A 288,358-nucleotide genomic window follows, 5' to 3' on the forward strand; every position below is an offset into this window, starting at 1 on the left:
GCAATTTCTGTGTTTCATCGTCAATGGGAAAGTCCAATGGATACAGTAAACCTGCAGAGGTGCATCGGAATGTAATACTGGTGACACAGGAAAGGCTCAAAACATAGACAGTAGGAAGACTCAGTCTTCCTTTACCTAAGTCGGCATGGTGTCTCTTATATTTAATTCCGATGTCATTTCCGTGTTTCATCGTCAATGGAAGGTCCAATGGATACAGTAAACCAGCGGAGGTGCATCGGAATGTAAAACTGGTGACACAGGAAACGCTCAAAGCATAGACAATAGAAAGACACACTCTTCCTATACTTAAGTCGACATTGTGTCTCTTCTATTTAATTCCGATGCAATTTCTGTTTTCATAGTCATTGGGAATGTCGAAGGGAAACAGTATACCTGCAGAGGTGCATCGGAATGTAAAACTTGTGAACAGGAGACGCTCTAAGCATAGACAGTAGAAAGACTCAGTCTACCTGTACTTAAGTCGACATTGTGTCTCTTATATTTAATTCCGATGCAATTTCTGTGTTTCTTCGTCAATGGGAAAGTCCCAGGGATACAGTAACCCAACACAGGTGCATCGGAATGTAAAACTGGTGACACAGGAAGCGCTCATAACATACACAGTAGGAAGAATCAGTCTCACTGTACTTAAGTCGGCATTGTGTCTCTTATATTTAATTTGATGCAATTTCTGTGTTTCACCGTCACTGTGAAGTTCCAAGGGATACAGTAAACCTGAAGAGGTGCATCGGAATGTAAGGAAGACCCAGTCTTCTTTACCTAAGTCAGCATGGTGTCTCTTAAGTTTAATTCCGATGTTATTTCTGTGTTTCATCGTCAATGGAAGGTCCAATGGATACAGTAAACCAGCGGAGGTGCATCGGAATGTAAAACTGGTGACACAGGAAACGCTCAAAACATAGACAATAGAAAGACACACTCTTCCTGTACTTACGTCGACATTATGTCTCTTCTATTTAATTCCGATGCAATTTCTGTGTTTCATCGTCACTGGGAAGGTCCAAGGGATACAGTAAACCTACAGAGGTGCAACGGAATGTAAAACTGGTGACAAGGGAAACGCTCAAAACGTAGACAGTAGGAAGACTCAGTGTTTCTGTACTTAAGTCGGCATTGTGTCTCTTATATTTAATTCCGATGCAATTTCTGTGTTTCATCGTCAATGGGGGGGGTCCAAGGGATACAGTAACCCTACAGAGGTGCATCGGAAGGTAAAACTGGTGACACAGGAAGCGCTCATAACATAGACCCTAAGAAGACTCAGTTTTCTTGTACTTAAATCGGCATTGTGTATTTTATATTTAATTTCGATGCAATTTCTCTGTTTCATCGTCAATGGTAAGGTCCAATGGATACAGTAAACTTTCAGAGGTGCATCGGAATTTAAAACTGGTGACACTGAAAACGCTCAAAACATAGACGTAAGAAGACTCAGTTTTCTAGTACTTGAGTCGGCGTTGTGTCTCTTATATTTATTTCGGATGAATTTCCGGTGTTTCATCGTCAATGGGAAGGTCCAGTGGATACAGTAAACCTGCAGAGGTGCATCGGAATGTAAAACTGGTGACACAGGAAACGCTCAAAACATTGACAGTAGGAAGACACAGCCTTCCTGTTCTTAAGTCGGCATTGTGTATCTTATATTTAATTACGATGCTATTTCTGTGTTTCAGCGTCAATGGTAAGGTCCAATGGATACAGTAAACCTGCAGAGGTGCATCGGAATGTAAAACTGGTGACACAGGAAGCGGTCAAAGCATAGACCCTAAGAAGACTCAGTTTTTTTGTACTGAAGTCGGCATTGTGTCTCTTATATTTAATTTGATGCAATTTCTGTGTTTCACCGTCACTGTGAAGGTCCAAGGGATACAGTAAACCTGCAGAGGTGCATCAAAATGTAAAACTGATGACACAGGAAACGCTAAAAACATAGACACTCGGAAGATTTAGTCTCCCTGTACCTAAGTCGGCATTGTGTCTCTTATATTTAATTCCGATGCAATTTCAGTGTTTCATCGTCACTGTGAAGATCCAAGTGAGACAGTAAACCGGCAGACGTGCAATCAAAATGTAAAACTGATGACACAGGAAACGCTAAAAACATAGACACTCGGAAGATTTAGTCTCCCTGTACCTAAGTCGGCATTGTGTCTCTTATATTTAATTCCGATGCAATTTCTGTGTTTCATCGTCACTGTGAAGATCCAAGGGAGACAGTAAACCTGCAGACGTGCATCAAAATGTAAAACTGATGACTGGTAATGCTCAAAACTTAGACAGTAGGAAGACTCAGTCTTCCTGTACTTATGTCGGCAGCATTATGTCTCTTATATTTAATTCCGATGCAATTTCTGTGTTTCATCGTCAATGGGAAGGTCGAATGGATACAGTAAACCTGCAGAGGTGCAACGGAATGTAAAACTGGTGACAAGGGAAACGCTCACATCGTAGACAGTAGGAAGACTCAGTGTTTCTGTACTTAAGTCGGCATTGTGTCTCTTATATTTAATTCCGATGCAATTTCTGTGTTTCATCGTCAATGGGGAGGTCCAAGGGATACAGTAACCCTACAGAGGTGCATCGGAATGTAAAACTGGTGACACAGGAAGCGCTCATAACATAGACCCTAAGAAGACTCAGTTTTCTTGTACTTAAATCGGCATTGTGTCTTTTATATTTAATTTCGATGCAATTTCTCTGTTTCATCGTCAATGGGAGGTCCAATGGATACAGTAAACCTGCAGAGGTGCATCGGAATGTAAAACTGTTGACGCAGGAAACGCAAAAAGCATAGACAGTAGGAAGACTCAATGTTCCTCTTCTTAAGTCGGCATTGTGTCTCTTCTATGTAATTCCGATGCAATTTCTGTGTTTCATCGTCAATGCGAAGATCCAAGGGATACAGTAACCTGCAGAGGTGCATCGGAATGTAAAACTGGTGACACAGGAAACGCTCAAAACATTGACAGTAGGAAGACTCAGCCTTCCTGTTCTTAAGTCGGCATTGTGTCTCTTATATTTAATTACGATGCTATTTCTGTGTTTCAGCGTCAATGGTAAGGTCCAATGGATACAGTAAACCTGCAGAGGTGCATCGGAATGTAAAACTGGTGACAAAGGAAACGCTCAAATCATACACCGAAAGATGACTCAGGTTTCTTGTACTTAAGTCGGTGTTGTGTCGCTTGTATTTAATTCCGATGCAATTTTTGTGTTTCATCGTCAATGGGAAGGTCCAATAGATACAGTAGACCTGCAGAGGTGCATCGGAATGTAAAACTATTGACACAGGGAACGCACAAAACATAGACAGTAGAAAGACACACTCTTCCTGTACTTATGTCGACATTGTGTCTCTTATATTTTATTCCGATGCAATTTCTGTGTTTCATCGTCAATGGGAAAGTCCAAGGGATACAGTAACCCAACAGAGGTGCATCGGAATGTAAAACTGGTGACACAGGAAGCGCTCATTACATAGACAGTAGGAAGAATCAGTCTCACTGTACTTAAGTCGGCATTGAGTCCCTTATATTTAATTTGATGCAATATCTGTGTTTCATGGTCACTGTGAAGGTCCAAGGGATACAGTAAACCTGCAGAGGTGCATCGGAATGTAAAACTGGTGTTACAGAAAACGCTCAAAACATAGACCGTAAGAAGACTCATTCTTCTTGTACTTAAGTCGGCGTTGTGTCTCTTAAATTTAATTCCGATGCAATTTCTGTGTTTCATCGTCAATGGGAAAGTCCAATGGAAACAGTAAACCTGCAGAGGTGCATCGGAATGTAATACTGGTGACACAGGAAAGGCTCAAAACATAGACAGTAGGAAGACCCAGTCTTCCTTTACCTAAGTCAGCATGGTGTCTCTTAAGTTTAATTCCGATGTTATTTCTGTGTTTCATCGTCAATGGAAGGTCCAATGGATACAGTAAACCAGCGGAGGTGCATCGGAATGTAAAACTGGTGACACAGGAAACGCTCAAAACATAGACAATAGAAAGACACACTCTTCCTGTACTTACGTCGACATTATGTCTCTTCTATTTAATTCCGATGCAATTTCTGTGTTTCATCGTCACTGGGAAGGTCCAAGGGATACAGTAAACCTACAGAGGTGCAACGGAATGTAAAACTGGTGACAAGGGAAACGCTCAAAACGTAGACAGTAGGAAGACTCAGTGTTTCTGTACTTAAGTCGGCATTGTGTCTCTTATATTTAATTCCGATGCAATTTCTGTGTTTCATCGTCAATGGGGGGGGGGTCCAAGGGATACAGTAACCCTACAGAGGTGCATCGGAAGGTAAAACTGGTGACACAGGAAGCGCTCATAACATAGACCCTAAGAAGACTCAGTTTTCTTGTACTTAAATCGGCATTGTGTATTTTATATTTAATTTCGATGCAATTTCTCTGTTTCATCGTCAATGGTAAGGTCCAATGGATACAGTAAACTTTCAGAGGTGCATCGGAATTTAAAACTGGTGACACTGAAAACGCTCAAAACATAGACGTAAGAAGACTCAGTTTTCTAGTACTTGAGTCGGCGTTGTGTCTCTTATATTTATTTCGGATGAATTTCCGGTGTTTCATCGTCAATGGGAAGGTCCAGTGGATACAGTAAACCTGCAGAGGTGCATCGGAATGTAAAACTGGTGACACAGGAAACGCTCAAAACATTGACAGTAGGAAGACACAGCCTTCCTGTTCTTAAGTCGGCATTGTGTATCTTATATTTAATTACGATGCTATTTCTGTGTTTCAGCGTCAATGGTAAGGTCCAATGGATACAGTAAACCTGCAGAGGTGCATCGGAATGTAAAACTGGTGACACAGGAAGCGGTCAAAGCATAGACCCTAAGAAGACTCAGTTTTTTTGTACTGAAGTCGGCATTGTGTCTCTTATATTTAATTTGATGCAATTTCTGTGTTTCACCGTCACTGTGAAGGTCCAAGGGATACAGTAAACCTGCAGAGGTGCATCAAAATGTAAAACTGATGACACAGGAAACGCTAAAAACATAGACACTCGGAAGATTTAGTCTCCCTGTACCTAAGTCGGCATTGTGTCTCTTATATTTAATTCCGATGCAATTTCAGTGTTTCATCGTCACTGTGAAGATCCAAGTGAGACAGTAAACCGGCAGACGTGCATCAAAATGTAAAACTGATGACACAGGAAACGCTAAAAACATAGACACTCGGAAGATTTAGTCTCCCTGTACCTAAGTCGGCATTGTGTCTCTTATATTTAATTCCGATGCAATTTCTGTGTTTCATCGTCACTGTGAAGATCCAAGGGAGACAGTAAACCTGCAGACGTGCATCAAAATGTAAAACTGATGACTGGTAATGCTCAAAACTTAGACAGTAGGAAGACTCAGTCTTCCTGTACCTAAATCGGCATTGTGTCTCTTATATTTAATTACGATGCAATTTCTGTGTTTCATTGTCAATGGGAAGGTCCAATGGATACAGTAAACCTGCAGAGGTGCATTGGAATGTAAAACTGGTGACAAAGGAAACGCTGAAATCATACACCGAAAGATAACTCAGGTTTCTTGTACTTAAGTCGGCGTTGTGCCGCTTGTATTTAATTCCGATGCAATTTCTGTGTTTCATCGTCAATGGGAAGGTCCAATGGATACAGTAGACCTGCAGAGGTGCATCGGAATGTAAAACTATTGTCACAGGGAACGCACAAAACATAGACAGTAGAAAGACACACTCTTCCTGTACTTATGTCGACATTGTGTCTCTTATATTTAATTCCGATGCAATTTCTGTGTTTCATCGTCAATGGGAAAGTCCAAGGGATACAGTAACCCAACAGAGGTGCATCGGAATGTAAAACTGGTGACACAGGAAGCGCTCATAACATAGACAGTAGGAAGAATCAGTCTCACTGTACTTAAGTCGGCATTGAGTCTCTTATATTTAATTTGATGCAATTTCTGTGTTTCATGGTCACTGTGAAGGTCCAAGGGATACAGTAAACCTGCAGAGGTGCATCGGAATGTAAAACTGGTGTTACAGAAAACGCTCAAAACATAGACCGTAAGAAGACTCATTTTTCTTGTACTTAGGTCGGCGTTGTGTCTCTTATATTTAATTCCGATGCAATTTCTGTGTTACATCGTCAATGGGAAAGTCCAATGGATACAGTAAACCTGCAGAGGTGCATCGGTATGTAATACTGGTGACACAGGAAAGGCTCAAAACATAGACAGTAGGAAGACTCAGTCTTCCTTTACCTAAGTCGGCATGGGGTCTCTTATATTTAATTCCGATGTCATTTCTGTGTTTCATCGTCAATGGAAAGTCCAATGGATACAGTAAACCAGCGGAGGTGCATCGGAATGTAAAACTGGTGACACAGGAAACGCTCAAAACATAGACAATAGAAAGACACACTCTTCCTGTACTTAAGTCGACATTGTGTCTCTTCTATTTAATTCCGATGCAATTTCTGTTTTCATCGTCATTGGGAATGTCGAAGGGAAACAGTATACCTGCAGAGGTGCATCGGAATGTAAAACTTGTGAACAGGAGACGCTCAAAGCTAGACAGTAGAAAGACCCAGTCTACCTGTACTTAAGTCGGCTTTGTGTTTCTTATATTTAATTCCGATGCAATTTCTGTGTTTCTTCGTCACTGGGAAGGTCCAAGGGATACAGTAAACCTACAGAGGTGCATCGGAATGCAAAACTGGTGACGCAGGAATCGCTCAAAACATAGACAGTACGAAGACTCAATGTTCCTGTACTTAATTCGGCATTGTGTCTCTTATATTAAAATCCGATGCAATTTCTCTGATTCATCGTCAATGCGAAGATCCAAGGGATACAGAAAACCTGCAGAGATGCATCAGAATGTAAAACTGGTGACACAGGAAACGCACAAAACATAGACAGTAGGAAGACTCATTCTTCCGGTTCATAAGTCGGCATTGTGTCTCTTATATTATATCCGATGCCATTTCTGTGTTACATCGTCAATTGGAAGGTCCAAAGGATACAGTAAACCTGCAGAGGTGCGTCGGAATGTAAAATTGGTGACGCAGGAAACGCTCAAAAAATAGACAGTAGGAAGACTCATTCATCCTGTACTTAAGTCGGCATTGTGTCTCTTATTTTTAATTCCGATGCGATTTCTCTGTTTCATCGTCAATGGGAAGATCCAAGGGATACAATAAACCTGCAGAGGTGCATCAGAATGTAAAACTGGTGACACAGGTAATGCTCAAAACATAGACAGTAGGAAGACTCAGCCTTCCTGTTCTTAAGTCGGCATTGTGTCTCTTATATTTAATTCCGATGCTATTTCTGTGTTTCATCGTCAATGGGAAGGTCCAAGGGACACAGTAATCTGCAGAGGTGCATCAAGATGTAAAACTGATGACACAGGAAACACTCAAAACATAGACAGTAGGAATACTCAGTCTTCCGGTACCTAAGTCGGCATTGTTTCTGTGATATTTAATTCCGATGCAATTTCTGTGTTTCGTCGTCACTGTGAAGGTGCAATAGATACAGTAAACCTGCAGAGGTGCAACGGAATGTAAAACTAGTGACACAAGAAACGCTCAAAACATAGACAATAGAAAGACACACACTTCCTGTACTTAAGTCGGCATTTTGTCCCTTACCTCTAATTCCGATGCAATGTCTGTGTTTCATCGTCAATGGGAAGGTCGAATGGATACAGTAAACCTGCAGAGGTGCATCGGAATGTAAAACTGATGACACAGAAAACGGTCAAAACATAGACAGTAGGAATACTCAGTCTTGCTGTACTTATGTCGGCAGCATTGTCTCTCTTATATTTAATTCCGATGCAATTTCTGTGTTTCATCGTCAATGGGAAGGTCGAATGGGAACAGCATACCTGCAGAGGTGCATCGGAATGTAAAACTGGTGACAAGGGAAACGCTCAAAACGTAGACAGTAGGAAGACTCAGTGTTTCTGTACTTAAGTCGGCATTGTGTCTCTTATATTTAATTCCGATGCAATTTCTGTGTTTCATCGTCAATGGGGAGGTCCAAGGGATACAGTAACCCTACAGAGGTGCATCGGAATGTAAAACTGGTGACACAGGAGGCGCTCATAACATAGACCCTAGGAAGACTCAGTTTCCTTGTGCTAAAATCGGCATTGTGTCTTTTATATTTAATTCCGATGCAATTTCTCTGTTTCTTCGTCAATGGGAAGGTCCAATGGATACAGTAAACCTCCAGCGGTGCATCGGAATTTAAAACTGGTGACACTGAAAACGCTCAATACATAGACGCAAGAAGACTCTGTTTTCTAGTACTTAAGTCGGCGTTGTGTCTCTTATATTTATTTCGGATGTAATTCCGGTGTTTCATCGTCAATGGGAAGGTCCAATGGATACAGTAAACCTGCAGAGCTGCATCGGAATGTAAAACTGGTGACGCAGGAAACGCTCAAAACATAGACAGTAGGAAGACTCAATGTTCCTGTACTTAAGTCGGCATTGTGTCTCTTCTATGTAATTCCGATGCAATTTCTGTGTTTCATCGTCAATGCGAAGATCCAAGGGATACTGTAAACCTGCAGAGGTGCATCGGAATGTAAAACTGGTGACACAGGAAACCCTCAAAACATTGACAGTAGGAAGACTCAGCCTTCCTGTTCTTAAGTCGGCATTGTGTCTCTTATATTTAATTACGATGCTATTTCTGTGTTTCAGCGTCAATGGTAAGGTCCAATGGATACAGTAAACCTGCAGAGAAGCATTGGAATGTAAAACTGGTGACAAAGGAAACGCTCAAATCATACACCGAAAGATGACTCAGTTTTCTTGTACTTAAGTCGGCGTTGTGTCGCTTATATTTAATTCCGATGCAATTTCTGTGTTTCATCGTCAATGGGAAGGTCCAATGGATACAGTAGACCTGCAGAGGTGCATCTGAATGTAAAACTGGTGACACAGGGAACGCAAAAAACATAGACAGTAGAAGGACACACTCTTCGTGTACTTATGTCGACATTGTGTCTCTTATATTTAATTCCGATGCAATTTCTGTGTTTCATCGTCAATGGAAAAGTCCAAGGGATACAGTAACCCAACAGAGGTGCATCGGAATGTAAAACTGGTGACACAGGAAGCGCTCATAACATAGACAGTGGGAAGAATCAGTCTCACTGTACTTAAGTCGGCATTGTGCCTCTTATATTTAATTTGATGCAATTTCTGTGCTTCACCGTCACTGTGAAGGTCCAAGGGATACAGTAAACCAGCGGAGGTGCATCGGAATATAAAACTGGTGACACAGGAAACGCTCAAATCTTAGACAATAGAAAGACACACTCTTCCTGTACATAAGTCGACATTGTGTCACTTCTATTTAATTCCGATGCAATTTCTGTGTTTCATCGTCATTGGAAATGTCGAAGGGAAACAGTATACCTGCAGAGGTACATCGGAATGTAAAACTTGTGACACAGGAGACGCTCAAAGCATAGACAGTAGGAAGACTCAGTCTTGCTGTACTTATGTCGGCAGCATTGTGTCTCTTATATTTAATTCCGATGCAATTTCTGTGTTTCATCGTCAATGGGAAGGTCCAATAGATCCAGTAAACCTGCAGAGGTGCATCGGAATGTAAAACTGGTGACACAAAAAACGCTCAAAACATAGACAATAGAAAGACACACTCTTCCTGTACTTAAGTCGGCATTTTGTCCCTTACATCTAATTCCGATGCAATTTCTGTGTTTCATCGTCAATGGGAAGGTCGAATGGATACAGTAAACCTGCAGAGGTGCATCGGAATGTAAAGCTGATGACACAGGAAACGCTCAAAACATAGACAGTAGCAAGACTCAGTCTTGCTGTACTTATGTCGGCAGCATTGTGTCTCTCATATTTAATTCCGATGCAATTTCTGTGTTTCATCGTCAATGGGAAGGTCGAATGGAAACAGTATACCTGCAGAGGTGCATAGGAATGTAAAACTGGTGACAAGGGAAACGCTCAAAACGTAGACAGTAGGAAGACTCAGTCTTTATGTACTTAAATAGGCATTGTGTCTCTTATATTTAATTCCGATGCAATTTCTGTGTTTCATCCTCAATGGGGAGGTCCAAGGGATACAGTAACCCTACAGAGGTGCATCGGAATGTAAAACTGGTGACACAGGAAGAGCTCATAACGTAGACCCTAAGAGGACTCAGTTTTCTTGTACTTAAATCGGCATTGTGTCTTTTATATTTAATTCCGATGCAATTTCTGTGTTTCATCGTCAATGGGAAAGTCCAATGGATACAGTAAACCAGGAGAGGTGCATCGGAATGTAATACTGGTGACAAAGGAAAGGTTCAAAACATAGACAGTAGGAAGACTCAGTCTTCCTTGACTTAAGTCGGCATGGTGTGTCTTATATTTAATTCCGATGCAATTTCTCTGTTTCATCGTCAATGGAAGGTCCAATGGATACAGTAAACCAGCAGAGGTGCATCGGAATGTAAAACTGGTGACACAGGAAACGCTCAAAACACAGACAATACAAATTCACACTCTTCCTGTACTTAAGTCGACATTGTGTCTCTTCTATTCAATTCCGATGCAATTTCTGTGTTTCATCGTCAATGGGAAAGGCGAAGGGAAATAGTATACCTGCAGAGGTGCATCGGAATGTAAAACTGGTGACACAGGAGACGCTCAAAGCATAGACAGTAGGAAGACTCAGTCTTCCTGTACTTAAGTCGACATTGAGTCTCCTATATTTCATTCCGATGCAATTTCTGTGTTTCATCGTCACTGTGAAAGTCCAAGGGATACAGTAAACCTGCAGAGGTGCATCGGAATGTAAAACTGGTGACGCAGGAATCGCTCAAAACATAGACAGTAGGAAGACTCAATGATCCTGTAGTTAAGTCGGCATTGTGTCTCTTATATTTAATTCCGAAGCAATTTCTGTGTTTCATCGTCAATGCGAAGATCCAAGGGATACAGTAAACCTGCAGAGATGCATCGGAATTTAAAACTGGTGTCACAGGAAACGTTCAAAACATAGACAGTAGGAAGACTCAGCTTTCCTGTTCTTATGTCGGCATTGTGTCTCTTATATTTAATTCCGATGCTATTTCTGTGTTTCATCGTCAATGGGAAGGTCCAATGGATACAGTAAACCTGCAGAGGTGCATCGGAATGTCAAATTGGTGACTCAGGAAACGCTCAAAACATAGACAGTAGGAAGACTCAATCTTCCTGTACTTAAGTCGGCATTGTGTCTCTTATATTTAATTCCGATGCAATTTCTCTGTTTCTTCGTCAATGGGGAGGTCCAAGGGATACAGTAACCCTACAGAGGTGCATCGGAATGTAAAACTGGTGACACAGGAGGCGCTCATAACATAGACCCTAGGAAGACTCAGTTTCCTTGTGCTAAAATCGGCATTGTGTCTTTTATATTTAATTCCGATGCAATTTCTCTGTTTCTTCGTCAATGGGAAGGTCCAATGGATACAGTAAACCTCCAGCGGTGCATCGGAATTTAAAACTGGTGACACTGAAAACGCTCAATACATAGACGCAAGAAGACTCTGTTTTCTAGTACTTAAGTCGGCGTTGTGTCTCTTATATTTATTTCGGATGTAATTCCGGTGTTTCATCGTCAATGGGAAGGTCCAATGGATACAGTAAACCTGCAGAGCTGCATCGGAATGTAAAACTGGTGACGCAGGAAACGCTCAAAACATAGACAGTAGGAAGACTCAATGTTCCTGTACTTAAGTCGGCATTGTGTCTCTTCTATGTAATTCCGATGCAATTTCTGTGTTTCATCGTCAATGCGAAGATCCAAGGGATACTGTAAACCTGCAGAGGTGCATCGGAATGTAAAACTGGTGACACAGGAAACCCTCAAAACATTGACAGTAGGAAGACTCAGCCTTCCTGTTCTTAAGTCGGCATTGTGTCTCTTATATTTAATTACGATGCTATTTCTGTGTTTCAGCGTCAATGGTAAGGTCCAATGGATACAGTAAACCTGCAGAGAAGCATTGGAATGTAAAACTGGTGACAAAGGAAACGCTCAAATCATACACCGAAAGATGACTCAGTTTTCTTGTACTTAAGTCGGCGTTGTGTCGCTTATATTTAATTCCGATGCAATTTCTGTGTTTCATCGTCAATGGGAAGGTCCAATGGATACAGTAGACCTGCAGAGGTGCATCTGAATGTAAAACTGGTGACACAGGGAACGCAAAAAACATAGACAGTAGAAGGACACACTCTTCGTGTACTTATGTCGACATTGTGTCTCTTATATTTAATTCCGATGCAATTTCTGTGTTTCATCGTCAATGGAAAAGTCCAAGGGATACAGTAACCCAACAGAGGTGCATCGGAATGTAAAACTGGTGACACAGGAAGCGCTCATAACATAGACAGTGGGAAGAATCAGTCTCACTGTACTTAAGTCGGCATTGTGCCTCTTATATTTAATTTGATGCAATTTCTGTGCTTCACCGTCACTGTGAAGGTCCAAGGGATACAGTAAACCAGCGGAGGTGCATCGGAATATAAAACTGGTGACACAGGAAACGCTCAAATCTTAGACAATAGAAAGACACACTCTTCCTGTACATAAGTCGACATTGTGTCACTTCTATTTAATTCCGATGCAATTTCTGTGTTTCATCGTCATTGGAAATGTCGAAGGGAAACAGTATACCTGCAGAGGTACATCGGAATGTAAAACTTGTGACACAGGAGACGCTCAAAGCATAGACAGTAGGAAGACTCAGTCTTGCTGTACTTATGTCGGCAGCATTGTGTCTCTTATATTTAATTCCGATGCAATTTCTGTGTTTCATCGTCAATGGGAAGGTCCAATAGATCCAGTAAACCTGCAGAGGTGCATCGGAATGTAAAACTGGTGACACAAAAAACGCTCAAAACATAGACAATAGAAAGACACACTCTTCCTGTACTTAAGTCGGCATTTTGTCCCTTACATCTAATTCCGATGCAATTTCTGTGTTTCATCGTCAATGGGAAGGTCGAATGGATACAGTAAACCTGCAGAGGTGCATCGGAATGTAAAGCTGATGACACAGGAAACGCTCAAAACATAGACAGTAGCAAGACTCAGTCTTGCTGTACTTATGTCGGCAGCATTGTGTCTCTCATATTTAATTCCGATGCAATTTCTGTGTTTCATCGTCAATGGGAAGGTCGAATGGAAACAGTATACCTGCAGAGGTGCATAGGAATGTAAAACTGGTGACAAGGGAAACGCTCAAAACGTAGACAGTAGGAAGACTCAGTCTTTATGTACTTAAATAGGCATTGTGTCTCTTATATTTAATTCCGATGCAATTTCTGTGTTTCATCCTCAATGGGGAGGTCCAAGGGATACAGTAACCCTACAGAGGTGCATCGGAATGTAAAACTGGTGACACAGGAAGAGCTCATAACGTAGACCCTAAGAGGACTCAGTTTTCTTGTACTTAAATCGGCATTGTGTCTTTTATATTTAATTCCGATGCAATTTCTGTGTTTCATCGTCAATGGGAAAGTCCAATGGATACAGTAAACCAGGAGAGGTGCATCGGAATGTAATACTGGTGACAAAGGAAAGGTTCAAAACATAGACAGTAGGAAGACTCAGTCTTCCTTGACTTAAGTCGGCATGGTGTGTCTTATATTTAATTCCGATGCAATTTCTCTGTTTCATCGTCAATGGAAGGTCCAATGGATACAGTAAACCAGCAGAGGTGCATCGGAATGTAAAACTGGTGACACAGGAAACGCTCAAAACACAGACAATACAAATTCACACTCTTCCTGTACTTAAGTCGACATTGTGTCTCTTCTATTCAATTCCGATGCAATTTCTGTGTTTCATCGTCAATGGGAAAGGCGAAGGGAAATAGTATACCTGCAGAGGTGCATCGGAATGTAAAACTGGTGACACAGGAGACGCTCAAAGCATAGACAGTAGGAAGACTCAGTCTTCCTGTACTTAAGTCGACATTGAGTCTCCTATATTTCATTCCGATGCAATTTCTGTGTTTCATCGTCACTGTGAAAGTCCAAGGGATACAGTAAACCTGCAGAGGTGCATCGGAATGTAAAACTGGTGACGCAGGAATCGCTCAAAACATAGACAGTAGGAAGACTCAATGATCCTGTAGTTAAGTCGGCATTGTGTCTCTTATACAGGGCGTTTCAAAAAGAAAGAGCAGATTTCAAACATTTATTTCTCAAAAACTACAAATGATAGAAACACAATTCAAACGTTTCTTGTCAGAGAAAGGTTCAAAGTTTTTCAATGGTCCGCGCAGAAGTTCCATGCAAATCCGCAGTGGCGCTGGCGTTTGTTTGTAGGAAAATGGCGACGACACCACAGGAACGATCATTTTGTGTGCTGCAATTTGCAAAGTTAGAGTCCATTGTTGGTGTGCAACGTGCATTCCGCCGTCAATTCAACAAACAGCCGCCTCGTCATAAGCAAATTTATGAGTGGCATCACAGATTCGTAGAAGATGGTTGCATCTGCAAGCGAAAAAGCACGGGTCGTCCACGCACATCGGATGAAAATGTCGAGCGTGTCCGTGCAGCTTACGAAAGGAGCCCTAGAAAATCCACGGCACGGGCAAGTCACGAACTAAACATGTCTAAAACAACGGTATGGCGCGTTCTGAGTAACCGTCTGCACATGAAGCCGTACAAACTGCAGTTATTGCAAGCATTGCGTCCTGACGACCACAACAAAAGGTTCGAATTTTCAACTGCAATTCTACAGGACATGGAAGAGGACAATTTTGCCGAACGATTAATTTTTTCAGATGAATCAACGTTTCACATTTCTGGTAAAGTTAATCGGCATAACGTACGAATTTGGGCGAGTGAAACTCCGAGGGACGTTATTCAACATGAAAGAGACTCACCAAAGGTTAACGTCTTTTGTGCAATTTCGGTAAACAAAGTTTATGGACCTTTCTTTTTCATGGAGAAAACTATCACAGGAACCATTTACCTGGACATGTTAGAAAACTGGCTATTTCCTCAACTTCAGGAAGATTCAAATCACTTCATCTTCATGCAAGATGGCGCCCCACCACACTTCTCTGAACCTGTACGACGGTACCTAAATAACACCATTCCAGGACGGTGGATTGGAAGAGCAGGAGCACAAGATCAATGTCATCGTCTGTGGCCTCCCAGGTCACCAGACCTTACACCCTGCGATTTTTATTTGTGGGGGTACATAAAGGACTGTGTTTATGTCCCACCTATGCCCGCTACTCTTCAAGAGGTACGACATCGAATTGTTGCGGCCGTGAATTCGGTAACTAAAGACCAGTTGCGTCGTGTGTGGCAAGAAATGAGATACCGGTTTGATATTTGTCGTGTAACAAATGGTGCTCATATTGAGGTACAGTTTTGATATTTGTTGTGTAACATTTGGTACTCATATTGAGTGAAGGACCGTTGGAATTGTGTTTCTATCATTTGTAGTTTTTGAGAAATAAATGTTTGAAATCTGCTCTTTCTTTTTGAAACGCCCTGTATTTAATTCCGAAGCAATTTCTGTGTTTCATCGTCAATGCGAAGATCCAAGGGATACAGTAAACCTGCAGAGATGCATCGGAATTTAAAACTGGTGTCACAGGAAACGTTCAAAACATAGACAGTAGGAAGACTCAGCTTTCCTGTTCTTATGTCGGCATTGTGTCTCTTATATTTAATTCCGATGCTATTTCTGTGTTTCATCGTCAATGGGAAGGTCCAATGGATACAGTAAACCTGCAGAGGTGCATCGGAATGTCAAATTGGTGACTCAGGAAACGCTCAAAACATAGACAGTAGGAAGACTCAATCTTCCTGTACTTAAGTCGGCATTGTGTCTCTTATATTTAATTCCGATGCAATTTCTCTGTTTCTTCGTCAATGGGAAGATCCAAGGGATACAGTAAACCTGCAGAGGTGCATCGGAATGTAAAACTGGTGACACAGGAAATGCTCAAAACATAGACAGTAGGAAGACTCAGCCTTCCTGTTCGTAAGTAGGCATTGTGTCTCTTATATTTAATTCCGATGCTATTTCTGTGTTTCATCGTCATTGGAAGGGTCAAATGGATACAGTAAACTTGCAGAGGTGCTTCGGAATGTAAAACTGGTGACGCAGGAATCGCTCAAAACATAGACTGTAGAAAGACTCAATGTTCCTTTAGTTAAGTCGGCATTGTGTCTCTCAAAGTTCCTTTACTTAAGTCGGCATTGTGTCTCTTATATTTAATTCCGATGCAATTTCTGTGTTTCATCGTCAATGCGAAGATCCAAGGGATACAGTAAACCTGCAGAGGTGCATCGGAATGTAAAACTGGTGACACAGGAAACGCTCAAAACATAGACAGTAGGAAGACTCAGCCTTCCTGTTCTTAAGTCGGCATTGTGTCTCTTATATTTAATTCCGATGCAATTTCTCTGTTTCATCGTCAATGGGAAGATCCAAGGGATACAGTAAACCTGCAGAGGTGCATCAGAATGTAAAACTGGTGACACAGGAAATGCTCAAATCATAGACAGTAGGAAGACTCAGCCTTCCTGTTCTTAAGTCGGCATTGTATATCTTATATTTCATTCCGATGCTATTTCTGTGTTTCATCGTCAATGGGAAGGTCGAATGGAAACAGTATACCTGCCGAGGTGCATCGGAATGTAAAACTGGTGACAAGGGAAACGCTCAAAACATAGACAGTAGGAAGACTCATTCTTTCTGTACATAAATCGGCATTGTGTTTCTTAATTTAATTCCGATGCTATTTCTGTGTTTCATCGTCAATGGGAAGGTCCAATGGATACAGTAAAACTGCAGAGGTGCATCGGAATGTAAAACTGGTGACACAGGAAACGCTCAAAACATAGACAGTAGGAAGACTCAGCCTTCCTGTTCTTAAGTCGGCATTGTGTCTCTTATATTTAATTCCGATGCAATTTCTCTGTTTCATCGTCACTGTGAAGGTCCAATGGATACAGTAAACCTGCAGAGGTGCATCGGAATGTAAAACGGGTGACACAGGAAACGCTCAAAGCATAGACAGTAGGAAGACTCAGTCTTCCTGTACTTAAGTCGGCATTTTGTCCCTTACATTTAAATCCTATGCAATTTCTATGTTTCGTCGTCAATGGGAAGGTCAAATGGATACAGTACACCTGCAGAGGTGCATCGGAATGTAAAACTGATGACACAGGAAACGCTCAAAACATAGACAGTAGGAAGACTCAGTCTTCCTGTACTTATGTCGGCAGCATTGTGTCTCTTATATTTAATTCCGATGCAATATCTGTGTTTCACCGTCAATGGGAAGGTCGAATGGAAACAGTATACCTGCCGAGGTGCATCGGAATGTAAAACTGGTGACGCAGGAAACACTCAAAACATAGACAGTAGGAAGACTCAGTCATTCTGTACTAAGTCGACATTGTGTCTCTTACATTTAATTCCGATGCAATTTCTGTGTTTCATCGTCAATGTGGAGGTCCAAGGGATACAGTAACCCTACAGAGGTGCATCGGAATGTCAAGCTGGTGACACAGGAAGCACTCATAACATAGACCCTAAGAAGACTCAGTTTTCTTGTACTGAAGTCGGCATTGTGTCTCTTATACTTAATTTGATGCAATTTCTGTGTTTCATCGTCACTGTGAAGGTCCAAGGGTTACAGTAAATCTGCAGAGGTGAATCAAAATATAAAACTGATGACACAGGAAACGCTCAAAACATAGACAGTAGGAATACTCAGTCTTCCTGTACATAAGTCGGCATTGTTTCTCTTATATTTAATTCCGATGCAATTTCTGTGTATCATCGTCACTGTGAAGGTCCAATGGTTACAGTAAACCTGCAGAGGTGCATCGGAATGAAATACTGGTGACACAGGAAACGCTCAAAACATAGACAGTAGGAAGACTCAGCCTTCCTGTTCTTAAGTCGGCATTGTGTCTCTTATATTTAATTCCGATGCTATTTCTGTGTTTCATCGTCAATGGGAAGGTCCAAGGGATACAGTAAACCTGCAGAGGTGCATCGGAATGTAAAACAGGTGTTACAGAAAACGCTCAAAACATAGAGCGTAAGAAGACTCATTTTTCTTGTACTTAAGTCGGCATTGTGTCTCTTATATTTAATTCCGATGCAATTTCTGTGTTTCATCGTCAATGGGAAAGTCCAATGGATACAGTAAACCTGCAGAGGTGCATCGGAAAGTAATACCGGTGACACAGGAAAGGCTTAAAACATAGACAGTAGGAAGACGCAGTCTTCCTTTACCTAAGTCGGCATGGTGACTCTTATATTTAATTCCGAAGCAATTTCTGTGTTTCATCGTCAATGGAAGGTCCAAAGGATACAGTAAAGCAGCGGAGGTGCATCGGAATGTAAAACTGGTGACACAGGAAACGTCCAAATCATAGACAATAGAAGGACACACTCTTCCTGTACTTAAGTCGACATTGTGTCTCTTCTATTTAATTCCGATGCAATTTCTGTGTTTCATCGTCATCGGGAATGTCGAAGGGAAATAGTATACCTGCAGAGGTGCATCGGAATCTAAAACTTGTGACACAGGAGACGCTCAAAGCATAGACAGTAGGAAGACTCAGTCTACCTGTACTTAAGTCGGCTTTGTGTCTCTTATATTTAATTCCGATGCAATATCTGTTTTTCATCGTCACTGGGAAGGTCCACGGGATACAGTAAACCTACAGAGGTGCATCGGAAAGTAAAATTGGTGACGCAGGAATCGCTCAAAACATGGACAGTAGGAAGACTCAATGTTCCTGTACTTAATTCGGCATTGTGTCTCTTATATTAAATTCCGATGCAATTTCTGTGTTTCATCGTCAATGCGAAGATCCAAGGGATACAGTAAACCTGCAGAGATGCATCGGAATGTAAAACTGGTGACACAGTAAACACTCAAAACATAGACAGTAGGAAGACTCAGCCTTCCTGTTCTTAAGTCGGCATTGTGCCTCTTATATTTAATTCCGATGCTATTTCTGTGTTTCATCGTCAATTGGAAGGTCCAGTGGATACAGTAAACCTGCAGAGTTGCATCGGAATGTAAAATTAATGACGCAGGAAACGCTCAAAACATTGACAGTAGGAAGACTCAATCTTCCTGTACTTAAGTCGGCATTGTGTCTCTTATTTTTAATTCCGATGCAATTTCTCTGTTTCATCGGCAATGGGAAGATCCAAGGGATACAGTAAACCTGCAGAGGTTCATCGGAATGTAAAACTGGTGACACAGGAAATGCTCAAAACATAGACAGTAGGAAGACTCAGCCTTCCTGTTCTTAAGTCGGCATTGTGTCTCTTATATTTAATTCCGATGCTATTTCTGTGTTTCATCGTCAATGGGAAGGTCCAATGGATACAGTAAACCTGCAGAGGTGCTTCGGAATGTAAAACTGGTGACGCAGGAATCGCTCAAAACATTGACAGTAGGAAGACTCAATGTTGCTGTACTTAAGTCGGCATTGTGTCTCTCACATTTAATTCCGATGCAATTTCTGTGTTTCATCGTCAATGCGAAGATCCAAGGGATACAGTAAACCTGCAGAGATGCATCGGAATGTAAAACTGGTGACACAGGAAACGCTCAAAACATAGACAGTAGGAAGACTCAGCCTTCCTGTTCATAAGTCGGCATTGTGTCTCTTATATTTAGGTCCGATGCTATTTCTGTGTTTTTGGAAGGTCCAGTGGATACAGTAAACCTGCTGAGGTGCATCGGAATGTAAAATTGGTGACGCACGAAACGCTCAAAACATAGACAGTAGGAAGACTCAGTCTTCCTGTACATAAGTCGACATTGTGTCTCTTATTTTTAATTCCGATGCAATTTCTCTGTTTCATCGTCAATGGGAAGATCCAAGGGATACAGTAAACCTGCAGAGGTGCATCGGAAAGTAAAACTGGTGACACAGGAAATGCTCAAAACATACACAGTAGGAAGACTCAGCCTTCTTGTTCTTAAGTCGGCATTGTGTCTCTTAATTTAATTCCGATGCTATTTCTATGTTTCATCGTCAATGGGAAGGTCCAATAGATACAGTAAAACTGCAGAGGTGGATCGGAATGTAAAACTGGTGACACAGGAAGCGGTCAAAACATAGACCCTAAGAAGACTCAGTTTTCTTGTACTCAAGTCGCCATTGTGTCTCTTATATTTAATTTGATGCAATTTCTGTGTTTCATCGTCACTGTGAAGTTCCAAGGGATACAGTAAAACTGCAGAGGTGCATCAAAATGTAAAACTGATGACACAGGATACGCTCAAATTATAGACAGTAGGAATACTCAGTCTTCCTTTACCTAAGTCGGCATTGTTTCTCTGATATTTAATTCCGATGCAATTTCTGTGTTTTGTCGTCACTGTGAAGGTCCAATGGATACAGTAAACCTGCAGAGGTGCATCGGAATGAAAAACTGGTGACACAGGAAACGCTCAAAACATAGACGGTAGGAAGACTCAGCCTTCCTGTTCTTATGTCGGCATTGTGTCTCTTATATTTCCGATGCTATTTCTGTGTTTCATCGTCAATGGGAAGGTCCAATGGATACAGTAAACCTGCGGAGGTGCATCGGAAAGGAAAACTGGTGACACTGGAAACGTCAAAACATAGAACGTAAGAAGACTCAGTTTTATTGTACTTAAGTCGGCGTTGTGTGTCTTATATTTAATTCCGATGCAATTTCTGTGTTTCATCGTCAATGGGAAAGTTGAAGGAAAACAGTATACCTGCAGAGGTGCATCGGAATGTAAAACTGGTGACACAGGAAACGCACAAAACATAGACAATAGAAAGACACACTCTTCCTGTACTTAAGTCGGCATTGTGTCTCTTATATTTAATTCCGATGGTATTCCAGTGTTTCATCGTCAATGGGAAGGTCCAAAGGATACAGTAAACCTGCAGAGGTGCTTCGGAATGTAAAACCGGTGACGCAGGAATCGCTCAAAGCATAGACAGTAGGAAGACTCAATGTTCCTGTACTTAAGTCGGCATTGTGTCTCTTACATTTAATTCCGATGCAATTTCTGTGTTTCATCGTCAATGCGAAGATCCAAGGGATACAGTAAACCTGCAGAGGTGCATCGGAATGTAAAACTGGTGACACAGGAAACGCTCAAAGCATAGACAGTAGGAATACTCAGTCTTTCTGTACTTAAGTCGGCATTGTGTCTCTGATATTTAATTCCGATTCAATTTCTGTGTTTCATCGTCAATGGGAAGGTCCAATGGATGCAGTAACCCTACAGAGGTGCATCGGAATGTAAAACTGGTGACACAGGAAGCGCTTATAACATAGACCCTAAGAAGACTCAGTTTTCTTGCACTTAAATCGGCATTGTGTCTTTTATATTTAATTCCGATGCAATTTCTGTGTTTCATCGTCAATGAGAATGTCCAATGGATACAGTAAACCTGCAGAGGTGCATCGGATGTAATACTGGTGACAAAGGAAAGGCTCATAACATAGACAGTAGGTAGACTCAGTCTTCCTTTACATAAGTCGGCATGGTGTCTCTTATATTTAATTCCAATGCAATTTCTGTGTTTCATCGTCAATGGGAAAGTCGAAGGAAAACAGTATACCTGCAGAGGTGCATCGGAATGTAAAACTGGTGACACAGGAAACGCACAAAACATAGACAATAGAAAGACACACTCTTCCTGTACTTAAGTCGGCATTGTGTCTCTTATATTTAATTTGATGCAATTTCTGTGTTTCACTGTCACTGTGAATGTCCAAGGGTTACAGTAAACCTGCAGAGGTGCATCGGAATGTAAAACTGGTGTTACAGAAAACGCTCAAAACATAGAGCGTAAGAAGACACATTTTTTTTTGTACTTAAGTCGGCGTTGTGTCTCTTATATTTAATTCCGATGCAATTTCTGTGTTTCATCGTCAATGGTAAAGTCCAATGGATACAGTAAACCTGCATAGGTGCATCGGAATGTAATACCGGTGACACAGGAAAGGCTCACACATAGACAGTATTAAGACTCAGTCTTCCTTTACCTAAGTCGGCATTGTGTCTCTTATATTTAATTCCGATGCAATTTCTGTGTTTCATCGTCATCGGGAATGTCGAAGGGAAACAGTATACCTGCAGAGGTGCATCGGAATGTAAAACTTGTGACACAGGAGACGCTCAAAGCATAGACAGTAGGAAAACTCAGTCTACTTGTACATAAGTCGGCTTTGTGTCTCTTATATTAAATTCCGATGCAATTTCTGTGTTTCATCGTCAATGCGAAGATCCAAAGGATACAGTAAACCTGCAGAGATGCATCGGAATGTAAAACTGGTGACACAGGAAACGCTCAAAACATAGACTGTAGGAAGACTCAGCCTTCATGTTCTTAAGTCGGCATTGTGTTTCTTATATTTAATTCCGATGCTATTTCTGTGTTTCATCGTCAATTGGAAGGTCCAGTGGATACAGTAAACCTGCAGAGTTGCATCGGAATGTAAAATTGGTGACGCAGGAAACGCTCAAAACATAGACAGTAGGAAGACTCAATCTTCCTGTACTTAAGTCGGCATTGTGTCTCTTATTTTTAATTCCGATGCAATTTCTCTGTTTCATCGTCAATGGGAAGATCCAAGGTATACAGTAAACCTGTAGAGGTTCATCGGAATGTAAAACTGGTGACACAGGAAATGCTCAAAACATAGACAGTAGGAAGACTCAGCCTTCCTGTTCTTAAGTCGGCATTGTGTCTCTTATATTTAATTCCGATGCTATTTCTGTGTCTCATCGTCAATGGGAAGGTCCAATGAATACAGTAAACCTGCAGAGGTGCTTCGGAATGTAAAACTGGTGACGCAGGAATCGCTCAAAACATAGACAGTAGGAAGACTCAATGTTCCTGTACTTAAGTCGGCATTGTGTCTCTTACATTTAATTCCGATGCTATTTCTGTGTATCATCGTCAATGGGAAGATCCAATGGATACAGTAAACCTGCAGAGGTGCTTCGGAATGTAAAACTAGTGACGCAGGAATCGCTCAAATCATAGACAGTAGGAAGACTCAATGTTCCTGTACTTAAGTCGGCATTATGTCTCTTACATTTAATTCGGAAGCAATTTCTGTGTTTCATCGTCAATGCGAAGATCCAAGGGATACAGTAAACCTGCAGAGGTGCATCGGAATGAAAAACTGGTGACACAGGAAACGCTCAAAACATGGACAGTAGGAAGACTGAGCCTTCCTGTTCTTAAGTCGGCATTGTGTCTCTTAATTTAATTCCGATGCTATTTCTGTGTTTCATCGTCAATGGGAACGTCCAATGGATACAGTAAAACTGCAGAGGTGGATCGGAATGTAAAACTGGTGACACAGGACGCGGTCAAAACATAGACTCTAAGAAGACTCAGTTTTCTTGTACTGAAGTTGGCATTGTGTCTCTTATATTTAATTTGATGCAATTTCTGTGTTTCATCGTAACTGTGAAGTTCCAAGGGATACAGTAAATCTGCAGAGGTGCATCAAAATGTAAAACTGATGACACAGGAAACGCTCAAATCATAGACAGTAGGAATACTCAGTCTTCCTTTACCTAAGTCGGCATTGTTTCTCTGATATTTAATTCCGTTGCAATTTCTGTGTTTCGTCGTCACTGTGAAGGTCCAATGGATACAGTAAACCTGCAGAGGTGCATCGGAATGTAAAACAGGTGACACAGGAAACGCTCAAAGCACAGACAGTAGGAAGACTCAGTCTGCCTTTACTTAAGTCGGCATGGTGTCTCTTATATTTAATTCCGATGCCATTTCTGTGTTTCATCGTCAATGGAAGGTCCAATGGATACAGTAAACCAGCAGAGGTGCATCGGAATGTAAAACTGGTGACGCAGGAATCGCTAAAATCATAGACTGTAGGAAGACTCAATGTTCCTTTACTTATGTCGGCATTGTGTCTCTTATATTTAATTCCGATGCAATTTCTGTGTTTCATCGTCAATGGGGAGGTCCAAGGGATACAGTAACCCTACAGAGGTGCATCGGAATGTAAAACTGGTGACACAGGAAGCGCTCATAACATAGACCCTAAGAAGACTCAGTTTTCTTGTACTTAAATCGGCATTGTGTCTTTTATATTTAAATCCGACGCAATTTCTGTGTTTCATCGTAAATGGGAAAGTCCAATGGATACAGTAAACTTGCAGAGGTACATCGGAATGTAATACTGGTGACAAACGAAAGGCTCAAAACATAGACAGTAGGAAGACTCAGTCTTCCTTTACTTAAGTCGGCATGGTTTCTCTTATATTTAATTCCGATGCAATTTCTCTGTTTCATCGTCAATGGAAGGTCCAATGGATACAGTAAACCAGGAGAGGTGCATCGGAATGTAAAACTGGTGACACAGCAAACGCTCAAAACATAGACAATAGAAATTCACTCTCTTCCTGTACTTAAGTCGACATTGTGTCTCTTCTATTTAATTCCGATGCAATTTCTGTGTTTCATCGTCAATGCGAAGATCCAAGGGATACAGTAAACCTGCAGAGATCCATCGGAATGTAAAACTGGTGACACAGGAAACGCTCAAAACATAGACAGTAGGAAGACTCAGCCTTCCTGTTCTTATGTCGGCATTGTGTCTCTTACATTTAATTCCGATGCTATTTCTGTGTTTCATCGTCAATGGGAAGGTCCAGTGGATACAGTAAACCTGCAGAGTAGCATCGGAATGTAAAATTGGTGACGCAGGAAAAGCTCAAAACATAGACAGTAGGAATACTCAATCTTCCTGTACTTAAGTCGGCATTGTGTCTCTTATTTTTAATTCCGATGCAATTTCTCTGTTTCATCGTCAATGGGAAGGTCCAATGGATACAGTAAAACTGCAGAGCTGCATCGGAATGTAAAACTGGTGACACAGGAGGCGCTCATAACATAGACCCTAAGAAGACTCAGTTTCCTTGTGCTAAAATCGGCATTGTGTCTTTTATATTTAATTCCGATGCAATTTCTCTGTTTCTTCGTCAATGGGTAGGTCCAATGGATACAGTAAACCTCCAGCGGTGCATCGGAATTTAAAACTGGTGACACTGAAAACGCTCAATACATAGACGCAAGAAGACTCAGTTTTCTAGTACTTAAGTCGGCGTTGTGTCTCTTATATTTATTTCGGATGTAATTCCGGTGTTTCATCGTCAATGGGAACGTCCAATGGATACAGTAAACCTGCAGAGGTGCATCGGAATGTAAAACTGGTGACGCAGGAAACGCTCAAAACATAGACAGTAGGAAGACTCAATGTTCCTGTACTTAAGTCGGCATTGTGTCTCTTCTATGTAATTCCGATGCAATTTCTGTGTTTCATCGTCAATGCGAAGATCCAAGGGATACTGTAAACCTGCAGAGGTGCATCGGAATGTAAAACTGGTGACACAGGAAACCCTCAAAACATTGACAGTAGGAAGACTCAGCCTTCCTGTTCTTAAGTCGGCATTGTGTCTCTTATATTTAATTACGATGCTATTTCTGTGTTTCAGCGTCAATGGTAAGGTCCAATGGATACAGTAAACCTGCAGAGAAGCATTGGAATGTAAAACTGGTGACAAAGGAAACGCTCAAATCATACACCGAAAGACGACTCAGTTTTCTTGTACTTAAGTCGGCGTTGTGTCGCTTATATTTAATTCCGATGCAATTTCTGTGTTTCATCGTCAATGGGAAGGTCCAATGGATACAGTAGACCTGCAGAGGTGCATCTGAATGTAAAACTGGTGACACAGGGAACGCAAAAAGCATAGACAGTAGAAGGACACACTCTTCGTGTACTTATGTCGACATTGTGTCTCTTATATTTAATTCCGATGCAATTTCTGTGTTTCATCGTCAATGGGAAAGTCCAAGGGATACAGTAACCCAACAGAGGTGCATCGGAATGTAAAACTGGTGACACAGGAAGCGCTCATAACATAGACAGTGGGAAGAATCAGTCTCACTGTACTTAAGTCGGCATTGTGCCTCTTATATTTAATTTGATGCAATTTCTGTGCTTCACCGTCACTGTGAAGGTCCAAGGGATACAGTAAACCAGCGGAGGTGCATCGGAATATAAAACTGGTGACACAGGAAACGCTCAAATCTTAGACAATAGAAAGACACACTCTTCCTGTACTTAAGTCGACATTGTGTCACTTCTATTTAATTCCGATGCAATTTCTGTGTTTCATCGTCATTGGAAATGTCGAAGGGAAACAGTATACCTGCAGAGGTACATCGGAATGTAAAACTTGTGACACAGGAGACGCTCAAAGCATAGACAGTAGGAAGTCTCAGTCTTGCTGTACTTATGTCGGCAGCATTGTGTCTCTTATATTTAATTCCGATGCAATTTCTGTGTTTCATCGTCAATGGGAAGGTCCAATAGATCCAGTAAACCTGCAGAGGTGCATCGGAATGTAAAACTGGTGACACAAAAAACGCTCAAAACATAGACAATAGAAAGACACACTCTTCCTGTACTTAAGTCGGCATTTTGTCCCTTACATCTAATTCCGATGCAATTTCTGTGTTTCATCGTCAATGGGAAGGTCGAATGGATACAGTAAACCTGCAGAGGTGCATCGGAATGTAAAGCTGATGACACAGGAAGCGCTCAAAACATAGACAGTAGCAAGACTCAGTCTTGCTGTACTTATGTCGGCAGCATTGTGTCTCTTATATTTAATTCCGATGCAATTTCTGTGTTTCATCGTCAATGGGAAGGTCGAATGGAAACAGTATACCTGCAGAGGTGCATCGTAATGTAAAACTGGTGACAAGGGAAACGCTCAAAACGTAGACAGTAGGAAGACTCAGAGTTTCTGTACTTAAGTCGGCATTGTGTCTCTTATATTTAATTCCGATGCAATTTCTGTGTTTCTTCGTCAATGGGGAGGTCCAAGGGATACAGTAACCCTACAGAGGTGCATCGGAATGTAAAACTGGTGACACAGAATGCGCTCATAACATAGACCCTAAGAAGACTCAGTTTTCTTGTACTTAAATCGGCATTGTGTCTTTTATATTTAATTCCGATGGAATTTCTCTGTTTCATCGTCAATGGGAAGGTCCAATGGATACAGTAAACCTCCAGAGGTGCATCGGAATTTAAAACTGGTGACACTGAAAACGCTCTAATTATAGACGTAAGAAGACTCAGTTTTCTAGTACTTAAGTCAGCGTTGTGTCTCTTATATTTATTTCGGATGTAATACCGGTGTTTCATCGTCAATGGGAAGGTCCAATGGATACAGTAAACCTGCAGAGGTGCATCGGAATGTAAAACTGGTGACGCAGGAAACGCTCAAAACATAGACAGTAGGAAGACTCAATGTTCCTGTGCTTAAGTCGGCATTGTGTCTCTTCTATGTAATTCCGATGCAATTTCTGTGTTTCATCGTCAATGCGAAGATCCAAGGGATACAGTAAACCTGCAGAGGTGCATCGGAATGTAAAACTGGTGACACAGTCACGCTCAAAACTATGACAGTAGGAAGACTCAGCCTTCCTGTTCTTAAGTCGGCTTGTGTCTCTTATATTTAATTACGATGCTATTTCTGTGTTTCATCGTCACTGTGAAGGTCCAAGGGATACAGTAACCTGCAGAGGTGCATCAAGATGTAAAACTGATGACACAGGAAACGCTAAAAACATAGACAGTCGGAAGACTTAGTCTCCCTGTACCTAGAACGGCATTGTGTCTCTTATATTTAATTCCGATGCAATTTCTGTGTTTCATCGTCCATGGGAAGGTCCAATGGATACAGTAAACCTGCAGAGGTGCATTGGAATGTAAAACTGGTGACAAAGGAAACGCTGAAATCATACACCGAAAGATGACTCAGTTTTCTTGTACCTAAGTCGGCGTTGTGTCTCTTATATTTAATTCCGATGCTATTTCTGTGTTTCATCGTCAATGGGAAGGTCCAATGGATACAGTAAAACTGCAGAGGTGGATCGGAATGTAAAACTGGTGACACAGGAAGCGGTCAAAACATAGACCCTAAGAAGACTCAGTTTTCTTGTACTGAAGTCGGCATTGTGTCTCTTATATTTAATTTGATGCAATTTCTGTGTTTCATCGTCACTGTGAAGGTCCAAGGGGTACAGTAAACCTGCAGAGGTGCATCAAAATGTAAAACTGATGACACAGGAAACGCTCAAAACATAGACAGTAGGAATACTCAGTCTTCCTTTACCTAAGTCGGCATTGTTTCTCTGATATTTAATTCCAATGCAATCTCTGTGTTTCGTCGTCACTGTGAAGGTCCAATGGATACAGTAAACCTGCAGAGGTGCATCGGAATGTAAAACTGGTGACACAGGAAACGCTCAAAGCATAGACAGTAGGAAGACTCAGTCTTCCTGTACTTAAGTCGGCATTTTGTCCCTTACATTAAATTCCGATGCAATTTCTGTGTTTCATCGTCAATGGGAAGGTCGAATGGATACAGTTAACCTGCAGAGGAGCATCGGAATGTAAAACTGATGACACAGGAAACGCTCAAAACATAGACAGTAGGAAGACTCAGTCTTCCTTTACTTATGTCGGCAGCATTGTGTCTCTCATATTTAATTCCGATGCAATTTCTGTGTTTCATCGTCAATGGGAAGGTCGAATGGAAACAGTATACCTGCAGAGGTGCATAGGAATGTAAAACTGGTGACAAGGGAAACGCTCAAAACATAGACAGTAGGAAGACTCAGTCTTTATGTACTTAAGTAGGCATTGTGTCTCTTATATTTAATTCCGATGCAATTTCTGTGTTTCATCCTCAATGGGGAGGTCCAAGGGATACAGTAACCCTACAGAGGTGCATCGGAATGTAAAACTGGTGACACAGGAAGAGCTCATAACGTAGACCCTAAGAGGACTCAGTTTTCTTGTACTTAAATCGGCATTGTGTCTTTTATATTTAATTCCGATGCAATTTCTGTGTTTCATCGTCAATAGGAAAGTCCAATGGATACAGTAAACCAGGAGAGGTGCATCGGAATGTAATACTGGTGACAAAGGAAAGGTTCAAAACATAGACAGTAGGAAGACTCAGTCTTCCTTGACTTAAGTCGGCATGGTGTGTCTTATATTTAATTCCGATGCAATTTCTCTGTTTCATCGTCAATGGAAGGTCCAATGGAAACAGTAAACCAGCAGAGGTGCATCGGAATGTAAAACTGGTGACACTGGAAACGCTCAAAACACAGACAATACAAATTCACACTCTTCCTGTACTTAAGTCGACATTGTGTCTCTTCTATTCAATTCCGATGCAATTTCTGTGTTTCATCGTCAATGGGAAAGGCGAAGGGAAATAGTATACCTGCAGAGGTGCATCGGAATGTAAAACTGGTGACACAGGAGACGCTCAAAGCATAGACAGTAGGAAAACTCAGTCTTCCTGTACTTAAGTCGACATTGAGTCTCCTATATTTCATTCCGATGCAATTTCTGTGTTTCATCGTCACTGTGAAAGTCCAAGGGATACAGTAAACCTGCAGAGGTGCATCGGAATGTAAAACTGGTGACGCAGAAATCGCTCAAAACATAGACAGTAGGAAGTCTCAATGATCCTGTAGTTAAGTCGGCATTGTGTCTCTTATATTTAATTCCGAAGCAATTTCTGTGTTTCATCGTCAATGCGAAGATCCAAGGGATACAGTAAACCTGCAGAGATGCATCGGAATTTAAAACTGGTGTCACAGGAAACGTTCAAAACATAGACAGTAGGAAGACTCAGCTTTCCTGTTCTTATGTCGGCATTGTGTCTCTTATATTTAATTCCGATGCTATTTCTGTGTTTCATCGTCAATGGGAAGGTCCAATGGATACAGTAAACCTGCAGAGGTGCATCGGAATGTCAAATTGGTGACTCAGGAAACGCTCAAAACATAGACAGTAGGAAGACTCAATCTTCCTGTACTTAAGTCGGCATTGTGTCTCTTATATTTAATTCCGATGCAATTTCTCTGTTTCTTCGTCAATGGGAAGATCCAAGGGATACAGTAAACCTGCAGAGGTGCATCGGAATGTAAAACTGGTGACACAGGAAATGCTCAAAACATAGACAGTAGGAAGACTCAGCCTTCCTGTTCGTAAGTAGGCATTGTGTCTCTTATATTTAATTCCGATGCTATTTCTGTGTTTCATCGTCATTGGAAGGGTCAAATGGAAACAGTAAACTTGCAGAGGTGCTTCGGAATGTAAAACTGGTGACGCAGGAATCGCTCAAAACATAGACTGTAGAAAGACTCAATGTTCCTTTAGTTAAGTCGGCATTGTGTCTCTCAAAGTTCCTTTACTTAAGTCGGCATTGTGTCTCTTATATTTAATTCCGATGCAATTTCTGTGTTTCATCGTCAATGCGAAGATCCAAGGGATACAGTAAACCTGCAGAGGTGCATCGGAATGTAAAACTGGTGACACAGGAAACGCTCAAAACATAGACAGTAGGAAGACTCAGCCTTCCTGTTCTTAAGTCGGCATTGTGTCTCTTATATTTAATTCCGATGCAATTTCTCTGTTTCATCGTCAATGGGAAGATCCAAGGGATACAGTAAACCTGCAGAGGTGCATCAGAATGTAAAACTGGTGACACAGGAAATGCTCAAATCATAGACAGTAGGAAGACTCAGCCTTCCTGTTCTTAAGTCGGCATTGTGTATCTTATATTTCATTCCGATGCTATTTCTGTGTTTCATCGTCAATGGGAAGGTCGAATGGAAACAGTATACCTGCCGAGGTGCATCGGAATGTAAAACTGGTGACAAGGGAAACGCTCAAAACATAGACAGTAGGAAGACTCATTCTTTCTGTACATAAATCGGCATTGTGTCTCTTAATTTAATTCCGATGCTATTTCTGTGTTTCATCGTCAATGGGAAGGTCCAATGGATACAGTAAACCTGCAGAGGTGCATCGGAATGTAAAACGGGTGACACAGGAAACGCTCAAAGCATAGACAGTAGGAAGACTCAGTCTTCCTGTACTTAAGTCGGCATTTTGTCCCTTACATTTAAATCCTATGCAATTTCTATGTTTCGTCGTCAATGGGAAGGTCAAATGGATATAGTACACCTGCAGAGGTGCATCGGAATGTAAAACTGATGACACAGGAAACGCTCAAAACATAGACAGTAGGAAGACTCAGTCTTCCTGTACTTATGTCGGCAGCATTGTGTCTCTTATATTTAATTCCGATGCAATTTCTGTGTTTCACCGTCAATGGGAAGGTCGAATGGAAACAGTATACCTGCCGAGGTGCATCGGAATGTAAAACTGGTGACGCAGGAAACACTCAAAACATAGACAGTAGGAAGACTCAGTCATTCTGTACTAAGTCGACATTGTGTCTCTTACATTTAATTCCGATGCAATTTCTGTGTTTCATCGTCAATGTGGAGGTCCAAGGGATACAGTAACCCTACAGAGGTGCATTGGAATGTAAAGCTGGTGACACAGGAAGCACTCATAACATAGACCCTAAGAAGACTCAGTTTTCTTTTACTGAAGTCGGCATTGTGTCTCTTATATTTAATTCCGATGCTATTTCTGTGTTTCATCGTCAATGGGAAGGTCCAACGGATACAGTAAACCTGCAGAGGTGCATCGGAATGGAAAACTGGTGACACTGCAAACGCTCAAAACGTAGACCGTAAGAAGACTCAGTTTTATTGTACTTAAGTCGGCGTTGTGTGTCTTATATTTAATTCCGATGCAATTTCTGTGTTTCATCGTCAATGGGAAAATCGAAGGAAAACAGTATACCTGCAGAGGTGCATCGGAATGTAAAACTGGTGACACAGAAACGCACAAAACATAGACAATAGAAAGACACACTCTTCCTGTACTTAAGTCGTCATTGTGTCTCTTATATTTAATTTGATGCAATTTCTGTGTTTCACCGTCACTGTGAAGGTCCAAGGGATACAGTAAACCTGCAGAGGTGCATCGGAATGTAAAACAGGTGTTACAGAAAACGCTCAAAACATAGAGCGTAAGAAGACTCATTTTTCTTGTACTTAAGTCGGCATTGTGTCTCTTATATTTAATTCCGATGCAATATCTGTTTTTCATCGTCACTGGGAAGGTCCACGGGATACAGTAAACCTACAGAGGTGCATCGGAAAGTAAAATTGGTGACGCAGGAATCGCTCAAAACATGGACAGTAGGAAGACTCAATGTTCCTGTACTTAATTCGGCATTGTGTCTCTTATATTAAATTCCGATGCAATTTCTGTGTTTCATCGTCAATGCGAAGATCCAAGGGATACAGTAAACCTGCAGAGATGCATCGGAATGTAAAACTGGTGACACAGTAAACACTCAAAACATAGACAGTAGGAAGACTCAGCCTTCCTGTTCTTAAGTCGGCATTGTGTCTCTTATATTTAATTGCGATGCTATTTCTGTGTTTCATCGTCAATTGGAAGGTCCAGTGGATACAGTAAACCTGCAGAGTTGCATCGGAGTGTAAAATTAATGACGCAGGAAACGCTCAAAACATAGACAGTAGGAAGACTCAATCTTCCTGTACTTAACACGTTCACTGCCACTGTAATTGGCCTTGCTTTGCCACGTAACCAATATTTTTCTTAATAGAATCTGAAAATATATTGCTAAAAGTAATATAACATGTATTTATTTTATAAGTACACAATCAAATTTACTCTCGTGAATCAAAGTTGTTTTGGGGCGCACTAAGGCGTCAGTGGCATATCAGGCCATATTCTGTAGCGGGTGGCCGTGGACGCGCCAATGCGTCTAGTGTATTGTTCCTGGTTAGTGTGACAGTTTAGGTTACTACAATTTCATTTTATATTCATAAATGAAACGAAACATCCTACTGACAAACGACATATTTATTGGACAAAAAATATAGTAGAAACATTCAAATACAAACACAAGATCTCGAAGAAACTTCTGAAATAAAATGTATGTCAAATCTAAGAAAAATACAATCTAGAGCTTTATCCATTACTCTCAAACAAATAAAATAAATACAAAGTTTAAGAATAGTACCGACACATAACTGTCGAAAAATAAATGAGCAACGAAAGTGCTATCTGCCTTTAGAGGTGGTGAATAACACAACAGTTCAAACAATATCCTGCTTTATTTGGGCAATCTAGGCACTCGTAAATCGTGTCTGTTCGTTGTCCACGGCTGGCGCATGATCTGCACTTTTTTCGCGGTGTTTTTGATTTTCCATTTGATTCTCGTTTTACCACAACATGTTGGGGATTTCTGACTGGCCGTTCTACCTGCTTTCGTGGCAATAGTGCTCTTATAATACTGAGTCTAAATTCTTGGAGGGGCATTTTTGTGCCACAATATTTATTGTGTAGGGCATGTGCGTTTGTCAGTATCATTTCCACAACGTGGATAAAAAGTTTCTTGTACCAGCGTATGGTTTTGCGTTCCGAGAGGTAATATGATAACATCTGATCGTGCCGATCAACTCCCGCCATAAATTTATTGTAGTTTACAATGGCCAAGGGCTTAGATTTCTTCTCCTTTCTTTTGGTTTCAACCTCAACCATTTCATTTGTAAATGCATTAGAAATGTAGCAAACCTCCCTCTTATCACGCCACTTACCTATCATAACTCCTTCCGCAAATCTGGCAACGGCTTCACCTTTTCGTAGTTTTGCTTCCTGTATTTCCTTGGGTGTATCCTTCCTATTCGCCCTCAGAGTTCCCGTGCAGTGGGTCTTCTTATCCAGGAGCAGCTTTGCCAATGCGAAGCTGTTATAGTAATTGTCCATGTACACATGGTGACCAGCATTCAACTTTTCATCTAGTAAATGAAGAACAATTTTTTGCGCATGGCCTCTTCCTCCTAAATCGTCCAGCATGCCAGTGTATACCGCGAATTTTAGGACCATTCCAGTGGGAGTTGTCAAAATATATAGCTTTATGCCATATTTGTGCTTTTTGTTTTTGATGTATTGGCGGAAAAGTAATCGTCCACGCCAAAGGATCATTGATTCGTCCAGAGACAGTTCCCGTCCAGGGTAGTAAACTTGGCACATCCTTTCATTGAAAAAATTGATAACGGGACGTATTTTATACAACCTGTCGGATGGTGTTGGTTTGCCCTGTTTTGGATTTTCAGAAAAGTGTAATGCACGTAGTATTAGCAGAAAACGATTTCGTGAAATACTATCGGCAATTCCTTTCACGTTGAATAAAGCGTCCTTTTTCCAATAGTCCTGCAAATTCCTCATCTTTACATTTCCCATGTGCAGGAAAACTCCCAAGAACACTAACAATTCGCCAACAGTCACATCTTTCCAACAGTTTATTCGTGATTGTCCTTTGGTTCCCGCAGAAAGGAATAATTCAATCGCGTTTCGATTTGTTTCTTCTACAACTGTCAATAGAAATTCGTCCGTCAGCAAAAGACGAAAATAATCTAAGGGAGTGTTTTCCGTCGGTTGAATAAGCAGTCCCTCTTTTTTTATAAATGGGCAATTTATCATTCCAACTGGCTCTCTTTCCCACGCAACAGTTGTATCAGCTGCGTTATCTCTTGTTACCACTCCTTCTGCCATTTCCCTGTCGCTAGGATTCACAGCCATTTCTACAGTCTCATCTAAAACAAACTCGGCTCCGTCAGACTCTTCACTGGATTCCACGCCGTCCTCCTCACTGGCCAGTTCCGTTTCCGAATCGCTTTCTTCTAATATTCGTAATAATTCCGCATCCGTTAGTTTTTGTACGTTTCTTGTGTCCTGTGTTTTACGTTTCTTAGGTTCTGAAGGGCCCGCCGTGTCACGATTGTCTTCCATTTTCAGTCCCACAACAGAGAAAAACTGTAGGGAAAACACACGAACCGCACCCGCAAAAATTGAAAACAATACGTTCTTAGAGTGCCTGCGCAATGAACCACACCGAATGGCTGTGCCCGACTAAACTGTGGCGCTGAGAAACAGCTGAGTGTCTCGCCGCGCAGGCGCGTCGACGGCATATGCACTAGTATCGGCCGGACGCGCTGGTGCGCCGATGGCAGTGAACGTGTTAAGTCGGCATTGTGTCTCTTATTTTTAATTCCGATGCAATTTCTCTGTTTCATCGGCAATGGGAAGATCCAAGGGATACAGTAAACCTGCAGAGGTTCATCGGAATGTAAAACTGGTGACACAGGAAATGCTCAAAACATAGACAGTAGGAAGACTCAGCCTTCCTGTCCTTAAGTCGGCATTGTGTCTCTTATATTTAATTCCGATGCTATTTCTGTTTCATCGTCAATGGGAAGGTCCAATGGATACAGTAAACCTGCAGAGGTGCTTCGGAATGTAAAACTGGTGACGCAGGAATCGCTCAAAACATTGACAGTAGGAAGACTCAATGTTGCTGTACTTAAGTCGGCATTGTGTCTCTCACATTTAATTCCGATGCAATTTCTGTGTTTCATCGTCAATGCGAAGATCCAAGGGATACAGTAAACCTGCAGAGATGCATCGGAATGTAAAACTGGTGACACAGGAAACGCTCAAAACATAGACAGTAGGAAGACTCAGCCTTCCTGTTCATAAGTCGGCATTGTGTCTCTTATATTTAGGTCCGATGCTATTTCTGTGTTTTTGGAAGGTCCAGTGGATACAGTAAACCTGCAGAGGTGCATCGGAATGTAAAATTGGTGACGCACGAAACGCTCAAAACATAGACAGTAGGAAGACTCAGTCTTCCTGTACATAAGTCGACATTGTGTCTCTTATTTTTAATTCCGATGCAATTTCTCTGTTTCATCGTCAATGGGAAGATCCAAGGGATACAGTAAACCTGCAGAGGTGCATCGGAAAGTAAAACTGGTGACACAGGAAATGCTCAAAACATACACAGTAGGAAGACTCAGCCTTCTTGTTCTTAAGTCGGCATTGTGTCTCTTAATTTAATTCCGATGCTATTTCTATGTTTCATCGTCAATGGGAAGGTCCAATAGATACAGTAAAACTGCAGAGGTGGATCGGAATGTAAAACTGGTGACACAGGAAGCGGTCAAAACATAGACCCTAAGAAGACTCAGTTTTCTTGTACTCAAGTCGCCATTGTGTCTCTTATATTTAATTTGATGCAATTTCTGTGTTTCATCGTCACTGTGAAGTTCCAAGGGATACAGTAAAACTGCAGAGGTGCATCAAAATGTAAAAGTGATGACACAGGATACGCTCAAATTATAGACAGTAGGAATACTCAGTCTTCCTTTACCTAAGTCGGCATTGTTTCTCTGATATTTAATTCCGATGCAATTTCTGTGTTTCGTCGTCACTGTGAAGGTCCAATGGATACAGTAAACCTGCAGAGGTGCATCGGAATGAAAAACTGGTGACACAGGAAACGCTCAAAACATAGACGGTAGGAAGACTCAGCCTTCCTGTTCTTATGTCGGCATTGTGTCTCTTATATTTCCGATGCTATTTCTGTGTTTCATCGTCAATGGGAAGGTCCAACGGATACAGTAAACCTGCGGAGGTGCATCGGAAAGGAAAACTGGTGACACTGGAAACGTCAAAACATAGAACGTAAGAAGACTCAGTTTTATTGTACTTAAGTCGGCGTTGTGTGTCTTATATTTAATTCCGATGCAATTTCTGTGTTTCATCGTCAATGGGAAAGTTGAAGGAAAACAGTATACCTGCAGAGGTGCATCGGAATGTAAAACTGGTGACACAGGAAACGCACAAAACATAGACAATAGAAAGACACACTCTTCCTGTACTTAAGTCGGCATTGTGTCTCTTATATTTAATTTGATGCAATTTCTGTGTTTCACCGTCACTGTGAAGGTCCAAGGGATCCAGTAAACCTGCAGAGGTTCATCGGAATGTAAAACTGGTGACACAGGAAATGCTCAAAACATAGACATTAGGAAGACTCAGCCTTCCTGTTCTTAAGTCGGCATTGTGTCTCTTATATTTAATTCCGATGGTATTCCTGTGTTTCATCGTCAATGGGAAGGTCCAATGGATACAGTAAACCTGCAGAGGTGCTTCGGAATGTAAAACCGGTGACGCAGGAATCGCTCAAAGCATAGACAGTAGGAAGACTCAATGTTCCTGTACTTAAGTCGGCATTGTGTCTCTTACATTTAATTCCGATGCAATTTCTGTGTTTCATCGTCAATGCGAAGATCCAAGGGATACAGTAAACCTGCAGAGGTGCATCGGAATGTAAAACTGGTGACACAGGAAATGCTCAAAGCATAGACAGTAGGAATACTCAGTCTTTCTGTACTTAAGTCGGCATTGTGTCTCTTATATTTAATTCCGATGCAATTTCTGTGTTTCATCGTCAATGGGGAGGTCCAAGGGATGCAGTAACCCTACCGAGGTGCATCGGAATGTAAAACTGGTGACACAGGAAGCGGTCAAAACATAGACCCTAAGAAGACTCAGTTTTCTTGTACTGAAGTCGGCATTGTGTCTCTTATATTTAATTTGATGCAATTTCTGTGTTTCATCGTAACTGTTAAGGTCAAAGGGATACAGTAAATCTGCAGAGGTGCATCAAAATGTAAAACTGATGACACAGGAAACGCTCAAAACATAGACAGTAGGAATACTCAGTTTTCCTTTACCTAAGTCGGCATTGTTTCTCTGATATTTAATTCCGATGCAATTTCTGTGTTTCGTCGTCACTGTGAAGGTCCAATGGATACAGTAAACCTGCAGAGGTGCATCGGAATGTAAAACTGGTGACACAGGAAACGCTCAAAGCATAGACAGTAGGAATACTCAGTCTTTCTGTACTTAAGTCGGCATTGTGTCTCTTATATTTAATTCCGATTCAATTTCTGTGTTTCATCGTCAATGGGGAGGTCCAATGGATGCAGTAACCCTACAGAGGTGCATCGGAATGTAAAACTGGTGACACAGGAAGCGCTTATAACATAGACCCTAAGAAGACTCAGTTTTCTTGCACTTAAATCGGCATTGTGTCTTTTATATTTAATTCCGATGCAATTTCTGTGTTTCATCGTCAATGAGAATGTCCAATGGATACAGTAAACCTGCAGAGGTGCATCGGAATGTAATACTGGTGACAAAGGAAAGGCTCATAACATAGACAGTAGGTAGACTCAGTCTTCCTTTACATAAGTCGGCATGGTGTCTCTTATATTTAATTCCAATGCAATTTCTGTGTTTCATCGTCAATGGGAAAGTCGAAGGAAAACAGTATACCTGCAGAGGTGCATCGGAATGTAAAACTGGTGACACAGGAAACGCACAAAACATAGACAATAGAAAGACACACTCTTCCTGTACTTAAGTCGGCATTGTGTCTCTTATATTTAATTTGATGCAATTTCTGTGTTTCACTGTCACTGTGAATGTCCAAGGGTTACAGTAAACCTGCAGAGGTGCATCGGAATGTAAAACTGGTGTTACAGAAAACGCTCAAAACATAGAGCGTAAGAAGACACATTTTTTTTTGTACTTAAGTCGGCGTTGTGTCTCTTATATTTAATTCCGATGCAATTTCTGTGTTTCATCGTCAATGGTAAAGTCCAATGGATACAGTAAACCTGCATAGGTGCATCGGAATGTAATACCGGTGACACAGGAAAGGCTCAAACATAGACAGTATTAAGACTCAGTCTTCCTTTACCTAAGTCGGCATTGTGTCTCTTATATTTAATTCCGATGCAATTTCTGTGTTCCATCGTCAATGGAAGGTCCAAAGGATACAGTAAACCAGCGGAGGTGCATCGGAATGTAAAACTGGTGACACAGGAAACGCTCCAAAACTTAGACAATACAAAGACACACTCTTCCTGTACTTAAGTCAACATTGTGTCTCTTCTATTTAATTCCGATGCAATTTCTGTGTTTCATCGTCATCGGGAATGTCGAAGGGAAACAGTATACCTGCAGAGGTGCATCGGAATGTAAAACTTGTGACACAGGAGACGCTCAAAGCATAGACAGTAGGAAGACTCAGTCTACTTGTACTTAAGTCGGCTTTGTGTCTCTTATATTAAATTCCGATGCAATTTCTGTGTTTCATCGTCAATGCGAAGATCCAAGGGATACAGTAAACCTGCAGAGATGCATCGGAATGTAAAACTGGTGACAAAGGAAACGCTCAAAACATAGACTGTAGGAAGACTCAGCCTTCATGTTCTTAAGTCGGCATTGTGTTTCTTATATTTAATTCCGATGCTATATCTGTGTTTCATCGTCAATTGGAAGGTCCAGTGGATACAGTAAACCTGCAGAGTTGCATCGGAATGTAAAATTGGTGACGCAGGAAACGCTCAAAACATAGACAGTAGGAAGACTCAATCTTCCTGTACTTAAGTCGGCATTGTGTCTCTTATTTTTAATTCCGATGCAATTTCTCTGTTTCATCGTCAATGGGAAGATCCAAGGGATACAGTAAACCTGTAGAGGTTCATCGGAATGTAATACTGGTGACACAGGAAATGCTCAAAACATAGACAGTAGGAAGACTCAGCCTTCCTGTTCTTAAGTCGGCATTGTGTCTCTTATATTTAATTCCGATGCTATTTCTGTGTCTCATCGTCAATGGGAAGGTCCAATGAATACAGTAAACCTGCAGAGGTGCTTCGGAATGTAAAACTGGTGACGCAGGAATCGCTCAAAACATAGACAGTAGGAAGACTCAATGTTCCTGTACTTAAGTCGGCATTGTGTCTCTCACATTTAATTCCGATGCTATTTCTGTGTATCATCGTCAATGGGAAGATCCAATGGATACAGTAAACCTGCAGAGGTGCTTCGGAATGTAAAACTAGTGACGCAGGAATCGCTCAAATCATAGACAGTAGGAAGACTCAATGTTCCTGTACTTAAGTCGGCATTATGTCTCTTACATTTAATTCGGAAGCAATTTCTGTGTTTCATCGTCAATGCGAAGATCCAAGGGATACAGTAAACCTGCAGAGGTGCATCGGAATGAAAAACTGGTGACACAGGAAACGCTCAAAACATGGACAGTAGGAAGACTGAGCCTTCCTGTTCTTAAGTCGGCATTGTGTCTCTTAATTTAATTCCGATGCTATTTCTGTGTTTCATCGTCAATGGGAAGGTCCAATGGATACAGTAAAACTGCAGAGGTGGATCGGAATGTAAAACTGGTGACACAGGACGCGGTCAAAACATAGACTCTAAGAAGACTCAGTTTTCTTGTACTGAAGTTGGCATTGTGTCTCTTATATTTAATTTGATGCAATTTCTGTGTTTCATCGTAACTGTGAAGTTCCAAGGGATACAGTAAATCTGCAGAGGTGCATCAAAATGTAAAACTGATGACACAGGAAACGCTCAAATCATAGACAGTAGGAATACTCAGTCTTCCTTTACCTAAGTCGGCATTGTTTCTCTGATATTTAATTCCGTTGCAATTTCTGTGTTTCGTCGTCACTGTGAAGGTCCAATGGATACAGTAAACCTGCAGAGGTGCATCGGAATGTAAAACAGGTGACACAGGAAACGCTCAAAGCACAGACAGTAGGAAGACTCAGTCTGCCTTTACTTAAGTCGGCATGGTGTCTCTTATATTTAATTCCGATGCCATTTCTGTGTTTCATCGTCAATGGAAGGTCCAATGGATACAGTAAACCAGGAGAGGTGCATCGGAATGTAAAACTGGTGACACAGCAAACGCTCAAAACATAGACAATAGAAATTCACACTCTTCCTGTACTTAAGTCGACATTGTGTCTCTTCTATTTAATTCCGATGCAATTTCTGTGTTTCATCGTCAATGCGAAGATCCAAGGGATACAGTAAACCTGCAGAGATCCATCGGAATGTAAAACTGGTGACACAGGAAACGCTAAAAACATAGACAGTAGGAAGACTCAGCCTTCCTGTTCTTATGTCGGCATTGTGTCTCTTACATTTAATTCCGATGGTATTTCTGTGTTTCATCGTCAATGGGAAGGTCCAGTGGATACAGTAAACCTGCAGAGTAGCATCGGAATGTAAAATTGGTGACGCAGGAAACGCTCAAAACATAGACAGTAGGAATACTCAATCTTCCTGTACTTAAGTCGGCATTGTGTCTCTTATTTTTAATTCCGATGCAATTTCTCTGTTTCATCGTCAACGGGAAGATCCAAGGGGTACAGTAAACCTGCAGAGGTTCATCTTAATGTAAAACTGGTGACACAGGAAATGCTCAAAACATAGACATTAGGAAGACTCAGCCTTCCTGTTCTTAAGTCGGCATTGTGTCTCTTATATTTAATTCCGATGCTATTCCTGTGTTTCATCGTCAATGGGAAGGTCCAATGGATACAGTAAAGCTGCAGAGGTGCTGCGGAATGTAAAACTAGTGACGCAGGAATCGCTCAAAGCATAGACAGTAGGAAGACTCAATGTTCCTGTACTTAAGTCGGCATTGTGTCTCTTACATTTAATTCCGATGCAATTTCTGTGTTTCATCGTCAATGCGAAGATCCAAGGGATACAGTAAACCTGCAGAGGTGCATCGGAATGTAAAACTGGTGACACACGAAGCGGTCAAAACATAGACCCTAAGAAGACTCAGTTTTCTTGTACTGAAGTCGGCATTGTGTCTCTTATATTTAATTTGATGCAATTTCTGTGTTTCATCGTAACTGTTAATGTCAAAGGGATACAGTAAATCTGCAGAGGTGCATCAAAATGTAAAACTGATGACACAGGAAACGCTCAAAACATAGACAGTAGGAATACTCAGTTTTCCTTTACCTACGTCGGCATTGTTTCTCTGATATTTAATTCCGATGCAATTTCTGTGTTTCGTCGTCACTGTGAAGGTCCAATGGATACAGTAAACATGCAGAGGTGCATCAAAATGTAAAACTAGTGACACAGGAAACGTTCAAAGCATAGACAGTAGGAATACTCAGTCTTTCTGTACTTAAGTCGGCATTGTGTCTCTTATATTTAATTCCGATTCAATTTCTGTGTTTCATCGTCAATGGGGAGGTCCAAGGGATGCAGTAACCCTACAGAGGTGCATCGGAATGTAAAACTGGTGACACAGGAAGCGCTCATAACATAGACCCTAAGAAGACTCAGTTTTCTTGTACTTAAATCGGCATTGTGTCTTTTATATTTAATTCCGATGCAATTTCTGTGTTTCATCGTCAATGGGAATGTCCAATGGATACAGTAAACCTGCAGAGGTGCATCGGAATGTAATACTGGTGACAAAGGAAAGGCTCATAACATAGACAGTAGGTAGACTCAGTCTTCCTTTACTTAAGTCGGCATGGTGTCTCTTATATTTAATTCCAATGCAATTTCTGTGTTTCATCGTCAATGGGAAAGTCGAAGGAAAACAGTATACCTGCAGACGTGCATCGGAATGTAAAACTGGTGACACAGGAAACGCACAAAACATAGACAATAGAAAGACACACTCTTCCTGTACTTAAGTCGGCATTGTGTCACTTATATTTAATTTGATGCAATTTCTGTGTTTCACTGTCACTGTGAAGGTCCAAGGGTTACAGTAAACCTGCAGAGGTGCATCGGAATGTAAAACTGGTGTTACAGAAAACGCTCAAAACATAGAGCGTAAGAAGACACATTTTTTTTGTACTTAAGTCGGCGTTGTGTCTCTTATATTTAATTCCGATGCAATTTCTGTGTTTCATCGTCAATGGTAAAGTCCAATGGATACAGTAAACTTGCATAGGTGCTCGGAATGTAATACCGGTGACACAGGAAAGGCTCAAACATAGACAGTAGGAAGACTCAGTCTTCCTTTACCTAAGTCGGCATTGTGTCTCTTATATTTAATTCCGATGCAATTTCTGTGTTCCATCGTCAATGGAAGGTCCAAAGGATACAGTAAACCAGCGGAGGTGCATCGGAATGTAAAACTGGTGACACAGGAAACGCTCCAAAACTTAGACAATACAAAGACACACTCTTCCTGTACTTAAGTCAACATTGTGTCTCTTCTATTTAATTCCGATGCAATTTCTGTGTTTCATCGTCATCGGGAATGTCGAAGGGAAACAGTATACCTGCAGAGGTGCATCGGAATGTAAAACTTGTGACACAGGAGACGCTCAAAACATAGACAGTAGGAAGACTCAGTCTACTTGTACTTAAGTCGGCTTTGTGTCTCTTATATTAAATTCCGATGCAATTTCTGTGTTTCATCGTCAATGCGAAGATCCAAGGGATACAGTAAACCTGCAGAGATGCATCGGAATGTAAAACTGGTGACACAGGAAACGCTCAAAACATAGACTGTAGGAAGACTCAGCCTTCATGTTCTTAAGTCGGCATTGTGTTTCTTATATTTAATTCCGATGCTATTTCTGTGTTCCATCGTCAATGGAAGGTCCAAAGGATACAGTAAACCAGCGGAGGTGCATCGGAATGTAAAACTGGTGACACAGGAAACGCTCCAAAACTTAGACAATACAAAGACACACTCTTCCTGTACTTAAGTCAACATTGTGTCTCTTCTATTTAATTCCGATGCAATTTCTGTGTTTCATCGTCATCGGGAATGTCGAAGGGAAACAGTATACCTGCAGAGGTGCATCGGAATGTAAAACTTGTGACACAGGAGACTCTCAAAGCATAGACAGTAGGAAGACTCAGTCTACTTGTACTTAAGTCGGCTTTGTGTCTCTTATATTAAATTCCGATGCAATTTCTGTGTTTCATCGTCAATGCGAAGATCCAAGGGATACAGTAAACCTGCAGAGATGCATCGGAATGTAAAACTGGTGACACAGGAAACGCTCAAAACATAGACTGTAGGTAGACTCAGCCTTCATGTTCTTAAGTCGGCATTGTGTTTCTTATATTTAATTCCGATGCTATTTCTGTGTTTCATCGTCAATTGGAAGGTCCTGTGGATACAGTAAACCTGCAGAGTTGCATCGGAATGTAAAATTGGTGACGCAGGAAACGCTCAAAACATAGACAGTAGGAAGACTCAATCTTCCTGTACTTAAGTCGGCACTGTGTCTCTTATTTTTAATTCCGATGCAATTTCTCTGTTTCATCGTCAATGGGAAGATCCAAGGGATACAGTAAACCTGCAGAGGTTCATCGGAATGTAAAACTGGTGACACAGGAAATGCTCAAAACATAGACAGTAGGAAGACTCAGCCTTCCTGTTCTTAAGTCGGCATTGTGTCTCTTATATTTAATTCCGATGCTATTTCTGTGTTTCATCGTCAATGGGAAGATCCAATGGATACAGTAAACCTGCAGAGGTGCTTCGGAATGTAAAACTAGTGACGCAGGAATCGCTCAAAACATAGACAGTAGGAAGACTCAATATTCCTGTACTTAAGTCGGCATTATGTCTCTTACATTTAATTCGGAAGCAATTTCTGTGTTTCATCGTCAATGCGAAGATCCAAGGGATACAGTAAACCTGCAGAGGTGCATCGGAATGTAAAACTGGTGACACAGGAAGCGGTCAAAACATAGACTCTAAGAAGACTCAGTTTTCTTGTACTGAAGTTGGCATTGTGTCTCTTATATTTAATTTGATGCAATTTCTGTGTTTCATCGTAACTGTGCAGTTCCAAGGGATACAGTAAATCTGCAGAGGTGCATCAAAATGTAAAACTGATGACACAGGAAACGCTCAAATCATAGACAGTAGGAATACTCAGTCTTCCTTTACCTAAGTCGGCATTGTTTCTCTGATATTTAATTCCAATGCAATTTCTGTGTTTCGTTGTCACTGTGAAGGTCCAATGGATACAGTAAACCTGCAGAGGTGCATCGGAATGTAAAACAGGTGACACAGGAAACGCTCAAAGCACAGACAGTAGGAAGACTCAGTCTGCCTTTACTTAAGTCGGCATGGTGTCTCTTATATTTAATTCCGATGCAATTTCTGTGTTTCATCGTCAATGGAAGGTCCAATGGATACAGTAAACCAGCAGAGGTGCATCGGAATGTAAAACTGGTGACGCAGGAATCGCTCAAAACATAGACTGTAGGAAGACTCAATGTTCCTTTACTTATGTCTTCATTGTGTCTCTTATATTTAATTCCGATGCAATTTCTGTGTTTCATCGTCAATGGGGAGGTCCAAGGGATACAGTAACCCTACAGAGGTGCATCGGAATGTAAAACTGGTGACACAGGAAGCGCTCATTACATAGACCCTAAGAAGACTCAGTTTTCTTGTACTTAAATCGGCATTGTGTCTTTTATATTTAATTCCGACGCAATTTCTGTGTTTTATCGTAAATGAGAAAGTAAAATGGAAACAGTAAACTTGCAGAGGTACATCGGAATGTAATACTGGTGACAAACGAAAGGCTCAAAACATAGACAGTAGGAAGACTCAGTCTTCCTTTACTTAAGTCGGCATGGTGTCTCTTATATTTAATTCCGGTGCAATTTCTCTGTTTCATCGTCAATGGAAGGTCCAATGGATACAGTAAACCAGCAGAGGTGCATCGGAATATAAAACTGGTGACACAGCAAACGCTCAAAACATAGACAATAGAAATTCACACTCTTCCTGTACTTCAGTCGACATTGTGTCTCTTCTATTTAATTCCGATGCAATTTCTGTGTTTCATCGTCAATGCGAAGATCCAAGGGATACAGTAAACCTGCAGAGATCCATCGGAATGTAAAACTGGTGACACAGGAAACGCTCAAAACATAGACAGTAAGAAGACTCAGCCTTCCTGTTCTTATGTCGGCATTGTGTCTCTTATTTTTAATTCCGATGCAATTGCTCTGTTTCATCGTCAATGGGAAGATCCAAGGGATACAGTAAACCTGCAGAGGTTCATCTTAATGTAAAGCTGGTGACACAGGAAATGCTCAAAACATAGACATTAGGAAGACTCAGCCTTCCTGTTCTTAAGTCGGCATTGTGTCTCTTATATTTAATTCCGATGCTATTCCTGTGTTTCATCGTCAATGGGAAGGTCCAATGGATACAGTAAACCTGCAGAGGTGCTTCGGAATGTAAAACTAGTGACGCAGGAATCGCTCAAAACATAGACAGTAGGAAGACTCAATGTTCCTGTACTTAAGTCGGCATTGTGTCTCTTACATTTAATTCCGATGCAATTTCTGTGTTTCATCGTCAATGCGAAGATCCAAGGGATACAGTAAACCTGCAGAGGTGCATCGGAATGTAAAACTGGTGACACACGAAGCGGTCAAAACATAGACCCTAAGAAGACTCAGTTTTCTTGTACTGAAGTCGGCATTCTGTCTCTTATATTTAATTTGATGCAATTTCTGTGTTTCATCGTAACTGTGAAGGTCCAAGGGATACAGTAAATCTGCAGAGGTGCATGAAACTGTAAAACTGATGACACAGGAAACGCTCATAACATAGACAGTAGGAATACTCAGTTTTCCTTTACCTAAGTCGGCATTGTTTCTCTGATATTTAATTCCGATGCAATTTCTGTGTTTCGTCGTCACTGTGAAGGTCCAATGGATACAGTAAACCTGCAGAGGTGCATCGGAATGTAAAACTGGTGACACAGGAAACGCTCAAAGCATAGACAGTAGGAATACTCAGTCTTTCTGTACTTAAGTCGGCATTGTGTTTCTTATATTTAATTCCGATGCAATTTCTGTGTTTCATCGTCAATGGGGAGGTCCAAGGGATGCAGTAACCCTACAGAGGTGCATCGGAATGTAAAACTGGTGACACAGGAAGCGCTCATAACATAGACCCTAAGAAGACTCAGTTTTCTTGTACTTAAATCGGCATTGTGTCTTTTATATTTAAATCCGACGCAATTTCTGTGTTTCATCGTAAATGGGAAAGTCCAATGGATACAGTAAACTTGCAGAGGTACATCGGAATGTAATACTGGTGACAAACGAAAGGCTCAAAACATAGACAGTAGGAAGACTCAGTCTTCCTTTACTTAAGTCGGCATGGTTTCTCTTATATTTAATTCCGATGCGATTTCTCTGTTTCATCGTCAATGGAAGGTCCAATGGATACAGTAAACCAGGAGAGGTGCATCGGAATGTAAAACTGGTGACACAGCAAACGCTCAAAACATAGACAATAGAAATTCACACTCTTCCTGTACTTAAGTCGACATTGTGTCTCTTCTATTTAATTCCGATGCAATTTCTGTGTTTCATCGTCAATGCGAAGATCCAAGGGATACAGTAAACCTGCAGAGATCCATCGGAATGTAAAACTGGTGACACAGGAAACGCTCAAAACATAGACAGTAGGAAGACTCAGCCTTCCTGTTCTTATGTCGGCATTGTGTCTCTTACATTTAATTCCGATGCTATTTCTGTGTTTCATCGTCAATGGGAAGGTCCAGTGGATACAGTAAACCTGCAGAGTAGCATCGGAATGTAAAATTGGTGACGCAGGAAACGCTCAAAACATAGACAGTAGGAATACTCAATCTTCCTGTACTTAAGTCGGCATTGTGTCTCTTATTTTTAATTCCGATGCAATTTCTCTGTTTCATCGTCAATGGGAAGATCCAAGGGGTACAGTAAACCTGCAGAGGTTCATCTTAATGTAAAACTGGTGACACAGGAAATGCTCAAAACATAGACATTAGGAAGACTCAGCCTTCCTGTTCTTAAGTCGGCATTGTGTCTCTTATATTTAATTCCGATGCTATTCCTGTGTTTCATCGTCAATGGGAAGGTCCAATGGATACAGTAAACCTGCAGAGGTGCTGCGGAATGTAAAACTGGTGACGCAGGAATCGCTCAAAGCATAGACAGTAGGAAGACTCAATGTTCCTGTACTTAAGTCGGCATTGTGTCTCTTACATTTAATTCCGATGCAATTTCTGTGTTTCATCGTCAATGCGAAGATCCAAGGGATACAGTAAACCTGCAGAGGTGCATCGGAATGTAAAACTGGTGACACACGAAGCGGTCAAAACATAGACCCTAAGAAGACTCAGTTTTCTTGTACTGAAGTCGGCATTGTGTCTCTTATATTTAATTTGATGCAATTTCTGTGTTTCATCGTAACTGTTAATGTCAAAGGGATACAGTAAATCTGCAGAGGTGCATCAAAATGTAAAACTGATGACACAGGAAACGCTCAAAACATAGACAGTAGGAATACTCAGTTTTCCTTTACCTACGTCGGCATTGTTTCTCTGATATTTAATTCCGATGCAATTTCTGTGTTTCGTCGTCACTGTGAAGGTCCAATGGATACAGTAAACATGCAGAGGTGCATCAAAATCTAAAACTGGTGACACAGGAAACGTTCAAAGCATAGACAGTAGGAATACTCAGTCTTTCTGTACTTAAGTCGGCATTGTGTCTCTTATATTTAATTCCGATTCAATTTCTGTGTTTCATCGTCAATGGGGAGGTCCAAGGGATGCAGTAACCCTACAGAGGTGCATCGGAATGTAAAACTGGTGACACAGGAAGCGCTCATAACATAGACCCTAAGAAGACTCAGTTTTCTTGTACTTAAATCGGCATTGTGTCTTTTATATTTAATTCCGATGCAATTTCTGTGTTTCATCGTCAATGGGAATGTCCAATGGATACAGTAAACCTGCAGAGGTGCATCGGAATGTAATACTGGTGACAAAGGAAAGGCTCATAACATAGACAGTAGGTAGACTCAGTCTTCCTTTACTTAAGTCGGCATGGTGTCTCTTATATTTAATTCCAATGCAATTTCTGTGTTTCATCGTCAATGGGAAAGTCGAAGGAAAACAGTATACCTGCAGACGTGCATCGGAATGTAAAACTGGTGACACAGGAAACGCACAAAACATAGACAATAGAAAGACACACTCTTCCTGTACTTAAGTCGGCATTGTGTCACTTATATTTAATTTGATGCAATTTCTGTGTTTCACTGTCACTGTGAAGGTCCAAGGGTTACAGTAAACCTGCAGAGGTGCATCGGAATGTAAAACTGGTGTTACAGAAAACGCTCAAAACATAGAGCGTAAGAAGACACATTTTTTTTGTACTTAAGTCGGCGTTGTGTCTCTTATATTTAATTCCGATGCAATTTCTGTGTTTCATCGTCAATGGTAAAGTCCAATGGATACAGTAAACCTGCATAGGTGCATCGGAATGTAATACCGGTTACACAGGAAAGGCTCAAACATAGACAGTAGGAAGACTCAGTCTTCCTTTACCTAAGTCGGCATTGTGTCTCTTATATTTAATTCCGATGCAATTTCTGTGTTCCATCGTCAATGGAAGGTCCAAAGGATACAGTAAACCAGCGGAGGTGCATCGGAATGTAAAACTGGTGACACAGGAAACGCTCCAAAACTTAGACAATACAAAGACACACTCTTCCTGTACTTAAGTCAACATTGTGTCTCTTCTATTTAATTCCGATGCAATTTCTGTGTTTCATCGTCATCGGGAATGTCGAAGGGAAACAGTATACCTGCAGAGGTGCATCGGAATGTAAAACTTGTGACACAGGAGACGCTCAAAGCATAGACAGTAGGAAGACTCAGTCTACTTGTACTTAAGTCGGCTTTGTGTCTCTTATATTAAATTCCGATGCAATTTCTGTGTTTCATCGTCAATGCGAAGATCCAAGGGATACAGTAAACCTGCAGAGATGCATCGGAATGTAAAACTGGTGACACAGGAAACGCTCAAAACATAGACTGTAGGAAGACTCAGCCTTCATGTTCTTAAGTCGGCATTGTGTTTCTTATATTTAATTCCGATGCTATTTCTGTGTTTCATCGTCAATGGGAATGTCCAATGGATACAGTAAACCTGCAGAGGTGCATCGGAATGTAATACTGGTGACAAAGGAAAGGCTCATAACATAGACAGTAGGTAGACTCAGTCTTCCTTTACTTAAGTCGGCATGGTGTCTCTTATATTTAATTCCAATGCAATTTCTGTGTTTCATCGTCAATGGGAAAGTCGAAGGAAAACAGTATACCTGCAGACGTGCATCGGAATGTAAAACTGGTGACACAGGAAACGCACAAAACATAGACAATAGAAAGACACACTCTTCCTGTACTTAAGTCGGCATTGTGTCACTTATATTTAATTTGATGCAATTTCTGTGTTTCACTGTCACTGTGAAGGTCCAAGGGTTACAGTAAACCTGCAGAGGTGCATCGGAATGTAAAACTGGTGTTACAGAAAACGCTCAAAACATAGAGCGTAAGAAGACGCATTTTTTTTGTACTTAAGTCGGCGTTGTGTCTCTTATATTTAATTCCGATGCAATTTCTGTGTTTCATCGTCAATGGTAAAGTCCAATGGATACAGTAAACCTGCATAGGTGCATCGGAATGTAATACCGGTGACACAGGAAAGGCTCAAACATAGACAGTAGGAAGACTCAGTCTTCCTTTACCTAAGTCGGCATTGTGTCTCTTATATTTAATTCCGATGCAATTTCTGTGTTCCATCGTCAATGGAAGGACCAAAGGATACAGTAAACCAGCGGAGGTGCATCGGAATGTAAAACTGGTGACACAGGAAACGCTCCAAAACTTAGACAATACAAAGACACACTCTTCCTGTACTTAAGTCAACATTGTGTCTCTTCTATTTAATTACGATGCAATTTCTGTGTTTCATCGTCATCGGGAATGTCGAAGGGAAACAGTATACCTGCAGAGGTGCATCGGAATGTAAAACTTGTGACACAGGAGACTCTCAAAGCATAGACAGTAGGAAGACTCAGTCTACTTGTACTTAAGTCGGCTTTGTGTCTCTTATATTAAATTCCGATGCAATTTCTGTGTTTCATCGTCAATGCGAAGATCCAAGGGATACAGTAAACCTGCAGAGATGCATCGGAATGTAAAACTGGTGACACAGGAAACGCTCAAAACATAGACTGTAGGAAGACTCAGCCTTCATGTTCTTAAGTCGGCATTGTGTTTCTTATATTTAATTCCGATGCTATTTCTGTGTTTCATCGTCAATTGGAAGGTCCAGTGGATACAGTAAACCTGCAGAGTTGCATCGGAATGTAAAATTGGTGACGCAGGAAACGCTCAAAACATAGACAGTAGGAAGACTCAATCTTCCTGTACTTAAGTCGGCACTGTGTCTCTTATTTTTAATTCCGATGCAATTTCTCTGTTTCATCGTCAATGGGAAGATCCAAGGGATACAGTAAACCTGCAGAGGTTCATCGGAATGTAAAACTGGTGACACAGGAAATGCTCAAAACATAGACAGTAGGAAGACTCAGCCTTCCTGTTCTTAAGTCGGCATTGTGTCTGTTATATTTAATTCCGATGCTATTTCTGTGTCTCATCGTCAATGGGAAGGTCCAATGAATACAGTAAACCTGCAGAGGTGCTTCGGAATGTAAAACTGGTGACGCAGGAATCGCTCAAAACATATACAGTAGGAAGACTCAATGTTCCTGTACTTAAGTCGGCATTGTGTCTCTTACATTTAATTCCGATGCTATTTCTGTGTTTCATCGTCAATGGGAAGATCCAGTGGATACAGTAAACCTGCAGAGGTGCTTCGGAATGTAAAACTAGTGACGCAGGAATCGCTCAAAACATAGACAGTAGGAAGACTCAATGTTCCTGTACTTAACTCGGCATTATGTCTCTTACATTTAATTCGGAAGCAATTTCTGTGTTTCATCGTCAATGCGAAGATCCAAGGGATACAGTGAACCTGCAGAGGTGCATCGGTATGTAAAACTGGTGACACAGGAAGCGGTCAAAACATAGACTCTAAGAAGACTCAGTTTTCTTGTACTGAAGTTGGCATTGTGTCTCTTATATTTAATTTGATGCAATTTCTGTGTTTCATCGTAACTGTGCAGTTCCAAGGGATACAGTAAATCTGCAGAGGTGCATCAAAATGTAAAACTGATGACACAGGAAACGCTCAAATCATAGACAGTAGGAATACTCAGTCTTCCTTTACCTAAGTCGGCATTGTTTCTCTGATATTTAATTCCAATGCAATTTCTGTGATTCGTTGTCACTGTGAAGGTCCAATGGATACAGTATACCTGCAGAGGTGCATCGGAATGTAAAACAGGTGACACAGGAAACGCTCAAAGCACAGACAGTAGGAAGACTCAGTCTGCCTTTACTTAAGTCGGCATGGTGTCTCTTATATTTAATTCCGATGCAATTTCTGTGTTTCATCGTCAATGGAAGGTCCAATGGATACAGTAAACCAGCAGAGGTGCATCGGAATGTAAAACTGGTGACGCAGGAATCGTTCAAAACATAGACTGTAGGAAGACTCAATGTTCCTTTACTTATGTCTTCATTGTGTCTCTTATATTTAATTCCGATGCAATTTCTGTGTTTCATCGTCAATGGGGAGGTCCAAGGGATACAGTAACCCTACAGAGGTGCATCGGAATGTAAAACTGGTGACACAGGAAGCGCTCATAACATAGACCCTAAGAAGACTCAGTTTTCTTGTACTTAAATCGGCATTGTGTCTTTTATATTTAATTCCGACGCAATTTCTGTGTTTCATCGTAAATGGGAAAGTAAAATGGAAACAGTAAACTTGCAGAGGTACATCGGAATGTAATACTGGTGACAAACGAAAGGCTCAAAACATAGACAGTAGGAAGACTCAGTCTTCCTTTACTTAAGTCGGCATGGTGTCTCTTATATTTAATTCCGGTGCAATTTCTCTGTTTCATCGTCAATGGAAGGTCCAATGGATACAGTAAACCAGCAGAGGTGCATCGGAATATAAAACTGGTGACACAGCAAACGCTCAAAACATAGACAATAGAAATTCACACTCTTCCTGTACTTAAGTCGACATTGTGTCTCTTCTATTTAATTCCGATGCAATTTCTGTGTTTCATCGTCAATGCGAAGATCCAAGGGATACAGTAAACCTGCAGAGATCCATCGGAATGTAAAACTGGTGACACAGGAAACGCTGAAAACATAGACAGTAAGAAGACTCAGCCTTCCTGTTCTTATGTCGGCATTGTGTCTCTTATTTTTAATTCCGATGCAATTGCTCTGTTTCATCGTCAATGGGAAGATCCAAGGGATACAGTAAACTTGCAGAGGTTCATCTTAATGTAAAACTGGTGACACAGGAAATGCTCGAAACATAGACATTAGGAAGACTCAGCCTTCCTGTTCTTAAGTCGGCATTGTGTCTCTTATATTTAATTCCGATGCTATTCCTGTGTTTCATCGTCAAAGGGAAGGTCCAATGGATACAGTAAACCTGCAGAGGTGCTTCGGAATGTAAAACTAGTGACGCAGGAATCGCTCAAAACATAGACAGTAGGAAGACTCAATATTCCTGTACTTAAGTCGGCATTGTGTCTCTTACATTTAATTCCGATGCAATTTCTGTGTTTCATCGTCAATGCGAAGATCCAAGGGATACAGTAAACCTGCAGAGGTGCATCGGAATGTAAAACTGGTGACACACGAAGCGGTCAAAACATAGACCCTAAGAAGACTCAGTTTTCTTGTACTGAAGTCGGCATTCTGTCTCTTATATTTAATTTGATGCAATTTCTGTGTTTCATCGTAACTGTGAAGGTCCAAGGGATACAGTAAATCTGCAGAGGTGCATGAAAATGTAAAACTGATGACACAGGAAACGCTCATAACATAGACAGTAGGAATACTCAGTTTTCCTTTACCTAAGTCGGCATTGTTTCTCTGATATTTAATTCCGATGCAATTTCTGTGTTTCGTCGTCACTGTGAAGGTCCAATGGATACAGTAAACCTGCAGAGGTGCATCGGAATGTAAAACTGGTGACACAGGAAACGCTCAAAGCATAGACAGTAGGAATACTCAGTCTTTCTGTACTTAAGTCGGCATTGTGTTTCTTATATTTAATTCCGATGCAATTTCTGTGTTTCATCGTCAATGGGGAGGTCCAAGGGATGCAGTAACCCTACAGAGGTGCATCGGAATGTAAAACTGGTGACACAGGAAGCGCTCATAACATAGACCCTAAGAAGACTCAGTTTTCTTGTACTTAAATCGGCATTGTGTCTTTTATATTTAATTCCGATGCAATTTCTGTGTTTCATCGTCAATGGGAATGTCCAATGGATACAGTAAACCTGCAGAAGTGCATCGGAATGTAATACTGGTGACAAAGGAAAGGCTCATAACATAGACAGTAGGTAGACTCAGTCTTCCTTTAGTTAAGTCGGCATGGTGTCTCTTATATTTAATTCCGATGCAATTTCTGAGTTTCATAGTCAATGGGAAAGTCGAAGGAAAACAGTATACCTGCAGAGGTGCATCGGAATGTAAAACTGGTGACACAGGAAACGCACAAAACATAGACAATAGAAAGACACACTCTTCCTGTACTTAAGTCGGCATTGTGTCTCTTATATTTAATTTGATGCAATTTCTGTGTTTCACTGTCATTGTGAAGGTCCAAGGGATACAGTAAACCTGCAGAGGTGCATCGGAATGTAAAACTGGTGTTACAGAAAACGCTCAAAACATAGAGCGTAAGAGGACTCATTTTTCTTGTACTTAAGTCGGCGTTGTGTCTCTTATATTTAATTCCGATGCAATTTCTGTGTTTCATCGTTAATGGTAAAGTCCAATGGATACAGTAAACCTGCAGAAGTGCATCGGAATGTAATACTGGTGACAAAGGAAAGGCTCATAACATAGACAGTAGGAAGACTCAGTCTTCCTTTACCTAAGTCGGCATGGTGTCTCTTATATTTAATTCCGATGCAATTTCTGTGTTCCATCGTCAATGGAAGGTCCAAAGGATACAGTAAACCAGCGGAGGTGCATCGGAATGTAAAACTGGTGACACAGGAAACGCTCAAACATAGACAATAGAAAGACACACTCTTCCTGTACTTAAGTCGACATTGTGTCTCTTCTATTTAATTCCGATGCAATTTCTGTGTTTCATCGTCAATGGGAAAGGCGAAGGGAAACAGTATACTTGCAGAGCTGCATCGGAATATAAAACTGGTGACACAGGAGACGCTCGAAGCATAGACAGTAGGAAGACTCAGTCTTCCTGTACTTAAGTCGACATTGTGTCTCTTATATTTAATTCCGATGCAATTTCTGTGTTTCATCGTCACTGTGATGGTCCAAGGGATACAGTAAACCTGCAGAGGTGCATCGGAATGTAAAACTGGTGACGCAGGAATCGCTCAAAACATAGACAGTAGGAAGACTCAATGTTCCTGTACTTAAGTCGGCATTGTGTCGCTTATATTTAATTCCGATGCAATTTCTGTGTTTCATCGTCAATGCGAAGATCCAAGGGATACAGTAAACCTGCAGAGGTGCATCGGAATGTAAAACAGGTGACACAGGAAATGCTCAAAACATAGGCAGTAGGAAGACTCATCCTTCCTGTTCTTAAGTCGGCATTGTGTCTCTTATATTTAATTCCGATGCTATTTCTGTGTTTCATCGTCAATGGGAGGGTCCAATGGATACAGTAAACTTGCAGAGGTGCTTCGGAATGTAAAACTGGTGACGCAGGAATCGCTCAAAACGCAGACTGTAGGAAGACTCAAAGTTCCTTTACTTAAGTCGGCAGCATTGTGTCTCTTATATTTAATTCCGATGCAATTTCTGTGTTTCATCGCCAATGGGAAGGTCCAAGGAATACAGTAAACCTGCAGAGGTGCATCGGAATGTAAAACTGGTGATACAGGACACGCTCAAATCATAGACAGTAGGAAGACTCAATCTTCCTTTACTTAAGTCGGCATGGTGTCTCTTATATTTAATTCCGATGCAATTTCTGTGTTTCATCGTCAATGGGAAGGTCCAATGGATACAGTAAACCTGCAGAGGTGCATCGGAATGTAGAACTGGTGACACAGAAAACGCTCAAAACATAGACTGTAAGAAGACTCAGTTTTCTTGTACTTATGTCGCCGATGTGTCTCTTATATTTAATTACGATGGAATTTCTGTGTTTCATCGTCAATGGGAAAGTCGAATGGTTACAGTAAACCTGCAGAGGTGCATCGGAATGTAATACTGGTGACACAGGAAAGGCTCAAAACATAGACAGTAGGAAGACTCAGTGTTCCTTTACCTAAGTCGGCGTGGTGTCTCTTATATTTAATTCCGATGCAATTTCTGTGTTCTTTCGTCAATGGGAAGGTCCAATGGATACAGTATACCTGCTGAGGTGCATTGGAATGTAAAACTGGTAACACAGGAAACGTTCAAATCATAGACCATAGGAAGACTCAGTTTTCTTGTACTTATGCAGCATTGTGTCTCTTATATTTAATTCCGATGCAATTTCTGTATTTCATCGTCAGTGGGAAGGTCGCATGGATACAGTAAACCTGCAGAGATGCATCGGAATGTTAAACTGGTGACACAGGAAACGCTCAAAACATAGAAAATAGAAAGACACACTCTTCCTGTACTTAATTCGACATTGTGTCTCTTCTATTTAATTCCGATGCAATTTCTGTGTTTCATCGTCAGTGGGAAAGTCGAAGGGAAACAGTATACCTGCAGAGTTGCATTGGAATGTAAAACTGGTGACACAGGAGACGCACAAAGCATAGACAGTAGGAAGACTCAGTCTTCCTGTACTTAACTTGGCATTGTGTCTCTTATATTTAATTCCGATGCAATATCTTTGTTTCATCGTCAATGGGAAGGTCCAATGGATACAGTAAACCTGCAGAGGTGCATCGGAATGTAAAACTGGTGACACAGAAAACGCTCAAAACATAGACTGTAAGAAGACTCAGTTTTCTTGTACTTAAGTCGCCGATGTGTCTCTTATATTTAATTACGATGGAATTTCTGTGTTTCATCGTCAATGGGAAAGTCGAATGGTTACAGCAAACCTGCAGAGGTGCATCGGAATGTAATACTGGTGACACAGGAAACGCTCAAAACATAGACAGTAGGAAGACTCAGTCTTCCTGTACTTATGTCGGCAGCATTGTGTCTCTTATATTTAATTCCGATGCAATTTCTGTGTTTCATCGTCAATGGGAACGTCGAATGGAAACAGTATACCTGCAGAGGTGCATCGGAATGTAAAACTGGTGACACAGGAAACGCTCAAAACATAGACAGTAGGAAGACTCAGCCTTCCTTTACCTAAGTCGGCATGGTGTCTCTTATATTTAATTTGATGCAATTTCTGTGTTTCATCGTAACTGTGAAGGTCCAAGGGATACAGTAAATCTGCAGAGGTGCATCAAAATGTAAAACTGATGACACAGGAAACGCTCAAAACATAGACAGTAGGAATACTCAGCATTCCTTTACCTAAGTCGGCATGGTGTCTCTTATATTTAATTCCGATGCAATTTCTGTGTTTCATCGTCAATGGAAGGCCCAATGGATACAGTAAACCAGCAGAGGTGCATCGGAATGTAAAACTGGTGACGCAGGAATCGCTCAAAACATAGACTGTAGGAAGACTCAATGTTCCTTTACTTAAGTCGGCATTGTGTCTCTTATATTTTATTCCGATGCAATTTCTGTGTTTCAACGTCAATGGGGAGGTCCAAGGGATACAGTAATCCTACAGAGGTGCATCGGAATGTAAAACTGGTGACACAGGAAGCGCTCATAACATAGACCCTAAGAAGACTCAGTTTTCTTGCACTTAAATCGGCATTGGGTCTTTTATATTTAATTCCAATGCAATTTCTGTGTTTCATCGTCAATGGGAAAGTTCAATGGATACAGTAAACCTGCAGAGGTGCATCGGAATGTAATACTGGTGACAAACGAAAGGCTAAAAACATAGACAGTAGGAAGACTCAGTCTTCCTTTACTTAAGTCGGCATGGTGTCTCTTATATTTAATTCCGATGCAATTTCTGTGTTTCATCGTTAATGGAAGGTCCAATGGATACAGTAAACCAGCAGAGGTGCATCGGAATGTAAAACTGGTGACACAGGAAATGCTCAAAACATACACAATAGAAATTCACACTCTTCCTGTACTTAAGTCGACATTGTGTCTCTTCTATTTAATTCCGATGCAATTTCTGTGTTTCATCGTCAATGGGAAAGGCGAAGGGAAACAGTATACTTGCAGAGGTGCATCGGAATATAAAACTGGTGACACAGGAGACGCTCGAAGCATAGACAGTAGGAAGACTCAGTCTTCCTGTACTTAAGTCGACATTGTGTCTCTTATATTTAATTCCGATGCAATTTCTGTGTTTCATCGTCACTGTCATGGTCCAAGGGATACAGTAAACCTGCAGAGGTGCATCGGAATGTAAAACTGGTGACGCAGGAATCGCTCAAAACATAGACAGTAGGAAGACTCAATGTTCCTGTACTTAAGTCGGCATTGTGTCGCTTATATTTAATTCCGATGCAATTTCTGTGTTTCATCGTCAATGCGAAGATCCAAGGGATACAGTAAACCTGCAGAGGTGCATCGGAATGTAAAACAGGTGACACAGGAAATGCTCAAAACATAGGCAGTAGGAAGACTCATCCTTCCTGTTCTTAAGTCGGCATTGTGTCTCTTATATTTAATTCCGATGCTATTTCTGTGTTTCATCGTCAATGGGAGGGTCCAATGGATACAGTAAACCTGCAGAGGTGCTTCGGAATGTAAATCTGGTGACGCAGGAATCGCTCAAAACGCAGACTGTAGGAAGACTCAAAGTTCCTTTACTTAAGTCGGCAGCATTGTGTCTCTTATATTTAATTCCGATGCAATTTCTGTGTTTCATCGCCAATGGGAAGGTCCAAGGAATACAGTAAATCTGCAGAGGTGCATCGGAATGTAAAACTGGTGATACAGGACACGCTCAAATCATAGACAGTAGGAAGACTCAGTCTTCCTTTACTTAAGTCGGCATGGTGTCTCTTATATTTAATTCCGATGCAATTTCTGTGTTTCATCGTCAATGGGAAGGTCCAATGGATACAGTAAACCTGCAGAGGTGCATCGGAATGTAGAACTGGTGACACAGAAAACGCTCAAAACATAGACTGTAAGAAGACTCAGTTTTCTTGTACTTATGTCGCCGATGTGTCTCTTATATTTAATTACGATGGAATTTCTGTGTTTCATCGTCAATGGGAAAGTCGAATGGTTACAGTAAACCTGCAGAGGTGCATCGGAATGTAATACTGGTGACACAGGAAAGGCTCAAAACATAGACAGTAGGAAGACTCAGTGTTCCTTTACCTAAGTCGGCGTGGTGTCTCTTATATTTAATTCCGATGCAATTTCTGTGTTCTTTCGTCAATGGGAAGGTCCAATGGATACAGTATACCTGCTGAGGTGCATTGGAATGTAAAACTGGTAACACAGGAAACGTTCAAATCATAGACCATAGGAAGACTCAGTTTTCTTGTACTTATGCAGCATTGTGTCTCTTATATTTAATTCCGATGCAATTTCTGTATTTCATCGTCAGTGGGAAGGTCGCATGGATACAGTAAACCTGCAGAGATGCATCGGAATGTAAAACTGGTGACACAGGAAACGCTCAAAACATAGAAAATAGAAAGACACACTCTTCCTGTACTTAATTCGACATTGTGTCTCTTCTATTTAATTCCGATGCAATTTCTGTGTTTCATCGTCAGTGGGAAAGTCGAAGGGAAACAGTATACCTGCAGAGTTGCATTGGAATGTAAAACTGGTGACACAGGAGACGCACAAAGCATAGACAGTAGGAAGACTCAGTCTTCCTGTACTTAACTTGGCATTGTGTCTCTTATATTTAATTCCGATGCAATATCTTTGTTTCATCGTCAATGGGAAGGTCCAATGGATACAGTAAACCTGCAGAGGTGCATCGGAATGTAAAACTGGTGACACAGAAAACGCTCAAAACATAGACTGTAAGAAGACTCAGTTTTCTTGTACTTAAGTCGCCGATGTGTCTCTTATATTTAATTACGATGGAATTTCTGTGTTTCATCGTCAATGGGAAAGTCGAATGGTTACAGCAAACCTGCAGAGGTGCATCGGAATGTAATACTGGTGACACAGGAAACGCTCAAAACATAGACAGTAGGAAGACTCAGTCTTCCTGTACTTATGTCGGCAGCATTGTGTCTCTTATATTTAATTCCGATGCAATTTCTGTGTTTCATCGTCAATGGGAACGTCGAATGGAAACAGTATACCTGCAGAGGTGCATCGGAATGTAAAACTGGTGACACAGGAAACGCTCAAAACATAGACAGTAGGAAGACTCAGCCTTCCTTTACCTAAGTCGGCATGGTGTCTCTTATATTTAATTTGATGCAATTTCTGTGTTTCATCGTAACTGTGAAGGTCCAAGGGATACAGTAAATCTGCAGAGGTGCATCAAAATGTAAAACTGATGACACAGGAAACGCTCAAAACATAGACAGTAGGAATACTCAGCATTCCTTTACCTAAGTCGGCATGGTGTCTCTTATATTTAATTCCGATGCAATTTCTGTGTTTCATCGTCAATGGAAGGTCCAATGGATAGAGTAAACCAGCAGAGGTGCATCGGAATGTAAAACTGGTGACGCAGGAATCGCTCAAAACATAGACTGTAGGAAGACTCAATGTTCCTTTACTTAAGTCGGCATTGTGTCTCTTATATTTTATTCCGATGCAATTTCTGTGTTTCAACGTCAATGGGGAGGTCCAAGGGATACAGTAACCCTACTGAGGTGCATCGGAATGTAAAACTGGTGACACAGGAAGCGCTCATAACATAGACCCTAAGAAGACTCAGTTTTCTTGCACTTAAATCGGCATTGGGTCTTTTATATTTAATTCCAATGCAATTTCTGTGTTTCATCGTCAATGGGAAAGTCCAATGGATACAGTAAACCTGCAGAGGTGCATCGGAATGTAATACTGGTGACAAACGAAAGGCTAAAAACATAGACAGTAGGAAGACTCAGTCTTCCTTTACTTAAGTCGGCATGGTGTCTCTTATATTTAATTCCGATGCAATTTCTGTGTTTCATCGTTAATGGAAGGTCCAATGGATACAGTAAACCAGCAGAGGTGCATCGGAATGTAAAACTGGTGACACAGGAAATGCTCAAAACATACACAATAGAAATTCACACTCTTCCTGTACTTAAGTCGACATTGTGTCTCTTCTATTTAATTCCGATGCAATTTCTGTGTTTCATCGTCAATGGGAAAGGCGAAGGGAAACAGTATACTTGCAGAGGTGCATCGGAATATAAAACTGGTGACACAGGAGACGCTCGAAGCATAGAAGGTAGGAAGACTCAGTCTTCCTGTACTTAAGTCGACATTGTGTCTCTTATATGTAATTCCGATGCAATTTCTGTGTTTCATCGTCACTGTCATGGTCCAAGGGATACAGTAAACCTGCAGAGGTGCATCGGAATGTAAAACTGGTGACGCAGGAATCGCTCAAAACATAGACAGTAGGAAGACTCAATGTTCCTGTACTTAAGTCGGCATTGTGTCGCTTATATTTAATTCCGATGCAATTTCTGTGTTTCATCGTCAATGCGAAGATCCAAGGGATACAGTAAACCTGCAGAGGTGCATCGGAATGTAAAACAGGTGACACAGGAAATGCTCAAAACATAGGCAGTAGGAAGACTCATCCTCCCTGTTCTTAAGTCGGCATTGTGTCTCTTATATTTAATTCCGATGCTATTTCTGTGTTTCATCGTCAATGGGAGGGTCCAATGGATACAGTAAACTTGCAGAGGTGCTTCGGAATGTAAATCTGGTGACGCAGGAATCGCTCAAAACGCAGACTGTAGGAAGACTCAAAGTTCCTTTACTTAAGTCGGCAGCATTGTGTCTCTTATATTTAATTCCGATGCAATTTCTGTGTTTCATCGCCAATGGGAAGGTCCAAGGAATACAGTAAATCTGCAGAAGTGCATCGGAATGTAAAACTGGTGATACAGGACACGCTCAAATCATAGACAGTAGGAAGACTCAGTCTTCCTTTACTTAAGTCGGCATGGTGTCTCTTATATTTAATTCCGATGCAATTTCTGTGTTTCATCGTCAATGGGAAGGTCCAATGGATACAGTAAACCTGCAGAGGTGCATCGGAATGTAGAACTGGTGACACAGAAAACGCTCAAAACATAGACTGTAAGAAGACTCAGTTTTCTTGTACTTATGTCGCCGATGTGTCTCTTATATTTAATTACGATGGAATTTCTGTGTTTCATCGTCAATGGGAAAGTCGAATGGTTACAGTAAACCTGCAGAGGTGCATCGGAATGTAATACTGGTGACACAGGAAAGGCTCAAAACATAGACAGTAGGAAGACTCAGTGTTCCTTTACCTAAGTCGGCGTGGTGTCTCTTATATTTAATTCCGATGCAATTTCTGTGTTCTTTCGTCAATGGGAAGGTCCAATGGATACAGTATACCTGCTGAGGTGCATTGGAATGTAAAACTGGTAACACAGGAAACGTTCAAATCATAGACCATAGGCAGACTCAGTTTTCTTGTACTTATGCAGCATTGTGTCTCTTATATTTAATTCCGATGCAATTTCTGTATTTCATCAGAGTGGGAAGGTCGCATGGATACAGTAAACCTGCAGAGATGCATCGGAATGTAAAACTGGTGACACAGGAAACGCTCAAAACATAGAACATAGAAAGACACACTCTTCCTGTACTTAATTCGACATTGTGTCTCTTCTATTTAATTCCGATGCAATTTCTGTGTTTCATCGTCAGTGGGAAAGTCGAAGGGAAACAGTATACCTGCAGAGTTGCATTGGAATGTAAAACTAGTGACACAGGAGACGCACAAAGCATAGACAGTAGGAAGACTCAGTCATCCTGTACTTAGGTTGGCATTGTGTCTCTTATATTTAATTACGATGCAATTTCTCTGTTTCATCGTCAATGGGAAGTTCCAATGGATACAGTAAACGTGCAGAGGTGCATCGGAATGTAAAACTGGTGACACAGAAAACGCTCAAAACATAGACTGAAAGAAGACTCAGTTTTCTTGTACTTAAGTCGCCGATGTGTCTCTTATATTTAATTACGATGGAATTTCTGTGTTTCATCGTCAATGGGAAAGTCGAATGGTTACAGTAAACCTGCAGAGGTGCATCGGAATGTAATACTGGTGACACAGGAAACGCTCAAAACATAGACAGTAGGAAGACTCAGTCTTCCTGTACTTAAGTCGACATTGTGTCTCTTCTATTTAATTCCCATGCAATTTCTGTGTTTCATCGTCAATGGGAATGGCGAAGGGAAACAGTATACCTGCAGAGGTGCATCGGAATGTAAAACTGGTGACACAGGAGACGCTCAAAGTATAGACAGTAGGAAGACTCAGCCTTCCTGTTCTTATGTCGGCATTGTGACTCTTATATTTAATTCCGATGCTATTTCTGTGTTTCATCGTCAATGGGAAGGTCCAGTGGATACAGTAAACCTGCAGAGGTGCATCGGATTGTAAAATTGTTGACGCAGGAAACGCTCAAAACATAGACAGTAGGAAGACTCAATCTTCCTGTACTTCAGTCGTCATTGTGTCTCTTATATTTAACTCCGATGCAATTTCTCTGTTTCATCGTCAATGGGAAGATCCAAGGGATACAGTAAACCTGCAGAGGGGCATCAAAATGTAAAACAGGTGACACAGGAAATACTCCAAACATAGACTGTAGGAAGACTCAGCCTTCCTGATCTTAAGTCGGCATTGTGTCTCTTATATTTAATTCCGATACTATTTCTGTGTTTCATCGTCAATGGGAGGGTCCAAAGGATACAGTAAACTTGCAGAGGTGCTTCGGAATGTAAAACTGGTGACGCAGGAATCGCTCAAAACATAGACTGTAGGAAGACTCAATGTTCCTTTACTTAAGTCGCCTGCATTGTGTCTCTTATATTTAATTCCGATGCAATTTCTGTGTTTCATCGCCAACAGGAAGGTACAAGGAATACAGTTAACCTGCAGAGGTGCATCGGAATGTAAAACTGGTGACACAGGAAACGCTCAAAACATAGACAATAGAAAGACACACTCTTCCTGTATTTAAGTCGACATTGTGCCTCTTCTATTTAATTCCGATGCAATTTCTGTGTTTCATCGTCAATGGGGAGGTCCAAGGGATACAGTAACCCTACAGAGGTGCATCGGAATGTATAACTGGTGACACAGGAAGCGCTCATAACATAGACCCTAAGAAGACTCAGTTTTCTTGTACTTAAATCGGCATTGTGTCTTTTATATTTAATTCCGATGCAATTTCTGTGTTTCATCGTCAATGGGAAAGTCCAATGGATACAGTAAACTTGCAGAGGTGCATCGGAATGTAATACTGGTGACAAACGAAAGGCTCAAAACATAGACAGTAGGAAGACTCAGTCTTCCTTTACTTAAGTCGGCATGGTGTCTCTTATATTTAATTCCGAGGCAATTTCTGTGTTTCATCGTCAATGGAAGGTCCAATGGATACAGTAAACCAGCAGAGGTGCATCGGAATGTAAAACTGGTGACACAGGAAGCGCTCATAACATAGACCCTAAGAAGACTCAGTTTTCTTGTACTTAAATCGGCATTGTGTCTTTTATATTTAATTCCGATGCAATTTCTGTGTTTCATCGTCAATGGAAGGTCCAATGGATACAGTAAACCAGCAGAGGTGCATCGGAATGTAAAACTGGTGACACAGGAAACGCTCAAAACATAGACAATAGAAATTCACACTCTTCCTGTACTTAAGTCGACATTGTGTCTCTTCTATTTAATTCCGATGCAATTTCTGTGTTTCATCGTCAATGGGAAAGGCGAAGGGAAACAGTATACTTGCAGAGGTGCATCGGAATATAAAACTGGTGACACAGGAGACGCTCGAAGCATAGACAGTAGGAAGACTTAGCCTTTCTGTACTTAAGTCGACATTGTGTCTCATATATTTAATTCCGATGCAATTTCTGTGTTTCATCGTCAATGGGAAAGGCGAAGGGAAACAGTATACTTGCAGAGGTGCATTGGAATATAAAACTGGTGACACAGGAGACGCTCGAAGCATAGACAGTAGGAAGACTCAGTCTTCCTGTACTTCAGTCGACATTGTGTCTCTTATATTTAATTCCGATGCAATTTCTGTGCTTCATCGTCACTGTGATGGTCCAAGGGAAACAGTAAACCTGCAGAGGTGCATCGGAATGTAAAACTGGTGACGCAGGAATCGCTCAAAACATAGACAGTAGGAAGACTCAATGTTCTTGTACTTAAGTCGGCGTGGTGTCTCTTATATTTAATTCCGATGCAATTCCTGTGTTCTTTCGTCAATGGGAAGGTCCAATGGATACAGTATACCTGCTGAGGTGCATTGGAATGTAAAACTGGTAACACAGGAAACGTTCAAATCATAGACCGTAAGAAGACTCAGTTTTCTTGAACTTTTGCAGCATTGTGTCTCTTATATTTAATTCCGATGCAATTTCTGTATTTCATCGTCAGTGGGAAGGTCGCATGGATACAGTAAACCTGCAGAGATGCATCGGAATGTAAAACTGGTGACACAGGTAACGCTCAAAACATAGAAAATAGAAAGACACACTCTTCCTGTACTTAAGTCGACATTGTGTTTCTTCTATTTAATTCCGATGCAATTTCTGTGTTTCATCGTCAGTGGGAAAGTCGAAGGGAAACAGTATACCTGCAGAGTTGCATTGGAATGTAAAACTGGTGACACAGGAGACGCACAAAGCATAGACAGAAGGAAGACTCAGTCTTCCTGTACTTAAGTTGGCATTGTGTCTCTTATATTTAATTCCGATGCAATTTCTCTGTTTCATCGTCAATGGGAAGGTCCAATGGATACAGTAAACCTGCAGAGGTGCATCGGAATGTAAAACTGGTGACACAGAAAACGCTCAAAACATAGACTGTAAGAAGACTCAGTTTTCTTGTACTTAAGTCGCCGATGTGTCTCTTATATTTAATTCCGATGCAATTTCTGTGTTTCAACGTCAATGGGGAGGTCCAAGGGATACAGTAACCCTACAGAGGTGCATCGGAATGTAAAACTGGTGACACAGGAAGCGCTCATAACATAGACCCTAAGAAGACTCAGTTTTCTTGTACTTAAATCGGCATTGGGTCTTTTATATTTAATTCCGATGCAATTTCTGTGTTTCATCGTCAATGGGAAAGTCCAATGGATACAGTAAACCTGCAGAGGTGCATCGGAATGTAATACTGGTGACAAACGAAAGGCTCAAAACATACACAGTAGGAAGACTCAGTCTTCCTTTACTTAAGTCGGCATGGTGTCTCTTATATTTAATTCCGATGCAATTTCTGTGTTTCATCGTCAATGGGAAGGTCCAAGGGATACAGTAACCCTACAGAGGTGCATCGGAATGTAAAACTGGTGACAAGGGAAACGCTCAAAACATAGACAGTAGGGAGACTCAGTCTTCCTGTACTTAAGTCGGAATTCTGTCTCTTATACTTATTTCCGATGCAATTTCTGAGCTTCATCGTCAATGGGAAGGTCCTAGGAACACAGTAAACCTGCAGAGGTGCATCGGAATGTAAAACTGGTGACACGGGAAACGCTCAAAACATAAACCTTAAGAAGACTCAGTTTTCTTGTACTTAAGTCGGCATTGTGTCGCTTATATTTAATTCCGATGCAATTTCTGTGTTTCATCGTCAATGCGAAGATCCAAGGGATACAGTAAACCTGCAGAGATGCATCGGAATGTAAAACTGGTGACACAGGAATCGCTCAAAGCATAGACAGTAGGAAGACTCAGCCTTCCTGTTCTTATGTCGGCATTGTGTCTCTTATATTTAATTCCGATGCTATTTCTGAGTTTCATCGACAATGGGAAGGTACAGTGGATACAGTAAACCTGCAGAGGTGCATCGGAATGTAAAATTGTTGACGCAGGAAACGCTCAAAACATAGACATTAGGAAGACTCAATCTTCCTGTACTTCAGTCGTCATTGTGTCTCTTCTATTTAATTCCGATGCAATTTCTCTGTTTCATCGTCAATGGGAAGATCCAAGGGATACAGTAAACCTGCAGAGGTGCATCAAAATGTAAAACAGGTGACACAGGAAATACTCCAAACATAGACAGTAGGAAGACTCAGCCTTCCTGTTCTTAAGTCGGCATTGTATCTCTTATATTTAATTCCGATGCTATTTCTGTGTTTCATCGTCAATGGGTGGGTCCAAAGGATACAGTAAACTTGCAGAGGTGCTTCGGAATGTAAAACTGGTGACGCAGGAATCGCTCAAAACATAGACTGTAGGAAGACCCAATGTTCCTTTACTTAAGTCGGCTGCATTGTGTCTCTTATATTTAATTCCGATGCAATTTCTGTGTTTCATCGCCAACAGGAAGGTCCAAGGAATACAGTAAACCTGCAGAGGTGCATCGGAATGTAAAACTGGTGACACAGGAAACGCTCAAAACATAGACAATAGAAAGACACACTCTTCCTGTACTTAAGTCGACATTGTGTGTCTTCTATTTAATTCCGATGCAATTTCTGTGTTTCATCGTCATCGGGAATGTCGAAGGGAAACAGTATACCTGCAGAGGTGCATCGGAATGTAAAACTTGTGACACAGGAGACGCTCAAAGCATAGACAGTAGGAAGACTCAGTCTACCTGTACTTAAGTCGGCTTTGTGTCTCTTATATTTAATTCTGATGCAATTTCTGTGTTTCATCGTCACTGGGAAGGTCCACGGGATGCAGTAAACCTACAGAGGTGCATTAGAATGTAAAACTGGTGACGCAGGAATCGCTCAAAGCATAGACAGTAGGAAGACTCAATGTTCCTGTACTTAATTCGGCATTGTGTCTCTTATATTAAATTCCGAAGCAATATCTGTGTTTCATCGTCAATGCGAAGATCCAAGGGATACAGTAAACCTTCAGAGATGCATCGGAATGTAAAACTGGTGACACAGGAAACGCTCAAAACATAGACAGTAGGAAGACTCAGCCTTCCTGTTCTTAAGTCGGCATTGTGTCTCTTATATTTAATTCCGATGCTATTTCTGTGTTTCATCGTCAATTGGAAGGTCCAGTGGATACAGTAAACCTGCAGAGTTGCATCGGAATGTAAAACTGGTGACGCAGGTAACGCTCAAAACATAAACAGCAGGAAGACTCAATCTTCCTGTACTTAAGACGGCATTGTGTCTCTTTTTTTTAATTCCGATGCAATTTCTCTGTTTCATCGTCAATGGGAAGATCCAAAGGATACAGTAAAGCTGCAGAGGTTCATCGGAATGTAAAACTGGTGACAAGGGAAATGCTCAAAACATAGACAGTAGGAAGACTCAGCCTTCCTCTTCTTAAATCGGCATTGTGTCTCTTATATTTAATTCCGATGCTATTCCTGTGTTTCATCGTCAATGGGAAGGTCCAATGGATACAGTAAACCTGCAGAGGTGCTTCGGAATGTAAAACTGGTGACGCAGGAATCGCTCAAAACATAGACAGTAGGAAGACTCAATGTTCCTGTACTTAAGTCGGCATTGTGTCTCTTATTTTTAATTCCGATGCAATTTCTGTGTTTCATCGTCAATGCGAAGATCCAAGGGATACAGTAAACCTGCAGAGATGCATCGGAATGAAAAACTGGTGACACAGGAAACGCTCAAAACATAGACAGTAGGAAGACTCAGCCTTCCTGTTCTTAAGTCGTCATTGTGTCTCTTAATTTAATTCCGATGCTATTTCTGTGTTTCATCGTCAATGGGAAGGTCGAATCGATACAGTAAAACTGCAGAGGTGGATCGGAATGTAAAACTGGTGACACAGGAAGCGGTCAAAACATAGACCCTAAGAAGACTCAGTTTTCTTGTACTGAAGTCGGCATTGTGTCTCTTATATTTAATTTGATGCAATTTCTGTGTTTCATCGTAACTGTGAAGGTCCAAGGGATACAGTAAATCTGCAGAGGTTGCATCAAAATGTAAAACTGATGACACAGGAAACGCCCAAAACATAGACAGTAGGAATACTCAGTCTTCCTTTACCTAAGTCGGCATTGTTTCTCTGATATTTAATTCCGATGCAATTTCTGTGTTTCGTCGTCACTGTGAAGGTCCAATGGATACAGTAAACCTGCAGAGGTGCATCGGAATGTAAAACTGGTGACACAGGAAACGCTCAAAGCATAGACAGTAGGAATACTCAGTCTTTCTGCACTTAAGTCGGCATTGTGTCTCTTGTATTTATTTCCGATGCAATTTCTGTGCTTCATCGTCAATGGGGAGGTCCAAGGGATACAGTAACCTTACAGAGGTGCATCGGATTGTAAAACTGGTGACACAGGAAGCGCTCATAACATAGACCCTAAGAAGACTCAGATTTCTTGTACTTAAATTGGCATTATGTCTTTTATATTTAATTCCGATGCAATTTCTGTGTTTCATCGTCAATGGGAAAGTCCAATGGATACAGTAAACCTGCAGAGGTGCATCGGAATGTAATACTGGTGACAAAGGAAAGGCTCAAAACATAGACAGTAGGAAGACTGAGTCTACCTTTACTTAAGTCGGCATGGTGTCTCTTATATTTAATTCCGATGCAATTTCTGTGTTTCATCGTCAATGGAAGGTCCAATGGATACAGTAAACCAGCAGAGGTGCATCGGAATGTAAAACTGGTGACACAGGAAACGCTCAAAACATAGACAATAGAAATTCACATTCTTCCTGTACTTAAATCGACATTGTGTCTCTTCTATTTTAATCCGATGCAATTTCTGTGTTTCATCGTCAATGGGAAAGGCGAAGGGAAACAATATACCTGCAGATGTGCATCGGAGTGTTAAACTGGTGACACAGGAGACGCTCAAAGCATAGACAGTAGGAAGACTCAGTCTTCCTGTACTTGACATTGTGTCTCTTATATTTAATTCCGATGCAATTTCTGTGTTTCATCGTCACTGTGATGGTCCAAGGGATACAGTAAACCTGCAGAGGTGCATCGGAATGTAAAACCGGTGCCGCAGGAATCGCTCAAAACATAGACAGTAGGAAGACTCAATGTTCCTGTACTTAAGTCGGCATTGTGTCTTGTATATTTAATTCCGATGCAATTTCTGTGTTTCATCGTCAATGCGAAGATCCAAGGGATACAGTAAACCTGCAGAGATTCATCGGAATGTACAACTGGTGACACAGGAAACGCTCAAAACATAGACAGTAGGAAGACTCAGCCTTCCTGTTCATATGTCGGCATTGTGTCTCTTATATTTAATTCCGATGCTATTTCTGTGTTTCATCGTCAATGGGAAGGTCCAATGGATACAGTAAACCTGCAGAAGTGTACCGGAATGTAAAATTGGTGACGCAGGAATCGCTCAAAACATTGACAGTAGGAAGACTCAATCTTCCTGTACTTCCGTTGTCATTGTGTCTCTTATATTTAATTCCGATGCAATTTCTCTGTTTCAACGTCAATGCGAAGATCCAAGGGATACAGTAAACATGCAGAGGTGCATCGGAATGTAAAACCCGTGACACAGGAAATGCTCGAAACATAGACAGTAGGAAGACTCAGCCTTCCTGTTCTTAAGTCGGCTTTGTGTCTCTTATATTTAATTCCGATGCTGTTTCTGTGTTTCATCGTCTATGGGAGGGTACAATGGATACAGTAAACTTGCAGAGGTGCTTCGGAATGTAAAACTGGTGACGCAGGAATCGCTCAAAACATAGACTGTAGGAAGACTCAATGTTCCTTTACTTAAGTCGGCAGAATTGTGTCTCTTCTATTTAATTCCGATGCAATTTCTGTGTTTCATCGTCAGTGGGAAAGTCGAAGGGAAACAGTATACCTGCAGAGTTGCATCGGAATGTAAAACTGGTGACACAGGAGACGCTCAAAGCATAGACAGTAGGAAGACTCAGCCTTCCTGTTCTTAAGTCGGCATTGTGTCTCTTATATTTAATCCCGATGCTATTTCTGTGTTTCATCGTCAATGGGAAGGTCCAATGGATACAGTAAAACTGCAGAGGTGCATCAGAATGTAAAACTGGTGGCACAGGAAGCGGTCAAAACATAGACCCTAAGAAGACTCAGTTTTCGTGTACTGAAGTCGGCATTGTGTCTCTTATACTTAATTTGATGCAATTTCTGAGTTTCATCGTCACTGTGAAGGTCCAAGGGTTACAGTAAACCTGCAGAGGTGCATCAAAATATAATACTGATGACATAGGAAACGCTCAAAACATAGACAGTAGGAGTACTCAGTCTTCCTGTACGTAAGTCGGCATTGTTTCTCTGATATTTAATTCCGATGCAATTTCTGTGTTTCGTCGTCACTGTGAAGGTCCAATGGATACAGTAAACCTGCAGAGGTGCATCGGAATGTAAAACTGGTGATACAGGACACGCTCAAATCATAGACAGTAGGAAGACTCAGTCTTCCTTTACTTAAGTCGGCATGGTGTCTCTTATATTTAATTCCGATGCAATTCCTGTGTTTCATCGTCAATGGGACGGTCCAATGGATACAGTAAACCTGCAGAGGTGCATCGGAATGTAAAACTGGTGACACAGAAAACGCTCAAATCATAGACTGTAAGAAGACTCCATTTTCTTGTACTTAAGTCGCCGATGTGTCTCTTATATTTAATTACGATGCAATTTCTGTGTTTCATCCTCAATGGGAAAGTCGAATGGTTACAGTAAACCTGCAGAGGTGCATCGGAATGTAATACTGGTGACACAGGAAAGGCTCAAAACATAGACAGTAGGAAGACTCAGTCTTCCTTTACTTAAGTCGGCATGGTGTCTCTTATATTTAATTCCGATGCAATTTCTGTGTTTCATCGTCAATGGAAGGTCCAATGGTTACAGTAAACCTGCAGAGGTGCATCGGAATGTAATACGGGTGACACAGGAAACGCTCAAAACATAGACAATAGAAAGACACACTCTTCCTGTACTTAAGTCGACATTGTGTCTCTTCTATTTAATTCCGATGCAATTTCTGTGTTTCATCGTCAATGGGAAAGTCGAATGGTTACAGTAAACCTGCAGAGTTGCATCGGAATGTAATACTGGTGACACAGGAAAGGCTCAAAACATAGACAGTAGGAAGACTCAGTCTTCCTTCACTTAAGTCGGCATGGTGTCTCTTATATTTAATTCCGATGCAATTTCTGTGTTTCATCGTCAATGGAAGGTCCAATGGTTACAGTAAACCTGCAGAGGGGCATCGGAATGTAAAACTGGTGACACACGAAACGCTCAAAACATAGACAGTAGGAAGACTCAATCTTCCTGTACTTAAGTCGGCATTGTGTCTCTTATATTTAATTCCGATGCAATTTCTCTGTTTCATCGTCAATGGAAAGATCCAAGGGATACACTAAACCTGCAGAGGTGCATCGGAATGTAAAACTGGTGACACAGGAAACGCTCAAAACATAGACGGTAGGAAGACTCAGCCTTCCTGTTCTTAAGTCGGCATTGTGTCTCTTATATTTAATCCCGATGCTATTTCTGTGTTTCATCGTCAATGAGAAGGTCCAATGGATACAGTAAAACTGCAGAGGTGCATCAGAATGTAAAACTGGTGACACAGGAAGCGGTCAAAACATAGACCCTAAGAAGACTCAGTTTTCGTGTACTGAAGTCGGCATTAAGTCTCTTATACTTAATTTGATGCAATTTCTGTGTTTCATCGTCACTGTGAAGGTCCAAGGATTACAGTAAACCTGCGGAGGTGCATCAAAATATAATACTGATGACATAGGTAAAGCTCAAAACATAGACAGTAGGAATACTCAGCCTTCCTGTACCTAAGTCGGCATTTTTTCTCTGATATTTAATTCCGATGCAATTTCTGTGTTTCGTCGTCACTGTGAAGGTCCAATGGATACAGTAAACCTGCAGAGGTGCATCGGAATGTAAAACTGATGACACAGGAAACGCTCAAAACATAAACAGTAGGAAGACTCAGTCTTCCTGTACTTATGTCGGCAGCATTGTGTCTCTTATATTTAATTCCGATGTAATGTCTGTGTTTCATCGTCAATGGGAAGGTCGAAGGGAACAGTATACCTCCAGAGGTGCATCGAAATGTATAACTGGTGACAAGGGAAACGCTCAAAACATAGACAGTAGGAAGACTCAGTCTTTCTGTACTTAAGTCGGCATTGTGTCTCTTATATTTAATTCCGATGCAATTTCTGTGTTTCATCGTCAATAGGGAGGTCCAAGGGATAGAGTAACCCTACAGAGGTGCATCGGAATGTAAAACTGGTGACGCAGGAATCGCTCAAATTATAGACAGTAGGAAGACTCAATGTTCCTGTACTTAAGTCGGCATTATGTCTCTTATATTTAATTCCGATGCAATTTCTGTGTTTCATCGTCAATGGGAAAGTCGAAGGAAAACAGTATACCTGCAGAGCTGCATCGGAATGTAAAACAGGTGACACAGGAGACGCACAAAGCATAGACAGTAGGAAGACTCAGTCTTCCTGTACCTAAGTCGGCATTGTGTTTCTTATATTTAATTCCGATGCTATTTCTGTGTTTCATCGTCAATGGGAAGGTCCAATGGATACAGTAAACCTGCAGAGGGGCATCAGAATGTAAAACTGGTGACACAGGAAACGCTCAAAACATAGACAGTAGGAAGACTCAGTCTTCCTGTACTTAAGACGACATTGTGTCTCTTATATTTAATTTGATGCAATTTCTGTGTTTCATCGTTGCTGTGAAGGTCCAAGGGATAGAGTAAACCTGCAGAGCTGCATCAAAATGTAAAACTGATGACTCAGGAAACGATCAAATCATAGACAGTAGGAAGACTCAGTCTTCCTGTACCTAAGTCGGCATTGTGTCTCTTATATTTAATTCCGATGCAATTTCTGTTTTTCATCGTCAGTGGGAAGGTCGCATGGATACAGTAAACCTGCAGAGGTGCATCGGAATGTAAAACTGATGACGCAGGAAACGCTCAAAACATAGACAGTAGGAATACTCATTCTTCCTGAACTTAAGTCGGCATTGTGTCCTTTATACTTAAATCGATGCAATTTATGTGTTTCATCGTCAATGGGAAGGTCGCATGGATACAGTAAACCTCCAAAGGTGCATCGGAATGTAAAACTGATGACACAGGAAACGCTCAAAACATAGACAGTTGGAAGACTCAATCTTACTGTACTTATGTCGGCAGCATTGTGACTCTTATATTTAATTCCGATGCAGTTTCTGTGTTTCATCGTCAATAAGAAGGTCGAAGGGAAACAGTATACCTGCAGAGGTGCATCGGAATGTAAAACTGGTGACAAGGGAAACGCTCAAAACAAAGACCCTAAGAAGACTCAGTTTTCTTGTACTGAAGTCGGCATTGTGTCTTTTACATTTAATTCCGGTGCGATTTCTGTGATTCATCGTCACTGTGAAGGTCCACCGGATACAGTAAATCTGCAGAGGTGCATCGGAATGTAAAACTGGTGACACAGGAAACGCTCAAAACATAGACAATAGGAAGACTCAGTCTTCCTGTACTTAAGTCATCATTGTGTCTCTTATATTTAATTCCGATACAATTTCTGTGTTTCATAGTCACTGTCAAGGTCAAAGGGATACAGTAAACTTGCAGAGGTGCATCAGAATGTAAAACTAGTGACACAGGAAACGCTCAAAACATAGACAGTAGGAAGAATCAGTCTTCCTGTACTTCAGTCGGCATTGCGTCTCTTATATTGAATTCCGATGCCATTTCTGTGTTTCATCGCCAATGGGAAGGTCCAAGGGAAACAGTAAACCTCCAGAGGTGCATCGGAATAAAAACCAGGTGATACAGGACACGCTCAAATCATAGACCGTAGGAAGACTCAGTCTACCTTTACTTAAGTCGGCATGGTGTCTCTTATATTTAATTCCGATGCAATTTCTGTGTTCTTTCGTCAATGGGAAGGTCCAATGGATACAGTATACCTGCTGAGGTGCATTGGAATGTAAAACTGGTAACACAGGAAACGTTCAAATCATAGACCGTAAGAAGACTCAGTTTTCTTGTACTTATCCAGCATTGTGTCTCTTATATTTAATTCCGATGCAATTTCTGTATTTCATCGTCAGTAGGAAGGTCGCATGGATACAGTAAATCTGCAGAGGTGTATCGGAATGTAATACTGGTGATACAGGAAAGGCTCAAAACATAGACAGTAGGAAGATTCAGTTTCCTTGTACTTATGGGGGCATTGTGTCTCTTATATTTAATTCCGATGCAATTTCTGTGTTTCATCGTCAATGGGAAGGTCGCATGGATACAGTAAACCTGCAATGGTGCATCGGAATGTAAAACTGATGACACAGGAAACATTCAAAACATAGACAGTAGGAAGACTCAGTCTTCCAGTACTTATGTCGGCAGCATTGTGACTCTTATATTTAATTCCGATGCAATTTCTGTGTTTCATCGTCAATGGAAAGGTCGAAGGGAAAGAGTATACTTGCAGAGGTGAATCGGAATGTAAAACTGGTGACACAGGAAACGCTCAAAACATATACAATAGGAAGACTCAGTCTTCCTGTACTTAAGTCATCATTGTGTCTCTTATATTTAATTCCGATGCAATTTCTGTGTTTCATCGTCACTGTGAAGGTCGAAGGGATACAGTAAACTTGCAGAGGTGCATCGGAATGTAAAACTGGTGACACAGGAAACGCTCAAAACATAGACAGTAGGAAGACTCAGTCTTCCTGTACTTCAGTCTCGGCATTGTGTCTCTTATATTGAATTCCGATGCCATTTCTGTGTTTCATCGCCAATGGGAAGGTCCAAGGGATACAGTAAACCTGCAGAGGTGCATCGGAATGTATACCTGGTGATACAGGACACGCTCAAATCATAGACAGTGGGAAGACTCAGTCTACCTTTACTTAAGTCGGCATGGTGTCTCTTATATTTAATTCCGATGCAATCTCTGTGTTTCATCGTCAATGGGAAGGTCCAATGGATACAGTAAACCTGCAGAGGTGCATCGGAATGTAATTCTGGTGACACAGGAAACGCTCAAAACATAGACAGTAGGAAGTTTCAGTCTTCCTGTACTTCAGTCTCGGCATTGTGTCTCTTATATTTAATTCCGATGCAATTTCTGTTTTTCATCGTCAGTGGGAAGGTCGCATGGATACAGTAAACCTGCAGACGTGCATCGGAATGTAAAACTGATGACACAGGAAACGCTCAAAACATAGACAGTAGGAATACTCAGTCTTCCTGAACTTAAGTCGGCATTGTGTCTTTTATATTTAAATCGATGCAATTTATGTGTCTCATCGTCAATGGGAAGGTCGCATGGATACAGTAAACCTCCAAAGGTGCATCGGAATGTAAAACTGATGACACAGGAAACGCTCAAAACATAGACAGTAGGAAGACTCAGTCTTACTGTACTTATGTCGGCAGCATTGTGACTCTTATATTTAATTCCGATGCAGTTTCTGTGTTTCATCGTCAATGGGAAGGTCGAAGGGAAACAGTATACCTGCAGAGGTGCATCGGAATGTAAAACTGGTGACAAGGGAAACGCTCAAAACATAGAACCTAAGAAGACTGAGTTTTCTTGTACTAAAGTCGGCATTGTGTCTTTTACCGTTAATTCCTATGCGATTTCTGTGATTCATCGTCACTGTGAAGGTCCACTGGATACAGTAAATCTGCAGAGGTGCATCGGAATGTAAAACTGGTGACACAGGAAACGCTCAAAACATAGACAGTAGGAAGACTCAGTTTTCTTTATTTATTTATTTATTTATTTATTGTTCTGTGGGACCAAATTAAGGAGAAATCTCCATGGTCATGGAACGAGTCAATACATGAAATTATAACACGATATTAGAAACAGATAAAATGAAATATAGAAAAAAAAACATATTCAGGTGACAAGTCATGAGTTTAAATGAAGACAATCAACAATGTAACACTGGAATTTGCTTAATTTTTTAGCTCTTCCAGGAGCTCCTCGACAGAATAGAAGGAGTGAGCCATGAGGAAACTCTTCAGTTTAGACTTAAAAGAGTTTGGGCTACTGCTAAGATTTTTGAGTTCTTGTGGTAGCTTATTGAAAATGGATGCAGCAGAATACTGCACTCCTTTCTGCACAAGAGTCAAGGAACTGCATTCTACATGCAGATTTGATTTCTGCCTAGTATTAACTGAGTGAAAGCTGCTAACTCTTGGGAATAGGCTAATATTGCTAAGAACAAACGACATTAAAGAAAATATATACTGTGAGGGCAATGTCAGAATTCCCAGGTTTTTGAATAGGGGTCGACAAGAGGTTCTCGAACTTACACCACATATAGGTCGAACAGCCCGTTTTTGAGCCAAAAATACCCTTTTTGACCAGAGGAATTACCCCAAAAAATAATACCATACGACATAAGCGTATGAAAATATGCGAAGTAGACTACTTTTCGTGTTGAAGTGTCACTTATTTCAGATACTGTTCTAATGGTAAATAAAGCAGCATTTAGTTTCTGAACAAGATCCTGAACATGGGCTTTCCACAACAGCTTACTATCTATCCGTACGCCTAGGAACTTGAACTGTTCCGTCTCGCTTATAACATGCCCATTCTGTCTGATTAAAATGTCAGTTCTTGTTGAATTGTGAGTTAGAAACTGTAAAAACTGAGTCTTACTGTGATTTAGCATCAAATTATTTTCCACAAGCCACGAACTTATTTCATGAACTAAATTATTTGTTACTGTTTCAATATTACACACAAGATCCTTCACTATCAAGCTGGTGTCATCAGCAAACAGAAATATTTTTGAATCACCTGTAATACTAGAAGGCATATCATTTATATAAATAAGAAACAGCAGTGGCCCCAGCACCGACCCTTGGGGAACGCCCCACTTAACAGTGCCCCATTGGGACTGAACATCACTACCACTCTCAATATTGCGGAGAATTACCCTCTGCTTTCTGTTCTTAAAGTAAGAGGCGAACCAATTGTAAGCTACTCCCCTTACTCCATAATGGTCCAACTTCTGCAGTAATATTTTGTGGTCAACACAGTCAAAAGCCTTCGTTAAATCAAAGAAAACACCTAGCGTTCGCAACCTTTTATTTAATCCGTCGAAAACCTCACAGAGAAAAGAGAATATTTTCTTGTACTTAAGTCGTCGTTGTGTCTCTTATATTTAATTCCGATACAATTTCTGTGTTTCATCGTCACTGTGAAGGTCCAAGGGATACAGTAAACTTGCAGAGGTGCATCAGAATGTAAAACTGGTGACACAGGAAACGCTCAAAACATAGACAGTCGGAAGACTCAGTCTTCCTGTACTTCAGTCGGCATTGTGTCTCTTATATTGAATTCCGATGCCATTTCTGTGTTTCATCGCCAATGGGAAGGTCCAAGGGATACAGTAAACCTGCAGAGGTGCATCGGAATAAAAACCTGGTGATACAGGACACGCTCAAATCATAGACCGTAGGAAGACTCAGTCTACCTTTACTTAAGTCGGCAAGGTGTCTCTTATATTTAATTCCGATGCAATCTCTGTGTTTCATCGTCAATGGGAAGGCCCAATGGATACAGTAAACCTGCAGAGGTGCATCGGAATGTAAATCTGGTGACACAGAAAACGCTCAAAACATAGACCGTAAGAAGACTCAGTTTTCTTGTACTTATTCAGCATTGTGTCTCTTATATTTAATTCCGATGCAATTTCTGTGTTTCATCGTCAATGGGAAGGTCCAATGGATACAGTAAACCTGCAGAGGTGCATCGGAATGTAATACTGGTGATACAGGAAACGCTCAAAACATAGACAGTAGGAATACTCAGTCTTCCTGAACTTAAGTCGGCATTATGTCTCTTATATTTAAATCGATGCAATTTCTGTGTTTCATCGTCAATGGGAAGGTCGCATGGATACAGTAAACCTCCAATGGTGCATCGGAATGTAAAACTGATGACACAGGAAACGCTCAAATTATAGACAGTAGGAAGACTCAGTCTTCCTGTAGTTATGTCGGCAGCATTGTGACTCTTTTATTTAATTCCGATGCAATTTCTGTGTTTCATCGTCAATGGGAAGGTTGCATGGATACAGTAAACCTGCAATGGTGCATCGGATTGTAAAACTGATGACACAGGAAACGCTCAAAACATAGACAGTAGGAAGACTCAGTCTTCCAGTACTTATGTCGGCAGCATTGTGACCCTTATATTTAATTCCGATGCAATTTCTGTGTTTCATCGTCAATGGGACGGTCGAAGGGAAACAGTATACCTGCAGAGGTGCATCGGAATGTTAAACTGGTGACAAGGGAAACGCTCAAAACATAGACCCTAAGAAGACTCAGTTTTCTTGTACTTAAGTCGGCATTGTGTCTTTTACCTTTAATTCCGATGCGATTTCTGTGTTTAATCGTCACTGTGAAGGTCCAAGGGATACAGTAAACCTGCTGAGGTGCATCGGAATGTAAAACTGGTGACACAGGAAATGCTCAAAACATAGACAGTAGGAAGACTCAGTCTTCCTGTACGTAAGTCATCATTGTGCCTCTTATATTTAATTCCAATGCAATTTCTGTGTTTCATCGTCACTGTGAAGCTCCAAGGGATACAGTAAACTTAAGAGGTGCATCGGAATGTAAAACTGGTGACACAGGAAACGCTCAAAACATAGACAGTAGGAAGACTCAGTCTTCCTGTACTTCAGTCGGCATTGTGTATCTTATATTTAATTCCGATGCAATTTCTGTGTTTCATCGTCAATGGAGGGTCCAATCGATACAGTAAACCAGCAGAGGTGCATCGGAATGTAAAACTGGTGACACAGGAAACTCTCAAAACATAGACAATAGGAAGACACACTCTTCCTGTACTTAAGTCGGCATTGTGTCTCTTATATTTAATTCCGATGCAATTTCTGTGTTTCATCGTCAATGGGAAGGTCCAATGGATACAGTAAACCTGCAGAGGTGCATCGGAATGTAATACTGGTGATACAGGAAAGGCTCAAAACATAGACGGTAGGAAGATTCAGTTTTCTTGTACTTATGGCGGCATTGTGTCTCTTATATTTAATTCCGATGCAATTTCTGTTTTTCATCGTCAGTTGGAAGGTCGCATGGATACAGTAAACCTGCAGAGGTGCATCGGAATGTAAAACTGATGACACAGGAAAGGCTCAAAACATAGACAGTAGGAATACTCAGTCTTCCTGAACATAAGTCGGCATGTGTCTCTTATATTTAAATCGATGCAATTTCTGTGTTTCATCGTCAATGGGAAGGTCGCATGGATACAGTAAACCTCCAATGGTGCATCGGAATGTAAAACTGATGACACAGGAAACGCTCAAAACATAGACAGTAGGAAGACTCAGTCTTCCAGTACTTATGTCGGCAGCATTGTGACTCTTATATTTAATTCCGATGCAATTTCTGTGTTTCATCGTCAATGGGAAGGTCGAAGGGAAACAGTATACCTGCAGAGGTGCATCGGAATGTAAAACTGGTGACAAGGGAAACGCTCAAAACATAGACCCTAAGAAGACTCAGTTTTCTTGTACTTAAGTCGTCATTGTGTCTTTTACCTTTAATTCCGATGCGATTTCTGTGTTTCATCATCACTGTGAAGGTCCAAGGGATACAGTAAACCTGCAGAGGTGCATCGGAATGTAATACTGGTGACACAGGAAAGGCTCAAAACATAGACAGTAGGAAGACTCAGTCTTCCTTTACTTAAGTCGGCATGGAGACTCTTATATTTATCTCCGATGCAATTTCTGTGTTTCATCGTCAATGGAGGGTCCAATGGATACAGTAAACCAGCAGAGGTGCATCGGAATGTAAAACTGGTAACACAGGAAACGCTCAAAACATAGCAATAGAAAGACACACTCTTCCTATACTTAAGTCGGCATTGTGTCTCTTATATTTAATTCCGATGCAATTTCTGTGTTTCATCGTCAATGGGAAGGTCCAAGGGATACAGTAAACCTGCAGAGGTGCATCGGAATGTAAAACTGGTGACACAGGAAGCGCTCAAATCATAGACCGAAAGAAGACTCAGTTTTCTTGTACTTAAGTCGGCATTGTGTCTCTTATATTTAATTCCGATGCAATTTCTGCGTTTCATCGTCACTGTGAAGGTCCAAGGGATACTGTATACCTGCAGAGGTGGATCAAAATGTAAAACTGATGACACAGGAAATGCTCAAATCGTAGACAGTAGGAAGACTCAGCCTTCCTGTTCTTAAGTCGGCATTGTCTCTCTTCTATATAATTCCGATGCTATTTCTGTGATTCATCGTCACAGTGAAGGTCCAATGGATACAGTAAACCTGCAGAGGTGCATCCGAATGTAAAACTGGTGACACAGGAACCGCTCAAAATATAGACCCTAAGAAGACTCAGTTTTCTTGTACTGAAGTCGGCATTGTGTCTCTTATATTTAATTCCGATGCAATTTCTGTGTTTCATCATCACTATGAAGGTCCAAGGGCTACAGTAAACCTGCAGAGGTGCATTGGAATGTAAAACTGGTGACACAGGAAACGTTAAGAACATAGACAGTAGGTAGACTCAGTATTCCTGTACTTAAGTCGGCATTGTGTCTCTTATATTTAATTCCGATGCAATTTATGTTTTTCATCGTCAATGGGAAAGTCGAAGGGAAACAGTATACCTGCAGAGGTGCATCGGAATGTAAAACTGGTGACACAGGAAACGCTCAAAGCATAGACAGTAGGAAGACTCAGTCTTCCTGTACTTAAGTCGGTATTGTGTCTCTTTTATTTAATTCCGATGCAATTTCTGTGTTTCATCGTCACTGTGAAGGTCCAAGGGATACAGGAAAACCTGCAGAGGTGCATCGGAATGTAAAACTGATGACACAGGAAACGCTCAAAGCATAGACAGTAGGAAGACTCAGCCTTCCTGTTCTTAAGTTGGCATTGTGTCTCTTACATTTAATTCCGATGCTATTTCTGTGTTTCATCGTCAATGGGAAGGTCCAACGGATACAGTAAACCTGCAGAGGTGCATCAGAATGGAAAAGTGGTGACACTGGAAACGGTCAAAACATAGACCGTAAGAAGACTCAGTTTTCTTGTACTTAAGTCGGCGTTGTGTGTCTTATATTTAGTTCCGATGTAATTTCTGTGTTTCATCGCCAATGGGAAGGTCCAATGGATACAGTAAAACTGCAGATGTGCATCGGAATGTAAAACTGGTGACGCAGGAAACGCTCAAAACATAGACAGTAGGAAGACTCAATCTTCCTCTACTTGAGTCGGCATTGTGTCTCTTATATTTAATTCCGATGCAATTTCTGTGTTTAATCGTCAATGGGAAGATCCAAGGGATACAGTAAACCTGCAGAGGTGCATCGGAATGTAAAACTGGTGACACCGGAAGCGGTCAAAACATAGACCCTAAGAAGACTCAGTTTTCTTGTACTTAAGTCGGCATTGTGTCTCTTATATTTAATTTGATGCAATTTCTGTGTTTCATCGTTGCTGTGAAGGTCCAAGGGATACAGTAAACCTGCAGAGCTGCATCAAAATGTGAAACTGATGACACAAGAAACGCTCAAAACATAGACAGTAGGAAGACTCAGTCTTCCTGTACCTAAGTCGGCATTGTGTCTCTTATATTTAATTCCGATGCAATTTCTGTGTTCTTTCGTCAATGGGAAGGTCCAATGGATACAGTAAACCTGCTGAGGTGCATTGGAATGTAAAACTGGTAACACAGGAAACGTTCCAATCATAGACCGTAAGAAGACTCAGTTTTCTTGTACTTATGCAGCATTGTGCCTCTTATATTTAATTCCGATGCAATTTCTGTTTTTCATCGTCAGTGGGAAGGTCGCATGGATACAGTAAACCTGCAGAGGTGCTTCGGAATGTAAAACTGATGACACAGGAAACGCTCATATGATAGACAGTAGGAAGACTCAATCTTCCTGTACTTGAGTCGGCATTGTGTCTCTTATATTTAATTCCGATGCAATTTCTGTGTTTCATTGCCAATGGGAAAGTCGAAGGGACACAGTAAACCTGCAGAGGTGCATCGGAAAGTAAAACTGGTCACACAGGAAACGCTCAAACATAGACCGTAAGAAGACTCAGTTTTCTTGTACTTATGGCAGCATTGTGTCTCTTATATTTAATTCCGATGCAATTTTTGTTTTTCATCGTCAGTGGGAAGGTCGCATGGATACAGTAAACCTGCAGAGGTGCATCGGAATGTAAAACTGGTGACAAGGGAAACGCTCAAAACATAGACCCTAAGAAGACTCAGTTTTCTTGTACTTAAGTCGGCATTGTGCCTTTTACCTTTAATTCCGATGCGATTTCTGTGTTTCACCGTCACTGTGAAGGTCCAATGGATACAGTAAACCTGCAGAGTTGCATCGGAATGTAAAACTGGTGACACAGGAAACGCTCAAATCATATACAGTAGGCAGAATCAGTCTTCCTGTACTTAAGTCACCATTGTGTCTCTTATATTTAATTCCGATGCATTTTCTGTGTTTCATCGTCACTGTGAAGGTCCAAGGGATACAGTAAACTTGCAGAGGTGCATCGGAATGTAAAACTGGTGACACAGGAAAGGCTCAAAACATAGACAGTAGGAATACTCAGTCTTCCTGAACATAAGTCGGCATGGGTCTCTTATATTTAAATCGATGCAATTTCTGTGTTTCATCGTCAATGGGAAGGTCGCATGGATACAGTAAACCTCCAATGGTGCATCGGAATGTAAAACTGATGACACAGGAAACGCTCAAAACATAGACAGTAGGAAGACTCAGTCTTCCAGTACTTATGTCGGCAGCATTGTGACTCTTATATTTAATTCCGATGCAATTTCTGTGTTTCATCGTCAATGGGAAGGTCGAAGGGAAACAGTATACCTGCAGAGGTGCATCGGAATGTAAAACTGGTGACAAGGGAAACGCTCAAAACATAGACCCTAAGAAGACTCAGTTTTCTTGTACTTAAGTCGTCATTGTGTCTTTTACCTTTAATTCCGATGCGATTTCTGTGTTTCATCATCACTGTGAAGGTCCAAGGGATACAGTAAACCTGCAGAGGTGCATCGGAATGTAATACTGGTGACACAGGAAAGGCTCAAAACATAGACAGTAGGAAGACTCAGTCTTCCTTTACTTAAGTCGGCATGGTGTCTCTTATATTTATCTCCGATGCAATTTCTGTGTTTCATCGTCAATGGAGGGTCCAATGGATACAGTAAACCAGCAGAGGTGCATCGGAATGTAAAACTGGTAACACAGGAAACGCTCAAAACATAGCAATAGAAAGACACACTCTTCCTATACTTAAGTCGGCATTGTGTCTCTTATATTTAATTCCGATGCAATTTCTGTGTTTCATCGTCAATGGGAAGGTCCAAGGGATACAGTAAACCTGCAGAGGTGCATCGGAATGTAAAACTGGTGACACAGGAAGCGCTCAAATCATAGACCGAAAGAAGACTCAGTTTTCTTGTACTTAAGTCGGCATTGTGTCTCTTATATTTAATTCCGATGCAATTTCTGTGTTTCATCGTCACTGTGAAGGTCCAAGGGTTACTGTATACCTGCAGAGGTGGATCAAAATGTAAAACTGATGACACAGGAAATGCTCAAATCGTAGACAGTAGGAAGACTCAGCCTTCCTGTTCTTAAGTCGGCATTGTCTCTCTTCTATATAATTCCGATGCTATTTCTGTGATTCATCGTCACAGTGAAGGTCCAATGGATACAGTAAACCTGCAGAGGTGCATCCGAATGTAAAACTGGTGACACAGGAACCGCTCAAAATATAGACCCTAAGAAGACTCAGTTTTCTTGTACTGAAGTCGGCATTGTGTCTCTTATATTTAATTCCGATGCAATTTCTGTGTTTCATCATCACTATGAAGGTCCAAGGGCTACAGTAAACCTGCAGAGGTGCATTGGAATGTAAAACTGGTGACACAGGAAACGTTAAGAACATAGACAGTAGGTAGACTCAGTATTCCTGTACTTAAGTCGGCATTGTGTCTCTTATATTTAATTCCGATGCAATTTATGTTTTTCATCGTCAATGGGAAAGTCGAAGGGAAACAGTATACCTGCAGAGGTGCATCGGAATGTAAAACTGGTGACACAGGAAACGCTCAAAGCATAGACAGTAGGAAGACTCAGTCTTCCTGTACTTAAGTCGGTATTGTGTCTCTTTTATTTAATTCCGATGCAATTTCTGTGTTTCATCGTCACTGTGAAGGTCCAAGGGATACAGGAAAACCTGCAGAGGTGCATCGGAATGTAAAACTGATGACACAGGAAACGCTCAAAACATAGACAGTAGGAAGACTCAGCCTTCCTGTTCTTAAGTTGGCATTGTGTCTCTTACATTTAATTCCGATGCTATTTCTGTGTTTCATCGTCAATGGGAAGGTCCAACGGATACAGAAAACCTGCAGAGGTGCATCAGAATGGAAAAGTGGTGACACTGGAAACGGTCAAAACATAGACCGTAAGAAGACTCAGTTTTCTTGTACTTAAGTCGGCGTTGTGTGTCTTATATTTAATTCCGATGTAATTTCTGTGTTTCATCGCCAATGGGAAGGTCCAATGGATACAGTAAAACTGCAGATGTGCATCGGAATGTAAAACTGGTGACGCAGGAAACGCTCAAAACATAGACAGTAGGAAGACTCAATCTTCCTCTACTTGAGTCGGCATTGTGTCTCTTATATTTAATTCCGATGCAATTTCTGTGTTTAATCGTCAATGGGAAGATCCAAGGGATACAGTAAACCTGCAGAGGTGCATCGGAATGTAAAACTGGTGACACAGGAAGCGGTCAAAACATAGACCCTAAGAAGACTCAGTTTTCTTGTACTTAAGTCGGCATTGTGTCTCTTATATTTAATTTGATGCAATTTCTGTGTTTCATCGTTGCTGTGAAGGTCCAAGGGATACAGTAAACCTGCAGAGCTGCATCAAAATGTGAAACTGATGACACAAGAAACGCTCAAAACATAGACAGTAGGAAGACTCAGTCTTCCTGTACCTAAGTCGGCATTGTGTCTCTTATATTTAATTCCGATGCAATTTCTGTGTTCTTTCGTCAATGGGAAGGTCCAATGGATACAGTAAACCTGCTGAGGTGCATTGGAATGTAAAACTGGTAACACAGGAAACGTTCCAATCATAGACCGTAAGAAGACTCAGTTTTCTTGTACTTATGCAGCATTGTGCCTCTTATATTTAATTCCGATGCAATTTCTGTTTTTCATCGTCAGTGGGAAGGTCGCATGGATACAGTAAACCTGCAGAGGTGCTTCGGAATGTAAAACTGATGACACAGGAAACGCTCATATGATAGACAGTAGGAAGACTCAATCTTCCTGTACTTGAGTCGGCATTGTGTCTCTTCTATTTAATTCCGATGCAATTTCTGTGTTTCATTGCCAATGGGAAAGTCGAAGGGACACAGTAAACCTGCAGAGGTGCATCGGAAAGTAAAACTGGTCACACAGGAAACGCTCAAACATAGACCGTAAGAAGACTCAGTTTTCTTGTACTTATGGCAGCATTGTGTCTCTTATATTTAATTCCGATGCAATTTTTGTTTTTCATCGTCAGTGGGAAGGTCGCATGGATACAGTGAACCTGCAGAGGTGCATCGGAATGTAAAACTGGAGACAAGGGAAACGCTCAAAACATAGACCCTAAGAAGACTCAGTTTTCTTGTACTTAAGTCGGCATTGTGCCTTTTACCTTTAATTCCGATGCGATTTCTGTGTTTCACCGTCACTGTGAAGGTCCAATGGATACAGTAAACCTGCAGAGTTGCATCGGAATGTAAAACTGGTGACACAGGAAACGCTCAAAACATATACAGTAGGCAGACTCAGTCTTCCTGTACTTAAGTCACCATTGTGTCTCTTATATTTAATTCCGATGCATTTTCTGTGTTTCATCGTCACTGTGAAGGTCCAAGGGATACAGTAAACTTGCAGAGGTGCATCGGAATGTAAAACTGGTGACACAGGAAACGCTCAAAACATAGACAGTAGGAAGACTCAGTCTTCCTGTAATTCAGTCGGCATTGTGTCTCTTATATTGAATTCCGATGCCATTTCTGTGTTTCATCGCCAATCGGTAGGTCCAAGGGATACAGTAAACCTGCAGAGGTGCATCGGAATGTAAACCTGGTGATACAGGACACGCTCACATCATAGATAGTGGGAAGACTCAGTCTACCTTTACTTAAGTCGGCATGGTGTCTCTTATATTTAATTCCGATGCAATCTCTGTGTTTCATCGTTAATGGGAAGGTCCAATGGATACAGTAAACCTGCAGAGGTGCATCGGAATGTAAATCTGGTGACACAGAAAACTCTCAAAACATAGACCGTAAGAAGACTCAGTTTTCTTGTACTTAAGTCGTCGTTGTGTCTCTTATATTTAATTCCGATGCAATTTCTGTGTTTCATCGTCAATGGGAAGGTCCAATGGATACAGTAAACCTGCAGAGGTGTATCGGAGTGTAATACTGGTGACACAGGAAAGGCTCAAAACATAGACAGTAGGAAGCCTCAGTTTTCTTGTTCTTATGGCGGCATTGTGTCTCTTATATTTAATTCCGATGCAATTTCTGTTTTTCATCGTCAGTGGGAAGGTCGCATGGATACAGTAAACCTGCAGAGGTGTATCGGAATGTAAAACTGATGACACAGGAAACGCTCAAAACATAGACAGTAGGAATACTCAGTCTTTCTGAACTTAAGTCGGCATTGTGTCTTTTATATTTGAATCGATGCAATTTATGTGTTTCATCGTCAATGGGAAGGTCGCATGGATACAGTAAACCTCCAAAGGTGCATAGGAATATAAAACTGATGACACAGGAAACGCTAAAAACATAGACAGTAGGAAGACTCAGTCTTACTGTACTTATGTCGGCAGCATTGTGACTCTTATATTTAATTCCGATGCAGTTTCTGTGTTTCATCGTCAATGGGACGGTCGAAGGGAAACAGTATACCTGCAGAGGTGCATCGGAATGTAAAACTGGTGACAAGGGAAACGCTCAAAACATAGACCCTAAGAAGACTCATTTTTCTTGTACTTAAGTCGGCATTGTGTCTTTTACCTTTAATTCCGATGCAATTTCTGTGATTCATCGTCACTGTAAAGGTCAACCGGATACAGTAAATCTGCAGAGGTGCATCGGAATGTAAAACTAGTGACACAGGAAACGCTCAAAACATAGACAGTAGGAAGACTCAGTCTTCCTGTACTTAAGTCATCATTGTGTCTCTTATATTTAATTCCGATACAATTTCTGTGTTTCATCGTCACTGTGAAGGTCCAACGGATACAGTAAACTTGCAGAGGTGCATCAGAATGTAAAACTGGTGACACAGGAAACGCTCAAAACATAGACAGTAGGAAGACTCAGTCTTCCTGAACTTCAGTCGGCATTGTGTCTCTTATATTGAATTCCGATGCCATTTCTGTGTTTCATCGCCAATGGGAAGGTCCAAGGGATACAGTAAACCTGCAGAGGTGCATCGGAATAAAAACCTGGTGATACAGGACACGCTCAAATCATAGACCGTAGGAAGACTCAGTCTACCTTTACTTAAGTCGGCATGGTGTCTCTTATATTTAATTCCGATGCAATCTCTGTGTTTCATCGTCAATGGGAAGGTCCAATGGATACAGTAAACCTGCAGAGTTGCAACGGAATGTAAATCTGGTGACACAGAAAACGCTCAAAACATAGACCGTAAGAAGACTCAGTTTTCTTGTACTTAAGTCGTCGTTGTATCTCTTATATTTAATTCCGATGCAATTTCTGTGTTTCGTCGTCAATGGGAAGGTCCAATGGATACAGTAAACCTGCAGAGTTGCAACGGAATGTAAATCTGGTGACACAGAAAACGCTCAAAACATAGACCGTAAGAAGACTCAATTTTCTTGTACTTAAGTCGTCGTTGTATCTCTTATATTTAATTCCGATGCAATTTCTGTGTTTCATCGTCACTGTGAAGGTCCAAGGGATACAGTAAACTTGCAGAGGTGCATCGGAATGTAAAACTGGTGACACAGGAAACGCTCAAAACATAGACAGTAGGAAGACTCAGTCTTCGTGTAATTCAGTCGGCATTGTGTCACTTATATTGAATTCCGATGCCATTTCTGTGTTTCATCGCCAATCGGTAGGTCCAAGGGATACAGTAAACCTGCAGAGGTGCATCGGAATGTAAACCTGTTTACAGGACATGCTCACATCATAGATAGTGGGAAGACTCAGTCTACCTTTACTTAAGTCGGCATGGTGTCTCTTATATTTAATTCCGATGCAATCTCTGTGTTTCATCGTTAATGGGAAGGTCCAATGGATACAGTAAACCTGCAGAGGTGCATCGGAATGTAAATCTGGTGACACAGAAAACGCTCAAAACATAGACCGTAAGAAGACTCAGTTTTCGTATACTTAAGTCGTCGTTGTGTCTCTTATATTTAATTCCGATGCAATTTCTGTGTTTCATCGTCAATGGGAAGGTCCAATGGATACAGTAAACCTGCAGAGGTGTATCGGAATGTAATACTGGTGACACAGGAAAGGCTCAAAACATAGACGGTAGGAAGCCTCAGTTTTCTTGTTCTTATGGCGGCATTGTGTCTCTTATATTTAATTCCGATGCAATTTCTGTTTTTCATCGTCAGTGGGAAGGTCGCATGGATACAGTAAACCTGCAGAGGTGTATCGGAATGTAAAACTGATGACACAGGAAACGCTCAAAACATAGACAGTAGGAATACTCAGTCTTTCTGAACTTAAGTCGGCATTGTGTCTTTTATGTTTAAATCGATGCAATTTATGTGTTTCATCGTCAATGGGAAGGTCGCATGGATACAGTAAACCTCCAAAGGTGCATAGGAATATAAAACTGATGACACAGGAAACGCTAAAAACATAGACAGTAGGAAGACTCAGTCTTACTGTACTTATGTCGGCAGCATTGTGACTCTTATATTTAATTCCGATGCAGTTTCTGTGTTTCATCGTCAATGGGACGGTCGAAGGGAAACAGTATACCTGCAGAGGTGCATCGGAATGTAAAACTGGTGACAAGGGAAACGCTGAAAACATAGACCCTAAGAAGACTCATTTTTCTTGTACTTAAGTCGGCATTGTGTCTTTTACCTTTAATTCCGATGCAATTTCTGTGATTCATCGTCACTGTAAAGGTCCACCGGATACAGTAAATCTGCAGAGGTGCATCGGAATGTAAAACTAGTGACACAGGAAACGCTCAAAACATAGACAGTAGGAAGACTCAGTCTTCCTGTACTTAAGTCATCATTGTGTCTCTTATATTTAATTCCGATACAATTTCTGTGTTTCATCGTCACTGTGAAGGTCCAAGGGATACAGTAAACTTGCAGAGGTGCATCAGAATGTAAAACTGGTGACACAGGAAACGCTCAAAACATAGACAGTAGGAAGACTCAGTCTTCCTGAACTTCAGTCGGCATTGTGTCTCTTATATTGAATTCCGATGCCATTTCTGTGTTTCATCGCCAATGGGAAGGTCCAAGGGATACAGTAAACCTGCAGAGGTGCATCGGAATAAAAACCTGGTGATACAGGACACGCTCAAATCATAGACCGTAGGAAGACTCAGTCTACCTTTACTTAAGTCGGCATGGTGTCTCTTATATTTAATTCCGATGCAATCTCTGTGTTTCATCGTCAATGGGAAGGTCCAATGGATACAGTAAACCTGCAGAGGTGCATCGGAATGTAAATCTGGTGACACAGAAAACGCTCAAAACATAGACCGTAAGAAGACTCAGTTTTCTTGTACTTAAGTCGTCGTTGTATCTCTTATATTTAATTCCGATGCAATTTCTGTGTTTCATCGTCAATGGGAAGGTCCAATGGATACAGTAAACCTGCAGAGGTGCATCGGAATGTAATACTGGTGATACAGGAAAGGCTCAAAACATAGACAGTAGGAAGATTCAGTTTTCTTGTACTTATGGCGGCATTGCGTCTCTTATATTTAATTCCGATGCAATTTCTGTTTTTCATCGGCAGTTGGAAGGTCGCATTGATACAGTAAACCTGCAGAGGTGCATCGGAATGTAAAACTGATGACACAGGAAAGGCTCAAAACATAGACAGTAGGAATACTCAGTCTTCCTGTACTTATGTCGGCAGCATTGTGACTCTTATATTTAATTCTGATGCAATTTCTGTGTTTCATCGTCAATGGGAAGGTCGCATGGATACAGTAAACCTGCAATGGTGCATCAGAATGTAAAACTGATGACACAGGAAACGCTCAAAACATAGACAGTAGGAAGACTCAGTCTTCCAGTACTTATGTCGGCAGCATTGTGACTCTTATATTTAATTCCGATGCAATTTCTGTGTTTCATCGTCAATGGGAAGGTCGCATGGATACAGTAAACCTCCAATGGTGCATTGGAATGTAAAACTAATGACACAGGAAACGCTCAAATTATAGACAGTAGGAAGACTCAGTCTTCCTGTACTTATGTCGGCAGCATTGTGACTCTTATATTTAATTCTGATGCAATTTCTGTGTTTCATCGTCAATGGGAAGGTCGCATGGATACAGTAAACCTGCAATGGTGCATCGGAATGTAAAACTGATGACACAGGAAACGCTCAAAACATAGACAGTAGGAAGACTAAGTCTTCCAGTACCTATGTCGGCAGCATTGTGACTCTTATATTTAATTCCGATGCAATTTCTGTGTTTCATCGTCAATGGGAAGGTCGAAGGGAAACAGTATACCTGCAGAGGTGCATCGGAATGTAAAACTGGTGACAAGGGAAACGCTCAAAACATAGCCCCTAAGAAGACTCAGTTTTCTTGTACTTAAGTCGTCATTGTGTCTTTTACCTTTAATTCCGATGCGATTTCTGTGTTTCATCATCACTGTGAGGGTCCAAGGGATACAGTAAACCTGCAGAGGTGCATCGGAATGTAAAACTGGTGACACAGGAAACGATCAAAACATAGACAGTAGGAATATTCAGTCTTCCTGAACTTACGTCGGCATTGTGTCTGTTATATTTAAATCCGATGCAATTTCTGTGTCTCGTTGTCAGTGGGAAGGTCCAAGGGATACAGTAAACCTGCAGAGGTGCATCGGAATGTAAAACTGGTGACACAGGAAGCGCGTCAAATCATAGACCGAAAGAAGACTCAGTTTTCTTGTACTGAAGTCGGCATTGTGTCTCTTATATTTAATTCCGATGCAATTTCTGTGTTTCATCGTCAATGGGAAGGTCCAAGGGATACAGTAAACCTGCAGACGTGCATCGGAATGTAAAACTGGTGACACAGGAAGCGCTCAAATCATAGACCGAAAGAAGACTCAGTTTTCTTGTACTTAAGTCGGCATTGTGTCTCTTATATTTAATTCCGATGCAATTTCTGTGTTTCATCGTCACTGTGAAGGTCCAAGGGATACTGTAAACCTGCAGAGGTGCATCCGAATGTAAAACTGGTGACACAGGAAACGATCAAAACATAGACAGTAGGAATATTCAGTCTTCCTGAACTTACGTCGGCATTGTGTCTGTTATATTTAAATCCGATGCAATTTCTGTGTCTCGTTGTCAGTGGGAAGGTCCAAGGGATACAGTAAACCTGTAGAGGTGCATCGGAATGTAAAACTGGTGACACAGGAACCGCTCAAAATATAGACCCTTAGAAGACTCAGTTTTCTTGTACTGAAGTCGGCATTGTGTCTCTTATATTTAATTCCGATGCAATTTCTGTGTTTCATCATCACTATGAAGGTCCAAGGGCTACAGTAAACCTGCAGAGGTGCTTTGGAATGTAAAACTGGTGACACAGGAAACGTTCAGAACATAGACAGTAGGAAGACTCAGTATTCCTGTACTTAAGTCGGCATTGTGTCTCTTATATTTAATTCCGATGCAATTTCTGTTTTTCATCGTCAATGGGAAAGTCGAAGGGAAACAGTATACCTGCAGAGGTGCATCGGAATGTAAAACTGGTGACACAGGAAACGCTCAAAGCATAGACAGTAGGAAGACTCAGTCTTCCTGTACTTAAGTCGGCATTGTGTCTCTTTTATTTAATTCCGATGCAATTTCTGTGTTTCATCGTCACTGTGAAAGTCCAAGGGATACAGGAAAACCTGCAGAGGTGCATCGGAATGTAAAACTGGTGACACAGGAAACGCTCAAAACTTAGACAGTAGGGAGACTCAGCCTTCCTGTACTTAAGTTGGCATTGTGTCTCTTACATTTAATTCCGATGCTATTTCTGTGTTTCATCGTCAATGGGAAGGTCCAACGGATACAGTAAACCTGCAGAGGTGCATCGGAATGGAAAAGTGGTGACACTGGAAACGGTCAAAACATAAACCGCAAGAAGACTCAGTTTTCTTGTACTTAAGTCGGCGTTGTGTGTTATATTTAATTCCGATGTAATTTCTGTGTTTCATCGCCAATGGGAAGGTCCAATGGATACAGTAAAACGGCAGATGTGCATCGGAATGTAAAACTGGTGACGCAGGAAAAGCTCAAAACATAGACAGTAGGAAGACTCAATCTTCCTGTACTTGAGTCGGCATTGTGTCTCTTATATTTAATTCCGATGCAATTTCTGTGTTTAATCGTCAATGGGAAGATCCAAGGGATACAGTAAACCTGCAGAGGTGCATCGGAATGTAAAACTGGTGACACAGGAAGCGGTCAAAACATAGACCCTAAGAAGACTCAGTTTTCTTGTACTTAAGTCGGCATTGTGTCTCTTATATTTAATTTGATGCAATTTCTGTGTATCATCGTTGCTGTGAAGGTCCAAGGGATACAGTAAACCTGCAGATCTGCTTCAAAATGTGAAACTGATGACACAGGAAACGCTCAAAACATAGACAGTAGGAAGACTCGGTCTTCCTGTACCTAAGTCGGCATTGTGTCTCTTATATTTAATTCCGATGCAATTTCTGTGTTCTTTCGTCAATGGGAAAGTCCAATGGATACAGTAAACCTGCTGAGGTGCATTGGAATGTAAAACTGGTAACACAGGAAACGTTCAAATCATAGACCGTAAGAAGACTCAGTTTTCTTGTACTTATGCAGCATTGTGCCTCTTATATTTAATTCCGATGCAATTTCTGTTTTTCATCGTCAGTGGGTAGGTCGCATGGATACAGTAAACCTGCAGAGGTGCTTCGGAATGTAAAACTGATCACACAGGAAACGCTCAAATCATAGACAGTAGGAAGACTCAATCTTCCTGTACTTGAGTCGGCATTGTGTCTCTTATATTTAATTCCAATGCAATTTCTGTGTTTAATCGTCAATGGGAAGATCCAAGGGATACTGTAATCCTGCAGAGGTGCATCCGAATGTAAAACTGGTGACACAGGAAACGATCAAAACATAGACAGTAGGAATATTCAGTCTTCCTGAACTTACGTCGGCATTGTGTCTGTTATATTTAAATCCGATGCAATTTCTGTGTCTCGTTGTCAGTGGGAAGGTCCAAGGGATACAGTAAACCTGCAGAGGTGCATCGGAATGTAAAACTGGTGACACAGGAACCGCTCAAAATATAGACCCTTAGAAGACTCAGTTTTCTTGTACTGAAGTCGGCATTGTGTCTCTTATATTTAATTCCGATGCAATTTCTGTGTTTCATCATCACTATGAAGGTCCAAGGGCTACAGTAAACCTGCAGAGGTGCTTTGGAATGTAAAACTGGTGACACAGGAAACGTTCAGAACATAGACAGTAGGAAGACTCAGTATTCCTGTACTTAAGTCGGCATTGTGTCTCTTATATTTAATTCCGATGCAATTTCTGTTTTTCATCGTCAATGGGAAAGTCGAAGGGAAACAGTATACCTGCAGAGGTGCATCGGAATGTAAAACTGGTGACACAGGAAACGCTCAAAGCATAGACAGTAGGAAGACTCAGTCTTCCTGTACTTAAGTCGGCATTGTGTCTCTTTTATTTAATTCCGATGCAATTTCTGTGTTTCATCGTCACTGTGAAGGTCCAAGGGATACAGGAAAACCTGCAGAGGTGCATCGGAATGTAAAACTGGTGACACAGGAAACGCTCAAAACTTAGACAGTAGGGAGACTCAGCCTTCCTGTACTTAAGTTGGCATTGTGTCTCTTACATTTAATTCCGATGCTATTTCTGTGTTTCATCGTCAATGGGAAGGTCCAACGGATACAGTAAACCTGCAGAGGTGCATCGGAATGGAAAAGTGGTGACACTGGAAACGGTCAAAACATAAACCGCAAGAAGACTCAGTTTTCTTGTACTTAAGTCGGCGTTGTGTGTTATATTTAATTCCGATGTAATTTCTGTGTTTCATCGCCAATGGGAAGGTCCAATGGATACAGTAAAACGGCAGATGTGCATCGGAATGTAAAACTGGTGACGCAGGAAAAGCTCAAAACATAGACAGTAGGAAGACTCAATCTTCCTGTACTTGAGTCGGCATTGTGTCTCTTATATTTAATTCCGATGCAATTTCTGTGTTTAATCGTCAATGGGAAGATCCAAGGGATACAGTAAACCTGCAGAGGTGCATCGGAATGTAAAACTGGTGACACAGGAAGCGGTCAAAACATAGACCCTAAGAAGACTCAGTTTTCTTGTACTTAAGTCGGCATTGTGTCTCTTATATTTAATTTGATGCAATTTCTGTGTTTCACCGTTGCTGTGAAGGTCCAAGGGATACAGTAAACCTGCAGATCTGCTTCAAAATGTGAAACTGATGACACAGGAAACGCTCAAAACATAGACAGTAGGAAGACTCGGTCTTCCTGTACCTAAGTCGGCATTGTGTCTCTTATATTTAATTCCGATGCAATTTCTGTGTTCTTTCGTCAATGGGAAGGTCCAATGGATACAGTAAACCTGCTGAGGTGCATTGGAATGTAAAACTGGTAACACAGGAAACGTTCAAATCATAGACCGTAAGAAGACTCAGTTTTCTTGTACTTATGCAGCATTGTGCCTCTTATATTTAATTCCGATGCAATTTCTGTTTTTCATCGTCAGTGGGAAGGTCGCATGGATACAGTAAACCTGCAGAGGTGCTTCGGAATGTAAAACTGATCACACAGGAAACGCTCAAATCATAGACAGTAGGAAGACTCAATCTTCCTGTACTTGAGTCGGCATTGTGTCTCTTATATTTAATTCCGATGCAATTTCTGTGTTTCATTGCCAATGGGATAGTCGAAGGGACACAGTAAACCTGCAGAGGTGCATCGGAATGTAAAACTGGTCACACAGGAAACGCTCAAACATAGACCGTAAGAAGACTCAGTTTTCTTGTACTTAAGTCATCATTGTGTCTCTTATATTTAATTCCGATGCATTTTCTGTGTTTCATCGTCACTGTGAAGGTCCAAGGGATACAGTAAACTTGCAGAGGTGCATCGGAATGTAAAACTGGTGACACAGGAAACGCTCAAAACATAGACAGTAGGAAGACTCAGTCTTCCTGTAATTCAGTCGGCATTGTGTCTCTTATATTGAATTCCGATGCCATTTCTGTGTTTCATCGCCAATGGGAAGGTCCAAGGGATACAGTAAACCTGCAGAGGTGCATCAGAATGTAAACCTGGTGATACAGGACACCAGGACACGCTCACATCATAGACAGTGGGAAGACTCAGTCTACCTTTACTTAAGTCGGCATGGTGTCTCTTATATTTAATTCCGATGCAATCTCAGTGTTTCATCGTTAATGGGAAGGTCCAATGGATACAGTAAACCTGCAGAGGTGCATCGGAATGTAAATCTGGTGACACAGAAAACGCTCAAAACATAGACCGTAAGAAGACTCAGTTTTCTTGTACTTAAGTCGTCGTTGTGTCTCTTATATTTAATTCCGATGCAATTTCTGTGTTTCATCGTCAATGGGAAGGTCCAATGGATACAGTAAACCTGCAGAGGTGTATCGGAATGTAATACTGGTGACACAGGAAAGGCTCAAAACACAGACAGTAGGAAGACTCAGTTTTCTTGTTCTTATGGCGGCATTGTGTCTCTTATATTTAATTCCGATGCAATTTCTGTTTTTCATCGTCAGTGGGAAGGTCGCATGGATACAGTAAACCTGCAGAGGTGTATCGGAATGTAAAACTGATGACACAGGAGACGCTCAAAACATAGACAGTAGGAATACTCAGTCTTCCTGAACTTAAGTCGGCATTGTGTCTTTTATATTTAAATCGATGCAATTTATGTGTTTCATCGTCAATGGGAAGGTCGCATGGATACAGTAAACCTCCAAAGGTGCATAGGAATGTAAAACTGATGACACAGGAAACGCTCAAAACATAGACAGTAGGAAGACTCAGTCTTACTGTACTTATGTCGGCAGCATTGTGACTCTTATATTTAATTCCGATGCAGTTTCTGTGTTTCATCGTCAATGGGACGGTCGAAGGGAAACAGTATACCTGCAGAGGTGCATCGGAATGTAAAACTGGTGACACAGGAAACGCTCAAAACATATACAGTAGGAAGACTCTGTCTTCCTGTACTTAAGTCATCATTGTGTCTCTTATATTTAATTCCGATACAATTTCTGTGTTTCATCGTCACTGTGAAGGTCCAAGGGATACAGTAAACTTGCAGAGGTGCATCAGAATGTAAAACTGGTGACACAGGAAACGCTCAAAACATAGACAGTAGGAAGACTCAGTCTTCCTGTACTTCAGTCGGCATTGTGTCTCTTATATTGAATTCCGATGCCATTTCTGTGTTTCATCGCCAATGGGTAGGTCCAAGGGATACAGTAAACCTGCAGAGGTGCATCGGAATAAAAACCTGGTGATACAGGACACGCTCAATTCATAGACCGTAGGAAAACTCAGTCTACCTTTACTTAAGTCGGCATGGTGTCTCTTATATTTAATTCCGATGCAATCTCTGTGTTTCATCGTCAATGGGAAGGCCCAATGGATACAGTAAACCTGCAGAGGTGCATCGGAATGTAAATCTGGTGACACAGAAAACGCTCAAAACATAGACCGTAAGAAGACTCAGTTTTCTTGTACTTAAGTCGTCGTTGTGTCTCTTATATTTAATTCCGATGCAATTTCTGTGTTTCATCGTCAATGGGAAGGTCCAATGGATACAGTAAACCTGCAGAGGCGCATAGGAATGTAATACTGGTGATACAGGAAAGGCTCAAAACATAGACAGTAGGAAGATTCAGTTTTCTTGTACTTATGGCGGCATTGTGTCTCTTATATTTAATTCCGATGCAATTTCTGTTTTTCATCGTCAGTTGGAAGGTCGCATGGATACAGTAAACCTGCAATGGTGCATCGGAATGTAAAACTGATGACACAGGAAACGCTCAAAACATAGACAGTAGGAAGACTCAGTCTTCCAGTACTTATGTCGGCAGCATTGTGACTCTTATATTTAATTCCGATGCAATTTCTGTGTTTCATCGTCAATGGGAAGGTCGAAGGGAAATAGTATATCTGCAGAGGTGCATCGGAATGTAAAACTGGTGACAAGGGAAACGCTCAAAACATAGACCCTAAGAAGACTCAGTTTTCTTGTACTTAAGTCGGCATTGTGTCTTTTACCTTTAATTCCGATGCGATTTCTGTGTTTCATCGTCACTGTGAAGGTCCAAGGGATACAGTAAACCTGCTGAGGTGCATCGGAATGTAAAACTGGTGACACAGGAAATGCTCAAAACATAGACAGTAGGAAGACTCAGTCTTCCTGTACTTAAGTCATCATTGTGCCTCTTATATTTAATTCCGATGCAATTTCAGTGTTTCATCGTCACTGTGAAGGTCCAAGGGATACAGTAATCTTAAGAGGTGCATCGGAATGTAAAACTGGTGATACAGGAAAGGCTCAAAACATAGACAGTAGGAAGATTCAGTTTTCTTGTACTTATGGCGGCATTGTGTCTCTTATATTTAATTCCGATGCAATTTCTGTTTTTCATCGTCAGTTGGAAGGTCGCATGGATACAGTATACCTGCAGAGGTGCATCGGAATGTAAAACTGTTGACACAGGAAACGCTCAAAACATAGACGGTAGGAATACTTAGTCTTCCAGAACTTAAGTCGGCATTGTGTCTCTTATATTTAAATCGATGCAATTTCTGTGTTTCATCGTCAATGGGAAGGTCGCATGGATACAGTAAACCTCCAATGGTGCATCGGAATGTAAAACTGATGACACAGGAAACGCTCAAATTATTGACAGTAGGAAGACTCAGTCTTCCAGTACATATGTCGGCAGCATTGTGACTCTTATATTTAATTCCGATGCAATTTCTGTGTTTCATCGTCAATGGGAAGGTCGAAGGGAAACAGTATATCTGCAGAGGTGCATCGGAATGTAAAACTGGTGACAAGGGAAACGCTCAAAACATAGACCCTAAGAAGACTCAGTTTTCTTGTACTTAAGTCGGCATTGTGTCTCTTATATTTAATTCCGATGCGATTTCTGTGTTTCATCGTCACTGTGAAGGTCCAAGGGATACAGTAAACCTGTTGAGGTGCATCGGAATGTAAAACTGGTGACACAGGAAACGCTCAAAACATAGACAGTAGGAAGACTCAGTCTTCCTGTACTTCAGTCGGCATTGTGTCTCTTATATTTAATTCCGATGCAATTTCTGTATTTCATCGTCAATGGAGGGTCGAATGGATACAGTAAACCAGCAGAGGTGCATCGGAATGTAAAACTGGCGACACAGGAAACGCTCAAAACATAGACAATAGGAAGACACACTCTTCCTGTACTTAAGTCAGCATTGTGTCTCTTATATTTAATTCCGATGGAATTTCTGTGTTTCATCATCAATGGGAAGGTCCAAGGGATACAGTAAACCTGCAGAGGTGCATCGGAATGTAAAACTGGTGACACATGAAGCGCTCAAATCATAGACCGTAAGAAGACTCAGTTTTCTTGTACTTAAGTCGGCATTGTGTCTCTTATATTTAATTCCGATGGAATTTCTGTGTTTCATCGTCAAAGTGAAGGTCCAAGGGATACAGTAAACCTGCAGAGGTGCATCAAAATGTAAAACTGATGACACAGGAAATGCTCAAAACGTAGACAGTAGGAAGACTCAGTCTTCCTGTACTTCAGTCGGCATTGTGTCTCTTATATTGAATTCCGATGCCATTTCTGTGTTTCGTCGCCAATGGGAAGGTCCAAGGGATACAGTAAACCTGCAGAGGTGCATCGGAATAAAAAACTGGTGATACAGGACACGCTCAAATCATAGACCGTAGGAAGACTCAGTCTACCTTTACTTAAGTCGGTTAAGTCGGCATGGTGTCTCTTATATTTAATTCCGATGCAATCTCTGTGTTTCATCGTCAATGGGAAGGCCCAATGGATACAGTAAACCTGCAGAGGTGCATCGGAATGTAAATCTGGTGACACAGAAAACGCTCAAAACATAGACCGTAAGAAGACTCAGTTTTCTTGTACTTAAGTCGTCGTTGTGTCTCTTATATTTAATTCCGATGCAATTTCTGTGTTTCATCGTCAATGGGAAGGTCCAATGGATACAGTAAACCTGCAGAGGTGCATAGGAATGTAATACTGTTGATACAGGAAAGGCTCAAAACATAGACAGTAGGAAGATTCAGTTTTCTTGTACTTATGGCGGCATTGTGTCTCTTATATTTAATTCCGATGCAATTTCTGTTTTTCATCGTCAGTTGGAAGATCGCATGGATACAGTAAACCTGCAGAGGTGCATCGGAATGTAAAACTGATGACACAGGAAAGGCTTAAAACATAGACAGTAGGAATACTCAGTCTTCCTGAACTTAAGTCGGCATCGTGTCTTTTATATTCAAATCGATGCAATTTATGGGTTTCATCGTCAATGGGAAGGTCGCATGGATACAGTAAACCTCCAATGGTGCATCGGAATGTAAAACTGATGACACATGAAACGCTCAAATTATAGACAGTAGAAAGACTCAGTCTTCCTGTACTTATGTCGGCAGCATTGTGACTCTTATATTTAATTCCGATGCAATTTCTGTGTTTCATCGTCAGTAGGAAGACTCAGTCTTCCTGTACTTAAGTCATCATTGTGCCTCTTATATTTAATTCCGATGCAATTTCTGTGTTTCATCGTCACTGTGAAGGTCCAAGGGATACAGTAATCTTAAGAGGTGCATCGGAATGTAAAACTGGTGATACAGGAAAGGCTCAAAACATAGACAGTAGGAAGATTCAGTTTTCTTGTACTTATGGCGGCATTGTGTCTCTTATATTTAATTCCGATGCAATTTCTGTTTTTCATCGTCAGTTGGAAGGTCGCATGGATACAGTATACCTGCAGAGGTGCATCGGAATGTAAAACTGTTGACACAGGAAACGCTCAAAACATAGACGGTAGGAATACTTAGTCTTCCTGAACTTAAGTCGGCATTGTGTCTCTTATATTTAAATCGATGCAATTTCTGTGTTTGATCGTCAATGGGAAGGTCGCATGGATACAGTAAACCTCCAATGGTGCATCGGAATGTAAAACTGATGACACAGGAAACGCTCAAATTATAGACAGTAGGAAGACTCAGTCTTCCTGTACTTATGTCGGCAGCATTGTGACACTTATATTTAATTCCGATGCAATTTCTGTGTTTCATCGTCAATGGGAAGGTCGCATGGATACAGTAAACCTGCAATGGTGCATCGGAATGTAAAACTGATGACACAGTAAACGCTCAAAACATAGACAGTAGGAAGACTCAGTCTTCCAGTACATATGTCGGCAGCATGGTGACTCTTATATTTAATTCCGATGCAATTTCTGTGTTTCATCGTCAATGGGAAGGTCGAAGGGAAGCAGTATACCTGCAGAGGTGCATCGGAATGTAAAACTGGTGACAAGGGAAACGCTCAAAACATAGACCCTAAGAAGACTCAATTTTCTTGTACTTAAGTCGGCATTGTGTCTTTTACCTTTAATTCCGATGCGATTTCTGTGTTTCATCGTCACTGTGAAGGTCCAAGGGATACAGTAAACCTGCTGAGGTGCATCGGAATGTAAAACTGGTGACACAGGAAACGCTCAAAACATAGACAGTAGGAAGACTCAGTCTTCCTGTACTTCAGTCGGCATTGTGTCTCTTATATTTAATTCCGATGCAATTTCTGTATTTCGTCGTCAATGGAGGGTCCAATGGATACAGTAAACCAGCAGAGGTGCATCGGAATGTAAAACTGGCGACACAGGAAATGCTCAAAACGTAGACAGTAGGAAGACTCAGTCTCCCTGTACGTAAGTCGGCATTGTGTCTCTTATATTTAATTCCGATGCAATTTCGGTGTTTCATCGTCACTGTGAAGGTCCAAGGGATACAGTAAAACCTGCAGAGGTGCATCGGAATGTAAAACTGGTGACACAGGAATCGCTCAAACATAGACCGTAAGAAGACTCAGTTTTCTTGTACTTATGGCAGCATTGTGTCTATTATATTTAATTTCGATGCAATTTCTGTTTTTCATCGTCAGTGGGAAGGTCGCATGGATACAGTAAACCTGCAGAGGTGCATCGGAATGTAAAACTGTTGACACAGGAAACGCTCAAAACATACACAGTAGGAATACTCAGTCTTCCTGAACTTAAGTCGGCATTGTGCCTCTTATATTTAAATCGATGCAATTTCAGTGTTTCATCGTCAATGGGAAGGTCGCATGGATACAGTAACCTCCAAAGGTGCATCGGAATGTAAAACTGATGACACAGGAAACGCTCAAATCATAGACAGTAGGAAGACTCAGTCTTCCTGTACTTATGTCGGCAGCATTGTGACTCTTATATTTAATTCCAATGCAATTTCTGTGTTTCATTGTCAATGGGAAGGTCGCATGGATACAGTAAACATCCAAAGGTGCATCGGAATGTAAAACTGATGACACAGGAAACGCTCAAAACATAGACAGTAGGAAGACTCAGTCTTCCTGTACTTATGTTGGCAGCATTGTGACTCTTATATTTAATTCCGATGCAATTTCTGTGTTTCATCGTCAATGGGAAGGTCGAAGGGAAACAGTATACCTGCAGACGTGCCTCGGAATGTAAAACTGGTGACAAGGGAAACGCTCAAAACAGAGACCCTAAGAAGACTCAGTTTTCTTGTACTTAAGTCGGCATTGTGTCTTTTACCTTTAATTCCGATGCGATATCTGTATATCATCGTCACTGTGAAGATCCAAGGGATACAGTAAACCTGCAGAGGTGCATCGGAATGTAAATCTGGTGACACAGAAAACGCTCAAAACATAGACCGTAAGAACACTCAGTTTTCTTGTCCTTAAGTCGTCGTTGTGTCTCTTATATTTAATTCCCATGCAATTTCTGTGTTTCATCGTCAATGGGAAGGTCCAATGGATACAGTAAACCTGCAGAGGTGCATCGGAATGTAATACTGGTGACACAGGAAAGGCTCAAAACATAGAAAGTGGGAAGACTCAGTCTTCCTTTACTTAAGTCGGCATGGTGTCTCTTATATTTAATTCCGATGCAATTTCTGTGTTTCATCGTCAATGGAGGGTCCAATGGATACAGTAAACCAGCAGATTTGCATCGGAATGTAAAACTGGTGATACAGGAAACGCTCAAAACATAGACAGTAGAAAGACACACTCTTCCTGTACTTAAGTTGGCATTGTGTCTCTTATATTTAATTCCGATGCAATTTCTGTGTTTCATCGTCACTGTGAAGGTCCAAGGGATACTGTAAACATGCAGAAGTGCATCGAAATGTAAAACTGGTGACACAGGAAACGCTCAAAACATAGACAGTAGGAAGACTCAGTCCTTCTGTACTTAAGACGCCATTGTGTCTCTTTTATTTAATTCCGATGTAATTTCTGTGTTTCATCGTCAATGGGAAGGTCCAATGGATACAGTAAAGGAGGTGCTCGACCACAAAACAAAATCCCGTCGTTGCCGTAGAAACGTTCCTAGATTGGGAAAGAGAAGGCATGGAACACAATGTATTTTATGTCGGTGTAATTTCTGTTTTAATTCGTCAGTGTGAGAGTGCGAGGGATACAGTAAAGAGTAAATAGTTCATCGTGAACGAGATACTCGTCCCTAAAGGAAATCCAGTCGTTGCCATAGAACCGTCCCCAGATTGGGAAAGAGAAGGCATGTAACACAATGTATTGCATTGCGACGCAATTTCTGTGTTAATTCCTCAATGTGAGAATGCGAGGGATAGAGTAAAGAAGAAATTGTTCATCGGGAACGTGATAGTCATCCCCAAAACCAAATTCTGTCGTTGCTGTAGAAACGTTCCTAGATTGGGAAAAAGAAGGCATGGAACACAATGTATTTAATTGCGACGCTATTTCTGTGTTCATTCGTCAATGTGCGAGTGTGAGGGATACAGTAAAGAAGAAATAGTTCATCGGGAACGAGATACTCGTCCTGAAAAGAAAATACTGTCGTTGCTGTAGAAACGTTCCCAGATTCGGAAAGAGAAGGCATGGAATACAATGTATTTCATTGCGACGCAATTTCTGTGTTTATTCGTCAATGTGAGAGTGCTAGGGATACAGGAAAGAAGAAATAGTGCATCGTACACGACATACTCGTCCCCAAAAGTAAATCTTGTCGTTGCCGTAGAAACGATCCCAGATTCGGAAAGAATAGGCTTGGAACACAAGGCATTTCATTGCGACGCAATTTCTGTGTTAGTTCGTCAATGTGAGAGTGCGAGGGATACTGTAAAGAAGAAATAGTGCATCGGGAACGAGATATTCGTCCCCTAAGGAAAATCTTGTCATTGCCGTAGAAACTTTCCCAGATTGGGAAAGAGGAAGCATGGAACACAATCTATTACATTGCGACGCAATTTCTGTGTTAATTCCTCAATGTGAGAGTGCGAGGGATACAGAAATGAAGAAATAGTACATCGGGAACGAGATACTCGTCCCCAAAAGAAAATCCTGTCGTTGCCGTTGAAACGTTCCCAGATTCTGAAAGAGAAGGCGTAGAACGCAATGTATTTCATTGCGACGCAATGTCTGTGACAATTCCTCAATGTGAGGATGCGAGGAATACAGTAAAGAAGGAATAGTGCTTCGGAAAAGAGTTCCTCGACCCGAAAACAAAATCCAGTCGTTGCCGTAGAAACGTTCCCGGATTGGGAAAGAGAAGGCATGGAACCCAATGTATTTCATTGCGACGCAATTTCTGTGTTCATTCGTCAATGTGAGAGTGTGAGGGATACAGTAAAGAAGAAGTATTTCATCGGGAACGAGATACTCGTCCCCTAACAAAAATCTTGTAGTTGCCGTAGAAACGTTCACAGATTGGGAAAGGGGAGGCATGGAACACAATCTATTACATTGCGACGCAATTTCTGTGTTAATTCGTCAATGTGAGAGTCCGAGGGATACAGTAAAGAAGAAATAGTGCATCGGGAATGAGATACTCGTTTCCAAAAGAAAATCCTGTCGTTGCTGTAGACACGTTCCCAGATTCAGAAAGAGAAAGCATGGAACGCAATGCATTTCATTGCGACGCTATTTCTGTGTTAATTCGTCAATGTGTGAGTGCGAGGAACACAGTAATGACGAAATAGTGCATCGGAAAGGAGGTCCTCGACCACAAAACGAAATCCCGTCGTTGCCGTAGAAACTTTCCTAGATTGGGAAAGAGAAGGCATGGAACACAATGTATTTTATGGCGGCGCAATTTCTGTTTTAATTCGTCAATGTGAGAGTGCGAGGGATACAGTAAAGAGTAAATAGTTCATCGTGAACGAGATACTCGTCCCCAAAGGAAATCCAATCGTTGCCATTGAACCGTTCCCAGATTGGGAAAGAGACGGCATGTAACACAATGTATTGCATTGCGACGCAATTTCCGTGTTAATTCCTCAATGTGAGAATGCGAGGGATAGAGTAAAGAAGAAATTGTGCATCGGGAACGTGATAGTCATCCCCAAAACCAAATTCTGTCGTTGCTGTAGAAACGTTCCTAGATTGGGAAAAAGAAAGCATGGAACACAATGTATTTAATTGCGGCGCTATTTCTGTGTTAATTTGTCAATGAGAGAGTGCGAGGGATACAGTAAAGAAGAAATAGTGCATCGGGAACGAGATACTCGTCCCCAAAAGAAAATCCTTTTGTTGCCGTAGAAACGTTCCCAGTTTGGGAAAGAGAAGGCATGGAACACGAGTTATGTCATTGCAACGCAATTTCTGTGTTAATTCGTCAATGTGAGGGTGCTAGGGATACAGTAAAGAAGAAATAGTGCATCGGAAAGGAGATCCTAGACCCAAAAACGAAATACTGTCATTGCCGTAGAAACGTTCCTAGATTCCGAAAGAGAAGACATGGAACACAACGTATATAATTTCGACGATATTTCTGTGTTAATTCGTCAATGTGAGAGTGCGACGGATACAGTAATGAAGAAATAGTTCATCGGGAAATAGATACTCGTCGCCAAAGCAAAATCCTGTCGTTGCCGTAGAAACGTTCCTAGATTGGGAAAGAGAAGACATGGAACACAATGTATTTTACTGCGACGCCATTTCTGTGTTAATTCGTCAATATGATGGTGCGAAGTATACAGTAAAGAAGAAATAGTGCATCGGAAAGGAGATCCTCGACCTGAAAACAAAATCCTGTCGTTGCCGTAGAAACGTTCCTAGATTGGGAAAGAGAAGACATGGAACACAATGTATTTTATTACGACGCTATTTCTGTCTTAATTCGTCAATGTGAGGGTGCGAGGGATAAAGAAGAAATAGTGCATCGAGAACTTGATACTCGTCCCCAAAGGAAATTCCCGTCGTTGCCGTGTAAATGTTCCCAGATTGGGAAAGAGAAGGCATAGAGCCCAATATATTTCATTGAGACGCAATTTCTTTGTTAATTCGTCAATGTGAGAGTGCGAGGGATACAGTAAAGAAGAAATAGTGCATCGGGAACGAGATACTAGTCCCCAAAAGAAAACCCTGTCGTTGCCATAGAAACGTTCCCAGATTGGGAGAGAGAAGGCATGGAACGCAATGTATTTCATAGCGACGCTATTTCTGTGTTAATTCGTCAATGTGAGAGTGCGAGGAATACAGTAAAGAAGAAATAAGCATCGGATAATAGATCCTTGATCGCAAAACAAAATCCTAACGTTGCAGTAGAAACGTTGCTAGGTTGGGAAAGAGTAGGCATGGTACCCAATTTATTGCATTGCGACGCTATTTCTGTGTTAATTCCTCAATGTGAGGGTGCGAGGGATACAGTAAAGAAGAAATAGTGCATGGGAACGAGATATTCGTAACGAAAAGAAAATACTGTCATTGCTGTAGAAACGTTACCATATTCGGAAAGAGAAGGCATGGAATACAATGTACACTGCTGGCCACCGTAAATGCAACACCCTGAAGGAAGCATCCGAATCAAGTGAAATTTACACCATGAGTTTGCAGCGATGAGATATGCAACTGATTTGAATTTCAGCGCAAACGCACATCACGCGCGCCTGTGGCGCCACCTCATAGCGCCATTTAAGGCTTGGCGATTTAGACTTGTGTACGTTCGGCACGTGTGTTTACCTTGTGGTTGTTTCACAAGACGATCAGTTATGCCTCGTAGACAACAGCGAACATCTTTTGATCAAGTATCCTAGTTCGACAGAGGAAGGATAGTGGCTTACCGAGATTGTGGATTATCATACAGAGAAATCGCTAGTCGTGTTGGACGAAATCAAACAACTGTAATGCGGATATGTGACCGTTCGATGCAGGAGGGTACGACGGACCGACGTGGTCGATCGCATTCACCTCGGTGCACCACTGCACGTACTGATAGGCAAATTGTGCGCATGGCAGTGACGGATCGCTCAGTGACATCCCGAACCATAGCAAAGCACATTGCGTCTGTAACGCATCATCCGGTGTCTGCGCGTACCATTCGACGCCGTTTACAGCAGAGTGGTCTGTCCGCAAGACGTCCATTGCTTCGTCTACCATTGACGCAGAACCACAGACGTCTCTGTCGCCAATGGTGTGATGACAGACGGATGTGGACGGCAGAATGGAATGACGTTGTCTTTACTGACGAGGCACGCTTCTGTCTGCAGCACCACGATGGTCGGATTCGAGTGTGGAGACACCGTGGAGAGAGGATGCTGGACAGCTGCATTATGCACCGCAACACTGGTCTTGCACCGGGTCTTATGGTATGGGGTGGTATTGGATATTACTCTCGCACGCCTCTAGTACGCATTGCCGGTACTTTAAATAGCCGGCGCTACATATCCGAGGTGCTGGAGCCAGTTGTCCTTCCATACCTTCAGAGCTCGGCCACAGCCATATTTCAACAGGATAATGCGCGACCTTCCCCCATGAACCATGGACCTTGACGTTGGTGGGGAGGCTTGCGTGCCTCAGCGATACAGATGGCCGTACTGTAGGTGCAACCACAACGGAGGGGTATCTGTTGAGAGGCCAGACAAACATGTGGTTCCTGAAGAGGGGCAGCCGCCTTTTCAGTAGTTGCAGGGGCAACAGTCTGGATGATTGACTGATCTGGCCTTGTAACATTAACCAAAACGGCCTTGCTGTGCTGGTACTGCGAACGGCTGAAAGCAAGGGGAAACTACAGCCGTAATTTTTCCCGAGGACATGCAGCTTTACTGTATGATTAAATGATGATGGCGTCCTCTTGGGTAAAATATTCCGGAGGTAAAATAGTCCCCCATTCGGATCTCCGGGCGAGGACTACTCAAGAGGACGTCGTTATCAGGAGAAAGAAAACTGGCATTCTACGGATCGGAGCGTGGAATGTCAGATCCCTTAATCGGGCAGGTAGGTTAGAAAATTTAAAAAGGGAAATGGATAGGTTAAAGTTAGATATAGTGGGAATTAGTGAAGTTCGGTGGCAGGAGGAACAAGACTTTTGGTCTGGTGATTACAGGGTTATAAATACAAAATCAAATAGGGGTAATGCAGGAGTAGGTTTAATAATGAATAAAAAAATAGGAGTGCGGGTTAGCTACTACAAACAGCATAGTGAACGCATTATTGTGGCCGAGATATACACAAAGCCCATGCCAACTAGCTCTGCAGACGATGAAGAAATTGATGAAATGTATGACGAGATAAAAGAAATTATTCAGGTAGTGAAGGCAGACGAAAATTTAATAGTCATGGGTGACTGGAATTCGTCAGTAGGAAAAGGGAGAGAAGGAAACATAGTAGGTGAATATGGATTGGGGGGAAGAAATGAAAGAGGAAGCCGCCTTGTAGAATTTTGCACAGAGCATAACTTAATCATAGCTAACACTTGGTTCAAGAATCATAAAAGAAGGTTGTATACCTGGAAGAATCCTGGAGATACTAATAGGTATCAGATAGATTATATAATGGTAAGACAGAGATTTAGGAACCAGGTTTTAAATTGTAAGACATTTCCAGGGGCAGATGTGGATTCTGACCACAATCTATTGGTTATGAACTGCAGATTGAAACTGAAGAAACTGCAAAAAGGTGGGAACTTAAGGAGATGGGACCTGGATAAACTGAAAGAACCAAAGGTTGTAGAGAGTTTCAGGGAGAGCATAAGGGAACAATTGACAGGAATGGGGGAAAGAAATACAGTAGAAGAAGAATGGGTAGTTCTGAGGGATGAAGTAGTGAAGGCAGCAGAGGATCAAGTAGGTAAAAAGATGAGGGCTAATAGAAATCCTTGGGTAACAGACGAAATATTGAATTTAATTGATGAAAGGAGAAAATATAAAAATGCAGTAAATGAATCAGGCAAAAGGGAATACAAACGTCTCAAAAATGAGATCGACAGAAAGTGCAAAATGGCTAAGCAGGGATGGCTAGAGGACAAATGTAAGGATGTAGAGGCTTGTCTCACTAGGGGTAAGATAGATACTGCCTACAGGAAAATTAAAGAGATCTTTGGAGAGAAGAGAACCACTTGTATGAATATCAAGAGCTCAGATGGCAACCCAGTTCTAAGCAAAGAAGGGAAGGCAGAAAGGTGGAAGGAGTATATAGAGGGTTTATACAAGGGCGATGTACTTGAGGACAGTATTATGGAAATGGAAGAGGATGTAGATGAAGATGAAATGGGAGATAAGATACTGCGTGAAGAGTTTGACAGAGCACTGAAAGACCTGAGTCGAAACAAGGCCCCGGGAGTAGACAACATTCCATTAGAACTACTGATGGCCTTGGGAGAGCCAGTCATGACAAAACTCTACCATCTGGTGAGCAAGATGTATGAGACAGGCGAAATACCCACAGACTTCAAGAAGAATATAATAATTCCAATACCAAAGGAAGCAGGTGTTGACAGATGTGAAAATTACCGAACTATCAGTTTAATAAGTCACAGCTGCAAAATACTAACGCGAATTCTTTACAGACGAATGGTAAAACTGGTAGAAGCGGACCTCGGGGAGGATCAGTTTGGATTCCGTAGAAATGTTGGAACACGTGAGGCAATACTAACCTTACGACTTATCTTAGAAGCTAGATTAAGAAAAGGCAAACCTACGTTTCTAGCATTTGTAGACTTAGAGAAAGCTTTTGACAATGTTAACTGGAATACTCTCTTTCAAATTCTGAAGGTGGCAGGGGTAAAATACAGGGAGCGGAAGGCTATTTACAATTTGTACAGAAACCAGATGGCAGTTATAAGAGTCGAGGGGCATGAAAGGGAAGCAGTGGTTGGGAAAGGAGTGAGACAGGGTTGTAGCCTCTCCCCGATGTTATTCAATCTGTATATTGAGCAAGCAGTAAAGGAAACAAAAGAAAAATTTGGAGTAGGTATTAAAATTCATGGAGAAGAAGTAAAAACTTTGAGGTTCGCAGATGACATTGTAATTCTGTCAGAGACAGCAAAGGACTTGGAAGAGCAGTTGAACGGAATGGACAGTGTCTTGAAAGGAGGATATAAGATGAACATCAACAAAAGCAAAACGAGGGTAATGGAATGTAGTCAAATGAAATCGGGTGATGCTGAGGGAATTCGATTAGGAAATGAGACACTTAAAGTAGTAAAGGAGTTTTGCTATTTAGGGAGTAAAATAACTGATGATGGTCGAAGTAGAGAGGATATAAAATGTAGACTGGCAATGGCAAGGAATTCTGAAGAAGAGAAATTTGTTAACATCGAGTATAGATTTAAGTGTCAGGAAGTCGTTTCTGAAAGTATTTGTATGGAGTGTGGCCATGTATGGAAGTGAAACATGGACGATAACCAGTTTGGACAAGAAGAGAATAGAAGCTTTCGAAACGTGGTGCTACAGAAGAATGCTGAAGATAAGGTGGGTAGATCACGTAACTAATGAGGAGGTATTGAATAGGATTGGGGAGAAGAGAAGTTTGTGGCACAACTTGACTAGAAGAAGGGATCGGTTGGTAGGACATGTTTTGAGGCATCAAGTGATCACAAATGTAGCATTGGAGGGCAGCGTGGAGGGTAAAAATCGTAGAGGGAGACCAAGAGATCAATTCACTAAGCAGATTCAGAAGGATGTAGGTTGCAGTAGGTACTGGGAGATGAAGAAGCTTGCACAGGATAGAGTAGCATTAAGAGCTGCATCAAACCAGTCTCAGGACTGAAGACCACAACAACAACAACAATGCGCGACCACACGTGGCACGCATTGTCCAAAGGTTCTTCGTCAATAACCAGATTGAATTGCTTCCCTGGCCGGCTCGCTCTCCGGATCTTTCGCCGACAGAAAACATGTGGTCCATGGTTGCTCAACAAGTGACCCAGATTACATCCCCAGCTGCCACACCAGATGATCTTTGGCAACGTGTGGAGGCTGCTTGGGCTGCTGTACCTCAGGAACACATCCAACGTCTGACTCAATGCCGAGACGTGTGGCAGCGGTGATCTCCAACAATGGCGGCTACTCTGGCTACTGATTCTGGCCGGAACCACATGTCACAGACGTCTGTAAACGTATTCATTTGATACTTGGTCAACATGTTATCTACAAAATAAATTTTGTTGTGCTACCTCTTGTCTTTCTTGGTGTTGCATTTACGGTGGCCAGCAGTGTATTTCATTGCGACGCAATTTCTGTGTTCATTCGTCAATGTGGGAGTGCGACGGATACAGTAAAGAAGAAATGGTGCATCGGGAACGAGATACTCGTCCCCAAAAGAAATTACTGTCGGTGCCATAGAAACGTTCCCAGATTGGGAAAGAGAAGGCATGCAACACAATGTATTACATTGCGACGCAATTTCTGTGTTAATTCCTCAATGTGAGGGTGTGAGGGATACAGTAAAGAAGAAATAGTGCATCAAGAACGAGATACTCATCCCAAAAGAAAATCCTGTCGTTGCCATAGAACCGTTCCCAGATTGGGAAAGAGAAGGCATGGAACACAATGTATTACATTGCGACGCAATTTCTGTGTTAATTCCTGAATGTGAGAGTGCGAGGGATAGAGTAAAGAAGAAATTGTGCATCGGGAATGAGGTACTCGTCCCCAGAACAAAATCCCGTCGTTGCTGTAGAAACGTTCCTAGATTGGGAAAGAGATGGCATGGAACACAATTTATGTCATTGCAACGCAATTTCTGTGTTAATTCCACAATGTGAGGGTGCTAGGGATACAGTAAAGAAGAAATAGTGCATCGGAAAGGAGATCCTCGACCCAAAAACAAAATACTGTCATTGCCGTAGAAATGTTCCTAGGTTGGGAAAGAGAAGACATGGAACACAACGTATATAATTTCCACGCTATTTCTGTGTTAATTCGTCAATGTGAGAGTGGGAGGGATACATTAAGGAAGAAATAGTGAATCGGGAACGAGATACTCGTCCCCAAAAGAAAATCCTGTCGTTGCCGAAGAAACGTTCCCAGATTGGGAGGGAGAAGGCATGTAACGCAATGTATTTCATTGTGATGCTATTTCTGAGTTAATTCGTCAATGTGAGAGTGCGAAGGATACAGTAATGAAGAAATAGTGCATCGTAAATGAGATCCTCATTCCCAAAACAAAAGCCGGCCGAAGTGGCCGTGCGGTTAAAGGCGCTGCAGTCTGGAACCGCAAGACCGCTACGGTCGCAGGTTCGAATCCTGCCTCGGGCATGGATGTTTGTGATGTCCTTAGGTTAGTTAGGTTTAACTAGTTCTAAGTTCTAGGGGACTAATGACCTCAGCAGTTGAGTCCCATAGTGCTCAGAGCCATTTTTGAACCCAAAACAAAATCCCGTCGTTGCCGTAGAAACGTTCCTGGATTTGAAAACAGAAGGCATGCAACACAGTGTATTTTATGGCAGCGCAATTTCTGTTTTAATTCGTCAATGTGAGAGTGCGAGTGATACAGTAAAGCGGAAATAGTTCATCGGGAACGAGATCCTCAACCCGAAAACAAAATCCTGTCGTTGCCGTAGAAACGTTCCTAGATTGGGACAGAGAATGCATTGAACACAATTTATTCCAATGCGACGCAATTTCTGTGTTAATTCCTCAATGTGAGGGTGCGAGGGATACAGTTAAGAAGAAATAGTGCATCGGAAAGGAGATCCTCGACCCCATAAAAATATCCTTTCGTTGCTGTAGAAACTCGCCTAGATTGGGGAAGAGAAGGAATGGAACACAATGTATTTACTTGCTACGCTATTTCTGTGTTAATTCGTCAATGTGAGAGTGCGAGGGATACAGTAAAGAAGAAATAGTGCATCGGGAACGAGACACTCGTCCGCAAAGAAAATCCTTTTGTTGCCGTAGAAACGTTCCCAGATTGGTAAAGAGAAGGTATGGAACACAATTTATGTCATTGCAACGCAATTTCTGTGTTAATTCCTCAATGTGAGGGTGCGAGGGATGCAGTAAAGAAGAAATAGTGCATCGGAAAGGAGAACCTCGACCCAAAAAAAAAATACTGTCATTGCCGTAGAAACGTTTCTAGAATGGGAAAGATAAGGCATGGAAAAAATCGTATATCATTGCGACGCTATTTCTGTGTTAATTCGTCTATGTGAGAGTGCGAGGGATACATTAAAGATGAAATAGTTCATCGGGAACGAGATACTCGTCCCCAAACGAAAATCCTGTCTTTGCCGTAGAAACGTTTCGACATTGGGAAACAGAAGGCAGGCACACAATGTATTTTATTGCGACGTCATTTCTGTGTTAATTCGTCAATGTGAGAGTGCGAGGGATACAGTAATGAAGAAATAGTGCATCGGGGACGAGATACTCGTCCCCAAAAGTAAATCCTGTCGTTGCCGTAGGAACGTTCCCAGATTGGGAAAGAGCAGGTATGGAACACAATGTATTTCATTGCGACGCCATTTCTGTGACAATTCCTCAATGTGAGGATGCGAGGAATACAGTAAAGAACAAATAGTGCATCGTAAAAGAGATACTCGACCCGAAAACAAAATCCTGTCGTTGCAGTAGAAACGTTCCAAGATTGGGAAAGAGAAGGCATGGAACCCAAGGTATTTAATTGCGACGCAATTTCTGTGTTCATTGGTCAATGTGAGAGTGTGAGGGATACAGTAAACAAGAAAAAGTTCATCGGGAACGAGATACTCGTCCTCAAAAGAAAATCCTGTCGTTGCCGTAGAAACGTTCCTAGATTGGCAAAGAATAGGTGTGGAACACAATGTATTTTGTTTCGACACCATTTCTGTGTTAATTCGTCCATGTTAGGGTGCGAGGGATACAGTAATGAAGAAATAGTGCATCGGAAAGGAGATGCTCGACCCAATAAAAAAAAAATACTGTCATTGCGGTAGAAACGTTCCTAGATTGGGAAAGAGAAGGCTTGGAAAACAATGTATATCATTGCGACGCTATTTATGTATTAACTCGTCAACGTGAGAATGCGAGGGATACTGTAAAAAAGAAATAGTTCATCGGGAACGAGATACTCGTCCCCAAACGAAAATCCTGTTGTTGCCGTAGAAACGTTCCGAGATTGGGAAAGAGAAGGCATGGAACACGATGTATTATATTGCGACGCAATTTCTGTGTTAATTCCTCAATGTGAGAGTGCGAGGTATACAGTAGTGAAGAAATAGTGCATCAGAAATGAGATCCTCAACCCTAAAACAAAATACTGTCGTTGCTGTAGAAACTTTCCTACATTGGGAAGGAGAAGGCATGGAACACAATGTATTTCATTGCGACGCAATATCTGTGTTAATTCCTCAATGTGAGAGTGCGAGGGATTCTGTAAAGAAGAAATAGTGCATCGGGAACGAGATACTCGTCCCCAAAAGAAAATCCTGTCGTTGCCCTAGAAACGTTCCCAGATTGGGAAAGAGCAGGCGTGGAATACAATGTATTTCATTGTGACGCAATTTCTGTGAGAAATCCTCAATGTGAGGGTGTGAGGGATATAGTAAAGAAGAAATAGTGCATCAAGAACGAGATACTCATGCCATAAAGAAAATCCAGTCGTTGCCATAGAACCGTTCCCAGATTGGGGAAGAGAAGGCATGGAACACAATGTATTTTATTGCGACGCTATTTCTGTGTTAATTCCTCAATGCGAGAGTGCGAGGGACACAGTAATGAAGAAATAGTGCATCAGAAAGGAGATCCTCGACCCCGAAACAAAATCCTGTCGTTGCTGTAGAAACGTTCCTAGATTGGGAAGAGAAGGCATGGAACACAATGTATTTTATTGCGACGCAATTTCTGTGTTAATTCCTCAATGTGAGAGTGCGAGGGATACAGTAATATAGAAATAGTGCATCGGGAACGAAATAGTCGTCCCCAAAAGAAAATCCTGTCGTTGCCGTAGGAACGTTCCCAGATTGGGAAAGAGCAGTCGTGGAACACAATGTACTTCATTGCGACGCAATTTCTGAGACAATTGCTCAATGTGATGATGCGAGAAATACAGTAAAAAAGAATTAGTGCATCGTAAAAGAGTTACTCGACCCGAAAACAAAAACCTGTCGTTCCCGTACAAACGTTCCTAGATTGGGAAAGAGTAGGCATGGAACACAATGTATTTCATTGGGACGCAATTTCTGTGTTCATTCGTCAATGTGATAGTGTGAGGGATACAGTAAAGAAGAAATAGTTCGTCGGGAACGAGATACTCGTCCACAAAAGAAAATACTGTCGTTGCTGTAGAAACGTTCCCAGATTCGGAAAGAGAAGGCATGGAATACAATGTATTTCATTGCGACGTAATTTCTGTGTTATTTCGTCAATGTGAGAGTACGAGGGATACTGTAAAGAAGAAATAGTGCATCGGGAACGAGATACTCGTCCCCTAAGGAAAATCTTGTCGTTGCCGTAGAAACGTTCCCAGATTCGGAAAGAGGAGGCATGGAACACAATCTGTTACATTGCGACGCAATTTCTGTGTTAATTCCTCAATGTGAGAGTGCGAGGGATACAGTAATGAAGAAATAGTGCATCGGGAACGAGATACTCGTCCCCAAAAGAAAATCCTTTTGTTGCCGTAGAAACGTTCCCAGTTTGGGGAAGAGAAGACATGGAACACGATTTATGTCATTGCAACGCAATTTCTGTGTTAATTCGTCAATGTGAGGCTGCTAGGAATACAGTAAAGAAAAAATAGTGCATCGGAAAGGAGATCCTAGACCCAAAAACAAAATACTGTTATTGCCGTAGAAACGTTCCTAGATTGGGAAAGAGAAGACATGGAACACAACGTATATAACTTCGACGCTATTTCTGTGTTAATTCGTCAATGTGAGAGTGCGAGGGATACAGTAAAGAAGAAATAGTTCATTGGGAACGAGATACTCGTCCCCTAAGGGAAATCTTGTCGTTGCCGTAGAAACGTTCCCAGATTGGGAAAGAGGAGGTATGGATCACAATCTATTACATTGCGACGCAATTTCTGTGTTAATTCGGCAATGTGAGAGTGAGAGGGATACAATAAAGAAGAAATAGGGCATCTTGAATGAGATACTCGTCCCCAAAAGAAAATCCTGTCGTTGCTGTAGACACGTTCCCAGATTCAGAAAGAGAAGCCATGGAACGCAATGTATTTCATTGCGACGCTATTTCTGTGTTAATTTGTCAATGTGAGAGTGCGAGGGACACAGTAATGAAGAAATAGTGCATCGGAAAGGAGGTCCTCGACCACAAAACAAAATCCCGTCGTCGCCGTAGAAACGTTCCTAGATTGGGAAAGAGAAGGCATGGAACAAAATGTATTTTATGGCGGCGTTATTTCTGCGTTAATTCGTCAATGTGGGAGTGCGAGGGATACAGTAAAGAGGAAATAGTTCATCGTGAACGAGATACTCGTCCCCAAAACAAAATCCTGTCGTTGCCGTAGAAATGTACCCAGATTTTGAAAGAGCAGGCGTGGAACACAATGTATTTCATTGCGACGCAATTTCTGTGACAATTCCTCAATGTGAGGATGCGAGGAATACAGTTAAGAAGAAGAAGTGCATCGTAAAAGAGATATTCGACCCGAAAACAAAATCCTATCTTTGCCGTAGAAATGTTCCTAGATTGGGAAAGAGCAGGTGTGGAACCCAATGTATTTCATTGCGAAGCAATTTCTGTGTTCATTCGTCACTGTGAGAGTGTGAGGGATACAGTAAAGAAGAAATAGTGAATCAAGAACGAGATACTCATTCCCAAAAGAAAATCCAGTCGTTGCCATAGAACTGTTCACAGATTGGGAAAGAGAAGGCATGGAGCACAATGTATTGCATAGCGATGCAGTTTCTGTGTTAATTCCTCAATGTGAGAGTGCGAGGGATACAGTAATTAAGAAATAGTGCATCGGAAAGAAGATCCTGGACCCCAAAACAAAATGCCGTCGTTGCTGTAGAAACGTTCCAAGATTGGGAAGGAGAAGGCATGGAACACAATGTATTTTATTGCGACGCAATTTCTGTGACATTTCCTCAATGTGAGGATGCGAGGAATATAGCAAAGAAGAAATAGTGCATCGTATAAGAGATACTCGACAGGAAAACAAAATCCTGTCGTTGCCGTAGAAACGTTCCTAGATTGGGAAAGAGAGGGAATGGAACCCAATGTATTTCATTGCGACGCAACTTCTGTGTTCATTCGTCAATGTGAGAGTGCTAGGGATACAGTAAAGAAGAAATAGTACATCGGGAACGACAGACTCGTCCCCAAAAGAAAATCCTGTCGTTGCCGTAGAAACGATCCCAGATTCGGAAAGAGAAGGCATGGAACAAAAGGTGTTTCGTGCGCCGCAATTTCTGTTTTAATTTGTCAATGTGAGAGTGCGAGGGATACAGTAAAGAAGAAATAGTGCATCGGGAACGAGATACTCGTCCCCTAAGGAAAATCTTGTCGTTGCCGTAGAAACGTTCCCAGATTGGGAAAGAGGAGGCATGGAACACAATCTATTACATTGCGACGCAATTTCTGTGTTAATGCGTCAATGTGAGAGTGCGAGGGATACAGTAAAGAAGAAATAGTGCATCGGGAATGAGATACTCGTCCCCAAAATAAAATCCTGTCGTTGCTGTTGACACGTTCCCAGATTCAGAAAGAGAAGGCATGGAACGCAATGTATTTCATTGCGACGCTATTTCTGTGTTGTGACTACGAAGGCTTTCCCGGCGTAATAAATGATAAAATTCTTCTTTTGTATGCAGCCGGATCATGACGTCTTCAAGACACAATATTTCTGCGGTCCAACTGGCCGCCATCATCAGGTGAGAGCGCTGGTGCACAATCTCTCCGGAACTGACTTCCCAGCGCAAGCGGCAGCCCATATATAGGCCGCAGAAGGCTCACAACGCGTGCGCGAAAAGGTGCCGTAGCTGCCCTCTAGTGCAGTAAACATGCCGCGCCGCCGGTGGTGGAAAGAGGCGAAATCGAGATATCGCTGTCAAAAATAAAAGAAATTTAAAAAATTCTTTTCCGACGATTGAGACGCAGACCGTTGTTTTTTAATGTCGGATAACACAGGGTCCCAAGTCTTACTTAAAAGATAGCCCTTGTCTCTATTAATAAGATTGTCAGATAAACGAATCTCTATCGATTCTTTTAAAACACAGTCCCAATAGCGAGATGCAGGGGCAACCATTTGTGTCGCATCATATTGCATTCTGTGTCCCTGGGTGAGACAGTGCTCCGCCACTGCGGATTTCTCGGGTTGAAGCAGCCGTGTGTGCCGCTGATGCTCAACACATCGGTCCTGAATGGTCCGGATCGTCTGACCAATGTAAGCCTTCCCACAGTGGCAAGTGATCTTGTATACACCGGGCTTCCTCAAACCCAAATCATCCTTAACAGAGCCAAGAAACGCTCTAAGCTTGGCCGGCGGACGAAAAATACTTTTGATGTGATATCTTTTTAGAATTCTTCCTATCTTCGAGGAAATGCTCCCAGCAAAAGGCAGAAAAGCCACCGATTTGCAGGTATCTTCTGGTGGTTCAGGCGATGGTCCAAACTGGAAAGCACGACGGATCTGTTTATCTGTATAGCCATTCTGCTTGAACACAACCTTAAGGTGGTCCAATTCTGGTGTCAAGCTTTCTCCATCTGAAATGGCATAAGCTCTTCTCGCCAAAGTTCGCAGGACCCCTGTACGCTGGAACGATGGATGACAGCTAGAAGCATGCGGGTAACGGTCCGTGTGCGTAGGCTTTCGATAAACACTGTGTCCCAGTGTCCCATCATCCTTTCTGTACACCAGAACATCCAGAAACGGAAGCTTTCCATCACTTTCCACCTCCATGGTAAACTTGATGCTAGGATGCAGGGAATTAAAATGATCTAGGAGGCGGTCAAGAGCCTCTCTCCCATGAGGCCACACCATAAACGTGTCGTCAACGTACCTCCAAAAACAGGTTGGTTTTAAGGACGCCGTCTTCAGCGCCATGTCCTCCAAATCTTCCATAAAAAGGTTGGCGACTATTGGGGACAGTGGGCTCCCCATAGCCACTCCGTCAGTCTGTTCAAAATATTTGTCATTGAATAAAAAGTACGTTGACGTCAGCACGTGGCGACAAAGCCTGGTTGTGTCCTCATCCAGTTTCTCACCAATTAATTGCAAGGATTCTTCCAGAGGAACCCGGGTAAAAAGCGACACGACATCAAAGCTCACAAGCAAATCGCAGGGACTAAGAGACAAGGACTTCAATCTCTGAATAAACACCATAGAATTGGGAATGTGACGTTCGCATTTACCGGCGTGAGGGCCAAGAACAGATGCTAAATACTTGGCTAGATTGTAGGTAGGAGCACCCAAGCTACTCACGATCGGACGAAGCGGGACCCCTTTCTCATGAGTCTTGGGTAGGCCGTATAGTCTCGGTGGCACGGCAGCACCAGGACGAGGTTTTTTGAGAACGTCGTCAGGTAAAGAACTCTTCTTCAACAGTGAAAGCGTCTTCCGTTTTATCCGTTCAGTTGGGTCGTCCTGCAATGTTCTGTATGCTGAGTCCTCAAGTAAGAGATCCATCTTTCCCAGATAGTCATAACGTGACAGAAGAACCGTTGCGTTGCCTTTGTCGGCTGGTAGAACTATCAGATCCTCGTCTTCTCTAATGGATCGGACGGCTGCCCTTTCGAGAGAGGAATGGGAAAGATAAGGCATGGAACAAAACGTATATCATTGCGACGCTATTTCTTTGTTAATTCGTCTATGTGACAGTGCGAGGGATACAGTAAAGAAGAAATAGTTCATCGGGAACGAGATACTCGTCCCCAAACGAAAATCCTGTCTTTGCCGTAGAAACTTTTCGAGATTGGGAAACAAAAGGCAGGGACACAATGTATTTTATTGCGACGTCATTTCTGTGTTAATTCGTCAATGTGAGAGTGCGAGGGATACAGTAATGAAGAAATAGTGCATCGGGGACTAGATACTCGTCCCCAAAAGTAAATCCTGTCGTTGCCGTAGGAACGTTTCCAGATTGGGAAAGAGCAGGCGTGGAACACAATGTATTTCATTGCGACGCCATTTCTGTGACAATTCCTCAATGTGAGGATGCGAGGAATACAGTAAAGAACAAATAGTGCATCGTAAAACAGATACTCGACCCGAAAACAAAATCCTGTCGTTGCAGTAGAAACGTTCCTAGATTGGGAAAGAGAAGGCATGAAACCCAAGGTATTTCCTTGCGACGCAATTTCTGTGTTCATTGGTCAATGTCAGAGTGTGAGGGATACAGTAAACAAGAAATAGTTCATCGGGAACGAGATACTCGTCCTCAAAAGAAAATACTGTCGTTGCTGTAGAAACGTTCCCAGATTCGGAAAGAGAAGGCATGGAAACAATGTATTTCATTGCGACGCAATTTCTGTGTTCATTCGTCAATGTGAGAGTGCTAGGGATACAGTAAAGAAGAAATAGTGCATCGGGAACGACGTACTCGTCCCCAAAAGAAAATCCTGCCGTTGCCGTAGAAACGATCCCAGATTCGGAAAGAGAAGGCATGGAACACAATGTATTCTATTGTGACGCTATTTCTGTGTTAATTCGTCAATGTGAGAGTGCGAGTGATACAGTAAAAAAGAAATAGTGCATCGGGAACGAGATACTAGTCCCCAAAAGAAATTCCTTTCGCTGCCATAGAAACGTTCCCAGATTGGGAAAGGGAAGCCATGGAACCCAATGTATTACATTGCGACGCAATTTCTGTGTTAATTCCTCAATGTGAGGGTGTGAGGGATAGAGTAAAGAAGAAATTGTGCATCGGGAACGAGATACTCATCCGCAAAACAAAATCCTGTCGTTGCTGTAGAAACGTTCCTAGATTGGGAAAGAGAAGGCATGGAACGCAATGTAATTGAGACGCTATTTCTGTGTTAATTCGTCAATGAGAGAGTGCGAGGGATACAGTAAAGAAGAAATAGTTAATCGGGAACGAGATACTCGTCCCCAAAAGAAAATCATTTTTTTGCCGTAGAAACGTTCCCAGATAGGGAAAGAGAAGGCATGGAACACAATTTACGTCATTGCAACGCAATTTCTGTGTTAATTCCTCCATGTGAATGTGCTAGGGATACAGTAAAGAAGAAATTGAGCATCGGAACGGAGATACTCGACCCAAAAACAAAATACTGTCATTGCCGTAGAAATGTTCCTAGATTGGGAAAGAGAAGACATGGAACACAACGTATATAATTTGGAAGCTATTTCTGTGTTAATTCCTCAGTGTGAGAGTGCAGGGATACAGTAAAAAAGAAATAGTTCATCGGGAACGAGATACTCGTCCCCAAAGCAAAATCCTGTCGTTGCCGCAGAAACGTTCATATATTGGGAAAGAGAAGGCAAGAAACACAATGTATTTTATTGCGACGCCATTTCTGTGTTAATTCGTCAATGTGAGGGTGCGAGGTATACAGTAAAGACGAAATAGTGCATCGGAAAGGAGATCCTCGACCCGAAAACAAAATCCTGTCGTTGCCGTAGAAACGTTCCTAGATTGCGAAGGGAAGGCATGGAACACAATGGATTTTATTGCGACGCAATGTCTATGTTCATTCCTCAATGTGAGAGTGCGAGGGATACAGTAATGAAGAAATAGTACATCGGGAACGAGATACTCGTCCCCAAAAGCAAAATTCTGTAGCTGCCGTAGAAACGTTCCCAGATTGGGAAAGAGAAGGCATGGAACACAATGTATTTCATTGCGACACAATTTCTTATTAATTCGTCAATGTGAGAGTGCGAGGGATACAGTAAAGAGGAAATAGTTCATCGTGAACGAGATACTCGTCCCCAAAAGAAAATCCTGTTGCTGCCGTAGAAACGTTCCGAGATTGGGAAAGAGAAGGCATGGAACAAAATGTATTTCATTGCGACGCAATTTCTTTGTTAATTTGTCAATGTGAGAGTGCGAGGGATACAGTAAAGAGGAAATAGTTCATCGTGAACGAGATACTGGTCCCCAAAAGAAAATCCTTTCATTGCCGTTGCATGGGGGCTTAATTAATCTGACTGCAAATAATTTTAATTTTTTGCTTCAGTAGCTGTCTGTCCGATTACGAAGTCTCGTAAACGGTTGGCCCTGACTAGTATTATTACGCTGTCTGACTGCATAGAACAATAACAAAGAATGAAATGGAAATTTTCATTAACACAATTAATTAATTAAGTCCCCAGCAACTATAGAACCTACGAAACCAAAGCACAAGTATAGCTGTTCTGTGTGTGGAAGTATGACTCAACGTACGCATCTGGCACGGTTCTTCTTCAACAACACAAGAAATTTTAAATATCATTTGTACTGAATTAATTAGAGAAAATAAAAATACCATAATTACTCAAGAGAACCAGAATTACACTCTAATCCCAGAACACAAGCCAGATGCTTTGTTGACTGAACCTGTAATGAAGCATTATTTACGACATTAAATAATGAAAAATAAATCAAGTTTCGTTACCTTCATATATTGACCAAAATCACTCTGATCATTACAATATATCTCCACACCGACTCGCTATTACCACATCTCAACAAGAACTTTTCAGTATCACCTCTCAGCAAGCACTCCCTACTAGCACATCTCAACAAACACTCTCTGCTACGAGTTTTTAACAAGCACTGACTACCACGAGTCCTCGACAGGCACTGCCCACTACGACATCTCAATAATCACTGCCAGTGGAGGCGGCGGAACAATACTCTCTAGCGCGATCTCTGGCGCTGTGGCTCAGTGTAGCCACCTTTCATATGCCCTTCCTCCACAGGCTAGAATTTGATGGTATTTTTGCCAGCATTGGTGGTGAAAATACCACCAAATTCGTCAAAAAAAATACAGACAAAAATAAAAGATAATATTAATGCATAAATATCATATAACTAGATAAAAGTTTGGCTTTGCACTGACCTTTCAATAACCTAATATATAAAATACAGTAAGCAATACAAATTCCTTCATACATGTGACTTTACATAACAGTTTACACAAGTATTATGTGGTTAAACAGTTCAATCAATAGCGTCAGCAATGACGAATATGTGCAGGTAAGAGTCTCATAACTTTTCACAAACAGTAATACACAAAAAAAAAAACAGTTTATACAAATATGCACATAAACGCTTTCCATAGCTCAAGAATAAGCAGTTGACAGTTCCAGCAGTAGCACCCAGCAATGGTCAACAGGTGCAAAAACCAACAAGTGACATTTTTTCAGTAGAAACAGTCCATCAGTGGCACCCAGTAATGTTGAATAGGTGCAGACACCAACAAGTAACACCATTTCAGTATAAGCAGTTCCATTAGTTGCACCAGCAATGTTGAGCAGGTGCACACAGCAACAGGTGACATCTTTTCAGTAGAAGCAGTCCACCAGTGGCACCCAGCAATGTTGAGCAGGTGCCGACACCAACAAGTGACATCATTTCGGTAGAAGCAGTCCATCAGTGGCACCCAGCAATGTTGAGCAGGTGAAGACATCAACAAGTAACACCGTTTCAGTATAAGCAGTTCCATCAGTGGCACCAGCAATGTTGAACAGGTGCAGATATCAACAGGTGACATCTTTTCAGTAGAAGCAGTCCATCAGTGGCACCCAGTAATGTTGAATAGGTGCAGACACCAACAAGTAACACCATTTCAGTATAAGCAGTTCCATCAGTGGCACCAGCAATGTTGAACAGGTGCAGATATCAACAGGTGTCATCTTTTCAGTAGCAGTAGTCCATCAGTGGCACCCAGGAATGTTGAGCAGGTGCAGACACCAACAAGTAACACCATTTCAGTATAAGCAGTTCCATTAGTGGCACCAGCAATGTTGAACAGGTGCAGATCGCAGTCCATAATATTCACTTTCACTAATCACACTGTTCATCAGCAGAAATTAAACATGACTAAATGTCACACATCATGTTGAAAAGTGCAGCACCATCACTAATCAGACAGTTCAGGCATGAACAATAGTTTGAATACACATACAATGCTTTTACACTAAACATACAAATCATAATAAACGCACAAATGATATCAGATAATTGTCCTATTAACTATAACAATACACAAATACCAGTAAACCTATAACATTTATGGGTGTCAGTGCAAGCCACAACAAACAAGTAAAATAATATTTAGGAGATAGGTTGGGATCACTTCTCTGGGATTATAAAAGGAAAACACACAAAACACACTCACTCATCTTTCATCCACATTAGTGCTACTGTGTAATTGAATAGTGTTAACTGTGTAAATGCAATTCTGTCAAAATTTTATGTTCATCATGTGTATCAAGTAGTAGTGGCAGCAATGTATAACAGTCAATAATAGTTAGTCAATGTCATAGTCATCATGTCAAAACCAATGTTTGCCAAGCCAGATCAAAATTTACGGTTGCTGAACAACTGTCAGTGAGCCAAGATATGCAAATACTTCCTCTCTTCAAAAAAAGTATATACTGCTTAGTGATTTAACAAAGTGTGTGTGTAGACAATCTTCCTTCTACTTGAGTGCTCTAGTCTGCCATCTTTATCCTCCTTGTTCCATATAGACCAACAAAAAAAAAATATGCTCCTCACTTACTTCACCTCTTATCCACCAAAACTCCACTAATCATCAGCATCACATAGTCTCAATACTTCAATAATACCTCTTCAATACGTCGATCATCAATATCATTTACCTTACCTCTTGTCAACGAAAACTCCAATAATCATCAACTTCACATAATCTCAATACCTCAATCATACCTCTTCAATACATCGATATATATAACCTCATTGCCAATATCATTTTACTTCCATAACAACTCTTTCCTCTAGTCAGTCTCCTCGAACAAGTGCAGACAAAATCCTAATGCAAACCTCAATTCATCATCTCATACAATCCGAAGACACAATGTCAACACACAACCTCTCGTGTAATCCATCTGATCCAAATCTGCTACTCATTATAAATTATAAGATACATTTTGTTTACCTTGTCCATCATTAAATAAAAGAAATGCGTACATGACCTCTAACAGACTTAGCTCGAATAACTCTCAGTAATTAATTACGATTACGGAGTGTGAATGATCATATTATTTCACAGTGTGTACACCACTTCAAGAATCATGGCAGAAGCAAACATGTGGAGTATTTCTTGTGTCAAGTGTCACTTCCTATTTCAATTACTCACGAAAAATGCAGTGTAATAACTGTCGATGGTCTAAACCTAGTGTTGGTATGTCATATCGTTATCTTCCTTCCTATTAGCATAAATTTATACAGCTTCCATAAAACCTCCAGCTCATGTGACTTCTATGAAGTTTCTCGTACTAATGTCGTTCGTCGAATTATAGCAGTTCATTTTCTTATCTTAAAAATATAAAGCACTGAGCGTAAGCAAAACATGCAATAGCGAGTAAATATACCAGTAGAGAACAGAATGTCAACAAGTGGATGCAGCACAATCCCTACAACGAGGCTCTGCCAAGCAAACAATCTATAATTAATACCACAGTGTAACCTAAACTCTATGTTCGTACACTGTACATCAGCATTGCTATATTCTAAATTGAAGAGTAGTTATGACAACAAAACAGAAATGTGTAAATATGCAATCCATACGCACAGCAGCAAACATATATCTTACGTAATAAACAAGTCATTAGCATCATTCAGCATAAGCAAATAAATGTTCATATGTAATCTTAATAAGTAAACATGAAGGCGCAAGCAGATAAATCACAAAGTGTAACCTACATACCCAACTACAGTCAGCACAATTAATCAGGTGACAATTATAATTTAAATAAATAAGCACAGCAGGCACATAATAGAAAAATATGACATCAGTGAAAAAGCAGTGCAACCAAGCGATGCATAATATATACAAATAACAAGCCTGTTCATTAATCAATCATCGTCAAAATCAGTTAATGTTGTAAGTAGGCTGTTTAGGTTTTTTTATTGGTAACGCCACCTCTGTATGAAAATCACTGGCTGTGCTGTGTGCAGTCTGTGGCTGCTTTTCATTGTTGTAATACTCGCCATTGTAGTGTTAGGCAGCTGGCTGTGAACAGCGCGTAGCGTTGGGCAGTTGGAGGTGAGCCGCCAGCAGTGGTGGATGTGGGGAGAGAGATGGCGGAGTTTTGTAATTTGTCATGAACTGCTATATATATGATGATATCAAGGTAAATACATTGTTCTCTATTAATATTTTTCATTTGCTAACGATCCCTATCAGTAGTTAGTGCCTTCCATAGTTTGTATCTTTTATTTAGCTGGCAGTAGTGGCGCTCGCTGTATTGCAGTAGCTTGAGCAGCGAAGATTTTTGTGAGGTAAGTGATTTGTGAAAGGTATAGTTTAATGTTAGTCAGGGCCATTCTTTTGTAGGGAATCTTGAAAGTCAGATTGCGTTGCGCTAAAAATATTGTGCGTCAGGTTAAGCACAGTCTAGTAAAATTGATAAAAGGGGACGTTTCATATGTCGACCCTTAGCCGAGGATACCTCACTGGAATCTTCTGATTTTTTTTCTTGTAGTTTGTGTAATTAGTGTAGCTGTTGTTTATTGCTAGCGCGTAATTGTAGAGAAAATCTCCTTTGTAGTTGCAGTCTTTCATTGTTGTACAGTAGAACAGTTGTGGTATGCATGTAGATTTGCACCAAGTATTTCGCAGCTGCAATTAACTAGATATTATTTTCAGTGCTATGTTAATGTGTTCCCCTATTTTTGCTCTTCAAATAGTGTTTTTCTGTGTTGTCGTGTGAAATATTGTGACAATAATGGCGTGTGAAAAACGTAATACTAGGCTCCAAAGTAAACTGAGAAATGACAGTGAAGACGAAAGCAGTGTGTTAGCGCCGCAGAGTAATGAATTAACTAATGTTCAAAGTAATAATTTGGTAATTGTGCATAGGGAAATGGAGCGGGCGGCTAAACAATGGCGTAGACAGTGAAACAATTAGTGAGCAGGGAAGCATTATCGATCGGTCGGTCGGCAACAGCTCGCCTCAGGAATCCGAAATGACAGGACACAATTTCGCAAATACTGTAGATTCAGGTTTTGGGTCATCACCGTTTTCTCAAATAAGTAAAAACACTTTTTCTGCTTGTCAAAATGTGAATGTTGCCGGTTCAAATGCACTGCCGAAAAGCGTAGAGAAACAGATTCCAGACACTAATACATTATTATTGCAATTAATGCAACAAATGGAACAAAATCAGAAGCAAATGGGACAAAAGCTTCGAAAGTTAGACATAATGGAACAAAATCTTCAAAAGTTAGACACAGTGGGACAAAATCTTAAAAAGTTAGACACCACACTTGAACAAACACGTGAGGATTTAACTAATGAGTTACATCACATTGAATCGAAATGTCAAAAAGTCTGTAACGACGTAAAAATACAAATTTGTGAGCATTTCCAACCTATTTTTTCGCGTCATGAAAATGCACTACAGAATCACGAAGCAGCCATAAAAGAACTGCAAACTACTGTTCATGAAAATCATGAGACCTTACAAGCTAAATTTGACTCAGTTGCATCTACAGATTCGGTTACGCAACTTGCAAAAACTCAGGAAAACTTGAAGGACACAGTAGATTCGATTTCAACACAAATGGACAATCTGAAACTTGGTTCAGAAAAACACACTGAGGAAATGTGTTCGTTATCGGAGAAAGTAGCCGAACTTTCGGATCAGTTCACTAACTTATCTACGAAGGTAGATGATAATCTGAACGACACAAAACCGGTAGTCTTTAATGACACAGAAGAGAGCGAACAAATTAGGAAACTGAAACAAAATCTGAATCAAATTAATACGCAACACCAAAGAGAAATCCGCGAAGTACAAGATCAGCTGACACAGGTAATACAAGAATTACGTGTTTCAGAGGACACTCGCGCCCCAATACGGGAAGAAGGACATAGAAATACGGATCAACCACAAAATAATAACACAGGACACTTCGGAAATTATGAAAGAAATTGGCAAGGTGCACCGAATTTTGAGATGGAACGGCCGACACGGCCTAACAATGACCGATATGCGACTCGCCGACATGATGATTTTGACTATAAGCTGTTCATTACTACACGTAAATTCAAAACTTTTAAGAATTCTGGCAACGACATTCATCCACAAGCATGGCTCCATCAATTCTCTCATTGTTTTCCTCCCAACTGGTCGTTAGAACACAGATTAGAATTTATGTGTGGCTACTTAGAGAATGAACCAGCTGTAAGAATGCGATCGGTCATTCACGATTGCCACAGTGAAGGAGAATTTTACCATGCCTTCCTCTCAGCATATTGGTCTCAAGCCGCACAAGACCGAGTAAAACATGGCATCATAATGATGAAACATTTCGAACAATCTGAATTCTCCAGTCTTGTGAAATATTTTGAAGACATGTTGCACAAGAATCAGTACCTGTCAAACCCATACAGCCCCTCAGAACTCATCCGCATTTGCTTAATCAAATTACCTGAACATTACGACATATTATTTTAGCAGGACGTTGCAAAGAAGACATTGAAGCTTTTCAAGGTCTGCTACAAGAATTGGAAATTGACACTGACAATCGCGGAATGCGGAAACAGGAACATAACAATTACAGGTCACATCCGTCACAATCCCGCGATGAAAGAAATATTAACTGGACTCGTCAAGGCTATTCTTGCAACGTAAATCGTGATCAAAACAGACACCACCCGTATGACAACCACTCGCAGAGTAATAATTACAGAGAAAGATCGCATTTCTATAGTAATGACTATCACAGAGACTACCAGAGAAACAGACAATATGGTAACCAGAACTATTATTATCAAGGGAGACAGAATACTTTCAGACGCAACAGTTCAGCGCGCAGTTACGATTCAAGGAGAAATTCTCCACCACATGACCGACAAGAAAGAAATTATGAAATCTACCGACATGACGACAGACGAGATATTCGTAACGACAGACCTGAATTGCATCAGAACTGGCGGGATTTAAACAGGGCAGGGCCTTCTCGTCAGAGTGAATATGTAGAAGTTAGGTCTCCTAATCCCAATAACGGCGCGCGCCAACAAAGAGACAGACAATGACTCGCACAGCAGGCAGCCGCGTGCGCCCACTGGCTCTGAGAAAAATAACATAAGACGCTAGCCTTGAGAAAAATTTTAGCATTCTTTACCGATGTATAAAACATGACAATTCCTTTTCAGTTGAAAGTCTGAGTACTATGAAGAGTAAAGGTTTACACCACATTTCACATGTAAAACCGTTTATTGAAAGATAATCTGCTTTTTAACTTTGTCTTTGCCATAAAACGTTTCACTTCACATTTCTAGTATGCTTTGTCAGACTTAAGAAACTGTTAAGATGCAACAATGTTTGAAGTTAAATATCCAGTCTAGAACTAAGAGAACTTATTTAAACAGAAATTACGAATGCATTGTTATAGTGAACAGATGACACAGTGTTGTATTTGTACATTCTTGCTTGTTAGTTGCACGATTACGTAACGACTATCAGGCTTACATACTTAGGACACATACTGGTACTGCTAATGAGATTTTAATGCAACATTTTGGTTTACTTGAAAATACATTCTGGATTTAAAGTACTTTCTGTGAGATACCAGACGACACAGTGGTTAGTTTATGAGACAACTACACGGTTTTATCACGACGCTACTAATGAGTGACAATTTATAATGTTGCTTTTGCGGTGTATCTGTTTTATATCTGCACAGTTTTTCTGAATTCTTCTGGAAAGTAAAACAGGTTTTAGTAGTAACTTTTGTAGTATAGCTACAATGAGACAGGGTTTTCCGTAGCACAACAATACGTTACAGTACAGTACTTTCTTCATCACAACAATAAGCGTAATAACTAAGATATCTATACGCAAAACATTTCACTTTTGTTTATCATGAGGTAAGTACATTGACTTCTGCAGAACTTAGCTTTCGGAGGACGATAACTACGACACTTACACAGAGATTATCTTACAACAAGACGCAAGTGTAGCGCTACAGTACACGCATTTGAGTGATTAACCTTATACTTAAGACACTTATTTTTAAAGATTTTTTAATTACAAAGAAAGTTTTCCGTGATACATTTCATTCCATTGCTGTAATCTGTAACACCTGAGGGTATAATTACATTAATCCTCAGGGGGGTACACGCTTACTTTGTGTACCATGTGTTTGGCAAACACAAGGAGCCCCAGCTAATATGGTATTTGCTTATACAACTTTACACATCGGTACCGTATTTCTCTAACACACAAATTACACAGCTATCTGATCATGTAACTGAGAGATAAACATTTTTTGTTTACTACATTAGTGACAGATGTTTACGTAATTACACAGTTGAATAACTTCACACGTATGAAATTGCATTTTGTCAGTACTTTGTGAACTGTTCATATTTTTTTGGAACCATTGTGATACTATGAGAACTTTGAATGATGTATTTGGTATGGGATCATGATTTTTGAAGTGCGTTTTGAAATTATTGGAGGAAGCTACGACGATTTTGAGATTTGACTGAGGTGTTATGATGTTATTTTTACGACGACGATGTGTATTATGCTGTTGAGGTATGTTTATGATCAATAAGCTGATGCTATGTAAGGAATGTGATTACGTGTTTATATGTATATGAATAATGGATAGAAGTTAGGGACTCTTGACTTGTGAAAAAGGATGTTGGAAACCAAGAATCGTACTTTAAGAGTTATGAAATGTGTGTAAATGCGTGAATGTATCACAATGACGGCGAAAATTTCTTGGACACTGTTATATTCATAGGATTTTGTTTCTACACATTTGCAACGTAAATTCTCAACCTGTGAAATTTTTATATGAGACTGTCACTGTAGCGGAAACTGCTGTCGTAAATATTTCCGTAAGAAAGTTAAGTGACCACCTACACGTGCGTTGTGGGCACACAGCTGTGTCAGACACCTGGAGAACAAGCCATTAGGGTGTGCCTTTCCGGAAGCACAGGTAGAGAAAAAAAAAGGGAGGCCATTATCCTCGCTATTGACATTCGTTTGTAGAAAGCATCGTAAATACGACACGCTAATAATAACTTGGAAACATTCTTACATCTGCACACCTGATTAGGACAAGTGTCTATCTACGAGAATTGAGAGAAATGCCATATGGCTTGCTTTATGTATTTATTTACTCATTTTGTTTAATATCTAGTTTCTAGCTGCACTGCAGCACTGGTTAAAATAAAATTTTATAGATGTACTAATATAAATATTTTCTGTCTCCAGATCCAGTAAATAATAGTTTTGTGATATATTTCCAAAAAATGAGGGAGCATAAAAAGACATTTCCCTTCACAGGAATTGCATAAACAATTTCTTTACGATTTGGTAACTTATCTGCTAGTGTAAGTTCTTGTGATGCATCACTCTAGTGTTAAGATGTGACGTAAGTTTTAAACATGGCCATTTTTATTGTAATATTTTTTCTGCTTGAGCTATGTCATGTTTAGGTATAAGTTGCTGCTGTTTGCCAGGCATAATGTTACTGAATTTGACTTTGTATTACGCTGTTCAGCCAGTTTTACTACTGATTTATTTTTCTTGTTTTTTGCGCATTGCCTCATATTAGTTGTAATGTTGAATTGCTTGGTAATTTAGATTTACTGTAGCTTGCTTTGCCAGCTTGAAATTTTTGTCATTGATGTTTGTGTTACTTGATTTGTTCTGCTGCATTGCCTCGTCCCTTAGTTTAGCATCTGAGCTCAGTAGATTTAAGTTAGCTTAAGAGGGGGTAGACTATATAAGAGAACAAGTTGTGATGAATTGGAAGAAATACATTGAAAATCTATAAGAAAATGGTTTGGCCAAAACAGTATTTTGAAAGAGGATATGAACCAAAATGTAGGGTTTAGGGACAACAGGTTTAGGTAGGATTTTCTTGGAAATAAATGATGAAGTAAGATAATGGAAAATAAATAATGAGGTAAGAAATATGTGAACATATATATACAGAAAGCATGCTTGAATAGGATTTTTTTGGTGGAAACAAATGTGGAAATAAGACGAAAGATCTATGGAATGAAGTCTTGGGTTGGACTGCAGTACCAAAAGTTACACTGAAAACGAACCCTGTCCTTTCCATTGTGTTATCCCCCTATGTGTTTGTGTACCCTTGTGTATTTGTTTTCTTCCTGTCTCTGTGTAGTTTCATAGAATTTTTTTTCTAATACTATTCACTATGATGAGGAATACTGTTATCCTCAAATATAATTGGCATTAATAATATGTTATTTAACTTGTAAATATGCTTAGACTTTATTTATTCTATTTAGTTTTAATGCTCATGTGTGAAGTGAATGTTTCAAAATTTATTCTGATCTTTTATGTATCTACTTATGTCATAATTCCTGTAACACAGTTGTATATGTTATTTTGATTCTTTTGTAAAGCCTGTACTACAAATGTTATCTGTATTGTTATGTTCTTTAATGATGTATTTTGTACCTTTGTAATTGTATTCTTATGTTATAAAATTGTAATTGACACCAGTTCATCATATTATTAACTTGTAAGTTACATTTCACTGCACACGTTTCTGTTGGTCATAGTATATGCACAATATGTGAGAAGTAGGGACTGTTAGTGTTTGTATGTGTGTTAATAATTCAGCAAGGGACTGGATAACAGCATTGCTGGTTCTAAGGACAATTCCAAAAACTTTGTGAGTGCACAAGTGGTGGTTATGGACTTGCTATATTATCCGCAAGACTCTTCAATTGTGATTGTGCATCTGCACAGTCACAACGGATGGCTGCTGGCCGTCTCTACGAGGACTACAGTGGGTCTACGTCGTTGCTGACTCACCAGTACCATAATCTCTACAAGGACTACACTGGGTCTACATCTTTGATGATCCATCAGTACCATTATTTCTACAAGGACTGCAGTGGGTCTGCGCCTCTGGTGGCCCACCAATACCGTAATCTCTACCAGGACTACAGTGGGTCTGCTCTGTGATGACCTACCCACCAATACTCTTCAAAACTTCGACTGACTCTGTGGTGGGTTTACTCTGTTGCGGCCCTTGACCTGTCAGCATGTCAAGAGTCAGCACTGTCTTTCCGTTGGAAGGACAACGCTACTTCTTCAAGACTGCATGGAAATCCACTATTTCCGTGTGCATTTTCTTTTACTGCTCAGACTTTGAGAAAAACACTGCTATTTTACCGTCATGAACGATCAGGACTGTCTTTATGGACTGTGAGAAAATTTGAGCTTTTGACCAACATTGTATTAATAAGTGTGTGCATTTGATATCTTTCTTACTGTAATTATGAAAAATTTTTGCAAATCTGTATTGGCCAGTGCCCAAAAAAATTTGAAAAATTTTTTGTGGGGAGCATGGGGGCTGTGTAAGTAGGCTGTTTAGGTTTTTTTATTGGTAACGCCACCTCTGTATGAAAATCACTGGCTGTGCTGTGTGCAGTCTGTGGCTGCTTTTCATTGTTGTAATACTCGCCATTGTAGTGTTAGGCAGCTGGCTGTGAACAGCGCGTAGCGTTGGGCAGTTGGAGGTGAGCCGCCAGCAGTGGTGGATGTGGGGAGAGAGATGGCGGAGTTTTGTAATTTGTCATGAACTGCTATATATATGATGATATCAAGGTAAATACATTGTTTGTTCTCTATTAATATTTTTCATTTGCTAACGATCCCTATCAGTAGTTAGTGCCTTCCATAGTTTGTATCTTTTATTTAGCTGGCAGTAGTGGCGCTCGCTGTATTGCAGTAGCTTGAGCAGCGAAGATTTTTGTGAGGTAAGTGATTTGTGAAAGGTATAGTTTAATGTTAGTCAGGGCCATTCTTTTGTAGGGAATCTTGAAAGTCAGATTGCGTTGCGCTAAAAATATTGTGCGTCAGGTTAAGCACAGTCTAGTAAAATTGATAAACGAGGACGTTTCAATGTGCGTAAGCACGTCGCTTCACAAGTAAATTCATAGAACATGAAATTTAGCACAAAGTATGAATCACGTAATCGCGAGCAGCAAATTACATCTAAAATACGTACCTAAGTAGAATTATGTTAACTGAAAAATAAACTCAATTAATAGTTACCCTTTTTAGTTTATTACTTTTTTTTTCGAAATTACATTCTTCCTGAAATTTTCTCCATAGCAAGTCGTCTTAACGTCGGACACGCACAGAATTTACCTGAAGGTCTTAAATATTTTACACAACCGTATCCTGAAAAATACTGAACGTTAATAACATATATTATAAAGTCACCATAGCTTTATACAGAATTTAGTCGGAGAAATTAGACTGTGTATTTGTTTACGTCTGTCAGTGCATTCGCACTGAGCGCTCGATCAGCTGTAGGCGCGTGACGTAGGAAGTAATTGTTTGCGGTCAACGACTGCCTAGTGCGGCGCGCAGACTGACTGTTGCTTTGAGTATGTGCCGCCGCCAAAACACAGCGCGGTATCCTTGTATTCTCTGCATGTTTACGTATAACTGTTGATGTCTCAAAAGTATGTCATTCCACAAAAATTTTTACGTTCGATATATGATGTATTCCCTTAGAGCGTCGAGATTTAAGAGTTTCTACTTCAACAGTGTTATCATGAATGATTCTGCGAACCCTATATGGATCGTTATAAAGCAGAAAAAATTTGCGGCATAAGCCTTTTCCTTTATGAGACAAACGATGAGTCTTAATTAACACCTTTTGACCAACTGACAAGATTTTTAAACGACCAGGACGTTTAGCTGATTTCTCTCTTCTAGCAGCCGCAGATGCAATATTTCGTAGAGCCAGGTTGACAACTTCAGAATGCCGCAGATTCCGTGAAGGCGGAAAAGGAACGATTTCAGAAATGCGATTTGTTGGTACTTTATTTTTTAATGACAGTATAGGCGGTAAAGAAGATGAGTCATTAGGAAGTTCATTCAGAATGTTTTGAAAAATATGAAGATACTGATCCCAAGTTCTGTGATTCTGATGACAATAAAGACGGCACAATTTATTGATTTCCTTCATCCATCTCTCTGAAGCATTAGATTGAGGGTAAAAAAGTGAAATAAAAATTGGTTTAATCTTACGACGCCGTAGAGTACGAAGCCAAATTTTAGAACGAAAATCTGATCCATTAACTGATATAACCTTATCAACATGACCCACTTCTTTAAGAAAATGTTTGATGAAAGCATTAGATACTGAACGAGCTCTTGCTTTGCATAAAGCTGTAAAACACACATATTTTGATGTCAATTCCACTGCTACCAAAATGTACGCAAAACCATTAGTAGAACGAACCGCTGGACCGAACACAACGTATATTATTGCGACGCTATTTCTGTATTAATTCGTCACTGTGAGAGTGCGAGGGATACTGTAAAAAAGAAATAGTTCATCGGGAACGAGATACTCGTCCCCAAATGAAAATCCAGTCGTTGCCGTAGAAACGTTCCGAGATTGGGATAGAGAAGGCATGGAACACAATGTATTTTATTGCGACGCAATTTCTGTGTTAATTCCTCAATGTGAGAGTGCGAGGGATACAGTAATGAAGAAATAGTGCATCGGGAACGAGATACTCGTCCCCAAAAGAAAATCCTGTCGTTGCCGTGGAAACGTTCCCAGATTGGGAAAGAGCAGGCGTGGAACAGAATGTATTTCATTGCGACGCAATTTCTGTGACAATTCCTCAATGTGAGGATGCGAGGAATACAGTAAGGAAGAAATAGTGCATCGTAAAAGAGATACTCGACCCGAAAAGAAGATCCTGTCGTTGCCGTAGAAACGTTCCTAGATTGGGAAAGAGAGGGCATGGAACCCAATGTATTTCATTGCGACGCAATTTCTGTGTTCATTCGTCAATGTGAGAGTGAGAGTAATACAGTAAAGAAGAAATAGTTCATCGGGAACGAGATACTCGTCCTCAAAAGAAAATACTGTCATTGCCGTAGAAACGTTCCTAGATTGGGAAAGAGAAGGCATGGAACAAAACGTATATCATTGCAACGCTATTTCTGTGTTAATTCGTCTATGAGACAGTGCGAGGGATACAGTAAAGAAGAATTACTTCATCGAGAACGAGGTACTTGTCCCCAAAGGAAAATCCTGTCGTTGCCGTAGAAACGTTTCGAGATTGGGAAAGAGAAGGCATGGAACACAATGTATTTTATTGCGACGCCATTTCTGTGTTAATTCGCCAATGTGAGGGTGCGAGGGATACAGTAAAGAAGAAATAGTGCATCGGAAAGGAGATCCTCGACCCCAAAACAAAATCATGTCGTTGCCGTACTAACGTACCCAGATTACGAAGGAGAAGACATGGAACACAATGTATTTTATTGCGACGCAATTTATGTGTTAATTCCTCAATGTGGGAGTGCGAGGGATACAGTAATGAAGAAATAGTGCATCGGGAACGAGATACTCGTCCCCAAAAGAAAATCCTGTCGTTGCCGTAGAAACGTTCCCAGATTTGGAAAGAGAAGGCGTGGAACACAATGTATTTCATTGCGATGCTATTTGTGTGTTTATTGCTCAATGTGAGGGTGCGAGGGATACAGTAGGGAAGAAATAGTGCATCGGAAAGGAGATCCTCAGCACAACGACAAAATACTGTCATTGCCGTAGAAACGTTCCCAGATTGGGAAAGAGAAGGCATGGAACACAACGTATATCATTGCGACGCTATTTATGTGTTAATTCGACAATGTGAGAGTGCGAGGGATACAGTAAAGAAGAAATAGCTCATCAGGAACGAGACACTCTTCACCAAAGGAAATTCCTGTCGTTGCCGTATAAACGTTCCCAGATTGGAAAAGAGAAGGCATGGAACACAATGTATTACATTGCGACGCTATTTCTGTGTTAATTCGTCAATGAGAGAGTGCAAGGGATACAGTACAGAAGAAATAGTGGATCGAGAACTTGATACTCGACCCCAAAGGAAAATCCCCTCGTTGCCGTAGAAAAGTTCCCAGATTGGGAAAGAGAAGGCATGTAACACAATATATTTCAATGCGACGAAATTTCTTTGTTAATTCGTCAATGTGAGTGTGCGAGGGATACAGTAAAGAAGAAACAGTGCATCGGGAACGAGATACTCGTCCCCAAAAGAAAATCCTGTCGTTGCCGTAGAAACGTTCCCAGATTGGCAGAGAGAAGGCATGGAACACAATGTATTTCATTGCGATGCAATTTCTGTGTTAGTTCCTGAATGTTAGAGTTCGAGGGATAGAGTAAAGAAGAAATGGTTCATTGGGAACGAGATACTCGTCCCCAAAACAAAATCCTGTCGTTGCCCTAGAAACGTTCCCAGATTGCAAAGGAGAAGGCATGGAACACAATGTATTTTATTGCGAAGCAATTTCTGTGTTAATTCCTCAATCTGAGAGTGCGAGGGATACAGTAATGAAGAAATAGTGCATCGGGAACGAGATACTCGTACCCAAAACAAAATCCTGTCGTTGCCGTAGAAACATTCCCAGATTTGGAAAGAGAAAGCGTGGAACATAATGTATTTCATTGCAACGCAATTTCTGTGACAATTACTCAATGTGAGAATGCGAGGAATACAGTAAAGAAGAAATAGTGCATCGGGAACGAGATACTCGTCCCCAAAAGAAAATCCTGTCGCTGCCGTAGAAACTTTCCCAGATTGGGAAAGAGAAGGCATGGAACACAATGTATTTCATTGCGACGCAATTTCTGTGTTAATTCCTGAATGTTAGAGTTCGAGGGATAGAGTAAAGAAGAAATTGTTCATCGGGAACGAGATACTCGTCCCCAAAACAAAATCCTGTCGATGCCGTAGAAACGTTCCCAGATTGCAAAGGAGAAGGCATGGAACACAATGTATTTTATTGCGACGCAATTTCTGTGTTACTTCCTCAATGTGAGATTGCGAGGGATACAGTAATGAAGAATTAGTGCATCGGGAACGAGATACTCGTCCCCAAAACAAAATCCTGTCGTTGCCGTAGAAACATTCCCAGATTAGGAAAGAGAAGGCGTGGATAATAATGTATTTTATTGCAACGCAATTTCTGTGACAATTACTCAATGTGAGGATGCGAGGAAAACAGTAAAGAAGAAATAGTGCATCGGAAAAGAGGTCCTCGACACGAATACAAAATCCAGTCGTTGCCATATAAACGTTCCCGGATTGGGAAAGAGAAGGCATGGAACCCAATGTGTTTCATTGCGACGCAATTTCTGTGTTAATTCCTCAATGTGAGGGTGCGAGGGTTACAGTAAAGAAGAAATAGTGCATCGGGAACGTGATATTCGTGCCCAAAAGCAGATCCTGTCGTTGCCGTAGTAACGATCCCAGATTCGGAAAGAGAAGGCATGGAACACAATGTATTTCATTGCGACGCAATTTCTGTGTTAATTCGTCAATGTGAGGGTGCGAGGGATACAGTAAAGAAGAAATAGTGCATCAAGAACGAGATACTCATTCCCAAAAGAAAATCCTGTCGTTGCCATAGAACCGTCCCCGGATTGGGAAAGAGAAGGCATGGAACATAATGTATTTCATTGCGACGCAATTTCTGTGTTAATTCCTGAAGGTTAGAGTTCGAGGGATAGAGTAAAGAAGAAATTGTTCATCGGGAACGAGATACTCGTCCCCAAAACAAAATCCTGTCGTTGTTGTAGAAACGTTCCTAGATTGGGAAAGAGAAGGCATGGAACACAATGTATTTAATTGAGACACTATTTCTGTGTTAATTCGTCAATGAGAAAGTGCGAGGGATACAGTAGAGTAGAAATAGTTAAACGGGAACGAGATACTCGTCCCCAAAAGAAAATAATTTTTTTTGCCGTAGAAACGTTCCCAGATAGGGAAAGAGAAGGCATGGAGCACAATTTATGTCTTTGCAACGCAATTTCTGAGTTAATTCATCAATGTGAGTGTGCTAGGAATACAGTAAAGAAGAAATTGTGCATCGGAAAGGAGTTCCTCGACCCAAAAGCAAAATACCGTCATTGCCGTAGAAACGTTCCTAGATTGTGAAAGAGAAGACATGGAACACAACTTATATAATTTGGAAGCTATTTCTGTGTTAATTCGTCAGTGTGAGAGTGCGAGGGATACGGTAAAGAAGAAATAGTTCATCAGGAGCGAGATACTCGTCCCCAAAGCAAAATCCTGTCGTTGCCGCAGAAACGTTCATTGATTGGGAAAGAGAAGTCATTGAACACAATGTATTTTATTGCGACGCCATTTCTGTGTTAATTCGTCAATGTGAGGGTGCGAGGGAAGCAGTAATGAAGAAATAGTACATCGGGAACGAGATACTCGTCCCCAAAAGCAAAATTCTGTAGCTGCCGTAGAAACGTTCCCAGATTGGGAAAGAGAAGGCATGGAACACAATGTATTTCATTGCGACACAATTTTTGTATTAATTCGTCAATGTAAGAGTGCGAGGGATACTGTAAAAGAGAAATAGTTAATCGGGAACGAGATACTCGTCTCCAAATGAAAACCCTGACGTTGCCGTAGAAACGTTCCGAGATTGGGATAGAGAAGGCATGGAACACAATGTATTTTATTGCGACGCAATTTCTGTGTTAATTCCTCAATGTGAGTGTGCGAGGGATACAGTAATGAAGAAATAGTGCATTAAGAACGAGATACTCGTCCCCAAATGAAAATCCTGTCATTGCTTTAGAAACGTTCCCAGATTCGGAAAGAGAAGGCATGTAATACAATGTATTTCATTGCGACGCAATTTCTGGGTTCATTCGTGAATGTGAGAGTGCTAGGGATACAGTAAAGAAGAAATAGTGCATCGGGAACGAGATACACGTCCCCAAAAGAAATATTGTCGTTGCAGTATAAACGATCCCAGATTCGGAGAGAGAAGGCATGGAACACAATGTATATCATTGCGACGCAATTTCTGTATTAATTCATCAATGTGAGTGTGTGAGGGATACAGCAAAGAAGAAATAGTGCATCGGGAACGAGATACTCGTGCCTAAAGGAAAATATTGTCGTTGCCGTAGAAACGTTCCCAGATTGGGAACGAGAAGGCATGGAACACAATCTATTACATTGCGACGCAATTTCTGTGTTAATTCGTGAATGTGAGAGTGCGAGGGGTACAGTAAAGAAGAAATAGTGCATCGGGGATGAGATACTCGTCACCAAAGCAGAATCCGGTCGTTGCCGTAGAATCGTTCCCAGATTCAGAAAGAGAAGGCATGGAACGCAATGTATTTCATTGCGACACTGTTTCTGTGTTAATTCGTCAATGTGAGAGTGCGAGGGACAGGGACACAATAATGAAGAAATAGTGCTTCGGAAAGGGGGTCCTAAACCACAAAACAAAATCCCGTCGTTGGCGTAGAAACGTTCCTAGATTGGGAAAGAGAAGGCATGGTACACAATATATGTTATAGCGGCGCAATTTCTGTTTAAATTCGTCAATGTGAGAGTGCGAGGGATACAGTAAAGAAGAAATAGTGCATCGGGAACGAGATACTCGTCCCCAAAAGAAAATCATGTCGTTGCTATAGAAACTTTCCCAGATTGGGAAAGAGAAGGCATAAAACACAGTGTATTACATTGCGACGCAATTTCTGTGTTAATTCCTGAAGGTTAGAGTTCGAGGGATAGAGTAAAGAAGAAATTGTTCATCGGGAACGAGATACTCGTCCCCAAAACAAAATCCTGTCGTTGCTGTAGAAACGTTCCTAGATTGGGAAAAAGAAGTCATGGAACACAATGTATTTAATTGAGACGCTATTTCTGTGTTAATTCGTCAATGAGAAAGTGCGAGGAATACAGTAGAGAAGAAATAGTTAATCGGGAAAGAGATACTCGTCCCCAAAGCAGAATCCGGTCGATGCCGTAGAAACGTTCACAGATTCAGAAAGAGAAGGCATGGAACGCAATGTATTTCATTGCGACACTGTTTCTGTGTTAATTCGTCAATGTGAGAGTGCGAGGGACACAAAAATGAAGAAATAGTGCATCGGAAAGGCGGTCCTCGACCACAAAACAAAATCCCGTCATTGCCGTAGAAACATTCCTAGATTGGGAAAGAGAAGGCATGGTACACAACGTATTTTATGGCGGCGCAATTTCTGTTTAAATTCGTCAATGTGAGAGTGCGAGGGATACAGTAGTGAAGACATAGTGCATCACGAACGAGATACTCGTCCGCAAAAGGAAATCCTGTTGTTGCCGTAGAAACGTTCGCAGATAGGGAAAGGGAAGGCGTGCAACGCAAGTATTTCATTGCGACGCAATTTCTGTGGCAATTCCTCAATGTGAGGATGCGAGGAATACAGTAAAGAAGAAATAGTGCATCGTAAAAGAGGTCCCCGACCCGAAAACAAATTCCAGTCGTTGCCGTAGAAACGTTCCCGGATTGGAAAAGAGAAGGCATGGTACCCAATGTATTTCATTGCGACGCAATTTCTGTGTTAATTCTTCAATGTGAGAGTGCGAGGGATACAGTAAAGAAGAAATAGTGCATCGGGAACGAGATACTCGTCCCCAAAAGAAAATCCTTTTGTTGCCGTAGGAACGATCCCAGATTGGGAAAGAGAAGGCATGGAGTACAATTTATGTCATTGCAACGCAATTTCTGTGTTATTTCCTCAATGTGATGGTGCTAGGGATACAGTAAAGAAGAAATAGTGCATCGGAAAGGCGATCCTCGACCCAAAAAGAAATTACTGTCATTGCCGTAGAAACGTTCCTAGATTGGGAAAGAGAAGACATGGAACACAACGTATATAATTCCGACGCTATTTCTGTGTTAATTCGTCAATGTGAGAGAGCGGGGGACACAGTAAAGAAGAAATAGTGCATTGGAAACGAGATACTAGTCCCCAAAAGAAAATCCTGTCGTTGCCGTAGAAACGTTCCCAGATTGGGAAAAAGAACGCGTGGAACACAATGTATTTCATTGCGACGGGATTTATGTGACAATTCCTCAATGTGAGGGTACGAGGGATGCAGTAAAGAAGAAATAGTGCATCGGAATGGAGATCCTCGACCCAAAATCAAAATACTGTCATTGCCGTAGAAACGTTCCTTGATTGGGATAGAGAAGGCATGGAACAAAACGTATATCATTGCGACGCTATTTCTGTGTTAATTCGTCTATGTGAGAGTGCGAAGGATACAGGAAAGAAGAATTAGTTCATCGGGAACGAGATACTTGTCCCCAAAGGAAAATCCTGTCGTTGCCGTAGAAACGTTTCGAGATTGGGAAAGAGAAGGCATGGAACACAATAGTATTTTATTGCGACGCCATTTCTGTGTTAATTCGTCAATGTGAGGGTGCGAGGGATACAGTAAAGAAGAAATAGTGCATCGGAAAGGAGATCCTCGACCCCAAAACAAAATCCTGTCGTTGCCGTAGAAACGTTCCCAGATTACTAAGCAGAAGTCATGGAACACAATGTACTTTATTGCGACGCAATTTCTGTGTTAATTCCTCAATGTGCGAGTGGGAGGGATACAGTAATGAAGAAATAGTGCATCGGGAACGAGATACTCGTCCCCAAAAGAAAATCCTGTCGTTGCCGTAGAGACGTTCCCAGATTGGGAAAGAGAAGGCGTGGAACACAATGTATTTCATTGCGACGCAATTTCTGTGTTAATTGCTCAATGTGAAGGTGCGAGGGATACAGTAAAGAAGAAATAGGGCATCCGAAAGGAGATCCTCGGCACAACAACAAAATACTGTCATTGCCGTAGAAACGTTCCCAGATTGGGAAAGAGAAGGCATGGAACACAACGTATATCATTGCGACGCTATTTATGTTTTAATTCGACAATGTGAGAGTGCGAGGGATACAGTAAAGAAGAAATAGTGCATCGAGAACTTGATACTCGTCCCCAAAGGAAAATCCCGTCGTTGCCGTTGAAACGGTCCCAGATTGGGAAAGAGAAGGCGTGTAACACAATGTATTACATTGCGACGCAATTTCTATGTTAATTTCTCAATGTGAGGTTGTGAGGGATACAGTAAAGAAGAAATAGTGCATCAAGAACGCGATACTCGTCCCCAAAGGAAAATCCCGTCGTTGCCGTAGAAACGTTCCCAGATTGGGAAAGAGAAGGCATGTAACCCAATGTATTTCATTGCGACGAAATTTCTTTGTTAATTCGTCAATGTGATTGTGCGAGGGATATAGTAAAGAAGAAATAGTGCATCGGGAACGAGATACTCGTCCCCAAAAGAAAATCCTGTCGTTGAAGTAGAAATGTTCCCAGATTGGTAGAGAGAAGGCATGGAAGGAAATGTATTTCATTGCGACGCAATTTCTGTGTTCATTCGTCAATGTGAGTGTGCGAGGGATACAGTAAAGAATTAATAGTGCATCGGGAACAAGATACACGTCCCCAAAAGAAAATCCTGTCGTTGCCGTAGAAACGTTGCCAGATTGGTAGAGAGAAGGCATGGAACGAAATGTATTTCATTGCGACGCAATTTCTGTGTTCATTCGTCAATGTGAGAGTGCGAGGGATACAGTAAAGAAGAAATAGTGCATCCGGAACGAGATACTCGACCACAAAAGAAATTCCTGTCGCTGCCGTAGAAACTTTCCCAGATTGGGAAAGAGAAGGCGTGGAACACAATGTATTTCATTGCGACGGAATTTCTGTGACAATTCCTCAATGTGATGGTGCGAGGGATGCAGTAAAGAAGAAATAGTGCATCAGAAACTAGATCCTTGACCCAAAAGCAAAATACTGTCATTGCCGTAGAAACGTTCATAGGTTGGGAAAGAGTAGGCATGGAACAAAACGTATATCATTCCGACGCTATTTCTGTGTTAATTCGTCTATGTGAGAGTGCGAGGGATACAGTAAAGAGGAAATAGTTCATCGCTAACGAGACTACTGGTCCCCAAAAGAAAATCCTGTCGTTGCCATAGAGACGTTCCCAGATTGGGAAAGAGAAGGCGTGGAACACAATGTATTTCATTGCGACGCAATTTCTGTGACAATTCCTCAATGTGAGTGTGCGAGGGTTGCAGTAAAGAAGAAATAGTGCACCGGAACTAGATCCTCGACCCAAAAACAAAATACTGTCATTGCCGTAGAAACGTTCCCAGATTGGGAAAGAGAAGGCATGGAACACAACGTATATCATTGCGACGCTATTTATGTTTTAATTCGACAATGTGAGAGTGCGAGGGATACAGTAAAGAAGAAATAGTGCATCGAAAACTTGATATTCGTCCCCAAAGGAAAATCCCGTCGTTGCCGTTGTAACGGTCCCAGATTGGGAAAGAGAAGGCATGTAACACAATGTATTACATTGCGACGCAATTTCTATGTTAATTTCTCAATGTGAGGTTGTGAGGGATACAGTAAAGAAGAAATAGTGCATCAAGAACGCGATACTCGTCCCCAAAGGAAAATCCCGTCGTTGCCGTAGAAACGTTCCCAGATTGGGAAAGAGAAGGCATGTAACCCAATGTATTTCATTGCGACGAAATTTCTTTGTTAATTCGTCAATGTGATTGTGCGAGGGATATAGTAAAGAAGAAATAGTGCATCGGGAACGAGATACTCGTCCCCAAAAGAAAATCCTGTCGTTGCCGTAGAAAAGTTCCCAGATTGGTAGAGAGAAGGCATGGAAGGAAATGTATTTCATTGCGACGCAATTTCTGTGTTACTTCCTCAGTGTGAGAGTGCGAGGGATACAGTAAAGAAGAAATAGTGCATCGGGAACGAGATACTCGTCCCCAAAAGAAAATCCTGTCGCTGCCGTAGAAACATTCCCAGATTGGGAAAGAGAAAGCATGGAGCCCAATGTATGACATTGCGACGCCATTTCTGTGTTAATTCCTCAATGTGAGGTTGTGAGGGATACAGTAAAGAAGAATAGTGAATCAAGAACGAGATACTCATTCCCAAAAGAAAATCCTGTCGTTGCCATAGAACCGTTCCCAGATTGGGAAAGAGAAGGCATGGAACACAATGTATTTCATTGCGACGCAATTTCTGTGTTAATTCCTGAATGTTAGAGTTCGAGGGATAGAGTAAAGAGGAAATTGTTGATTGGGAACGAGATACTCGTCCCAAAACAAAATCCTGTCGTTGCTGTAGAAACTTTCCTAGATTGGGAAAGAGAAGGCATGGAACACATTGTATTTTATTGCGACGCCATTTCTGTTTTTATTCGAGAATGTGAGAGTGCGAGAGATACAGAAAGGATGAAACAGTTCTTTGGGATCGAGATACTCGTCCCCAAAAGAAGATCCTTTCGTTGCCGTAGAAATGTTCCCAGATTGGGAAAGAGAAGGCGTGGAACACAATGTATTTCATTGCGACGGAATTTCTGTGACAATTCCTCAATGTGAGGGTGCGAGGGTTGCAGTAAAGAAGAAATAGTGCATCGGAAACTAGATCCTCGACCCAAAAACAAAATACTGTCATTGCCGTAGAAACGTTCCTAGGTTGGGAAAGAGAATGCATGGAACAAAACGTATATCATTGCGACGCTATTTCTGTGACAATTCGTCTATGTGAGAGTGCGAGGGATACAGTAAAGAAGGAATAGTTCATCTGAATCGAGATACTCGTCCCCAAAAGAAAATCCTTCTGTTGCCGTAGGAACGATCCCATATTGGGAAAGAAAAGGCATGGAAAACAATGTATTTTATTGCGACGCCATTTCTGTGTTAATTCGTCAAGGTGAGGGTGCGAGGGATACAGTAAAGAAGAAATAGTGCATCGGCAAGGAGATCCTCGTCCCCCAAAAGAGAATCCTGTCGCTGCCGTAGAAACTTTCCCAGATTGGGAAAGAAAAGGCATGGAACACAGTGTTTTTCATTGCGACGCAATTTCTGTGTTAATTCCTGATTGTTAGAGTTCGAGGGATAGAGTAAAGAAGAAATTGTTCATCGGTAACGAGATACTCGTCCCCAAAACAAAATCATGTCGTTGCTGTAGAAACGTTCCTAGATTGGGAAAGAGAAGGCATGGAACACATTGTATTTTATTGCGACGCCGTTTATGTTTTTATTCGACAATGTGAGAGTGCGAGAGATACAGTAAGGAAGAAATAGTGCATCGGGATCGAGATACTCGTCCCCAAAAGAAGATCCTTTCGTTGCCATAGAAATGTTCCCAGATTGGGAAAGAGAATTCATGGAACACAATGTATTTCATTGCGACGGTATTTCTGTGACAATTCCTCAATGTGAGTTTGCGAGGGATGCAGTAAAGGAGAAATAGTGCATCGGAAAGGAAATCCTCGACCCAAAAACAAAATACTGTCATTGCCGTAGAAACGTTCCCAGATTCGGAAAGAGGAGGAATGGAAAGAAATGTATTTCATTGCGACGGTATTTCTGTTTTAATTCGTCTATGTGAGAGTGCGAGGGATACAGTAAAGAAGGAATATTTCATCGGGAACGAGATACTCGTCCCCAAAGGAAAATCCTGTCGTTGCCGTAGAAATGTTTCGAGATTGGGAAAGAGAAGGCATGGATAACAATGTATTTCATTGCGACGCCATTTCTATGTTAATTCGTCAATGTGCGGATGCGAGGGATACAGCAAAGAAGAAATAGTGCACCGGAAAGGAGTACCTCAACCCCAAAACAAAATCCTGTCGTTGCCGTAGAAACGTTCCCAGATTGCGAAGGAGAAGGCATGGAACACAATGTATTTTATTGCGACGCAATTTCAGTGTTAATTCCTCAATGTGAGAGTGCGAAGGATACAATAATGAAGAAATTGTTCATCAGCAACGAGATACTCGTCCCCAAAAGAAATTCCTGTCATTGCCGTAGAAACGTTCCTAGGTTGCGAAGGAGAAGGCATGAAACACAATGTATTTCATTGCGACGAAATTTCTTTGTTAATTCGTCAATGTGAGAGTGCGAGGGATACAGTAAAGAAGAAATAGTGCATCGGGAACGTGATATTCGTCCCCAAAGGAAAATCCCGTCGTTGCCGTAGAAACGTTCCCAGATTGGGAAGGAGAAGGCATGGAACACAATGTATTTCATTGCGACGAAATTTCTTTGTTAATTCGTCAATGTGAGAGTGCGAGGGATACAGAAATGAAGAAATAGAGCATCGGGAACGAGATACTCGTCCCCAAAACAAAATCCTGTCGTTGCCGTAGAAACGTTCCCAGATTGGGAAAGAGAAGGCGTTAAACATGATGTATTTCATTGCGACGCAATTTCTGTGACAATTACTCAATGCGAGGATGTGAGGAATACAGTAAAGAAGAAATAGTGCATCGGAAAAGAAGTCCTCGACCCGAAAACAAAATCCAGTCGTTGCCATAGAAATGTTCCCGGATTAGGAAAGAGAAGGCAATGAACCCAATGTATTTCATTGCGACGCAGTTTCTGTATTAATTCCTCAATGTGAGGGTGCGAGGGATACAGTAAAGAAGAAATAGTGCATCGGGAACGTGATATTCGTCCCCAAAAGAAGATCCTATCGTTGCTGTAGAAACGATCCCGGATTCGGAAAGTGAAGGCATGGAACACAATGTATTTCATTGCGACGCAATTTCTGTGTTAATTCGTCAATGTGAGTGTGCGAGGGATATAGTAAAGAAGAAATAGTGCATCGAGAACGAGATACTCGTCCCCAAAGGAAAATCCCGTCGTTGCCGTAGAAACGTTCACAGATTGGGAAAGAGAAGGCGTGGAACACAATGTATTACATTGCGACGCAATTTCTGTGTTAATTCCTCAATGTGAGGGTGCGACGGATGCAGTAAAGAAGAAATAGTGCATCGGAAACTAGATCCTCGACCCAAAAACAAAATACTGTCATTGCCGTAGAAATGTTCCTATATTGAAAAAGAGAAGGCATGGAACAAAACGTATATTATTGCGAAGCTATTTCTGTGTTAATTCGTCTATGTGAGAGTGCGAGGGATACAGTAAAGATGAAATAGTGCATCGGGAGCGAGATATTGGTCCCCAAAAGAGAATCCTTTTGTTGCCGTAGGAACGATCCCATATTGGGAAAGAGAAGGCATGGAAAACAATGTATTTTATTGCGACGCCATTTCTGTGTTAATTCGTCAATGTGAGGGTCCGAGGGATACAGTGAAGAAGAAATAGTGCATCGGAAAGGAGATCCTCGACCCCAAAACAAAATCCTGTCGTTGCCGTAGAAACGTTCGCAGATTGCGAAGGAGAAGGCATGGAACACAATGTATTTCATTGCGACGCAATTTCTGTGACAATTACTCAATTTGAGGATGCGAGGAATACAGTAAAGAAGAAATAGTGCATCGGAAAGTGGTCCTCGACCCGAAAACAAAATCCAGTCGTTGCCATAGAAACGTTCCCGGATTGGGAAAAGAGAGTGCATGGAACCCAATGTATTTCGTTGCGACGCAATTTCTGTGTTACTTCCTCAGTGTGAGAGTGCGAGGGATACAGTAAAGAAGAAATAGTGCATCGGGAACGAGATACTCGTCCCCAAAACAAAATCCTGTAGTTGCTGTAGAAACGTTCCCAGATTGGGAAAGAGAAGGCGTGGAACATGATGTATTTTATTGCGACATAATTTCAGTGTTAATTCCTTAATGTGAGAGTGGGAAGGATACAGTAATGAAGAAATTGTTCATCAGCTACGAGATACTCGACCCCAAAGGAAATTCGTTTCATTGACGTAGAAATGTTCCTAGATTGCGAAGGAGGAGGCATGAAACACAATGTATTTTATTGTGACGCAATTTCTGTGTTAATTCCCAATGTGAGAGTGCGAGGGATACAGTAATGAAGAAATAGTGCATCGGGAACGAGATACCCGTCCCCAAAACAAAATCCTGTCGTTGCTGTAGAAACGTTCCCAGATTGGGAAAGAGAATGCGTGGAACATGATGTATTTCATTGCGATGCAATTTCTGTGACAATTACTCAATGTGAGGCTGCGAGGAATACAGTAAAGAAGAAATAGTGCATCGGAAAAGAGGTCCTTGACCCGAAAACAAAATCCAGTCGTTGCCATAGAAACGTTCCCGGATTGGGAGAGAGAAGGCATGTAACCCACTGTATTTCATTGCGACGCAATTTCTGTGTTAATTCGTCAATGTGAGGGTGCGAGGGATTTAGTAAAGAAGAAACAGTGCATCGAGAACGAGATACTCGTCCCCAAATGAAAATCCCGTCGTTGCCGTAGAAACGTTCCCAGATTGGGAAGGAGAAGGCATGGAACACAATGTATTTCATTGCGACGCAATTTCTTTTTTAATTCGTCAATATGAGAGTGCGAGGGATAAGGTAAGGTAGAAATAGTGCATCGGGAACGAAATACTCTTCCCCAAAAGATAATCCTGTCGTTGCTGTAGAAACGTTCCTACATTGGGAAAGAGAAGACATGGAATACAAAGTATTTAATTGCGACGCTATTTCTGTGTTAATTCGTCAATGTGAGAGAGCGAGCGATACAGTAAAGAAGAAATAGTGCATCGGGAACGAGATACTCGGCCCCAAAAAAAATCCTTTTGTTGCCGTAGAAACGTTCCCAGATTGGTAAAGAGAAGGTATGGAACACAATGTATGTCATTGCAACGCAATTTCTGTGTTAATTCCTCAATGTGAGGGTGCGAGGGATGCTGTAAAGAAGAAATAGTGCATCGGAAAGGAGATCCTCGACCCAAAAACCAAATACTGTCATTGGTGTAGAAACGTTCCTAGATTGGGAAAGAGAATGCATGGAACAAAACGTATATCATTTTGACGCTATTTATGTGTTAATTCGACAATGTGAGAGTGCGAGGGATACAGTAAAGAAGAAATAGTTCATCAGGAACGAGATACTCGTCCCCAAAGGAAATTCCTGTCGTTGCCGTAGATACGTTCCTAGATTGGGAAAGAGAAGGCATGGAAAACAATGTATTTTATTGCGACGCCATTTCTGTGTTAATTCGTCAATGTGAGGGTGCGAGGGATACAGTAAAGAAGAATTAGTGCATCAGAAAGGAGATCCTCGACCCCAAAAAAAATCCTGTCGTTGCTGTGGAAACGTTCCTAGAATGCGAAGGAGAAGGCATGAAACACAATGTATTTTATTGCGACGCAATTTCTGTGTTAATTCCTCAATGTGAGCGTGCGAGGTATACAGTAATGAAGAAATAGTACATAGGGCACTAGTTACTCGTCCCCAAAAGTAAATCCTGTCGTTGCCGTAGAAACGTTCCCAGACTGGGAAAGAGATGGCGTGCAACATAATGTATTTCATTGCGACGCAATTTCTGTGACAATTACTCAATGTGAGGTTGCGAGCAATACAGTAAAGAAGAAATAGTGCATCAGAAAAGAGGTCATCGACCCGAAAACAAAATCCAGTCGTTGCCATAGAGACGTTCCCGGATTGGTATACAGAAGGCATGGAACACAATGTATATCATTGCAACGCAATTTCTGTGTTAATTCCTCAATGTGAAGGTGCGAGGGATACAGTATAGAAGAAATAGTGCATCGGAAAGGAGATCCTCGACCCCAAAAAAAATCCTGTCGTTGCCATGGAAACGTTCCTAGATTGCGAAGGAGAAGGCATTAAACACAATGTTTTTATTGCGACGCAATTTCTGTGATAATTCCTCAATGTGAGAGTGCGAGGGATACAGTAATGAAGAAATAGTGCATCGTGAACGAGATACTCGTCCCCAAAACAAAATCCTGTCGTTGCCGTGGAAACGTTCCTAGATTGCGAAGGAGAAGGCATGAAACGCAATGTATTTTATTGCGACGCAATTTCTGTGTTAATTCCTCAATGTGAGAGTGCGAGGGATACAGTAATGAAGAAATAGTGCATCGGGAACGAGATACTCCTCCCCAAAACAAAATTCTGTCGTTGCCGTACAAACGTTCCCAGATTGGGAAAGAGAAGGTGTGCAACATAATGTATTTCATTGCGACGCAATTTCTGTGACAATTACTCAATGTGAGGTTGCGAGCAATACAGTAAAGAAGAAATAGTGCATCAGAAAAGAGGTCATCGACCCGAAAACAAAATCCAGTCGTTGCCATAGAGACGTTCCCGGATTGGTATACAGAAGGCATGGAACACAATGTATTTCATTGCGACGCAATTTCTGTGTTAATTCCTCAATGTGAGGGTGCGAGGGATACAGTATAGAAGAAATAGTGCATCGGAAAGGAGGTCCTCGACCCCAAAAAAAATCCTGTCGTTGCCGTGGGAACGTTCCTAGATTGCGAAGGAGAAGGCATTAAACACAATGTATTTTATTGCGATGCAATTTCTGTGTTAATTCCTCAATGTGATAGTGCGAGGGATACAGTAATGAAGAAATAGTGCATCGGGAACGAGATACTCGTCCCCAAAACAAAATCATGTCGTTGCCGTGGAAACGTTCCTAGATTGCGAAGGAGAAGGCATGAAACAAAATGTATTTTATTGCGACGCAATTACTGTGTTAATTCCTCAATGTGAGAGTGCGAGGGATACAGTAATGAAGAAATAGTGCATCGGGAACGAGATACTCGTCCCCAAAAGAAAATCCTGTCGATGCCGTAGAAACATTCCCAGATTGGGAAAGAGAAGGCATGGAACCCAATGTATTTCATTGCGACGCAATTTCTGTGTTAATTCCATAATGTGAGGGTGCGAGTGATACAGTAAAGAAGAAATAGTGCATCGGGAACGTGATATTCATCCCCAAAAGAAGATCCTGTCGTTGCCGTAGAAACGATCCCAGATTCGGAAAGAGAAGGCATGGAACACAGTGTATTTCATTGCAACCCAATTTCTGTGTTAATTCGTCAATGTGAGAGTGAGAGGGATACAGTAATGAAGAAATAGTGCATCGGGAACGAGATACTCGTCCCTAAAAGAAAATCCGGTCGTTGCTGTAGATACGTTACCAGATTGGGAAAGAGAAGGAGTTGAACACAATGTATTTAATTGCGACGGAATTTCTGTGACAATTCCTCAATGTGAGGGTGCGAAGGATGCAGTAAAGAAGAAATAGTGCATCGGAAAGGAGATCCTCGACCCAAAAACAAAATACTGTCATTGCTGTAGAAACATTCCTATATTAGGAAAGAGAAGGCGTGGAACAAAACGTATATCATTGCGACGCTATTTATGCGTTAATTCGGCAATGTGAGAGTGCGAGGGATACAGTAAAAAAGAAATAGTTCATCAGGAACGAAGATACTCGTCCCCAAAGGAAATTCCTGTCGTTGCCGTAGATACGTTCCTAGATTGGGAAAGAGAAGGCATGGAAAACAATGTATTTTATTGTGACGCCATTTCTGTGTTAATTCGTCAATGTGAGGGTGCGAGGGATACAGTAAAGAAGAAATAGTGCATCAGAAAGGAGATCCTCGACCCCAAAAAACATCCTGTCGTTGCCGTGGAAACGTTCCTAGATTGCGAAGGAGAAGGCATGAAACACAATGTATTTTATTGCGACGCAATTTCTGTGTTTATTCCTCAATGTGAGCGTGCGATGGATACAGTAATGAAGAAATAGTGCATCGGGAACGAGATACTCGTCCCCAAAACAAAATCCAGTCGTTGCCATAGAGACGTTCCCGGATTGGGATAGAGAAGGCATGGAACCCAATGTATTTCATTGCGACGCAATTTCTGTGTTAATTCCTCAATGTGAGGGTGCGAGGGATACAGTATAGGAGAAATAGTGCATCGGAAAGGAGATCCTCGACCCAAGAAAAAATCCTGTCAATGCCGTGGAAGCGTTCCTAGATTGCGAAGGAGAAGGCATGAAACACAATGTATTTTATTGTGACGCAATTTATGTGTTAATTCCTCAATGTGAGAGTGCGAGGGATACAGTAATGAAGAAATAGTGCATCGGGAACGAGATACTCGTCCCCAAAAGAAAATCCAGACGTTGCTGTAGATACGTTACCAGATTGGGAAAGAGAAGGAGTTGAACACAATGTATTTAATTGCGACGGAATTTCTGTGACAATTCCTCAATGTGAGGGTGCGAAGGATGCAGTAAAGAAGAAATAGTGCATCGGAAAGGAGATCCTCGACCCAAAAACAAAATTCTGTCATTGGTGTAGAAACATTCCTAGATTGGGAAAGAGAAGGCATGGAACAAAACGTATATTATTGCGACGCTATTTATGTGTTAATTCGACAATGTGAGAGAGCGAGGGATACAGTAAAGAAGAAATAGTTCATCAGGAACGAGATACTCGTCCCCAAAGGAAATACCTGTCGTTGCCGTAGAAACGTTCCGAGATTGGGAAAGAGAAGGCATGGAAAACATTGTATTTTATTGCGACGCCATTTCTGTGTTAATTCGTCAATGTGAGGGTGCGGGGGATACAGTGAAGGAGATATAGTGCATCGGAAAGGAGATCCTCGACCCCAAAAAATATCCTGTCTTTGCCGTGTAAACGTTCCTAGATTGCGAAGGAGAATGCGTGAAACACAATGTATTTTACTGCGACGCAATTTCTGTGTTAATTCCTCAATGTGAGAGTGCGAGGGATACAGTAATGAAGAAATAGTGCATCGGGAACGAGATACTCGTCCCCAAAAGAAAAGACTGTCGTTGCCGTAGAAACGTTCTCAGATTGAGAAAGAGAAGTCGTGCAACATAATGTATTTCATTGCGACGCAATTTCTGTGACAGTTACTCAATGTGAGGATGCGAGGGATGCAGTAAAGAAGAAATAGTGCATCGGAAAGGAGATCCTCAACCCAAAAACAAAATACTGTCATTGCTGTAGAAACATTCCTAGATTGGGAAAGAGAAGGCATGGAACAAAACGTATATTTTTGCGACGCTATTTTTGTGTTAATTCGACAATGTGAGAGTGCGAGGGATACAGAAAAGAAGAAATAGTTCATCAGGAACGAGATACTCGTCCTCAAAGGAAATTCCTGTCGTTGCCGTAGAAACGTTCCGAGATTGGGAAAGAGAAGGCATGGAAAACAATGTATTTTATAGCGACGCCATTTCTGTACCAATTCCTCAATGTGAGGGTGCGAGGGATGCAGTAAAGAAGAAATAGTGCATCGGAAAGGAGATCCTCGACCCAAAAACAAAATACTGTCATTGCTGTAGAAACATTCCTAGATTGGGAAAGAGACGCTATTTATGGGTTAATTCGACAATGTGAGAGTGCGAGGGATACAGTAAAGAAGAAATAGTTCATCAGGAACGAGATACTCGTCCCCAAAGGAAATTCCTGTCGTAGCCGTAGAAACGTTCTGAGATTGGGAAAGAGAAGGCATGGAAAACAATGTATTTTATTGCGACGCCATTTCTGTGTTAATTCGTCAATGTGAGGGTGCGAGGGATACAGTGTAGAATATATAGTGCATCGGAAAGGAGATCCTGTCGCTGCCGTGGAAACGTTCCCAGATTGGGAAAGAGAAGGCGTGCAACATAATGTATTTCATTGCGACGCTATTTCTGTGACAATTACTCAATGTGAGGTTGCGAGGAATACAGTAAAGAAGAAATAGTGCATCGGAAAATAGGTCCTCAAAACGAAAACAAAATCCAGTCGTTGCCATAGAAACGTTCCCGCATTTGGGATAGAGAAGGCATGGAACCCAAAGTATTTCATTGCGACGCAGTTTCTGTGTTAATGCGTCAATGTGAGGGTGCGAGGGATACAGTAAAGAAGAAATAGTGCATCGGGAACGTGATATTCGTCCCCAAAAGAAGATCCTGTCGTTGCCGTAGAAACGATACCAGATTCGGAAAGAGAAGGCATGGAACACAATGTATTTCAGTGCGACGCAATTTCTGTTTTAATTCGTCAATGTGAGGGTGTGAGGGATACAGTAAAGAAGAAATAGTGCATCGAGAACGAGATACAGGTCCCCAAAGGAAAATCCTGTCGTTGCCGTAGAAACGTCTCGAGATTGGGGAAGAGGAGGCATGGAACCCAATGTATTACATTTCGACGCAATTTCTGTGTTAATTCCTCAATGTGAGGTTGTGAGGGATACAGTAAAGAAAAAATCGTGCATCAAGAACGAGATACTCATTCCCAAAAGAAAATCCTGTCGTTGCCATAGAACCGTTCCCAGATTGGGAAAGAGAAGGCATGGAACACAATGTATTTCATTGCGACGCAATTTCTGTATTAATTCCTGAATGTTAGAGTTCGAGGGATAGAGTAAAGAAAAAATTGTTCATCGAAAACGAGATACTCGTCCCCAAAAGAAAATCCTGTCGTTGGTGAAGAAACGTTCCCAGATTGGGAAAGAGAAGGTGTGCAACATAATGTATTTCATTGCGACGCAATTTCTGTGACAATTACTCAATGTGAGGATGCGAGGAATACAGTAAAGAAGAAATAGTTCATCGGAAAAGAGGTCCTCGACCCGAAAACAAAATCCAGTAGTTGTCATAGAAACGTTCCCGGATTGGGATAGAGAAGGCATGGAACCCAATGTACTTCATTGCGACGCAATTTCTGTGTTAATTCCTCAACGTGAGGTTGCGAGGGATACAGTAAAGAAGAAATAGTGCATCGGGATCGAGATACTCGTCCCCAAGAGAAGCTCCTGTCGTTGCCGTAGGAACGATCCCAGATTCGGAAAGAGAAGGCATGGAACACAATGTATTTCATTGCGACGCTATTTCTGTGTTAATTCGTCTATGTGGGAGTGCGAGGGATACAGTAAAGAAGAAACAGTTCATCGGGAACGAGATACTCGTCCCGAAAGGAAAATCCTGTCGTTGCCGTAGAAACGTCTCGAGATTGGGGAAGAGGAGGCATGGGACCCAATGTATTACATTTCGACGCAATTTCTGTGTTAATTCCTCAATGTGAGGTTGTGAGGGATACAGTAAAGAAGAAATAGTGCATCAAGAACGAGATACTCAATCCCAAAAGAAAATCCTGTCGTTGCCATAGAACCGTTCCCAGATTAGGAAAGAGAAGGCATGGAACACAATGTATTTCATTGCGACTCAATTTCTGTATTAATTCCTGAATGTTAGAGTTCGAGGGATAGAGTAAAGAAGAAATTGTTCATCGGGAACGAGATACTCGTCCCCAAAACAAAATCCTGTCGTTGCTGAAGAAACGTTCGCAGATTGGGAAAGAGAAGGCATGGAACAAAACGTATATAATTGCGACGCTATTTATGTGTTAATTCGACAAAGTGAGAGTGCGAGGGATACAGTAAAGAAGAAATAGTTCATCAGGAACGAGATACTCGTTCCCAAAGTAAATTCCTGTCGTTGCCGTAGAAACTTTCCGAGAGTGGGAAAGAGAAGGCATGGAAAACAATGTATTTTATTGCGACGCTATTTCTGTATTAATTCGTCAATGTGCGGGTATGAGGGTACAGTAACGAAGAAATAGTACATCGGAAAGGAGATCCTCGACCCAAAAAAAAATCGTGTCGTTGCCGTGGAAACGTTCCTAGATTGCGAAGGAGAAGGCATGAAACACAATGTATTTTAGTGCGACGCAATTTCTGTGTTAATTCCTCAATGTGAGAGTGCGAGGGATACAGTAATGAAGAAATAGTGTATCGGGAACGAGATACTCGTCCCCAAAACAAAATCCTGTCGTTGCCGTAGAAACGTTCCCAGATTGGGAAAGAGAAGGTGTGCAACATAATATATTTCATTGCGACGCAATTTCTGTGACAATTACGCAATGTGAGGATGCGAGGAATACAGTAAAGAAGAAATAGTTCATCGGAAAAGAGGTCCTCGACCCGAAAACAAAATCCAGTCGTTGCCATAGAAACGTTCTATAAAGGCACATTTGCATGCCGAGCGTGGGTTTCCGCGGAAACGCGAAATATTAATTAAATAAATAATCAGTGACTAATAAAAAAAGCCTATGGCACACAACTGCAGCGCTGTGTCGCTGATAAAGACAAAAGAATAATTACATTACTCTTATGTTTGATTAAGAGAAGAGAGAGCTTAGGTAGAAGTGGTGCGAGAAGCACGTATTTTGTTTTATTGTCTGGCACACCGCCATATTTTCATGTTATAGAAGAATACTGCAAGTTGCAACCACACTAGGCACTCGGTTCTGTAATGAATTTATATTTATAAAAGTAAGTAAGATTATGAACTGTAGGCTGTTTCATTGAATATATCTGATTTAACTAACTGTGTAACTTTTTTATGTTTAGTAGACAATCACCTCTGAACGACGTATTGGCATGGCTGGCAAATCATTGTAATATTGAGATTAGATCATGAGTCCGTACCTACCGCAGCAGTCTTTGGAAACGATTTAATTACGAAGTCCGATTATTTCAGTTTTCTTTCACGGTCAACTACGAGTTACATTGCCTTTTCCAAATAGCCATTGTCAAGCGTCTGATACCGAATAATTAAACGTCCACGTTCCAGATAAGCAAATACCAATTACAACCAATCTTCATACATACAGAATAATTAATCATTAATATTTTATTCGAAATTTTATTTTTATTTATTTTATATTGGCGACCGTGACAGGACTTGTTATTTTGTCATTTGTTACATTGTTCTTTTTGTTTCATGTCAAAAATCAACTTTCTGAACCTGGACGTGAATGTATGAGAGATAATGAAAATCTGAAGATATTTTCCAATTCTAAAGTTTTGCCGGAAGACGCAATGAAGCTTCCAGCAAAATAAGGTAAGACGCAGCATCTTTGCATTAGCAGGCTTGACCAGACGTATAATTCAGTGTATTAGCTTTTCAGTAAATTCTGTAGTGTTTCTTTCGCGCATGTCAGTTTTCAGTAACAAATTTCATTCTTAGCACTTTTCCCTAAACAATAACGTATCCAACAATACCAATACACGAGTGTACAATATGGCCGACTTCTGTACGATATGATGTAACATGGCCAGCAGCCATTACCAATAATCTCAAATTCAGTTTATATTTTTAAATTAACGGGACAGCCATTGTTGCTACGAGCGATTCATGCTCAACTGCATTTCATTTTAAAATCAGTGTCAAATATTTTCTTGAAACATAAATCACGTGTGGCATGGTAATGACTAGAAATCAATACGCAAAAATGGAACAGCAAAGACGTACTATTCAGACACAATCCGACTCGGACGAGAGACCAATGTTAGAAAATGACTTTACGACAGCAACCGGTAGTGACGATTTATCAAACATTGACGCAAGTGTTGACGGAAATTTTGACAATAGGCCGTCCACCACAAAAATTTCAAAGTCTCAGTCAGAGCCCATGTTAATGCATGACGTCACGTCTAATGACGCGGCGGGGGCACAGACGTTGCAAACGGTAAACATTGCCGACATGTTACAAATGATAATGAAACAGAACGCCGAAAACATGGCAACCTTACAGACACAAAATGACGAAATTAAATCTGACCTCATAGCACTCAAGACGAGTAATGACACTTTATGTAAACGTGTGGAACTTATAGACGCCACACTGACCAAACAGATGACTGAACTCAGTACTAAATTTTCCCAGCTTAATACGACACAAGAAAAGACTACAACTGACGTAGCACTTTTACAGACACAAGTAAAAAATCTTAATGTCACGTGTGAAGTTCTTACTGAACAAATTCAAACATAACCTTCAGTACACGACAACCTTGAAAAACGAATTACTGACGTACAGAATAAATTTGACAATGTTGAACAACACCTGACTGACATCTTACAATCTGATGCTACAGCTCATTTTCAAAACATTAATAAAGAATTTCATGATTGGGTAGTGAACAAAGACAAACATTTTGATAGATGCCTACGTGAAAATTTACCAACAATTGTGCACGACTCCGTAGCGCAATACATTACTAATAACAAACAGCTGATCAGTGACGCAGTACAATCCGTCACTGGACCAATGACACAATTGACCGATCGACCACAGTCTGAATGTAACGAAAATATCAGTCAAAATGTACAGTTCAGGAACCAATATACATTCGAGTATGACACACACATACCGCACACGACAAACACACAAGAACAAAACACACCACGACTACAACACATACCACGATGTACAAACACAAATACAAGCTATTATCATGGTAAACCACAGCAACATTATTGTAATTACTCGCCAGCTGAACATTGCAGTAATTACAGTGGAACAAATCCATATCACAATGCAAAGGAAGAAGAAAGCTTAATGAAACACAGGCAATTGCAGATTTTTATCCCAGAAAAACGAACCATTCATCCGGTGATTTTTCTTAAATCTTTTAGTAACGCATTTCCACGCACTTGGAGTGACCGGAAAAAGATTTCATATATTGTCGGTTACATCCAAGGCGATGCAGCTGTCTGGGCATACAGTCAAGCTGACGTATGTACCACGTACAGTGAGTTTGAGCGTGCTTTTCTGAACAAATTCTGGTCGCAATCCGTCCAGGAGCGACTCAGAAGACAAATTCTAGAACCTGAAACTTTTAACAGTAAAAATGGCAACTTACGCCGATATTTTGAAAAATACTTGAACATGGGACACTTTTTAGACGAACCAGTCGCAACACGCGATATACTCCGTGCGTTGAAGGCCAAATTGCCTTTCAACATTAAAGAAAAACTCCTACATATCCCGGATGACGATTCAGATTATTTTTTAACAGCTTTAGATTCGGTTGACATGTTACTTGAAGATCAGCGCTTCGCGCGGCAAAACAGCAGCCACAATGTTTACACTAGTGGTATGCAAAACATGCAGGCTTGCCAACTCAATTCTGGCGCGCCCACACTTGGATACGCGGTACAACAAAAACAGCAAACTCACATGTCGTCTCAATACGGAAATCAAAATCAACACGCGTATTCCAATACAAACAATAGTTACAACAGTAATAACACTTCATGCGGCAATCCATACAAAAGGCACCGCGGTAATAACTACAACGGTAACAACGGATACATAGGCAACAACAAAAACACAAACAGAAACAGAAATAATAATAACTACGAGCCAAGACAGCGTCAAGGCTGGACTCGTAACGATCAGTACTTTCATTCAAACACTGCTTTAACACAGCAGCCACCAGGACAAAATTGGAGCACACCTTATGACCGACAGGTAAGTTATAATGCGCAACAGCAACAACAACCGCAAAAGTTTGGAGATCACAATAGGCAATATCCGAATGTGAATATAATAGAAATGACACCTGACACACAACCTCAATCTGTGTCAGTACCTAGTACAAATGCTAATCCAACAAACTAGAAACAGTCACTTCTATGCCCCAGGTCGTGGCTGAGGAATTCTTGGGGGGCGACTTCAATGTTAATCAGTTATTTGGCACCACAGTTGAACATCAGAATAATGATATGCCGAATAATTCTAAACAAAAATTACCTGTTTTATTTATAAGATACAACCACAATAACAATATATCAGATGAACTTTTACAAGACAGTACACAATGTCGTTCAAACACAAACGAAATTGTTTTAGCATCTACCACTGGTGTAGTAGGTGGGATTCCAACTACTATTATTCTAGATACAGGTGCAGCTGTGAGCGTTTTGTCTTTTAATTTCTATAAAAAGATGTGTGAATTGGAACCTGTGCCTGAGTTTCCTGCCCAAAACTGTAAAATAACTACTGCACTAGGTAATAAGTCATGTAGGGTTACGAAGCAAGTTTTTGTAAACATTAAAATAGGTAATGGAACCGTACAATGGCCATTCCTGGTTGTACAAAACCTTGTGACAAATTGCATATTAGGAATAGATATTATGAGCGAGAAGGACTGCATTATAGACTTCTCCAAAGGTAAATGTATTTTAAATGACAAAGGCAGTGTAATTATTATTGATTTGGACAGGAGAACTCTTAAGCATGACAAACACTGTACAGGGTACAAGGTTCAGTTAGTACTTGACAATGACATTCAAGACACGCACACACACTCATTTGACACAGAGCTAATGGACTTGAAAACATTGCTTGATCATAAGATAAATGAAGCTACAGCTCTCAGTGCACATGAATGTATAAAACTACAGGAAGTGTTATCCAAGCGAATAGGTGTTATCAACACGTATGCGTACAAGATTGAAGTTAAGCCTCACAAGATCTTCTACCACAAGACATATAACGTACCGTTATCTCAACGACCTGCTGTGTGGCAAGAATTAAACAAGTGTTAGACTGGAAGGTCATTGAACCATCCACCTCACCTTACTGTAGTCCTCTACTTGTTGTCAAAAAATCAAATGGAAGCATCAGGTTAGTGTTAGACGCACGAGCAATTAATGAAATAATTTTACCAGTTCACACAAAACCCGAAAATTTAGAAGAGCAATTACAGAAATTTCTAGATGCAAAGTATTTTTCCACAATAGATCTCGCTAATTCATTTTGGCAGGTGAGTATCACTCCTGATTCTCGGAAATATACTGCATTTATGTTCGGGGGGCGAACCTATCAGTTTTGTGTTCTACCTTTCGGACTGAATGTCAGTTCTGGGGTATTCATTACAGCCCTGGATACCGTGCTTGGCGATGATTTAGTTGAGACAGTCACACACTATGTTGATGATATACTGATAGCTACACAGTCTTGGAATGAACACCTTGACACACTTCAAGGAATTTTAGAAAAACTTGCACAAGCTGGAGTCACAGCCAATCTTAGAAAATCAAGGTTTGGTTGCAGCGAGATAAAATATTTAGGACATATCATTAATTCACAGGGCATACGTCCTGATCCCAGTAAATTAGATGCTATCAGAAACTTTCCTAGTCCTCGAACTAAAAAGCAGTTAAAATCGTTCCTTGGGCTATGTTCATTTTTCAGACGTTTTTTGCCACAACAACTTTTGAACAGTAAACATCTGCTAAATCTACTCAGAAAGAATCAAGTTTGGATCTGGTCGGAACAGTGCCAGAATGACTTTAATACAATTAAACATGCTTTAGTGAATGCAAACATATTGAGCCATCCAGATTTCAATTTAGATTTTTGTATGACTTGTGACACTTCACGTACTGGTTTGGGATGTTGCTTATTTCAAGTTGTAAAGAATAAAGATAAGGAACAGATAAGAATTATTGGGTTTGCGAGTCGTACTCTATCTGAATGTGAGTGTACATACTCCACTACTGAGTTAGAAACACTTTCCATAGTATGGGCATTCAAGAAATTCAATTATTATTTATTTGGAAAACATACAGTAATTTATACCGACCACCAGGCCCTGACATTTTTGTTAACTTGTAAACTTGTACATCCTAGACTATCACGATGGGCAGTTACACTTCAGAACTACTCTTTTGAAATTAAGTACATAAAAGGTAAGGACAACACCATTGCCGACGCTTTGTCTAGACTTCCACAAGGTATGAATGAAACCAACAGTGACTTAGAAATATAAATGACTACAGGATTCTCTTAATGCAAGACAAGCAGTATCACCAATATTATATTGATATGTGCAGAAACATGGCTACATTACCAAAATCTGATCCTCACTGGTATAAGATAATAACATTACTGGTAGAAAAACACAATCATCCTTTGACTAAGTATTACAAGTTACACAATGATGTGTTATTTTATCGCCGACATTCAAATGCTACTAACTGGTGTGTATGCATTCCCAAAGAGTCTGAACGTAATCTAATTTGGCACACACACTTAGTTTGGGGTCATTATGGGACGAAAAAGTGTTTAGCAAAGCTCAGCACATACTGTTATTTTAGCAATATGAGAAGGAAAATTTACAGGGAACTGAAAACATGTGTCATGTGTCAAAAATCAAAACCTCAGAATTTATCCACAAAGACAGATTTACATTCTATTTTACCCAGTAAACCCCTGGAAATTCTGTGTACTGACATCAGTGGACCGCATCCAGCAAGCTCTGGAGGCGTCAAATATATGTTGGCTTTTTACGATATATTTTCTAAACATGTAAAACTTTATGCTTTAAAATCCGCCACTGCAAGTGCTATAATACGAAGATTCTCAAGTGATTACCTGACGCACGTGGGAAAACCTAAAGCAATTCTGTCAGATAATGCAGCATACTACTCTGGGTACAAATGGAGAAATTTCTTGAAGGACAATAACATTAGAAGTATATCTATTTCAAAGTTTAGTCCACAATGTAACGCGACTGAGAGACTTTTCCGAGAATTAAACCGATTCATGAGGACCTATATTTCATCAAAACATACTAATTGGGTGTCCTACCTAAGTCTTTTCGAAGACGTACACAATAACTTAAATATTTACGATACAAATTACACACCTAACGAGATCATGTTCAATTGCAAACAGAACGATCAGTGGATAGAACCATTACCTAAGTTGTCAGTCAAGGAAATCACACCTGAACAGAAAATAAAAGAAGTTTTGACTACGCTGACACATCACGCACAGATACGAAACAAACATCACAGAAACATAATAAAAAGAAAACAAAAATTCGAGGTAGGAATGCTTGTACTACTTCGTACTCATCATAAATCTGTAGCATTCAAACGACGCAACGCTAAGTGGCGTCTGCTATATGAAGGACCTTATATAATTGTTAACATACCGCATCCTGGTGCGTATTTGTTACAACATCGTAGAACTAACAAAATTATTGGGCTATACGCACACCGAGATCTTAGAGCATTTCATGCGGAATAATGTCAAAGTCACATCCATCAAAACATTGCTAAGCAACTCCAAAAAACTCGGTTGCTACAACACAGATAGTAAGTAGTATAGAAATTTTTATTTCAGCGGTTCCAGTGACGCAGTTGAAGGCAGAAGAACTCTTCTTTCAGCGCGCGCCACCACCTGGAAGACGGAATATTAAAATAAAATTTATGTTTACGTAGCAGTGAATGATATATTAATTTTTTCACGGAACATTTGTGACTGTGGGTATCACTGACTTGGTGTGACACCTGACGAACCGACAGACGTCATCTGTGAAGCGAACTTTTACTTTGAGAAATAGATTAGACGCACATCTCTCAACACGAAAAGCATCTATCAGTAGTCAAGGCCACACAGACACTATACACACACGCACAAAACGCGAGGAATCAAACATTTTCTCTCTTACTATTTTGAATATTTATTGAGTAGTGAAAATGCCTGGTCTTGCCTACTGATGTAATGAATGTTGTGTCTAACCTATCTTAAATTCAGATGACATCACAAAATAAACATCGATAAAATCCCAGCAAAACCCTTAAAGAGGACGTAATTATCTGCAATTCATGTAATCAAATGTGACACAATGTAATAACCCATAGCTATGTAATAATGATGTAAACATGTTTATGTGCAACTGTATTATATTTATGCTAAGAAAATATGTGACGTGTGTATGTATGATTACCTATTTTTTTTTTCTTTCTCTTTCAATGATGTATAATGTAACTGTTACTATGTAAAAGAAATTTGAACAAAACGAGTGCCAAAAGGACATTGCATAGTGAACCATTGTTCACGGACATTAATGAACATTATTAACTCTGCAACTACGCAGAAACCTATGTGAAAGGAACTGTTAATGACATTCATTATGCATCGTACCTATGTAAACGCGATGAACCATTTCTTTGATTAATAACTACGAACATTTAGGTGAGCTATATTCAGCAAAAAACTGAAAATGTGAAGTGCATAATTCGTGCATCGTCTAGTGACAATACTACAGTACCTAACTTCAAGATGTTAACTGGATTAAACGGACACAAAGTGCCTGTCCAGAAAACAACATGACGGGTGGAAGAATTTTGGTTGGAACTTCAGGCAATGAAATGTTCTCGAAATGTGACGGACACTCTTACCTGGACTGTCCAAGGATCCACGCCAGCTATGTGCCGTCCGAGGTTCTGCAACCAAGCTTCCACGGAATGTAAAAAACGAACTGCACCTGGACCAATTACTAACGGGTCACGTCAGATCTATAATAAACAATGTTTTTTAGTCACAACGAACTGCATCACAACGACTATAATGGAAATGGAAATGGACACGCTTATGTTTTAATCACGTTGTTATACAACGATGATACTAACCTGTGAAAAAATTATTGTGCAGCAGATGAATATGAACTGTAATAACGACACGATGTGAATAGGTCGACGCACCTGAAACATACGGACATTTTTCTTTGAAGTATTTCAAAACAATACTATGTAACTAAGAACATTCAACAATCTGAGTTGTATTGTGATATAAGAAATATTGTAAATTTAAAACTAAGTTACCTGTTATAGAATGTAGTCTTCATATGTAATCTTGGTTGAATATTTTCTTTGTGCAACGACTAAGATACGCCCGCACACGAACAATATGAACTGCATTACTGTGCCGCGTGTTCTAACTGTATGATATAACGGCACTGCCGGAGTCACACAGACGCTTCTGCGCATGCGCGTACTCTATCTGCCAACATAAGAACTTTTACGGCGCACCCGCGTCATTCAAATTTTGTATATAATGTGTATAATGTGTGTAATGTAAGTCATGTGAATAGTTGTAGATAACTTAGATTTTCTTGTGCCTTTAGGTGAATTGCTCGCCTGCAGATGTGTCCTTTCGCCTCGCAATTCAGGGGGCAATATAAAGGCACATTTGCATGCCGAGCGTGAGTTTCCGCGGAAACGCGAAATATTAATTAAATAAATAATCAGTGACTAATAAATAAAGCCTATGGCACACAACTGCAGCGCTGTGTCGCTGATAAAGACAAAAGAATAGTTACATTACTCTTATGTTTGATTAAGAGAAGAGAGAGCTTAGGTAGAAGTGGTGCGAGAAGCACGTATTTTATTTTATTGTCTGGCACACCGCCATATTTTCATGTTATAGAAGAATACTGCGAGTTGCAACCACACTAGGCACTCGATTCTGTAATGAATTTATATTTATAAAAGTAAGTAGGATTATGAACTGTAGGCTATTTCATTGAATATATCTAATTTAACTAACTGTGTAACTTTTTTATGTTTAGTAGACAATCACCTCTGAACGACGTATTGGCATGGCTGGCAAATCATTGTAATATTGAGATTAGATCATGAGTCCGTACCTACCGCAGCAGTCTTTGGAAACGATTTAATTACGAAGTCCGATTATTTCAGTATTATTTCACGGTCAACTACGAGTTACATTGCCTTTTCCAAATAGCCATTGTCAAGCGTCTGATACCGAATAATTAAACGTCCACGTTCCAGATAAGCAAATACCAATTACAACCAATCTTCATACATACAGAATAATTAATCATTAATATTTTATTCGAAATTTTATTTTTATTTATTTTATAGTTCCCGGATTGGGATAGAGAGGGCATGGAACCCAATGTACTTCATTGCGACGCAATTTCTGTGTTAATTCCTCAACGTGAGGTTGCGAGGGATACAGTAAAGAAGAAATAGTGCATGGGGAACGTGATATTCGTCCCCAAAAGAAGATCCTGCCGTTGCCGTAGAAACGATCCCAGATTCGGAAAGAGAAGGCATGGAACACAGTGTATTTCATTGCAACGCAATTTCTGTGTTAATTCGTCAATGTGAGGGTGCGAGGGATACAGTAAAGAAGAAATAGTGCATCGGGATCGAGATACTCGTCCCCAAAAGAAGATCCTTTCGTTGCCGTAGAAATGTTCCCACATTGGGAATGAGAAGGCATGGAACACAATGTATTTCATTACGGCGCAATTTCTATGTTAATTTTTCAATGTGAGAGTGCGAGGGATACAGTAAAGAAGAATTAGTGCATCGGGAACGGGATACTCGTCCCCAAAAGAAAATCCTGACGTTGCTGTAGATACGTTACCAGATTGGGAAAGAGAACGAGTGGAACACAATGTATTTCATTGCGACGGAATTTCTGTGACAATTCCTCAATGTGAAGGTGCGAGGGATGCAGTAAAGAAGAAATAGTGCATCGGAAAGGAGATCCTCGACCCAAAAACAAAATACTGTCATTGCTGTAGAAACATTCCTAGATTGGGAAAGAGAAGGCATGGAACAAAACGTATATCATTGCGACGCTATTAATGTGTTAATTCGACAATGTGAGAGTGCAAGGGATACAGTAAAGAAGAAATAGTTCATCAGGAACGAGATACTCGTCCCCAAAGGAAATTCCTGTCGTTGCCGTAGAAACGTTCCGAGATTGGGAAAGAGAAGGCATGGAAAACAATGTATTTCATTGCGACGCCATTTCTGTGTTAATTCGTCAATGTGAGGGTGCGAGGGATACAGTGAAGAAGATATAGTGCATCGGAAAGGAGATCCTGTCTTTGCCGTGGAAACGTTCCTAGATTGCAAAGGAGAAGGCATGAAACACAATGTATTTTATTGCGACGCAATTTCTGTGTTAATTCCTCAATGTGAGGGTGCGAGGGATACAATAATGAAGAAATAGTGCATCGGGACGAGATACTCGTCCCCAAAAGAAAAGCCTGTCGTTGCTGTAGAATCGTTCCTAGATTGGGAAAGAGAAGACACGGAACACAATGTATTTAATTGCGAAGCTATTTCTGCATTAATTCGTCTATGTGGGAGTGCGAGGGATACAGTAAAGAAGAAACAGTTCATCGGGAACGAGGTACTCGTCCCCAAAGGAAAATCCTGTCGTTGCCGTAGAATCGTCTCGAGATTGGGGAAGAGGAGGCATGGAACCCAATGTATTACATTTCGACGCAATTTCTGTGTTAATTCCCTAATGTGACTTTGTGAGGGATACAGTAAAGAAGAAATAGTGCATCAAGAACGAGATACTCATTCCCAAAAGAAAATCCCGTCGTTGCCATAGAACCGTTCCCAGATTGGGAAAGAGAAGGCATGGAACACAATGTATTTCATTGCGACTCAATTTCTGTATTAATTCCTGAATGTTAGAGTTCGAGGGATAGAGTAAAGAAGAAATTGTTCATCGGGAACGAGATACTCGTTCCCAAAGGAAATTCCTGTCGTTGCCATAGAGACGTTCCGAGAGTGGGAAAGAGAAGGCATGGAAAACAATGTATTTTATTGCGACGCTATTTCTGTATTAATTCGTGAATGTGAAGGTGCGAGGGGTACAGTAACGAAGAGATAGTGCATCGGAAAGGAGATCCTCGACCCCAAAAAAAATCGTGTCGTTGCCGTGGAAACGTTCCTAGATTGCGAAGGAGAAGGCATGAAACACAATGTATTTTTTTGCGACGCAATTTCTGTGTTAATTCCTCAATGTGAGGTTGCGAGGGATACAGTAAAGAAGAAATAGTGCATGGGGAACGTGATATTCGTCCCCAAACGAAGATCCTGCCGTTGCCGTAGAAACGATCCCAGTTACGGAAAGACAAGGAATGGAACACAATGTATTTCATTGCGACTCAATTTCTGTGTTAATTCGTCAATGTGAGGGTGCGAGGGTTACAGTAAGGAAGAAATAGTTTATCGGGATCGAGATACTCGTCCCCAAAAGATGATCCTTTCGTTCCCGAAGAAATGTTCCCAGATTGGGAAAGAGAGGGCATGGAACACAATGTATTTCATTGCGGCGCAATTTCTGTGTAAATTCGTCAATGTAAGAGTGCGAGGGATACAGTAAAGAAGAAATAGTGCATCGGGAACGAGATACTCGTCCCCAAAAAAAATCCTTTTGTTGCCATAGAAACGTTACCAGATTGGTAAAGAGAAGATATGGAACACAATCTATGTCATTGCAACGCAATTTCTGTGTTAATTCCTCATCGACCCAAAAACAAAATACTGTCACTGCCGTAGAAACGTTCCTAGATTGGGAAGGAGAAGCCATGAAACACAATGTATTTTATTGCGACGCAATTTCTGTGTTAATTCCCCAATGTGAGAGTGCGAGGAATACAATAATGAAGAAATAGTGCATCGTGAACAAGAGACTCGTCCCCAAAAGAAAATCCTGTCTACGTCGTAGAAACGTTCCCACATTGGGAAAGAGAAGGCGTGCAACATAATGTATTTCATTGCGACGCAATTTCTGTGTTAATTCGTCAATGTGAGGGTGTGAGGGATACAGTAAAGAAGAAATAGTGCATCGAGAACGAGATACTCGTCCCCAAAGGAAAATCCCGTCGTTGCCGCAGAAAAGTTCCCAGATTTTGAAGGAGAAGGCATGGAACACAATGTATTTCATTGCGACGCTATTTCTTTGTTAATTCGTCAATGTGAGAGTGCGAGGGATACAGTAAAGAAGAAATAGTGCATCGGGAACGAGATAGTCGTCCCCAAAAAAAATCCTTTTGTTGCCGTAGAAACGTTCCCAGATTGGTAAAGAGAAGGTATGCAACACAATTTATGTCATTGCAACGCAATTTCTGTGTTATTTCCTCAATGTGAGGGTGCGAGCGATGCAGTAAAGAAGAAACAGTTAATCGGGAACGAGATACTCGTCCCCAAAGGAAAATCCTGTCGTTGCCGTATAAACGTCTCGAGATTGGGAAAGAGGAGGCATGGAACCCAATGTATTACATTTCGACGTCATTTCTGTGTTAATTCCTCAATGTGAGGTTGTGAGGGATACAGTAAAGAAGAAATAGTTCATCAGGAACGAGATAGTCATTCCCAAAAGAAAATCCTGTCGTTGCCGTAGAAACGTTCCGAGATTGGGAAACGGAAGGCATGGAAGACAATGTATTTTTTTGCGACGCCATTTCTGTATTAATTCGTCAATGTGAGGTTGCGAGGGATACAGTAAAGAAGAAATAGTGCATCGGAAAGGAGATCCTCGACCCCAAAAAAAATCGTGTCGATGCCGTTGAAACGTTCCTAGATTGTGAAGAAGAAGGCATGAAACACAATGTATTTTATTGCGACGCAATTTCTGTGTTAATTGCTCAATGTGAGAGTTCGAGGGATACACTAATGAAGAAATAGTGCATCGGGAACGCGATACTCGTCCCCAAAAGAAAATCCTGTCGTTGCCATAGATACGTTCCCAGATTGGGAAAGAGAAGGTGTGCAACATAATGTATTTCATTGCGACGCAATTTCTGTGACAATTACTCAATGTGAGGATGCGAGGAATACAGTAAAGAGGAAATAGTTCATCGGAAAAGAGGTCCTCGACCCGAAAACAAAATCCAGTCGTTGCCATAGCAACGTTCCCGGATTGGGATAGAGAAGGCATGGAACCCAATGTACTTCAATGCGACGCAATTTCTGTGTTAATTCCTCAATGTGAGGGTGCGAGGGATACAGTAAAGAAGAAATAGTGCATGGGGAACGTGATACTCGTCCCCAAAAGAAGATCCTGTCGTTGCCGTAGAAACGATCCCAGATTCGGAAAGAGAAGGCATGGAACACAATCTATTTCATTGCGACGCAATTTCTGTGTTAATTCGTCAATGTGTGGGTGCGAGGGATACAGTAAAGAAGAAATAGTGTATCGGGATCGAGATACTCCTCCCCAAAAGAAGATCCTTTCGTTCCCGAGGAAATGTTCCCACATTGGGAAAGAGAGGGCATGGAACACAATGTATTTCATTGCGGCGCAATTTCTTTCTTTATCCGTCAAAGTGAGAGTGCGAGGGATGCAGTAAAGAAGAAATAGTGCATCGGAAAGGAGATCCTCGACCCAAAAACAAAATACTGTCATTGCTGTAGAAACGTTCCTAGATTGGGAAAGAGAAGGCATGGAACAAAACGGATATCATTGCGACGCTATTTATGTGTTAATTCGACAATGTGAGAGTGCGAGGGATACAGTAATGAAGAGATAGTGCATCGGGAACGAGATACTCGACCCCAAAGGAAAATCCCGTCGTTGCCATAGAAACGTTCCCAGTTTGAGAAAGAGAAGCCGTGCAACATAAGGTATTTCATTGCGACGGAGTTTCTGTGTTAATTCCTCAATGTGAGGGTGCGAGGGTTACAGTAAAGAAGAAATAGTGCATCGAGAACGAGATACTAGTCCCCAATGGAAAATCCCGGCGTTGCCGTGGAAACGTTCCTAGATTGCGAAGGAGAAGGCATGAAACACAATGTATTTTTTTTGCGACGCAATTTCTGTGTTAATTCCTCAATGTGAGAGTGTGAGGGATACAGTAATGATGAAATATTGCATCGGGAACGAGATACTCTTCCCTAAAACAAAATCCTGTCGTTGCCGTAGAAACGATCCCAGATTGGGAAAGATAAGGTGTGCAACATAATGTATTACATTGCGACGCAATTTCTGTGACAATTACTCAATGTGAGGATGCGAGGAATACAATAAAGAAGATATAGTTCATCGGAAAAGAGGTCCTCGACCCGAAAACAAAATCCAGTCGTTGCCATAGAAAAGTTCTGGGATTGGGATAGAGAAGGTATGGAACCCAATGTACTTCATTGCGACGCAATTTCTGTGTTAATTCCTCAATGTGAGGTTGCGAGGGATACAGTAAAGAAGAAATAGTGCATGGGGAACGTGATATTCGTCCCCAAAAGAAGATCCTGCCGTTGCCGTAGAAACGATCCCAGTTACGGAAAGACAAGGCATGGAACACAATGTATTTCATTGCGACTCAATTTCTGTGTTAATTCGTCAATGTGAGGGTGCGAGGGTTACAGTAAGGAAGAAATAGTTTATCGGGATCGAGATACTCGTCCCCAAAAGATGATCCTTTCGTTCCCGAAGAAATGTTCCCAGATTGGGAAAGAGAGGGCATGGAACACAATGTATTTCATTGCGGCGCAATTTCTGTGTAAATTCGTCAATGTAAGAGTGCGAGGGATACAGTAAAGAAGAAATAGTGCACCGGGAACGAGATACTCATCCCCAAAAAAAATCCTTTTGTTGCCATAGAAACGTTCCCAGATCGGTAAAGAGAAGGTATGGAACACAATCTATGTCATTGCAACGCAATTTCTGTGTTAATTCCTCATCGACCCAAAAACAAAATACTGTCACTGCCGTAGAAACGTTCCTAGATTGGGAAGGAGAAGCCATGAAACACAATGTATTTTATTGCGACGCAATTTCTGTGTTAATTCCCCAATGTGAGAGTGCGAGGAATACAATAATGAAGAAATAGTTCATCGTGAACGAGAGACTCGTCCCCAAAAGAAAATCCTGTCTTTGCCGTAGAAACGTTCCCACATTGGGAAAGAGAAGGCGTGCAACATAATGTATTTCATTGCGACGCAATTTCTGTGTTAATTCGTCAATGTGAGGGTGTGAGGGATACAGTAAAGAAGAAATAGTGCATCGAGAACGAGATACTCGTCCCCAAAGGAAAATCCCGTCGTTGCCGCAGAAAAGTTCCCAGATTTTGAAGGAGAAGGCATGGAACACAATGTATTTCATTGCGACGCTATTTCTTTGTTAATTCGTCAATGTGAGAGTACGAGGGATACAGTAAAGAAGAAATAGTGCATCGGGAACGAGATACTCGTCCCCAAAAAAAATCCTTTTGTTGCGGTAGAAACGTTCCCAGATTGGTAAAGACAAGGTATGCAACACAATTTATGTCATTGCAAAACAATTTCTGTGTTAATTCCTCAATGTGAGGGTGCGAGCGATGCAGTAAAGAAGAAACAGTTAATCGGGAACGAGATACTCGTCCCCAAAGGAAAATCCTGTCGTTGCCGTATAAACGTCTCGAGATTGGGAAAGAGGAGGCATGGAACCCAATGTATTACATTTCGACGTCATTTCTGTGTTAATTCCTCAATGTGAGGTTGTGAGGGATACAGTAAAGAAGAAATAGTTCATCAGGAACGAGATAGTCATTCCCAAAAGAAAATCCTGTCGTTGCCGTAGAAACGTTCCGAGATTGGGAAACGGAAGGCATGGAAGACAATGTATTTTTTTGCGACGCCATTTCTGTATTAATTCGTCAATGTGAGGTTGCGAGGGATACAGTAAAGAAGAAATAGTGCATCGGAAAGGAGATCCTCGACCCCAAAAAAAATCGTGTCGATGCCGTTGAAACGTTCCTAGATTGTGAAGAAGAAGGCATGAAACACAATGTATTTTATTGCGACGCAATTTCTGTGTTAATTGCTCAATGTGAGAGTTCGAGGGATACACTAATGAAGAAATACTGCATCGGGAACGCGATACTCGTCCCCAAAAGAAAATCCTGTCGTTGCCATAGAAACGTTCCCAGATTGGGAAAGAGAAGGTGTGCAACAGAATGTATTTCATTGCGACGCAATTTCTGTGACAATTACTCAATGTGAGGATGCGAGGAATACAGTAAAGAAGAAATAGTTCATCGGAAAAGAGGTCCTCGACCCGAAAACAAAATCCAGTCGTTGCCATAGCAACGTTCCCGGATTGGGATAGAGAAGGCATGGAACCCAATGTACTTCAATGCGACGCAATTTCTGTGTTAATTCCCCAATGTGAGGGTGCGAGGGATACAGTAAAGAAGAAATAGTGCATGGGGAACGTGATACTCGTCCCCAAAAGAAGATCCTGTCGTTGCCGTAGAAACGATCCCAGATTCGGAAAGAGAAGGCATGGAACACAATCTATTTCATTGCGACGCAATTTCTGTGTTAATTCGTCAATGTGTGAGTGCGAGGGATACAGTAAAGAAGAAATAGTGTATCGGGATCGAGATACTCCTCCCCAAAAGAAGATCCTTTCGTTCCCGAGGAAATGTTCCCACATTGGGAAAGAGAGGGCATGGAACACAATGTATTTCATTGCGGCGCAATTTCTTTCTTTATCCGTCAAAGTGAGAGTGCGAGGGATGCAGTAAAGAAGAATTAGTGCATCGGAAAGGAGATCCTCGACCCAAAAACAAAATACTGTCATTGCTGTAGAAACGTTCCTAGATTGGGAAAGAGAAGGCATGGAACAAAACGGATATCATTGCGACGCTATTTATGTGTTAATTCGACAATGTGAGAGTGCGAGGGATACAGTAAAGAAGAAATAGTTCATCATGAACGAGATACTCGTCCCCAAAGGAAACTCCTGTCGTTGCCGTAGAAATGTTTCGCGATTGGGAAAAAGAAGGCATGGAAAACAATGTATTTTATTGCGACGTCATTTCTGTGTTAATTCGTCAATGTGAGGGTGCGAGCGATACAGGAAATAAAAAATAGTGCATCGGAAAGGAGATCTTCGACCCCAAAAAAAAATCCTGTCATTGTCGTGGAAACGTTCCTACATTGCGAAGGAGAAGGCATGAAACACAATGTATTTTATTGCGACGCAATTTCTGTGTTAATTCCTCAATGTGAGAGTGCGAGGGATAGAATAAGGAAGATATAGTGCATCGTGAACGAGATACTCGTCCCCAAAAGAAAATCCTGTCGTTGCCGTAGAAACGTTCCCAGATTGGGAAAGAGAAGGCGTGCAACGTAATGTATTTCATTGCGACGCAATTTCTGTTATAATTACTCAAGGTGAGGATAGGAGGAATACAGTAAAGAAGAAATAGTGCAGCGGAAAATAGGTCCTCGACCCGAAAACAAAATCCACTCGTTGCCATAGAAACGTTCCCGGATTGGGATAGAGCAGGCATGGAACCCAATGTATTTCATTGCGACGCAATTTCTGTGTTAATTCCTCAATGTGAGGGTGGGGGGGGGATACAGTAAAGAAGAAATAGTGCATCGGGAACGTGATATTCGTCCCCAAAAGAAGATCCTGTCGTTGCCGGAGAAACGATTCCGGATTCGGAAAGAGAAGGCATGGAACACAATGTATTTCATTGCGACGCAATTTCTGTGTTAAAATCTTCAATGTGAGGGTGCGAGGGATTCAGTAAAGAAGAAATAGTGCATCGAGAACGAGATACACGTCCAAAAAGGAAAAACCCGTTGTTGCCGTAGTAACGTTCCCAGATTGGGAAACAGATGGCATGGAACACAATGTATTTCATTGCGACGCAATTTCTGTGTTAATTCGTCAATGTGAGAGTGCGAGGGATACAGTAAAGAAGAAATAGTGCACCGGGAACGAGATACTTGTCCCCAAAAGGAAATCCTGTCGTTGCTGTAGAAACGTTCCCAGTTCTGGAGAGAGAAGGCATGGAACGCAATGTATTTCATTGCGATGCTATTTCTGTGTTAATTCGTCAATGTGGGAGTGCGAGGGATACAGTAAAGAGGAAATAGTTCATCGGGAACGAGATCCTCGACCGCCAAAACAAAATCCTGTCGTTGCCGTAGAAACGTTCCTAGATTGGAACAAAGAAGGCATGGAACACAATTTGCATCAATGCGACACAATTTCTGTATAAATTCGTCAAAGTGACCGTGCGAGGGATACCGTAAAGAAGAAATAGTGCATCAGAATGGAGATCCTCGACCCAAAAACAAAATACTGTCATTGGCGTAGAAACGTTCCTAGATTGGGAAAGAGAAGGCATGGAACAAAACGTACATCATTGCGACGCTATTTATGTGTTAGTTCGACAATGCGAGAGTGCGAGGGATACATTAAGGAAGAAATAGTTCATCAGGAACGAGATACTCGTCCCCAAAAAAAATCCTGTCTTTGCCGTGGAAACGTTTTTAGATTGCGAAGGAGAAGGCATGAAAGACTATGTATTTTATGGCGACGCAATTTCTGTGTAAATTCGTCAATGTGAGAGTGTGAGGGATACAGTAATGTAGAAATAGTGCATCGGGAACGAGATACTCTCCCCCAAAAGAAAATCCTGTCGTTGCCGTAGAAACGTTCCCAGATTGGGAAAGAGAAGGCGTGCAACATAATGTATTTCATTGCGACGCAATTTCTGTGACAATTACTCAATGCGAGGATGCAAGGAATACAGTAAAGAAGAAATAGTGCATCGGAAAAGAGGTCCTCGACCCGAAAACAAAATCCAGTCGTTGCCATAGTAACGTTCCCGGATTGGGAAAGAGAAGGCATGGAACACAATGTATTTCATTGCGACTCATTTTCTGTGTTAATTCCTGAAGGTTAGAGTTCGAGGGATAGAGTAAAGAAGAAATTGTTCATCGGGAACGAGATACTCGTCCCCAAAACAAAATCCTGCCGTTGCTGTAGAAACGTCCCTAGATTGGGAAAGAGAAGGTATGGAACACAATGTATTTAATTGAGACGCTATTTCTGTGTTAATTCGTCAGTGAGAGAGTGCGAGGGATACAGTAGAGAAGAAATAGTGCATCAGGAACGAGATACTCGTCCCCAAAGCAAAATCCTGTCGTTGCCGCAGAAACGTTCATAGATTGGGAAAGAGAAGGCATGAAACACAATGTATATCATTGCGACGCAATTTCTGTGTTAATTCATCAATGTGAGAGTGCGAGCGATACAGTAAAGAAGTAATAGTGCATCGGGAACGAAATACTCGTCCCTAAAGGAAAATCCTGTCGTTGCCGTAGAAACGTTCCCAGATTGCGAAGGAGAAGGCATGGAACACAATGTATTTCATTGCGACGCAATTTCTGTGTTAATTCCTCAATGTGAGAGTGCGAAGGATACAGTAATGAAGAAATTGTTCATCAGCAACGAGATACTCATCCCCAAAGGAAATTCCTGTCATTGCCGTAGAAACGTTCCGAGATTGGGAAAGAGAAGGCATGGAAAACAATGTATTTTATTGCGACGCCATTTCTCTGTTAATTCGTCAATGTGAGGGTATGGGGGATACAGTAAAGAAGAAATAGTGCATCGGAAAGGAGATCCTCGACCCAAAAACCAAATACTGTCATTGGTGTAGAAACGATCCTACATTGGGAAAGAGAAGGCATGGAACAAAACGTATATCATTTTGACGCTGTTTATGTGTTAATTCGACAATGTGAGAGTGCGAGGGATACAGTAAAGAAGAAATAATTCATCAGGAACGAGATACTTGTCCACAAAGGTAATTCCTGTCGTTGCCGTAGAAACGTTCCGAGATTGGGAAAGAGAAGGCATGGAAAACAATGTATTTCATTGCGACGCCATTTCTCTGTTAATTCGTCAATGTGAGGGTGCGGGGGATACAGTAAAGAAGAAATAGTGCATCGGAAAGGATATCCTCGACCCAAAAAAAAATCCTGTCGTTGCCGTAGAAACGTTCCCAGATTGGGAAAGAGAAGGCGTGCAATATAATGTATTTCATTGCGACGCAATTTCTGTGACAATTACTCAATGTGAGGGTGCCAGGGATGCAGTAAAGAAGAAATAGTGCATCGTAAAGGAGATCCTCGACTCAAAAACAAAATACTGTCTTTGTCGTAGAAACGTTCCTAGATTGGGAAAGAGAAGGCATGGAACAAAACGTATATCATTGCGACGCTATTTATGTGTTAATTCGACAATGTGAGAGTGCGAGGGATACAGTGAAGAAGAAATCATCAGGAACGAGATACTCGTCCCCAAAAGAAAATCCTGTCGTTGCCGTGGAAACATTCCCAGATTGGGAAAGAGAAGGCGTGCAACATAATGTATTTCATTGCGACGCAATTTCTGTGACAATTACTCAATGTGAGGATGCGAGGAATACAGTAAAGATGAAATAGTGCATCGGTAAAGAGGTCCTCAACCCGAAAATAAAATCCAGTCGTTGCCATAGAAAGGTTCCTGGATTGGGATAGAGAAGGCATGGAACCCAATGTATTTCATTGCGACGCAGTTTCTGTGTTAATTCGTCAATGTGAGGCTGCGAGGGATACAGTAAAGAAGAAATAGTGCATCGGGAACGTGATATTCGTCCCCAAAGGAAAAACCCGTCGTTCCCGAAGAAAAGTTCCCAGACTGGGAAGGAGAAGACATGGAACACAATGTATTTAATTGCGACGCTATTTCTGTGTTAATTCCTCAATGTGAGGTTGCGAGGGATGCAGTAAAGAAGAAATAGTGCATCGGAAAGGAGATCCTCGACCCAAAAACAAAATACTGTCTTTGCTGTAGAAACGTTCCTAGATTTGGAAAGAGAAGGCATGGAACAAAACGTATATCATTGCGACGGAATTTCTGTGACAATTCCTCAATGTGAGGGTGCGAGGGATACAGTAAAGAAGAAATAGTTCATCGGGAACGAGATACTCATCGCCAAAGGAAAATCCTGTCGTTGCCGTAGATACGTCTCGAGATTGGGAAAGACCAGGCATGGAACCCAATGTATTACATTTCGACGCAATTTCTGTGTTAATTCCTCAATGTGAGGTTGTGAGGGATACAGTAAAGAAGAAATAGTGCATCAAGAACGAGATACTCATTCCCAAAAGAAAATCCTGTCGTTGCCATAGAACCGTTCCCAGATTGGGAATGAGAAGGCATGGAACACAATGTATTTCATTGCGACGCTATTTCTGTGTTAATTCCTGAATGTTAGAGATCGTGGGATAGAGTAAAGAAGAAATTGTTCATCGGGAACGAGATACTCGTCCCCAAAACAAAATCCGGTCGTTGCTGTAGAAACGTTCCTAGATTGGGAAAGAGAAGGCATATAACAAAACGTATATCATTGCAACGCTATCTATATGTTAATTCGACAATGTGAGATTGCGGGGGATACAGTAAAGAAGAAATAGTTCATCAGGAACGATATACTCGTCCCCAAAGGAAATTCCTGTCGTTGCCATACAAACGTTCCGAGATTGGGAAAGAGAAGGCATGGAAAACAATGTATTTTATTGCTACGCCATTTCTCTGTTAATTCGTCAATGTGAGGGTGCAAGGGATACAGTAAAGAAGAAATAGTGCATCGGAAAGGAGATCCTTGACCCAAAAAAGATTCCTGTCGTTGCCGTGGAAACGTTCCTAGATTGCGAAGGAGAAGGCATGAAACACAATGTATTTTATTGCGACGCAATTTCTGTGATAATTCCTCAATGTGAGAGTGCGAGGGATACAGTAATGAAGAAATAGTGCATCGGGAACGAGATACTCGTCCCCAAAAGAAAATCCTGTCGTTGCCGTAGAAACGTTCCCAGATTGGCAAAGACAAGGCGTGCAACATAATGTATTTCATTGCGACGCAATTTCTGTGACAATTACTAAATGTGAGGATGCGAGGAATACAGTAAAGAAGAAATAGAGCATCCGAAAAGAGGTCCTCGACCACAAACAAAATCCAGTCGTTGCCATAGACGCGTTCGCGGATTGGGATAGAGAAGGCATGGAACCCAATGTATTTCATTGCGACGCAATTTCTGTGTTAATTCCTCAATGTGAGGGTGCGAGGGATACAGTAAAGAAGAAATTGTGCACCGGGAACGAGATACTTGTCCCCAAAAGGAAATCCTGTCGTTGCTGTAGAAACGTTCCCAGTTCTGGAGAGAGAAGGCATGGAACGCAATGTAATTCATTGCGATGCTATTTCTGTGTTAATTCTTCAATGTGGGAGTGCGAGGGATACAGTAAAGAGGAAATAGTTCATCGGGAACGAGATCCTCGACCGCCAAAACAAAATCCTGTCGTTGCCGTAGAAACGTTCCTAGATTGGAACAGAGAAGGCATGGAACACAATTTGCATCAATGCGACACAATTTCTGTATAAATTCGTCAAAGTGACCGTGCGAGGGATACCGTAAAGAAGAAATAGTGCATCAGAATGGAGATCCTCGACCCAAAAACAAAATACTGTCATTGGCGTAGAAACGTTCCTAGATTGGGAAAGAGAAGGCATGGAACAAAACGTACATCATTGCGACGCTATTTATGTGTTAGTTCGACAATGCGAGAGTGCGAGGGATACATTAAGGAAGAAATAGTTCATCAGGAACGAGATACTCGTCCCCAAAAAAAATCCTGTCTTTGCCGTGGAAACGTTTTTAGATTGCGAAGGAGAAGGCATGAAAGACTATGTATTTTATGGCGACGCAATTTCTGTGTAAATTCGTCAATGTAAGAGTGTGAGGAATACAGTAATGTAGAAATAGTGCATCGGGAACGAGATACTCTCCCCCAAAAGAAAATCCTGTCGTTGCCGTAGAAACGTTCCCAGATTGGGAAAGAGAAGGCGTGCAACATAATGTATTTCATTGCGACGCAATTTCTGTGACAATTACTCAATGCGAGGATGCAAGGAATACAGTAAAGAAGAAATAGTGCATCGGAAAAGAGGTCCTCGACCCGAAAACAAAATCCAGTCGTTGCCATAGTAACGTTCCCGGATTGGGAAAGAGAAGGCATGGAACACAATGTATTTCATTGCGACTCATTTTCTGTGTTAATTCCTGAAGGTTAGAGTTCGAGGGATAGAGTAAAGAAGAAATTGTTCATCGGGAACGAGATACTCGTCCCCAAAACAAAATCCTGTCGTTGCTGTAGAAACGTCCCTAGATTGGGAAAGAGAAGGTATGGAACACAATGTATTTAATTGAGACGCTATTTCTGTGTTAATTCGTCAGTGAGAGAGTGCGAGGGATACAGTAGAGAAGAAATAGTGCATCAGGAACGAGATACTCGTCCCCAAAGCAAAATCCTGTCGTTGCCGCAGAAACGTTCATAGATTGGGAAAGAGAAGGCATGAAACACAATGTATATCATTGCGACGCAATTTCTGTGTTAATTCATCAATGTGAGAGTGCGAGCGATACAGTAAAGAAGTAATAGTGCATCGGGAACGAAATACTCGTCCCTAAAGGAAAATCCTGTCGTTGCCGTAGAAACGTTCCCAGATTGCGAAGGAGAAGGCATGGAACACAATGTATTTCATTGCGACGCAATTTCTGTGTTAATTCCTCAATGTGAGAGTGCGAAGGATACAGTAATGAAGAAATTGTTCATCAGCAACGAGATACTCATCCCCAAAGGAAATTCCTGTCATTGCCGTAGAAACGTTCCGAGATTGGGAAAGAGAAGGCATGGAAAACAATGTATTTTATTGCGACGCCATTTCTCTGTTAATTCGTCAATGTGAGGGTATGGGGGATACAGTAAAGAAGAAATAGTGCATCGGAAAGGAGATCCTCGACCCAAAAACCAAATACTGTCATTGGTGTAGAAACGATCCTACATTGGGAAAGAGAAGGCATGGAACAAAACGTATATCATTTTGACGCTGTTTATGTGTTAATTCGACAATGTGAGAGTGCGAGGGATACAGTAAAGAAGAAATAATTCATCAGGAACGAGATACTTGTCCACAAAGGTAATTCCTGTCGTTGCCGTAGAAACGTTCCGAGATTGGGAAAGAGAAGGCATGGAAAACAATGTATTTCATTGCGACGCCATTTCTCTGTTAATTCGTCAATGTGAGGGTGCGGGGGATACAGTAAAGAAGAAATAGTGCATCGGAAAGGATATCCTCGACCCAAAAAAAAATCCTGTCGTTGCCGTAGAAACGTTCCCAGATTGGGAAAGAGAAGGCGTGCAATATAATGTATTTCATTGCGACGCAATTTCTGTGACAATTACTCAATGTGAGGGTGCCAGGGATGCAGTAAAGAAGAAATAGTGCATCGTAAAGGAGATCCTCGACTCAAAAACAAAATACTGTCTTTGTCGTAGAAACGTTCCTAGATTGGGAAAGAGAAGGCATGGAACAAAACGTATATCATTGCGACGCTATTTATGTGTTAATTCGACAATGTGAGAGTGCGAGGGATACAGTGAAGAAGAAATCATCAGGAACGAGATACTCGTCCCCAAAAGAAAATCCTGTCGTTGCCGTGGAAACATTCCCAGATTGGGAAAGAGAAGGCGTGCAACATAATGTATTTCATTGCGACGCAATTTCTGTGACAATTACTCAATGTGAGGATGCGAGGAATACAGTAAAGATGAAATAGTGCATCGGTAAAGAGGTCCTCAACCCGAAAATAAAATCCAGTCGTTGCCATAGAAAGGTTCCCGGATTGGGATAGAGAAGGCATGGAACACAATGTATTTCATTGCGACGCAGTTTCTGTGTTAATTCGTCAATGTGAGGCTGCGAGGGATACAGTAAAGACGAAATAGTGCATCGGGAACGTGATATTCGTCCCCAAAGGAAAAACCCGTCGTTCCCGAAGAAAAGTTCCCAGACTGGGAAGGAGAAGACATGGAACACAATGTATTTAATTGCGACGCTATTTCTGTGTTAATTCCTCAATGTGAGGTTGCGAGGGATGCAGTAAAGAAGAAATAGTGCATCGGAAAGGAGATCCTCGACCCAAAAACAAAATACTGTCTTTGCTGTAGAAACGTTCCTAGATTTGGAAAGAGAAGGCATGGAACAAAACGTATATCATTGCGACGGAATTTCTGTGACAATTCCTCAATGTGAGGGTGCGAGGGATACAGTAAAGAAGAAATAGTTCATCGGGAACGAGATACTCATCGCCAAAGGAAAATCCTGTCGTTGCCGTAGAAACGTCTCGAGATAGGGAAAGACCAGGCATGGAACCCAATGTATTACATTTCGACGCAATTTCTGTGTTAATTCCTCAATATGAGGTTGTGAGGGATACAGTAAAGAAGAAATAGTGCATCAAGAACGAGATACTCATTCCCAAAAGAAAATCCTGTCGTTGCCATAGAACCGTTCCCAGATTGGGAATGAGAAGGCATGGAACACAATGTATTTCATTGCGACGCTATTTCTGTGTTAATTCCTGAATGTTAGAGATCGTGGGATAGAGTAAAGAAGAAATTGTTCATCGGGAACGAGATACTCGTCCCCAAAACAAAATCCGGTCGTTGCTGTAGAAACGTTCCTAGATTGGGAAAGAGAAGGCATATAACAAAACGTATATCATTGCAACGCTATCTATATGTTAATTCGGCAATGTGAGATTGCGGGGGATACAGTAAAGAAGAAATAGTTCATCAGGAACGATATACTCGTCCCCAAAGGAAATTCCTGTCGTTGCCATACAAACGTTCCGAGATTGGGAAAGAGAAGGCATGGAAAACAATGTATTTTATTGCGACGCCATTTCTCTGTTAATTCGTCAATGTGAGGGTGCAAGGGATACAGTAAAGAAGAAATAGTGCATCGGAAAGGAGATCCTTGACCCAAAAAAGAATCCTGTCGTTGCCGTGGAAACGTTCCTAGATTGCGAAGGAGAAGGCATGAAACACAATGTATTTATTGCGACGCAATTTCTGTGATAATTCCTCAATCTGAGAGTGCGAGGGATACAGTAATGAAGAAATAGTGCATCGGGAACGAGATACTCGTCCCCAAAAGAAAATCCTGTCGTTGCCGTAGAAACGTTCCCAGATTGGCAAAGACAAGGCGTGCAACATAATGTATTTCATTGCGACGCAATTTCTGTGACAATTACTAAATGTGAGGATGCGAGGAATACAGTAAAGAAGAAATAGAGCATCCGAAAAGAGGTCCTCGACCACAAACAAAATCCAGTCGTTGCCATAGACACGTTCGCGGATTGGGATAGAGAAGGCATGGAACCCAATGTATTTCATTGCGACGCAATTTCTGTGTTAATTCCTCAATGTGAGGGTGCGAGTGATACAGTGAAGAAGAAATAGTGCATCGGGAACGTGATATTCGTCCCCAAAAGAAGTTCCTGTCGTTGCCGTAGAAACGATCCCAGATTGGGAAGGAGAAGGCATGGTACACGATGTATTTCATTGCGACGCCATTTCTTTGTTAATTCGTCAATGTGAGAGTGCGAGGGATACAGTAAGGCAGAAATATTGCATCGGGAACGAGATACTCGTCCCCAAACGAAAATCATGTCGTTGCTGTAGAAACGTTCCTAGATTGGGAAACAGAAGACATGGAACACAATGTATTTAATTGCGACGCTATTTCTGTGTTAATTCGTGAATGTGAGGGTGCGAGGGATACAGTTAAGAAGACATAGTGCATCGGGAACGAGATACTCGTCCCCAAAAAAAAAACCTTTTTTTGCCGTAGAAACGTTCCCATATTGGTAAAGAGAAGGTATGGAACACAATTTATGTCATTGCAACGCAATTTCTGTGTTAATTCCTCAATGTGAGGGTGCGAGGGATGCAGTAAAGAAGAAATAGTGCATCGGAAAGGAGATCCTCGACACAAAAACAAATTACTGTCATTGCGGTAGAAACGTTCCTAGATTGGGAAAGAGAGGGCATGAAACACAATGTATTTTATTGCGGCGCAATTTCTGTGTTAATTCCTCAATGTGAGAGTGCGAGGGATACAGTAATGAAGAAATAGTGCATCGGGAACGAGATACTCGTCCCCAAAAGAAAATCCTGTCGTTGCCGTAGAAACGTACCCAGATTGGGAAAGAGAAGGCGTGCAACATAATGTATTTCGTTGCGACGCAATTTCTGTGACAATTACTCAATGTGAAGATGCGAGGAATACAGTAAAGAAGAAATAAGCATCGAAAAAGAGATCTTCGACCCGAAAACAAAATCCTGTCGTTGCCATAGAAACGTTCCCGGATTGGGATGGAGAAGGCATGGAACCCAATGTATTTCATTGCGACGGAATTTCTGTGACAATTCCTCAATGTGAGGGAGCGAGGGATGCAGTAAAGAAGAAATAGTGCATCGAAAAGGAGATCCTCGACCCAGAAACCAAATACTGTCATTGGTGTAGAAACGATCCTAGATTGGGAAAGAGAAGGCATGGAACAAAACGTATATCATTATGACGCTATTTATGTGTTAATTCGACAATGTGAGAGTGCGGGGGATACAGTAAAGTAGAAATAGTTCACCAGGAACGAGGTACTTGTCCCCAAAGGAAATTCCTGTCGTTGCCGTAGAAACGTTCCGAGATTGGGAAAGAGAAGGCATGGAAAACAATGTATTTTATTGCGAAGCCATTTCTCTGTTAATTCGTCAATGTGAGGGTGCGAGTTATACAGTAAAGAAGAAATAGTGCATCGGAAAGGAGATCCTCGACCCCAAAAAAAAATCCTGTTGTTGCCGTGGAAACGTTCCTAGATTCCGAAGGAGAAGGCATGAAACACAATGTATTTTATTGCGTCGCAATTTCTGTCACAATTACTCAAAGTGAGGATGCGGGGCATACAGTAATGAAAAAATAGTGCATCGGAAAAGAGGTCCTCGACCCGAAAACAAAATCCTGTCGTAGCCATAGAAGCGTTCCCGGGTTGGGATAGAGAAGGCATGGAACCCAATGTATTTCATTGCGACGCAATTTCTGTGTTAATTCCTCAATGTGAGGGTGCGAGGGATACAGTAAAGAAGAAATAGTGCATCGGGAACGTGATATTCGTCCCCAAAAGAAGGTCCTGTCGTTGCCGTAGAAACGATCCCAGATTCGGAAAGAGAAGGCATGGAACCCAATGTATTTCATTGCGACGTAGTTTCTGTGTTAATTGCTCAATGTGAGGGTGCGAGGGATACAGTAAAGAAGAAATAGTGCATCGAGAACGAGATACTCGTCCCCAATGGAAAATCCCGACGTTGCTGTCGAAACGTTCCTAGATTGGGAAAGAGAAGGCATGGAACACAATGTATTTAATTGCGACGCTATTTCTGTGTTAATTCGTCAATGTGAGAGTGCGAGGGATACAGTAAGGAAAAAATAGTGCATCGTGAACGAGATACTGGTCCGCAAAAAAAATCCTCTTTTTGCCATAGAAACGTTCCCAGATTGGTAAAGAGAAGGTATGGAACACAATTTATGTCATTGCAACGCAATTTCTGAGTTAATTCCTCAATGTGAGGTTGCGAGGGATGCAGTAAGGAAGAAACAGTGCATCGGAAAGGAGATCCTCGACCCAAAAACAAAATACTGTTATTGCCGTTGAAAGGTTCCTAGATTGGGAAAGAGAAGGCATGGAACAGAACGTATATCATTGCGACGGAATTTCTGTGACAATTCCTCAATGTGAGGGTGCGAGGGATACAGTAAAGAAGAAATAGTGCATCGGGAACGTGATATTCGTCCCCAAAAGAAGGTCCTGTCGATGCCATAGAAACGATCCCAGATTCGGAAAGAGAAGGCATGGAACCCAATGTATATCATTTTGACGCTATTTATGTGTTAATTCGACAATGTGAGAGTGCGGGGGATACAGTAAAGAAGAAATAGTTCACCAGGAACGAGACAGTTGTCCCCAAAGGAAAATCCCGACGTTGCTGTCGAAACGTTCCTAGATTGGGAAAGAGAAGACATGGAACACAATGTATTTAATTGCGACGCTATTTCTGTGTTAATTCGTCAATGTGAGAGTGCGAGGGAAACAGCAAAGAAGAAATAGTGCATCAAGAACGAGATACTCATTCCCAATGACAATCCTGTCGTTGCCATAGAACCGTTCCCAGATTTTGAAAGAGAAGGCATGGAAAACAATTTATTTCATTGCGACACAATTTCTGTGTTAATTCCTGAATGTTAGAGTTCGAGGGATAGAGTAAAGAAGAAATTGTTCATCGGGAACGAGATATTCGTCCCCAAAACAAAATCCGGTCGATGCTGTAGAGACGTTCCTAGATTGGGAAAGAGAAGGCATGGAACAAAACGTATATCATTGCGACGCTATTCATTTGTTAATTCGACAATGTTAGAGTGCGAGGGATACAGTAAAGAAGAACTAGTTCATCAGGAACGAGATACTCGTCCCCAAAGGAAATTCCTGTCGTTGCCGTAGAAACGTTCCGAGATTTGGAAAGAGAAGGCATGGAAAACAATGTATTTTATTGCGACGCCATTTCTGTGTTAAATCGTCAATGTGAGGGTGCAAGGGATACAGTTAAGAAGAAATAGTGCATCGGAAAGGAGATCCTCGACCCAAAAAAAAAAATCCTGTCTTTGCCGTGGAAACGTTCCTAAATTGCGAAGGAGAAGGCATGAAACACAATGTATTTTATTGCGACGCAATTTCTGTGTTAATTCCTCAATGTGAGAGTGCGAGGGATACAGTAATGAAGAAATAGTGCATCGGGAACGAGATACTCGTCCCCAAAGGAAAATCCCGTCGTTGCCATAGAAACGTTCCCAGTTTGGGAAAGAGAAGCCGTGCAACATAATGTATTTCATTGCGACGGAGTTTCTGTGTTAATTCCTCAATGTGAGGGTGCGTGGGTTACAGTAAAGAAGAAATAGTGCATCGAGAACGAGATACTAGTCCCCAATGGAAAATCCCGGCGTTGCCGTAGAAAAGTTCCCAGATTGGGAAGGAGAATTCATGGAACACAATGTATTTCATTGCGACGCAATTTCTTTGTTAATTCGTCAATGTGAGAGTGCGAGGGATACAGTAAGGAAGAAATAGTGCATCGGGAACGAGATAGCCGTCCCCAAAAGAAAATCCTGTCGTTGCTGTAGAAACGTTCCGAGATTGGGACAGAGAAGACATGGAACACAATGTATTTAATTGCGACGCTATTTCTGTGTTAATTCGTCAATGTGAGAGTGCGAGGAATACAGTAAAGAAGAAACAGTTCATCGGGAACGAGATACTCGTCCCCTAAGGAAAAACCTGTCGTTGCCGTAGAAACGTCTCGAGATTGGGAAAGAGGAGGCATGGAACCCAATGCATTACATTTCAACGTAATTTCTGTGTTAATTCCTCAATGTGAGGTTGTGAGGGATACAGTAAAGAAGAAATAGTGCATGAAGAACGAGATACTCATTCCCAAAGAAAATCCTGTCGTTGCCATAGAACCGGTCCCAGATTGGGAAAGAGAAGGCATGGAACACAATGTATTTCATTGCGACGCAATTTCTGTGTTAAAACCTGAATGTTGGAGTTCGAGGGATACAGTAAAGAAGAAATTGCTCATCGGGAACGAGATATTCGTCCCCAAAACAAAATCCGGTCGTTGCTGTAGAAACGTTCCTAGATTGGGAAAGAGAAGGCTTGGAACAAAACGTATAACATTGCGACGCTATTTATGTGTTAATTCGACAATGTGAGAGTGCGAGGGATACAGTGAAGAAGAAATAGATCATCAGGAACGAGATACTCGTCCCCAAATGAAATTCCTGTCGTTGCCGTAGAAACGTTCCGAGATTGGGAAAGAGAATGCATGAAACACAATGTATTTTATTGCGACGCAATTTCTGTGTTAATTCCTCAATGTGAGAGTGCGAGGGATACACTAAAGAAGAAATAGTGCATCGGGAACGTGATATTCGTCCCCAAAAAGAAATCCTGTCGTTGCCTTTGAAACGTACCCAGATTGGGAAAGAGAAGGCGTGCAACATAATGTATTTCATTGCGACGCTATTTCTGTGACAATTACTCAATGTGAGGATGCGAGGAATACAGTAAAGAAGAAATAATGCATCGGAAAAGAGGTCCTCGACCCGAAAACAAAATCCAGTCGTTGCCATAGAAACGTTCCCGGATTGGGATAGAGAAGGCATGGAACCCATGAATTTCATTGCGACGCAATTTCTGTGTTAATTCCACAATGTGAGGGTGCGAGTGATACAGTAAAGAAAAAATAGTGCATCGGGAACGTGATATTCGTCCCCAAAAGAAGATCCTGTCGTTGCCGTAGAAACGATCCCAGATTCGGAAAGAGAAAACATGGAACACAATGTATTTCATTACGACGCAATTTCTGTGTTAATTCGTCAATGTGAGAGTGCGAGGGATACATTAAGGCAGAAATAGTACATCGGGAACGAGATACTCGTCCCCAAAAGAAGGTCCTGTCGTTGCCGTAGAAACGATCCCAGATTCGGAAAGAGAAGGCAGGGAACCCAATGTATTTCATTGCGACGTAGTTTCTGTGTTAATTGCTCAATGTGAGGGTGCGAGGGATACAGTAAAGAAGAAATAGTGCATCGGGAACGAGATATTCGTCCCCAAAAGAAGGTCCTGTCGTTGCCGTAGAAACGATCCCAGATTCGGAAAGAGAAGGCATGGAACCCAATGTATATTATTTTGACGCTATTTATGTGTTAATTCGACAATGTGAGAGTGCGGGCGATACAGTAAAGAAGAAATTGTTCACCATGAACGAGACACTTGTCCCCAAAGGAAAATCCCGACGTTGCTGTCGAAACGTTCCTAGATTGGGAAAGAGAAGACATGGAACACAATGTATTTAATTGCGACGCTATTTCTGTGTTAATTCGTCAATGTGAGAGTGCGAGGGATACAGCAAAGAAGAAATAGTGCATCAAGAACGAGATACTCATTCCCAATGACAATCCTGTCGTTGCCATAGAACCGTTCCCAGATTTTGAAAGAGAAGGCATGGAAAACAATTTATTTCATTGCGACACAATTTCTGTGTTAATTCCTGAATGTTAGAGTTCGAGGGATAGAGTAAAGAAGAAATTGTTCATCGGGAACGAGATATTCGTCCCCAAAACAAAATCCGGTCGATGCTGTAGAGACGTTCCTAGATTGGGAAAGAGAAGGCATGGAACAAAACGTATATCATTGCGACGCTATTTATGTGTTAATTCGACAATGTTAGAGTGCGATGGATACAGTAAAGAAGAACTAGTTCATCAGGAACGAGATACTCGTCCCCAAAGGAAATTCCTGTCGGTGCCGTAGAAACGTTCCGAGATTTGGAAAGAGAAGGCATGGAAAACAATGTATTTTATTGCGACGCCATTTCTGTGTTAAATCGTCAATGTGAGGGTGCAAGGGATACAGTAAAGAAGAAATAGTGCATCGGAAAGGAGATCCTCGACCCAAAAAAAAAATCCTGTCTTTGCCGTGGAAACGTTCCTAAATTGCGAAGGAGAAGGCATGAAAAACAATGTATTTTATTACGACGCAATTTCTGTGTTAATTCCTCAATGTGAGAGTGCGAGGGATACAGTAATGAAGAAATAGTGCATCGGGAACGAGATACTCGTCCCCAAAAGAAGATCCTGTCGTTGCCGTAGAAACGATCCCAGATTCGGAAAGAGAAAACATGGAACACAATGTATTTCATTGCGACGCAATTTCTGTGTTAATTCCTCAATGTGAGGGTGCGAGGGATACAGTAAAGAAGAAATAGTGCATCAAGCACGAGATACTCGTCCCCAAAGGAAAATCCCGTCGTTGCCGTGGAAAAGTTCCCAGATTGGGAAGGAGAAGGCATGGAACACAATGTATTTCATTACGACGCAATTTCTTTGTTAGTTCGTCAATGTGAGAGTGCGAGGGATACAGTAAAGAAGAAATAGTGCATCGGGAACGGGATACTCGTCCCCTAAAAAAATCCTTTTGTTGCCGTAGAAACGTTCCCAGATTGGTAAAGAGAAGGTTTGGAACACAATTTATGTCATTGCAACGCAATTTCTATGTTAATTCCTCAATGTGAGGGTGCGAGGGATGCAGTAAAGAAGAAATAGTGCATCGGAAAGGAGATCCTCGAGCGAAAAACAAAATACTGTCATTGCCGTTGAAACGTTCCTAGATTGGGAAAGAGAAGGCATGGAACAAAACGTATATCATTGCGACGGAATTTCTGTGACAATTCCTCAGTGTGAGGGTGCGAGGGATACAGTAAATAAGAAACAGTTCATCGGGAACGAGATACTCGTCGCCAATGGAAAATCCTGTCGTTGCCGTAGAAACGTCTCGAGATTGGGATAGAGGAGGCATGGAACCCAATGTATTACATTTCGACGCAATTTCTGTGTTAATTCCTCAATGTGAGGTTGTGAGGGATACAGTAAAGAAGAAATAGTGCATCAAGAACGAGATACTCATTCCCAAATGAAAATCCTGTCGTTGCCATAGAACCGTTCCCAGATTGGGAAAGAGAAGGCATGGAACACAATGTATTTCATTGCGACGCAATTTCTGTGTTAATTCCAGAATGTTAGAGTACGAGGGATAGAGTAAAGAAGAAATTGTTCATCGGGAACGAGATACTCGTCCCCAAAACAAAATCCGGTCGTTGCTGTAGAAACGTTCCTAGATTGGGAAAGAGAAGGCATGGAACAAAACGTATATCATTGCGACGCTATTTATGTGTTAATTCGACAATGTGAGAGTGCGAGGGATCCAGTAAAGAAGAAATAGTTTATCAGGAACGAGATACTCGTCCCCAAAGCAAATTCCTGTCGTTGCCATAGAAACGTTCCAGGATTGGGAAAGAGAAGGCATGGAAAACAGTGTATTTTATTGCGACGCAATTTCTGTGTTAATTCGTCAATGAGAGAGTGCGAGGGATACAGTAAAGAAGAAATAGTGCATCGGAAAGGAGATCCACGACTCCAAAAAAAATCCTGTCGTTGCCGTGGAAACGTTCCTAGATTGCGAGGGAGAAGGCATGAAACACAATGTATTTTATTGCGACGCAATTTCCTGTGTTAATTCCTCAATGTGAGAGTGCGAGGGATACAGTAATGATGAAATAGTGCATCAGGAACTAGATACTCGTCCCCAAAAGAAAATCCTGTCGTTGCCGTAGAAACGTTCCCAGATTGGGAAAGAGAAGGCGTGCAACATAATGTATTTCATTGCGACGCAATTTCTGTGAGAATTACTCAATGTGAGGATGCGAGGAATACAGTAAAGAAGAAATAGTGCATCGGAAAAGAGGTCCTCAACCCGAAAACAAAATCCAGTCGATGCCATAGAAACGTTCCCGGTTTGCGATACAGAAGGCATGGAACCCAATGTATTTCATTGCGACGCAATTTCCGTGTTAATTCCTCAATGTTAGGGTGCGAGTGATGCAGTAAAGAAGAAATAGTGTATCGGGAATGTGATATTCGTCCGCAAAAGAAGAACCTGTCGTTGCCGTAGAAACGATCCCACATTCGGAAAGAGAAGGCGTGGAACACAATGTACTTCATTGCGACGCAATTTCTGTGTTAATACGTTAATGTGAGGGTGCGAGGGATACAGTAAAGAAGAAATAGTGCATCGGGAACGAGATATTCGTCCCCAAAAAAAACCCTTTTGTTGCCGTAGAAACGTTCCCAGATTGGTAAAGAGAAGGTATGGAACACAATTTATGTCATTGCAACGCAATTTCTGTGTTAATTCCTCAATGTGAGAATGCGAGGGAAGCAGTAAAGAAGAAATAGTGCATCGGAAAGGAGATCCTCGACCCAAAAACAAAATACTGTCATTGCCGTAGAAACGTTCCTAGATTGGGAAAGAGAAGGCATGGAACAGAACGTATATCATTGCGACGGAATTTCTGTGACAATTCCTCAATGTGAGGGTGCGAGGTATACAGTAAAGAAGAAACAGTTCATCGGGAACGAGACACTCGTCGCCAAAGGAAAATCGTGTCGTTGCCGTAGAAACGTCTCGATAATGGGAAAGAGGAGGCATGGAACACAATGTATTACATCTCGACGCAATTTCTGTGTTAATTCCTCAATGTGAGGTTGTGAGGGACACAGTAAAGAAGAAATAGTGCATCAAGAACGAGATACTCATTCCCAAAGAATATCCTGTCGTTGCCATAGAACCGTTCCCAGATTGGGAAAGAGAAGTCATGGAACACAATGTACTTCATTGCGACGCAATTTCTGTGTTAATTCCTGAATGTTAGAGTTCGAGGGATAGAGTAAAGAAGAAATTGTTCATCGGCAACGAGATAATCGTCCCCAAAACTAAATCCGGTCGTTGCTGTAGAAACGTTCCTAGATTGGGAAAGAGAAGGCATGGAACAAAACGTATATCATTGCGACGCTATTTATGTGTTCATTCGACAATGTGAGAGTGCGAGGGATACAGTAAAGAAGAAATAGTTCATCAGGAACGAGATACTCGTCCCCAAAGGAAATTCCTGTCGTTGCCATAGAAACGTTCCGAGATTGGGAAAGAGAAGGCATGTAAAACAATGTATTTTATTGCGACGCCATTTCTGTGTTAATTCGTCAATGTGAGGGTGCAAGGGATACAGTAAAGAAGAAATAGTGCATCGGAAAGGAGATCCTCGACCAAAAAAAAAAATCCTGTCGTTGCCGTGGAAACGTTCCTAGATTGCGAAGGAGAAGGCATGAAACGCAATGTATTTTATTGCGACGCAATTTCTGTGTTAATTCCTCAATGTGAGTGTGCGAGGGATACAGTAATGATGAAATAGTGTATCAGGAACGAGATACTCGTCCCCAAAGTAAAATCCTGTTGTTGCCGTAGATACATACCCAGATTGGGAAAGAGAAGGCGTGCAACATAATGTATTGCATTGCGACGCAATTTCTGTGACAATTACTCAATGTGAGGATGCGACGGATACAGAAAAGAAGAAATAATGCATCGGAAAAGAGGTCCTCGACCCGAAAACAAAATCCAGTCGTTGCCATAGAAACGTTCCCGGATTGGGATAGAGAAGGCATGGAACCCATGAATTTCATTGCGACGCAATTTCTGTGTTAATTCCTCAATTTGAGGGTGCCAGTGATACAGTAAAGGAAAAATAGTGCATCGGGAACGTGATATTCGTCCCCAAAAGATGATCCTGTCGTTGCCGTAGAAACGATCCCAGATTCGGAAAGACAAGGCATGGAACACAATGTATTTCATTGCGACGCAATTTCTGTGTTAATTCGTCAATGTGAGGGTGCGAGGGATACAGTAAAGAAGAAATAGTGCATCGAGAAAGAGATACTCGTCCCCAAAGGAAAATCCCGTCGTTGCCGTGGAAAAGTTCCGAGATTGGGAAGGAGAAGGCATGGAACTCAATGTATTTCATTACGACGCACTTTCTTTGTTAATTCGTCAATGTGAGAGTGCGAGGGATACATTAAGGCAGAAATAGTACATCGGGGACGAGATACTCGTCCCCAAAAGGAAATCGTGTCGTTGCTGTAGAAACGTTCCTAGATTGGGAAAGAGAAGACATGGAACACAATGTATTTAATTGCGACGCTATTTCTGTGTTAATTCCTCAATGTGAGGTTGTGAGGGATACAGTAAAGAAGAAATAGTGCATCAAGAATGAGATACTCATTCCCAAAGAAAATCCTGTCGTTGCCATAGAACCGTTCCCAGATAGGGAAAGAGAAGGAATGGAACACAATGTATTTCATTGCGACGCAATTTCTGTGTTAATTCCTGAATGTTGGAGTTCGAGGGATAGAGTAAAGAAGAAATTGCTCATCGGGAACGAGATATTCGTCCCCAAAATAAAATCCGGTCGTTGCTGTAGAAACGTTCCTAGATTGGGAAAGAGAAGGCATGAACAAAACGTATAACATTGCGACGCTATTTATGTGTTAATTCGACAATGTGACAGTGCGAGGGATACAGTAAAGAAGAAATAGTTCATCAGGAACGAGATACTCGTCCCCAAAAGGAATTCCTGTCGTTGCCGTAGAAACGTTCCGAGATTGGGAAAGAGAAGGCATGAAACACAATGTATTTTATTGCGACGCAATCTCTGTGTTAATTCTTCAATGTGAGAGTGCGAGTGATACACTAAAGAAGAAATAGTGCATCGGGAACGTGATATTCGTCCCCAAAAGAAAATCCTGTCGTTGCCGTAGAAACGTACCCAGATTGGGAAAGAGAAGGCGTGCAACAAAATGTATTTCATTGCGACGCAATTTCTGTGACAATTACTCAATGTGAGGATGCGAGGAATACAGTAAAGAAGAAATAATGCATCGGAAAAGAGGTCCTCGACCCGAAAACAAAATCCAGTCGTTGCCATAGAAACGTTCCCGGATTGGGATAGAGAAGGCATGGAACCCATGAATTTCATTGCGTCGCAATTTCTGTGTTAATTCCTCAATGTGAGGGTGCGAGTGATACAGTAAAGAAAAAATAGTGCATCGGGAACGTGATATTCGTCCCCAAAAGAAGATCCTGTCGTTGCCGTAGAAACGATCCCAGATTCGGAAAGACAAGGCATGGAACACAATGTATTTCATTGCGACGCAATTTCTGTGTTAATTCGTCAATGTGAGGCTGCGAGGGATAGAGTAAAGAAGAAATAGTGCATCGAGAACGAGATACTCGTCCCCAAAGGAAAATCCCGTCGTTGCCGTGGAAAAGTTCCCAGATTGGGAAGGAGAAGGCATGGAACACAATGTATTTCATTACGACGCAATTTCTTTGTTAATTCGTCAATGTGAGAGTGCGAGGGATACATTAAGGCAGAAATAGTGCATCGGGAACGACATACTCGTCCCCAAAGGAAAATCGTGTCGTGGCTGTAGAAACGTTCCTAGATTGGGAAAGAGAAGACATGGAACACAATGTATTTAATTGCGACGCTATTTCTGTGTTAATTCGTCAATGTGAGAGTGCGAGGTATACAGTAAAGAAGAAATAGTACATCGGGAACGAGATACTCGTCCCCAAAAAAAATCCTTTTGTTGCCGTTGAAACGTTCCCAGATTGGTAAAGAGAACGTTTGGAACAAAATTTATGTCATTGCAACGCAATTTCTGTGTAAATTCCTCAATGGGAGGGTGCGAGGGATGCAGTAAAGAAGAAATAGTGCATCGGAAAGGAGATCCTCGAGCCAAAAACAAAATACTGTCATTGCCGTAGAAACGTTCCTAGATTGGGATAGAGAAGGCATGGAACAAAACGTATATCATTGCGACGGAATTTCTGTTACAATTACTCAATGTGAGGGTGTGAGGGATACAGTAACTAAGAAACAGTTCATCGGGAACGAGATACTCGTTGCCAAAGGAAAATCCTGTCGTTGCCGTAGAAACGAATCGAGAATGGGAAAGAGGAGGCATGGAACCCAATGTACTACATTTCGACGCAATTTCTGTGTTAATTCCTCTTTGTGAGGTTGTGAGGGATACAGCAAAGAAGAAATAGTGCATCAAGAACGAGATACTCATTCCCAAATGAAAATCCTGTCGTTGCCATAGAATCGTTCCCAGATTGGGAAAGAGAAGGCATGGAACACAATGTATTTCATTGCGACGCAATTTCTGTGTTAATTCCTGAATGTTAGAGTTCGAGGGATAGAGTAAAGAAGAAATTGTTCATCGGGAACGAGATACTCGTCCCCAAAACAAAATCCGGTCGTTGCTGCAGAAACGTTCCTAGATTGGGAAAGAGAAGGCATGGAACAAAACGTATATCATTGCGACGCTATTTATGTGTTAATTCGACAATGTGAGAGTGCGAGGGATCCAGTAAAGAAGAAATAGTTTATCAGGAAAGAGATACTCGTCCCCAAAGCAAATTCCTGTCGTTGCCATAGAAACGTTCCGAGATTGGGAAAGAGAAGGCATGGAAAACAGTGTATTTTATTGCGACGCCATTTCTGTGTTAATTCGTCAATGTGAGGGTGCAAGGGATACAGTAAAGAAGAAATAGTGCATCGGAAAGGAGATCCACGACTCCAAAAAAAATCCTGTCGTTGCCGTGGAAACGTTCCTAGATTGCGAAGGAGAAGGCATGAAACACAATGTATTTTATTGCGACGCAATTTCTGTGTTAATTCCTCAATGTGAGAGTGCGAGGGATACAGTAATGATGAAATAGTGCATCAGGAACGAGATACTCGTCCCCAAACCAAAATCCTGTCGTTGCCGTAGAAACGTTCCCAGATTGGGAAAGAGAAGGTGTGCAACATAATGTATTTCATTGCGACGCAATTTCTGTGACAATTACTCAATGTGAGGATGCGAGGAATGCAGTAAAGAAGAAATAGTGCATCGGAAAAGAGGTCCTCGACCCGAAAACAAAATCCAGTCGTTGCCATAGAAACGTTCCCGGATTGGGATACAGAAGGCATGGATCGCAATGTATTTCATTGCGACGCAATTTCTGTGTTAATTCCTCAATGTTAGGGTGCGAGTGATACAGTAAAGAAGAAATAGTGCATCGGGAATGTGATATCCGTCCCCAAAATAAGATCCTGTCGTTGCCGTAGAAACGATCCCACATTCGGAAAGAGAAGGCATGGAACACAATGTACTTCATTGCGACACAATTTTTGTGTTAATTCGTTAATGTGAGGGTGCGAGGGACACAGTAAAGAAGAAACAGTTCATCGGGAACGAGATACTCGTCGCCAAAGGAAAATCGTGTCGTTGCCGTAGAAACGTCTCGAGAATGGGAAAGAGGTGGCATGGAACACAATGTACTTCATTGCGACGCAATTTCTGTGTTAATTCCTGAATGTTAGAGTTCGAGTGATACAGTAAAGAAAAAATAGTGCATCGGGAACGTGATATTCGTCCCCAAAAAAAATCCTTTTTTTGCCGTAGAAACGTTCCCAGATTGGTAAAGAGAAGGAATGGAACACAATTTATGTCATTGCAACGCAATTTCTGTGTTAATTCCTCAATGTGAGGGTGCGAGGGATGCAGTAAAGAAAAAATAGTGCATCGGAAAGGAGATCCTTGACCCAAAAACAAAATACTGTCATTACCGTAGAAACGTTCCTAGATTGGGAAAGAGAAGGCATGGAACAAAACGTATATCATTGCGACGCTATTTCTGTGCTAAATCGTCTATGTGAGAGTGCGAGGGATATAGTAAAGAAGAAACAGTTCATCGGAAGCAAGATACTCGTCCCCAAAGGAAAATCCTGTCGTTGCCGTAGAAACGTTTCGTAATCGGGAAGGAGAAGGCATGGAACACAGTGTATTTATTGCGACGCCATTTCTGTTTTAATCGTCGATGTAAGGGTGCGAGAGATACAGTAAAGAAGAAATAGTGCATCGGAAAGGAGATCCTCGACCCCAAAACAAAATCGTGTCGTTGCCGTAGAACTGATACTAGATTGCGAAGGAGAAGGCATGGGACACAGTGTATTTTATGCGACGCAATTTCTGTGTTAATTCCTCAATGTGAGAGTGCGAGGGATACAGTAATGAAGAAATAGTGCTTCGGAATGGAGATCCTCGACCCCAAAAGAAAATCCTGTCGTTGCCGTAGAAACGTTCCCAGATTCGGAAAGAGAAGGCGTGGAATATAATGTATTTCATTGCGACGCAATTTCTGGGTTAATTGCTCAATGTGAGGGTGCGAGGGATACAGTAAAGAAGAAAAAGTTCATCGGGAACGAGATACTCGTCCCCAAAGGAAATTCCTGTCGTTGCCGTAGAAACGTTCCCAGATTCGGAAAGAGAAGGCGTGGCACACAATGTATTTCATTGCGACGCAATTTCTGTAACAATTATTCAACGTGAGGATGCAAGGAATACAGTAAAGAAGAAATAGTGCATCGGAAAAGAGATCCTCTACCAAAAAACTAAATCCAGTCGTTGCCATAGAAACGTTCCCGGATTGGGATAGAGAAGGCATGGAACCCAATGTATTTCATTGCGACGCAATTTCTGTGTTAATTCCTCAATGTGAGGGGCGAGTGATACAGTAAAGAAGAAATAGTGCATTGGGAACGTGATATTCGTCCCCAGAAGAAGATCCTGTCGTTGCCATAGAAACGATCCCAGATTCGGAAAGAGAAGGCATGGAACACTATGTATTTCATAGCGACGCAATTTCTGTGTTAATTCGTCAATGTGAGGGTGCGAGGGATACAGTAATGAATTAATAGTGCATCGTGATCGAGATACTCATCCCCAAAAGAAGATCCTTTCGTTGCCGTAGAAATGTTCCCAGATTGGGAAAGAGAAGGCATGGAACACAATGTATTTCGTTGCGGCGCAATTTCTGTGTTAATTTTTCAATATGAGCGTGCGAGGGATACAGTAAAGAAGAATTAGTGCATCGGAAACGAGATACTCGTCCCCAATAGAAAATCCTGTCGTGGCTGTAGATACGTTACCAGATTGGGAATGAGAAGGGGTGGAACACAATGTATTTCATTGCGATGGAAGATCTGTGACAATTCCTCAATGTGAGGGTGCGAGGGATGCAGTAAAGAAGAAATATTGCATCGGAAAGGAGATCCTCGACCCAAAGACAAAATACTGTCATTGCTATAGAAACGTTCATAGATTGGGAAAGAGAAGGAATGGAACACAATGTCTTTCAATGCGACGCACTTTCTGTGTTAATTCCTCAATGTGAATGTGCGAGGGATACAGTAAAGAAGATATAGTGCATCGGAAAGGAGATCCTCGGCACAACAACAACTTACTGTCATTGCCGTAGAAACGATCACAGATGTGGAAAGAGAAGTTAGGGAATACAACGTATATCATTGCGACGCTATTTAAGTGTTAATTCGATAATGTGAGAGTGCGAGGGATACAGTAAAGAAGAAATAGTTAATGGGGAACGAGATACTCGTCCCCAAAGGAAAATCATGTCGTTGCCGTAGAAACGTTCCGAGATTGGGAAAGAGAAGGCATGGAACACAATGTATTTTATTGCGACGCCATTTCTGTGTTAATTCGTCAATGTGAAGGTGCGAGGGCTACAGTAAAGAAGAAATAGTGCATCGGAAAGGAGATCCTCGACACCAAAACAAAATGCAGTCGTTGCCGTGGAGACGTTCCTAGATTTCGAAGGAGAAGGCATGAAACACAATGTATTTTATTGCGACACAATTTCTGTGTTTATTCCTCAATGTGAGAGTGCGAGGGATACAGTAAAGAAAAAATAGTGCATCGGGATCGAGATAATCGTCCCCAAGAAGAAAATTCTTTCGTTGCCATAGAAACGTTCCCAGAATGGGAAAGAGAAGGCATGGAACACAATGTATGACAATGCGACGCACTTTCTGTGTTAATTCCTCAATGTGAGGGTGCGAGGGATACAGTAAAGAAGAAATAGTGCATCGGAAATGAGATCCTCGGCACAACAACAAAATACTGTCATTGCCGTAGAAACGATCCCAGATTGGGAAAGAGAAGTTAGGGAATCCAACGTATATCATTGCGACGCTATTAATGTGTTAATTCGACAATGTGAGAGTGCGAGGGATACAGGAAAGAAGAAATAGTTAATCGGGAACGAGATACTCGTCCCCAAAGGAAATTACTGTCGTTGCCGTAGAAACGTTCCCAGATTGGGAAAGAGAAGGCATGGAACGCATTGTATTTCATGGCGACGCGAATTTGGTGTTAATTACTCAATGTGAGAGTGCTAGTGATACAGTAAAGAAAAAATAGTGCATCGGGAACGAGATACTCGACCCCAAAAGAAAATTCTCTCGTTGCCATAGAAACGTTCCCAGATTGGGAAAGAGAAGGCATGGAACACATTGTATTTCATTGCGACGCATTTTCTGTCTTAAAATGTTAATGTGAGAGACCGAGGGATACACTAAAGAAGAAATAGTTCATCGGGAACGAGATGTCCCCAAAAGAAAATCCTGTCGTTGGCGTAGAAACGTTCCAAGATTGGGAAAGAGAAGGCATGGAACACAATGTATTTCATTGCGACCCAATTTCAGTGTTCATTCGTCAGTGTGAGAGTGCGAGGGATACAGTAAAAAAGAAATAGTGCATGGGGAACGAGATACTAGTCCCCAAAAGAAAATCCTGTCGTTGCCGTAGAAACGTTCCCAGATTTGGAAAGACAAGACATGGAACGCAATGTATGTCATTGCAATGCAATTTCTGTGTTGATGCCTCAATGTGAGAGTGCAAGGGATATAGCAAAGAACAAATAGTGCATGGGAAAGGAGATACTCGACCCCAAAACAAAATCCTGACGTTGCCGTAGAAGCGTACCTAGATTGGGAAGGAGATTGCATAGAACACAATGTATTTTATTGCGACGCAATATCTGTGTTAATTCCTCAATGTGAGAGTGCGAGGGATACAGAAAAGAAGAAATAGTACATAGGGATCGAAATACTCGCCCCCAAAAGTAAATCCTGTCATTGCCGTAGAAACGTTCCCACATTTGGAAAGAGAAGGCATGGAACACAATGTATTTCATTGCGACGCAATTTCTGTGTTAATTCCTCAATGTGAGAGTGCGAGGTATAGAGTAAAGAAGAAATTGTGCACCGGGAACGAGATACTCGTCCATAAAAGAAAATCCTGTCGTTGCCGTAAAAACGTTCCCAAACTGGGAAAGAGAAGGCGTGGAACACAATGCCTTTCATTGCGACGCGATTTCTGTGACAATTCCTCAATTTGAGGATGCGAGGTATACATGAAAGAAGAAATAAGCATCGGAAAAGACACCCTCGACCCGAAAACAAAATCCTGTCGTTACCGTAGAAACGTTCCTAGGTTGGGAATGGGAAGGCATGGAATACAATGTGTTTCATTGCGACGCAATTTCTGTGTTCATTCGACAATGTGAGAGTGCGAGGGATACAGTGAAGAAGAAGTAGTTAATCGGGAACGAGATACTCGTCCCCAAAAGAAAATCCTGTCGTTGCCGTAAAAACGTTTCGAGATTTGGAAAGAGAAGGCATGCAACACAATGTATTTCATTGCGACACGATTTCTGTGTTAATTCCTCAATGTGAGAGTAATACAGTAAAGAAAAAATAGTGCATCGGGAACGAGATACGCGACCCCAAAAAAAAATTCTCTCGTTGCCACAGAAACGTTCCCAGATTGGGATAGAGAAGGCATGAAACTAAATGTTTTTCATTGCGACGCATTTTCTGTCTTAAAATATGATTGTGAGAGAGCGAGGGATACACTAATGAAGAAATAATGCATCGGGAGCGAGATACTCGTCCCCAAAAGAAAATGCAGTCAGTGGCGTAGAAACGTTCCTAGATTGGGAAAGAAACGGCATATAACACAATGTATTAAATTGCAACCCAATTTCTGTGTTCATTCGTCAATGTGAGAGTGCGAGGGATACAGTGAAGAAGAAACAGTGCATCGGGAACGAGATACTCGTCCCCAAAAGAAAATCCTGTCGTTGCCGTAGAAACGTTCCCACATTGGGAAAGCGAATGCATGGAACACAATGTATTTCATTGCGACGCAATTTCTGTGTTAATTCGTCAATGTGAGAGTGCGAGGGCAACAATAAAGAAGAAATAGTGCATCGGGAACGAGATACTCGTCCTCAAAACAATATCCTGTCTTTGCCGTAGAAACGTTCCCTGATTGGGAAAGAGAAGGCATGGAACAGAATGAATTTTATTGCGACGAAATTTCTGTGTTAATTCGTCAATATGAGAGTGAGAGGGATACAGTAATGAAGAAATAGTGCATCGGGAAAGAGATACTAGTCCCCAAAAAAAAATCCTCTCGTTGCCGTAGAAACGTTCGTAGATTGGGAAAGAGAAGGCATGGAACACAATGTATTTCTTTGCGACGCAATTCCAGTGTTAATTCGTCAATGTAAGAGTGCGAGGGATACAGTAAGGAAGAAATAGTGCATCGGGAAAGAGATACTAGTCGCCAAAAAAAATCCTCTCGTTGCCGTAGAAACGTTCCTAGATTGGGAAAGAGAAAGCATGGAACACAATGTATTTCATTGCAACGCTATTTCTGTGTTAATTCGTCAATGGAGAGTGCGAGGGATACAGTAATGAAGAAATAGTGCATCGGGAACGAGATGCTCGTCCCCAAAAGAAAATACTTTCGTTGCCATAGAAACGTTCCCAGATTGGGCAAGAGAAGGCATGGAAAACAATGTATGTCATTGCAACGCAATTTCTGTCTTGATTCCTCAATGTGAGAGTGCAAGGCACACAGTAAAGAAGAAATAGTGCATGGGAAAGGAGATCCTCCACCCCAAAACAAAATCCTGACGTTGCCGTAGAAACGTACCTAGATTAGGAAGGAGAATGCGTGGAACACAATGTCTTTCATTGCAACGCGATTTCTGTGACAATTCCTCAAAGTGAGGATGCGAGGAATACAGTAAGGAAGAAATAAGCATCGGAAAAGAGATCCTCGACCCGAAAACAAAATCCTGTCGTTACCGTAGAAACGTTCCTAGGTTGGGAACGGGAAGGCATGGAATACAATGTATTTCATTGCGACGCACTTTCTGTGTTCATTCGACAATGTGAGAGTGCGAGGGATACAGTAAAGAAGAAATAGTTAATCGCGAACGAGATACTCGTTCCCAAAAGGTAATCCTTTCGTTGCCGTAGATACGTTCCCAGATTGGGAAAGAGAATTCATAGAACACAATGTATTTAATTGCGACGCTATATCTGCGTTAATTCGTCAATGTGAGAGTGCGAGGGATACAGTTAAGAAGAAATAGTGCATCGGGAACGAGATACTCATCCCCAAAAAAAATCCTTTTGTTGCCGTAGAAACGTTCCCGATTTGTAAAGAGAAGGTATGGAACACAATTTATGTCATTGCAACGCAATTTCTGCATCGGAAAAGAGGTCCTCGCCCCGAAAACAAAATCCAGTCGTTGCCATAGAAACGTTCCCGGATTGGGATAGAGAAGGCATGGAACCCAATGTACTTCATTGCGACGCAATTTCTGTGTTAATTCCCAGATGTGAGGTTGCGAGGGATACAGTAAAGAAGAAATAGTGAATCGGGAACGTGATATTCGTCCCCAAAAAAGATCCTGTCGTTGCCGTAGAAACGATCCCATATTCGGAAAGAGAAGGCATGGAACACAATGTATTTCATTGCGACGCAATTTCTGTGTTAATTCGTCAATTTGAGGGTGCGAGGGATACAGTAAAGAGGTGTATCGGGATCGAGATACTCGTCCCCAAAAGAAGATCCTTTCGTTGCCGTAGAAATGTTCCCAGATTGGGAAAGAGAGGGCATGGAACACAATGTATTTCATTGCGGCGCAATTTCTGTGTTAATTCGTCAATGTGAGAGTGCGAGGGATACAGTAAAGATGAAATAGTGCATCGGGAACTAGATACGTGTCCCCAAAAGAAAAACAAGTCCTTGCTGTAGATACGTTACCAGATTGGGAAAGAGAAGGAGTGGAACACAATGTATTTCATTGCGATGGAAGATCTGTGACAATTCCTCAATGTGAGGGTGCGAGGGATGCAGTAAAGAAGAAATAGTGCATCGGAAAGGAGATCCTCGACCCAAAATCTAAATACTGTCATTGCTATAGAAACGTTCATAGATCGGGATAGAGAAGGCATGGAAAAAACGTATATCATTGCGACGCTATTTATGTGTTAATTCGACAATGTGAGAGTGCGAGGGATACAGTAAAGAAGAAATAGTTCATCAGGAACGAGATACTCGTCCCCAAAGGAAACTCCTGTCGTTGCCTTAGAAACGTTCCGAGATTGGGAAAAAGAAGGCATGGAACGCAATGTATTTCATTGCGATGGTATTTCTGTGTTAATTCGTGAATGTGATAGTGCGAAGAATACAGTAATGAAGAAATAGTGCATCGGAAAGGAGATCCCCGACCTCAAAACAAAACCTGTCGTTGCTGTAGAAACGTTCCTAGATTGGGAAAGTGAAGGCATGAAACACAATGTATTTTATAGCGACGCAATTTCTGTGTTAATTCCTCAATGTGAGAGTGCAAGGGATACAATAATGAAGAAATAGTGCATCGGGAACGAGATCCTCGACCCCAAAGCAAAATCCCGTCGTTGCCGGTGAAACGTTCCTAGATTGGTACAGAGACGGCATGGAACACAGTGTAATTTATGGGAGCGCAATTTCTGTTTTAATTCGTCAATGTGTGAGTGCGAGGGATACAGTAATGAGGAAATAGTTTATCGGGAACGAGATCCTCGACTCCAAAACAAAATACTGTCGTTGCCGTAGAAACGTTCCTAGATTGGGAAAGTGAAGTCATGGAACACAATGTATTTAATTGCGACGCTATTTCTGTGTTAATTCGTCAATGTGAGAGTCCGAGGGATACAGTAAAGAAGAAATAGTGCATCGGGAACGAGATACTCGTCCCCAAAAAGAACTCTTTTGTTGCCGTAGAAATGTTCCCAGATTGGTAAGGAGAAGGTATGAAACACAATTTATGTCATTGCAACGCAATTTCTGTGTTAATTCCTCAATGTGAGGGTGCGAGGGATGCAGTAAAGAAAAAATAGTGCATCGGAAAGGAGATCCTTGACCAAAAAACAAAAAACTGTCATTACCGTAGAAACGTTCCTAGATTGGGAAAGAGAAGGCATGGAACAAAACGTATATCATTGCGACGCTATTCTGTGCTAATTCGTCTATGTGAGAGTGCGAGGGATATAGTAAAGAAGAAACAGTTCATCGGAAGCAAGATAATCGTCCCCAAAGGAAAATCCTGTCGTTGCTGTAGAAACGTTTCGAGATTGGGAAGGAGAAGGCATGGAACACAGTGTATTTTATTGCGACGCCATTTCTGTGTTAAATCGTCGATGTAAGGGTGCGAGAGATACAGTAAAGAAGAAATAGTGCATCGGAAAGGAGATCCTCGACCCCAAAACAAAATCCTGTCGTTGCCGTAGAACCGATACTAGATTGCGAAGGAGAAGGCATGGGACACAGTGTATTTTATGCGACACAATTTCTGTGTTAATTCCTCAATGTGAGAGTGCGAGAGATACAGTAATGAAGAAGTAGTGCTTCGGAATGGAGATCCTCGACCCCAAAACAAAATCCTGTCGTTGCCGTGAAACATTCCCAGATTCGGAAAGAGAAGGCGTGGAACATAATGTATTTCATTGCGACGCAATTTCTGGGTTAATTGCTCAATGTGAGGGTGCGAGGGATACAGTAAAGAAGAAAAAGTTCATCGGGAACGAGATACTCGTCCCCAAAGGAAATTCCTGTCGTTGCCGTAGAAACGTTGCCAGATTCGGAAAGAGAAGGCGTGGCACACAATGTATTTCATTGCGACGCAATTTCTGTAACAATTATTCAACGTGAGGATGAAAGGAATACAGTAAAGAAGAAATAGTGCATCTGAAAAGAGATCCTCTACCAAAAAACAAAATCCAGTCGTTGCCATAGAAACGTTCCCGGATTGGGATAGAGAAGGCATGGAACCCAATGTATTTCATTGCGACGCAATTTCTGTGTTAATTCCTCAATGTGAGGGGGCGAGTGATACAGTAAAGAAGAAATAGTGCATTGGGAACGTGATATTCGTCCCCAGAAGAAGATCCTGTCATTGCCATAGAAACGATCCCAGATTCGGAAAGAGAAGGCATGGAACACTATGTATTTCATAGCGACGCAATTTCTGTGTTAATTCGTCAATGTGAGGGTGCGAGGGATACAGTAATGAATTAATAGTGCATCGGGATCGAGATATCATCCCCAAAAGAAGATCCTTTCGTTGCCGTAGAAATGTTCCCAGATTGGGAAAGAGAAGGCATGGAACACAATGTATTTCGTTGCGGCGCAATTTCTGTGTTAATTTTTCAATATGAGCGTGCGAGGGATACAGTAAAGAAGAATTAGTGCATCGGAAACGAGATACTCGTCCCCAATAGAAAATCCTGTCGTGGCTGTAGATACGTTACCAGATTGGGAAAGAGAAGGAGTGGAACACAATGTATTTCATTGCGATGGCAGATCTGTGACAATTCCTCAATGTGAGGGTGCGAGGGATGCAGTAAAGAAGAAATATTGCATCGGAAAGGAGATCCTCGACCCAAAAACAAAATACTGTCATTGCTATAGAAACGTTCATAGATTGGGAAAGAGAAGGAATGGAACACAATGTCTTTCAATGCGACGCATTTTCTGTGTTAATTCCTCAATGTGAATGTGCGAGGGATACAGTAAAGAAGAAATAGTGCATCGGGAACGTGATATTCGTCCCCAAAAGAAGGTCCTGTCGTTGCCGTAGAAACGATCCCAGATTCGGAAAGAGAAGGCATGGAACCCAATGTATTTCATTGCGACGTAGTTTCTGTGTTAATTGCTCAATGTGAGGGTGCGAGGGATACAGTAAAGAAGAAATAGTGCATCGGAAAGGAGATCCTCGACACCAAAACAAAATGCAGTCGTTGCCGTGGAGACGTTCCTAGATTTCGAAGGAGAAGGCATGAAACACAATGTATTTTATTGCGACACAATTTCTGTGTTTATTCCTCAATGTGAGAGTGCGAGGGATACAGTAAAGAAAAAATAGTGCATCGGGATCGAGATAATCGTCCCCAAGAAGAAAATTCTTTCGTTGCCATAGAAACGTTCCCAGAATGGGAAAGAGAAGGCATGGAACACAATGTATGACAATGCGACGCACTTTCTGTGTTAATTCCTCAATGTGAGGGTGCGAGGGATACAGTAAAGAAGAAATAGTGCATCGGAAATAAGATCCTCGGCACAACAACAAAATACTGTCTTTGCCGTAGAAACGATCCCAGATTGGGAAAGAGAAGTTAGGGAATCCAACGTATATCATTGCGACGCTATTAATGTGTTAATTCGACAATGTGAGAGTGCGAGGGATACAGGAAAGAAGAAATAGTTAATCGGGAACGAGATACTCGTCCCCAAAGGAAATTACTGTCGTTGCCGTAGAAACGTTCCCAGATTGGGAAAGAGAAGACATGGAACGCATTGTATTTCATGGCGACGCGAATTTGGTGTTAATTACTCAATGTGAGAGTGCTAGTGATACAGTAAAGAAAAAATAGTGCATCGGGAAAGAGATACTCGAACCCCAAAAGAAAATTCTCTCTTTGCCATAGAAACGTTCCCAGATTGGGAAAGAGAAGGCATGGAACACATTGTATTTCATTGCGACGCATTTTCTGTCTTAAAATGTTAATGTGAGAGAGCGAGGGATACACTAAAGAAGAAATAGTTCATCGGGAACGAGATGTCCCCAAAAGAAAATCCTGTCGTTGGCGTAGAAACGTTCCAAGATTGGGAAAGAGAAGGCATGGAACACAATGTATTTCATTGCGACCCAATTTCAGAGTTCATTCGTCAGTGTGAGAGTGCGAGGGATACAGTAAAAAAGAAATAGTGCATGGGAAACGAGATACTAGTCCCCAAAAGAAAATCCTGTCGTTGCCGTAGAAACGTTCCCAGATTTGGAAAGACAAGGCATGGAACACAATGTATGTCATTGCAATGCAATTTCTGTGTTGATGCCTCAATGTGAGAGTGCAAGGGATATAGTAAAGAACAAATAGTGCATGGGAAAGGAGATACTCGACCTAAAAACCAAATCCTGACGTTGCCGTAGAAGCGTACCTAGATTGGGAAGGAGATTGTATAGAACACAATGTATTTTATTGCGACGCAATATCTGTGTTAATTCCTGAATGTGAGAGTGCGAGGCATACAGAAAAGAAGAAATAGTACATAGGGATCGAGATACTCGCCCCCAAAAGTAAATCCTGTCATTGCCGTAGAAACGTTCCCACATTTGGAAAGAGAAGGCATGGAACACAATGTATTTCATTGCGACGCAATTTCTGTGTTAATTCGTCAATGTGAGAGTGCGAGGGATACAGTAAAGAAGAAATACTCGTCCCCAAAATAAAATCCTGTCGTTGCCATAGATCTGTTCCCAGATTGGGAAAGAGAAGCCATGGAACACAATGTATATCATTGCGACGCAATTTCTGTATTAATTCCTCAATGTGAGAGTGCGAGGTATAGAGTAAAGAAGAAATTGTGCACCGGGAACGAGATACTCGTCCATAAAAGAAAATCCTGTCGTTGCCGTAGAAACGATCCCAAATTGGGAAAGAGAAGGCGTGGAACACAATGCCTTTCATTGCGACGCGATTTCTGTGACAATTCCTCAATGTGAGAGTAATACAGTAAAGAAAAAAGTAGTGCATCGGGAACGAGATACTCGACCCCAAAAAAAATTCTCTCGTTGCCATAGAAACGTTCCCAGATTGGGATAGAGAAGGCATGGAACACAATGTTTTTCATTGCGACGCATTTTCTGTCTTAAAATGTGATTGTGAGAGAGCGAGGGATACACTAAAGAAGAAATAGTGCATCGGGAACGAGATACTCGTCCGCCAAAGAAAATCCAGTCAATGGCGTAGAAACGTTCCCAGATTGGGAAAGAGAAGGCATGTAACACAATGTATTAAATTGCAACCCAATTTCTGTGTTCATTCGTCAATGTGAGAGAGCGAGGGTTACAGTAAAGAAGAAACAGTGCATCGGGAACGAGATACTCGTCCCCAAAAGAAAATCCTCTCGTTGCCGTAGAAACGTTCCCAGATTGGGAAAGCGAATGCATGGAACACAATGTATTTCATTGCGACGCAATTTCTGTGTTAATTCGTCAATGTGAGAGTGCGAGGGCAACAATAAAGAAGAAATAGTGCATCGGGAACGAAATACTCGTCCTCAAAACAATATCCTGTCTTTGCCGTAGAAACGTTCCCTGATTGGGAAAGAGAAGGCATGGAACAGAATGAATTTTATTGCGACGAAATTTCTTTGTTAATTCGTCAATATGAGAGTGATCGTGATACAGTAATGAAGAAATAGTGCATCGGGAAAGAGATACTAGTCCCCCAAAAAAAAAATCCTCTCGTTGCCGTAGAAACGTTCGTAGATTGGGAAAGAGAAGGCATGGAACACAATGTATTTCTTTGCGGCGCAATTCCAGTGTTAATTCGTCAATGTGAGAGTGCGAGGGATACAGTAAAGAAGAAATAGTGCATCGGGAAAGAGATACTAGTCGCCAAAAAATAATCCTCTCGTTGCCGTAGAAACGTTCCTAGATTGGGAAAGAGAAAGCATGGAACACAATGTATTTCATTGCAACGCTATTTCTGTGTTAATTCGTCAATGGAGAGTGCGAGGGATACAGTAATGAAGAAATAGTGCATCGGGAACGAGATGCTCGTCCCCAAAAGAAAATCCTTTCGTTGCCGTAGAAACGTTCCCAAATTGGGAAAGAGAATGCGTGGAACACAATGTCTTTCATTGCAACGCGATTTCTGTGACAATTCCTCAATGTGAGGATGCGAGGAATACAGTAAGGAAGAAATATGCATCGGAAAAGAGATCCTCGACCCGAAAACATAATCCTGTCGTTGCCATAGAAACGTTCCTAGGTTGGGAACGGGAAGGCATGGAATACAATGTATTTCATTGCGACGCACTTTCTGTGTTCATTCGACAATGTGAGAGTGCGAGGGATACAGTAAAGAAGAAATAGTTAATCGCGAATGAGATACTCGTTCCCAAAAGGTAATCCTTTCGTTGCCGTAGATACGTTCCCAGTTTGGGAAAGAGAATTCATAGAACACAATGTATTTCATTGCGACGCACTTTACGTGTTAATTCGTTAATGCGAGGGTGCGAGGGATACAGTAAAAAAGAAATAGTGCTTCGGAAAGGTGATGCTCGACACCAAAACAGAATCCTGTCGTTGCCGTAAAAACGTTCCTAGATTCGGAAAGAGAAGGCATGGAACATAACGTATTTCATTGCGACGCAATATATGTGTTCATTCGACAATGTCAGAGTGTGAGGGATACAGTAACGAAGAAATAGTGCATCGGGAACGAGATACTCGTCCCCAAAAGAAAATCCTGTCGTTGCCGTAGACACGTTCCCAAACTGGGAAAGAGAAGGCATGGAACACAATGTATTTCATTGCGACGCAATTTCTGTGATAATTCGTCAATGTGAGGGTGTGAGGGATACAGTAAAGAAGAAATAGTACATTGGAAAGGAGATCATCGATTCCAAAACAAAATCCTGTCTTTGTCGTAGAAACGGTCCTAGAATAGGAAAGAGAAGTCATGGAACCCATGTATTACAATGCGACGCAATTTCTTTGTTAATCCCTCAATGTGAGGGTGCGAGGGATACCATAAAGAACAAATAGTGCATCGGAAAGGAGATCCTCGACCCCGAAACAAAATCCTGTCGTTGCCGTAGATACGTTCATAGATTGGGAAAGAGAAGGCGTGGAACAAAATGTCTTTCATTGCGAAGCGATTTCTGTCACAATTCCTCAATGTGAGGATGCGAGGGATACAGTGAAGATGTAATAGTGCATCAAGAACGAGATACTCATCCCCAAAAGAATATCCTGTCGTTGCCATAGAACCGTTCCCAGATTGAGATAGAGAAGGCATGGGACACAATGTATTTCAATGCGACGCACTTTCTGTGTTAGTCCCTCAATGTGAGGATGCGAGGGATACCATAAAGAACAAATACATCGGAAAGGAGTTCCTCGACCCCAAAACAAAATCCAGTCGTTGCCGTCTAAACGTTCCTAGATTGGGAAAGAGAAGGCATGGAACACAATGTATTTCATTGCGACGCTATTTCTGTGTTACATCGTCAATGAGGGAGTGCGAGGGATACAGTAATGAAGAAATAGTGCATCAGGAACGAGATGCTCGTCCCCAAAAGAATATCTTTTCGTTGCCGTAGAAACGTTCCCTGATTGGAAAGAGAAGGCATGGAACACAATGTATTTCATTGGGACGCAATTTCTGTGTTCATCCGACAATGTGAGAGTGCGAGAAATACAGTAAAGAAGAAACAGTTAATCGGGAACGAGATATTCGTCCCCAAAAGAAAATCCTGTCGCTGCCGTAGAAACGTTCCCAGCCTCGGAAAGAGGAGGCATGGATCATAATGTATTTCATTGCGACGCCATTTCTGTGATAGTTACTCAATGTGAGGGTGCGAGGGATACAGTAAAGAAGAAATAGTGCATGGGAAAAGAGATCCTCGATTCCAAAATATTATCCTGTCGTTGCCGTAGAAACGGTCCTAGAATGGGAAAGAGACGACATGGAACACATGTATTACATTGCGACGCACTTTCTGTGTTAATTCCTCAATGTGAGGGTGCGAGGGATACAGTAAAGAAGAAATAGTGCATCGGGAATGAGATACTCGTCCCCAAAACAATATCCTGTCGTTGCTGTAGAAACATTCCCATATTCGGAAACCGAAGGCATGGAACATAACGTATTTCATTGCGACGCAATATATGTGTTCATTCGACAATGTGAGAGTGTGAGGGATACAGTAACGAAGAAATAGTGCATCGGGAACGAGATACTCGTTCTCAAAAGAAAATCCTGTTGTTGCCGTAGAAACAACCCCAGATTCTGAAAGAGAAGACATGGGTCACAATGTATTTCATTGCGACGCTATTTCTGTGTTAATTCGTCAATGTGAGAGTGCAAGGGATACAGTATAGAAGAAATAGTGCATCGGGAACGAGATACCCATCCCCAAAGGAAAATCCAGTCGGTGCCGTAGAAACGTTCCCAGAATGGGAATGAGAAGGCATGGAACACAATGTATTTCATTGCGTCGCAATTTCTGTGTTAATTCGTCAATGTGAGAGTGAGAGGGATACAGTAAAGAAGAAATATGGCATCGGGAACGAGATACTCGTTCTCAAAAGAAAATCATGTTGTTGCCGTAGAAACAACCCCAGATTCGGAAAGAGAAGACATGGAACATAATGTATTTCATTGCGACGCTATTTCTGTGATAGTTACTCAATGTGAGAGTGCGAGGGATACAGTAAGGAAGAAATAGTTCATCGGGGTCGAGATACTCGTCCCCAAAAGAAAATCCTGTAGCCGCCTTAGAAACGTTCCCAGTTTGGAAAAACCGAAGGCAAGGAACACAATGTATTGCGACGCAATTTCTGTGTTAATACGTCGATGTGAGAGTGCGAGGGATACAGGAAAGAAGAAATACAGCATCGGGAACGAGATACTCGTCCCCAAAAGAAAATCCTGTCGTTGCTGTAGAAACGTTCCCAGATTGGGAAAGAGAGGGCTTGGAACACAATGTATTTCTTTGCGACGCAATTTCTGTGATAATTCATCAATGTCAGGGTGAGAGGGATAGAGTAAAGAAGAAATAGTGCATCGGAAAGGAGATCCTCGATTCCAAAACAAAATCCTGTCGTTGCCGTAGAAACGGTCCTAGATTGGGAAAGAGAAGACATGGAACCAATGTATTACAATGCGACGCAATTTCTGTGTTAATTCCTCAATGTGAGGGTGCGAGGGATACAGTAAAGGAGTAATAGTGCATCAAGAACGAGATACTCATTCCCAAAAGAATTTCCTGTCATTGCCATAGAACCTTTCCCAGATTGGGAAAGAGAAGGCATGGAACACAATGTATTTCATTGCTACACAATTCCTGTGTTCATTCGTCAATGTGAGAGTGCGAGGGATACAGTAAAGAAGAAATAGTGCATCGGGAACGAGATACTCGTCCCCAAAAGAAAATAATGTCGTTGCTGTAGAAATGTTCCCAGAGTGGGAAAGAGAAGGCATGGAACACAATGTATTTTAATACGACGCACTTTCTGTGTTAATCCCTCTGTGTGAGGGTGCGAGGGATACCATAAAGAAGAAATAGTGCATCGGTAAGGAGATCCTCGACCACAAAAGAAAATCCTGTCGTTGCCGTAGAAACGTTCCTAGATTGGGAAAGAGAAGGCATGGAACACAATGTATTTCATTGCGACGCTATTTCTGTGTTAATTCGTCAATGAGAGAGTGCGAGGGATACAGTAATGAAGAAATAGTGCATCGCGAACGAGATGCTCGTCCCCAAAAGAAAATCCTTTCGTTGCCGTAGAAACGTTCCCAGATTGGGCAAGAGAAGGCATGGAACACAATGTATGTCATTACAACGCAATTTCAGTGTTGATTCCTCAATGTGAGAGTGCAAGGGATACAGTAAAGGAGAAATAGTGCTTGGGAAACGAGATCCTCGACCCCAAAACAAAATCCTGACGTTGCCGTAGAAATGAACTTAGATTGGGAAGGAGAAGGCATTGAACACAATATATTTCATTGCGACGCAATTTCTGTGTTAATTCCTCAATGTGAGAGTGCGAGGGATACAATAAAGAAGAAATAGTACATCGGGAGCGAGATACTCGTCCCCAAAAGTAAATCCTGTCGTTGCTGTAGAAACGTTGCCACATTTGGGAAGAGAAGGCATGGAACATAATGTATTTCATTGCGACGCAATTTCTTTGTAAATTCGTCAATGTCAGAGTGCGAGGGATACGGTAAGGAAGAAAAAGTGCATCGGGAACGAGATACTCGTCCCCAAAAGAAAATCCTGTCGTTGCTGTAGAAACGTTCCTAGATTGGAAAAGAGAAGACATGGAACACAATGTATTTAATTGCGACGCTATTTCTGCGTTAATTCGTCAATGTGAGAGTGCGAGGGATACAGTTAAGAAGAAATAGTGCATCGGGAACGAGATACTCATCCCCAAAAAAAATCCTTTTGTTGCCGTAGAAACGTTCCCAGATTTGTAAAGAGAAGGTATGGAACACAATTTATGTCATTGCAACGCAATTTCTGTGTTAATTCCTCAATGTGAGGTTGCGAGGGATGCAGTAAAGAAGAAATAGTGCATCGGAAAGGAGATCCTCGACCCAAAAACAAAATACTGTCATTGCCGTAGAAACGTTCCTAGATTGGGAAAGAGAAGGCATGGAACAAAACGTATATCATTGCGACGGAATTTCTGTGTTAATTCGTCAATGTGAGGGTGCGAGGGATACAGTAAAGAATAAATAGTGCATCGAGAACGAGATACTCGTCCTCAAAAGAAAATCCTGTCGTTGCCGTAGAAACGTTCCCAGATTGGGAAAGAGAAGGCGTGCAACATAATGTAATTCATTGCGACGCAATTTCTGTGACAATTACTCAATGCGATGATGCGAGGAATACAGGAAAGAAGAAATAGTGCATCGGAAAGGATGTCCTCGACCCGAAAACAAAATCCAGTCGTTGCTATAGAAACGTTCCCGGATTGGGATAGAGAAGGCATGGAACCCAATGTATTTCATTGCGACGCAATTTCTGTGTTAATTCCTCAATGTGAGGGTGCGAGGGATACAGAAAAGAAGAAACAGTTCATCGGGAACGGGATACTCGTCGCCAAAGGAAAATCCTGTCGTTGCCGTAGAAACGTCTCGAGATTGGGAAAGAGGAGGCATGGAACCCAATGTATTACATTTCGACGCAATTTCTGTGTTAATTCCTCAATCTGAGGTTGTGAGGGATACAGTAAAGAAGAAATAGTGCATCAAGAACGAGATACTCATTCCCAAAAGAAAATCCTGTCGTTGCCATAGAACCATTCCCAGATTGGGAAAGAGAAGGCATGGAACACAATGTATTTCATTGCGAAGCAATTTCTGCGTTAATTCCTGAATGTTAGAGTTCGATGGATCGAGTAAAGAAGAAATTGTTCATCGGGAACGAGATACTCGTCCCCAAAACGAAATCCGGTCGTTGCTGTAGAAACGTTCATAGATTGGGAAAGAGAAGGCATGGAACAAAACGTATATCATTGCAATTCTTTGTGTTAATTCGACAATGTGAGAGTGCGAGGGATACAGTAAAGAAGAAATAGTGCATCGGGAACGAGATACCCGTCCCCAAAAGAAAATCCTGTCGTTGCTGTAGATACGTTACCAGATTGGGAAAGAGATGGAGTGGAACACAATGTATTTCATTGCGACGCAATTTCTGTGACAATTACTCAATGTGAGGATGCGAGGAATACAGTAAAGAAGAAATAGTGCATCGGAAAACAGGTCCTCGACCCGAAAACAAAACCCAGTCGTTGCCATAGAAACGTTCCCAGATTGGGATATAGAAGGCCTGGAACCCAATGTATTTCATTGCGACGCAATTTCTGTGTTAATTCCCGAATGTGAGGGTGGGAGGGATACAGTAAAGAAGAAATAGTGCATCGGGAACGTGATATTCGTCCCCAAAAGAAGATCCTGTCGTTGCCGTAGAAACTATCGCAGATTCGGAAATAGAAGTCATGGAACACGATGTATTTCATTGCGACGCAATTTCTGTGACAATTACTCAATGTGAGGATGCGAGGCATACAGTAAAGAAGAAATAGTGCATCGGAAAAGAGGTCCTCGACCCGAAAACAAAATCCAGTCGTTGCCATAGAAACGTTCCCGGATTGGGATAGAGAAGGCATGGAACCCAATGTACACTCCTGGAAATTGAAATAAGAACACCGTGAATTCATTGTCCCAGGAAGGGGAAACTTTATTGACACATTCCTAGGTCAGATACATCACATGATCACACTTACAGAACCACAGGCACATAGACACAGGCAACAGAGCATGCACAATGTCGGCACTAGTACAGTGTATATCCACCTTTCGCAGCAATGCAGGCTGCCACTCTCCCATGGAGACGATCGTAGAGATGCTGGATGTAGTCCTGTGGAACGGCTTGCCATGCCATTTCCACCTGTCGCCTCAGTTGGACCAGCGTTCGTGCTGGACGTGCAGACCGCGTGAGACGACGCTTCATCCAGTCCCAAACAAGCTCAATGGGGGACAGATCCGGAGATCTTGCTGGCCAGGGTAGTTGACGTACACCTTCTAGAGCACGTTGGGTGGCATGGGATACATGCGGACGTGCATTGTCCTGTTGGAACAGCAAGTTCCATTGCCGGTCTAGGAATGGTAGAACGATGGGCTCGATGACGGTTTGGATGTACCGTGCACTATTAAGTGTCCCCTCGACGATCACCAGTGGTGTACGGCCAGTGTAGGAGATCGCTCCCCACACCATGATGCCGGATGTTGGCCCTGTGTGCCTCGGTCGTATGCAGTCCTGATTGTGGCGCTCACCTGCACGGCGCCAAACACGCTTACGACCATCATTGGCACCAAGGCAGAAGCGACTCTCATCGCTGAAGACGACACGTCTCCATTCGTCCCTCCATTCACACCTGTCGCGACACCACTGGAGGCGGGCTGCACGATGTTGGGGCGTGAGCGGAAGACGGCCTAACGGTGTGCGGGACCGTAGCCCAGCTTGATGGAGACGGTTGCGAATGGTCCTCGCCGATACCCCAGGAGCAACAGTGTCCCTAATTTGCTGGGAAGTGGCGGTGCGGTCCCCTACGGCACTGCGTAGGATCCTACGGTCTTGGCGTGCATCCGTGCGTCGCTGCGGTCCGGTCCCAGGTCGACGGGCACGTGCACCTTCCGCCGACCACTGGCGACAACATCGATGTACTGTGGAGACCACACGCCCCACGTGTTGAGCAATTTGGCGGTACGTCCGCCCGGCCTCCCGCATGCCCACTATACGCCCTCGCTCAAAGTCCGTCAACTGCACATACGGTTCACGTCCACGCTGTCGCGGCATCCTACCAGTGTTAAAGACTGCGATGGAGCTCCGTATGCCACGGCAAACTGTCTGACACTGACGGCGGCGGTGCACAAATGCTGCGCAGCTAGCGCCATCGACGGCCAACACCGCGGTTCCTGGTGTGTCCGCTGTGCCGTGCGTGTGATCATTGCTTGTACAGCCCTCTCGCAGTGTCCGGAGCAAGTATGGTGGGTCTGACACACCGGTGTCAATGTGTTCTTTTTTCCATTTCCAGGAGTGTATTTCATTGCGACGCAATTTCTGTGTTAATTCCTCAATGTGAGGGTGCGAGGGATACAGTAAAGAAGAAATAGTGCATCGAGATCGAGATACTCGTCCCCAAAGGAAAATCCCGGCGTTGCCGTAGAAATGTTCCCAGATTGGGAAGGAGAAGGCATGGAACACAATGTATTTCATTGCGACGCAATTTCTTTGTTAATTCGTCAATGTGAGAGTGCGAGGGATACAGTAAGGCAGAAATAGTGCATCGGGAACGAGATCCTCGACCCCAAAACAAAATCCTGACGTTGCTGTAGGAACGTTCCTAGATTGGGAAAGAGAAGGCATGGAACAAAACGTATATAATAGCGACGCTATTTATGTGTTAATTCGACAAAGTGAGAGTGCGAGGGAGACAGTAAAGAAGAAATAGTTCATCAGGAACGAGATACTCGTTTCCAAAGGAAATTCCTGCCGTTGCCGTAGAAACGTTCCGAGATTGGGAAAGGGAAGGCATGGAAAACAATGTATTTTACGGCGACGCCATTTCTCTATTAATTCGTCAATGTGAGGGTGCGAGGGATACAGTAAAGAAGAAATAGTGCATTGGAAAGGAGATCCTCGACCACAAAAAAAATCGTGTTGTTGCCGTGGAAACGTTCCTAGATTGCGAAGGAGAGAGCATGAAACACAATGTATTTTAATGCGACGCAATTTCTGTGTTAACTCGTCAACGTGAGAGTGCGAGGGATACAGTAATGAAGAAATAGTGCATCGGGAACGAGAGACTCGTCACCAAAAGAAAATCCTGTCGTTCCCGTAGAATCGTTACCAGATTGGGAAAGAAGAAGATGTGCAACATAATGTATTTCATTGCGACGCAATTTCTGTGACAATTACTCAATGTGAGGATGCGAGGAATACAGTAAAGAAGAAATAGTGCATCGGAAAACAGGTCCTCGACCCGAAAACAAAATCCAGTCGTTGTCACAGAAACGTTCCCGGATTGGGATGGAGAAGGCATGGTACCCAATGTACTTCATTGCGACGCAATTTCTGTGTTAATTCCTAGATGTGAGGGTGCGAGGGATACAGTAAAGAAGAAATAGTGCATCGGGAACGTGATATTCGTCCCCAAAAGAAGATCCTGTCGTTGCCGTAGAAACGATCCCAGATTCTGAAAGAGAAGGCATGGAACACAATGTATTTCATTGCGACGCAATTTCTGTGTTAATTCGTCAATTTGAGGGTGCGAGGGATACAGTAAAGAAGTGTATCGGGATCGAGATACTCGTCCCCAAAAGAAGATCCTTTCGTTGCCGTAGAAATGTTCCCAGTTTGGGAAAGAGAGTGCATGGAACACAATGTATTTAATTGCGACGCTATTTCTGTGTTAATTCGTCAATGTGAGAGTCCGAGGGATACAGTAAAGAAGAAATAGTGCAACGGGAACGAGATACTCGTCCCCAAAAAAATTCTTTTGTTGCCGCAGAAACGATCCCAGATTGGTAAGGAGAAGGTATGGAACACTATTTATGTCAATGCAACGCAATTTCTGTGTTAATTCCTCAATGTGAGGGTGCGAGGGATGCAGTAAAGAAGAAATAGTGCTTCGGAATGGAGATCCTCGACACCAAAACAAAATCCTGTCGTTGTCGTAGAAACGTTCCCAGATTCGGAAAGAGATGGTGTGGACCATAATGTATTTCATTGCGACGCAATTTCTGGGTTAATTGCTCAATGTGAGGGTGCTAGGGATACAGTAAAGAAGAAAAAGTTCATCGGGAACGAGATACTCGTCCCCAAAGGAAATTCCTGTCGTAGCCGTAGAAACGTTCCGAGATTGGGAAAGAGACGGCATGGAACACAATGTATTTTATTGCGACGCCATTTCTGTGTTAATTCGTCAATGTGAGAGTGCGAGGTATAGAGTAAAGAAGAAATTGTGCACCGGAAACGAGATACTCGTCCATAAAAGAAAATCCTGTCGTTGCCGTAGAAACGTTTCTAAATTGGGAAGGAGAAGGCGTGGAACACAATGCCTTTCATTGCGACGCGATTTCTGTGACAATTCCTCAATGTGAGGATGCGAGAAATACAGTAAAGAAGAAATAAGCATCGGAAAAGACATCCTCGACCCGAAAACAAAATCCTGTCGTTGCCGTAGACACGTTCCTAGGTTCTGAATGGGAAGGCATGGAATACAATGTATTTCATTGCGACGTTATTTCTGTGTTCATTCGACAATGTGAGAGTGCGAGGGATACAGTAAAGAAGAAATAGTTAATCGGGAACGAGATGCTCGTCCCCAAAAGAAAATCCAGTAAATGGCGTAGAAACGTTCCCAGATTGGGAAAAGAGAAGGCATGGAACACAATGTATTAAATTGCAACCCAATTTCTGTGTTCATTCGTCAATGTGAGAGTGCGAGGGATACAGTAAAAAAGAAACAGTGCATCGGGAACGAGATACTCGTCCCCAAAACAATATCCTGTCGTTGCTGTAGAAACATTCCCATATTCGGAAACCGAAGGCATGGAACACAACGTGCTTCATTGCGACGCAATTTCTGTGATAATTCGTCAATGTGAGGGTGCGAGAGATACAGTAAACAAGAAATAGTGCATTGGAAAGGAGATCATCGATTCCAAAACAAAATCATGTATTTGTCGTAGAAACGCTCCTAGAATAGGAAAGAGAAGACTTGGAACCCATGTATTACAATGCGACGCAATTTCTGTGTTAATCCCTCAATGTGAGGGTGCGAGGGATACCATAAAGAACAAATAGTGCATCGGAAAGGAGATCCTCGACCCCGAAACAAAATCCTGTCGTTGCCGTAGAAACGTTAATAGATTGGGAAAGAGAAGGCGTGGAACACAATGTCTTTCATTGCGACGCGATTTCTGTGACAATTCCTCAATGTGAGGGTGCGAGGGATACAGTGAAGATGTAATAGTGCATCAAGAACGAGATAGTCATTCCCAAAAGAATATCCTGTCGTTGCCATAGAACCGTCCCAGATTGAGATAGAGAAGGCATGGAACACAATGTATTTCAATGCGACGCACTTTCTGTGTTAATCCCTCAATGTGAGGATGCGAGGGATACCATAAAGAACAAATACAACGGAAAGGAGATCCTCGACCCCAAAACAAAATCCTGTCGTTGCCATATAAACGTTCCTAGATTGGGAAAGAGAAGGCATGGAACACAATGTATTTCATTGCGACGCTATTTCTGTGTTACTTCGTCAATGAGGGAGTGCGACGGATACAGTAATGAAGAAATAGTGCATCGGGAACGAGATACTCGTCCCCAAAAGAAAATCCTTTCGTTGCCGTTGAAACGTTCCCAGGTTGGGCAAGAGAAGGCATGGAACACAATGTATGTCATTGCAACGCAATTTCTGTGTTAATTCCTCATTGTAAGGGTGCAAGGGATACAGTGAAGAAGAAACAGTGCATCGGAAAGGAGATCCTCGATTCCAAAATATTATCCAGTCGTTGCCGTAGAAACGGTCCTACAATGGGAAAGAGAAGACATGGAACCCATGTATTACATTGCGATGCACTTTCTGTGTTAATTCCTCAATGTGAGGGTACGAGGGATACAGTAAAGAAGAAATAGTGCATCGGGAATGAGATACCCGTCCCCAAAACAATATCCTGTCGTTGCTGTAGAAACATTCCCATATTCGGAAACCAAAGGCATGGAACACAACGTGTTTCATTGCGACGCAATATCTGTGTTCATTCGACAATGTGAGAGTCTGAGGGATACAGTAACAAAGAAATAGTGCATCGGGAACGAGATACTAGTCCCCAAAAGAAAATCCTGTCGTTGCCGTAGAAACGTTCACTGATTAGGAAGCGAAGGCATGGAACAGAATGAATTTTATTGCGACGAAATTTCTGTGTTAATTCGTCAATATGAGAGTGAGAGGGATACAGTAAAGAAAAAATGGTGCATCGGGATCGAGATACTCGTCCCCACAGGAAAATCCTGTCGTTACTGTAGAAACGTCCCTAGATTGGGAAAGAGAAGGCATGGCACACAATGTATTTCTTTGCGACGCAATTCCAGTGTTAATTCGTCAATGTGAGAGTGCGAGGGATACAGTAAAGAAGAAATAGTGCATCGGCAAAGAGATACTACTCCCCAAAAGAAAATCCTGTCATTGCTGTAGAAACGTTCGCAGATTTGGAAAGAGAAGACATGGAACACAATGTATTTCAATGCGACGCACTTCTGTGTTAATCCCTCAATGTGAGGGTGCGAGGGATACCATAAAGAAGAAATAGTGCATCGGTAACGAGATCATCGACCCCAAAAGAGAATCCTCTCGTTGCCGTAGAACGTTCCTAGATTGGGGAAGAGAAGGCATGGAACACAATGTATGTCATTGCAACGCAATTTCTGTGATGATGCCTCAATGTGAGAGTGCAAGGCATACAGTAAAGAAGAAATAGTGCATGGGAAAGGAGATCCTCGTCCCCAAAACAAAATCCTGCCGTTGCCGTAGAAACGTTCCTAGATTCGGAAAGAGAAGGCATGGAACAGAATGAATTTTATCGCGACGCAATTTCTGTGTTAATTCCTCAATGTGAGAGTGCGAGGTATAGAGTAAAGAAGAAATTGTGCACCGGAAACGAGATACTCGTCCATAAAAGAAAATCCTGTCGTTGCCGTAGAAACGTTCCTAAATTGGGAAAGAGAAGGCGTGGAACACAATGCCTTTCATTGCGACGCGATTTCTGTGACAATTCCTCAATATGAAGATGCGAGGAATACAGTAAAGAAGAAATAAGCATCGGAAAAGACATCCTCGACACGAAAACAAAATCCTGTCGTTGCCGTAGACACGTTCCTAGGTTCGGAATGGGAAGGCATGGAATACAATGTATTTCATTGCGACGTTATTTCTGTGTTCATTCGACAATGTGAGAGTGCGAGGGATACAGTAAAGAAGAAATAGTTAATCGGGAACGAGATGCTCGTCCCCAAAAGAAAATCCAGTAAATGGCGTAGAAACGTTCCCAGATTGGGAAAGAGAAGGCATGGAACACAATGTATTAAATTGCAACCCAACTTCTGTGTTCATTCGTCAGTGTGAGAGTGCGAGGGATACAGTAAAGAAGAAACAGTGCATCGGGAACGAGATACTCGTCCCCAAAAGTATATCCTGTCGTTGCCGTAGAAACGTCCCCACATTTGGAAAGAGAAGGCATGGAACACAATGTATTTCATTGCGACGCAATTTCTGTGATAATTCGTCAATGTGAGGGTGCGAGAGATACAGTAAACAAGAAATAGTGCATCGGAAAGGAGATGATCGAATCCAAAACAAAATCCTGTATTTGTCGTAGAAACGCTCCTAGAATAGGAAAGAGAAGACTTGGAACCCATGTATTACAATGCGACGCAATTCCTGTGTTAATCCCACAATGTGAGGGTGCGAGGGATACCATAAAGAACAAATAGTGCATCGGAAAGGAGATCCTCGACCCCGAAACAAAATCCTGTCGTTGCCGTAGAAACGTTCATAGATAGTCAAAGAGAAGGCATGGAACACAATGTCTTTCATTGCGACGCGATTTCTGTGACAATTCCTCAATGTGAGGGTGCGAGGGATACAGTGAAGATGTAATAGTGCATCAAGAACGAGATACTCATTCCCAAAAGAATATCCTGTCGTTGCCATAGAACCGTTCCCAGATTGAGATAGAGAAGGCATGGAACACAATGTATTTCAATGCGACGCACTTTCTGTGTTAATCCCTCAATGTGAGGATGCGAGGGATACCATAAAGAACAAATACATCGGAAAGGAGATCATCGACCCCAAAACAAAATCCTGTCGTTGCCGTATAAACGTTCCTAGATTGGGAAAGAGAAGGCATGGAACACAATGTATTTCATTGCGACGCTATTTCTGTGTTACTTCGTCAATGAGGAAGTGCGACGGATACAGTAATGAAGAAATAGTGCATCGGGAACGAGATACTCGTCCCCAAAAGAAAATCCTTTCGTTGCCGTTGAAACGTTCCCAGATTGGGCAAGAGAAGGCATGGAACACAATGTATGTAATTGCAACGCAATTTCTGTGTTAATTCCTCATTGTAAGGTTGCAAGGGATACAGTGAAGAAGAAATAGTGCATCGGAAAGGAGATCCTCGATTCCAAAATATTATCCTGTTGTTGCCGTAGAAACGGTCCTACAATGGGAAAGAGAAGACATTGAACCCATGTATTACATTGCGACGCACTTTCTGTGTTAATTCCTCAATGTGAGGGTGCGAGGGATACAGTAAAGAAGAAATAGTGCATCGGGAATGAGATACTCGTCCCCAAAACAATATCCTGTCGTTGCTGTAGAAACATTTCCATATTCGGAAACCGAAGGCATGGAACACAACGTATTTCATTGCGACGCAATATCTGTGTTCATTCGACAATATGAGAGTGTGAGGGATACAGTAACGAAGAAATAGTGCATCGGGAACGACATACTCCTTCTCAAAAGAAAATCCTGTTGTTGCCGTAGAAACAACCCCAGATGCGGAAAGAGAAGACATGGAACACAATGTATTTCATTGCGACGCTATTTCTGTGTTAATTCGTCAATGTGAGATTGCGAGGGATACAGTATAGAAGAACTAGTGCATCGGCAACGAGATACCCATCCCCAAAGGAAAATCCAGTCGTTGCCGTAGAAACGTTCCCAGAATGGGAATGAGAAGGCATGGAACACAATGTATTTCATTGCGCCGCAATTTCTGTGTTAATTCGTCAATGTGAGGGTGAGAGGGATACAGTAAAGAAGAAATAGTGCATTGGGAATGAGATACTCGTCCCCAAAACAAAATCCTGTCGTTCCTGTTGAAACATTCCCATATTCGGAAAACGAAGGCATGGAACACAATGTATTTCATTGCGACGCAATTTCTTCGTTAATTCGTCAATGTGAGAGTGCGAGGGATGCAGTTAAGAAGAAATAGTGCATCGGGAACGAGATACTCGTCCCGAAAACTAAACCCCCTTGTTGCCGTAGAAACGTTCCTAGATTGCGAAAGAGAAGGCATGGAACACAATGTATATAATGGCGGCGCAATTTCTGTTTTAATTCGTTGTTATGAGAGTGCGAGGGATACAGTAAGGAAGAAATAGTTCATCGGGATCGAGATACTCGTTCCCAAAAGAAAATCCTGTCGTCGCCTTAGAAACGTTCCCAGATTGGAAAAACCGAAGGCAAGGAACACAATGTATTGCGACGCAATTTCTGTGTTAATACGTCGATGTGAGAGTGCGAGGGATACAATAAAGAAGAAATACAGCACCGGGAACGAGATACTCGTCCCCAAAAGAAAATCCCGTCGTTGCTGTAGAAACGTTCACAGATTGGGAAAGAGAGCGCTTGGAACACAATGTATTTCATTGCAACGCAATTTCTGTGATAATTCATCAATGTCAGGGTGCGAGGGATAGAGTAAAGAAGAAATAGTGCATCGGAAAGGAGATCCTCGATTCCAAAACAAAATCCTCTCGTTGCCATAGAAACGGTCCTAGATTGGGAAAGAGAAGACATGGAACCCATGTATTACAATGCGACGCAATTTCTGTGTTAATTCCTCACTGTGAGGGTGCGAGGGATACAGTAAAGGAGTAATAGTGCATCAAGAACGAGATACTCATTCCCAAAAGAATTTCCTGTCGTTGCCATAGAACCGATCCCAGATTGAGATAGAGAAGGCATGGAACACAATGTATTTCAATGCGACGCACTTTCTGTGTTAATCCCTCAATGTGAGGATGCGAGGGATACCATAAAGAACAAATACATCGGAAAGGAGATCATCGACCCCAAAACAAAATCCTGTCGTTGCCGTATAAACGTTCCTAGATTGGGAAAGAGAAGGCATGGAACACAATGTATTTCATTGCGACGCTATTTCTGTGTTACTTCGTCAATGAGGAAGTGCGACGGATACAGTAATGAAGAAATAGTGCATCGGGAACGAGATACTCGTCCCCAAAAGAAAATCCTTTCGTTGCCGTTGAAACGTTCCCAGATTGGGCAAGAGAAGGCATGGAACACAATGTATGTAATTGCAACGCAATTTCTGTGTTAATTCCTCATTGTAAGGTTGCAAGGGATACAGTGAAGAAGAAATAGTGCATCGGAAAGGAGATCCTCGATTCCAAAATATTATCCTGTTGTTGCCGTAGAAACGGTCCTACAATGGGAAAGAGAAGACATTGAACCCATGTATTACATTGCGACGCACTTTCTGTGTTAATTCCTCAATGTGAGGGTGCGAGGGATACAGTAAAGAAGAAATAGTGCATCGGGAATGAGATACTCGTCCCCAAAACAATATCCTGTCGTTGCTGTAGAAACATTTCCATATTCGGAAACCGAAGGCATGGAACACAACGTATTTCATTGCGACGCAATATCTGTGTTCATTCGACAATATGAGAGTGTGAGGGATACAGTAACGAAGAAATAGTGCATCGGGAACGACATACTCCTTCTCAAAAGAAAATCCTGTTGTTGCCGTAGAAACAACCCCAGATGCGGAAAGAGAAGACATGGAACACAATGTATTTCATTGCGACGCTATTTCTGTGTTAATTCGTCAATGTGAGATTGCGAGGGATACAGTATAGAAGAACTAGTGCATCGGCAACGAGATACCCATCCCCAAAGGAAAATCCAGTCGTTGCCGTAGAAACGTTCCCAGAATGGGAATGAGAAGGCATGGAACACAATGTATTTCATTGCGCCGCAATTTCTGTGTTAATTCGTCAATGTGAGGGTGAGAGGGATACAGTAAAGAAGAAATAGTGCATTGGGAATGAGATACTCGTCCCCAAAACAAAATCCTGTCGTTCCTGTTGAAACATTCCCATATTCGGAAAACGAAGGCATGGAACACAATGTATTTCATTGCGACGCAATTTCTTCGTTAATTCGTCAATGTGAGAGTGCGAGGGATGCAGTTAAGAAGAAATAGTGCATCGGGAACGAGATACTCGTCCCGAAAACTAAACCCCCTTGTTGCCGTAGAAACGTTCCTAGATTGCGAAAGAGAAGGCATGGAACACAATGTATATAATGGCGGCGCAATTTCTGTTTTAATTCGTTGTTATGAGAGTGCGAGGGATACAGTAAGGAAGAAATAGTTCATCGGGATCGAGATACTCGTTCCCAAAAGAAAATCCTGTCGTCGCCTTAGAAACGTTCCCAGATTGGAAAAACCGAAGGCAAGGAACACAATGTATTGCGACGCAATTTCTGTGTTAATACGTCGATGTGAGAGTGCGAGGGATACAGTAAAGAAGAAATACAGCACCGGGAACGAGATACTCGTCCCCAAAAGAAAATCCCGTCGTTGCTGTAGAAACGTTCACAGATTGGGAAAGAGAGCGCTTGGAACACAATGTATTTCATTGCAACGCAATTTCTGTGATAATTCATCAATGTCAGGGTGCGAGGGATAGAGTAAAGAAGAAATAGTGCATCGGAAAGGAGATCCTCGATTCCAAAACAAAATCCTCTCGTTGCCATAGAAACGGTCCTAGATTGGGAAAGAGAAGACATGGAACCCATGTATTACAATGCGACGCAATTTCTGTGTTAATTCCTCACTGTGAGGGTGCGAGGGATACAGTAAAGGAGTAATAGTGCATCAAGAACGAGATACTCATTCCCAAAAGAATTTCCTGTCGTTGCCATAGAACCGATCCCAGATTGGGAAAGAGAAGGCATGGAACACAATGTATTTCATTGCGACCCAATTCGTGTGTTCATTCGTCAATGTGAGAGTGCGAGGGATACAGTAAAGAAGAAATAGTGCATCGGGAACGAGATACTCGTCCCCAAAAGAAAATCTTGTCGTTGCTGTAGAAACGTTCCCAGATTGGGAAAGAGAATGCATGGAACACAATGTATTTCATTGCGACGCAATTTCTGTGTTAAATCGTCAATGTGAGAGTGAGAGGGATACAATAAAGAAGAAATAGTGCATCGGGAATGAGATACTCGTCCCCAAAGCAAAATCCTGTCTTTGCCGTAGAAAAGTTCCCAGATTGGGAAAGAGAAGGCATGGAACAGAATGAATTTTATTGCGACGCAATTTCTGTGTTAATTCGTCTATATGAGAGTGATAGGGATACAGTAAAGAAAAAATGGTGCATCGGGAACGAGATACTCGTCCCCAAAGGAAAATCCTGTCGTTGCCGTAGAAACGTTCCTAGATTGGGAAAGAGAAGGCATGGAACACATGTATTACAATGAGACGCAATTTCTGTGTTATTTCCTCAATGTGAGGGTGCGAGGGATACACTAAAGATGTAATAGTGCATCAAGAACGAGATACTCATTCCCAAAAGAATATCCTGTCGTTGCCATAGAACCGTTCCCAGATTGGGAAATAGAAGACATGGAACACAATGTATTTTAATACGACGCACTTTCTGTGTTAATCCCTCAGTGTGAGGGTGCGAGGGATACCATAAAGAAGAAATAGTGCATCGGTAAGGAGACCCTCGACCACAAAGGAAAATCCTGTCGTTGCCGTAGAAACGTTCCTAGATTGGGAAAGAGAAGGCTTGGAACACAATGTATTTCATTGCGACGCTATTTCTGTGTTAATTCGTCAATGAGAGAGTGCGAGGGATACAGTAATGAAGAAATAGTGCATCGCGAACGAGATGCTCGTCCCCAAAAGAAAATCCTTTCGTTGCCATAGAAACGTTCCCAGATTGGGCAAGAGAAGGCATGGAACACAATGAATGTCATTGCAACGCAATTTCTGTGTTGATTCCTCAATGTGAGAGTGCAAGGGCTACAGTAAAGGAGAAATAGTGCATGGGAAAGGAGATCCTCGACCCCAAAACAAAATCCTGACGCCGTAGAATTGTACCTAGATAGGGAAGGAGAAGGCATGGAACACAATCTATTTTATTGCGACGCAATTTCTGTGTTAATTCCTGAATGTTAGAGTTCGAGGTATAGAGTAAATAAGAAACTGTTCATCGCGAACGAGATACTCGTCCCCAAAACAAAATCCGGTCGTTGCTGTAGAAACGTTCCTAGATTGGGAAAGAGAAGGCATGGAACAAAACGTATACCATTGCGACGCTATTTATGTGTTAATTCGACAATGTGAGTGTGCGAGGGATACAGTAAAGGAGAAATAGTTCATCAGGAACGAGATACTCGTCCCAAAAGGAAAATCCTGTCGTTGCCGTAGAAACGTTCCTAGGTTGGGAAAGAGAAGGCATGGAACACATGTATTACAATGAGACGCAATTTCTGTGTTAATTCCTCAATGTGAGGTTGCGAGGGATACAGTAAAGATGTAATAGTGCATCAAGAACGAGATACTCATTCCCAAAACAATATCCTGTCGTTGCCATAGAACCGTTCCCAGATTGGGAAGTAGAAGACATGGAACACAATGTATTTAATTGCGACGCTATTTCTTTGTAAATTCGCCAATGTGAGAGTGCGAGGGATACAGTAAAGAAGAAATAGTGCATCAGGAAACAGATACTCGTCCCCAAAACAAAATCCGGTCGTTGCTGTAGAAACGTTCCTATATTGGGAAAGAGAAGGCATGGAACAAAATGTATAACATTGCGACGCTATTTATGTGTTAATTCGACAATGTGAGAGTGCGAGGGATACAGTAAAGAAGAAATAGTTCATCAGGAACGAGATGCTCGTCCCCAAAGGAAATTCCTGTCGTTGCCGTAGAAACGTTCCCAGATTGGGAAGGAGAAGGCATGGAACACAATGTATTTCATTGCGACGCAATTTCTTTGTTAATTCGACAATGTGAGAGTGCGAGGGATACAGTAAGGCAGAAATAGTGCATCGGGAACGAGATACTCGACCCAAAAGAAAATCATGTCGTTGCTGTAGAAACGTTCCCAGATTGGTAAAGAGAAGGTATGGAACACAATTTATGTCATTGCAACGCAATTTCTGTGTTAATTCCTCAATGTGAGGGTGCGAGGGATGCAGTAAAGAAGAAATAGTGCATCGGAAAGGAGATCCTCGACCCAAAAACAAAATACTGTCATTGCGGTAGAAACGTTCCTAGATTGGGAAAGAGAAGGCACGGAACAAAACGTATATCATTGTGACGGAATTTCTGCGACAATTCCTCAATGTGAGGGTGCGAGGGAAACAGTAAAGAAGAAACAGTTCACCGGGAACGAGATACTCGTCGCCAAAGGAAAATCCTGTCGTTGCCGTAGAAACGTCTCGAGATTGGGAAAGAGGAGGCATGGAACACAATGTATTACATTTCGACGCAATTTCTGTGTTAATTCCTAAATGTGAGGTTGTGAGGGATACAGTAAAGAAGAAATAGTGCATCGGGAACGAGGTACTCGTCCCCAAAAGAAAATCATGTCGTTGCTGTAGAAACGCTCCTAGATTGGGAAAGAGAAGGCATGGAACAAAACGTATATCATTGCGACGCTATTTATGTGTTAATTCGACAATGTGAGAGTGCGAGGGATACAGTAAAGAAAAAATAGTTCATCAGGATAGAGATACTCGTCCCCAAAGAAAATTCCTGTCGTTGCCGTAGAAACGTTCCGAGATTGGGAAAGAGATGTCATGGAAAACAATGTATTTTATTGGGACGCCATTTCTGTGTTAATTCGTCAATGTGGGGATGCAAGGGATACAGTAAAGAAGAAATAGTGCATCGGAAAGGAGATCCTCCACCCAAAAAAAAATCCCGTCGCTGCCGTGGAAACGTTCCTAGATTGCGAAGGAGAAGGCATGGAACACAATGTATTTCATTGCGACGCAATTTCTGTGTTAATTCGTCAATGTGAGAGTGCGAGGGATACAGTAAAGAAGAAATAGTGCATCGGGAACGAGATACTCGTCCCCCAAAAGAATCCTTTTTTTGCCGTAGAAACGTTCCCAGATTGGTAAAGAGAAGGTATGGAACAAAATTTATGTCATTGCAACGCAATTTCTGTGTTAATTCGTCAATGCGAGGTTGCGAGGGATGCAGTAAAAAAAAAAAAAAATAGTGCATCGGAAAGGAGATCCTCGACCCAAAAACAAAATACTGTCATTGCCGTGGAAACGTTCCTAGATTGGGAAAGAGAAGGCATCGAACAAAACATATATCATTGCGACGGAATTTCTGTGACTATTCCTCAATGTGAGGGTGCGAGGGATACAGTAAAGCAGAAACAGTTCATCGGGAACGAGATACTCGTCCCCAAAGGAAAATCCTGTCGTTGCCGTAGGAACGTCTCGAGATTGGGAAAGAGGAGGCATGGAATACAATGTATTACATTTCGACGCAATTTCTGTGTCAATTCCTCAATGAGAGGTTGTGAGGGATACAGTAAAGAAGAAATAGTGCATCGGAAACGAGATACTCGTCCCCAAAAGAAAATCATGTCGTTGCTGTAGAAACGTTCCTAGATTGGGAAAGAGAAGACATGGAACACAATGTATTTAATTGCGACGCTATTTCTTTGTAAATTCGCCTATGTGAGAGTGCGAGGGACACAGTAAAGAAGAAATAGTGCATCAGGAACGAGATACTCGTCCCCAAAACAAAATCCGGTCGTTGCTGCAGAAACGTTCCTAGATTGGGAAAGTGAAGGCATGGAACAAAACGTATATCATTACGACGCTATTTATGTGTTAATTCGACAATGTGAGAGTGCGAGGGATACAGTAAACAAAAAATAGTTCATCAGGATAGAGATACCCGTCCCCAAAGTAAATTCCTGTCGTTGCCGTAGAAACGTTCCGAGATTGGGAAAGAGAAGGCTTGGAAAACAATGTATTTTATTGCGACACCATTTCTGTGTTAATTCGTCAATGTGAGGATGCAAGGGATACAGTAAAGAAGAAATAGTGCATCGGAAAGGAGATCCTCAACCCAAAAAAAAATCCTGTCGTTGATGTGGAAACGTTCCTAGATTGCGAAGGAGAAGGCATGAAGCACAATGTATTTTATTGCGACGCAATTTCTGTGTTAATTCCTCAATGTGAGAGTGCGAGGGATACAGTAATGAAGAAATAGTGCTACGGGAACGAGATACTCATCCCCAAAAGAAAATCCTTTCGTTGCCGTAGAAACGATCCCAGATTCGGAAAGACAAGGCATGGAACACATTGTATTTCATTGCGACGCAATTTCTGTGTTAATTCGTCAATGTGAGGGTGCGAGGGATACAGTAAAGAAGAAATAGTGCATCGAGAACGAGATACTTGTCCCCAAACGAAAATCCCGTCGTTGCTGTAGAAAAGTTCCCAGATTGGGAAGGAGAAGGCATGGAACACAATGTATTCCATTGCGACGCAATTTCTTAGTTAATTCGTCAATGTGAGTGTGCGAGGGATACAGTAATGAAGAACTAGTGCATCGGGAACGAGATACTCGTCACCAAAAGAAAATCCTGTTGGTGCCGTAGAAACGTACCCAGATTGGGAAAGAGAAGGCGTGCAACATAATGTAATTCATTGCGACGCAATTTCTGTGACAATTACTCAATGTGAGGATGCGAGGAATACAGTAAAGAAGAAATTGTGCATCGGAGGAGAGGTCCTCGACCCGAAAACGAAATCCAGTCGTTGCCATAGAAACGTTCCCGGTTTGGGATCGAGAAGGCATGGAACCCAATGTTTTTCATTGCGACGCAATTTCTGTGTTAATTCCTTAATATGAGGGTGCGAGTGATACAGTAAATAAGAAGTAGTGCATCGGGAACGTGATATTCTTCCCCAAAAGAAATCCTGTCGTTGCCGTAGAAACGATCCCAGATTCGGAAAGAGAAGGCATGGAACACAATGTATTTCATTGCGACGCAATTTCTTTGTTAATTCGTCAATGTGAGAGTGCGAGGGATACAGTAAGGCAGAAATAGTGCATCGGGAACGAGATACTCGTCCACAAAAGAAAATCATGTCGTTGCTGTAGAAACGTTTCTAGATTGCGTAAGAGAAGACATGGAACACAATGAATTTAATTGCGACGCTATTACTGTGTGAATTCGGCAATGTGAGAGTGCGAGGTATACAGTAAAGAAGAAATAGTGCATCGAGAACAAGATACTCGTCCCCAAAGGAAAATCCCGTCGTTGCCGTAGAAAAGTTCCCAGACTGGGAAAGAGAAGGCATGGAACACAATGTATTTCATTGCGACGCAATTTCTGTGTTAATTCCTGAATGTTAGAGTTCGAGGGATAGAGTAAAGAAGAAATTGTTCATCGGGAACGAGATACTCGTCCCCAAAGCAAAATCCGGTCGTTGCCGTAGAAACGTTCCCAGATTGGGAAAGAGAAGGCGTGCAACATAATGTATTTCATTGCGACGCAATTTCTGTGACAATTACTCAATGTGAGGATGGGAGGAATACAGTAAAGAAGAAATAGTGCATCGGAAAAGCAGTCCTCGACCCGAAAACAAAATCCAGTCGTTGCCATAGAAACTTTCCCGGATTGGGATAGAGATGGCATGGAACCCAATGAATTTCATTACGACGCAATTTCTGTGTTAATTCGTCAATGTGAGGGTGCGAGGGATACAGTAAAGAAGAAATAGTGCATCGAGAACGAGATACTCGTCCCCAAAAGAAGATCCTGTCGTTGCCGTAGAAACCATCCCAGATTCGGAAAGAGAAGGCATGGAACACAATGTATTTCATTGCGACGCAATTTCTCTGTTAATTCGTCAGTGTGAGGGTGCGAGGGATACAGTGAAGAAGAAATAGTGCATCGAGAACTAGATACCCGTCCCCAAAGGAAAATCCCGTCGTTGCCGTAGAAAAGTTCACAGATTGGGAAGGAGAAGGCATGGAACACAATGTATTTCATTGCGACGCAATTTCTTTGTTAATTCGTCAATGTGAGGGTGCGAGGGATACAGTAAGGCAGAAATAGTGCATCGGGAACGAGATACTCGTCCCCAAAAGAAAATCATGTCGTTGCTGTAGAAACGTTCCTAGATTGGGAAAGAGAAGACATGGAACACAATGTATTTCATTGCGACGCAATTTCTGTGATAATTCCTGAATGGTAGAGTTCGAGGGATAGAGTAAAGAAGAAATTGTTCATCGGGAACGAGATACTCGTCCCCAAAACAAAATCCGGTCGTTGCTGTAGAAACGTTCCTAGATTGGGAAAGAGAAGGCATGGAACAAAACGTATATCATTGCGACGCTATTTATGTGTTAATACGACAATGTGAGAGTGCGAGGGATACAGTAAAGAAGAAATAGTTCATCAGGAACGAGATACTCGTCCCCAAAGGAAATTCCTGCCGTTGCCGTAGAAACGTTCCGAGATTGGGAAAGAGAAGGCATGGAAAACAATGTATTTCATTGCGACGCAATTTCTGTGTTAATTCGTCAATGTGAGGGTGCAAGGGATATAGTAAAGAAGAAATAGTGCATCGGAAAGGAGATCCTCGACCCAAAGAAAAACCTGTCGTTGCCGTGGAAACGTTCCTAGATTGCGAAGGAGAAGGCATGAAACACAATGTATTTTATTGCGACGCAATTTCTGTGTTAATTTCTCAATGTGAGAGTGCGAGGGATACAGTAATGAAGAAAAAGTGCATCGGAAACGAGATACTCGTCCCCAAAAGAAAATCCTGTCGTTGCCGTACAAACGTTCCCAGATTGGGAAAGAGAAGGCGTGCAACATAATGTATTTCATTGCGACGCAATTTCTGTGACAATTACTCAATGTGAGGATGCGAGGAACACAGTAAAGAAGTAATACTGCATCGGAAAAGAGGTCCTCGACCCGAAAACAAAATCCAGTCGTTGCCATAGAAACGTTCCCGGATTGGGATAGAGAAGGCATGGAACCCAATGTATTTCATTGCGACGCAATTTCTGTGATAATTCGTCAATGTGAGGTTGCGAGGGATACAGTAAAGAAGAAATGGTGCATCGAGAACGAGATACCCGTCCCCAAAGGAAATTCCATCCGTTGTCGTAGAAAAGATCCCATATTGGGAAGGAGAAGGCATGGAACACAATGTATTTCATTGCGACGCAATTTCTGTGTTCATTCGTCAATGTGAGGGTGCGAGGGATACAGTAAAGAAGAAATAGTGCATCGGACAGGAGATCCTCGACCCCAAAGAAAATCGTGTCGTTGCCCTGGAAACGTTCCTAGATTGCGAAACAGCGGGCATGAAACACAATGTATTTTATTGCGACGCAATTTCTGTGTTAATTCCGCAATGTGAGAGTGCGAGGGATACAGGAAAGAAGAAATAGTGCACCGGAAACGAGATACTCGTCCCCAAAAGAAAATCCTGTCGTTGCGGTAGAAACGTTCCCAGATTGGGAAAGAGAAGGTGTGCAACATAATGTATTTCATTGCGACGCAATTTCTGTGACAATTACTCAATGGGAGGATGCGAGGAATACAGTAAAGAAGAAATAGTGCATCGGAAAAGATGTCCTCGATCCGAAAACAAAATCCAGTCGTTGGCATAGAGACGTTCCCGGATTGGGAAAGAGAAGGCATGGAACCCAATGTACTTCATTGCGACGCAATTTCTGTGTTAATTCCTAGATGTGAGGGTGCGAGGGATACGGTAAAGAAGAAATAGTGCATCGGGAACGTGATATTCGTCCCCAAAAGAAGATCCTGTCGTTGCCGTAGAAACGATCCCAGATTCGGAAAGAGAAGGCATGGAACACATTTATTTCATTGCGACGCAATTTCTGTGTTCATTCGTCAATGTGAGGGTGCGAGGGATACAGTAAAGAAGAAATAGTGTATCGGGATCGAGATACTCGTCCCCAAAGGAAGATCTTTCGTTGCCGTAGAAATGTTCCCAGATTGGGAGAGAGAGGGCATGGAACACAATGTACTTCATTGCGACGGAAGATCTGTGACAATTCCTCAATGTGAGGGTGCGAGGGATGCAGTAAAGAAGAAATAATGCATCGGAACGGAGGTCCTCGACCCAAAAACTAAATACTGTCATTGCTATAGAAACGTTCCTAGATTGGGTAAGAGAAGGCATGGAACAAAACGTATATCATTGCGACGCTATTTATGTGTTAATTCGAGAATGTGAGAGTGCCAGGAATACAGTAAAGAAGAAATACTTCATCAGGAAAGAGATGCTCGTCCCCAAAGGAAACTCCTGTCGTTGCGTAGAAACGTTCCGAGATTGGGAAAAAGAAGGCATGGAACGCAATTAATTTCATTGCGATGCTATTTCTGTGTTAATTCGTCAATGTGATAGTGCGAAGGATACAGTAATGAAGAAATAGTGCATCGGAAAGGAGATCCTCGACCCCAAAACAAAATCGTGTCGTTGCTGTAGAAACGTTCCTAGACTGGGAAACTGAAGGCATGAAACACAATGTATTTTATTGCGACGCAATTTCTGTGTTAATTCCTCAATTTAAGAGTGCTAGGGATACAATAATAAAGAAATAGTGCATCGGGAACGAGATCCTCGACCCCAAAGCAAAATCCCGTCGTTGCCGTAGAAACGTTCCTAGATTGGAACAGAGAGGGCATGGAACACAATTTGTTTCAATACGACTCAATTTCTGGATAAATTCCTCAATGTGAGGGTGCGAGAGACGCAGTAAAGAAGAAATAGTGCATCGGAAAGGAGATCCTCGACCCCAAAACAAAATCCTGTCGTTGCTGTATAAACGTTCCTATATTGGGAAAGTGAAGGTATGGAACACAATTTATGTCATTGCAACGCAATTTCTGTGTTAATTCCTCAATGTGAGGGTGCGAGGGATGCAGTAAAGAAGAAATAGTGCATCGGAAAGGAGATCCTCGACCCAAAAACGAAATACTGTCATTACCGTAGAAACGTTCCTAGATTGGGGAAGAGAAGGCATGGAACAAAATGTATATCATTGCGACGCTATTTCTGTGCTAATTCGTCTATGTGAGAGTGCGAGGGATATAGTAAAGAACAAACAGTTCATCATGAACAAGATACTCGTCCCCAAAGGTAAATCCTGTCGTTGCCGTAGAAACGTTTCGAGATTGGGAAAGAGAAGGCATGGAACACAATGTATTTTATTGCGACGCCATTTCTGTGTTCAATCGTCGATGTGAGGTTGCGTGGGATACAGTAAAGAAGAAATAGTGCATCGGAAAGGAGATCCTCGACCCCAAAACAAAATCCTGTCGTTGCAAGAGAACTGATCCTAGATTGCGAAGGAGAATGCATGGAACACAATGTGTTTTATGCGACGCAATTTCTGTGTTAATTCCTCAACGTGAGAGTGCGAGGGATACAGTAAAGAAGAAATAGTGCTTCGGAATGGAGATCCTCGACCCCAAAACAAAATCCTGTCATTGCCGTAGAAGCGTTCCCAGATTCGGAAAGAAAAGGCGTGGAACACAATGTTTTTCATTGCGACGCAATTTCTGGGTTAATTGCTCAATGTGAGGGTGCGAGGGTTATAGTAAAGAAGAAATAGTGCTTTGGAATAGAGATCCTCGACACCAAAACAAATTCCAGCCGATGCCGTGGAAACGTTCCTAGATGTACTTTATTGCGACGCAATTTCTGTGTTAATTCCTCAATGTAAGAGTGCGAGGGATACAATAATGAAGAAATAGTGCATCGGGAACGAGAAACACGGCCGCAAAAGAAAATCCTGTCATTGCCGTACAAACTTTCCCAGATTCGGAAAGAGAAGGCGTGGAACACAATGTATTTCATTGCGACGCAATTTCTGTGACAATTACTCAACGTGAGGATGCAAGGAATACAGTAAAGAAGAAATAGTGCATCGGAAAAGAGGTCCTCTACCCAAAAACAAAATCCAGTCGTTGCCGTAGAAACGTTCCCAGATTGGGAAAGAGAACGCATGGAACCCAATGTATTTCATTGCGACGCAATTTCTGTGTTACATCCTCAATGTGAGGGTGCGAGGGATACAGTAAAAAAGAAATAGTGCTTGGGAAAGGTGATGCTCGACTCCAAAACAAAGTCCTGTCGTTGCCGTAGAAACGTTCCTAGATTCGGAAAGACAAGGCATGGAACAGAATGAATTTTATTGCGACGCAATTTCTGTGTTAATTCCTCAATATGAAAGTGAGAGGGATACAGTAAAGAAAAAATGGTGCATCGGGAACGAGATACTAGTCCCGAAAAGAAAATCCTGTCGTTGCCGTAGAAACGTTCCGGATTGGGAAAGAGAAGACATGGAACCCATGTATTACAATGCGACGCAAATTCTGTGTTAATTCCTCAATGTGAGGGTGCGAGGGATACAGTAAAGAAGTAATAGTGCATCAAGAATGAGATACTCATTCCCAAAAGAATATCCTGTTGTTACCATAGAACCGTTCCCAGATTGGGAAAGAGAAGGCATGGAACACAATGTATTTCATTACGACGCAATTTCTGTGTTAATTCTTCAATGTGAGAGTGCGAGGTATAGAGTAAAGAAGAAATAGTGCATCGGGAACGAGATACTCGTCCATAAAAGAAAATGTTGTCGATGCCGTGGAAACGTTCCCAGATAGGGAAAGAGAGGGCATGAAACACAATGTATTTCATTGTGACCAAATTTCTGTGTTAATTCCTCAATGTCAGGGTGCGAGGGATACAGTAAAGAAGAAATAATGCATCGGAAAAGAGATCCTTGACCCCAAAACAAAATCCTGTCGTTTCCGTAGAACCGTTCCTAGATTGGGAAAGAGAAGGCATGGAACACAATGTCTTTCAATGCGACGCACTTTCTGTGTTAATTCCTCAATGTGAATGTGCGAGGGATACAGTAAAGAAGAAATAGTGCATGGGAAAGGAGATCCACGACCCCAAAACAAAATCCTGACGTTGCCGTAGAAACGTACCTAGATTGGGAAGGAGAAGGCATGAAACACAATGTATTTTATTGCGACGCAATTTCTGTGTTAATTCCTCAATGTGAGAGAGCGAGGTATAGAGTAAAGAAAAAATTGTGCACCAGGAACGAGATACTCTTCCATAAAAAAAATCCTGTCGTTGCCGTAGATACGTTCCCAAATTTGGAAAGAGAAGGCGTGGAACACAATGCCTTTTTTTGCGACGCGATTTCTGTGACAATTCCTCAATGTGAGGAAGCGAGGAATACAGTAAAGAAGAAATAAGCATCGGAAAAGATATCCTCGACCCGAAAACAAAATCCTGTCTTTACCGTAGAAACGTTCCTAGGTTGGGAAAGGGAAGGCATGGAATACAATGTATTTCATTGCGACGCAATTTCTGTGTTCGTTCGACAATGTGAGAGTGCGAGGCATACAGTAAATAAGAAATAGTTAATCGGGAACGAGATACTCGTCCCCAAAACAAAATCCTGTCTTTGCCGTAGAAACGTTCCCTGATTGGGAAAGAGAAGGCATGGAACAGAATGAAATTTATTGCGACGAAATTTCTGTGTTAATTCGTCAATATGAGAGTGAGAGGGATACAATAAAGTAAAAATGGTGCATCGGGAACGAAATACTCGGACCCAAAGGAAAATCCAGTCGTTGCCGTAGAAACGTTCCTAGATTAGGAAAGAGAAGGCATGGCACAAAATGTATTTCTTTGCGACGCAATTCCTGTGTTAATTCGTCAATGTGAGAGTGCGAGGGATACAGTAAAGAAGAAATAGTGCATCGGGAAAGAGATACTACTCCCCAAAAGAAAATCCTGTCATTGCTCTAGAAACGTTCGCAGATTTGGAAAGAGAAGACATGGAACACAATGTATTTCAATGCGACGCACTTCTGTGTTAATCCCTCAATGTGAGGGTGCGAGGGATACCATAAAGAAGAAATAGTGCATCGGTAACGAGATCATCGACCCCAAAAGAGAATCCTCTCGTTGCCGTAGAAACGTTCCTAGATTGGGCAAGAGAAGGCATGGAACACAATGTATGTCATTGCAACGCAATTTCTGTGATGATGCCTCAATGTGAGAGTGCAAGGCATACAGTAAAGAAGAAATAGTGCATGGGAAAGGAGATCCTCGTCCCCAAAACAAAATCCTGACGTTGCCGTAGAATCGTAAGCTAGATTGGGAAGGAGAAGGCATGGAACACAATGTATTTTATTGCGACGCAATTTCTGTGTTAATTCCTCATTGTGAGAGTGCGAGGGATACAGTAAAGAAGAAATAGTACATCGGGAGCGAGATACTCGTCCCCAAAAGGAAATCCTTTCGTTACCGTAGAAACGTTCCCAAATTGGGAAAGAGAAGGCGTGGAACACAATGTCTTTCATTGCAACGCGATTTCTGTGACAATTCCTCAATGTGAGGATGCGAGGAATACAGTAAAGAAGAAATAAGCACCGGAAAAGAGATCCTCGACCCGAAAACAACATCCTGCCGTTGCCGTAGAAACGTTCCTAGATTCGGAAAGAGAAGGCATGGAACAGAATGAATTTTTTCGCGACGCAATTTCTGTGTTAATTCGTCAATGAGAGAGTGCGAGGGATACAGTAAAGAAGAAATAGTGCATCGGGAACGAGATACTCGTCCCCAAAGGAAAATCCTGTCGTTGCCATAGATCTGTTCCCAGATTGGGAAAGAGAAGCCATGGTAAAACAATGTATATCATTGCGACGCAAGTTCTGTGTTAATTCCTCAATGTGAGAGTGCGAGGTATAGAGTAAAGAAGAAATTGTGCACAGGAAACGAGATACTCGTCCATAAAAGAAAATCCTGTCGTTGCCATAGAAACGTTCCTAAATTGGGAAAGAGAAGGCGTGGAACACAATGCCTTTCATTGCGACGCGATTTCTGTGACAATTCCTCAATATGAAGATGCGAGGAATACAGTAAAGAAGAAATAAGCATCGGAAAAGACATCCTCGACACGAAACCAAAATCCTGTCGTTGCCGTAGACACGTTCCTAGGTTCGGAATGGGAAGGCATGGAATACAATGTATTTCATTGCGACGTAATTTGTGTGTTCATTCGACAATGTGAGAGTGCGAGGGATACAGTAAAGAAGAAATAGTTAATCGGGAACGAGATGCTCGTCCCCAAAAGAAAATCCAGTAAATGGCGTAGAAACGTTCCCAGATTGGGAAAGAGAAGGCATGGAACACAATGTATTAAATTGCAACCCAACTTCTGTGTTCATTCGTCAGTGTGAGAGTGCGAGGGATACAGTAAAGAAGAAACAGTGCATCGGGAACGAGATACTCATCCCCAAAAGTATATCCTGTCGTTGCCATACAAACGTCCCCACATTTGGAAAGAGAAGGCATGGAACAATATGTATTTCATTGCGACGCAATTTCTGTGATAATTCGTCAATGTGAGGGTGCGAGAGATACAGTAAACAAGAAATAGTGCATCGGAAAGGAGATGATCGATTCCAAAACAAAATCCTGTATTTGTCGTAGAAACGCTCCTAGAATAGGAAAGAGAAGACTTGGAACCCATGTATTACAATGCGACGCAATTTCTGTGTTAATCCCACAATGTGAGGGTGCGAGGGATACCATAAAGAACAAATAGTGCATCGGAAAGGAGATCCTCGACCCCGAAACAAAATCCTGTCGTTGCCGTAGAAACGTTCATAGATAGTCAAAGACAAGGCGTGGAACACAATGTCTTTCATTGCGACGCGATTTCTGTGACAATTCCTCAATGTGAGGGTGCGAGGGATACAGTGAAGATGTAATAGTGCATCAAGAACGAGATACTCATTCCCAAAAGAATATCCTGTCGTTGCCATAGAACCGTTCCCAGATTGAGATAGAGAAGGCATGGAACACAATGTATTTCAATGCGACGCACTTTCTGTGTTAATCCCTCAATGTGAGGATGCGAGGGATACCATAAAGAACAAATACATCGGAAAGGAGATCATCGACCCCAAAACAAAATCCTGTCGTTGCCGTATAAACGTTCCTAGACTGGGAAAGAGAAGGCATGGAACACAATGTATTTCATTGCGACGCTATTTCTGTGTTACTTCGTCAATGAGGAAGTGCGACGGATACAGTAATGAAGAAATAGTGCATCGGGAACGAGATACTCGTCCCCAAAAGAAAATCCTTTCGTTGCCGTTGAAACGTTCCCAGATTGGGCAAGAGAAGGCATGGAACACAATGTATGTAATTGCAACGCAATTTCTGTGTTAATTCCTCATTGTAAGGTTGTAAGGGATACAGTGAAGAAGAAATAGTGCATCGGAAAGGAGATCCTCGATTCCAAAATATTATCCTGTTGTTGCCGTAGAAACGGTCCTACAATGGGAAAGAGAAGACATTGAACCCATGTATTACATTGCGACGCACTTTCTGTGTTAATTCCTCAATGTGGGGGTGCGGGGGTACAGTAAAGAAGAAATAGTGCATCGGGAATGAGATACTCGTCCCCAAAACAATATCCTGTCGTTGCTGTAGAAACATTCCCATATTCGGAAACCGAAGGCATGGAACACAACGTATTTCATTGCGACGCAATATCTGTGTTCATTCGACAATATGAGAGTGTGAGGGATACAGTAACGAAGAAATAGTGCATCGGGAACGACATACTCCTTCTCAAAAGAAAATCCTGTTGTTGCCGTAGAAACAACCCCAGATGCGGAAAGAGAAGACATGGAACACAATGTATTTCATTGCGACGCTATTTCTGTGTTAATTCGTCAATGTGAGATTGCGAGGGATACAGTATAGAAGAACTAGTGCATCGGCAACGAGATACCCATCCCCAAAGGAAAATCCAGTCGTTGCCGTAGAAACGTTCCCAGAATGGGAATGAGAAGGCATGGAACACAATGTATTTCATTGCGCCGCAATTTCTGTGTTAATTCGTCAATGTGAGGGTGAGAGGGATACAGTAAAGAAGAAATAGTGCATCGGGAATGAGATACTCGTCCCCAAAACAAAATCCTGTCGTTCCTGTTGAAACATTCCCATATTCGGAAAACGAAGGCATGGAACACAATGTATTTCATTGCGACGCAATTTCTTCGTTAATTCGTCAATGTGAGAGTGCGAGGGATGCAGTTAAGAAGAAATAGTGCATCGGGAACGAGATACTCGTCCCGAAAACTAAACCCCCTTGTTGCCGTAGAAACGTTCCTAGATTGCGAAAGAGAAGGCATGGAACACAATGTATATAATGGCGGCGCAATTTCTGTTTTAATTCGTTGTTATGAGAGTGCGAGGGATACAGTAAGGAAGAAATAGTTCATCGGGATCGAGATACTCGTTCCCAAAAGAAAATCCTGTCGTCGCCTTAGAAACGTTCCCAGATTGGAAAAACCGAAGGCAAGGAACACAATGTATTGCGACGCAATTTCTATGTTAATACGTCGATGTGAGAGTGCGAGGGATACAGTACAGAAGAAATACAGCATCGGGAACGAGATACTCGTCCCCAAAAGAAAATCTTGTCGTTGCTGTAGAAACGTTCCCAGATTGGGAAAGAGAATGCATGGAACACAATGTATTTCATTGCGACGCAAAATCTGTGTTAAATCGTCATTGTGAGAGTGAGAGGGATACAATAAAGAAGAAATAGTGCATCGGGAATGAGATACTCGTCCCCAAAGCAAAATCCTGTCTTTGCCGTAGAAAAGTTCCCTGATTGGGAAAGAGAAGGCATGGAACAGAATGAATTTTATTGCGACGCAATTTCTGTGTTAATTCGTCTATATGAGAGTGAGAGGGATACAGTAAAGAAAAAATGGTGCATCGGGAACGAGATACTCGTCCCCAAAGGAAAATCCTGTCGTTGCCGTAGAAACGTTCCTAGATTGGGAAAGAGAAGGCATGGAACACATGTATTACAATGAGACGCAATTTCTGTGTTATTTCCTCAATGTGAGGGTGCGAGGGATACACTAAAGATGTAATAGTGCATCAAGAACGAGATACTCATTCCCAAAAGAATATCCTGTCGTTGCCATAGAACCGTTCCCAGATTGGGAAATAGAAGACATGGAACACAATGTATTTCAATACGACGCACTTTCTGTGTTAATCCCTCAGTGTGAGGGTGCGAGGGATACCATAAAGAAGAAATAGTGCATCGGTAAGGAGACCCTCGACCACAAAGGAAAATCCTGTCGTTGCCGTAGAAACGTTCCTAGATTGGGGAAGAGAAGGCTTGGAACACAATGTATTTCATTGCGACGCTATTTCTGTGTTAATTCGTCAATGAGAGAGTGCGAGGGATACAGTAATGAAGAAATAGTGCATCGCGAACGAGATGCTCGTCCCCAAAACAAAATCCTTTCGTTGCCATAGAAACGTTCCCAGATTGGGCAAGAGAAGGCATGGAACACAATGTATGTCATTGCAACGCAATTTCTGTGTTGATTCCTCAATGTGAGAGTGCAAGGGCTACAGTAAAGGAGAAATAGTGCATGGGAAAGGAGATCCTCGACCCCAAAACAAAATCCTGACGCCGTAGAAATGTACCTAGATAGGGAAGGAGAAGGCATGGAACACAATCTATTTTATTGCGACGCAATTTCTGTGTTAATTCCTCAATGTGAGAGTGCGGGGGATACAATAAAGAAGAAATAGTGCATCGGGAACGAGATACTCGTCCCCAAAAAAATCCTTTTTTTGCCGTAGAAACGTTCCCAGATTGGTAAAGAGAAGGTATGGAACACAATTTATGTCATTGCAACGCAATTTCTGTGTTAATTCCTCAATGTGAGGTTGCGAGGGATGCAGTAAAGAAAAAATAGTGCATCGGAAAGGAGATCCTCGACCCAAAAACAAAATACTGTCATTGCCGTGGAAACGTTCCTAGATTGGAAAAGAGAAGGAATGGAACAAAACGTATATCATTGCGACGGAATTTCTGTGACAATTCCTCAATGTGAGGGTGCGAGGGATACAGTAAAGAAGAAACAGTTCATCTGGAACGAGATAGTCGTCCCCAAAGGAGAATCCTGTCGTTGCCGTGGAAACGTCTCGAGATTGGGAAAGAGGAGGCATGGAACACAATGTATTACATTTCGACGCAATTTCTGTGTTAATTCCTCAATGTGAGGTTGTGAGGGATACAGTAAAGAAGGAATAGTGCATCAAGAACGAGATACTCATTCCAAAAGAAAGTCCTGTCGTTGCCATAGAACCGTTCCCAGATTGGAAAAGAGAAGGCATGGAACACAATGTATTTCATTGCGACGCAATTTCTGTGTTAATTCCTGAATGTTAGAGTTCGAGGTATAGAGTAAATAAGAAACTGTTCATCGCGAACGAGATACTCGTCCCCAAAACAAAATCCGGTCGTTGCTGTAGAAACGTTCCTACATTGGGAAAGAGAAGGCATGGAACAAAACGTATACCATTCCGACGCTATTTATGTGTTAATTCGACAATGTGAGTGTGCGAGGGATACAGTAAAGGAGAAATAGTTCATCAGGAACGAGATACTCGTCCCCAAAGGAAAATCCTGTCGTTGCCGTAGAAACGTTCCTAGGTTGGGACAGAGAAGGCATGGAACACATGTATTACAATGAGACGCAATTTCTGTGTTAATTCCTCAATATGAGGTTGCGGGGGATACAGTAAAGACGTAATAGTGCATCAAGAACGAGATACTCATTCCCAAAACAATATCCTGTCGTTGCCATAGAACCGTTCCCAGATTGGGAAATAGAAGACATGGAACACAATGTATTTAATTGCGACGCTATTTCTTTGTAAATTCGCCAATGTGAGAGTGCGAGGGATACAGTAAAGAAGAAATAGTGCATCAGGAAAGAGATACTCGTCCCCAAAACAAAATCCGGTCGTTGCTGTAGAAACGTTCCTATATTGGGAAAGAGAAGGAATGGAACAAAATGTATAACATTGCGACGCTATTTATGTGTTAATTCAACAATGTGAGAGTGCGAGGGATACAGTAAAGAAGAAATAGTTCATCAGGAACGAGATGCTCGTCCCCAAAGGAAAATCCTGTCGTTGCCGTAGAAACGTTCCCAGATTGGGAAGGAGAAGGCATGGAACACAATGTATTTCATTGCGACGCAATTTCTTTGTTAATTCGACAATGTGAGAGTGCGAAGGATACAGTAAGGCAGAAATAGTGCATCGGGAACGAGATACTCGACCCAAAAGAAAATCATGTCGTTGCTGTAGAAACGTTCCCAGATTGGTAAAGAGAAGGTATGGAACACAATTTATGTCATTGCAACGCAATTTCTGTGCTAATTCCTCAATGTGAGGGTGCGAGGGATGCAGTAAAGAAGAAATAGTGCATCGGAAAGGAGATCCTCGACCCAAAAACAAAATACTGTCATTGCGGTAGAAACGTTCCTAGATTGGGAAAGAGAAGGCACGGAACAAAACGTATATCATTGTGACGGAATTTCTGCGACAATTCCTCAATGTGAGGGTGCGAGGGAAACAGTAAAGAAGAAACAGTTCATCGGGAACGAGATACTAGTCGCCAAAGGAAAATCCTGTCGTTGCCGTAGAAACGTCTCGAGATTGGGAAAGAGGAGGCATGGAACACAATGTATTACATTGCGACGCAATTTCTGTGTTAATTCGTCAATGTGAGAGTGCGAGGGATACAGTAAAGAAGAAATAGTGCATCGGGAACGAGATACTCGTCCCCCAAAAAAATCCTTTTTTTGCCGTAGAAACGTTCCCAGATTGGTAAAGAGAAGGTATGGAACAAAATTTATGTCATTGCAACGCAATTTCTGTGTTAATTCGTCAATGCGAGGTTGCGAGGGATGCAGTAAAAAAAAAAAAAATAGTGCATCGGAAAGGAGATCCTCGACCCAAAAACAAAATACTGTCATTGCCGTGGAAACGTTCCTAGATTGGGAAAGAGAAGGCATGGAACGAAACGTATATCATTGCGACGGAATTTCTGTGACAATTCCTCAATGTGAGGGTGCGAGGGATACAGTAAAGCAGAAACAGTTCATCGGGAACGAGATACTCGTCCCCAAAGGAAAATCCTGTCGTTGCCGTAGGAACGTCTCGAGATTGGGAAAGAGGAGGCATGGAATACAATGTATTACATTTCGACGCAATTTCTGTGTCAATTCCTCAATGTGAGGTTGTGAGGGATACAGTAAAGAAGAAATAGTGCATCGGAAACGAGATACTCGTCCCCAAAAGAAAATCATGTCGTTGCTGTAGAAACGTTCCTAGATTGGGAAAGAGAAGACATGGAACACAATGTATTTAATTGCGACGCTATTTCTTTGTAAATTCGCCAATGTGAGAGTGCGAGGGATACAGTAAAGAAGAAATAGTGCATCAGGAACGAGTTACTCGTCCCCAAAACAAAATCCGGTCGTTGCTGCAGAAACGTTCCTAGATTGGGAAAGTGAAGGCATGGAACAAAACGTATATCATTACGACGCTATTTATGTGTTAATTCGACAATGTGAGAGTGCGAGGGATACAGTAAACAAAAAATAGTTCATCAGGATAGAGATACCCGTCCCCAAAGTAAATTCCTGTCGTTGCCGTAGAAACGTTCCGAGATTGGGAAAGAGAAGGCATGGAAAACAATGTATTTTATTGCGACGCCATTTCTGTGTTAATTCGTCAATGTGAGGATGCAAGGGATACAGTAAAGAAGAAATAGTGCATCGGAAAGGAGATCCTCAACCCAAAAAAAAATCCTGTCGTTGATGTGGAAACGTTCCTAGATTGCGAAGGAGAAGGCATGAAACACAATGTATTTTATTGCGACGCAATTTCTGTGTTAATTCCTCAATGTGAGAGTGCAAGGGATACAGTAATGAAGAAATAGTGCTACGGGAACGAGATACTCGTCCCCAAAAGAAAATCCTGTCGTTGCCGTAGAAACGATCCCAGATTCGGAAAGACAAGGCATGGAACACATTGTATTTCATTGCGACGCAATTTCTGTGTTAATTCGTCAATGTGAGGGTGCGAGGGATACAGTAAAGAAGAAATAGTGCATCGAGAACGAGATACTTGTCCCCAAACGAAAATCCCGTCGTTGCTGTTGAAAAGTTCCCAGATTGGGAAGGAGAAGGCATGGAACACAATGTATTTCATTGCGACGCAATTTCTTAGTTAATTCGTCAATGTGAGTGTGCGAGGGATACAGTAATGAAGAACTAGTGCATCGGGAACGAGATACTCGTCACCAAAAGAAAATCCTGTTGGTGCCGTAGAAACGTACCCAGATTGGGAAAGAGAAGGCGTGCAACATTATGTATTTCATTGCGACGCAATTTCTGTGACAATTACTCAATGTGAGGATGCGAGGAATACAGTAAAGAAGAAATTGTGCATCGGAGGAGAGGTCCTCGACCCGAAAACGAAATCCAGTCGTTGCCATAGAAACGTTCCCGGTTTGGGATCGAGAGGGCATGGAACCCAATGTTTTTCATTGCGACGCAATTTCTGTGTTAATTCCTTAATATGAGGGTGCGAGTGATACAGTAAATAAGAAGTAGTGCATCGGGAACGTGATATTCTTCCCCAAAAGAAATCCTGTCGTTGCCGTAGAAACGATCCCAGATTCGGAAAGAGAAGGCATGGAACACAATGTATTTCATTGCGACGCAATTTCTTTGTTAATTCGTCAATGTGAGAGTGCGAGGGATACAGTAAGGCAGAAGTAGTGCATTGGGAACGAGATACTCGTCCACAAAAGAAAATCATGTCGTTGCTGTAGAAACGTTTCTAGATTGCGTAAGAGAAGACATGGAACACAATGAATTTAATTGCGACGCTATTACTGTGTGAATTCGGCAATGTAAGAGTGCGAGGTATACAGTAAAGAAGAAATAGTACATCGAGAAAAAGATACTCGTCCCCAAAGGAAAATCCCGTCGTTGCCGTAGAAAAGTTGCCAGATTGGGAAAGAGAAGACATGGAACACAATGTATTTCATTGTGACGCAATTTCTGTGTTAATTCCTGAATGTTAGAGTTCGAGGGATAGAGTAAAGAAGAAATTGTTCATCGGGAACGAGATACTCGTCCCCAAAGCAAAATCCGGTCGTTGCCGTAGAAACGTTCCCAGATTGGGAAAGAGAAGGCGTGCAACATAATGTATTTCATTGCGACGCAATTTCTGTGACAATTACTCAATGTGAGGATGGGAGGAATACAGTAAAGAAGAAATAGTGCATCGGAAAAGCAGTCCTCGACCCGAAAACAAAATCCAGTCGTTGCCATAGAAACTTTCCCGGATTGGGATAGAGATGGCATGGAACCCAATGAATTTCATTACGACGCAATTTCTGTGTTAATTCGTCAATGTGAGGGTGCGAGGGATACAGTAAAGAAGAAATAGTGCATCGAGAACGAGATACTCGTCCCCAAAAGAAGATCCTGTCGTTGCCGTAGAAACCATCCCAGATTCGGAAAGAGAAGGCATGGAACACAATGTATTTCATTGCGACGCAATTTCTCTGTTAATTCGTCAGTGTGAGGGTGCGAGGGATACAGTGAAGAAGAAATAGTGCATCGAGAACTAGATACCCGTCCCCAAAGGAAAATCCCGTTGTTGCCGTAGAAAAGTTCACAGATTGGGAAGGAGAAGGCATGGAACACAATGTATTTCATTGCGACGCAATTTCTTTGTTAATTCGTCAATGTGAGGGTGCGAGGGATACAGTAAGGCAGAAATAGTGCATCGGGAACGAGATACTCGTCCCCAAAAGAAAATCATGTCGTTGCTGTAGAAACGTTCGTAGATTGGGAAAGAGAAGACATGGAACACAATGTATTTCATTGCGACGCAATTTCTGTGATAATTCCTGAATGGTAGAGTTCGAGGGATAGAGTAAAGAAGAAATTGTTCATCGGGAACGAGATACTCGTCCCCAAAACAAAATCCGGTCGTTGCTGTAGAAACGTTCCTAGATTGGGAAAGAGAAGGCAAGGAACAAAACGTATATCATTGCGACGCTATTTATGTGTTAATACGACAATGTGAGAGTGCGAGGGATACAGTAAAGAAGAAATATTTCATCAGGAACGAGATACTCGTCCCCAAAGGAAATTCCTGTCGTTGCTGTAGAAACGTTCCGAGATTGGGAAAGAGAAGGCATGGAAAACAATGTATTTCATTGCGACGCCATTTCTGTGTTAATTCGTCAATGTGAGGGTGCAAGGGATATAGTAAAGAAGAAATAGTGCATCGGAAAGGAGATCCTCGACCCAAAGAAAATCCTGTCGTTGCCGTGGAAACGTTCCTAGATTGCGAAGGAGAAGGCATGAAACACAATGTATTTTATTGCGACGCAATTTCTGTGTTAATTCCTCAATGTGAGAGTGCGAGGGATACAGTAATGAAGAAATAGTGCTACGGGAACGAGATACTCGTCCCCAAAAGAAAATCCTGTCGTTGCCGTAGAAACGATCCCAGATTCGGAAAGACAAGGCATGGAACACATTGTATTTCATTGCGACGCAATTTCTGTGTTAATTCGTCAATGTGAGGGTGCGAGGGATACAGTAAAGAAGAAATAGTGCATCGAGAACGAGATACTTGTCCCCAAACGAAAATCCCGTCGTTGCTGTTGAAAAGTTCCCAGATTGGGAAGGAGAAGGCATGGAACACAATGTATTTCATTGCGACGCAATTTCTTAGTTAATTCGTCAATGTGAGTGTGCGAGGGATACCGTAATGAAGAACTAGTGCATCGGGAACGAGATACTCGTCACCAAAAGAAAATCCTGTTGGTGCCGTAGAAACGTACCCAGATTGGGAAAGAGAAGGCGTGCAACATTACGTATTTCATTGCGACGCAATTTCTGTGACAATTACTCAATGTGAGGATGCGAGGAATACAGTAAAGAAGAAATTGTGCATCGGAGGAGAGGTCCTCGACCCGAAAACGAAATCCAGTCGTTGCCATAGAAACGTTCCCGGTTTGGGATCGAGAAGGCATGGAACCCAATGTTTTTCATTGCGACGCAATTTCTGTGTTAATTCCTTAATATGAGGGTGCGAGTGATACAGTAAATAAGAAGTAGTGCATCGGGAACGTGATATTCTTCCCCAAAAGAAATCCTGTCGTTGCCGTAGAAACGATCCCAGATTCGGAAAGAGAAGGCATGGAACACAATGTATTTCATTGCGACGCAATTTCTTTGTTAATTCGTCAATGTGAGAGTGCGAGGGATACAGTAAAGAAGAAATAGTGCATCAGGAACGAGATACTCGTCCCCAAAACAAAATCCGGTGGTTGCTGCAGAAACGTTCCTAGATTGGGAAAGTGAAGTCATGGAACAAAACGTATATCATTACGACGCTATTTATGTGTTAATTCGACAATGTGAGAGTGCGAGGGATACAGTAAACAAAAAATAGTTCATCAGGATAGAGATACCCGTCCCCAAAGTAAATTCCTGTCGTTGCCGTAGAAACGTTCCGAGATTGGGAAAGAGAAGGCATGGAAAACAATGTATTTTATTGCGACGCCATTTCTGTGTTAATTCGTCAATGTGAGGATGCAAGGGATACAGTAAAGAAGAAATTGTGCATCGGAAAGGAGATCCTCAACCCAAAAAAAAATCCTGTCGTTGATGTGGAAACGTTCCTAGATTGCGAAGGAGAAGGCATGAAACACAATGTATTTTATTGCGACGCAATTTCTGTGTTAATTCCTCAATGTGAGAGTGCGAGGGATACAGTAATGAAGAAATAGTGCTACGGGAACGAGATACTCGTCCCCAAAAGAAAATCCTGTCGTTGCCGTAGAAACGATCCCAGATTCGGAAAGACAAGGCATGGAACACATTGTATTTCATTGCGACGCAATTTCTGTGTTAATTCGTCAATGTGAGGGTGCGAGGGATACAGTAAAGAAGAAATAGTGCATCGAGAACGAGATACTTGTCCCCAAACGAAAATCCCGTCGTTGCTGTTGAAAAATTCCCAGATTGGGAAGGAGAAGGCATGGAACACAATGTATTTCATTGCGACGCAATTTCTTAATTAATTCGTCAATGTGAGTGTGCGAGGGATACAGTAATGAAGAACTAGTGCATCGGGAACGAGATACTCGTCACCAAAAGAAAATCCTGTTGGTGCCGTAGAAACGTACCCAGATTGGGAAAGAGAAGGCGTGCAACATTATGTATTTCATTGCGACGCAATTTCTGTGACAATTACTCAATGTGAGGATGTGAGGAATACAGTAAAGAAGAAATTGTGCATCGGAGGAGAGGTCCTCGACCCGAAAACGAAATCCAGTCGTTGCCATAGAAACGTTCCCGGTTTGGGATCGAGAAGGCATGGAACCCAATGTTTTTCATTGCGACGCAATTTCTGTGTTAATTCCTTAATATGAGGGTGCGAGTGATACAGTAAATAAGAAGTAGTGCATCGGGAACGTGATATTCTTCCCCAAAAGAAATCCTGTCGTTGCCGTAGAAACGATCCCAGATTCGGAAAGAGAAGGCATGGAACACAATGTATTTCATTGCGACGCAATTTCTTTGTTAATTCGTCAATGTGAGAGTGCGAGGGATACAGTAAGGCAGAAATAGTGCATCGGGAACGAGATACTCGTCCACAAAAGAAAATCATGTCGTTGCTGTAGAAACGTTTCTAGATTGCGTAAGAGAAGACATGGAACACAATGAATTTAATTGCGACGCTATTACTGTGTGAATTCGGCAATGTGAGAGTGCGAGGTATACAGTAAAGAAGAAATAGTGCATCGAGAACAAGATACTCGTCCCCAAAGGAAAATCCCGTCGTTGCCGTAGAAAAGTTCCCAGATTGGGAAAGAGAAGGCATGGAACACAATGTATTTCATTGTGACGCAATTTCTGTGTTAATTCCTGAATGTTAGAGTTCGAGGGATAGAGTAAAGAAGAAATTGTTCATCGGGAACGAGATACTCGTCCCCAAAGCAAAATCCGGTCGTTGCCGTAGAAACGTTCCCAGATTGGGAAAGAGAAGGCGTGCAACATAATGTATTTCATTGCGACGCAATTTCTGTGACAATTACTCAATGTGAGGATGGGAGGAATACAGTAAAGAAGAAATAGTGCATCGGAAAAGCAGTCCTCGACCCGAAAACAAAATCCAGTCGTTGCCATAGAAACTTTCCCGGATTGGGATAGAGATGGCATGGAACCCAATGAATTTCATTACGACGCAATTTCTGTGTTAATTCGTCAATGTGAGGGTGCGAGGGATACAGTAAAGAAGAAATAGTGCATCGAGAACGAGATACTCGTCCCCAAAAGAAGATCCTGTCGTTGCCGTAGAAACCATCCCAGATTCGGAAAGAGAAGGCATGGAACACAATGTATTTCATTGCGACGCAATTTCTCTGTTAATTCGTCAGTGTGAGGGTGCGAGGGATACAGTGAAGAAGAAATAGTGCATCGAGAACTAGATACCCGTCCCCAAAGGAAAATCCCGTTGTTGCCGTAGAAAAGTTCACAGATTGGGAAGGAGAAGGCATGGAACACAATGTATTTCATTGCGACGCAATTTCTTTGTTAATTCGTCAATGTGAGGGTGCGAGGGATACAGTAAGGCAGAAATAGTGCATCGGGAACGAGATACTCGTCCCCAAAAGAAAATCATGTCGTTGCTGTAGAAACGTTCGTAGATTGGGAAAGAGAAGACATGGAACACAATGTATTTCATTGCGACGCAATTTCTGTGATAATTCCTGAATGGTAGAGTTCGAGGGATAGAGTAAAGAAGAAATTGTTCATCGGGAACGAGATACTCGTCCCCAAAACAAAATCCGGTCGTTGCTGTAGAAACGTTCCTAGATTGGGAAAGAGAAGGCAAGGAACAAAACGTATATCATTGCGACGCTATTTATGTGTTAATACGACAATGTGAGAGTGCGAGGGATACAGTAAAGAAGAAATAGTTCATCAGGAACGAGATACTCGTCCCCAAAGGAAATTCCTGTCGTTGCTGTAGAAACGTTCCGAGATTGGGAAAGAGAAGGCATGGAAAACAATGTATTTCGTTGCGACGCCATTTCTGTGTTAATTCGTCAATGTGAGGGTGCAAGGGATATAGTAAAGAAGAAATAGTGCATCGGAAAGGAGATCCTCGACCCAAAGAAAATCCTGTCGTTGCCGTGGAAACGTTCCTAGATTGCGAAGGAGAAGGCATGAAACACAATGTATTTTATTGCGACGCAATTTCTGTGTTAATTTCTCAATGTGAGAGTGCGAGGGATACAGTAATGAAGAAATAGTGCATCGGAAACGAGATACTCGTCCCCAAAAGAAAATCCTGTCGTTGCCGTAGAAACGTTCCCAGATTGGGAAAGAGAAGGCGTGCAACATAATGTATTTCATTGCGACGCAATTTCTGTGATAATTCGTCAATGTGAGGTTGCGAGGGCTGGAAACGTTCCTAGATTGCGAAACAGCGGGCATGAAACACAATGTATTTTATTGCGACGCAATTTCTGTGTTAATTCCTCAATGTGAGAGTGCGAGGGATACAGGAAAGAAGAAATAGTGCACCGGAAACGAGATACTCGTCCCCAAAAGAAAATCCTGTCGTTGCGGTAGAAACGTTCCCAGATTGGGAAAGAGAAGGTGTGCAACATAATGTATTTCATTGCGACGCAATTTCTGTGACAATTACTCAATGGGAGGATGCGAGGAATACAGTAAAGAAGAAATAGTGCATCGGGAACTTGATATTCGTCCCAAAAGAAGATCCTGTCGTTGCCGTAGAAACGATCCCAGATTCGGAAAGAGAAGGCATGGAACACATGTATTTCATTGCGACGCAATTTCTGTGTTCATTCGTCAATGTGAGGGTGCGAGGGATACAGGAAAGAAGAAATAGTGTATCGGGATCGAGATACTCGTCCCCAAAAGAAGATCTTTCGTTGCCGTAGAAATGTTCCCAGATTAGGAGAGAGAGGGCATGGAACACAATGTATTTCATTGCGACGGAAGATCTGTGACAATTCCTCAATGTGAGGGTGCGAGGGATGCAGTAAAGAAGAAATAATGCATCGGAACGGAGGTCCTAGACCCAAAAACTAAATACTGTCATTGCTATAGAAACGTTCCTAGATTGGGAAAGAGAAGGCATGGAACAAAACGTATATCATTGCGACGCTATTTATGTGTTAATTCGAGAATGTGAGAGTGCCAGGAATACAGTAAAGAAGAAATACTTCATCAGGTAAGAGATACTCGTCCCCAAAGGAAACTCCTGTCGTTGCGTAGAAACGTTCCGAGATTGGGAAAAAGAAGGCATGGAACGCAATGTATTTCATTGCGATGCTATTTCTGTGTTAATTCGTCAATGTGATAGTGCGAAGGATACAGTAATGAAGAAATAGTGCATCGGAAAGGAGATCCTCGACCCCAAAACAAAATCGTGTCGTTGCTGTAGAAACGTTCCTAGATTGGGAAACTGAAGGCATGAAACACAATGTATTTTATTGCGACGCAATTTCTGTGTTAATTCCTCAATGTAAGAGTGCTAGGGATACAATAATAAAGAAATAGTGCATCGGGAACGAGATCCTCGACCCCAAAGCAAAATCCCGTCGTTGCCGTAGAAACGTTCCTAGATTGGAACAGAGAGGGCATGGAACACAATTTGGTTCAATACGACGCAATTTCTGGATAAATTCCTCAATGTGAGGGTGCGAGAGACGCAGTAAAGAAGAAATAGTGCATCGGAAAGGAGATCCTCGACCCCAAAACAAAATCCTGTCGTTGCTGTAGAAACGTTCCTATATTGGGAAAGTGAAGGTATGGAACACAATTTATGTCATTGCAACGCAATTTCTGTGTTAATTCCTCAATGTGAGGGTGCGAGGGATGCAGTAAAGAAGAAATAGTGCATCAGAAAGGAGATCCTCGACCCAAAAACGAAATACTGTCATTACCGTAGAAACGTTCCTAGATTGGGGAAGAGAAGGCATGGAACAAAATGTATATCATTGCGACGCTATTTCTGTGCTAATTCGTCTATGTGAGAGTGCGAGGGATATAGTAAAGAACAAACAGTTCATCGGGAACAAGATACTCGTCCCCAAAGGAAAATCCTGTCGTTGCCATAGAAACGTTTCGAGATTGGGAAAGAGAAGGCATGGAACACAATGTATTTTATTGCGACGCCATTTCTGTGTTAAATCGTCGATGTGAGGTTGCGTGGGATACAGTAAAGAAGAAATAGTGCATCGGAAAGGAGATCCTCGACCCCAAAACAAAATCCTGTCGTTGCAAGAGAACTGATCCTAGATTGCGAAGGAGAATGCATGGAACACAATGTGTTTTATGCGACGCAATTTCTGTGTTAATTCCTCAACGTGAGAGTGCGAGGGATACAGTAAAGAAGAAATAGTGCTTCGGAATGGAGATCCTCGACCCCAAAACAAAATCCTGTCATTGCCGTAGAAGCGTTCCCAGATTCGGGAAGAAAAGGCGTGGAACACAATGTTTTTCATTGCGACGCAATTTCTGGGTTAATTGCTCAATGTGAGGGTGCGAAAGTTATAGTAAAGAAGAAATAGTGCTTTGGAATAGAGATCCTCGACACCAAAACAAATTCCAGCCGATGCCGTGGAAACGTTCCTAGATGTACTTTATTGCGACGCAATTTCTGTGTTAATTCCTCAATGTAAGAGTGCGAGGGATACAATAATGAAGAAATAGTGCATCGGGAACGAGAAACACGTCCGCAAAAGAAAATCCTGTCGTTGCCGTACAAACTTTCCCAGATTCGGAAAGAGAAGGCGTGGAACACAATGTATTTCATTGCGACGCAATTTCTGTGACAATTACTCAACGTGAGGATGCAAGGAATACAGTAAAGAAGAAATAGTGCATCGGAAAAGAGGTCCTCTACCCAAAAACAAAATCCAGTCGTTGCCGTAGAAACGTTCCCAGATTGGGAAAGAGAACGCATGAAACCCAATGTATTTCATTGCGACGCAATTTCTGTGTTACTTCCTCAATGCGAGGGTGCGAGGGATACAGTAAAAAAGAAATAGTGCTTGGGAAAGGTGATGCTCGACTCCAAAACAAAGTCCTGTCGTTGCCGTAGAAACGTTCCTAGATTCGGAAAGAGAAGGCATGGAACAGAATGAATTTTATTGCGACGCAATTTCTGTGTTAATTCCTCAATATGAAAGTGAGAGGGATACAGTAAAGAAACAATGGTGCATCGGGAACGAGATACTAGTCCCGAAAAGAAAATCCTGTCGTTGCCGTAGAAACGTTCCAGATTGGGAAAGAGAAGACATGGAACCCATGTATTACAATGCGACGCAAATTCTGCGTTAATTCCTCAATGTGAGGGTGCGAGGGATACAGTAAAGAAGTAATAGTGCATCAAGAATGAGATACTCATTCCCAAAAGAATATCCTGTTGTTACCATAGAACCGTTCCCTGATTGGGAAAGAGAAGGCATGGAACACAATGTATTTCATTACGACGCAATTTCTGTGTTAATTCTTCAATGTGAGAGTGCGAGGTATAGAGTAAAGAAGAAATAGTGCATCGGGAACGAGATACTCGTCCATAAAAGAAAATGTTGTCGTTGCCGTGGAAACGTTCCCAGATAGGGAAAGAGAGGGCATGAAACACAATGTATTTCATTGTGACCAAATTTCTATGTTAATTCCTCAATGTCAGGGTGCGAGGGATACAGTAAAGAAGAAATAATGCATCGGAAAAGAGATCCTTGACCCCAAAACAAAATCCTGTCGTTTCCGTAGAACCGTTCCTAGATTGGGAAAGAGAAGGCATGGAACACAATGTCTTTCAATGCGACGCACTTTCTGTGTTAATTCCTCAATGTGAATGTGCGAGGGATACAGTAAAGAAGAAATAGTGCATGGGAAAGGAGATCCACGACCCCAAAACAAAATCCTGACGTTGCCGTAGAAACGTACCTAGATTGGGAAGGAGAAGGCATGAAACACAATGTATTTTATTGCGACGCAATTTCTGTGTTAATTCCTCAATGTGAGAGAGCGAGGTATAGAGTAAAGAAAAAATTGTGCACCAGGAACGAGATACTCGCCCATAAAAAAAAATCCTGTCGTTGCCGTAGAAACGTTCCCAAATTTGGAAAGTGAAGGCGTGGAACACAATGCCTTTCATTGCGACGCGATTTCTGTGACAATTCCTCAATGTGAGGAAGCGAGGAATACAGTAAAGAAGAAATAAGCATCGGAAAAGAGATCCTCGACCCGAAAACAAAATCCTGTCTTTACCGTAGAAACGTTCCTAGGTTGGGAAAGGGAAGGCATGGAATACAATGTATTTCATTGCGACGCAATTTCTGTGTTCATTCGACAATGTGAGAGTGCGAGGCATACAGTAAATAAGAAATAGTTAATCGGGAACGAGATACTCGTCCCCAAAACAAAATCCTGTCTTTGCCGTAGAAACGTTCCCTGATTGGGAAAGAGAAGGCATGGAACAGAATGAAATTTATTGCGACGAAATTTCTGTGTTAATTCGTCAATATGAGAGTGAGAGGGATACAATAAAGTAAAAATGGTGCATCGGGAACGAAATACTCGGACCCAAAGGAAAATCCAGTCGTTGCCGTAGAAACGTTCCTAGATTAGGAAAGAGAAGGCATGGCACAAAATGTATTTCTTTGCGACGCAATTCCTGTGTTAATTCGTCAATGTGAGAGTGCGAGGGATACAGTAAAGAAGAAATAGTGCATCGGGATCGAGATACTCGTCCCCAAAAGTAAATCCTGTCGTTGCCGTAGAAACGTTCCCACATTTGGAAAGAGAAGGCATGGAACACAATGTATTTCATTGCGACGCAATTTCTGTGTTAATTCGTCAATGTGAGAGTGCGAGGGATACAGTAAAGAAGAAATAGTGCATCGGGAACGAGATACTCGTCCCCAAAGGAAAATCCTGTCGTTGCCATAGATCTGTTCCCAGATTGGGAAACAGAAGGCATGGAACACAATGTATATCATTGCGACGCAATTTATGTGTTAATTCCTCAATGTGAGAGTGCGAGGTATATAGTAAAGAAGAAATTGTGCACCGGGAACGAGATACTCGTCCATAAAAGGAAATCCTGTCGTTGCCGTAGAAACGTTCCCAAATTGGGAAAGAGAAGGCGTGGAACACAATGCCTTTCATTGCGACGCGATTACTGTGACAATTCCTCAATGTGAGGGTGCGAGGGATACAGTAAAGAAGTAATAGTGCATCAAGAATGAGATACTAGTCCCGAAAAGAAAATCCTGTCGTTGCCTAAGAAACGTTCCTAGATTGGGAAAGAGAAAGCATGGAACACAATGTATTTCTTTGCAACGCAATTCCTGTGTTAATTCGTCAATGTGAGAGTGCGAGGGATACAGTAAAGAAGAAAAAGTGCATCGGGAACGAGATACTCGTCCACAAAAGAAAATGTTGTCGTTGCCGTGGAAACGTTCCCAGATTGGGAAAGAGAAGGCATGAAACACAATGTATTTCATTGTGACCAAATTTCTGTGTTAATTCCTCAATGTCAGGGTGCGAGGGATACAGTAAAGAAGAAATAATGCATCGGAAAAGAGATCCTTGACCCCAAAACAAAATCCTGTCGTTTCCGTAGAACCGTTCCTAGATTGGGAAAGAGAAGGCATGGAACACAATGTCTTTCAATGCGACACACTTTCTGTGTTAATTCCTCAATGTGAATGTGCGAGGGATACAGTAATGAAGATATAGTGCATCGGAAAAAGAGATCCTCGGCACAACAACAACTTCGTGTCATTGCCGTACAAACGTTCCCAGATCGGGAAAGAGAAGGCATGGAACACAACGTATATCATTGCGACGCTATTTATGTGTTAAATCGACAATGTGAGAGTGCGAGGGATACAGTAAAGAAGAAATAGTTAATCGGGAACGAGATACTCGTCACCAAAGGAAATTACTGTCGTTGCCGTAGAAACGTTCCCAGATTGGGAAACAGAAGGCATGGAACGCATTGTATTTCATGGCTACGCGATTTTGGTGTTACTTACTCAATGTGAGAGTGCTAGTGATACAGTAAAGAAAAAATAGTGCATCGGGAACGAGATACTCGACTCTAAAAGAAAATCCTGTCGTTGATATAGAAAGGTTCCGAGATTAGGAAAGAGAGGGCATGGAACACAATGTATTTCATTGCGACGCATTTTCTGTTTTAAAATGTTAATGTGAGAGAGCGAGGGATACACTAAAAAGAAATAGCTCATCGGTAACGAGATACTCGTCCCCAAAAGAAAATCCTATCGTTGGTGTAGAAACGTTCCCAGATTGGGAAAGCGAAGGCATGTAACACAATCTATTTCATTGCGTACCAATTTCTGTGTTCATTCGTCATTGTGAGAGTGCGAGGGATACAGTAAAGAAGAAATAGTGCATAGGGAACGAGATACTAGTCCCCAAAAGAAAATCCTGTCGTTGCCGTAGAAACGTTCCCAGATTTGGAAAGAGAAGGCATGGAACACAATGTATTTCATTGCAACGCCATTTCTGTGATAATTCCTAAGTGTGAGGGTGCGAGGGATAAAATAAAGAAGAAATAGTGCATAGGGAACGAGATACTCGTCCCCAAAACAAAATCCTGCCTTTGCTGTATAAACGTTCCCTGATTGGGAAAGAGAAGGCATGGAACAGAATGAATTTTATGGCGACGAAATTTCGGTGTTAATTCGTCAATATGAGAGTGAGAGGGATACAGTAAAGAAAAATGATGCATCGGGAACGAGATACTCGGCCCCAAATTAAAATCCTGTCGTTGCCGTAGAAACTTTCCTAGATTGGGAAAGAGAAGGCATGGAACACAATGTATTTCTTTGCGACGCAATTCCTGTGTTAATTCGTCAATATGAGAGTGCGAGGGATACAGTAAAGAAGAAATAGTGCATGGGGAACTTGATACTAGTCCCCAAAAGATAATCCTGCCGTTGCCGTAGAAACGTTCCCAGATTTGGAAAGAGAAGGCATGGAACACAATGTATGTCATTGCAACGCAATTTCTGTGTTAATTCCTCATTGTGAGAGTGCGAGGGATACAGTAAAGAAGAAATAGTACATTGGGATCGAGATACTCGTCCCCAAAAGTATATCCTGTCGTTCCGTAGAAACGTTCCCACATTTGGAAAGAGAAGGCATGGAACACAATGTATATCATTGCGACGCAATTTCTGTGTTAATTCCCCAATGTGAGAGTGCGAGGTATAGAGTAAAGAAGAAATTGTGCACCGGGAACGAGATACTCGTCCATAAAAGAAAATCCTGTCGTTGCCGTAGAAACGTTCCCAAATTACGAAAGAGAAGGCGTGGAACACAATGCCTTTCACTGCGACGCGATTTCTGTGACAATTCCTCAATGTGAGGAAGCGAGGAATACAGTAAAGAAGAAATAAGCATCGGAAATGAGATCCTCGACCCGAAAACAAAATCCTGTCGTTGCCGTAGAAACGTTCCTAGGTTGGGAAAGGGAAGGCATGGAATACAATGTATTTCATTGCGACGCAATTTCTGTGTTCATTCGACAATGTGAGAGTGCGAGGGATACAGTAAAGAAGAAATACTCGTCCCCAAAAGAAATTCCTGTCGTTGCCGTAGATACGTTCCCAGATTGGGAAAGAGAAGGCAAGGAACACAATGTATTTCATTGCGACGCAATTTCTGTGTTACTTCCTCAATGTGAGGGTGCGAGGGATACAGTAAAAAAGAAATAGTGCTTGGGAAAGGTGATGCTCGACTCCAAACTAAAGTCCTGTCGTTGCCGTAGAAACGATCCTAGATTCGGAAAGAGAAGGCATGGAACAGAATGAATTTTATTGCGACGCAATTTCTGTGTTAATTCATCAATATGAGAGTGAGAGGGATACAGTAAAGAAAAAATGGTGCATCGGGAACGAGATACTAGTCCCGAAAAGAAAATCCTGTCGTTGCCTTAGTAACTTTCGTAGATTGGGAAAGAGAAGGCATGGAACACAATGTATTTCTTTGCAACGCAATTCCTGTGTTAGTTCGTCAATGTGAGAGTGCGAGGGATACAGTAAAGAAGAAATAGTGCATCGGGAACGAGATACTCGTCCCCAAAAGAAAATCCTGTCGTGGCCGTAGAAACGTCCCCAGATTGGGAAAGAGAAGACATGGAACCCATGTATTACAATGCGACGCAATTTCTGTGTTAATTCCTCAATGTGAGGGTGCGAGGGATACAGTAAAGAAGTAATAGTGCATCAAGAATGAGATACACATTCCCAAAAGAATATCCTGTTGTTACCATAGAACCGTTCCCAGATTGGGAAAGAGAAGGCATGGAACACAATGTATTTCATTGCGACGCAATTTCTGTGTTAATTCCTCAATGTGAGATTGCGAGGTATAGAGTAAAGAAGAAATTGTGCACCGGGAACGAGATACTCGTCCATAAAAGAAAATCCTGTCGTTGCCGTAGAAACGTTCCCAAATTTGGAAAGAGAAGGCGTGGAACACAATGCCTTTCATTGCTACGCGATTTCTGTGACAATTCCTCAATGTGAGGAAGCGAGGAATACAGTAAAGAAGAAATAAGCATCTAAAAAGAGATCCTCGACCCGAAAACAAAATCCTGTCGTTGCCGTAGAAACGTTCCTAGGTTGGGAAAGGGAAGGCATGGAATACAATGTATTTCATTGCGACGCAATTTCTGTGTTCATTCGACAATGTGAGAGTGCGAGGGATACAGTAAAGAAGAAATAGTTAATGGGGAACGAGATACTCGTCCCCAAAAGAAATTCCTGTCTGTGCCGTAGATACGTTCCCAGATTGGGAAAGAGAAGGCAAGGAACACAATGTATTTCATTGCGACGCAATTTCTGTGTTACTTCCTCAATGTGAGGGTGCGAGGGATACAGTAAAAAAGAAATAGTGCTTGGGAAAGGTGATGCTCGACTCCAAAACAAAGTCCTGTCGTTGCCGTAGAAACGATCCTAGATTCGGAAAGAGAAGGCATGGAACAGAATGAATTTTATTGCGACGCAATTTCTGTGTTAATTCCTCAATATGAGAGTGAGAGGGATACAGTAAAGAAAAAATGGTGCATCGGGAACGAGATACTAGTCCCGAAAAGAAAATCCTGTCGTTGCCTTAGAAACTTTCCTAGATTGGGAAAGAGAAGGCATGGAACACAATGTATTTCTTTGCAACGCAATTCCTGTGTTAGTTCGTCAATGTGAGAGTGCGAGGGATACAGTAAAGAAGAAATACTGCATCGGGAACGAGATACTCGTCCCCAAAAGAAAATCCTGTCGTTGCCGTAGAAACGTCCCCAGATTGGGAAAGAGAAGACATGGAACCCATGTATTACAATGCGACGCAATTTCTGTGTTAATTCCTCAATGTGAGGGTGCGAGGGATACAGTAAAGAAGTAATAGTGCATCAAGAATGAGATACACATTCCCAAAAGAATATCCTGTTGTTACCATAGAACCGTTCCCAGATTGGGAAAGAGAAGGCATGGAACACAATGTATTTCATTGCGACGCAATTTCTGTGTTAATTCTTCAATGTGAGAGTGCGACGTATAGAGTAAAGAAGAAATAGTGCATCGGGAACGAGATACTCGTCCATAAAAGAAAATGTTGTCGTTGCCGTGGAAACGTTCCCAGATTGGGAAAGAGAAGACATGAAACACAATGTATTTCATTGTGTCCAAATTTCTGTGTTAATTCCTCAATGTCAGGGTGCGAGGGATGCAGTAAAGAAGAAATAATGCATCGGAAAAGAGATCCTTGACCCCAAAACAAAATACTGTCGTTTCCGTAGAACCGTTCCTAGATTGGGAAAGAGAAGGCATGGAACACAACGTATATCATTGCGACGCTATTTATGTGTTAAATCGACAATGTGAGAGTGCGAGGGATACAGTAAAGAAGATATAGTTAATCGGGAACGAGATACTCGTCGCCAAAGGAAATTACTGTCGTTGCCGTAGAAACGTTCCCAGATTGGGGAACGGAAGGCATGGAACGCATTGTATTTCATGGCGACGCGATTTTGGTGTTACTTACTCAATGTGAGAGTGATAGTGATACAGTAAAGAAAAAATAGTGCATCGGGAACGAGATACTCGACCCCAAAAGAAAATCCTGTCGTTGATATAGAAAGGTTCCCAGATTAGGAAAGAGAGGGCATGGAACACAATGTATTTCATTGCGACGCTTTTTCTGTTTTAAAATGTTAATGTGAGAGAGCGAGGGATACAGTAAAGAAGAAATAGTTCATCGGGAACGAGATACTCGTCCCCGAAAGAAAATCCTATCGTTGGCGTAGAAACGTTCCCAGATTGGGAAAGAGAAGGCATGGAACACAATCTATTTCGTTGCGTCCCAATTTCTGTGTTCATTCGTCATTGTGAGAGTGCGAGGGATACAGTAAAGAAGAAATAGTGCATAGGGAACGAGATACTAGTCCCCAAAAGAAAATCCTGTCGTTGCCGTAGAAACGTTCCCAGATTTGGAAAGAAAAGGCATGGAACACTATGTATTTCATTGCGACGCCATTTCTGTGATAATTCCTCAAAGTGAGGGTGCGAGGGATACAATAAAGAAGAAATAGTGCATAGGGAACGGGATACTCGTCCCCAAAACAAAATCCTGTCTTTGCTGTATAAACGTTCCCTGATTGGGAAAGAGAAGGCATGGAACAGAATGAATTTTATTGCGACGAAATTTCGGTGTTAATTCGTCAATATGAGAGTGAGAGGGATACAGTAAAGAAAAATGGTGCATCGGGAACGAGATACTCGGCCCCAAATTAAAATCCTATCGTTGCCGTAGAAACGTTCCTAGATTGGGAAAGAGAAGGCATGGAACAGAATGTATTTCTTTGCGACGCAATTCCTGTGTTAATTCGTCAATATGAGAGTGCGAGGGATACAGTAAAGAAGAAATAGTGCATGGGGAACGAGATACTAGTCCCCAAAAGAAAATCCTGTCGCTGACGTAGAAACATTCCCAGATTTGGGAAGGTAAGGCATGGAACACAATGTATGTCATTGCAACGCAATTTCTGTGTTGATGCCTCAATGTGAGAGTGCAAGGGATATAGTAAAGAAGAAATAGTGCATGGGAAAGGAGATCCACGACCCCAAAACAAAATCCTGTCGTTGCCGTAGAAACGTTCCTAGGTTGGGAAAGGGAAAGAATGGAATACAATGTATTTCATTGCGACGCAATTTCTGTGTTCATTCGACAATGTGAGAGTGCGAGGGATACAGTAAAGAAGAAATAGTTAATGGGGAGCGAGATACTCGTCCCCAAAAGGAATTACTGTCGTTGCCGTAGATACGTTCCTAGATAGGGAAAGAGAAGGCAAGGAACACAATGTATTTCATTGCGACGCAATTTCTGTGTTACTTCCTCAATGTGAGGGTGCGAGGGATACAGTAAAAAAGAAATAGTGCTTGGGAAAGGTGATGCTCGACTCCAAAACAAAGTCCTGTCGTTGCCGTAGAAACGATCCTAGATTCGGAAAGAGAAGGCATGGAACAGAATGAATTTTATTGCGACGCAATTTCTGTGTTAATTCCTCAATATGAGAGTGAGAGGGATACAGTAAAGAAAAAATGGTGCATCGGGAACGAGATACTAGTCCCGAAAAGAAAATCCTGTCGTTGCCTCAGAAATTTTCCTAAATTGGGAAAGAGGAGGCATGGAACACAATGTATTTCTTTGCAACGCAATTCCTGTGTTAGTTCGTCAATGTGAGAGTGCGAGGGATACAGTAAAGAAGAAATAGTGCATCGGGAACGAGATACTCATCCCCAAATGAAAATCCTGTCGTTGCCATAGAATCGTCCCCAGATTGGGAAAGAGAAAACATGGAACCCATGTATTACAATGCGACGCAATTTCTGTGTTAATTCCTCAATGTGAGGGTGCGAGGGATACAGTAAAGAAGTAATAGTGCAAATAGAATGAGATACACATTCCCAAAAGAATATCCTGTTGTTACCATAGAACCGTTCCCAGATTGGGAAAGAGAAGGCATGGAACACAATGTATTTCATTGCGACGCAATTTCTGTGTTAATTCCCCAATGTGAGAGTGCGAGGTATAGAGTAAAGAAGAAATTGTGCACCAGGAACGAGATACTCGTCCATAAAAGAAAATCCTGTCGTTGCCCTAGAAACGTTCCCAAATTTGGAAAGAGAATGCGTGGAACACAATGCCTTTCATTGCGACGCGATTTCTGTGACAATTCCTCAATGTGAGGAAGCGAGGAATACAGTAAAGAAGAAATAAGCATCTAAAAAGAGATCCTCGACCCGAAAACAAAATCCTGTCGTTGCCGTAGAAACGTTCCTAGGTTGGGAAAGGGAAGGCATGGAATACAATGTATTTCATTGCGACGCAATTTCTGTGTTCATTCGTCAATGTGAGAGTGCGAGGGATACAGTAAAGAAGAAATAGTTAATGGGGAACGAGATACTCGTCCCCAAAAGAAATTCCTGTCTGTGCCGTAGATACGTTCCCAGATTGGGAAAGAGAAGGCAAGGAACACAATGTATTTCATTGCGACGCAATTTCTGTGTTACTTCCTCAATGTGAGGGTGCGAGGGATACAGTAAAAAAGAAATAGTGCTTGGGAAAGGTGATGCTCGACTCCAAAACAAAGTCCTGTCGTTGCCGTAGAAACGATCCTAGATTCGGAAAGAGAAGGCATGGAACAGAATGAATTTTATTGCGACGCAATTTCTGTGTTAATTCCCCAATGTGAGAGTGCGAGGTATAGAGTAAAGAAGAAATTGTGCACCAGGAACGAGATACTCGTCCATAAAAGAAAATCCTGTCGTTGCCCTAGAAACGTTCCCAAATTTGGAAAGAGAAGGCGTGGAACACAATGCCTTTCATTGCGACGCGATTTCTGTGACAATTCCTCAATGTGAGGAAGCGAGGAATACAGTAAAGAAGAAATAAGCATCTAAAAAGAGATCCTCGACCCGAAAACAAAATCCTGTCGTTGCCGTAGATACGTCCCCAGATTGGGAAAGAGAAGACATGGAACCCATGTATTACAATGCGACGCAATTTATGTGTTAATTCCTCAATGTGAGGGTGCGAGGGATACAGTAAAGAAGTAATAGTGCATCAAGAATGAGATACACATTCCCAAAAGAATATCCTGTTGTTACCATAGAACCGTTCCCAGATTGGGAAAGAGAAGGCATGGAACACAATGTATTTCATTGCGACGCAATTTCTGTGTTAATTCTTCAATGTGAGAGTGCGACGTATAGAGTAAAGAAGAAATAGTGCATCGGGAACGAGATACTCGTCCATAAAAGAAAATGTTGTCGTTGCCGTGGAAACGTTCCCAGATTGGGAAAGAGAAGACATGAAACACAATGTATTTCATTGTGACCAAATTTCTGTGTTAATTCCTCAATGTCAGGGTGCGAGGGATGCAGTAAAGAAGAAATAATGCATCGGAAAAGAGATCCTTGACCCCAAAACAAAATACTGTCGTTTCCGTAGAACCGTTCCTAGATTGGGAAAGAGAAGGCATGGAACACAACGTATATCATTGCGACGCTATTTATGTGTTAAATCGACAATGTGAGAGTGCGAGGGATACAGTAAAGAAGATATAGTTAATCGGGAACGAGATACTCGTCGCCAAAGAAAATTACTGTCGTTGCCGTAGAAACGTTCCCAGATTGGGGAACGGAAGGCATGGAACGCATTGTATTTCATGGCGACGCGATTTTGGTGTTACATACTCAATGTGAGAGTGATAGTGATACAGTAAAGAAAAAATAGTGCATCGGGAACGAGATACTCGACCCCAAAAGAAAATCCTGTCGTTGATATAGAAAGGTTCCCAGATTAGGAAAGAGAGGGCATGGAACACAATGTATTTCATTGCGACGCTATTTCTGTTTTAAAATGTTAATGTGAGAGAGCGAGGGATACAGTAAAGAAGAAATAGTTCATCGGGAACGAGATACTCGTCCCCGAAAGAAAATCCTGTCGTTGGCGTAGAAACGTTCCCAGATTGGGAAAGAGAAGGCATGGAACACAATCTATTTCGTTGCGTCCCAATTTCTGTGTTCATTCGTCATTGTGAGAGTGCGAGGGATACAGTAAAGAAGAAATAGTGCATAGGGAACGAGATACTAGTCCCCAAAAGAAAATCCTGTCGTTGCCGTAGAAACGTTCCCAGATTTGGAAAGAAAAGGCATGGAACACTATGTATTTCATTGCGACGCCATTTCTGTGATAATTCCTCAATGTGAGGGTGCGAGGGATACAATAAAGAAGAAATAGTGCATAGGGAACGAGATACTCGTCCCCAAAACAAAATCCTGTCTTTGCTGTATAAACGTTCCCTGATTGGGAAAGAGAAGGCATGGAACAGAATGAATTTTATTGCGACGAAATTTCGGTGTTAATTCGTCAATATGAGAGTGAGAGGGATACAGTAAAGAAAAATGGTGCATCGGGAACGAGATACTCGGCCCCAAATTAAAATCATATCGTTGCCGTAGAAACGTTCCTAGATTGGGAAAGAGAAGGCATGGAACAGAATGTATTTCTTTGCGACGCAATTCCTGTGTTAATTCGTCAATATGAGAGTGCGAGGGATACAGTAAAGAAGAAATAGTGCATGGGGAACGAGATACTAGTCCCCAAAAGAAAATCCTGTCGCTGACGTAGAAACGTTCCCAGATTTGGGAAGGTAAGGCATGGAACACAATGTATGTCATTGCAACGCAATTTCTGTGTTGATGCCTCAATGTGAGAGTGCAAGGGTTATAGTAAAGAAGAAATAGTGCATGGGAAAGGAGATCCACGACCCCAAAACAAAATCCTGTCGTTGCCGTAGAAACGTTCCTAGGTTGGGAAAGGGAAAGAATGGAATACAATGTATTTCATTGCGACGCAATTTCTGTGTTCATTCGACAATGTGAGAGTGCGAGGGATACAGTAAAGAAGAAATAGTTAATGGGGAGCGAGATACTCGTCCCCAAAAGAAATTCCTGTCGTTGCCGTAGATACGTTCCCAGATAGGGAAAGAGAAGGCAAGGAACACAATGTATTTCATTGCGACGCAATTTCTGTGTTACTTCCTCAATGTGAGGGTTTGAGGGATACAGTAAAAAAGAAATAGTGCTTGGGAAAGGTGATGCTCGACTCCAAAACAAAGTCCTGTCGTTGCCGTAGAAACGATCCTAGATTCGGAAAGAGAAGGCATGGAACAGAATGAATTTTATTGCGACGCAATTTCTGTGTTAATTCCTCAATATGAGAGTGAGAGGGATACAATAAAGAAAAAATGGTGCATCGGGAACGAGATACTAGTCCCGAAAAGAAAATCCTGTCGTTGCCTTAGAAATTTTCCTAAATTGGGAAAGAGAAGGCATGGAACACAATGTATTTCTTTGCAACGCAATTCCTGTGTTAGTTCGTCAATGTGAGAGTGCGAGGGATACAGTAAAGAAGAAATAGTGCATCGGGAACGAGATACTCATCCCCAAATGAAAATCCTGTCGTTGCCGTAGAAACGTCCCCAGATTGGGAAAGAGAAAACATGGAACCCATGTATTACAATGCGACGCAATTTCTGTGTTAATTCCTCAATGTGAGGGTGCGAGGGATACAGTAAAGAAGTAATAGTGCATCAAGAATGAGATACACATTCCCAAAAGAATATCCTGTTGTTACCATAGAACCGTTCCCAGATTGGGAAAGAGAAGGCATGGAACACAATGTATTTCATTGCGACGCAATTTCTGTGTTAATTCTTCAATGTGAGAGTGCGACGTATAGAGTAAAGAAGAAATAGTGCATCGGGAACGAGATACTCGTCCATAAAAGAAAATGTTGTCGTTGCCGTGGAAACGTTCCCAGATTGGGAAAGAGAAGACATGAAACACAATGTATTTCATTGTGACCAAATTTCTGTGTTAATTCCTCAATGTCAGGGTGCGAGGGATGCAGTAAAGAAGAAATAATGCATCGGAAAAGAGATCCTTGACCCCAAAACAAAATACTGTCGTTTCCATAGAACCGTTCCTAGATAGGGAAAGAGAAGGCATGGAACACAACGTATATCATTGCGACGCTATTTATGTGTTAAATCGACAATGTGAGAGTGCGAGGAATACAGTAAAGAAGAAATAGTTAATCGGGAACGAGATACTCGTCGCCAAAGGAAATTACTGTCGTTGCCGTAGAAACGTTCCCAGATTGGGGAACGGAAGGCATGGAACGCATTGCATGTCATGGTGACTCAATGTGAGAGTGATAGTGATACAGTAAAGAAAAAATAGTGGATCGGGAACGAGATACTCGACCCCAAAAGAAAATCCTGTCGTTGGCGTAGAAACGTTCCCAGATTGGGAAAGAGAAGGCATGGAACACAATCTATTTCGTTGCGTCCCAATTTCTGTGTTCATTCGTCATTGTGAGAGTGCGAGGGATACAGTAAAGAAGAAATAGTGCATAGGGAACGAGATACTAGTCCCCAAAAGAAAATCCTGTCGTTGCCGTAGAAACGTTCCCAGATTTGGAAAGAGAAGGCATGGAACACTATGTATTTCATTGCGACGCCATTTCTGTGATAATTCCTCAATGTGAGGGTGCGAGGGATACAATAAAGAAGAAATAGTGCATAGGGAACGAGATACTCGTCCCCAAAACAAAATCCTGTCTTTGCTGTATAAACGTTCCCTGATTAGGAAAGAGAAGGCATGGAACAGAATGAATTTTATTGCGACGAAATTTCGGTGTTAATTCGTCAATATGAGAGTGAGAGGGATACAGTAAAGAAAAATGGTGCATCGGGAACGAGATACTCGGCCCCAAATTAAAATCCTATCGTTGCCGTAGAAACGTTCCTAGATTGGGAAAGAGAAGGCATGGAACACAATGTATTTCTTTGCGACGCAATTCCTGTGTTAATTCGTCAATATGAGAGTGCGAGGGATACAGTAAAGAAGAAATAGTGCATGGGGAACGAGATACTAGTCCCCAAAAGAAAATCCTATCGCTGCCGTAGAAACGTTCCCAGATTTGGGAAGATAAGGCATGGAACACAATGTATGTCATTGCAACGCAATTTCTGTGTTGATGCCTCAATGTGAGAGTGCAAGGGATATAGTAAAGAAGAAATAGTGCATGGGAAAGGAGATCCACGACCCCAAAACAAAATCCTGACGTTGCCGTAGAAACATTCCCACATTTGGAAAGAGAAGACATGGAACACAATGCATTTCATTGCGACGCAATTTCTGTGTTAATTCGTCAATGTGAGAGTGCGAGGGATACAGTAAAGAAGAAATAGTGCATCGGGAACGAGATACTCGTCCCCAAAGGAAAATCCTGTCGTTGCCATAGATCTGTTCCCAGATTGGGAAAGAGAAGTCATGGAACACAATGTATATCATTGCAACGCAATTTCTGTGTTAATTCTTCAATGTGAGAGTGCGAGGTATAGAGTAAATAAGAAATTGTGCACCGGGAACGAGATACTCGTCCATAAAAGAAAATCCTGTCGTTGCCGTAGAAACGTTCCCAAATTTGGAAAGAGAAGGAGTGGAAAACAATGCCTTTCATTGCGACGCGATTTCTGTGACAATTCCTCAATGTGAGGAAGCGAGGAATACAGTAAAGAAGAAATAAGCATCGGAAAAGAGATCCTCGACCCGAAAACAAAATCCTGTCGTTGCCGTAGAAACGTTCCTAGGTTGGGAAAGGGAAGGCATGGAATACAATGTATTTCATTGCGACGCAATTTCTGTGTTCATTCTACAATGTGAGAGTGCGAGGGATACAGTAAAGAAGAAATAGTTAATCGGGAAAGAGATACTCGTCCCCAAAACAAAATCCTGTCTTTGCCGTAGAAACGTTCCCTGATTGGGAAAGAGAAGGCATGGAACAGAATGAAATTTATTGCGACGAAATTTCTGTGTTAATTCGTCAATATGAGAGTGAGAGGGATACAATAAAGTAAAAATGGTGCATCGGGAACGAGATACTCGGACCCAAAGGAAAATCCGGTCGTTGCCATAGAAACGTTCCTAGATTGGGAAAGAGAATGCATGGCACACAATGTATTTCTTTGCGACGCAATTCCTGTGTTAATTCGTCAATGTGAGAGTGCGAGGGATACAGTAAAGAAGAAATAGTACATCGGGATCGAGATACTCGTCCCCAAAAGTAAATTCTGTCGTTGCCGTAGAAACGTTCCCACATTTGGAAAGAGAAGGCATGGAACACAATGTATTTCATTGCGACGCAATTTCTGTGTTCATTCGTCATTGTGAGAGTGCGAGGAATACAGTAAAGAAGAAATAGTGCATAGGGAACGAGATACTAGTCCCCAAAAGAAAATCCTGTCGTTGCCGTAGAAACGTTCCCAGATTTGGAAAGAGAAGGCATGGAACACAATGTATTTCATTGCGACGCCATTTCTGTGATAATTCCTCAATGTGAGAGTGCGAGTGATACAGTAAAGAAAAAATAATGCATCGGGAACGAGATACTCGACACCAAAAAAAAAAAAAAAAAAAATTCTCTCATTGCCATAGAAACGTTCCCAGATTGGGAAAGAGAAGGCATGGAACATAAAGTATTTCATTGCGACGCATTTTCTGTGTTAATTCGTCAATGTGAGAGTGCGAGGGCTACAATAAAGAAGAAATAGTCCATCGGGAACGAGATACTCGTCCCCAAAACAAAATCCTGTCTTTGCCGTAGAAACGTTCCATGATTGGGAAAGAGAAGGCATGGAACAGAATGAATTTTTTGCGACGAAATTTCTGTGTTAATTCGTCAATATGAGAGTGAGAGGGATACAGTAAAGTAAAAATGGTGCATCGGGAACGAGATACTCGTCCCTATAGGAAAATCCTGTCGTTGCCGTAGAAACGTTCCTAGATTGGGAAAGAGAAGGAATGGAACATAATGTATTTCTTTGCGACACAATTCCTGTGTTAATTCGTCAATGTCAGAGTGCGAGGGATACAGTAAAGAAGGAATAGTACATCGGGATCGAGATACTCGTCCCCAAAAGTAAAACCTGTCGTTGCCATAGAAACGTTCACACATTTGGAAAGAGAAGGCATGGAACACAATGTATTTCATTGCGACGCAATTTCTGTGACAATTCCTCAATGTGAGGAAGCGAGGAATGCAGTAAAGCAGAAATAAGCATCGGAAAAGAGATCCTCGACCCGAAAACAAAACACTGTCGTTGCCATAGAAACGTTCCTAGGTTGGGAAAGGAAGGCATGGAATACAATGTATTTCATTGCGACGCAATTTCTGTGTTCATTCGACAATGTGAGAGTGCGAGGGATACAGTAAGGAAGAAATAGTTAATCGGGAACGAGATACTCGTCCCCAAAAGAAATTCTTGTCGTTGCCGTAGATACGTTCCCAGATTGGGAAGAGAAGGCATGGAACACAATGTATTTCATTGCGACGCAATTTCTGTGTTAATTCCTCAATGTGAGGGTGCAAGGGATACAGTAAAGAAGAAATAGTGCATCGGGAAAGAGAGACTAGTCTCCAAAAGAAAAACATGTCGTTGCCGTAGAAACGTTCCCAGATTTGGAAAGAGAAGGCATGGAACACAATATATTTCATTGCGACACGATTTCTGTGTTAATTCCTCAATGTGAGAGTGCGAGTGGTACAGTAAAGAAAAAATAGTGCATGGGGAACGAGATGCTCGTCCCCCAAAGAAAATCCAGCCGTTGTCGAGAAACGTTGCCAGATTGGGAAAGAGAAGGCATGGAACACAATGTATTTCATTGCAACCCAATTTCTGTGTTCATTCGTCAATGTGAGAGTGCGAGGGATACAGTAAAGAAGAAACAGTGCATCGGGAACGAGATACTCGTCCCCAAAAGAAAATTCTATCGTTGCCGTAGAACCGTTCCCAGATTGGGAAAGCGAATACATGGAACACAATGTATTTCATTACGACGCAATTTCTGTATTAACTCGTCAATGTGAGAGTGCGAGGGCTACAATAAAGAAGAAATAGTGCATCGGGAACGAGATACTCGTCCCCAAAACAAAATCCTGTCTTTTCCGTAGATACGTTCCCAGATTGGGAGAGAGAAGGCATGGAACACAATGTATTCCATTGCGACGCAATTTCTGTGCTAATTCGTCAATGTGAGGGTGCGAGGGATACAGTAAAAAAGAAATAGTGCGTCGGAAAGGTGATGCTCGACACCAAAACAAAATACTGACGTTGCCGTAAAAACGTCCGCAGATTGGAAAAGAGAAGGCATGGAACGAAATTTATTTCATTGCGACGCAATTTCTGTGTTAATTTCTCAATGTGAGGGGGCGAGGGATACAGTAAAGTAGAAATAGTGCATCGGTAACGAGATATTCGTCCCCAAAAGAAAATTCTGTCATTGCTGTAGAAACGTCCCTTGATTCGGAAAGAGAAGGCATGGAATACAATGTATTTGATTGGGACGCAATTCCTGTGTTCATTCGACAATGTGAGAGTGCGAGAAATACAGTAAAGAAGAAATAGTGCATCGGGAACGAGATACTCGTCCCCAAAAGAAAATCCTGATGTTGCCGTAGAAACGACCCCTGATTCGGAAAGAGAAGTCATGGAACACAATGTATTTCATTAATACGCTATTTCTGTGTCAATTCGTCAATGTGAGAGTGCGAGGGATACAGTAAAGAAGAAATAGTTAATCGGGAACGAGATATTCGTCCCCAAAAGAAAATCCTGTCGTTGCCGTAGAAACGTTCCCAGACTGGGAAAGAGGAGGCATGGAACACAATGTATTTCATTGCGACGCTATTTCTGTCATAATTACTCAATGTGAGGGTGCGAGGGATACAGTGAAGAACAAATAGTGCATCGGAAAGGAGATCCTCGATTCCAAAAAATTATCCTGTCGTTGCCGTAGAAAAGGTCCTAGAATGGGAAAGAGAAGACATGGAACCCATGTATTACATTGCGACGCAGTTTCTGTGTTAATTCCTCAATGTGAGGGTGCGAGGGATACAGTAAAGACGAAATAGTGCATCTGGAATGAGATACTCGTCCCCAAAAGAAAATCCTGTCGTTGCCGTAGAAACGTTCCCAGATTGGGAAAGCGAATGCGTGGAACACAATGTATTTCATTGCGACGCAATTTCTGTGATAATTCGTCAATGTGAGAGTGCGAGGGCTACAATAAAGAAGAAATAGTGCATCGGGAACGAGATACTCGACCCCCCCAAAAAAAAAAATTCTCTCGTTGCCATAGAAACGTTCCGAGATTGGGAAAGAGAAGGCATGGAACACAATGTATTTCATTGCGACGCACTTTCTGTCTTAAAATGTTATTGTGAGAGAGCGAGGGATACACTAAAGAAGAAATACTGCATCGTGATCGAGATAGTCGTCCCCAAAAGAAAATCCAGTCGTTGGCGTAGAAACGTTCCCAGATTGGGAAAGAGAAGGCATGCAACACAATGTATTTCATTGCAACCCAATTTCTGTGTTCATTCGTCAATGTGAGAGTGCGAGCGATACTGTAAAGAAGAAACAGTGCATCGGGAACGAGATACTCGTCCCCAAAAGAAAATCCTGTCGTTGCCGTAGAAACGTTCCCAGATTGGGAAAGCGAATGCGTGGAACACAATGTATTTCATTGCGACGCAATTTCTGTGATAATTCGTCAATGTGAGAGTGCGAGGGCTACAATAAAGAAGAAATAGTGCATCGGGAACGAGATACTCGTCCCCAAAACAAAATCCTGTCTTTGCCGTAGAAACGTTCCCTGATTGGCAAAGAGAAGGCATGGAACAGAATGAATTTTATTGCGACGAAATTTCTGTGTTAATTCGTCAATATGAGAGTGAGAGGCATACAGTAAAGTAAAAATGGTGCATCGGGAACGAGATACTCGTCCCCAAAGGAAAATCCTGTCACGGCCGTAGAAACATTCCTAGATTGGGAAAGAGAAGGCATGGCACACAATGTATTTCTTTGCGACGCAATTCCTGTGTTAATTCGTCAATGTGAGAGTGCGAGGGATACAGTAAAGAAGAAATAGTTAATCGGGAACGAGATACTCGTCCCCAAAAGAAATTCCTGTCGTTGCCGTAGATACGTTCCCAGATTGGGAAAGAGAAGGCATGGAACACAATGTATTTCATTGCGACGCAATTTCTGTGTTAATTGGTCAATGTGAGGGTGCAAGGGATACAGTAAAGAAGAAATAGTGCATCGGGATCGAGATACTCGTCCACAAAAGTAAATCCTGTCGTTGCCGTAGAAACGTTCCCACTTTTGGAAAGAGAAGGCATGGAACACAATGTATTTCATTGCGACGCGATTTCTGTGACAATTCCTCAATGTGAGAGTGCGAGTGATAGAGTAAAGAAAAAATAGTGCATCGGGAACGAGATACTCGACCCGAAAACAAAATCCTGTCGTTGCCGTAGAAACGTTCCTAGTTTGGGAAAGGGAAGGCATGGAATACAATGTATTTCATTGCGACGCAATTTCTGTGTTCATTAGACAATGTGAGAGTGCGAGGGATACAGTAAAGAAGAAATAGTTAATCGGGAACGAGATACTCGTCCCCAAAAGAAATTCCTGTCGTTGCCGTAGATACGTTCCCAGATTGGGAAAGAGAAGGCATGGAACACAATGTATTTCATTGCGACGCAATTTCTGTGTTAATTCGTCAATGTGAGGGTGCAAGGGATACAGTAAAGAAGAAATAGTGCATCGGGAAAGAGATACTAGTCCCCAAAAGAAAATCATGTCGTTGCCGTAGAAACGTTCACAGATTTGGAAAGAGAAGGCATGGAACACAATGTACACTCCTGGAAATTGAAATAAGAACACCGTGAATTCATTGTCCCAGAAGGGGAAACTTTATTGACACATTCCTGGGGTCAGATACATCACATGATCACACTGACAGAACCACAGGCACATAGACACAGGCAACAGAGCATGCACAATGTCGGCACTAGTACAGTGTACATCCAACTTTCGCAGCAATGCAGGCTGCTATTCTCCCATGGAGACGATCGTAGAGATGCTGGATGTAGTCCTGTGGAACGGCTTGCCATGCCATTTCCACCTGGCGCCTCAGTTGGACCAGCGTTCGTGCTGGACGTGCAGACCGCGTGAGACGACGCTTCATCCAGTCCCAAACATGCTCAATGGGGGACAGATCCGGAGATCTTGCTGGCCAGGGTAGTTGACTTACACCTTCTAGAGCACGTTGGGTGGCACGGGATACATGCGGACGTGCATTGTCCTGTTGGAACAGCAAGTTCCCTTGCCGGCCTAGGAATGGTAGAACGATGGGTTCGATGACGGTTTGGATGTACTGTGTACTATTCAGTGTCCCCTCGACGATCACCAGTGGTGTACGGCCAGTGTAGGAGATCGCTCCCCACACCATGATGCCGGATGTTGGCCCTGTGTGCCTCGGTCGTATGCAGTCCTGATTGTGGCGCTCACCTGCACGGCGCCAAACACGCATACGACCATCATTGGCACCAAGGCAGAAGCGACTCACATCGCTGAAGACGACACGTCTCCATTCGTCCCTCCATTCACGCCTGTCGCGACACCACTGGAGGCGCGCTGCACGATGTTGGGGCGTGAGCGGAAGACGGCCTAACGGTGTGCGGGACCGTAGCCCAGCTTGATGGAGACGGTTGCGAATGGTCCTCGCCGATACCCCAGGAGCAACAGTGTCCCTAATTTGCTGGGAAGTGGCGGTGCGGTCCCCTACGGCACTGCGTAGGATCCTACGGTCTTGGCGTGCATCCGTGCGTCGCTGCGATCCCGTCCCAGGTCGACGGGCACGTGCACCTTCCGCCGACCACTGGCGACAACATCGATGTACTGTGGAGACCTCACGCCCCACGTGTTGAGCAATTCGGCGGTACGTCCACCCGGCCTCCCGCATGCCCACTACACGCCCTCGCTCAAAGTCCGTCAACTGCACATACGGTTCACGTCCACGCTGTCGCGGCATGCTACCAGTGTTAAAGACTGCGATGGAGCTCCGTATACCACGGCACACTGGCTGACACTGACGGCGGCGGTGCACAAATGCTGCGCAGCTAGCGCCATTCGACGGCCAACACCGCGGTTCCTGGTGTGTCCGCTGAGCCGTGCGTGTGGTCATTGCTTGTACAGCCCTCTCGCAGTGTCCGGAGCAAGTATGGTCGGTCTGACACACCGGTGTCAATGTGTTCTTTTTTCCATTTCCAGGAGTGTATTTCAATGCGACGCACTTTCTTTATTAATCCCTCAATGTGAGGGTGCCAGGGATACCATAAAGAAGAAATAGTGCTTCGGTAAGGAGATCATCGACCCCAAAAGAAAATCCTCCCGTTGCCTTAGAAACGTTCCTAGATTGGGAAAGAGAAGGCATGGAACACAATGTATTTCATTGCAACGCTATTTCTGTGTTAATTCGTCAATGAGAGAGTGCGAGGGATACAGTAATGAAGAAATAAGCATCGGAAGAGATCCTCGAACCGAAAACAAGATCCTGTCGTTGCCGTAGAAACGTTCCTAGGTTGGGAAAGGGAAGGCATGGAATACAATGTATTTCATTGCGACGCAATTTCTGTGTTCATTCGACAATGTGAGAGTGCGAGGGATACAGTAAAGAAGAAATAGTGAATCGGGAACGAGATACTCGTCCCCAAAAGAAAATCCTTTCGTTGCCGTAGATACGTTCCCAGATTGGGAAAGAGAAGGCATGGAACACAATGTATTTCATTGAGACGCAATTTCTGTGTTAATTCCTCAATGTGAGGGTGCGAGGGATACAGTAAAGAAGTAATAGTGCATCAAGAATGAGATACTCATTCCCAAAAGAATATCCTGATGTTACCATAGAACCGTTCCCAGATTGGGAAAGAGAAGGCATGGAGCACAATGTATTTCACCGCGACGCAATTTCTGTGTTAATTCTTCAATGTGAGAGTGCGAGGTATAGAGTAAAGAAGAAATAGTGCATCGGGAACGAGATACTCGTCCACAAAAGAAAATGTTGTCGTTGCCGTGGAAACGTTCCCAGATTGTGAAAGAGAAGGCATGAAACACAATGTATTTCATTGTGACCAAATTTCTGTGTTAATTCCTCAATGTCAGGGTGCGAGGGATACAGTAAACAAGAAATAATGCATCGGAAAAGGGATCCTTGAAACCAAAACAAAATCCTGTCGTTTCCGTAGAACCGTTCCTAGATTGGGAAAGAGAAGGCATGGAACACAATGTCTTTCAATGCGACGCACTTTCTGTGTTAATTCCTCAATGTTAATGTGCGAGGGATACAGTAAAGAAGATATAGTGCATCGGAAAAAGAGATCCTCGGCACAACAACAACTTCCTGTCATTGCCGTACAAACGTTCCCAGATCGGGAAAGAGAAGGCATGGAACACAACGTATATCATTGCGACGCTATTTATGTGTTAAATCGACAATGTGAGAGTGCGAGGGATACAGTAAAGAAGAAATAGTTAATTGGGAACGAGATACTCGTCGCCAAAGGAAATTACTGTCGTTGCCGTAGAAACGTTCCCAGATTGGGAAACAGAAGGCATGGAACATATTGTATTTTATGGCGACGCGATTTTGGTGTTACTTACTCAATGTGAGAGTGCTAGTGACACAGTAAAGAAAAAACTGTGCATCAGGAACGAGATACTCGACTCCAAAAGAAAATCCTGTCGTTGATATAGAAAGGTTCCCAGATTAGGAAAGAGAGGGCATGGAACACAATGTATTTCATTGCGACGCATTTTCTGTTTTAAAATGTTAATGTGAGAGAGCGAGGGATACACTAAAGAAGTAATAGTTCATCAGGAACGAGATACTCGTCCCCAAAGGAAATTCCTGTCGTTGCCGTAGAACCGTTCCCAGATTAGGAAAGCGAATACATGGAACACAATGTATTTCATTGCGACGCAATTTCTGTATTAATTCGTCAATGTGAGAGTGCGAGGGCTACAATAAAGAAGAAATAGTGCATCGGGAACGAGATACTCGTCCCCAAAACAAAATCCTGTCCTTTCCGTAGATACGTTCCCAGATTGGGATAGAGAAGGCATGGAACACAATGTATTCCATTGCGACGCAATTTCTGTGCTAATTCGTCAATGTGAGGGTGCGAGGGATACAGTAAAAAAGAAATAGTGCGTCGGAAAGGTGATGCTCGACACCAAAACAAAATACTGACGTTGCCGTAGAAACGTTCGCAGATTGGAAAAGAGAAGGCATGGAACACAATGTATTTCATTGCGACGCAATTTCTGTGTTAATTTCTCAATGTGAGGGGGCGAGGGATACAGTAAAGTAGAAATAGTGCATCGGGAACGAGATATTCGTCCCCAAAAGAAAATACTGTCATTGCTGTAGCGTCCCTTGATTCGGAAAGGGAAGGCATGGAATACAATGTATTTGATTGGGACGCAATTCCTGTGTTCATTCGACAATGTGAGAGTGCGAGAAATACAGTAAAGAAGAAATAGTGCATCGGGAACGAGATACTCGTCCCCAAAAGAAAATCCTGATGTTGCCGTAGAAACGACCCCTGATTCGGAAAGAGAAGGCATGGAACACAATGTATTTCATTAATACGCTATTTCTGTGTTAATTCGTCATGTGAGAGTGCGAGGGATACAGTAAAGAAGAAATAGTTAATCGGGAACGAGATATTCGTCCCCAAAAGAAAATCCTGTCGTTGCCGTAGAAACGTTCCCAGACTGGGATAGAGGAGGCATGGAACACAATGTATTTCATTGCGACGCTATTTCTGTGATAATTACTCAATGTGAGGATGTGAGGGATACAGTGAAGAAGAAACAGTGCATCGGAAAAGAGATCCTCGATTGCAAAAAATTATCCTGTCGTTGCCGTAGAAACGGTCCTAGAATGGAAAAGAGAAGACATGGAACCCATGTATTACATTGCGACGCAGTTTCTGTGTTAATTCCTCAATGTGAGGGTGCGAGGGATACAGTAAAGACGAAATAGTGCATCTGGAAAGAGATACTCGTCCCCAAAACAATATCCAGTCGTTGCTGTAGAAACATTCCCATATTCGGAAACAGAAGGCATGGAAAATAACGTATTTCATAGCGACGCAATATCTGTGTTCATTCGACAATGTGAGAGTGTGAGGGATACAGTAAAGAAGAAATAGTGCATCGGGAACGAGATACTCGTCCTCAAAAGAAAATCCTGTTGTTGCCGTAGAAACAATCCCAGATTCGGAAAGAGAAGGCATGGAACACAATGTCTTTCATTGCGACACGATTTCTGTGTTAATTCCTCAATGTGAAAGTGGGAGTGATACAGTAAAGAAAAAATAGTGCATCGGGAACGAGATACTCGACCCCCAAAAAAAAAAAAAAATTCTCTCGTTGCCATAGAAACGTTCCGAGATTGGGAAAGAGAAGGCATGGAACACAATGTATTTCATTGCGACGCATTTTCTGTCTTAAAATGTTATTGTGAGAGAGCGAGGGATACACTAAAGAAGAAATACTGCATCGTGATAGAGATAGTCGTCCCCAAAAGAAAATCCAGTCGTTGGCGTAGAAACGTTCCCAGATTGGGAAAGAGAAGGCATGCAACACAATGTATTTCATTGCTACCCAATTTCTGTGTTCATTCGTCAATGTGAGAGTGCGAGGGATACTGTAAAGAAGAAACAGTGCATCGGGAACGACATACTCGTCCCCAAAAGAAAATCCTGTCGTTGCCGTAGAAACGTTCCCAGATTGGGAAAGCGAATGCGTGGAACACAATGTATTTCATTGCGACGCAATTTCTGTGATAATTGGTCAATGTGAGAGTGCGAGGGCTACAATAAAGAACAAATAGTGCATCGGGAACGAGATACTCGTCCCCAAAACAAAATCCTGTCTTTGCCGTAGAAACGTTACCTGATTGGCAAAGAGAAGGCATGGAACAGAATGAATTTTATTGCGACGATATTTCTGTGTTAATTTGTCAATATGAGAGTGAGAGGCATACAGTAAAGTAAAAATGGTGCATCGGGAACGAGATACTCGTCCCCAAAGGAAAATCCTGTCGCGGCCGTAGAAACATTCCTAGATTGGGAAAGAGAAGGCATGGCACACAATGTATTTTTTTGCGACGCAATTCCTGTGTTAATTCGTCAATGTGAGAGTGCGAGGGATACAGTAAAGAAGAAATAGTTAATCGGGAACGAGATACTCGTCCCCAAAAGAAATTCCTGTCGTTGCCGTAGATACGTTCCCAGATTGGGAAAGAGAAGGCATGGAACACAATGTATTTCATTGCGACGCAATTTCTGTGTTAATTGGTCAATGTGAGGGTGCAAGGGATACAGTAAAGAAGAAATAGTGCATCGGGATCGAGATACTCGTCCCCAAAAGTAAATCCTGTCGTTGCCGTAGAAACGTTCCCACTTTTGGAAAGAGAAGGCATGGAACACAATGTATTTCATTGCGACGCGATTTCTGTGACAATTCCTCAATGTGAGGAAGCGAGGAATACAGTAAAGAAGAAATAAGCATCGGAAGAGATCCTCGACCCGAAAACAAAATCCTGTCGTTGCCGTAGAAACGTTCCTAGTTTGGGAAAGGGAAGGCATGGAATACAATGTATTTCATTGCGACGCAATTTCTGTGTTCATTGGACAATGTGAGAGTGCGAGGGATACAGTAAAGAAGAAATAGTTAATCGGGAACGAGATACTCGTCCCCAAAAGAAATTCCTGTCGTTGCCGTAGATACGTTCCCAGATTGGGATAGAGAAGGCATGGAACACAATGTATTTCATTGCGACGCAATTTCTGTGTTAATTCGTCAATGTGAGGGTGCAAGGGATACAGTAAAGAAGAAATAGTGCATCGGGAAAGAGATACTAGTCCCCAAAAGAAAATCATGTCGTTGCCGTAGAAACGTTCACAGATTTGGAAAGAGAAGGCATGGAACACAATGTACACTCCTGGAAATTGAAATAAGAACACCGTGAATTCATTGTCCCGGGAAGGGGAAACTCTATTGACACATTCCTGGGGTCAGATACATCACATGATCACACTGACAGAACCACAGGCACATAGACACAGGCAACAGAGCATGCACAATGTCGGCACTAGTACAGTGTATATCCACCTTTCGCAGCAATGCAGGCTGCTATTCTCCCATGGAGACGATCGTAGAGATGCTGGATGTAGTCCTGTGGAACGGCTTGCCATGCCATTTCCACCTGGCGCCTCAGTTGGACCAGCGTTCGTGCTGGACGTGCAGACCGCGTGAGACGACGCTTCATCCAGTCCCAAACATGCTCAATGGGGGACAGATCTGGAGATGTTGCTGGCCAGGGTAGTTGACTTACACCTTCTAGAGCACGTTGGGTGGCACGGGATACATGCGGACGTGCATTGTCCTGTTGGAACAGCAAGTTCCCTTGCCGGTCTAGGAATGGTAGAACGATGGGTTCGATGACGGTTTGGATGTACCGTGCACTATTCAGTGTCCCCTCGACGATCACCAGTGGTGTACGGCCAGTGTAGGAGATCGCTCCCCACACCATGATGCCGGATGTTGGCCCTGTGTGCCTCGGTCGTATGCAGTCCTGATTGTGGCGCTCACCTGCACGGCGCCAAACACGCATACGGCCATCATTGGCACCAAGGCAGAAGCGACCCTCATCGCTGAAGACGACACGTCTCCATTCGTCCCTCCATTCACGCCTGTCGCGACACCACTGGAGGCGGGCTGCACGAAGTTGGGGCGTGAGCGGAAGACGGCCTAACGGTGTGCGGGACCGTAGCCCAGCTTGATGGTTGCGAATGGTCCTCGCCGATACCCCAGGAGCAACAGTGTCCCTAATTTGCTGGGAAGTGGCGGTGCGGACCCCTACGGCACTGCGTAGGATCCTACGGTCTTGGCGTGCATCCGTGCGTCGCTGCGATCCGGTCCCTGGTCGACGGGCACGTGCACCTTCCGCCGACCACTGGCGACAACATCGATGTACTGTGGAGACCTCACGCCCCACGTGTTGAGCAATTCGGCGGTACGTAAACCCAGCCTCCCGCATGCTCACTGTACGCCCTCGCTCAAAGTCCGTCAACTGCACATACGGTTCACGTCCACGCTGTCGCGGCATCCTACCAGTGTTAAAGACTGCGATGGAGCTCCGTATGCAACGGCAAACTGGCTGACACTGACGGCGGCGGTGCACAAATGCTGCGCAGCTAGCGCCATTCGACGGCCAACACCGCGGTTCCTGGTGTGTCCGCTGAGCCGTGCGTGTGATCATTGCTTGTACAGCCCTCTCGCAGTGTCCGGAGCAAGTATGGTGGGTCTGACACACCGGTGTCAATGTGTTCTTTTTTCCATTTCCAGGAGTGTATTTCAATGCGACGCACTTTCTTTATTAATCCCTCAATGTGAGGGTGCCAGGGATACCATAAGGAAGAAATAGTGCTTCGGTAAGGAGATCATCGACACCAAAAGAAAATCCTCTCGTTGCCTTAGAAACGTTCCTAGATTGGGAAAGAGAAGGCATGGAACACAATGTATTTCATTGCAACGCTATTTCTGTGTTAATTCGTCAATGAGAGAGTGCGAGGGATACAGTAATGAAGAAATAAGCATCGGAAGAGATCCTCGACCCGAAAACAAGATCCTGTCGTTGCCGTAGAAACGTTCCTAGGTTGGGAAAGGGAAGGTATGGAATACAATGTATTTCATTGCGACGCAATTTCTGTGTTCATTCGACAATGTGAGAGTGCGAGGGATACAGTAAAGAAGAAATAGTGAATCGGGAACGAGATACTCGTCCCCAAAAGAAAATCCTTTCGTTGCCGTAGATACGTTCCCAGATTGGGAAAGAGAAGGCATGGAACACAATGTATTTCATTGCGACGCAATTTCTGTGTTAATTCCTCAATGTGAGGGTGCGAGGGATACAGTAAAGAGGTAATAGTGCATCAAGAATGAGATACTCATTCCCAAAAGAATATCCTGATGTTACCATAGAACTGTTCCCAGATTGGGAAAGAGAAGGCATGGAGCACAATGTATTTCACCGCGACGCAATTTCTGTGTTAATTCTTCAATGCGAGAGTGCGAGGTATAGAGTAAAGAAGAAATAGTGCATCGGGAACGAGATACTCGTCCACAAAAGAAAATGTTGTCGTTGCCGTGGAAACGTTCCCAGATTGTGAAAGAGAAGGCATGAAACACAATGTATTTCATTGTGACCAAATTTCTGTGTTAATTCCTCAATGTCAGGGTGTGAGGGATACAGTAAACAAGAAATAATGCATCGGAAAAGAGATCCTTGAAACCAAAACAAAATCCTGTCGTTTCCGTAGAACCGTTCCTAGATTGGGAAAGAGAAGGCATGGAACACAATGTCTTTCAATGCGACGCACTTTCTGTGTTAATTCCTCAATGTGAATGTGCGAGGGATACAGTAAAGAAGATATAGTGCATCGGAAAAAGAGATCCTCGGCACAACAACAACTTCCTGTCACTGCCGTACAAACGTTCCCAGATCGGGAAAGAGAAGGCATGGAACACAACGTATATCATTGCGACGATATTTTAGTGTTAAATCGACAATGTGAGAGTGTGAGGGATACAGTAAAGAAGAAATAGTTAATCGGGAACGAGATACTCGTCGCCAAAGGAAATTACTGTCGTTGCCGTAGAAACGTTCCCAGATTGGGAAACAGAAGGCATGGAACATATTGTATTTCATGGCGACGCGATTTTGGTATTACTTACTCAATGTGAGAGTGCTAGTGATACAGTAAAGAAAAAATTACGCATCGGGAACGAGATACTCGACTCCAAAAGAAAATCCTGTCGTTGATATAGAAAGGTTCGCAGATTAGGAAAGAGAGGGCATGGAACACAATGTATTTCATTGCGACGCATTTTCTGTTTTAAAATGTTAATGTGAGAGAGCGAGGGATACACTAAAGAAGAAATAGTTCATCGGGAACGAGATACTCGTCCCCAAAAAGAAAATCCTGACGTTGGCGTAGAAACGTTCCCAGATTGGGAAAGAGAAGGCATGGAACACAATCTATTTCATTGCGTACCAATTTCTGTGTTCATTCGTCATTCTGAGAGTGCGAGGGATACAGTAAAGAAGAAATAGTGCATAGGGAACGAGATACTAGTCCCCAAAAGAAAATCCTGTCGTTGCGGTAGAAACGTTCCCTCATTTGGAAAGAGAAGGCATGGAACACAATGTATTTCATTGTAACGCCATTTCTGTGATAATTCCTCAATGTGAGGGTGCGAGGGATAAAATAAAGAAGAAATAGTGCATAGGGAACGAGATACTCGTCCCCAAAACAAAATCCTGCCTTTGCTGTATAAACGTTCGCTGATTGGGAAAGAGAAGGCATGGAACAGAATGAATTTTATTGCGACGAAATTTCGGTGTTAATTCGTCAATATGAGAGTGAGAGGGATACAGTAAAGAAAAATGAAGCATCGGGAACGAGATACTCGTCCCCAAATTAAAATCCTGTCGTTGTCGTAGAAACGTTCCTAGATTGGGAAAGAGAAGGCATGGAACACAATGTATTTCTTTCCGACGCAATTCCTGTGTTAATTCGTCAATATGAGAGTGCGAGGGATACAGTAAAGAAGAAATAGTGCATGGGGAACTTGATACTAGTCCCCAAAAGAAAATCCTGTCGCCGTAGAAACGTTCCCAGATTTGGAAAGAGAAGGCATGGAACACAATGTATGTCATTGCAACGCAATTTCTGTGTTGATGCCTCAATGTGAGAGTGCAAGGGATATAGTAAAGAAGAAATAGTGCATGGGAAAGGAGATCCACAACCCGAAAAGAAATCCTGACGTTGCCGTAGAAACGTACCTAGATTGGGAAGGAGAAGGCATGGAACACAATGTATTTTATTGCGACGCAATTTCTTTGTTAATTCCTCAATGTGAGAGTGCGAGGTATAGAGTAAAGAAGAAATTGTGCACCGGGAAAGAGATACTCGTCCATAAAAGAAAATCCTGTCGTTGCCGTAGAAACGTTCCCAAATTTGGAAAGAGAAGGCGTGGAACACAATGCCTTTCAATACGACGCGATTTCTGTGACAATTCCTCAATGTGAGGAAGCGAGGAATACAGTAAAGAAGAAATAAGCATCGCAAAAGAGATCCTCGACCCGAAAACAAAATCCTGTCGTTGCCGTAGAAACGTTCCTAGGTTGGGAAAGGGAAGGCATGGAATACAATGTATTTCATTGCGACGCAATTTCTGTGTTCATTCGACAATGTGAGAGTGCGAGGGATACAGTAAAGAAGAAATAGTTAATGGGGAACGAGATACTCGTCCCCAAACGAAATTCCTGTCGTTGCCGTAGAAACGATCCTAGATTCGGAAAGAGAAGGCATGGAACAGAATGAATTTTATTGCGACGCAATTTCTGCGTTAATTCCTCAATATGAGAGTGAGAGGGATACAGTAAAGAAAAAATGGTGCATCGGGAACGAGATACTAGTCCCGAAAAGAAAATCCTGTCGTTGCCTTAGAAACTTTACTAGATTGGGAAAGAGAAGGCATGGAACACAATGTATTTCTTTGCAACGAAATTCCTCTGTTAGTTCGTCAATGTGAGAGTGCGAGGGATACAGTAAAGAAGAAATAGTGCATCGGGAACGAGATACTCGTCCCCAAAAGAAAATCCTGTCGTTGCCGTAGAAACGTCCCCAGATTGGGAAAGAGAAGACATGGAACACATGTATTACAATGCGACGCAATTTCTGTGTTAATTCCTCAATGTGAGGGTGCGAGGGATACAGTAAAGAAGTAATAGTGCATCAAGAATGTGATACACATTCCCAAAAGAATATCCTGTTGTTACCATAGAACCGTTTCCAGATTGGGAAAGAGAAGGCATGGAACACAATGTATTTCATTGCGACGCAATTTCTGTGTTATTTCTTCAATGTAAGAGTGCGAGGTATAGAGTAAAGAAGAAATAGTGCATCGGGAACGAGATACTAGTCCATAAAAGAAAATGTTGTCGTTGCCGTGGAAACGTTCCCAGATTGGGAAAGAGAAGACATGAAACACAATGTATTTCATTGTGACCAAATTTCTGTGTTAATTCCTCAATGTGAGGCTGCGAGGGATGCAGTAAAGAAGAAATAATGCATCGGAAAAGAGAGCCTTGACCCCAGAACAAAATCCTGTCGTTTCCGTAGAACCGTTCCTAGATTGGGAAAGAGAAGGCATGGAACACAATGTCTTTCAATGCGACGCACTTTCTGTGTTAATTCTTTAATGTGAATGTGCGAGGGATACAGTAAAGAAGATATAGTGCATCGGAAAGGAGATCCTCGGCACAACAACAACTTCCTGTCATTAACGTAGAAACGTTCCCAGATCGGGAAAGAGAAGGCATGGAACACAACGTATATCATTGCGACGCTATTTATGTGTTAAATCGACAATGTGAGAGTGCGAGGGATACAGTAAAGAAGAAATAGTTAATCGGGAACGAGATACTCGTCGCCAAAGGAAATTACTGTCGTTGCCGTAGAAACGTTCCCAGATTTGGAAAGAGAAGGCATGGAACACTATGTATTTCATTGCGATGCCATTTCTGTGATAATTCCTCAATGTGAGGGTGCAAGGGATACAATAAAGAAGAAATAGTGCATAGGGAACGAGATACTCGTCCCCAAAACAAAATCCTATCTTTGCTGTATAAACGTTCCCTGATTGGGAAAGAGAAGGCATGGAACAGAATGAATTTTATTGCGACGAAATTTCGGTGTTAATTCGTCAATATGAGAGTGAGAGGGATACAGTAAAGAAAAATGGTGCATCG

The sequence above is a fragment of the Schistocerca nitens genome, unplaced genomic scaffold, assembly GCF_023898315.1.
Source record: "Schistocerca nitens isolate TAMUIC-IGC-003100 unplaced genomic scaffold, iqSchNite1.1 HiC_scaffold_373, whole genome shotgun sequence".
Taxonomy (NCBI): Eukaryota; Metazoa; Arthropoda; class Insecta; order Orthoptera; family Acrididae; genus Schistocerca; species Schistocerca nitens.